This window comes from Rhea pennata, chromosome 8, assembly GCF_028389875.1.
Source record: "Rhea pennata isolate bPtePen1 chromosome 8, bPtePen1.pri, whole genome shotgun sequence".
In the NCBI taxonomy this organism is placed as follows: domain Eukaryota; kingdom Metazoa; phylum Chordata; class Aves; order Rheiformes; family Rheidae; genus Rhea; species Rhea pennata.
Window position 1 is genome coordinate 32,350,877 of NC_084670.1, and position 281,163 is coordinate 32,632,039.

Here is a 281,163-nt window from a genome sequence, read left to right on the forward strand (position 1 = left end):
TACTTTCTCCAGGACTTCCTATTTAAAGATTTCACGTTTTTTTTTTTAATTTCCTGGGGTCCCCGTTGGACTACAGCCGCCGCTCCCTCCCGCGGCCGGCCGGCTCTGCCACGAGCGCGGCGCCCCGGTTGGCGAGGGGTAACGCGCGCGCGCCGCTCCGTTTGTCCCGCCGCAGCCGCCGTACGCGCGCCCGCCATTTTGAAGCGCGCGGCAGGGCGGGCGCCCTGCTCTCCGCCTTCGGCAGCCCCCGCGTCGTTGCTTGCGGGGTGAGACAGTCAGCGGACGGCCCCGCGGGCCGGTTGCCGGTAGCGGCGGGCGCGCCGAGCGGGGCCGGGCGCCGGCCGTGGGCGGTGCGCGCCTGCGCCCGGCGGCCGTTAGCCCCGCCCCTGCGCGCGGGGGGGAGCGGCCGCTGCGCCCCCCCCCCCCCCCCCCCCGAAGACCGTTAACGGCTGCGGCGGCCGCAGCCCGCGCCATGGGCGACGTGAAGAACTTCCTGTACGCCTGGTGCGGCAAGAGGAAGGTGACGCCGGCCTACGAGATCCGCGCGGCGGGCACCAAGAACCGGCAGAAGTTCCTGTGCGAGGTGCGGGGCCGGGCCGGGGGTGCCGTGCGGGGCCTCTCTGGGAGCGGGCTCCCTGAGCTAGCAGGTTTTCTGAAGAGAGTGGTACAGCTAGCAGTGAAGAGGCATCCCGAGACTGTGTGTGTATAAAGGCCCTGTACAAATGTACAGTATTTCTTGGTGCATAACAAGAGGTGCTTGGAGCGAAGGTATAGTGAAAATTTAAAGAAGGCCCTGATGCATGAAAGCTTGGAAGTTTAACTTAGCATATCCAGACACCTGTTCACTTAGCTCGTGCAGTGTTCGAAGGTAATTGCAAATTTAAAGTTCAAACGGGTGATTGCAGGTTTAAATTTCTCATGTGTAGGTTTAAAATGTGCTGAATTGGCTTGTGAACATAAAGTAACCTGGTAAAAGTTCTTACAATAAAAAAGAATTATTGCTTTAAAGTGAATGTGTGCGTTTACACTTGTATCCACACGTGACCCAAAAGAATTTTGATCATCTACTGTATTGAAAGAAAATCCTATTACCTTGGCTTCTAGTCTGTGTGCTGTTACAATGTTGCTCTGCACATGGCTGTTGAAGTGCTGAGTGCTCCACCAGAGAACTTAAAATTCAGATTGTCCTCAAGAAGGAGTTAATGCTAAGCCCAACACCATAAAGAGTGGATTAGTTATAAATAAAAATTGTAGATTTGGACTAAATACATTGAATTTATCATTATACCCTTCCTTCCCCCTTGCATTGATACTGGAAAACCCTATAGCAAAACTGAGCAGCACAGTAGTATTAGACCAGTATTACTGATACTGTAATTGAGGCTGAACAGCATGTCAAGATTTGAGGGAATGCTGTGACCCCAAATGAATGGGTGCTGTATGGAAGTGATTATTGCTTGGCATCCCTGTTGTCACCCAGAATCAGTAGTTGTGTAGGATCTTTAAAAGTACCTCTAAGAGTGTCTGAGCACTTCCAAATCTGTTGGACTTCTCAATTTTCTGGCAGAACCTGCTATAGAGGCTAATGATTATGTTCTTTTATTTCCCCACCTTTGAATATATACTGCTTGTTATCAGACTGAGGATCTTTGTATTCTCCTTCCTGGTATGTAGGTGCTTTTCTTTTCTTGTAACAGCTATGTACAGATTTCTGTTTCATGCAGAAAGAGTATTTTACTCCCCAAATCTGAATTTGCGCTGCACTTCTATATGAAAAATCTTAAAGTTTTATGAAATTAGTGATGAGGCAAAACCTCTTTGGATAGCAGCAAAGTGCCTACTCACGGAGTGGGTGTCAGCAGGGAGTAGTGAGCTGGTGCTGCTGCTCTTATTTTGAAGGTACTTCTTAACATTTTATTTCTGTGGGAAAACAGGTAAAATAACATGTTGGTCTTTAATAATTGTTCAGGCAAAGTGATTGTATGTATGGTTGTATTGCTAAACTGTTCTGTGTCTTGAATGCTGATACCCTGCAAGTGTCTGTAGAAATGTAAGAGCTGAATGGATAGATAACTGCTCTGTTAGTTTCCTAATGTGATCTGTGGTTGTAAATCCAAGCTGATTGTCAGTGTTGCAGGCTGGAAACTTTTTAAGCAGAGTACTATCTGAATGTGTTTTTGATGAGAAAATGAGAATTATCTACTAATGTAATTCAGCACTGAAAGATAAATGTAATCTAGAATCTGTGCTGTTGTACAGGACTCTAGTTGGGGCTTACTGGAACGTTACATGCAGTTGTGTTCACTTTGAGAGTGAGGAGTGGAAATCAGAAGTACATAATGTCTATATCCAAATGAAGCTCAGATGAAATGAGGTAACTAAGTGTAAATATATAAGGATGGAAAATAACTGTTTAAGAGGAAGGGCAGTGGTTGCAGAAAAATACCTGTAAAATGTCTGGTTAATTCAGAATGCCAAAAAGGTTTCTTCTGTGTACTCAAATTTTGTAGCAGCTTCTCAGATAAACTAGCAGGAATAGAAAGATGCTGCTTTAAATTGTTCTCAGTTTATGAAATGCATAATGATTTGCTGCCTATAATAACAGGGAACTACAGTAGACAACACAAGCTTGGTTCTGTCCCTGTTGTTTGAGATGGACTGGGTTAAAGGCCGAGAAGGGTGAACCTGAGGAGAGTTTGCTGCTACTTGCTGAAAGTGTCCATTTCTACACCAATTCATTTTCTTCAACAAAGTTTTGGGAAATACTCATTCTCTGAGAATGGACTGTTGACATTTTCTTTAATAGATTAAAAAAAAATATCTGGCCACAAGTTATACCTTGAAGAGCTATAGAAAAAATAACTTTGCCTTTTCGAGACACTTTCACTTGTGCTTACTGCAGATCTACGTTTTAATTTGCAGGTTAGAGTGGAAGGCTTTAACTACATTGGCATGGGCAATTCCACTAACAAGAAAGATGCGCAGAGCAATGCTGCTCGAGACTTTGTCAATTACTTGGTTCGAGTGAATGAAATGAAGAGTGAAGAAATTCCTACTTTTGGGGTAAGCTGCTGCTTTCTCCATGCCAAAGACTAATTGTGATGCAGTGCGTCTGGGTGTACTTCATTCCTGGAGTTCAGTTTGGCACCCACATGCAGTGAAGAAGACTGAATCTGTGGGACTTCTACCTTGGAAAGCTAAAATATATACGAGCTAGTCTGCCTAGTTAATGAGGCTGGCATAGAATTCAGAGTTCCTGTGAGGTACAGCCTGATGTTAAAAGTGCTGAGTACTTACATCTGATGCTGGGAGTTCTGTGTTAAATGCGTCATATGATATATAATGTTGTGTACTTAAAAACGAAACAAAAACAACAAAGGTGCTTCAAAGCAGACACTGAAAATTTGAATATTTTTAAAATTTTAAACACTTTATACCCTGGCTCTTCATGTGTGAAATAGAATCACTGCTCTCTATGGTGTTTTATGAGCCATGCAAGTTTCACTGTAATGAGTATCACATAAAAGCTGAGGAGGAAGATAATTCTATCTTTACAGTAGTTGCAGTGTACAATAAATAAAGCATAGAGCTACATGGTAAATGTTGAGAAGTGAATGCTTTGTTTCCAGTGTCTCATTACAAGTACATCTGTATAACATTAAGTAATTAGTTTGAATAGTCAAAGCAGTTACCTGTGTTGGAGCAGTGCTTGCTTTGTCTCTAAGCCAAGGTGAAGGCCTGTGGTAACAAGACCTGTCTCATTTGTGTTGTTAGTTTCATGGTGATGCATGGTGTTGCGTAGCTAGATCTTAAATGGGGATAGTATGTTCTGTGCCTTGTGATTGGTTAGTTAAATACATGTGTTTCAAAAAGGGAAGAATTCAAATTATGTAGATAACTGCAATTTTGTTATTTACTAAGGGCATAATACGTTTTCCTACAGTTTTTTTTGTATGTTCATAATATCTATATGAGTTACTTTGAATGTAAGATGTAGACCATATCTGTTATTTTTCCCTGGATGCTCAAGCAATTGGTTTTGTAACTGCTGAACTTTAAGTCAGGGCTGTTTGTTGGTTGGTTGAAAATCCAATTAAACAACACCCATAAAAGCCAAATATTCAACAATCATTCCTTTCATGTTTAAAGAGGAGCTTTGGCAGTTGCTATTGCACAATGATGCATGAGCTCTTTATGCTGCCTAAGATTATCTAGCTAACTACTAAAAAGACTCTTCTGTATAAAGGTGCTGGTATTTCCCTTTGTTTTTTTCTGTAGCCAGCAGGTGGTGATACCCCTGATGGGCTGATGCATGGAGAAGCTAGAGATGTTACTGGTTCCAGTTCTGCTTTGGGTGGACCTCTTCCACCACATTTGATTCTAAAGGCTGAGATAGGTAAGTCTGTGAAAACTAGAATTTAGATGTATGTGGATCTAATGTGTGTATATAGACTTATTTTTTTTTCAGATGTCATAATTCTGCACACAGAAGACAGAAGTTGTTGTAGTTTTGAGGCAGAGGTGTGAATAACCATATGAACTCTGAGGGAGCATTCGTGTCCTATTGAGATTGCCAGGCAATACTTCTCCATTGCCAAGAATGTGATTTGGAGGAAAGACACTTTTTGTTTTTTTCTCTGGTAGATAATGACCCAGGGGCAGCACCTGGAAGCTCTGGCTGTGGTGGAGCTCAATGGGATCGGGGAGCAAATTTGAAAGATTACTATTCGAGGAAAGAGGAACAAGAAGTGCAGGCAGTAAGTCATTCTATTCTATATTCTATTTGCCTTTACTTTAGTTCTTAAATAGATGTCTTTTGCTTCATTTAATTTGTTACCAATGTTTATAGTCAGGTTTGCAATTTTCATTTGATATTTTGCTCTTGGTTTTAACTTCAGTTGAAGATGTACCCACTGACTTTTAACAAAGTTAATTTATTTAAGCTGAAATAGATCATTCTGGATGCTGTGAATATCAGATTATTTGTATAGACGTTTGTTGCAAAAATTAGGAAATACTGAAGACTTCTTAGCATTTTCTGTAAAGAAGTCTTAACTAATTTACAGTATCTAGACAAATTATTTCAAAGACTTGTTATAACAAGTTTAGAATTGAAATTTAATAGAAACCAATAAATGAAATGTTTCTTTTAATATTAGACCTTGGAGTCAGAAGAAGTGGACTTAAATGCTGGTCTTCATGGGAATTGGACCTTGGAAAATGCTAAGGCACGTCTGAACCAGTTTTTCCAAAAGGAGAAGATTCAGGGAGAATATAAATACACTCAAGTGGGGCCTGATCACAACAGGTCTGGTAGTTTGAGTCACCTTCTATATATTACGGGTTAGAAATAGTTTTGGTGATAGTATCTAACACGTTTACTTGTAGTGCTCTGCAGTTCTATGTGAGAAAGTGGTATTCTTTACCATGGCCAACAAAGTTTGAAAGATAGTAATCGAAGTCCTTGATAGGAGAAAGGTGTAACCACGTTCATTTCCATATTTTTTTTTCTCTTCATTTCAGTGCCTCTGACTTGCTTTGTAGACTGTTTAATGCAGTTTCAGAGTTGTAACATCCCTAAATCTTGAAATAGGAGTGATGAGTGTTGGTGCTGAGATCTGAGTAACTCTGAAGAAATCTTTATCTGATGTTTTTCATGGATATGTTGCTTTTATGATGATTGCTGTGACCTAGCTAATAACTGATAGATCAGTTTGAATGGAGGGAGTGCTGAACTGCTTGCAGTGGTTGCTTGTGTAACTGCAGTTTCTTGTGTACAATTTGAGTAAATCTTAAGTATAGCTTACACTTGCTTAGCTGGAAGTGTACTTCAGGGGCATCTTATTTCTATTATGGTTAACGTTTTTCAGCAGAATCTTCTACTGGAAAACATGAATTTGGCAAAATCAAAGTGATCTTCCTGCAGGAGTTTTGAGGGTGTTAAATTTCAGTTGAAACCAGTTGAATCCTTTTTGACTTTCTGCCTGTTCCATCAGCAGGGTGTAAGTGAACTGAAAATCTGCATGTGCTTCTCCCAAATGAAAATAATGCACAAAGAAATTACGTTTTTTGAACTTTTAGCCCCATTTGGAATAGTCTTTAAAAATCAAAACTTTGGGACCTTGTGTTAATTCATGTGAAATAATTATGTGCTGTGCTCAGAAGTAATGTCATGCTGCTGCTGGATTTATTTTTTTATTTTTATATAAATTTGTTCTCTATGACAGTTATTTTTTAGAAAGACAAGTGAGTTCTCATTACCATCTGGCATGAGAGACTTGCTTGGAATATATACCAGGCTTCTGGTATTCTTTTGTGTTTGCGTCTCCTAATCATTTAAGGCATTTAAAATATGTATATTGGTGACAAAGTTCTGAATTCTCATTTAAAATTTAACTCCTGGTCGCTTCATCTCTATTTACATCTTAAAGCAAGGGCATTTCTCTCCCTTGAATGAACAGCACAAAAAATAGCTTGTACAGTACTAGGAACTTAATACATGTCTGTTCCAGGTGTTATGCTTGAGCACTTCTTTTATTCTATAGTTTGCAGATTGTAGTTCATTTTGATAGGTTTTCTGCAAGTATAAGCGTTAAAATCCATATATTTACTATGCATATTCTTAAGCAGAATGAGGTGGCCACTGGTGACAGTATGTTTCTCAGCCTGCTAACTGTACATCTGGAGAGCATTTCAGGGTGTAGTATTCATTACACCCAGGAAAGCTCGTGTGAATTACTCCTGAAGAAATGACAGAAGGGGGAACTGTAAAAAATCTCCTGCAGCTGATCAGATAAGTAGAAAACAATCCTAATGTGTCCTAGCATTTCTTTGGCAGAAGGCAAAAGATAGAAACTTTTCTACTAGATTTAATCCTTTTGGTACATATAATATAAGAGGAATGATTTTGGATGTTTTTGGAGTTTTGAGGAGAGGTTTTTTTATATACATACATACATACATACATATATATACACACACACACACACACACACACACACACACACACACACATATATACACATATATATGTATATAGATTACAAATAACCAGTTCTCATTCATATTGCCAGTGTGATTTTTTTTAATATAGTAATAGTCTTCATAAGAAAAGTGTCAGTCTTAATCCCAAATTTTTAAAGGAGAAATGTATTTTTTTTTGTTTTCAGTGGATCACAGTGAGTAGGTATAAGAACTTGGTAATAGTAGAAGAATTTGGAATTGGAAAGTTTGTTTCAATTTTGAAAGAAGAGTATAATTGTATATATGGGTATGGTTCTCCTAATACAAACTGTGAACTAAATATTAAGGGATGGAATGTGACTTTTCTCTTTTGGGATTCCTTTAGTAGCGTGGGATGCCTTCGCCTCCTTCTGTCATGTGAAGATGGTAGCAGTGGGCGACACCAGAGATCTGTGTTTGTTCATACATGGGCTGCTTAGGCTGTACTAAGCAATCTCATGGGACTCTATTGTAAACTGATTTTGGTGTCGCTGTTCTCCCCTTAGGTGGAGGAGAATGAGATTGAATGCTGACTGTAGGCCTGGCTGAGAAACATACTGGCATCGATGCCTTAATTGGCTGTTGTGTCCCTGAAAGCCAGTGGCCTTTGATCCGTGAAGCCACTGTGCATGAAGGTCAGTTCACTAGTAGTAAAGGAAGGGGTTTTAACACCTAACCTTTTCTTCTATTTACAGCAAGAAATCAAGGACACAGCTGCAAGGTTTTGCCTGCAGCTGTGGAAGTACCAGTGCCATAGTTTTCAAAGAGGAGCTACGTCTGATTAAGTCCAGTCACACATCTTGAATCATGTTTGCAAGTTTAAATACAATCTTACAAGAACTTGGCTTTAATTTCCAATCTGTACAAATATGTGCTTAGCTTTTGTGACTTCTAAAACATGGTTTTATTTTTCATCATCCATTATTGGCATATGGCTTTCTAACTCCTTTAAGCCTAATAAATGTACCAGTAGACTATTAAATGAATTTGCTGCAGGGCTACTGGGCAAACTATTACTTAAGCTGCACGCAGTTACTTTTCACTGAGTTCCTGGAGATGGAACTAAGGGCTTCAAGAAATTTAAAATATGCAGATGCTGAATCTCCTTCTATGCGGATACTTCCAACATAGTCTTTGACAAAATGACCTGATTTAGTTTTGTCTGTGCTCTGTGCAGACCAAATATGTGGCAACTACAATGTAGAAAAAGAGTAGCTATAGCAAGTGTTGCATCCAAGTTAATTAACCCAGACTCCTAATGGAATTTATTAACTTTGGCCCATATTACATTAACAAGCTATAGGCTTTATAATTGTTGTCTCAGAGAGTTTGGAGCATATTTCCTAATATGTGGCTTTAAATTTCAATGCTGAAGAGTAGTATTTGCAGGTTTCTTAACAGATCTACTGATTATATTGATAGCAAGTTTGTTACCTTCTAACTTGAGGTTAAAGGGACACAATCACTAATATTTTACCCCGGTCGCTGATGAATTGGAAATCTCTGAGTACTCAAGAACACGTCTTTTGCTTGAGGTTTCATTTCTCAAAATACTATTCAGAGGAAAACAAAAGACATTTAAAATGATAAAACCATTTTTCTTTAAGGATTAAGTAAGAAAATATTGTTGAGTTTTGTGCTTTGCCTAAAATAACTGGAGAGTGGCTATTTTGCAGGGTCGATTTCCGCTGTTCTTGGTAATTGTAGCCCTTGTGTTTGTTCTTTCTTTTACAGGAGTTTTATTGCAGAAATGAACATTTATGTAAAACAACTGGGCAGAAGTAAGTGTTTCTCTCTATTTTTTGTCTTAGCAAATGATTGGCATTGGTGCAGAGAAGCAGGTAGAACCCTTGTGTATGGATTCTTGTAGTTAGGTGTTGGAGTTACATGTTCGCTTTCACACATGAAGGCTCATGTTTGTCTCCTGATCAGAAATCTTTTCTGTGTGCTGTTGTTTGTTGCATTCTACTCCTTGTCTATTCTGTGCTTCCACTAATCTTTCCTCTGAGCGCAGAGAAATGCCTAAGAGTTATGGTAGTTTTTGTTTGTCTTGGTAACTTGTCCTTCACATGTGTTAGAAATGCAAGTGTCTAATGTGTTTCCAGTAGGTTTGCTTGCATAGTATCTATTTATTTTGAGATTGCAGAAAAGCTTATATGATGGTGTTGGTTAGTATAGGATAATCATACTTCCTTAGATACTGTAGGCAGAAAAGACCTCAAAGTATCCTTTATTAACTACAGAATTTCCTCAGAAAGTCGGTAAACAACATTATGTAGCTAATGTGAGTCAACTGATAAATGAACCTTGTTGAATTTTATATTGGAACTCTGCATTTATCAAGAGTTGGGACTCTCCATGAAATCTGGCCTGTGTGAACAATCACAAAGGCCATCGTAGTAGTGGAAGCTGTTTGCATCATCAGCCACTGCCACTCTAAGCTCTGTGTGCTGCAGGGATCTTCGGTCGCGAGCATGGATCAAACAAAAAGCTGGCAGCGCAGTCTTGTGCCCTTTCCTTAGTTAGACAACTCTACCATCTTGGTGTCATAGAACCTTATTCTGGACAGACAAAGAAGAAGGAAGGAGAATCGGTGAGTCTGACAGAAGGACCAGAAATTGTTGCTTTTGTTTTAGTGATGTACAAGCACCCTCTTAGAATGATGAGGGAGTGAGTGAGTGTTTACACTCTATATTTAAGAGATACGAAGTTAATAAGTCATTTTGATTCTTTGGACAAGTGACTAATTTTAGGTCTGGCCAGTAATATGTATCAGAAATACAACTTAGTGTGTATGTGAATGGATCAGTAGAGGAATTTGATAGCATGTTAGATGAAACAGGACTTGCAACAAATGCTTTTATCAGTATATATTTTCCAGAAGCTTAAAGTTTTGTTTGTGCTACATACAGTTCTCTGGAACATTTGGCATTTTTTTGTTCAGTTAAACTCAGACATTTAAAACTATTCTACAGATTCTTGTCGGGCCGGAAGTTGGCAAAATGTTTTAAGAATGTGAGTTTTGAACTGATGATGATGTTCTGCCTTGTTGTGCTAGGAACTATTTGCTGGTTCAGTATACTCTCTAATAGTCTGCAGTTCTTACTTTCATTGTCTGTATTTTTGTGTATACCTACATGTAGTTTTAAAATATTTAATAATATTCCACTTAATAGGTGGAACCCTATGAAGTATCGATCTCTTCTGACTTAGAAAATCAGCTGCAAAACATTGTACGGGAGCTGTCTCTGGAGACTGTCCCACGGGTGAGTGTGTGTTTCAGATACTTCACTCCAGTATGTAACACCAGGCCTGCTTGTTTAATGCCTTTGTCTTTCTCTGCCTACCTTGCTTATGGAAGCATAGCCTGAAGATCCCAGGAATCCAGTTCTGATTAACATTGGAAAGCTGGCACATTTTGAACCATCCCAGAAGCAAAGTCAAATGGGAGTTGTTCCATGGTCACCACCTCAGCCCAACTGGAACCCTTGGACCAGCTGCAATATTGATGAGGGTCCTCTGGCTAATGTAAGACAGCTCAAAAATTGACTTGTTTTTGTTTTCTTGCTTTTGGGACTTTTGAATGCTCTTTTCCTCAGACTTTCTTTTGAGCTGTTCCAAAAGAGAAAATAAAACTTCTTCCCTTCTTGACCTGGAGGGAAGGAGTCCTTTCACTGATAGGAATTCTTTGTATTTAATTCATGTTTTGTTAGGCCCTTAAGCAGCAGTGTCCTGGATGTTCCAATTCTTTGCTTTGTTTATTTATTTTTTGCCTGCTATCGTGCAGCCATTAAATCCTATCTTTCCGTATTTGGAAGGAGAAAGTGTTCCGAGTGGTGTTGCTGCATAACATGACTGCTTGCTTTTTCATTGTTTCTAGTCCCATTCACTACAGGATGATTTAAAAAACAGAAACGTGGTATTGTAAAATGAGGAAGAAGAGAAGAAATAGTATGGTGCCAAGTACAACAGGCTGAATTTGGCCACCAGCATAACCTAGTCAGCAAAGAGTCTCAGGACAGGAACTTCAGTTTCCTACTACAGGGGAGCAAAGTACTTATGACCAAAATAACAATTTAATACATTTTTTTCCTCTGAAGGTTTTCCCACGAATGATTTTTGTTTAACATTGTTCATTTAGGTTTTGATTTAAAATACCGAGCTTAGTAAAACTGAGTTGCTACTTAAAATGGATAATGAACATATTTACTGACATCGCAAAGGGAGCTAGCTTCACGTCTCTTTAGGATTTCTATTTGCTAGTTATGGTACAGCTAATTTCCTTTTAGTAAAACAAGTCAGCCCTTTGGTAGCAAATGTGAAAATTTCTTTAAAATTCTTTCTTAGTTGAATTTATCAGATAAATTTTTCTCTCCTATCAGTTTTCACTTTTCAACTACTGTTGTGTGAGTAGTAATGTACTTACATTATCTTATTCTTTACGTTAAAAAAACCTGCTGTCTCAGTGATGATCTGAGTATCTCAATATCTGAGTATCTCTGGCTTTTTCAGTTTCTGGGGTCTTTCTGAAAAACTTCTGAGGATGGCCATTTAATATCAACACACTAATGAACAAAACAGGACAGCTCATCTGCATAACTTATTTCAGGGAGTTATATAAGGCATTGTCCTTTATTTGGAATTGCTGAACTGGTGTGACTGATTTTATAATAAAGTTACGATACAATTAAATAAAGCATCAACAAGTCTCCAAAAAAATGTGTTTACTGTGCAGGTCACTCCAGAGCAAATAAGCATGGATTTGAAAAATGATCTTGTATACCGGTTGGAGCAAGATCAAGAATTACAAAGGGTGAGTGCTCTTCCTGTAATTTGGCATGCTTGTGCTAGTCTTAGCCTCTTCCAAAAGAGGCTGAGTGTAACGCACAGTGCGGAGTTCTGTAGATTTCGGTAGTAATATGTGCCAAGTTTTCAGAAGAACTAGATGCTACTGTGGGTTAAGTAAAAACTGGGATGGGTGTGGGAACTATGTTGCTGCTGTTCTATGAGTCTAGTTAGAATAACCTATAGCTTATATGATAAATTTTTCCTTTGAGTAAGTGAAATCTCTGTAGAGGAGTGAGAGGAAGTAAGCAGGTGGCGTAGAACAGATTGATGCTTGGACTTGATTGGAAATGTGATTTTCCCCACTTCCCCCAGATACTGCGAGAGAGGGAGGCTCTACCTGTGAAGAATTTCGAAAATGAAATTCTGGATGCCATCCATCACAATTCTGTGGTTGTAATCCGTGGTGCCACAGGTTGTGGCAAAACCACACAAGTTCCACAATACATACTGGATGAATATATCAAAAACAACAGAGCTGCAGAATGCAGTATAGTAGTGACACAGGTAAGGAGCACTTTACGTATGCAACTGCTTAAGTTTCATGACTGGATACTAGAAATAATCTATTAGGATGTGCTGATAATCTGATCATCATCATGGACATCATTCATAAAAGCTTGAAGAAGCTGCCTTCTCGGTGCTATGTGTAGGAGTCGGAGCTTTACTTCACTATGACATGAATGCCATTGCTCCCTGTACTACTTTCTAATGGTTTGTGGTGTTTCAGGTAGGGCTTGGAAGAACAATACATATGAGAAATCTCGGCATCATATATATCTGCATTTGAAGTGTTATTTTTTTCACATTCTCTGGATAGGATAAGATACTCTGACTGGTGTTTTGCACACGTGAAAAATTATTGAATCTTTAAGGGGAAAGAATTCAGCAAATGCCAGGTGGTAGTTTCCATATATCCTTCTATCCCTCCTCTGTAATTGTATGTGCATAATCAACCATTTCAGAAGGAAAAAGCTTGCTGTTATAGATACTACAGTTGTAATGACTATTGTGCAAAGAAATCTTAAGAAAAGACACCTATAATTTTTATAAATTATTTTTGTGTTTGTGGTGGTGGGTGGTGTTCTGTTAAGCTAGTAAAACTTAATGATGAAGTTGTGGAAAAACTGTTTCATCCCACAGCCTCGGAGAATTAGTGCAGTTTCTGTAGCAGAACGCGTGTCATATGAGCGAGGAGAACAACCGGGGCAGAGCTGTGGGTACAGCGTACGATTTGAATCCGTGCTTCCTCGGCCACATGCCAGCGTGATGTTCTGCACTGTAGGTCTGTAGTGTTTTTTGTGTATGGAGCTTATGATTTATGAGTCTGAAGTCTTTGAGCTAGCAGCAAAAGCAGAAACACAATTTTTTTCAGAAAATCTATGTAAAAGATGTAAATTTTTTTTGGTTAGGAAAAGGTTTTCTGTCAAGGAAGGATGAAAATAGTTCAGTTTGGTCTTCAGCTCATTGGAAGTTTGATAATAAATATAGATCTAATATGACTCTAACAATCACTTAAGGAGATGAAATTGGTATATATTGTCGTTTTTAGAAAAAGGCAAAAAGGGAAGTGGTGGTGGGTGGGAAGGAAGAATGAATCTCTCTAGTAGTAACACTTTGTACCTACCTGCTGCATGTACAGATGGAAATATGGTAGCAGGTAGTAAAATGTGTTGGACAGTTAGCATAATTCTTATTTTTTTTTCTTTTTTAAAATAGTAAAACTGTTCTTGATGTTTTATCTGAAATTAAAAAAATTGAGCTGTTACCTATGTTAACGTCTAATTATTATGTCTGCTTAAGGTGTTCTTCTGAGAAAGCTGGAGGCTGGGATCCGTGGCATTAGTCACGTTATTGTTGATGAGATTCATGAGAGAGATATTAATGTGAGTTACCTGGTGATTTAGATCATATTTCTGTCTATACTTCTGTGCTATTTTACTTTTGTATGTGTTCTTATGTAATTGTGCATATGTAAAAGGAAATAGTGCATTCTACTGAATACCGTATATGCAAGTCTTCCATCTGTAAAGAGATTTTAAAAATTCCTATTAATTATTTCCTCAACAGGAGATCAAGAGCTTGGGCAATGCTATCTTATCTCTTTTGCCCATTAGGGTCTCCTATGTCCTGAGACTTTCTGGAAAATAGAGCAGTATTATACCAGTACTTTTTGAACAAAAGTGAGACATCACTGAATGCAACAGTCAGGATTGGTTCAGGGAACAGTTAACAATGAATTTTTTTCCCACTTTTTTTTTTCTGCACCGCTTTTTCTACTGACCTTTTTGTATTATCTTAATGGTACAGCAGTAGTATTTACAGAAGCTGCCATCTAGACTGTGGTATGTTTAAATAAATTTGGTTTTGACATAAAAATGCAACAAGTTGGAAACAGAATTGGGGAGATTGCATTTAATTTATTAAACTGAAGACAGTTGCATTCTCCTTGATTCTTCCAAACATCTTTCAGCTTTGCCACACCAAGGGTGACAGAAACCATTAAATCCTGCTGTGAAGCTTAGGCTTACTTTGACAGAATCTGAGAACTCATCTGAATGGAATTGCAATTCCAATTTTTCTGACCCATCTCTTAATATATTAAGATTATATTAATGATGTACTGTATACATTTTCAGATTTTCATATGAGAATGGAACTTGACCTGTTGAAATAAGGGCCTACTTAACTGAAGGACAAAACTAAATAAATGCTATTTTTATACAGAACTTCAAAGCTTTTCATACAGTTGCACCAAATCATTCTTACTTATTTTTGAACTATAACTACTTTATATTTAAAAACACCTTAGGTTGTAGTGTTTTGTTAAGAGCAAAGAAAGTTATTTTTGAAGGCTTTTCTTCAGTTCCTTCAATTCTAATAAAAGAATAAACTCCTCTTTGCATTGGAAATCTTAAAATGCTCTTATCTCAAGAATTGCAATATTGCAAGATAAAGCACTGATGACTATTTCGGATTATGGAATATTTTTGAGATGGTTTTTACTTCTCTCATCCAGCAAAGGTGCTGCTTGATAAGGTTACACATCCATGCAGTTCTTTCTGGACTCTTTGGAAATTTTCTTTCTATGAGTAGGAAATTAACAATGCTCTTACTCTCTTTTTAAACAGACTGACTTTCTTTTGGTGGTGCTGAGAGATGTAGTTCAGGCATATCCTGAAATCAGGGTTATCCTCATGTCTGCCACCATCGATACTAGCATGTTCTGTGAATACTTCTTCAACTGTCCTATCATTGAGGTCTTTGGTAGAACCTTCCCCGTTCAAGGTAAATCATTAGTTAAGCATTTTTTTAAAATTATTTTTTTTAAGTGATTTTGTTTTTATTAAGTCATATGCAGGCATATGGAGACAGCAAGGTATGCATTTTATTTAGATTGCCTTGTGTCTTACAGATACAGTTTGCACCTGGCTGGCAAAGTAGACAGTAACAGTAAACAGTTTCACGACACCATTTAATTTAAAACGAAACAAAACCCACCACCACTTGGGATGTTTTCCCTTGGAGGGTGAGAATAATTACAGCCAGTTAGTGATGTTTCAGATCGGTTATCTGTATTATTATGAATGAGGGAAGTAGCTTTAAATGAGCCCCCCCAAAAAGCAGTAAAAGTTACATGGAAGTATATTGAACAGAGGAGTAGGGTATAAAAAATTCTAATCCAAGCTGACAGTCAGAGAGATTTCTCTAGTTTTGACTTCATGCTCTAAAACCAATTTTCTGAAATACTGTGATCATACTAGGAAGGATCTCAAGTGATAGTAAAAAGGGTTGTATTCCTTTATTCAGCCTTATAGTGGTCACTTTGACAACTAATGACTTGTCCTTGCAGAGTATTTTCTGGAAGATTGCATTCAAATGACTCAGTTCATTCCTCCTTCAAAGGATAAGAAGAAGAAAGAGAAGGATGAAGAAGGTGGTGAAGATGATGATGTATGTTTGACTTTTCAGTATTAAAAAATAAACAAGTGCTTGTTAGGGCTGTAGCTCTAGTTTAAAGCACCTGTAGTTTTTTTTTTCCCCCTCTAAACACAGGAGATCAAAAAGTTTTTGAAAAAGCATTGTTTAACAAGGATCACTGTAATAAGGGCTAATTGATAAGCTTTATTAATAAGCAGAAATTTATTGAGGATGTTAGTGAGTGATGTAAAGGAGGAAGTGCATTGTTCCAATAATGGAGTAGCAGGTAAAGTTGTTGTCTATTCAGTGTTGTTGAACATAAGCATTTTTAGCAACTTTCAAATTTCTAATATCTGAAATTGCTGTTAACTTCAGAAACAGAATTGAATCTTCTGAATGTCCCTGTAAACTGAAAACCTTTTTTGTTGAAGGTAAAATTCTCATGTTTTGTCATCCCACTTCTCTATAAATAGAACTGAAATGCTTCAAGAGGTGAAAAAATGGAAGTTAGATTAATTCACTCGTTTCCCATTGCTGAATTGTTTTGATTTATAATTGCATTCTTGTACTTAAAGCTGGGAAGCAGGACTACTAGCTTATTGTAAACCATTCTGTGAGCTGTGCCTGAGATGATCTTCCCCATCCACCCATCTCACTTTTCTATTTACCAGGCCAGACAGTTTCCAGAGATGGAGTAAATTCATCTGTGTTCCTTTTTTTTTTTTCCTTTGTAGGCCAATTGCAACCTTATTTGTAGTGATGAGTATGGCCCAGAAACAAAACGTTCTATGGCTCAGCTGAATGAGAAGGAAACTCCTTTTGAACTCATTGAGGCCCTGCTAATGTATATTGAAACTCTGAACGTCCCAGGAGCTGTACTTGTTTTTTTGCCTGGCTGGAACTTGATATATACAATGCAGAAGCATCTAGAAATGAATCCACACTTTGGTACAAGCAACTGTATTTCTTATATTTCACCTACTTTTCCAAAAGAAATGCTGTCTTTTGTGTAAAAGTGAGAGCTGAATGTGATTGATTTGTATAGATGCATGAGAAGGAGTGGGTAGAAGTGGTTGTGTTGTGCAAAGAAAGGAGAATTACGCAGCAGTAGTTACTGACTTTCTTGTGTTTGTGTTGTAGGAGGCCACCAGTATAGAATTTTACCTCTTCATTCACAAATCCCTCGTGAGGAACAGCGTCGAGTGTTTGACCCTGTGCCTCCTGGAATAACCAAAGTATGAGGGTCTTTTTCTGTCTGGAGTGTAACATAGTTTGCTGTGTTGCGTTTTTATGGAGTGTGTTGCTGACTTCTTTTGTAGAGGTTATGTACTTTATCCTGCAGAAAGAAATGTGTTTTATCTTGCAGTCCAACCTTAACTTTTTCAGAACAAATATATTTAAATATGCATTTCCTGTTTTCATAGGTTATTTTATCTACCAACATTGCTGAGACTAGCATTACCATCAATGATGTGGTCTATGTTATAGACTCTTGCAAGTGAGTTCATGAAGTAGCTTTGTGTTTTGTAAATCCTGTTCTTTGGAATGCAGAAAAGGTTTTTCCTGAATGGACAGAACTGCCTTGTGTTCCCATAGATACAGAGCTGAATTTGAGTACTTTAGCTCACTCAAGACAAATTTGCATTGTCTTTAGCTGTTTAACACAGTTACAAACCACACTGGCATTTCAGTAGGCTGTTTGGTCAGCTGCATTCACGCTGCTGCTATTCATGTGAGCTGTCATGGGGTCTCAGTGCATATTTGAAATATGCAATCTACCCAGTGAATATTATAAATGATGTATAGTTGGATGGAAAATATGAAAATTCTTGGAGTCTGTTATGGATCCTGTCTTGCTGTATTTGTTTTATGACCAAATTGCACATAGGATTTTCACTGATTGCATGAAAATGTTAAGCTTTTGAGATGCTTTTGAAAACTTAATTCTGTGTATAGCTAGGGACATTGCTTCATAAAGAAGAACATGATGGTTTAGCTTCCAGATAGATGACTAAGTAGCCAAAGGTTATTTAGTCAAACGGGAATGTTTTTTTTTTCTAAATAGCAGTGTGGCTGTAAGGAATAAAGTAAGGAAACTGATTTGGCAGGAACAAAGATGAAGACTATCTGATCTTCTGTTTTTTTCTGTAACAGACAAAAAGTGAAACTCTTCACTGCCCACAATAACATGACAAACTATGCCACAGTCTGGGCATCAAAAACTAATTTGGAGCAGAGGAAAGGGAGAGCTGGCCGTGTGCGTGCTGGATTTTGTTTCCATTTGTGCAGTAGAGCTCGCTTTGAAAGGTGAGACTATGCCTTTTCTTTCAGAAAATAACCTGTGAGTCCTCCCAGAACAATTGTATGCTACTTCTGGTGAAGTGGAAACACTTCCATCATGAAGTCAGTTCATACTGTGATTCTTAGGTTTTTTTTTTTTTTTTTTTTTTTTTTTTTTGCTTAAAAATACCCATACATATGTTTATATGCTTTTTACTACCCATAGTAGGAGGTGGACAAATAATTCATGATACGATTGTTAGGATCTTTATTGCAAACTGTAGAACGTCTAGGAGGAAAATAATAGTGCTTGGGAACTGAGAAATGGCAGAAAAGGACTTGAAAATGAGACTAAGGCTCTAGTATCAAACCTTGAAAAATTGCAGGTGCCTGGCATCTTCCCATACAGGCAGTTCTGTCACCTATCTGAAACCGGAGAGATGGTAAAAAGCAGGGAAGACAGATGTTACTTTTCCCTCCATCACTTTTGTGGCCAAGAAGCCTGTTCTTGCTGCTCAGCTGCTGCAGCAGCTTCCTTGCTGCTGAAATTTTGACCTTTTCTATGTGCCAAACTGTTTCTCAATAGCTAGAGCTATGGAAATCCTTTTGCCAATTTAGGAGCCTACACAGCTGCTACATTCAGTATTTCATCTCCCTCAGAAAACATTCAGTGCGCCTTTTTTTTTTAGATAGTAGCTACAGCATAACTATATATCAGTGTCCAAGTTTTTGTTACTTCTGGAAGCATCAGTTTATCAAAAACTTAAATTTGCTAAAATTTGTTATTTAGATTTGCAGTACAGAATGATGTAGTGACTTTAAGAATGTTTGACAATGAACTGATTTTTAGGCTACTAAAGTAGTTGTGGAACTTAATGATCTTGTGTTCAACTTCCTGCAAAGAATGTAGAAACTAAATGTCCTAGATCCATACTGCTCAGAAGGGAAAGAGGATTTCTATTGCAGACTTGTACGGGGAGAGATACCGACTAAATGGAAATCTATTCAAGGTGTTTTGAAATTTCTGCAGTTGTTACTTAACAGCAGAGGCATTTGTAAGAGTTCATGGTTGAACTAGTGAGCAAAATGATCACTGAAAATACTTCCCCAGAGATAGATGCAAGTGCTCTATCTCATTCCATCAGGTCTTTTTGCTACCAGAAAAATGCTTTTGGAAACAGTGTCAAAAATACTCTTCTAAGAGATCCAAGTAGGAATTCACAGGTGGAGTTGGGTTGTATAGAGGTGATAGAATAACAAGTAGGGAAATGATAATAGGAGGCAGGCTGAAAGTGGGTTGTCTCTCCCATGAATGGATGACTTGTCTTAGCAATACGGGTAATAGTTGTAAAGAGGCAAGAATGGGGCTGGACACAGCCACGATGCGGCTCTAGGGGCTGCAACCATGCAAATTCTCTGTTCAGCTCATGCTACAAGGCAGCACTGGTTACTGGTGATGTGTGGGCCATACCAGCTGTGCATTTCTGTTGTAAGCTTACCCTGGGAAGAGAATTTAGACGAGTGGAAGATAACTTAGGCACTTCTAACAATATTTATAGGAGCACAATGAGGCTAGGTTAGTAAATTGGCTGGGAGACAGTGTTTGCTTTGAAAGTTGATAGTTTACACAGATGTAATGAAATACAATGCTGATCAAAGCTTATGTTCAGAAAAATAAGGGCTCTTTTGGTTTTCTTCTTGTTCTAGGCTTGAAACTCATATGACACCTGAAATGTTTCGAACACCACTTCATGAAATTGCCTTGAGCATCAAATTACTGCGGCTGGGAGGGATTGGTCAATTTTTGGCCAAAGCAATAGAGCCACCGCCTTTGGATGCAGTGATTGAAGCAGAACACACGCTAAGAGGTACCACTGTTTATCCACAGGACTGTGTGTTAGTGAAGCAGACTGTAAATGACTCCCAGTGTATAATGATCACTTACAGACTGGTTTAACATCTCCCTTTCAGACTGTTTGTTCGAGTAGAAGCGAGGTGTTTCCTGGGCGCGTTATGTGTAGTGTCTTCTTTCAGCTGAAGAAATATTTAAATTCCCAAACAAAGTTTCATTCCTTTAACAAACTTAGGCTTTCAAATTTTAGGCCTGTTATTTTACCAGCAACCTACACTAGCTTCCAGCTCCGTGTTTACCTGCTGTAACACTTCTATCTGATGAAGACTCAGTCCAGTTACTAAAGCATTTACAGAACTGCTAAAAAAAAAGAGGGTTTGGTTTCTGATACAATTACATCTTTCTACAGTTTGCTGACTGAAGATCTCAGTATTTTGTAAAAGAATTTAACCTCCCAGTATCTTGATATACAACTATCAATATCCTCATAATACAGGAGAAACTGAGATGGGATTAAGCAGTCTCCTCAGTTTCTTCAAGGAACTAGCTAGAGAACGAACAGAATGAAACAGTGGGAGCCTGAAATTTATGCTTTGGGCTTAAAGCAGTGATCTACAACCTCAGCAAGCTTTGCAAATGTCATTAGATAAGCATTTTTTAACGTTTGTAAGAACTGAAATATTTATTTCATTGTTGATGTTGTGAGTTTCTTTACACAAGTTCTTACATTGTTCGTATATAGAGGAGACCAGAATTAAAAACATAGTTAGAGGTACATATTCAAGTTTAATGACATTATGATCTGAAAACTTAGTACTTTTTTTTTTTAACACAGCTGATAAGAAATGAAAAGCAGAGGGAAAAGCATTAACAACGAATCAGTGTTTCTACAGGTGCCTCAATTTCCTAGATGACCTGTGATTTTTTGGTGTTTGTATATGACTAGCATTAAATTTTTAGGATGTTAAAAAATCTTACCCAAAGTATTCCTTAGACGTTTGAGTTCAGTAGACAGTAGCAAAAATAGTAGCTAAAGATTTCTTTATTCAGTTTCCCATTTTATTGCTGAGGCACTAGAACTTGTTTTTATCAACAGTAAAGCTCTAATTATGTTAAAGCTTTCCGGAGTAGGTGATGCCTAAGTCTGTAAATGCAGTATGTGAAGCATAAATTTGCGTTTTTCATTTAGATCTTAGAAGGATATTTAAAAACATCACGTTTGTATCATTTTTGTTTGTTAAGCGAACTGAAAAAAAAAAACCTACTAAATTTCATGAAATGAAGTTTAATGATTATGATCAAATGGCTAGAAAGTTAAGATGACTCATGAGACCCTTCTGTCTGTATAGCAAATAGCAACAGATACTTGCCTGACTTTATTATTAGCAGTGGTTTAACAGCTTAGAGGATGAGCTTGGGTGGCAATGTTTGCATAGGAGAAAGAGAGAAAATCAAACAAATCCTCTGAATAGCAAAGCCTTATGGAAGAGTGATAATATTCTCTTTTTGATGAATTGGGGGCTCTGTGATTTGGGAACTGAAATGAGGACTTTACAGTTGGCTGTCGCAGGCCTGCTTTGATTTTTGTGAGGCAGAAATCGGATAAGATTAGATCAATTTTAGAAACTTTATTTAAAGTTTAATAGGGTTTTCAGCTTTCCTGGCCTTTATCTTTTGTTCCATGTAGAACTCAGTCATTAAGTGGTTTGTACAAAAGCAAGCTAAAATTTAAAAGAAATGGAAAAATATGTACATGAATTAATTACTAATTATTTTAGTTGTGGAAAAGGTGGTAAAATATAAGGGCAAAATAAAATGTGTTTTTTTAAACCTAGAGTGGTTTTGAAAATCAGGATGCCAGTATCGTAAACAAGATTAAACTTAAATATAGGTGATATTCTGTATAAATACACTTACTAAAATCTGAATTTCTTATCCAAGGATTGATTGGATTAGACAACCATCTTTGATAATACAAGAGATTTTGTTTCAGAGCTTGATGCCCTGGATTCCAATGATGAGCTGACACCTCTTGGAAGAATCCTAGCCAAACTTCCCATTGAACCTCGTCTTGGCAAGATGATGATAATGGGCTGTATTTTTTAGTAAGTTTAGAAGTCTCAGTGTTCTTTTTGCTGTTTCTCTGAATTCCTGAGCCCCTAGACATGCACTCTACAAGAGAAAAAATAATGTATCCAGATGAGCAACCAGTGCCCCTGCTTGGTATAGGAAACTGAATATTCATGAATGTAGAGGATAAGTAACTTTTAGTATAGGGAATAAAATATTCATGAAATGCAGAGGAACTGAAAGGGACCAGTAGAACCTGAATATTTATGAAGTAAGAATGGGACTCCAAGTACTTCAGTGTAGCAGAAATGTGGTATTTGAGACCTAGATAAAGAGAAAAATGAATTCAAAGATTTTGCTTCAATAGAAGTAGAGAACCATTGTTTGCAATTGTGATGGCTGTAGGGTCTTTTTACTCAGAAGAAGATGGTGAAAAGAACTGTGTGTGGGTAGGGGGAAGGGGAAAAAAGGAGGACAAAGGACCTGTGAACACTTGCTGTTGTGGGAAGGTTAGCTACTGGAATTTGAAGTGATTTAACATCCACTTTCTGGGAAGTGATTCTATAAAGAAGTCTAGTAGACAAAGGCCAAATTACTAAGGTCTCTAACCTCAAGCAGGAAGTTTTTACTCATAGCAACAGGCTGTAGCAGCTGCTGGCAGCAATACTGTGAACAAACCCCATCCCGATTCCTTTTGTGGTTTCTGTTTCAGTGTGGGAGATGCTGTTTGTACCATCTCTGCAGCCACCTGCTTCCCTGAGCCATTCATCAGTGAGGGCAAACGGCTGGGTTATGTCCACAGGAATTTTGCTGGGAACAGGTTTTCGGATCATGTTGCTCTGCTCTCAGTCTTCCAAGCCTGGGATGATGCAAGGTATGTTGTGTGGCCAAAAAATTTGATGAGAAGCTATGGATAACATGGGGTGCCCAATTTTGTGACCTGACTAGACAGTCAGTGGCTGCTTTGCGTGGCTAGACTGTCATACCTCTCCTTGGACAGACATCTAATTTAATCTGTTTCTGTTTTAGAATGGGCGGTGAAGAAGCGGAAATGAGATTTTGTGAACACAAAAGACTTAACATGTCTACTCTTAGAATGACTTGGGAAGCAAAAGTCCAGCTGAAAGATATACTTACTAATTGTGGCTTCCCAGAAGGTGATTCTGCTTGGATATAGTAATTTAATGATTGCATTTTTTTATTCCAAGATGAGTGGTTTTCCCATAATGCTGTTCTTCTTCTACAGCTGCATTTGGGTGAAATTCTAGTGTTGTCTCATTCTTTTCTTGTCTAAACCAGAGAAATTGTGATGGCTGCTGTGCAGTATAGGAAGTATTTGGAAGCTGAGGTTAGAGTTGCAAAATAAAAAAAAAAATATTAAACAGTTGTTCTTGGAGAGTTACCTCTCTAATTTTCTTTCTTCATTTGTCGCATCCCCTAAACGTGCTCTGTAAGTGCTGCGCTTCCCCCCTCTTCTCATGCTGATACAGCATTTGCACACCAGCTCAGCTGTTAGCCTAAGGGAGTTGGTCGCTCTCAGTGCTGCTTCTCTGTGTGATCTAAACAGTGTGCTCTCTGCCCTGTGCTTTTCCGGGTTTGTGCAGCAGAAGGGATTGTTGCAGTAACACAACAAATGTTCAGCTTTCTAAAAAGGCCCTCTTAAAGTATTTCTTCAAGTTGATCAGGTGCTGAATTTGCCTAACATCCCTGAGAGGTTTGTTCTGTTTGGATTCAGCACGTGTTCATCTCCCTTTCCTGGTTTTGATACTCCTTTAATTCCCCCCACTCCCCTTGACTCCCACCCTTCTGTTAGGATCATTGCTGCGTTTATTCTTAACTGTACCTCTGGGCAAGGTAACCTAAAAAGAAGCCATCAGAAACTTCAGAGATGCTTGTAACACAGCACGAATAAAAACATCCATTCTGACCTCCCCCAAAATAGATGACAGGAAACACGCTGTGGTACAGCTAATTGTGGGCAAACCTCTCTCCCCTTGTTTTTTGAAGAGCTGCCGAGGGGTGGGGGGGGGGGTTGAAACGTCTCTTTCTACTTTTTATTTTTGAGCATTTTGCTCTCCATAATTAAAAATTGAATGCAATAATGAAATGCTTGGAGTGCAGAGGTCTTTTGAGAACAGATGCTCAACTACCAGTTTGACTGAATCAATAGATGATTGGATCTGGGGTCCTAAACAACTTAGCTGTGCTACATGTCGTGCGTGACTCGTGGATGCTAGCCAGTCTTCTGTTCTCTGTCAACAGAATGTTTGATGACTCAAGCATTTAACAACACTGGACCAGATAATAATTTGGACGTCGTAATCTCCTTGCTTGCTTTTGGGGTCTACCCCAATGTGTGCTACCACAAGGAAAAGAGGAAGATTCTTACCACTGAGGGGCGCAATGCACTTATCCACAAGTCGTCCGTCAACTGCCCTTTCAGCAGCCAAGACGTGAAGTATCCATCACCTTTTTTTGTTTTTGGAGAAAAGGTAAACACTTTGAACTTCTTTTTGATCACATGCAGCCAAGTTGTCTTGTTTGTTATAGCTTCTTTACTAAAAAGAACCTCTTAGACACTGGGTAACGTTTAGTTTGTATTTTTCAGAAAGTGAACCTTAGGCCATTCAGTCCTCACAGTAACTTTCAACCAGTCAAATTCAACAGAGGTAGAGATCTTGGATGCAGAGAAAATTCCTGAGTCTTGTCAAAACAGCTAGGTCATAGAGAAAAATATCTTATCCGTAACTTTAAGAGACTGCTGTGGGGAGCTCTGCCATACTACTAAGCACTAGAGAATTTCTGTCTATCATTTTTTTCTGCTTAAGAATCGAGAGGAAAAACAGGAAAATGTACTATGGCAGTGGGGTGTTCACTTTCTGGTATGTAAGTAGTTTGTCATCCCAGCAGGGCAATTCCTGTTTTTTTAAAGCCTCTCAGAAAAAAAAATGAATTCAGGGAATACTCTGGAACAACCACCTATTACTTCTCCCAGGATCCCTGTGACCTTTTCCTCTGTGCCATTAGTTTGGCACACACAGCACATATTGTACATGTACAATTAAGCCCCTGTTTGCTCTTTGGTTGCCATCACTGGAGCATGTGAACGCAATTGCTCCTGGTCGCCCTTCTCTCAGGGAGGCTCTGCCTCTGTACGGGATGTAGCCGGGGAACAGTCCGCGGGCTGTCAGCGGCTGGTTGTGCTGTCTGTGCACAGTACCACCAGCAGAGCGATGGCAGAGGCCCTAGTGTGCTGTCTCCGATTGTTGAAACTAGCTGTGCACCGCTGGAATCTGAGCTACCGACGGGCCTCTGTCTGGGAAGAGCTGTAAAGAAGTTTTTCAGAATAAGCATCAAGTTAGTGAAGCGTCTTGCTGTGAAGAGAGCATTGTAAGGTCTCGTAACAGAAGTGATGTTGTAGATGTGTTTCTTTTTGTCACCCTGCCTACACAGATTAATTCTGAATTCCCTTTTTTAATGCTGATTTTCATATCCTCTCTTTTTGCTGACATACGACATGTTTTACTAATATGTACAGATAAAGTACTTTATTGGTAATAAATGGACTTTTGGGCCCTGGCTTGGCACTCGCGATTCTTACGTACACAGTTCAGAGCTTCACCTCTTACTCACCCTGTATAGCAGGATCCTGAGATGGACAGAGCTTTGGTCTGCCTAGACCATCTCTGTAAAGTGAACTCCCCTGAAAAGACCAAAAGACTTTTGAACTCAAAAAGCAATGCTTTTTTTTTTTTTTTTTTTTTTTTTTTTTTTTTTTTTTTTTTAAGAATAAATAAAATCAGCAGAAAAGCTACACCAAAATACTTAGACAAAATTGAGAGTGGTTGTGAAGACGGTGACTGGTAAAACTGTGCTGTAGGAAGGATTAATCAGCAGCTCCCTTCTTATCCAATATGCACTTGCAAAAATAAAGCTTTTTATTTTTTTTTTTTTTTTGAGGCTTGGCAGTCTGTTTTGCGGCTGTAGCTATTTTTTTGCCCCAGCTTCCCTTCTGGAAACTTCTCTGTTTTGAGTGTGTCTAGTGGCTCCCGGGGTAAGGGCAAGCCTCCTCCCTGAGGACAAACAAGTAACATGGATTCTGCCTGTTGCCCTTGCGTCTGAAAGGAGAGAGATGCAGCTTTTGATGGGGGAGGCTGAAATCCTGAGCAGCGCTCTTCGATTCCTAATCTAAACGGGTGGCAGTTGCCATGCAGCGAGTGCTGCTGCCTCTGCTTCGTGTCAGATGGCTTGTTGTGCTCACTTCAAGTACAAGCTTAAGGTCTTGTTTCTATAGAACGACAACGTAGGCGTTTTAGCACAGCCACGTAGCATCTTAGAAGTTTTGCATATGTAGGACCCTGCTAAAGAAGCAGCGTGAGCTTTTCCTCCCAGCCCCAGCAGTGCAGAAGGTGGGAAGATACTTCAGCTGTGCCTTGGTCACTTTGAGGCTGACAGAACTTGAGGTGGCTCTTGCAGAGCACCAGCTGCGTAAGTGCAGACAGGCAGCCGTGGAAGTGTGCGGTGTTCCGTGTTACCAGTCAGTGCCGAGTCTCCGTAAGGGTCTGCCCAGCGCTCAGTGTGATTTGCACGCATGCCCATATAAATTCCTGACCCTATACCTGGTATTGGCACGTGATGTTGGTTTCCAAAGCTCCCGGGTCTTGGCGGCCATTGGAAGGTATAGTGATCCGTCTTGCGTTTCAAGGGTTGTATTCCTCTTCTGCCCGCAGATCCGAACACGAGCCATTTCTGCCAAAGCAATGACCTTGGTAAGCCCGCTGCAGCTGCTTCTGTTTGCCTCCAAGAAAGTCCTGTCTGACGGGGAGCTCATTCTGGTGGATGACTGGTACGGCCTTGCGCGGTGCTAATGGACGTTCAGGCCTTTGGAGGAACGTGGACTGAGGGGAAGTGGCTGCTAATGCAGACACAAGTGTCTGTAGAACAGGGACCCTAGAGCAAGCCACGCAGGACAGATCACTGGGAGGGCATTACCTTTGTTTTGTGCGAGGAAGGGAGGGGTTTATTTTGTCAGTGTTGTTTTGTATAGATTGTCTACTTAAATTAAAAACATGGCGCCAGGAAATTTCCATGAAAACTTTCTTTCCCCCCCCCCCTCTTCAACTGGAACCTGAATAAGTGGTAGTACTCATTTTGGGCATCCCCTTCAGAGAGAGGCTAAGGGAATCTTGTTTTTAAGTCTCACAAATGCAGCTCAAGGAGAGAAATGGCCTTGACAAAGTACCATCTGGATTACACTTTTTTTTCAGTCAGTACAGTGAAGGTGAATAATTGCCTAAGAAGTATTTGTGAGGCTGCCCTATAGCCTTCAAAAGCTTGGGGCATTTTGGATTTCTTTGTATTTTTGTACAAATGCTCCCAAAAATAGCCTGCGTTTTCAGGCCAAGGGTTATGTTTTGGTATTACTTGAGTGTTCCACATCTAAAGAGTGAAGTTAAGCAGGAGGACAGTAGGTGTTTCAACAGTGTCAAGTTTTAAAGACCTGACAAATTTGTCTCCTGAATTTTATTTCCCCTCATTAGCAGATTTGAGCTTCAGAGATGAGAATGTGGATTTTTGGCTCAGTGTATGCAGTGCTGCATGAAAAACTACTTGATGGAAACTATTCTCAAACAATTTATTTCTTGGAAGCGGTGATACAGGTAACGTAACTCTCTTTCCGTTCTAGGATCAAACTGAAGATGTCCCATACTGTAGCTGCCTGCATCACTGCTTTGCGTGCTGCAATGGAGGGTCTTGTTGTGGAAGTAACTAAAGATCTCGAGATGATTAGGCAGCTGGACCCAGTAAACGAGCGAATGTTGAATGTGATCCGTCAGGTCTCTAGGCCTTCAGCCGCAGGCATCAACCTCATAGCCGCCAGCACCAGGTGAGCTCAGCTCTGTTCGCGTGTGCAGCTGGAGCTCCAGGGAGGGGCCTGTGCTGCGTCCCTGGGGGAGCGCCGAGAGCCCCAACAGAGGAGCTCTGCACGTGCAGCCCCTGCTCGCCCCGGGCGGGGGCTGCGGCAGCCCAGAGCTCAGGGTGCCAGGAGACCTGCCTGGTATGGCCAGGGCCTTTGGACTCCTGCTGCAGAAGACTGTAGCTTGAGCATATGTAGAACTGTCACGTGCAGAGGCTGATGCAGACGAATCACCGTCTGTTTCCACAGGAAGGGCGCGAGGCGCTCCCTAATGGAAGGGCTGCTTCCTGACACGTTTCACCGCTCGTTCCAAAACACGGTGACTTTCAAAGAAAAGATGATCCGAATTTATTCTGGGCAAGCCTAGTCATTTCTGACCCTGGGAACAAAAGTAAATATTTGGCTACTCTGTTTTCCTCTTGCTCCCCTCCGTAGCCCTTTATAGGCTTATTTTCATGTTTTATTTCTGAAGCAAAGGAAAATGAACACATCCAGCTTAGATACGTACTTCACTGGATCGCTGCTCATACAGGTAGGAACTGGGCTTCCTGCTCGTGTGTGAGCTGGACCGAGGGGAAAACTTGCTGTCTCGGATGTGGACCTGTCTGAGAGGATCTGCTCAGGTGGCACTTCAGGCTCTTCCTGGCTGTTTTTTAATGAAGTGAAAGGGAGCAAGAGTGCAAGCTTTAAGTGAATTGCTTAAACAGAAAACCAGGGCGTATTAACTGAGCCTTCTGCAAATTCATTAATCCTGGGATTTTAAAAAGGAATGGAATCTGTTAAATCGTGTCAAATACACAGTGCCTCTCTTCCAGATTTGGAGATGGTCCTCGCCCCCCGAAAATGGCTCGCTACAACAGTGGAGGCGGCTGGAGGGGTTACCAGCACGGCTCTGGCTACAGAGGCGGAGGGTACGGTGGCTACGGCTCCTACCGCGGGGGCGCGGTGGGAGGTTGTGGCGGCGGAGGGGGGTATAGAGGAGGGGGGTATCGAGGAACAGGCGGAGGGTACAGAGGGGGCTATGGAGACACACGGAGGGGTGGGTGGTAGTGTGGAAGTTCAGTGAAGTCTTCCCGCTCCACCAAAGCGCAGGTGTCTCATTTCCTTTCTTGCTGTCACCAGTCTGTTTGCTGTTTCAGTTGCTTAGAACTAGTACAGCTCTGTAAAAATACTGTCCCCTTGTTAGAAAACTCACCACAACTTGTATTATTTTGTTCTTAATAAAATGTTTGGTTTTCAAGATCTATATGCTGTATTTGCATCTGGGTTATACAGAGTATAAAATGTTTTTGGATTTAGATTTAAAAATTTTAAACTCATCTATTCTAAGAGTAGGTTTAGCTGTAGGCAGCAGGAGGCATTCTGAAGAAACCTCTTCATACTCTAAACCCATTCTCTGCCAAACAAATTTCAAATTACAGAACGTGAACTCAGTGGGGATTTTTCTTTCTTTTTTTTTTTTTTTTTTTTGTTATTCCCTAATAAACTGTGCGAGTAGGTGTTGCTGTGATAGTTGCTCTTTATGGCAGGCAGCTTTTGGTTCCTTCACAGCCAGCCACTGGCCTCGTGCTTGCTGTGTAACACTGGCACAGCGGCTGTAAGAGCTAGAGCTTCCTCTGATAGAGGTAATGCAGGAACCAGGACTATCTTTTTCCAAGACTGAGGCGATGCAGCTAACGTCTGCAGAATCTGAAGTGACCTCCAAGGCAGAAACACGGTGTTCATTTACATTGCTACTCCAAAATAATCACATTTCATTCTTCCAAATATACATGTGAAAGCGAACCAAACCGGACTGAAAGACCAAAGTGGACTGGCTCCTTTGCCATTGGCTAGCACGGCCGCTGCAACAGCTGTGCTGGCCTGGCACAGCAGCAGGAAGCTCCTGCCTCCGCACACAGGCTTTGTGTTACAAGGCCCAGCACCACAAGAACGCAGGAAGGTGGCTGTGGCTACCGCTTGAACAAAACCCGAACCATTTAACTGGTACGTTACCCAGCCTGCTGAGGTTAAACCAAACAATGCTCCCGCTAATCCGGCTGGAGTGCTTATCCCACTGTAGTCAACAGGGTCAAATGAGCTCCACTTACCGGGGGAGGAGGGAGCTTTAGTGTCTGAGTAAAGTTTAAAGCATGTCCAAAGAGTTCTTAAAAAAACTAAGTAAATGTGAAACACTGTTTCTTTAATCGAAATTGTTAACACTAAGTACCACTTGACCCTTAGATGTCTAGCTATGAATTACAGAGATATCTTTGATGTCATCAAGTGTATTAGTATTCATCTCCAAACGTAGATCTTGGATTAATTTGGAGAGTGCATCTTCTTCTGCATCGCCTGATGCAGTAAATTCCACAATCCCTCCTGCTGATGTAGGTGTGTCTGTAGGCTGAAGAATGGTGACTCCATGGCCACTGTTACTAAAAATGTGATTATTTTTCATCTTCAGTTTGGGGACAGGAACAACCTGTTAGGGAATCAAAAGGCATGGACATTGGAAGATACATTGCGGTATTAGCCCTGTTCTCTTTCTGTATCTATTTATTGCATCCAGACAACACTTGCTTTGTCCCTCAAACTTCATCTTAGCCCAGTTACCTCACTAATGCAAAGCTGGAACCATGTGATGTCCAGTGGTTTTAAAGTGAATACATTTAGTAATTTAAATATTGGCCTACAATTCTTAAATGTGATCTAACATCTGTTAAAGCTTTCCAATTTCACATTCTAGTTGTTGCTAGCCTTCTAGAGAAGGCTGCATTTCAATAGGAAGTAGGAGATAGGTGCAGTGTGAGCACAGAAGAGAACCAAGCTTAAGGGAGGGCCCTGAAGCAACCGGCTATTTTATACAAGGGCAATAGAGGAGTTCTTCCACAGCTTGGCAAAAAAGTAAAGATTAATTTATACTGAGGAATTGTGCAGATACAGCATATTCAGTGGTACCTTGAAAACGTTTCTTAGAGTGCCCCTCTGGTGCTGACGGGCAGAACAGCCCATTTCCTGACTGCATGGAAGCTCAGTGCCAAGCTGTTTGGCACTGCCAGAAGTTTCCCAATCTTGACTTGTGCAGGAACACAATTCAGGGTACTGGGAAGAAATCCAATGTACCCTAGTGGGTCGGTCTCCCTGTTGGACAGCAGCTCAGGTTTATGTCCCGCTACTCCCGTTAAGGTTTTGTTCTGAGCAGGCCTTTGTGTGTAGTAGGGCCCTTTGCTGCAGTTTGCTTTCAACTACGTAACTATCATTTGCTTTTCCCTACTTCTAACTATTAAGTTTCAGGAGGCAGAATAAGATACCAGGGATTTTCAAGTACATGTGCAATGTTCTACGATACTGGCTGAAAACAGTTTTACTGGGGTATGTGAACATTAAATTCTAGCTAAAGAAATACCATTTTTAGAGTAAACTCCATGTTTCTCAGGTCACCTTACAAAAATGATTCTGAATTTTAACTGTAAAGCTATTATATCTACTATTACTAGAAAAAGACCATAAATCGTTACCTTAATGTTAATGCCACCCAGGCTGTGATGTGAGGTCTCACTAGTTCTGCTATTGCAGTGATGAATTTTGTTACCTTCTAAAATGGCTGTGCTCCCTGGGTACAGCTCAACACCAGCACCCTGGTCATTAAACAAAGAGATTAAATCCAATGTAATGTTGTTAGTAAGGACTGTTTAAAAAATAATCTGATACTCAGATTAAGTGTAATAGCGTTCTGAAATTCTGTAGGTCATACTCCTACGTTGCAAGTTGACATTGACAAAGAATTTTTAAGGGCACAGTTCTGAGAACTGCTCAGATTGCAGGCTGTGGAGGGAAAAGCTGACATTGGTTATTTAGCATCTAAAAACTACAGTTCAGGAGATATTTTAATATGTAAAACTCCAGTGCATACATAAAGTGTCAAGCATGAAAATACTGCTTAACAATATTCAGTCTGGTTTTTAATATGTAATCCATCGGGGCAAGTTAAGTGGGAAAGCAATAATCTTTGCCAACACTTCCTCTGCTAGAAATGAATACAGCAGTCTAAACAAGGATTGATGTGCTAGTGAAGAGCTTAAACAGCTTGGCTATAGAGAACTGAAAAGTAACGTGAAATGACATGTACGTTTTCACAGTAGAATCGGAGCTGGAGATGAGTTTACTTTGTCAGTAAATTGATCTGTCCTTTGTTTCAAAAAGCCAGCTCGTTGGAACATTCACATTTCTTGTGCAACGAATTTAATTATTTGAAATTAAAGAATGAAGTACCTGAGCTCCAGTAATCTCGCTATCTGTGACAGTCAGCGAAGCTCCAGTAAGCACACAGACTCCGGTTCCTTCACACCTTAGTACACAATTTGCTAAAGTCATGTGGCCAGATTCAACAACCACGATACCATCGACTGTCCCCTGCTGTACCAATGTAAGGTGCATTAGTTTTATATCTTTGGCTTTGGATACCACAAAACTATCATGAGTTGGTTCTGAAACAATCATGGTTTCTTCTGGTTTTCCGGTTCCTGATGGAAAAGGAGAAGAGTATAGCAGTATCAAAACAGTTATATGAGGAATAACACTTGTCAGTTGGTTTCCTAAATTTTTATCTCGCTTGTTTTAAAACTTCCAATATAATTATTAAAAATGCTACCAACAAATAACAAATTGCAGTTAAACCAAGTATTTTAAAGCTTGATTTCGTCAACTGGACCCCATGCTTGCATGCCTAACTGTATGCACAACGCTGCATTAAATAGCAAGCACTAACGCTGTTCATGTAAATGGTAGTTTCAAAAGCCTGACAATCAGAACACATAGCACAAGGGCATGAATACGAGTATCTCAGCACTAAAGAGAAAATACAACATGGTAACTGCTGTCTTTGAGGTAATATACAGTGGCCGGTCTCTTGTGAACAGCCTGTTGGAGTCAGTCACACAAGAAATCTGACAGTCTGCTGTTTATTGCGCTGTTCCAATAAATTTGCAGGTTACTCAGGCGAGTGCTCAGGCAGCACTTTACATAATGTAGCCTAGTATGAGAATTGAAAAAACTTCTTTAGATACCGGCAGCTTTCCACCAGTGGAGAGGAGTTCAACAGAACTACTCTGTGAGCATTACCTAAGGTTTAGAAGAACGCTAAGAGGTCATTTGTAGCATCAGCATTAATGGTATCCTGCTGATCTCCAGACAACCATCTCCAAGACACTTCGCAGCTACTCCCAGCATTTTTTCTTGAAAGTCTTTTCTCATAAGCAGTATCTTTACAGAAAGAGTTTTCCTACAGAATTATTTATAAGGATTTGTTCTTGATTTGCAGAGCAGCTGTTAAAACTGTGCACATTTTTTTGAATTATTTGTTCCTGAGATTAATTGACCAAATTAGCATTGCAATTAGTTAAGTGATCTTTTTTCCTGCCTCCAAATTAAAAATGTGGTGAAGAATACTCGGGTAAACCTGTCACAGGTATGACGGCTTAACATGCGAGATCTTACCTCTCGCTGAAAAAGAGATGCAGTAAGAGTTTAAAACCTACAAAAAAAAAGATGAAGAGGTGAACACTGCCAAGCTGTAACGTGTCTGCTCGCTCAGAGCACTGACAAGAGAAGAGAGCTGAAAATGGCTGCCTAAAAGCACTTTCTCAACACGATGAGAAAGAGCGCGTCTCATTCTGAACCACCTGCCATCACCTCAGGACGGGGCCCTGCTCTTTGCAGCAAGGAGGTACGTACGCTTCATAGGCGCACGCAGGCCCCAGATTCACTTACGTTTTCTACTACCTCATTCAAAAATCTCCCTTGAATGAAGAAAGTGTGTATTTACAAACACAAACAGTTTCCATTCAGGTAACTGCAACAAATCAAAGCTGGAGGACCGGGAGGAGAAAAGAAGCCCCCCCCCCCCGAATTCCAGGAATGGGAAAATAGGCAAATTAAAGGAAGTTCTAGGCAATGCATGTGACACTTCGCTGCCTGTTCTGAGCCGCCTGGTGATTTTCTGCTAACACTGACAGCTCTGAAAATTTTTCAACCTGACCTTGTTCTGAGCAGTACCAGAAAGCTGCACTAAAGCATCCTTGAAGCAACAGGCACTGCATAAATAACCACAGCAGCGGCTTTGCGTGAGGCACTGGTATTTCCAAGTTACACCTAGGTAGGCTGGTTCCAGAAGGATGCGGAAGTCATGTAGTAAGAAGAAACAGATCCTGCCTTAGCATTTGCTGTCTCAGGCAGTTACTGGCCTCAGTGAAGACCAGGCACTGAAAGAGCATGTGTGTTTGAGTGTATATGTGCATGTGTGTGTACATGCATGGGTGGGGGGGAAATAAATGACTGAGATGCAGGAAGTGGCTTAAGTTCATCTGTACCATTGCTGGGAGCTTTGTCATACCAGTTAGTACAAACCATCCTGTCACAGAATGGCCAGCTTTAACAAGTAATTCGGTATACACTAGCACCTGGCGGTACGCACATTAAGAAAAACCACACCAGAACTGAAGCAGCATTTTTGCAGCATTTTTTCATGATATTAAAAGGCAGGAAAAGATTGATAAAGTTTAAAATAAACTCAGAACCTGATGCCATACTTTGCAAGATGCCAAATCATGACATGATACAGGCCTCAGCCTGAAAAAGGAAATGTATGCAAGTGAATGTATGTTTTTAAATAACCCATGCATGCAGGCTTTATATTTAGTGATCATGACTGGAAAGTGTGTTAGTGCTCATTTCCAATTAAGCCTATCATTAGAGTGAGTTCAATGTAGTGTCGACACTGACATTCTTATTAGAAACAAACAAAACCACTCTTCTCAAGAGACATCAAGGACAACACCCTGCCTATTTTTGAGGTGCTGTTATTTGCATTTAACTTACAGTGCCTGAAAAAAAAACAACCCTCCGCTCCTGCCATGAAGAACAGAAACAATGCATGCAAATTTTGTGTGTCCACCTGTCAATGGGGATGAGGAGGACCTATCCTTTATAAGATTACTAGTTTGTTAGCTATTAAAGTTCTAATGAACTGATTATTTCACTGAATTCCTGTTTTATTGTATTCAAGTTGCGCAGTATTTTTCTTCTGGTAGTAACTAACAAATCATACCCTGCTATTTATTTTCACATTGGAAGGCTTTAATCCAGTTAAAAGCTCCAGCAAGCATATTTTTCCCTGACATTTTGCTGAGAGTCACTAATCTGAACAGCTTTAGAGCTACAGTTCATAAAGACAGAGGTAAGTTAAGAAGAACACAATACCAACCTCTAATAATAATGTCTTCAGTTAACATGGATAAGTTTATGGCCTTATATTCTCCTGGGAAAACAACCACGGTGTCTCCACTGTAGCAGCTTTCTAAAGCCACGTTCAGATTCTCATGATGCTGAAGTGGAGTGTCCACAGAAAAATCCTTAACCTGTACAGGAAAGAGAGCCACTTCCTAGATTTGAGCAAATTTAAAACAAAACAAAACAAAATCACATCTCCTATGTCAACTTTGTTTAGCATAGTTTTTCTGACTCATCTACAGTTTGAATAAGGAGAAAGTTCCCCTTACCATTTCAGCTGTCATCGTTTTAGCGACGGTATGAGTTACGGTTTTCCCATCAGCTCTGTACCCCTTCCTGCGCCTTAGTATCCTTGGGGTCAAAGGTCCATGGGCTCTGAAATTTAGAAGAAATCTACGTACTACAGTTAAATGTTAAGCAAAACATTTCCGATGCTTGCAAACAATGACTTAAATTTATGCTCTGTTACTGCATTGAAGAGCTGTGTGCATTTAAGTGCAATACCCTCAATGACAGAGAAACCAGGAATATTCAGCTTCACAAAAACTCACAGCATTGAGGATTAAAAAAAAAAAAAAAGTTCAAAAGCACCATCTTCAGTATTTCCATTTGGTTTAGGCCAGAATCATTTAGCACTCAAAACCACCATGTGACACATCCAAATCCTCAATAAACTTTAGATTAGTTAAGTGCTAACGTTCTGGGCTTTAACTCGCATTTGAAAAAAAATGCTGAATTCTAAACAGTGTTGTTTATTCTCATGTACCTACAGACTAATACAGACAGGGCCAAAACTACTTCGATGATGTTTAAGCGCCATCTAACTTAAAGCAACATTTCAGGCTTCTTTGCAAAATCTATTTACTATGCCAAGATGACTGTTCATTAATGCCTTTCAAGACACTGATAATCTGTCACTGGGTTACTCTCCCTTCTCTCCCTTTCAGAACTTGCAACCAGATCAGTCTTTCCCAAGTTGCGGCATACTTTGCACTCCAGATAGCAGCTGTGAAATCAAATAACCTTTTATCTTTCCATCACATCTAGCAGCAGACCACTGCACAGCTGTTCCACTGCCAAGAGGTACTGTCAGCCCAGTGACAGATGTGCAGTTGCTCCACAGAAGTTACTGCAGACAAACAGGGAGGTGGATTTATGATAATTTTAATTATATGCTTTTCACATAGGAATGCGGCTTCAATCATTGTGTGGACAAAGCTTCCAGTAAGTGGCATTCCTGAAGGTGTTTTCTACATACACTTATACTTATCCTCCACCTTTCATCCTTTCCCTTTGCAATCAATTCTGGGACTTTGTGGTGAGAAAGAATTCGAGGATTTAGTATCATCCAAACTCTTGATGTGGGAACTGTACGAGCATGACCTGCAGGATACTCTTAGAGCAGAAAACTTCTGGGAGAAATTCCCAGTGATGTAATATTTTCCAAGGCGGTGTTATAAACTTTATTTATTTATTTATTTTTTAATCTTTCAGTGACTCAGAAATCTGGCAGTGTCTGAAGTACTAACTTTGCTAGTACAATATGAGCATCTGTGGTGGGTGGAAGGATAGAATGTGACATTAAAAGTTCTGCAACAGAAAAAAGTTCTTCAACAGAAGATTATCTGAAGATAAATTTAAGAAACAGGAGACAGAAAGAATCTGTAAATACTAGGTACTGATTACAGCTCAATAGTCTCAGGAGAACCAAAGACCAAGGATATAAAAGTTAGAATTAAAATAGAGTAAGTTATCTAAAAATACAAGGACACATTACGATAAAAAGCAAAAAATACTTACTCTTTATTGTACTGTGCCTGATAGCAAACATGTCTTTTTGCCCAATAATCTTCTGTCCCACCACTACTCTTGAGATTTAAAATATTTCTGGTCCTGAGTGTTTCTGGTACATAATCACTCAAGTCATAATTAAGGGATTTATATGCTACATGAGAAAAAATAATTTTCTCCCTGACTCTGACAGATTTTCTATGTAATTCTAGACAGAAGATTTAATCCAGTTTCACATATTAATTGTACACCCTTTATATTCTGTATGTTATGTTTAAGACATTTGCAAATTAGCCCATGGATATGCAGGCAACGAAAACTACAATTTCAAAGTAGTTACAAATTGCTAAATAACCTGGAAAACAAGCTCCAGGCTTCTCAAGCATAAAACCCAAAGCAATATATATATATTTTTTCCACCAAACTATTCTGACCTTAATTATTACTTCTAAAATGGTTACAGTAGCACTGGGTTCCCTGGAAGTGTTGGAATAATTCATTCATTAATTTTCACAATAACAACATACTTTCATCAGAACACTATTAAATAAAGACCATGCTAAAATGTTATATATACTTAGCGGTGGATGGAGTATATGCATTTATTTATAGTAAGATGGATTAAATGAGCATTTATTAATAAACCAACTATGCATACAGTGAGTGGCACTCAGCCACTGCATTAAAAAATGAAAAGATACAATTAAAAAATGTAACTGTTTTACGGACACCAGAACTAGTGAAATATGGTTTGCTCTGGAACTGTATTTTGAGATGTATTGAATTTCATGCCTTTAAAGTATGCAAGCTCACAATGTTTAGTTATCTATTTTCACTATTTAAACTCACAGAAACTTACCTGTGAAACTCAGCTCTTTTGAACAAATTTTACTGAAATCTGACACCAGTTTCAGTTCTATATGAAGAACAGTGGTGGATAGATGGTCCCAGGAGTTGCTTCCTTAGGAAATAGCCTCAAAAATAGCATGTGATCACGCCTGAGCAACTGCTGCAATGCGATATGGCAGTTGCACAGGCATCCCTAGAATTGTGACATTTTTAGTTTCTAAATGATTGAGTTTGCAATCTTAACCTCATTTGATTGCTCATACAGTGTGAATCCACACACACATACTCTCTTGAAATGTAGTATAGTTCTGAAGCTGCCAGTTAATCAGAATGCTCCAGTCCTTACTCCAACAAGAAAAGAGATGCGTGCTAGATACTTAAATTTTACTTCAGTAGCTGTATGAGAAAGGGCAGTATCATACTTTGCTTCTCTGTAATAATGCCATTAAAAATTATACAAATAAGTATGAAACTTTTAAAAACTGTAATTTATAAATCACAGCACTTGTTAACAAAAAATAACTTTTCGAAGGTAACAAGTACCTACCACTCCTTGGAATAGATTTGGTTTGGAATTTTCAAGTAGCTGGTAATTAGAAGGGTTACCTGAGGCGTAGGTCCTCCCATATTTTCAGCAATCCACACAGCATTACTAGTTCATAGTACTTTTTCCAACACTCTACAACTTCTTCTTCTGTGGGTTCTTCTTCAATGTTACTTTGATATTGAATCAATTCCAAACGCAAAATTTTATACTTCTCCAGATGTTTTTTGAAGCGGTGACCCACTGGAGCAGGAATAGTTCCATTCTGAATATCATACCAACTTTAAAAAGTAAACAAGAGGAAGAACTCCTTACAAAGAGAACTCTGTACATTTTTTTTTCTTTTGATAAGATACTTACAGGTTAATTCTCTCTTCTACCAGAGCTGAATATGTCTCACAGCTTTCATCGGCATCCCAGTCCCTCCAAATGAAATCATAGAAGAATCTGTAGGATATATTCATGTTACAATATGTAAAGTGGATACAGCGGCAGAACTTATTTTTTCCTGACAAACTAGTCATAACTTTCCACTGAAATACTCCCAAACCACAAAAAACAGGACTCATTATATACAACACTGCAATCTAGTTTCCTAAACTCACTTAATTCTACATCTCTGTTTCTCTCTTACCTACTTAAAAGTACCTAGAAAGTTTCCATGGCATGAGATTTTTTCAAATTTAATTTTTAAAATTTTCCAATTTATACACCCGTGAAAAGGGGTAAGAGTACTAACGAAACTGTTCTTCATGGAAATGGGCATGTAGTTCATAACACATTTCCACTATATAATTTCTCAACTTCCAATACCAGGGACATCTTTGGGGTGGAGTGAAGTGTGTGTGGAAGATGCAAGGAAAGAGATACAACCCCCAAATGCTTTCCCACTAGCTTCAAAACATTTTGCCGTGGACTTAACCCATTTGGAGAACTCCAGCTCTCCAGACAATCTCACAAAGTAAGATAACAAAAGATAAATTTTGTTCCACATGAAGAGTAGACAGCTCTAGGAGGATAGTTTTCTTTTACACATTCACATGTTATACAGCACAAAAATACAGCTAACATGAAAACAAGATCTGCTGGGCCATCTCAAAATTCTCTGTCTTCCTGCAAAAGTCCCACAAAGATGGTTTTCTCATCACAAACAACTGATGTTATACTACACTTCCATACAGGAATCTTAAAACACAGAAGCAGCAGACCAAGCAGAAACTGACTTTTTTGCAAGGCTTTAACTTTAACTAAAAGACTCCTCATAGCAGGAGAAAGGGAAGAGGAAGAAAAAGAGAAGAAAGAGAAGAAAGACATTTCCAAGATCTTTTGTCTTCAAAAGAATGCCTTAGAGAAATAAAATGCATCTGATTTAAAGCAATAATAGCATTCAGCAAGGCTCTGCAATCATGAAATTACCTAGTGAAAAATACTGGACAGGACACAATCCCATTCTTGACTAGCTGAGCCATTATAAGGAGGGGAAGAACATAATGGAACTGTTTTGTGGCTGATAAATGCCTATGCTGATCCTTCAGGGGGGGGGGGGTTAAAAAAAGGTGGCAATTCTAAAATAGTTTTCCTAATATGGAATATTTCCTAATACGGAATACTGCAAATAATGTACAAGTGAGATAAAATTCTGGCTTGACTATCATTTATGGTGGTCGGGGAGAAGGGAACAGTAGGAAACACTCGAGGACAATAAAACTTACCTGGTTTTCTGCAGAATGTTAACTGATAGCTTGCAAAATAAACAAAACTTTCTTACAAAAAGATTTTGAGATTAGGATGGTGGTAAGATGTTTCAGGTAATTGCCAAAATCCCAGACCATATGTAGATTTATGCATGAAAGGCAAAACCTTTATTGCGAGACTAAGGTTTTCAAGTGCCATAGGTCTGAGACCTATCTTATTTGAGCTAAGTCTCAAAACGGATAGAACAATCCCAAATTAATGAACTCATTTTTGCTGTTCTCTAGTTTGTAATCTGAATCTTGAAAAGAGAGGAGAGAGCTTTAAAACACCTACCCACACATATATGCACACCACACACACACAAACTATTTGGATCATTTGGGACAACTGATGCTGGGAAAACAGATGAGCAGTAGCACCGGTGTTTATTGTATGGCCTTTTACAGCTGCAATAGAATTCCTCAGTGCTAATACAGACATTTAGGTTGGCTAGTGGAGCTGGCAGGCTGCTTGCATGAATAGCCAGAAACTTGGTGATACTTTTGGAATGGAATTCCGTTTAGTTCATCATTTGGGCAAGACAGCAGTCTACCACAAAAGAACAGAAAGGAGGGGAAGAGGGGGAAATAATCACACCTCTGTCTGTGCAGGCCAGTTATTCCAGTGCAGCCTAGTAAGAGTAGAGCACTTTTAATAGCCTGCCTGTGCCAATCGAAGCTGGGCTGCTCTACTACACCGATAAAGAAGAAAATGAGTAAGTGCTATGAAAAAGCAGACTGGGTTATGCCACACTGACCAAAAAGAACAGACAGAAAACAGACAGTCGTGTTCTAGCAGTAAGAGATTAGCATCCACATCCTGCACAAATAACACCCCTCCCACAACTGAGAGAAAGCAGTGAGAAATGAAGAACATCAGCTACAGCAGTATCTTGCTGAGTGACCTAGGCGAATTCAGCAGGCATACCATGAGGCAGGAACGTGGAACAGGAAACTCTGCTGACTTGCTTCTGCTTTCACTAGTTTTTCCTGAGTAAGAAGTAGGGTATATTGGCTCCTACGTTATATGAAGACATACATGACAGAGGAGAAAGTAGGTAAGTTCCAAAATAGATGTAGTTACATGCTCAGTTTAAGCCAAAGTGTGCCTGCTGCTGCTGCCGCTGCTGCTGCCGCTGCTGCTCCTGACTATCCTGAGAACTCTGGCCCCACTTCTCTGCTAATACTGTTTTGGTCAGTTTTCAGTTGGGGAGGATCAGCTCACTGATCCACCTCGTTATAAGGCTGCAAACTCAACAAAGCAGACACAGCAGAAGCAATACAGAATACACGGTTGGGACAAGGCAGAACTGCATGTTCAATGACAGCCTCAGACAGGCTTAAACGGATCGTTAAACTTCATGGCAAGGTTCCTTTGATGTATAATCTGGTTCAGATCTGCTATGTTTAATATTAATCATTTCTGTGATATTTTCTGGAATGGATGCTTTTATGAAGTGACACTGATTTCCTATGTACTCTAAAATAATTTCAGTCCAACTTGGTGGCATCAAATAAAAAAGCAGAAGAAAACACAGCAGAAGAAGTGCCCGTGAAAGAGGTCATTCCAAAACTTCCAACTTTTTCAACCGATGCTAGGTGCTGGCATTTGAGAGGCAGTCAACCTTGTGAGAATTTCTAATGTGATGGTACTTAATTGTGAAGCAGCATGGTACTGTGAAGCATAGCTGCTACAAAAGTCTGCTTCGGAAGGGGCTCCTTCTTTCGTAGGAGCTTCTGTGTTCGCAAGCTTACAGTGGTAGCAGATCACAAAGCATCTGGCACCCACAGTAAGAAATGTACAGAAGTCAAATGAGCAACACAGCATGTTCTTGTTTTATGCAAGTTAGGACAAATTATGCATAAATATATTTCTCTGCATATGCAAATGACTGCTAAAAAAGTATTGCCATCATCAACAATCAGTGGAAGAATCAGAGCTAAATTCTAGCTGTAATATCTGTTTGTTCCCACCTCTCAGAGGATCATCAGAGTAACAAGAAATACTTTAACAGAAATAAAACATATTGTTGAAATGAATGTTACCATTCTCTGTTGGGAGTCACATATTCACTGAGTTCATCTAATTTCCTGATTATATGGCCCTAACCATTACTGCAAGCACCTAATCTGCATTTAGCACTCTCTGCAGTTTTTCAGGTAGCTAATATTACACAAAATGAAAAAAAAAAAAAAAACACAAAGTCAAACCACTATGAGAAAAGTCTTCTTCGTAATTACAGACTGTTGTTTTGTAATCTTTATTTGAAGGGTAAATGAGGCACCAAAAATGAAGCAAAATAAATCAGCAGATAAATGAGAAAACATTTTCATGTTTTCAAATTCAAAGAGCTGAGATTATGATTTCTTTTTATTCCCTAACTCAGGACAGAGCCAAAAGCTAAATTTTTCAGAACTTGGAATAAGAGTTTCATCTTTTAATCTTCTAGACTGTTTGCTTTATGAATTTTTTAAACAAAGCAATCTTAAAATCCCCCCCCCTCAAATCTTTGAGAAGAACATAGATTTCTAATCCAAAAAATCATTGTCTTAGAAGTGTCACTTTAAAGTAACACGGGGAGCAAAGTCAACTTTGCAATTCCCTTTTTCTCAAGTGGTTCTCAGTCATCAGAATCCATACCAATATTGCTTAGCTGACACTTCTAATCAAAAAAAAAAAATAGCAGTCTGTCTTGAGAGTTGATGTGACATAGCCTCAAAAAGCCATGCATTTATAGCAATAAAGGAACAATCTTGAATTAAAAGGAAAAAGATAGGGGGAGCTGCTTGAGTGAGGAGACTAAATACTAGAAATTTATGTAGAGCCAAGGATGTGGGAATGAATGTTTGACACTTCTAGGCTAAATCAATCGGTGAAATAAATTTCCTAGACATGTGACATGGATTTTCTCAAAATACATTTTCAGTCTTACCACATCTCAGATTCAAGTTTTCTTTGTGATTCCTCTTACACTATTACCAAAACAAAGTAACCTTTCCAATATTTTTGCTATGGATACAGCTCTTCAGTTAATGTTTCACCAGCTGTGAATGGTAAAATAGTGCAAAATATGCTAAATACCTTACAACTTCCAAAGCCTGAGCAATTTCAAAGACAGCATTGTCCTGTCCCTCTACAGGGTAGACTTCCAGCAAAGGTACACAATGGTCCAATTCCTCCAAAATATTATCAACCAATTCTCTTGGTATATTTGCAATATTAGAAGAAAACGGTTCAACAACAGATACAGATGCTTTGAGCTGAGATGATGAATTCTGAGGCAGTTTCCAAGTAACCTAAATTAGACAAAAGGCTGCATATGTCAGTATCTCTTTACATTAGTATCATCATGTACATGAATGATAGAAATAAGGGTATTTGTATGGTCTTGCAATTCTTTTTTTTTCATAATTCCTGAAAGTTTCACATTAAAAATGGTCTACAATATTAAACTAAAAGTCAGTATTTGTGTGAATAGCGTCTTATCTTCTTGTCATTCTTTCCCAGCAGAATATGTATGAGTCACTAGCAGGCTAGGTACAGCATACATTAAAAATAATGGTTACATCAGGTAGCTATAGTAACCAATGTCTACAAGTAGGCAACGAAAGCCTATTTAAGCTGTCCTAAACCCTAGTTTCTGAATTTATATTTTAAAGGATAGTTATTTTACCCAATGCGTGTGACTCATTTATTCAAAGTTGCCTAAACAATGAAAGTAGCTTATTTAGCTTTTCCACACTAAATAACTTGGTCTTAGTTGCTTCCAACTTTGATGAAGCTTCATTTTCAGACTGAAACTTTCCAGGTCCAGTCTCTATGAAGGTGATCTTCAAAAAGTGTAGTAAAGCCAGAGCTATCAACTGATTTTATAGAAAGCCATCTGTAAAGAAGACTTAAGAGTCACTGTAGATAAGTGAACAAAAAGAGTTGAATATATGGTGACTGCAAAGACACAATATGTATAAAAACGTTCCTAATACTTCTGCATACAGTAATGCAAAGCTTACTTCTAAAATACCTCTAATTCTCATGTCGATCATTTTTATATTGTTAAAAAATTGGAGAACATTCAGTGAGATCACAAAATATTCAAGGTCAAAATACATTTGCTGAAAAGACTTCAGCCAATTTAGCTTATCTAAGAGAAGACTGAGAACTTGATCTTGAGCTGAAAGTATTTACATAATAGAAGTCTTAGAAGAGAAGGTTAGTTTTCTTTCTAAGGAAAAAAAATCTACTTTAATCACAACACACTCTGCTTAGTAATGGTCATTCTATCCCATGGAAAGATAACTTTCTTCACTGCAAGAGTCCCTGGGTGAAATTCTGTTATATTAAATACTCTACATAGGTCATTAGCCTACTGTTTCAAAAATTAGTTTACATGAATCATCAAGTGTATCAGAGCTCAAGATAAGAGGCAGCAAGAAAAATTACCTCGACAAGTATTGCAACAGACGGTGTAATTAAATCTTCAGAATTGACAAAGAAGAGCTCTGGATTAGCCTTCCAGATTCCAAGCCAGTTGTTTTCTTTCATCTTCAGTTTTTCCAAAAGGTATTTGCTCATCGCATCACCAGCATCCTCTGCCTATTTTAAGAATTAAGGATGAAAGATCTACATTAACTCTGCATTAACTAAGAAAAGTTAATATACAAAGTAAAAAAAAAAAAAAAAAAAAAAAAAAAAAGTATCCATGTGATCTGTAATGTCACATTAATGTAACATGGGAAACTGCTGCAGTGTTTACTTCTCCTGGAATCATACCTAAATTATATCTCATAATAGTAATACGGTCATTTCTGTGGCTTAGAGTATCCAGTTAGTCCCCTAGCTGCCTTCTTAGACTACCTATTAGCTGGTCTGCTTTTATATATATATATACACATATACATATATATATGTGTATGTGTGTGTATAGATACATACATAAATGTATGATATATATATAATATATATTTAAAAGATATAGATAAGATATATGATATATATAAATATATATATAAAGATACATATAAAGATACGTAAGATAGACAGATATATATCTTCTTTTGATCTGTTGTTTTGTTAATCAGATGTTTTCTCACTGTTTCAAGAGCAGGTTCCTCCTCTTGACCTGACTGCTCCAGAGCTGAACATTCCTAACAAGCATGCTCATGTATTTTTGTGCCATTCCTACTAATGAATTCTTCAAAACAGCCATTTATGGAACATTTCAAACTCCACAAGCTCCAGGAAATGTGAGAAAGTACAGGAAGTTATGATGTAAAAATACAGAAACGGTAACATACTTGGAAGAATGATTATGACACTATGCAGTGCTGTAAGTATGTTCTAATTCAGATTGGCACAACAGCAAAATAGACTGCTGGCTACCTGTCCATGTTGGTTAGAGTGGAAATCTCTCTGCTTGGTTCAGAACAGTGAGAATATCTTTGAAACAGCCTATTAGCTCATTTTCCTTTTCCTCTTTAGGTGCTGTATTTTCTTGTTCTAGGATATACCTCTTTCACCTCTGAACTAGCTGAGTCCTGCTGCCCTTGCTTGCCTGTGGCCCCAGCACGGGGTCCCCGCGCTCATTTTGTGTCGAGCACTTCGGATCAGCCCCATGCAGGATCCTGTGTTCTAAATGCATTTCCCTGATGTGGAAACATTAATCGGTACTACTGAAAGCAACGCTTTGAAAAAAGATACTGTATAGGTTATGAAGCTTATCCAAGAATCTCATTCCAGAATAAATCCCAAGGAAGGGAAACAATTTCTCCAAATAGAGCAGCTAGAAAAGAGCATTTAACTCCACCCCCAGGTTCTAAGCAGGGCCACACAACTGTCAGCCAAGACAGCAGTTTCTTTAGAACCGCAGGTGCCTTCTAGTGTGCCAAACGCTGCCCAAGCACTGTTACTCAAGCCCCTGGGAAGCAGTGCGGCTGACTGCTGCAGAGCTGGACCCAACAGTCCCCCTCTCCGCGGCATTTGCCATCACCTGCACGCATACAGAAGGGCTCTCCCCTTTTCAGAGCGAGCTGCAGATGTGACTCCCGGTGAGGAAAGTGTAATTAGGGATACACGGTCATTTCTGACACATGGCACTTTTCAAAACAGCAGACAATTTATTGCGGCAGACAGCGAACATAAGCATCTTGCGCTGACTCTGAGCCACAGCTAATGACCCGTTTCTGTGCAACTTATAAACCACCCTGAAGGCTGTTATTTAATGTGCTAGTGTCCCGTCTCATTCCTCTTTCCCCCTTCACCCCTTTGCTCACCTTTCAGCTCTCACTGGCCCTTACTCACCCTTCCTTCCCCTCAGCCTCCTCCCGGCCCCACCGTGCTGCGAGGCTCGCCCAGCCCAGGGGAGGGCCCTGCGCCGCGAGGGGCGGAGGGGGAGCGCGGCCCCGCGGCGCCGCTCACCTTGCAGCCCCGCAGCAGCGCGTCGCAGTAGAGCGCCACCACGTCGCCCCTGGCCATGGCGCTCAGGTGGGACGGGTACTGCCGCGGCAGCGGGGCGGCTTCCCCGGGCTCCTCGCTCACGCTGGGAAGCGGCGGCGGCGGCCAGCGCAGCCGCGCCTCACGGGAGGTCCCAGCCGGCTGAGTCCCCCCGCTTTCCTCCCCCGGGCCGCCGCCGCCCCTCTCCGCCGCCGCGCACGACGCCATCCCGCGCGCCGGCCGCCACGCGCCCAACGGCCGCCACCGGCCGCGGCGGGAGAGCGCAGCGCGGCGCGGCGCGGCCAGCCAATGGGGGCGCGGCTGGCGGCGAGCGGCCGTTGGGCGGCGAGCGGCCGTTGGGCGCGTGGCGGGCACGCGGCGGCCGCCGCCACTTCCCGCCTTTTCCCGGGCTGAGGCGCCGCAGCCGCGCGCGCGACGGCGTCGCTGGAAAGACGAGGGGGGAGTCGCGCTGTGAGGGCGGCGGCGGCGGGCGGGGGGTTCAGCCTCGTGTCCTCCGCCGCTGCCGCTCTGGCGGTCTCCTTTCCGCTGCCTGAGTCCGCCCGCCCTTTGCTGCCAGAGCAAAAGGACGTTCTGGGTGTAGCGTGGCATTCGTCTTAGACCGGCATAGGGCCCTCGAGTTGTGCAGTCTCGTTCTGGAGCCATCAAGGTTTTGATCGTTATTTCAAATGGTTGCCTTGCCTGGAACCGTAATTGAAGAGAAGCCTGCAGAATTATCTTACGTAAGTTTATAGTGAGATGAACAATTGCCGCATTGAGCTAACTCCTGTTGACACTCTTCGAAGAAGTTGGCAGCTCCGGCTGCACAACGTGAGGTGAGTAACATACTGGGAGAACTTATGTCGTCCCAGCCGTGACCTGGAAGGCAGCTTGGTTACGAGTACTTCAGTTCGGTGTGAGAAAAATGTTAACTGTCTGTTGTATGCTTCAGGGGACTAATTCAATTATCTGTCATCTATTTATGCAATTTTACTCGTTCTTTTTTCTCTGAAAGCTGGGGTGTTGCTGAAGTGAAGCCTGGCCGTGTGGATTCCAGTGGCAGTTGTTATTTTCCCTTGCCCTGAAAGATGAAATTTGTTGAATCTGTGGGCTCCTGTACTTTGGATGAATAATAGCAAAAGCTTTCAAGTTCAATTAATTCTATGGGTTAACAAACCTCCAGTTTGGCTCTTCTGGGTCTTTAAGTCTCATATCAAGGAAGGGCAAGAAAAAAATTGTTTTTTCAAATTAGGACAAGCTGAAAAGAACTCTGAATGTTTATCTGGAAAATAGTATGAGGAGTTATTTTTATGTTTGCTTAAATAAATTGGAAGCGAATATCCTAGAGAGATACCCCTTTGGCAAAACTCGTTAAATCCAATTTATCCATTATGCAACCAAATTCTTTGTGAGAAAAAACAAAGGTGGTTCTGTAAAGTGAAAAATATACTGAATTTGTTTGTTATGTCTAGTTTTTTTTTTTGGTTGCTTGTTTTATATGTTGCTCATATTTTTCAATATCTAGCTGAGAACAGGGAAGTATTGGCAATAAATGAGGAAAAAACACCAAGAGAAGTATCAAAAAGTTGTCATTGTTTTACATCTCTTTTTACTTTGCACTTTTTTTTGGGGGGGGGGGGCAGGGGGAGGAAGAGGAATACAGGTTTGTTAGGCCACTGTCAACTGTACTGGCCCAAACACCATAAGTACCATAAATTATACCTCTAATGGCAGCAACTTTTTTTTCAGATTTTTTTAGAGATTCAGGAGCTGCTTTGGAGTGTTGATAAAAGTCATAAACGAGGTATGTACTAGCTAAGGAATATGTTGATGTTCTGGAGCCGCTTTTTTTTTTTTTTTTTTTTTAACTTTAAACAGTTTGGATGGCAAAACCCGGTCGCCACAAGCCAGTGGCTGGTGGGAAAGTGTGAAAAAAGTTTTGAGATTGACTCAGGCCGAAGAGCGGACTAACAAAAAAAAAAAAAAAAAAAAAAAAAAAGAAAAAAAAGAAAAAAAGAAAAAAAAGAAAAGCCTGCTGCGAAGTCACAGTGAGCACTATTCTTAATAGTATAATTTACAGTGATATAGGAAATAACTTTGAGAAGCATGCTCTGGTATCCACATCTCTTGTGTTATTTCAGTGTTAATTGAAGTACAGTAGATCTTTAAATGACAAGCATCTGAGGTGAATTTTGCCAGAAAATGGGAGCAGGAGAGGTTGACACTACTAGCATATAAAGATACCTCTGTGCCCTGTCCTGTTGCTTATGTTAACCCCATCACAAATGATAATAACTCAGTGTTTATTAAATCTTGATTGTAACTTTTAAAATAACATGCTAATAGCTAAACTTACTTAAATGAAATGAATTATCTGATAAACATTGCATTTAGTCTCAGATTAACACTTACAACTCAGTTAACTTGCTTAACATAACAATTTTCTTGAGCTCCAGCATAGAAGAAATTATTAACAGTTGAAGAGACTAAAATTGGTTATTCTTTAAAAGAGCAGGATATAGGTTTTACAGTCTCCTGTCCCCTCTCAATCATTGTATTTTTTTTTGAATATTTGAATTTGTCTTTCTGACATTTCCATGCTGAACTGAGTGGCAGAGAGGTAAACATGAACAGTATGTTGAGGTTTCTGTAAAACAAAAAGCAGCTTACAACTATGAAAATGTATTTTTATCTCTTCCCTATAGCTTATTTTTACACACTTTATAATCTCCTCTTCCTCCTTAGGTAGCTTTCTACAGGTTCTTTAAAAGCATTAAAAAAAAGACATTTCACAGGAAACAGTCTATTTATAAGGGTATTTTAGACTTCCCCCTCCCCATCATTTATGCTATCCACTTAGGAGTTAAAATGTGATTTCCTTCTCTAGCAATCTTACCCTCATCCATCTGATAGAAGTTAATTTTTCTCCTTGCTTGATAATCCATAATTGGTGATAAGTGTGTTTACATAGTGTTTTTCATGCTTAAAACTAAGGATAAATTCCCCTATTATTTAAAAAGAAATCCACTTTCGCCCAAAGAGTGAGTTTCCAACACACTTCCTAGAGCAGGATTAATTTCTACGCTGATTTTGCAGGGACTGTCTTCCAGTTCTGTGACACCAAACGGTCCTGCACATTTATATTGTTCCCGGTTGCTCTTAGCACTGCTTCATTGTGAGACCTACACTCCCTAAAAACTGACTTGCCCTCTACTTTAGCCAAAGGATGAATAAAACTTGATACCCTGGAGAGCAGAGAGCGCCTTGGCTGCAGTCTCCAACCTCCACAAATTGTATTATCTTTCCCACTAGATTGTATCTTTTTTCCAGTGAAATGGGGAATCTTTTGTGGAGCCAAAGCAAAGGGTAGGAAGGGTACAATGTCAGAGTGCTGCCATTTCACTCAGCTCTCTACAGCACCAATTCTAGGTGCTCTTCAGAAGCTGAGGAGACAATCTAACTGTTATTTATTAAGTGTCAACAGAAGTTGACACTTAGTTTTGTACAACTTAGCAGTTGTACAAAATACAGAAAATTTATAAATCTTGACAGTCCTAGAGTCAGAGGAAAAAAGAGGATCAAAAAGGAAGGAAATATTAAGTCAGTAATGGTAATGTGACATCCCATCAAGATGGTGCTTCTGGCTGCTTATTCTGGAAACAGAGGGAACAAGTCTAGACTTCAGTCTAAATAGATACAACAGAGCACAGCAGAAGACAAGTTTAATTTCATTTGCCCAAGATCACATGGCAGACATAGCTTTGTGCTAGTAGGTGGATATTAGACACTTTTATAGTCAGGAGAGAATGAGGATACAGTGTTTAGTTGTTCTGCCAAAGAACATGAAAGAAATCAGCATTACAGTCATGTTATTTGGAGGAAAGTCAAACTGCTAAACCATTCCTCCTTTCTTTGCTAAGCCAAAATTAGTGTTCCTACTAAAAGCCACTATATGTCTTTTGCTGTGTCATTCTGTTCTTGCTATGCTTTTGATCAAGTGGTTGTTAGGGAGAAGGGAGCAATCCTGATGTCAAAAACTAGCTTTTAGTGTTCTTGCAAAAGTATACTTAAAAGATGGCAGAGTTACAAACCTCTACAAAATGTAGTTCACGTGTGCTTAGCAGCAGCTTTGTAGAGCTATATTTTCAGAAGATTCTGTTCATGCTAAGTACAGAGGGTGAATGGCTTTCCCCTGAATTGTTATTTTGACTACTTCTTAGTCTCTTGCTATAGGGGGCTTAGACAAAAAGATAATGTCTGTTCTCTCCTCTCAGCTGATCATCTGCTGACTGCCAACTGATCTGTGGCAGTGCAGAGGAGAACGTAGTGAGCCGGGTTAGTGACGGGGATGTGCTACCAGAAGGTTGAGGGCAGAAGTGGGTGTATGTCCCAAGGGCAGCTCTGTTGGGCAGGACTCCTGGCAGCTCTTCCCAGTTCACTCACCTTCCAGGCTGTGCGAAGGAGAAGCTGCTTGGCTTTGATTCCAACCCGTGTGGGAGCAGAGACAAGTTGCTAAGAGGAGAAATAAGCAGTGAGGAAATATCATTGGCTCTCCAAATCTAGGGAGTGTTACCATGCTCCAGCTGGAAATCCAGGTTTGACTCTTGGCTTAAGCATGACTCAAACTGCAGCTTGCTAGTTAAGACAAACTATTTAGGAGAAGAGGCATGAGCTCTACACATCCAAAATCATTCATCCAAAAATAGCCTCCTTCCCCCAGTTAATCTGTCTTTGGGTGACTGGGGATCAGAGATTTCCTATGATAGACTGATGTGGGAAGATGCTCCCCTTAAGTGAATCAGTCCATTAGGACTTTTGTCCGCACTATTTTTTTTTTGTTTTAATAACTCTCCATATTGCATGGTGAAGCTCATAGCTAATTGGCTGTTACCCCTCTTCAATTCTTTCCAGTTATTTTCCACATGTAATCAATCTCGTTTTGGTTCTGATGGCTAGAAATGTCTAAAATATGGTAGCATAGTCTATAGTAGTCAAACTGTAGAACCTGACCGAAAGCAAAAATCATTAGTTTCCTATTTTATGTATGACCATACACAAATGATACCTACACTACATCTCTGATTACACATTGTGTTTTCCTGCATGTCTTTTGAAGCATGAGTTTGCTATGGCCAAGAGAGGTCTTAGTTTTAAATTATACATCAGTATGTACAGTGTTTGACAGGAAAAAGAGATTTTAAAAGAAGATGAAGTTTCTTAGAGCCTAAAGTTTTTTTTTGTTTGTTGTTCAAAATATTAAAACATTAAAACTATACCTAAAGAACATTAAACATATAAATGCAAGTGCTGAATATTACAAACGATAAAACAGCAACATAAAACTGCTGTTAAGAAAATAATGATCATGAGAAGCGGCAGACTGTGTTATGAAGAAAAATAGTTATGAGCTTAAACAATAGCTAAGAATTAATAGAAAAGAAAAATTCAGCCCTTTAGACACCAGGCAAAGAAACTTTATGTTGAAAAGATCAGTAGGAATTCTGCTAAAAGTTCAAGAAGTGTATTAGTAAAACAACTTCATTGTTGTCACACAGGTCAACACCCTTCATGGCAAGATACTCATAATACATACGCTATTTTTTGAGATAGAACTATCTTCCAAAGCTGATAAAATGCTACAGGGAATGTTTTACTGTTAGTATAAATAGAATGAGTTATCAATTCTTTATCAGCAACTTCAGCTCATGCATGTGAAGGATTTGCATAGCTATGCAAGTCAGTGAAGAACAGAACTCGGGCATTATCCAAATGTATCTGGGTAAACAGTTGCTGCCCTTTGCAGAGAAAACTTCATCAGTGTAATGGAAATCAAAGCATCATTGAAATCTTTTGGTGGCAGAGCATATATCAGTGGATCCTTCTGGAAAAATCATCCTCACACATTGGTATCATGAAAATCCCTCAGAGCAGAAACATTGTTATTTACTCCCCTAGGCAAGAAAGGGCTAGTGTAGTGCAAGGACAAAGGCAGCACTGAGCTGGAGACTGTTCTCGGTGATCTTAGTGTCTGTACATTATAGATGTAATCCCATGTAGAGATAAACGTAATCACTTCCTCTCACACAAATTAATCCTTGCACAAGTCAATTCCTCTCACACAAATTCATCCTTGTCTATGTATTGATAGGCACTGAGTGTGCTGGAAGGATAGAAGTGTTGAGGGATGTCTGAGCTCCGGGAAGCTTACTGGGTGTTTCAGATCTGAGTCCATCCGCTCTGTGCATGCCCCTTTCCCATTTCTGTCGTCAGTGGGCCTCACACAGGCAGTATTTTTCTATGGTCTAGAATGGGCGGATGGAGATCTTGGAAAGGGGAAGGAAATACTGTTAGGGTTGTCTTGGGTCCTATTTATGTTATCTAAAATTTAGCACAGGATTACATCACAGAATAAAAAGGGGATAGGACAGCTGAAAATAATTTAGTTAATTTTTCTATTTAGTCTCCTTCCTATTGTAGGACACAACTTGGGTCTAAAGGTTTTGAAATGTTTTTCGTATTTCCCAAAGGGATAACTAATAGACTGTGGCTACTCTGCGACTGTAGAGCTCAACATTTAATTGAAGTGTAGACCAAAAGTAGAAATGTATAGTGTTTAGCAGTAGATAAATTGGTATACAGGTAATCTCCAAACTCATTCTGGCATTGGCATCTCAGCTGAGATTGCCGGTAAAATGCCAGATAGTCCAATAAATTGCAGTGATGCTTTCTGTGAGGGAGATACTAATCTGCTAGAAATTTGAGACTACTAATTAGTTTTGTATACACCGCCAGACATCCATTAAGTAGAACAAGTTTTGGTTAGAAGTATGGGCTGTATTTGAATCTATGATCTGAAGATGAGAAGTTGCACAGTCCTTTCATATTTTATTTTCACTTTAGCTTGTTTCCTCCCAAAAATAGAATCTTAAAAAGAGAAAGTTAGGATACATCCCAGACACACTCCATAAAAGAGATAAAGTAATCAGCTTATGTCTCCATTTCTCTTGGGTTTGCAGAAACTTGTAAGAAGCAGATTACCTCCCATTAACAGGTTCAGAGATATTTTTTATTCACTTACCAATAGCTGCTGTACAGGATTTCTTAGGGTAATCTTCAAAAGACTCTCTTAAGAAATTAAATAAACCATTTTATAAAACATCATCTATTTTCTCAGCTACCAATTCTCTTTATCAGTTTTGTTGGTAAGATTACAGTAATGTTCTGCTTCCATAAAATCATGATAAATGCGAATATTTCTCAATTAATGCGGTTCTCTGATTTGTTTACACCTGCCATTCCTGATAGCAGACAAAGATCATCCTGAAATCTTCAGACATGAGAATTTATTGAACTAATTCACATTCTCTGCAGATGTATCTTTGACTCTAGAAGGACTTCTATAAACAAGATGGCTTTAAACGATATTTTAATTTCAGTAACGAAATACATTTCTTATGCACTTACAGTGTTAGTTCTAATTTGCATTTTTTTGCACTGCATGTGGAACAAATCTTTAGATCCTAAAACTATTTTATTCATCTACAGATCTACAGTTTCTGCCATCCCTGTTGAAGTAAAATGCGATACACCTTTACAACTTTTTTCTCCTATTTTAGATGGGCTTATAGGTCATTGCCTGGAGAAATCAAGTTTTTTCATCATTCTATTTGACAGTAAGACCTGAAGCAGCACCGAATTTGTAAGGATGGAATTAAAATAATACCTTGTACAGCCTGCAGTTACTTTGATAATTTGACATTGGGCACTAGAAATATGGTAGAGATTGGTTGATTAAAATTTGTAGTAGCTTATTTACATCAGAGGAATTGACTATCCCAGCTGAAACTGAGTCAGAATATTTAATCTAACTTCATAAAATTAAGGTTTTAACTAGAAGCCAAGTTTTACATTTACTAGTTTTCCTATCTTAATAAAAAGAAACTCTTCAGATCAGGTTTTTCTGCATTTCCTCATATAATACTGGAGACCGAAGTGTGGTTTCTTTTCGTGTTTTCACCTGTAAAAACATTTTAGTTTTGTCACCCAGTCTGAATTTTTATCCTTTTGTACCAATTCTTTCAAGAATTCCTAAAGGTACATTTGATGACTTGCTTGATTTCCTGTAAGTGTTTTTATTTATTTAGTGGGTTGGGAGGGAATGTCTGCTGTAATTACTGTTGTTTTGATTGTGTCCACTGAGAAAAAGAGACGGGTCTCTGGGAAACCTCTGTGTGATGGAGGTCATGGCAGGGCATAGCCAAGTGTGCTTCATCTCCCATCACTGCACACACTTCCTCTGTTGACTGTGCCAGCCAAAGCAAATTGTTTGAACTCAGCTGCTGGAAACGTCTTTTTACATTTCCCCAAACAACCAGATTATCACAAGTGACATTTGGTAAGGTTGTTTGGGTGCCTTCTCCAGCAACTGGTAACTCTGGTCAGACTACAAGCAAAGGTCCTTTTTGTCATTCACTTTTTAGTATTAACTGACATTTGTATACTCTTAATGAAATGTTTAGGTGCATTGCAGTTTCCTAATGAGGATCCAAAAGGTATTTGTTTACATCTCTTAGTAAATGCCTGTAGTTCTTTGCAAGGAGATAACTTTTATCAACATGTTTTAATAATTGAGACAAAAAAGGCGAAGCAACTTGCGTAGAAAGTTGGTGAGAAATACAGAAACAAGCTCACAAGAATGCAAACCCAACTGTCAAATTCTCAAATCTTAGAGTGTATTTCTGTAGCGTGTGGATTCAAATTACGTGTGTAAGCAGACGATGATTCTAAATCAATATAGGAAGACTGTGAAACTTAAAATGACTGTTGTCCTGTGACTCTTATTAAAAACTTTCTTGTCTCTGTAAGCCTCCTATGGCTTAAATGTATTTAGTTTAATTCTACAAGGCAAACATGTTTCACTTGGTCCGTGAGAAAAGTGAAAAGGCTTGGTGTATAGGTATGGTAAGGTTTGATTTGCATAGCTGTCGTGTAGAAGGGTTGAGATTAACTATTTCTAATTCAAAAAGTGATACTTCAAGCCTTGGAAATTTCTGGTTTTGGAAAGCTGATAGAATTTGCTGTGACACTTGCTATTACACGGAAGTTTGTTCTAGGTTTTTATGTTGCTTTTCACATCTTACATTTTTTCTTTTTGTTCTTAATCTCTCCCCTACTTGTTCTCATTCATGTAATCTGATTGGCATGCTTCAATAGAGAATTGAAGTAATAAAGTGCTAATTTGTAAGGTTAACTTCATATATGTACTGTTCTTCCCTGACCACCTCTTGATTAAATAGAAACCCTATTTTCTTGAAACTTGATATCATTGTGATTAGTGCAAATTAGAGCAGTAAGTGCTTGAAGACTTGCACCTGCTTCTGAAGAAGCACCTGCATCATCTTTTGATGATTGTTTCATTATCCCCATGTTACCTGAGCACAGCACAGTCAGGCTCTTTATTCATGTGAGAGGCTGAAACATATTATTCTTACTTGATGAACAGTTACCTGAGAGTTTAGTTATTTCACCCACATTAAAGTCCTACCTACTAAACAATCCTTCCTCCATTTCAGGCCTCCTCGTCTGTACCAGATGACTCACTCTGTGCTTCATGGGAGTTTCCACTCATAAGAATTTATTGACCAACGTATTTTTACTACTATTGACTCCTGTAAGTATTGTAAAGTTAGAGAAGTTATCTGGATTCTGCTTCAGCTCAAATGGTATTAAATACTGACTACAGAATTATTACTTGTAAAGCATGTAAGAACGCAACCTCTCTCAGATACCAGGTTGGATGCAAAGCTGGTGGTGACAAAGGTTTTCCTGACTTTTAAGTTAAATAGATCTTAGTTGTAAGTCCTGAGAACGTGGAATCAATTCTGTAAAATGGTACTGTGTCTTTTGATACTTCAGTAACTTCACTTAAAATCTACTCCCTTTGTAGCTTATACACTCGAGTGAAAAGATCTTATCAATGTTTTTCTCAAATGGTGCTTTAAAGATATGGTTATCTTATTCCAGCTCACATAAGAATGCTCTTTTCTGTGTTGGAAATGGAATATATTTAATGGCAATATGCTGCAATGCTTTGATAGGCTCAAGGATTTCAGCAGATGAAGAAGTGAAAAAGTACAGGTCATGTATTTATAAAGCTACAAGACTTAATTCTGGTCTTAGAACATTGCAAATTCACTGAATGAAATCTGACTGTATTACTCTATCAAAGAGTATTATAAATACATATGTCAAAGATGAAATTGCAGTCAAGAGCATCAAGTGGATTTTGAATTCTCCCTAGCAGATATCTCTATTTCAGGGTCTCTTTATTAGAATTAATATCTTGGAAATGATGACTGGGGGCACAGGGGGAAGGCCTTCATATTTGTAACCTTAAAACCTTAAGGAAGGTTCTGCATACGTACTTTAAAATGTTACAAAGTCATTAGTTAAGAAATAATAATTTGCTAGAGCTTTTTAGGTAATAAAAATTAATATTTTTAAAACCAGTAACATTAAGCTGATTGCTTTTCTTTGTGTGAGGGTTTTTCCATTATTCCCATGAGCCTCCCACATTTGGATGTATAAGCCCATTGCTTCCCTAAGTGGGACTTGCAGCAATATCCTCTGTTCCTACCCATTTCTCTTCAGGATCCTTACCCTCTTCTCACCCCTGTTCTAATCTTTCTCTCCCCCTCCCAAACTGCTATCTACTCCATATGGCTTCCTGCTGCCTTATTTCCTGTTTCCTTTGCTGTGTCTGCTCCTCTCTCAAATGCAGAGACCAGGTAGGCTATTTTTGAACCTGAGCAACTTTTGTGACACTGTTTCCTGAGATTCGCCATAACAGCATCGGCTCAGTGTCACTTTCATTTTATTTTATTCCAGAAAGGAATGTAATGAAAGAAAGTAATGGCAATCAGGCTTTTCATTGGAAATGTAACTCTGCTCCCAGCAAGAGAGGTGCTTCAATGACGTTATAGTATACCCATATAATCTCTGTGCTACTGTGCAGTGTCCAGATGACTGTCAGCACAGGCACTATTTCATTGTTAAAACATTAATACTCTTTTAGAGAAATAATCTTTTTAGAAAAGATGCACAAGTGCATACCATCAGATGTAACAAAATCTACTGGCAATAGGATAATTTCCAAGCTAGCATGAGAGTATGTGCTGTGCGCACCATGTAAATAGTCTGATATATACTCTTTAATATGGAGACAAAGGTTGTTTTTTTTTTTAATATAATATGTACACTTCAAAACAAGAAAATGTATCATCTTAGAATAAGTTGTGTCTTTTCTCAACTAGGTTTGTATTTTGCTTAGTAGGGAATTGTTACGCCATGTATTTACTGTTGATTGTAAGTTGCTGTATTAGTGAGCCATAGCTGTAGACCCTTCTGTATGATTGATATGATACTTGCTTATTGAGGTATAATTGAGTCTTTCTGTTTAATGTTATGATTAACCTGTCATAACATCCTGTATTTTAATGAACTATTTTGGCATTTTGTCTTTTTGTGGTGGTGCCTCAGAATGTATTCCAGAGAGAGAGGATAAAGAGCAAGACATCTGTCTACAGTACAAAAGATGACGTATTGTGTCTATATACACAAGTTTTCCTTCCAGATAACAGGATTAGGGATTGATTGTCAGCTGTAATGCTGGCTAGAAGGAAGTAAACTGAGATATGATTTGTGTTCACTTTCATAACAAGTGGGCCACCTTGTTGCTAGAGAATGGAGTCATATGATTGTGGTCGGAACCGAGAATTACTTCCTAGGAGAAGATTGTTTCATTACTTACAGCTGGATAAGCGTTGTATGTCCTACTCCAATATAAGCAGGTAAAGATCTGGTGGCACCATCTAAATCACTAGGAAACCGGCTGGAGGGGGCAAAAGTCACGTTCAGGACAGTCTCAGTGCCTTCCCCTCTTAGACCGTCTGGGTGTAAGTGGATCTCCTTATATTTTCCTGTGCTGTGATTTTGGTATGCTTTGGGTTTGGCCCTGCATGACATAATTCTGCTCTCTTCCCCTGCCCTCCTCCCCCAAGCTTTTTCCTAGCAACAGCCTGCTGATAGAGGGGGATTGAGAATTGCTTGGGTTTGCTCGTGGCAATGCTCTTAAATTTTGAGAAATTTTCTCTGCATTCCTTGTAGCATGACACAGTGAAAGTCATATTGATACCTGGACCTTGGTTAATCATTCATATTGCATCAGACCAAAGAAGTGTGTAGTAGCATCAGCTGTTTCATTTTTAAATAACACAGTCACTTCAGTCAGAAGTATGTATGGTAGTACTTGAAGCACACACTGACTGCAGGAGAGTTAGCTGTACTGACATGTCATTACTACAAGAGACCTATCAACTTGTGGTCATCTTTCACTTATCTTTTAGCCACATGCTGTATTCTGGCTTTCTCAGAATATAATTATTGCCAGGATGTCAAAGCCTTCCTTTGATTCTCGTATCAATTTCTATCTAATTGAGTAGAATTTCCTGTTTCCTAAGCATACTTCCGGAGCTACTTCTACCATAGAAGCAGATTTGGCCTTACACAAGAGCAAGCTTAGCTTTGTGAGCATTCCTGAACCTGAAAAGATACCGGGATATCTTCTGGTCGTAACTATCTTCTTATCACTGGCAGTAAATCAGAACTTAGTCTTTGACCATATTTGACAGAGCTGATGCCTCTAAGCAGTACAGAGATCTGGATTTAGATATGAAAGTAGCTAGGAGAAGTTCACTTAAAAATGAAAATTAGGAATGGAAAAGTACCAGTCTGATGAGTAAGTATGTAGTTCTCCCAGGCTTTTTTTGGTTAGAGTGTGTTCTTTATTTGTCCTGTATGAATTTTTTAACTGAAAATTCTTTGAGTTTTCCCAGTGTGTAAAACAAGGAAAAATCTTGTTTGCTTCACAAAAGTTGCATGAAGATTTGCAGATGGAAAAGCTTGCAGCATGGGTCCTCTTAAGCATGATTTTGCTTTTTTAGGCCCAAGCCCTTTAACACAAGATAAACCATCTCTCTGCTTTAGAGTGGTTTTACTGGTAAAGAGCAATTCATTTTCTCGTGTTTCTAGGGAAACTTGAATTATTTTTTCTATGAAAACCTTATAATATTTTTAAAAGCATTATTTTAAAAAGTAGCCCTCATCTGCCCCTCCCTAGCAGAATGATTAAATCATTCAATCATGTAGGATGATAGTAGTATATGGAATGTTTAATATTGGCTCCTGTTAATTGTTGATCAGTAGAGTTTGGAATAAATGGGATTGATCGTACAAATTGTGTTTCTTACATGTTTTTGAAAATGAGTAGTTGTAACTCCTCTTCAAATTTTCTAGGGAGTCCTTAGATGCTTCCTCTGCCCTAACTTACATTCCTGTTCATTCTCCAGCACAGACACTGTGTGATGGCCACTGCTCTTCTTTGGGAACAGGTTAGTAAAATGTCCTTACAGCTTCTGCTTCATGCATGTTTTGTGCGTAAAAGCTAATGTTTGAAAAACTTACTGTGCAGTTGATAAATACTATAAGAACGATAGGTCTGGTTTAAAACATAAAATGATTAACAAACATCAAACATCTTTTCTACTGGCAACCTATGCCAAAAAATGTACGTCGTTTGCATAATAATGTGTCAATATCTTGAAAATGGGTTCCTGAAGATGGACAGAATCGTCTGTTAGCCTTAAATTTTAGGATAAAATTGTTGAAATCTTCTTCTGATATGTGAAAAGGTTGATCTCTTTTGCATATTATGAATGGAAGAGGCTTGTACTGTTAAAATCAACTGATGTGTAGGTTTTGAAGTGATAAGAACATGATCAGCAATCTCAGTCTCCAAATAATTAAAGATGTCAGGAAGGGGGCAGCTTTGTTCATTTCTTTTAAAATGCCTTGGTAAGTTAGTAGTGACATTTGGAAGTAGCCTATCTGAGCTCTGTATGCTTGAGGGGGGTTGAGATCTTTTAAGATAAAAGACTATATTATTTAATGCTGTAATTAGATGCTGAATGCCATACATTAAAGAAATACTGCACATCTTAAATTGCTTTAGTTTATACCCTAATGATAAATCAGTGTGCAGCTTCAGTGCAGTCAAGGCACAGGCATTCAGTCACTGTGTTGTTTCAACCTGTTTTGAACAGTGGCAGCTTGGCAGTAAAACACCATTGGGAACTGCACTGATAAAAGCAGCCATGGAAAATATTAGGGGGGGGGAAATTCTAGCGTTGATACAGCTACGTCCAGATCCCAGTTTGGAAAATCAGCTTCCTTTCCTCCACTTCCCAAGCCTTTCCTGAAGGCTATCAAATGAGTCATACTGAAATCTGTGATCCAGCAGGAAGCTGGAATGCAGATAATATGAAGTTAAAAGAGAAGTTGCAAAGAACTGAAAAGTAAACAGTCACTTTGGCTAGTTTTGCAGTTAGTTACACATACCCAAGGGTATTCCAAAGTACTTCATTCCCAGCATCGACTTCCTCCCGTATACCCACCCCAACCCACCCCAAAAGACTAAAGTGCAGAGAAGCTTAATGACAGGAAATACCTCAAATGCATTTTAAAACAGTTAAAGACTTAAGGCTTCTGGGGGCCTTGACTCTCCCTGACTATTATAGCTTACTGAAATTGCCTTAAATCCTCCCTGGACAGTGTTTGAAAGTCATTTCACATAGCATTCAGAGAGGAAATTTGCCTTCCCAGGCTGTTGCTGCGTTTGACCGACTAGCATTCGGCTAAGGGCAACAAATACTTGATCTTGTAAGGCAGAGGTGGAGCAGCAAAGCTGTGCAAAGAAATCCCGTTCTGTTCTTACCCCAGAAATACGGGCCACATTAGGAACTTCTCTTTAAATAGTGCCTAGCAGATGCGAGTGGCCATATTCAGAGTTTCTCTTCTGGGTGAGTGTGGTGGTTTCTAAGTCAGTCGAGGTACACTAGTTTTTGGTAGTTACTTTGCTGTCAGGTTCCTGTAAAGCTCCTGAGGGTGCAAAAGGGGGACAAGCAGTATATTAGGGGAGATTACGACAGAGAAAAATGCAGTGAGGAAGAATAAATGTCTTGCTGCTGCAAAGCTGCTGAGTTGCTGGGACCAAGGAGGGGAGAGCGCGGCGGAGGCAGGTGCGCGGCTTGCCCTGCGCTGCCCCGCGCTGCCCTCTGACCGTTCATTGATGGATTGCACCCTCCGCTACAAATGCAACATTTGAAACTTCCCGGGGAGGGGGGAGGCATCTCCGGCCCCGCTCGGTTTTTACTGTTTTTATTACTTCGAGGGCGTCCGTGAGGAGTTCTGCTCGTGGGAAGTTACCGCGGCTGCTGCCCGCTCCCCGGGCGAGGGCGGCGCCGGCGGCTGCCGCGCGGGTCCCACCGCGCCGTCGCCCCTTTAAGGGGAAGGGGGCGCAGCGGCGGCGGCGGCGGCGGGCCTGGCCCGGCCTCGCCTCCCGGCGTGCCCCGCGCCGCGGCCCCCGCCCCCCGCCCGCATCCTGCCGCGCCCGGCGCCGCTGCCCGCGCAGCCCGCAGCCAGGCGCGGAGCGCAGCGCAGCGCAGCGGCCCCGGCCCCCGCGCTGCCGGCCCCCGCCAGGCCCCTCCGCCGCCAGCCGCCCCCAGCCCCGCCGCTGCCGGCCGGCGCTATGGGCGGCGGGGAGCGCGCGGCGCCGGGCGCTGCCTCGCGGCGGGCGCTGCCGGCGCGGTGGCTGCTGGCGCTGGCGGCGCTGGCCGGGCGCTGCGGCGGCGCCATGGACGAGTGCACGGAGGAGCGGAGCGGGCGGCCGCAGCGTTGCATGCCCGAGTTCGTGAACGCCGCCTTCAACGCCACCGTGGTGGCCACCAACACGTGCGGCTCCCCCGCCGAGGAGTACTGCGTGCAGACCGGCGTCACCGGCGTCACCAAGTCCTGCCACCTGTGCGACGCCGCCCGGCCCCACCTGCGGCACGGCGCCGCCTTCCTCACAGACTACAACAGCCAGGCCGACACCACCTGGTGGCAGAGCCAGACCATGCTGGCCGGCGTGCAGCACCCTGCCGCCGTCAACCTCACGCTGCACCTGGGTAAGCCGCCGTCTCCCCGCCCCCTCCTCCTCCTCCGCCTCCTCCTCGGGGGACCGGGCCCGCGGGCGGGTGCTCGCCTCGTGACCGCCCCCCTCCTTGCCCTCTGCCACACAGAGACCCCAGCACAAATAGGGTAAACGCCCGACGAAAGGGACCGGACCGTTTGGGGAGGAGAGGGGAGATGGGGCCGAGCATCCCTGCTTGGGGAAAGGCTGCACCGCAGTTTTTAAGCTCCTCTTCCTGCTCAAGGGTGAAGCCGCTGCTCTGCTGCCTTAAAATTTTAATTAAAGGCCGCAGAGCTTTTCTGTAGCTAATCCCCTTGCGCACAAAGTTTTGGGAATTGTGACCGCTCCAAGTGGTAAAAAGCTGCTGAAACAGATTTTTACTGTATATAAACAAGCCAACCTTGCCAGAGCCTCACTTTACTTTGTCTCGAGCAAACGTTTACTGCGAAGTTTCTTGAGGCAAACAGGATCTTTTTACCAAAGGGTTTGCTCTGCGTTGGACATAACGTTTTCACTCCAAAGTGGCAGGCTCTTTTCTTTCTTAAAGAATGATTATGCTTGTGAGATGGTAGTCTGTCGAAGGAAAGTGACAACAGAAGTTTGAGGGAATTACTTGATGTGAGCCTGCAAACAAAGTGCTTGCTAGCTGCACTGTCAGTTCATAAAACACAAGCTTTAAGCAGCGCAGTTTGCACTGGTGTTCTGCAGTGAGCACATCTTATCTAATGCAGTGGAAAGCTGAGGTGGTGGACCTCTCTGGGCAACAGACTTGGAATTCATGGAAGATAAGGCTGATCTGAGAAAGTGGAAAAGGGATAAACACTGTAGAAAAATGTGTGTGTAGATATATGCAAAAGCGCATCTGCTCAGTATCCTGTTACTCTGAGATGGGGTGATGTTTACGCTGTTACGGTTGGGAAGAGTGCTGGATGATCTCTCGGTATGTACGATAGCTGGTATTTCTACTGAAGCTATGGAAGTTAATCATGGAAAAGGGGAAAATGAGTTTTCTAATTTTTAGCATTCTCAGAATTTTCTTTTAACTTTAAAGTACTTTATTCCTAAGAGAATTCTTCAAATGAAGCCTTCACCTTGTGTTGGAAATCAGATTTTTTTTTCCTTGCTCTATTCATTCAGCTATTTAAGCTGTCTCAATATGGAGGAAAGGTAGTTGTTTAGAACTGAGAGCAAACCAGCCAACAGAAAATTAAAACCTCAGTTTAGGTACTCGTTGCTGTTTGTGTAATCAAATAAAGTAAAACCCATTCACAATTGCACAATTGACAACAGTCAATGTTGAACCTTCAGCTGACTATAGTTTTAACGCACACAATGTGTTTCTCAGGATTTTTTGGTGAGGGATGGAGTAATCTTCAGGGGAAGGGGGGGAAGTGTGCGAAGGTACCTTGGAGACTGAAAAGAGCCTTGGCTTCCAGAACTTGTGATTAATGAGTTGTTTCGAAGTGCACACTTTCGGGGAGATGGAGATGAGGATGCAAAATCTTACACATGATCACCTGCTAACTGCTTTCATCTGTCCCAATGGCCAATAAAATTTCAGTTTCCTAAAGCGTTTCTGTATATTAGGAGCTTCAGGACGAATACATTGTGTGTAAGCTTACATCCTTCTTTGGATAAGGGTAGTTATTAAGGCCTCTCTTCCTTTGTGCTCTGTACCCTGGGAATTTTTATACAGGACAGGGACCTAAGATCAGATTTCATTCTCTCTCTCTCTCTCTCTCTCTCTCTCTCTCTCTCTCTCTCTCTCTCTCTCTCTCTCTCTCTCTCTTTTCTCTCTCTCTCTCTCTCTCTCTCTCTCTTTGGTAGTACAATGTAATAATCCTTTATTATCAGTACAAAGCTTATCTTTTTGGGCACTTCATGTTACTTTGTGTTATTTATGCGTTACTGTTATGTTTGAATCTGTGCACCTCTGTGTAATGCATGTTCTTTGAAAAACAGTAGACTTGTGATGAATGATTGTGTCCAATATGTTAATGAAGACCATTACATCTTCAGAACATATTGGTGTTGAAGTAATATTATAACATGATCGCTGTCGATCTTCTTACTTTCAAGTTTGTTTCTAGGCGATGGTAACTTTATGAACTTAGATTTTTTTGTAAAAGTATTCTAATCTAAAAATATGCATCTGGCTGACTGAGATATTTGAGTGTGCTTTTGCTTTGCTTTTTCCCGGTTGGATTTTCAAATGATGTATTTGTAACATAAAACCCTTTAAGAGCAGGAACCCAGTTATGGATGTGGTGGTGGTGGAGTTCTAAAACAGTAAAGTATCAAGCTGTTTGTCCACATGCTATGCTAGCAGTAAATACTCTGAACATTTTTGTATGCATTAGTTGCTTATTGAAGAAGTATAAAGTACCAAAAATGCCGTTTCAGTCTTGAACACACAAAACTTCTCTGTGGCTTTGTTCTGTTCCAGTTCTTATGGATTCCTCAAACCATCTTTGTTTGAGTGAGCTATTGCGTTTTGGAGTTTCTGTGCCTGCAGGCTGCGTTCCCCACAGTGCACCACAGTCTGCAAGACACTTAATTACTGGAATTGATAACAGAGAGGAAGCCAAGGGCTTGGCAAGTATTTGTGTGCTCTGTAGGGCATAAATGCATTATAGGATACAAAGGCCTTTTATGAAGTTAGTTCTGCATGATGCTTGAGCATCATTAGGCTGTATATTGAAACTCGTATCCTTGTTAGATACTGCATTAAAAGCACTGGTAGCCAGAATATTTAGCACAGCTTTGAACCCGTTCAGGAATGGTAATATCTACTCTAGGCTTCAGGCATGATCCTGAGTTCTTGGCAGTTTGGGATGTCCAAACTAATGTGCAATGATGCTCAATCCATATAGATCAATGTTACCTTTCTGAGGAGTCTGCAAAAAGTAAATCAGAAAAGTAGCTCAGATGGCAGCATATGAAAATTGGCTATAGCGACTTGTTACTTCTTTGAAACTTCTTGGAATTTGCAGTTCAAAACAAGTTTGAAAACTTTATTTTGGGGTCTAGATGCTAGCAAGCAGCTTGCTGCTGACAAATACAGGGCAGATACTGGTTACTAAGTACAGTTCAGTGTTTGAAAAGCAGATCTCTGTCCAGTATTTAGGATATCGCTGAGCAGATGGGAATTGTGAAATTCCCAGTCCCTTTACAAGGAATATCCAGAATTATAAAAGCTGCTTCTCTTTGTATGTGAAAGTATTAAGACTCTGTCAGTAGAATTCCTCCCCCAAGAATTGTTGGAGACTGGAGTTGAAGTTGCCCCTTTAACTTTGGAGAAAGGGGATTTGAACCCAATATCTCAGGGTAGTGGGATGAATACCACTATATCCATCTCCCTTCTGCTTTTCTTAAAAGCGTTTCTCTATTTTGCCTATTCTTGCAGTTCATCAGATGGGATAAAGTCTGAATTGGAAGGAACTCAACAAACATTTGTCTGCTGCTCATCCTCCCAGTATCTCCGTATGTTCCCAGGATAAAGGACTTCGGCATAGCCGTGACAGTTTTAAATAGAATATAGATGCTAAGAAATTACAATATATAGTTACTTTTGCCTTGGCTTAGCTTAGTGTCACATTAGTTTTACAGTGAGTGCCATTCTCTTATGCTTGGAGCATTGGTGTAGTTCTGGCACCTCACTAGTGTTTTATATGCATACGTTTTAGTTACAGCTTTGCTACTTAGGTCTGTAACATGCCAAAGCAAAGCCATGTGTTAAAGATCTTCCTTCAAACATTGAAAGAAGGAGAAAGAGAGAAGAATGGAGATGGATCTTTTTTTTTCTTCTTCTATTTATATACGTTGCTGGACAATGGCTTGTATTTTTTCAGATTTCGTATCTTTTTTTTTCAGAGAAAATTCCCATTTCTCCTTCCTGCAGCTCCAGTTTCTGTGTATTTTCTGTTGCTGCTGCTGCTGTTCCTGCACAGCTTTTTATCCATCTTGCCATACATTTCTATGTGTGCCTCCCGGTTTCTTTGCCAATTAGTCCTACTAGTGTCATCTTTCCTTTTTTCCCAGCAGACATTCTTATTCTATGCCCAGATCATCTCGATTTTTCGCTGTAATGATCCCAGTGTTTTGTTCCACTGACAAAGAGGCAGCGTCCTCAGCACGCTGGTTGCTGTTTAATGGCAACAGAGTGGCCCCGTCTCCATTAAGTACAGTCAGGCTTTTATAAGCAGCTTGTGATCTAAGGACAATTTGGCCTGTGTTTCCGAGTGCATTCAGGAGAGATCTAGGTAACCATCCCTGCCTGTAGCTCTGCAGGGGCGGTGCCCCAGAGAGGAGCTTAGCTGTGGACACCAGAGCCTCGGCTGTGTGCTAAAGGCTGCCCTGCAGGGCTGAAGGATCTGGGGAAGAGGCCTGGCCTTGCAGGCTGGGTGTTGGAGGAGTCCGTCTGCCCAACTCCCACCCTTTTTCCCTGGAAAAGGAGCCAGCACAAGGCGCTGGAAAGTGACCCTTGGTTAGCCCGTCGTTCAATAAATAAACGAACTTGCTGGCTGCCACAGTCACAAACGTGTCGGCTGCGTTTGCAGACCTAGATCGTGGTTAAAGCTGAGTGTTGCTGCTCTTGAATTCTTTTGAAATCCATCCCGTAGACTGTAGAGCTAGCTTAGAGATGCGTTTCACCAGCACAGGTGGTATCTTGTACAGGAAAAATAGTGGAAAAACCTGTGAAAGCTCCTAGTTGTTAGGAGAAATAGATTGCATGCCTCCCCCACCTTTTCTTTCCAAGCTACTTAGTCCTTTATTTGGCTTTGAGGAGAGTAATGATGCTTGCTTATAAATACTCTGCCCACTAAATGCAGATTGGGGTATGATTGCCATTTGAAGGCCTTTATAAGGAAACACAGGCAAGATGCCAGTTCTTATGTTCAGCCTCAGTTTGATCTGCCAGTTGTTTGCAGCAGTGGTTTTTGTTTTTTTAAGTACAGAAAAGCAGCTTTTTCTTAAGGAAGGGCTATATAATGTGCCTTAATTAAAATATTTAATTTATTCAGCTATGATGTAGTCAGTTTTGCTTTAGCACAGAATTAAATTGTTAGTTTGATGGTTACTCCATTAAAACTCTACTAGGCTGCTGATCCTTGTCTTCCTATAAAATAATCACAAAATAAATGCAAACAATTAGTATGCCTTTGAAATTCTGCGTAGAGAAGCGCAGTTTAAAAACTTGCAATTTGGGAAACCATAGTTAATACATTAGGATAGCACTTCTAGCACTTATTGGTGTTAAGGGAGACTCTGTGTATAATTGCTGTGTGTCTTCAATTTATGCTCTTCATCAGTTAATAACTTTAATTTTCAAATCAATGCTTTTGAGGGAATCTCTTGCTGCCCTAGTGAGAAGGTAATGGAAAAGGAATGAATTATATTGGGTTGTTCCTGTGCAGCCTTATGTTAGTCTCAAATAGTTGAGTATAGAGGGAGCAGTCTGGATAACTTTAGCTTCTTAACATGAGTTTTCTCCTTTAGCAGGCTTATACTGAATCTGTAATCTTTCTTTAATAAAGTCTTTTTATTGTCAGAGAAGTGAGGATTATTTAATCTGGAAGAATTCTCTCAGCTGAGAGCAGTGACTCTGGCTGTGCAATTTGTCAGGAAATCCTTTGGAGACTTTGTTAAAGTCGGGTCTGGGAATGGCTTGCTGAGTACTTCACTGACTTGGCTGTGGTATTTGTGGAGCCCTGAGGGGACTCTATTTTAGTTAGTCTCACAAAGGCTTGATTTACATTTTGCAGGTTTCAACATGAGTAGTTAAGAGATCAGTTTTTTAATGGCCAGCAGTTGTTCAGTGCAGTTAAATAAAGTAGCTTTAAAGCTCTCTTATCAGTTTCCACATACCCTTTAAATTCTCAGGTTTTCTCTAATTCCTTCATCCTGCATCTTTCTTGGGACACTGATGCCACTACATGAGGCATTTGGGAATCCTATACATGGCAGAGCATTTATTTTAGGGAATGGAGAGAGCTGGGATTGTAAGGTATTTTGCTGCAAAAATAGCTGCTCTTTGTGGTGCTTGCTATGAATTGCTAGAAGGATTAATCACCAGTTTTGAAAGTCAACTAGTTGCTTTTGTAGTTTTAATACTTAAACTATTGTTTGCTATTCAGGATTTCTAGCTTACTGAAAAATTACTGATTTAATAGGCTGATAAGTAACATTTATAGCCTAAAGCTTTTGAAGTCTTTCTCAGACTCTGGTAGTTTCCAAGTAAAAAATTTCAGGCTGCTTCTTCTGAAACTCTTGCTGTGTTGAGGATTCTTTCCTCTGTATGGAAATATAAAAATGTGATTGATCTGCGAACAACATCTTAAAATAATTTGCAATTCAGATGGATGAGATAGAAAAGTTGAATGGGATGGAAAACTCAGATTCTGAGTCCATCATAATTCTTAAATTGCAACATAAGACTGTAAGTGCAGAACTGTGAATGTTGTCCTTAACCATATAACTCTTGTCTGATTAATATCTGTGATGTTAGCATCACTTTTGTCCTTGGGATCCTAATTCTTCAATCACTGTCTCAGATAACACTGTGGTGAGTAATTTTATACAGGCACAGTGTCCAGTTCTGTTCCCTACCTGAGGCGTAGTTGGAATCTGTGGTCTGGTGTATTAAACTGAGGTAGTTATGCCTAATGTCACTGTCTTTGAATTGTAACAGCCTTCAGAAACTGTACCTAGTACTGGGATTCACTATGCTTGTGCTTACCCTCTGTGTAAGGTTTGATGGGAGAAGAATCATTTCGTATTGTTTTTACTCATCTCTTTTACTAGTGAAAAACTGCTTATTAGTGGCTACCACAATATGTTTTAGTATCTGTTCAGAAGATAATTTGTCAGGATGTTACGAAATTTATCTGTCAAATTAAGGTTTACAGACTTCGATGTGTGAGATAAATCTGTGTGGTTATGTTGAGGACCTGTGGAATTACAGGATCGTTGTAATATTAGGACAACTTGTCAGTCTGAAACCATTTTCAAAGGATTTGCTCAGGATTTTTCTGAAGGTCTGTAGCATCCTTTGAGTAATGTAAATTTGAAAGAGTTTTTAAGCATACAAAGAAAACAACAATAAAAAAGTAGATTGTGAGAATAGGAAAAGGTAGTTTTATTTATTGTGCAGTCAGAATACTTTCACCTTCATAATTCTTACCTTTGACTTTTACAGGATGACAAATAAAAACCTTGGTGAGGAAAGCAAGAGGACCATGCTCTGAAAGTCTTCATTTTGAAGAAGTGAGCGTGTGCAGGGTAGCTGGTAGCCAAAATGAGAGGATTTGGAAGCTTGTGTGGAGTTTGCATTGGAATTGGCTAGTGCTGCAGTTGCAGGCTGGGCTTCCAATGTAGCTCTGCATGGTCTGTGAGCAGCAGGGACTTAATGGCCTTGTTGCAGCCAGGGCCACCTGCTTGGGACCTCTAGTACAAGAGAGATCCTATTTAAGCTGGACACTAGATTGCAAATATTTCAAATAAGAATTCCTATTTAAAAGATTCTTATAAAAGAATAATCTATGATATCTTTGAGTGCAAATCACTATTCTTTTGTGCACTTCATGCTCATGGAGGTAAGAGGAACATCCTTCCCTATGTCATTGCAGTCATACTGCTTTATTTTTATTGGCATTCTTGTAAGGTGGTGATGTTTGGTGTCACATCAGCTTTGCTGAAAGGCACAGGATGGCTGCTAAACTAAGCAATTGTGCTATGAGATTAGAGAGCTACTATTAGCAGAAAAGATCAGTTATCAAAGGAAAAAAATGGGAATATTGAGATGAGAGGTTGTTTGTTATAGTCTGCCATAGTGCAGGTGCAAGCTGATATGATACAGTTAAGCTGTGTATGGTGTCATGCTTATTTTTGAAGTAAAAACATATTGGACTTCCCAGAACTTTTCTGTAGAAGCTTGGAAAATGGTGAAAACTCACGAGCTGTAAAAAGGAATGAAATAACAAGGTAATTTTGTATAAATAAATACAAAATCATCCTCTATCTCTAATCTCTTCTTTCCTGTTCCAGCCTATCTGAGAGATGATTGATTAAAGAAAAAGAGGGGGGGGGAACCTGACCTCCCTTTGTATTTTTCAGGAATTTTCATCATTTTGTTTTGAAACTGGGTGGTAAAGCATTTCTTTTTTTCCATGCTGCTACTTGTTTTAGATATTACAATGCGATAGTCATCAAAGACTAGTTTCTAGTAGTAATCGTGCCTGCAGTTCTGACACAACACAGCTGTGTTCAGTTCCGGAGAATTTCAAAATTCCCTTTTAGAAATAATATTCCAAAATTATTTTTGGATTTCTCTTTCTTGTAGGTAAGCTAGTACTATCTTCTATCTAAGTGATATAATTTCAGATAGCTTTATGTTTTATTTGTACATTAAATTTTGGGAGTTGATGTGTTTTGGGGGTGTGAAGGATGATAATTTTTAAGATTTTTCTAGAGTTGCTGTATGGAAACCTTGCAAAGACCCAGCAAGTTTGCTTCTCCGCCTTTGCTTTGTTACTGGTTCCTCTGTTTTAAGCGAGGGAGCTAACTGCAGCAGTGAGGTGAGCCTCTGATTCATCCTCAAGAGTTTGAGGTGCTCTGGTGAGAACTTCCTGGTGCAGAATTGCAAATGGCTTTAGGCATGGCAGCTGGCTGAAATGAGTGGGTTGAATCTGAAATGGTGAAGACTTGGCCCTTTCCTTGCTCTCGAAACTCTTTGTAATTGAAAAGTCTACATCTGAGAGAACCTTTGTGGGGAGGGGGGAATAAATAAATAAATAAAGGCAGAACAAAAACTGGTAACTGTCTGTGGCATAAAGCTTGTTAAGCTGCTAGGGGAGGGAAGACTGATGCCTGACACTAATAGGGACCCTCTTTAGTGAGGAGCTGTTCTTCCTTGGCGTGTTACTCTTTAAACGGACAATGCCTGTCTGTGCACGATGGTTCTTGGCTTGTGTGTGGATTGTCTGAAATGCTTGTTTCTTTGTGTGCTCCAAGACCGAGTGAACTCTGTGAAGTTTCGAGTTGGCACCTGTCCAGTCCTAAGCAAATGGCTTTCATGTTGTGATTTATTTTTCAAAATCTGCTTTATAGTTCAACCTAGTCAGCATGGGAATGAAGTCTAATCCCTACCTCAGTGAGCTTCTGTTTGTACAGCACATGTAGCATGTATTGGCTTATTTTGGGGTGGGTGGAAATCAGGGTTTAGAGACTTGTTTTCCTTCTCTGTGAAAGGGAAAATATATTTTACTGCATCATCCATAATTTTGGAAAGTGAATCTTTCTAAACCTGTTTGAATAATAATAATAAAAAGATGTCTCTCTTGGAGTCTTTACACAAATGGCTTCACTGACTTTGTCAAGAAGGATAAGGCTCTCCTTTGGCTCTCCCAGAATAAGTTTTTTTGATACTTTCTAATGCCATACTTAAATGGGATAAAGGCTGTGAAGTGTGTACTAAATACTATGAAAGTATGTTGGGCCCAAGTGCAGTTGAACGTATCTCTTCTTGACACTGATGGAAGAAATAAATAGGTCAGTTCTGGAAAAATGATCGTTTGGATACCTCTTGTCATTTCAGTGTTAAGTAGGACTGGTTGACTAAACAAAACGAAAATGCCTTCCTTTCCTCTTAGGAATTCTGCGGTCCATTTCTGATGATGTTGATTATTTATGGTCCTTTCATCTGCAGTCTGTTAAGTGCCCACATCCTGTGGGATTTTGCTGTGGGATATTCTTCCCAGCAATTCCCAAGAGGTGGGTTGTGCCGTGGAACCAGTCCATGGGGATAACTGTAGTGTTTGTGTAGAGAAGCTGTGTGCTCTTCCTTGCCTTGAAGCGTTTGAACGTTCTGCATGTGGGAATTCTGTCTGTCCCATCTGCTTTATCCAGTACTGCCTCCTGGCTGGGAGAATGAGTGTGCTGTCTTCTAATTTTACTCAGTCCAGTTACCTAGTTTTGTTTTGTTACAGCAGATAATGCCTTATAGCTGCTGCTTTTGCTGCTTCTGTCATTCTAAATGTTCACTGTGTTCCTTTATGGATCTCCTGGATACCGTTATCCTAGTTTGAGTGATACAGTACTTAAAGTTTCTCAACACTGAATCAGCTGTTTGATGAAATTGTTAGGAATCTAATACTTAAGTCAAATGTGATTGCTCTTATCTGCTTACTGTCCTCCCATTTGCTTTACTGTCATGATTTGTGGCCCCTTTTCTGTACCTGACCCTGGCTTTCTACTTCTTTCCTCAGCCTCTTGCAAGCTGTCTAGGTTTTTCCTCCACCCCGCTCTCGTTTCCCTGGTAGTGACTTGTGAACTGTGTTATTTGTGGTGGTTCCCCTGGCACATCCTTGGCTGTGCTGGTCCTGCTGGAATCAGCCGGTAGCCCCTGAACCTGCATGGGTAGCATCACTTGTGCTCTTGCACTGTGGTTGCTTTAGCTGCTTTGTAGATCTGTCTTCAGTCTAGAGTCTGTAGAAACTATTGAAAATGAAGAGAAGGAGGAGGAGTCCATACTGTGCCCTTTGCCAGCAGCCTGCAGGTACTCAGAAAGTACTTGGCCATTCATCCTGTAGGTGGAAGGAAAGACAAACTGTTGTTGGTGCTTTTCACTTTGATTGGATTTCTGAAATTCCCAGATGAAAGGTGCAGTGCAAGCCCAGAATTATTAATGCCATAATATTATTCTGTAGTTTCCCTTTTTGTACATATTGAGGTATGAGTGTAGAGGAAGGCTAACCATCAGAGAGGAGTTAGATGTTTTCCTGAGTTGAAGCCTTTTGTTATCATAAAATACTTCCTCCCCCCCCCCCCCCCGCCCCCCACTCATTCCTAGCCTGCATGTCAGATTTTGAAGAAAATGGAGTAAACAGACTTGGTGATTCCAGTTTCTCAAAAGATTTTTTTTTTTTCAAATCAGCAGGAAGGGTAACAGTTTTGCCTGCTTAATTGTTGCTGTTCCGGTGGATATTCCCAGCAGTTAGTTTGGCATCCTTGTGAAATGATTGAGCAGTAACCTAGCAAGCATTTCTTCTGGTTCAGTGCCCAGTTGCACAAACACCTGTACTGGCACAACTGAGAAGGGAACGGAAGGGGAACGAGCAGCAGGAAGCAAACTGCTGAAGCCGGTGCTGCCCACCCTGTAGAGGCTGGTTTGGCAGAACTGCAGAAGGCCAGGCCAGGGCAGGGATGGAGTGGCTGTTGTGAAGGTCAGTGCTGCTGCCAAAGCACTCATCAGACTGCACCCAGAAGAGTCTTTAAAATTTGAAATATTAGAAAGTCCTTTTCTGTAGAGGAGGTCCTGAGCCTACAGGTTAGGAGATGGTTCAATTTCACGGAACTATTTCATACAGGGAATTGAGAATATTGGTAGAAAATACTGAATTCTGCCTTGTAGCTGGTAGATTGGGACCAAGATGCAAAAGAAACAAGCGTTCGTGTGGGCTCTTTTCCAGATTACACTGCTATATGCTGTATCTCTTGGTCTTTACTTTTAAGTTTCAAATACTTGCAACTTTGTGGGTTAGTAAGAGCTATAGGTTTTCTAAGGGCGCAGCCTAGCCCCTTTCCAGGCTCACTGGCAGGAAGGTAATTTAGTCAGATTCTGCCTGTTGTCAGTGTTTGATTTATTCTGCTTCACCTTCTCCCTTGATAAATAACCATTGTGATAGAAAAGAAACCCTGAGTTAGCTGGAAGGGTAAAAAGCTGCCCAGAGTTACAGTATGTGGGGGGGGGGAGGTGGTGGTTGAATATTTATTTGTACAGTAGAAAGCCTGAAAGTACACACTCATTGGAGAAATGTGAACTTTAGAACAAAACCCAGAGTTTTGTGGTCATCTTACGGTATCTATTTAATGAAATCTAATTTTTTCCCTACTTTACCTCTTGCTTGGCTCTTTCCTCTTGGGAGCTCTGGCTGAACTGGGAAGAGCTGCTCAGGACTGTGAGATTGTTGTTCAATCTCTCTCTCTTTCCTCTCCATCAGTGCTCAGCAGGCATGAGTTAACTGATTAAATTACTGACATTACACGAGTCACTGCTCTTGTGCTCTCTAAGCAGAGTGATTATACATACATTTGTACGTACACACTGCCACTTTCTCACACCTAATGGCTTTTCCCCCCTCTGCTGCTTAGTTCCCGTTTGCAGGAGGTAGCCCTCATGGGAGGCGAACGAGATGGTCCCTTGGGGCTCCACGATAGGAGAAGCTAAACCAGAGTTGCTTAGGGAACAAAGTACAGATTGTTTTGTAGGTAGGAGCACAAGAGGTGAGTGTGTGTGTGGTTTTTTTTTTTTTTTTTTTTTCCTTTCTTTTTTTTTTCCCTCCCGCTCCCCTCTAGAGCTTCATAACGCTTTCAGGGAGTAGGACAGGTTTGTTTGTTTTTGAATGTAACTATTGCCAGAAAACATTCATATTTAGTGCTGTCTTTTTATGTTTGGTAATTTGTCTGTCTGAAAACACTGGAAATACATTATTACAGTGCCTGAATCCCTGACTCCTGCTTAGGATTGGAAGCTTTTTTTTTTTTTTTTGTAAAGGATTGGTGTTTCACATGTAAATGCCTTTCGGAAACAATTAAATGAATTGCAGAACTACAGATCTGAAACTACAGTTCTGTTGCAAGTGAACTTAACTCTTGTCTGTTGATAAATTAGAAAGGCACAAAGAAATAATGCCTTTTCAGTTCCCCAGAAAGATATATATATTTTATATATAAATTGGACATGTGAGGCTACTGGATGAAGAAAAAGTTGCTAGATGTGGCCTAAGTAGATGAGGAGTTTCAGAGAAACATTCAGTGGCCTCGCATTTCATTTTTTGCACCTTTCATATTAATGGATTGATAGATGAGTCCTTGTCACTGTAAGTCACTACAGGTCTCCATACTCCCACTTCTCTGAGCTGTGCGTGAACTGTGAACATCTAGCTGAAAGCCTTCAGGACGAAGTTATGCTGTTCATCCATCAACAGCAGCAGAAGGCCAGCAATAATAAATAGTGATTAAGGCACAACCAATGCAGACTTTAAATCCTAAACTTAGGATTTGCTCCCTGTCCTGACATAGCCCAAGCTATGGCTCTGTAGTTTCTGGTAGACTGCTGTCATGGTTTGTTTTTTGGGGCATAGAGCACAACATTTCATGAAATATTACTCAAGAAGCACTCTTAACCTTCAATTTAGTGTCCACTGATATATTTGGAAACCTCTAGGAAAATGTGACCCTAAAAGTGTAGGTAGCATTGGGAAGGAAGATGGGAAGATTCTGAAAATTAAGTTTGAGGTTTTTGTGTGCTGTGGTTATTTACTAATTCAAGCAAAAACATGGAGAGAAAGACATGGTGTTTTAAAATTGAGACTCTGGGATTTATATTACAGACCTGCAGTGTTTCAAAGCATTGCCTTCTGATGACAAATCATGTAATAGCACTGCTTTGTAGCACCTAACAGTGGTATCCGGCAGTGTTTGGAACAGCTGTGATGCAGCTGCAGCACTAGATGTTTATTCGTACTGCAATCCGTAGGAGAGATTGAAAGGTTTGTTTACAGCCCTCATAAAGCTTTTATGCATGCCAAGGAGGAATTGGTGCTGGTTTTCTGGTGGACTTGAAGTAGCTGGCTCTGGTCTCTTAGTGCTTTCCTATTAATCAAATTAGTGTTTGGTAGTAGAAAGGGTTCTCTATATCTTCTGGACTACTGATACTGATCTTTGGTTGTATCCTTCGTGTCACTAGCTATCAGATGGGAGAGCTAAAAATGTTTTTAAGAAGCTTAATTCCTCCTGTTGCAAAGCATTATATCAAATATGTCACCTCGTTAATTTGTCTGCAAAATAATCACCGTTTGCATGTCATCTAAATGGACTGTTTTGCAACTGCTGGGCTTTTGGTATGTTCTTTGTGAAATGTGTGGTAGAAAATTAACATGCTGCTCTGGTAAGTGGGAGGGACCCTGTCTTCCAGTTTTTCTGTCGCACAAACCCAGCTTTTTCTATTCCCCCCCTCCTCTCCCTGCCCCCCCACCCCCAAAGTCTACATTAACTTGAAAACAGTGGGAGGGAATTAAATGTGTTTTGAAAGGGTTATCCCATGGGTGGGAGTGGTATTGAGTGCTTATACAGGGTATAGAAAGGGTTTGTGGGAAGAGAGGTTATTCAGCAAAATGAATAGAGTTTTGAGTTGTTAATCTCTGTCATTAGCACTGTGTACCAGAAAGTTTAAACTGTGCCTGACTAAATAGCATGAGTCTTTGAAATTCACAGCAGTGCTGGCAGCCCCACTGGCTTTCCTGCTCCTTGCAAACACACAGCTGTTCTGTCCAGGCATCCTTGTGTGTTCAACAACCGGATTGCTTCCTCAGTTCCCACCACAGAAAGCCATTCATGGTTTTGAGGAAACCACAAGAGACTGGCTTGAAGAAACCTCAAGAAAATGTGTCGATGTTGCCGTTGGACCAGTAAAGGACGTGGATGTGGACCTGAGCATGGGAGGAAGTTGACCATTCATTTCACATCCCTGTTCTCTGTGCATAATTAGTGTAACATAGGAAAACTTTCTCTTCCCCTGCCCCCCTCAATGATACATGTCCAGACTGGCTTAAAAAATTTGTGAGTAATAGTCCAAAAATGCAAACTAAGCTTGTAGTTGTATAGCAGTATGTAGTCTGTAGAGATGCTTTTTTTTTTGAGCAGCTAGCAGAGCTATCTAAGAACTGTAACATAAGCTTATCTTAAAACACCCCGAAACTTATCAGCTTTTGTTTTGCTCTTCATGAGATTTTTAAAGCCTGTTTTCAGCACAGGGAATTCAGCAGAAAAGATAAGATTGCTAAAAGGTCTTTATTAGAAAGTAGGCATGATGTCTTTGAAGGGTGTTACAAATGTAACAGTTGCTCAAAGTGACATGATGTTTGGCTGTCCATGAAAAGTAATGGCAATTGCTTCTAATGGTATTACAAGGTATCTTGGATCTGAAAGAACGACATCCTCTCTGTGTATTAAAAAAACAACCTGCACCCCAAACTACCCAAGGTAGCTTTTTCAACTGTTCTACTTCTTGAGGTAGATGTTAGGACCACTTCTTTAGTCTTCTGAGGGGAGATACAACAAGAGATGAGAAAGACAGGAACCCCCCAGGATGAGTGATCCTGTTTTGCATATTGTAGAATAGAACATTGTATTTTTCTGTCTGATGTTAGTGATCAGTTAAGCTCTAGTAGCAGATTGTTGCTTCAAAATACAAAACAAGTATTAGTAGTTGAAAGAACATGCAATTCCTAGTTCAATATGCTTTTCTCCTTTCCCTGAGAAGGGTACGTTTTAGATTTTGAAGATGAGGATTCTTAAGCTGCTGGAAAAAGTTGCATGTTATTCTGAATCAACAATTAAAAGCAATTAATAAAAATTTGCTAAGGAATTCTGGATGAGTAGCCCATCTACCAAGCCTAAAAAACAAACAGGATTTTGTTTCTTTAGAGAATGTTTCCAAGGTGAAACAAGTACATCATGATTGAACTTCTCCAAAATTTCTGTAACTGGTGATCTGGTAGAGCAAAGAGTGAGCTCTAGGAGGTTTTGAGTTTTCAGTCCTGGGCTTGATTAATGGACAGTATTTATAAGGTGCTCCAATATTTGCCCCATCTCTACACTGTTTTCTTCTTACCCATCTACTTCTTCCTTTTTGCTTCTTCCACCAACCCCAGAGCTGTTGTACTGATTCTTAAGTGTTTTGTGTTCAGTTACTTTGATTGTAAAGCAGAAATATTTTGTATGTATGTATGAATCATATATGTGCTCTGGCAGAGTAGCTATCCTATATTCTGTAGTTAAACTGCCTACTTAATGTTTTGTAGGCAAAAAATGAAGATGTGGTTTCACAGTCTCTGTAAGTCAGTCCAGCTGCTAGCAGTGGTGCCTTGTTCACTGGAGCTGGGAAACAAGGAAGCACGCTGCCCTAGGCTGGCCCTGTCAGCTCCTTCGATTAAGTCCTATCAGCTGGTTTTGCTGAAAGATAACCTTTTGGTGGATTTGGTTATAGTCAGATGGGCAAATTGATTCAACTTGCCTGAGACCATTTAAGCGCTGCTTGATAAGAAGGAAGCAGTGAGACTGCACAGTTGGCGGCAGGGAAAGGTGGAACAGTCTCTTGATGCCTCTACGCAATCTGGCATTGGTTTCAGCCGATTAGAAAAAAGTTCTGCGGTGTTTCCAGAACTCTTGCAGTAAGAGTAATCAGAAATGAACACTTTGTATGAAGATATTTTGAGCTTTTAAAGCCTACACAGCACTTTGGTAAAAAGAGAGAGAAACAAGCTGAAGGTCAATTTTTGTGCCTCGCACGTGGATGTAGCTCTTCTAGCTGAAGTAACAAATTTGAGATGATGATGAAGGGAAATATATTGGAGCATTCCTGGGGGGGGGGGGGATTATTATTATTATTTTTTTTAAGATGAGCCATATTCATTTATTTAACTTAAACACAGAGTTCTTGTACAGTTTTACTTTATGGAAAATACTTTTAATTTGTATCAAGATCCAGCTGTCTGAGCTTGTTTTAGCTGACTTTGCAAAAACAGTAATAATGATATTGTAAGAACTAATAATCCATTAAAGTAAGGAAGCAAACTGTGATATTTATGCAGCTGTTTGACTTAGCCTGGAAGCAGATTTATCTACGGTGGAAAATCTCTTGAAACAGCTCTCTTACTTGCCTCTTAAAGCTGTTCATAGTAAAGAATAATAAAAATCATGTGAAAACCAAATGTCACTTTCATAAATGATACTGAAGTATCAGACTGTGCATCCCAATGCAATTAAGGTTGCTCATTTAATATTAGTAATATCATTATGACTAACTCTTCTTTTTATGAGCTTGGAATTCCCACAGTGACAGGTGAGCTAGAGCTTATAAAAGAATCCTGTCGTGTTGGCAGACATTTGTTGTCTCTGCAAGAGTTAAATGTAGGGACAACGGAAAGAGAGATGGAGGCTGCAGGTGTCTCGCTGCTTTCAGTTAATTGCTAGCTCCTGCAGAATTACTGTTCTTAACCTGTCAGGTTGGCCATGCCAATGTCATGTCAGCGTTTTCTTGTATTAAAGAGCTTCCCAAAAGATGAAAAGTTGATCTAAGCATGTTCTAGGAGGAAACTTTCCTACAATTCATTTGCCACTTCTACAAGGCAGTAGAGCTGCTCTCCCAACAAATAGGAATGTATCTTTGTAGAACTATAGAAGGAAAAAGAAAAGGTCTGTGCCCTCCGTTTCTTCAGAAGAAGGCTTCCTCTTCAATACAGCAAAAGAACCAGGTTCTTAGTTCTAAGGAGGATTTTTTTTTAACGCAGCTTTAACCTACTAGCTTAGTCCGTGACTGCCTGGAGGAATGGAAAATGAGTTTAGCATACCTGAGGGCTTTTCTTTCAGAGTTTGCCCTTTAATATGTGTCCTACCCACACAGAGATAAAGACGAACAAGAAAAGCCCTGGAGCTATGCATTTTTGTGTGAATATGTGGCATGGTAGAAATTCCTGCCCTGGTGACTATTTGTGAAAGAATCCAGTGCTTTGCTGAGCAGTGTTTCTGACCGGCTGGGATTGGTTATGTGACTGCAGCTGCCTCCGATGTGCAAGGAGCAGGTACAGTATGTACCTTCAGTAGAGTTTCCAGCTTTGGGAGGGGAAGAGCTCTGGGAGTGGCTGGGCAGAGGATATGCAGAGGTGATTTTCTTTTTCCCTTTTGTGAGATGCATGCAGAATGATGCCTGAAAGCACAGGGCAGGAACAAATGCTCTTTCTTAAAATCATTGAAACCATGCTTGCAATTTCAGACAGTTCTGTAGTGCAGCTTCATTCTTTTACTCCGTTTGTGGAAGAGGTGGTGAATTGACAGTCCTTCCCTCGACCCCCAAAGAAAGCTTGAAAGCTGTCCAAAATGCGCTTGATTTCAAATGGAGCTTTAAGTCACTGGGGTATTTAAGCCATACAGTCAATGCTGTGTTCCTGCTGAGAGTTCTGAAGTGCTCTCAACATTTCCTTCCTGTGGGGGGAGAGGAGAGATTAAAATCTCTATATGATTTTATTTTTGATGTCAGATGCATAGTTTCCTTCCAATGCAGCAAGTTTGTGACGGAGTGGGGTGTCTTAAGTCTGAACACAAGCAGAACTCTGTCAGTAAGACAAGCAGAGGCTTGTTAGCTGAGGAGAGTATGTGCACATGTAAATATCCCACAGGGTTTTTATGGTGCACTTTGAGCATTTGGATTTATGATGGGATCCTAAACATCTCCCTCCACCCTGCCCCCCCCCCCAAATCTAGGGGATGAATCTAATGAACAACAAACTATTTAAGGTTAGCTTTCTCCTTTATAAAACCTGTCCTCTGCAGCAGCCAGAGCAGATAACATTTGCTCCTTCACACAAGTGTGTTATGTATTGACCTTTGCATTACATTCAGCTCTGTCATGTGCTCTTGTGTAGCCAGGTAATTAGACATTAGTTTTCAGCATCTCTCATATCTCTGAGGCTAGTATACATTGTTAATTTAGTAATACTTGAAGTCCATTTGGACTGCTTAAGATTGTGACTTGCCTTCATGTTAATGGGCTGGCTGTGAAAAGGTTTTATTTAGCTCTCTTTTTAGTTACACTTCCTTTAGGTTTAGTTAATAATTGTCCATTGCACAGATGGAAAATGTAAAAATAGAAATATTCAAGGCACTGCTATTGTTCTGGTGTTGACAGGTTCACTGGAAGCTGAAACACTGTTGAAGTCACTGTTGAAACGCTATCAGAGTCACGTGTCACTGTGGCTATGTTTCTAGTTATCCAAGGATGTGGGCAAAAACTTGATTGTAGACCTCCCAGCCTACTCTCTCTTCCTAAGAAAAACAGCTTCAGAGGTTTGGATCACATCTTGCCTCCATTCCAGAACAGACCTGAATAAAAGTTTGCCTTGGAAATGTCATTTGGTTAAGAGAGATGGTAAGATTAGTTCCTAGCTATACCATGAAGCAAATAGTTCTCTTCTGTGATATTATTATAATTATTTTTTAATCCCTGTGAAAACCAAATGGCTCTTTTGTCCCTTAACTTTGAAGAGGCTACCCCAAACTGAATGCAGGTTTTGCTGAAGAAAAGGTAGAGGTATGCAGGGTTCTTTATTTGGGTAGGAATGTGTAATTATGGAACTGTGTCCCCAAATACAAATTTAAAACGCAGCTAGCTTCTCTTCAGCTGTCATAATTGCAAAGATGACTTTCCAAATGTAAATGGTGTATGAAGTCATGTAGTTAAACTTCCTGTCTGCAGCGTTGCAGTCTGAAGTGAACTGCTTCTTAGTAGCAGACAGTTGTTGGTACCTACATCTTGTCATCACTGAAATCTAACAGTGACCAGACAAATTCTGTTGTATTATTGCTGATTGTTTTAGCAGATACATAGGCTTTCTCAAGATTGCACCACACTTGCCAGGTATTATTCTATGTCCAACTGTCTCTTATACAGCTGTGAAAACTAACTCATGTGGAACTGTAATTCTGCATGAAGGTTTGAACTCTTTAGGACAAATATAAGGGAAAGGTAAAAAGCTATAATTTTTTTTTAACTTGCTATACATGGTTAATCTTTTTAAATAAGATCTAACTTCCCAGACCTGTTCCAGCAGGATAATGTATATTTCAATCAGGAATATTTCAATATTGCTTCCTCATCCCAAACTTAAAATAATGTAAAATCTAATTATATGGCATCATGAATTTTCACTTTCATGTGACACATCAGTAGTTTCATGACTCGTTTGTATCGATACAGATTAATCAGTTTCTGAAGCCTCCTTTACCTATCAGGTAGGATTGACCATGGGGTAAGCAGGGTAAAACATTTTTTTTAGTTGACACATTGACTTTACATGGTTAAAAGGAAGGTGTTACTGGCTAAAATTAAGATTTGCTGGACATACACTGGTGTGCCTAAAACCATAAACTGCCTCAAGGGATTTCCTCCTCACAATGAGAAAACCCCTTGGAAACTCTGCCTTTCCCTTGGTGGAAAGCCCTGAGGGAGCATGGAAATGCAGCCCCCCAGTCCCAGGGTTGGCAGTAAGTCTGCACTCATGAGCGCAGCAGCAGAAAGTGAACGCAAGCCTGCCGTGAGCAGCAGAACTAAGAAAACCCTGTTGCCTGTCAGCGCAGCTGCTGCTTCCTGTGTTACCTGGTCCCCATCTCCTTTGCTGTCCCTCGCACCACAGTCCTGCGCAGAGGGGTGCGAGCAGAGCTCAGCTGGCCCTTGCTCGGTGGAAGCACTCGCTGGCCCTCTGTGCATTAGAGGTGTGATTTGCATGACTTATTTCCTCAAGAAACTAGATCTTAACTTGCCTACTGTAGTTTGAAGGTGTAAGAGAAATAATAAATGCTTTTTCAGTAGCTTGCATGTAGTTACGTAGACAGCACAAAACCAGTGGCTTACACTGATGTGGGAAATGCAAAATCTTTTCTTTGGGGTGGGTGGGGTTTGAAGGTGCTGGCTGTGGTGGCCGCGATGCAGGTGCAAAGGGTTGAAATTTCAGCTGCATGGCAAACCTGATTGTCACTTTGGGGAGCCGGGTATTCAACCGCGCAGCACGCTTACTGAAATTTTTTTAAGGCCAAATACTCAGCTTAGAACGACCAGGAACAAAAATCAAAAGATGTGAAGCTTTGCATATTGATTGAAGAAATAGATCCATCTCGAGAACAGGGTGCCTTCTAAACTTTGTGAGCAATTGATAATAGTGATGTGAAGGGATTATAATAAGTGTATATAAAAAGAAACTTCATAAAAATAAGTCTGAACAACTGGGCCAGTTTGTCACTCACAGGATGTACTTCTGTTCCAAATGGATGAAGACTGAGTCCCAGAAAAATCAGAAACAATGTGTACATGACTGTACAGAGCTATCGATGCCGGAGTACAGTGGGAACTGCTGCATCCTAACTTAACAAGGTACATACCTAAAATGTATTTGGAATTGCTTATTTTGGATCATTGAGCACATAAGGTCTCCAAAAATAGTTATAAATGTTGGCAGATAATTTTTCCAGAAGTTTTATTTTTTTTTCTTGAATAGTCATGGTTTTAAACTTTTTTTTCCCCTAAGCGTGCGGAGGTGGGGGGAATAAAACTGGTTTATTCCTCCCCCTCTTTTTTTTTTTTGAGTTCAGACAAATAGCATGCTTCTATAAACCTTTTTTGAAGAGTTTGCATTAATTCCTGTGATTGTAGCTCATGAAATGTTCGCTGTCATAGGTCACGGTATTGCTGTGCTAAATATGGGAATGTCGTTGGCAGCTTGCTTTTCTTGGAGAACTTTCCTGCAAGGTTAGTCGGAAAGCTCCATCCAGATCCTTAGCTGATGGAAAGGTTAGGTTTTTGGTTTGGCTCTTTTTCCTTCTACTTCTTCTGTATTTTATATGGACTTTTCCACTGTAATCGAAGAAACTGAGCCTGGACATGGTGGAGCTGTAGCAGTGACTTGGTTTTCAGTTTCATGTTTATGTTTGCCTCTGGTGCATGAGACTTAATTTCCTCTTTGTGCTTATTTTGTTGTTTGCTGGCAAATCTCTGTATTTCAGTACTGCTTCCACCGTGCAGCATTGTACCAGCATAGGAATCTCCTACACACTTCATTGCTTTTGATGAGCAATATATATATGCAGTTATGCTGGGTGTAAAATGGTAGAACATGGTGATAATCTGTCGATCCAAGGTACCTAAGGTTTTTTTTTGTGTTTTTTTCACAATTATTTTGCTTTTGATCATTTTATAGAATGGAAGGACTCTTTCTTTTTCTTTCCCTATCATTTAATAGCTAGTCAAACTTTTTAGTTTTTTAAAAGAAGCAACAAAAAACGGATTAATCTTGAAAATGGCAAATAACCCACGTGCTGCTTGTGCCTGGCATGCGTACTCTGAAGTTTTGACTACCTTGTCAAAAGTTTACCTTACCTGTTACTGGGGTGGCTTCCATTGCAGTAACAGTAGGAAAAGTCAAGTTATTCTTCATGCCTTCCTTTTTTGTTTATTGATGGGATTTTTTTTTCCAAAAATCAAATGCTGCTAATTAGAGAGAGTTGCTCAATGTGAGGGAGCTACAGATTGCTGTTAATTCAGACAACTTCCAGTACTTTTTCCTTATTCCCTGCATCTGTTAAATGAACCTCTCATGAATGTTTTCTGAAGCCTAAATAATAAAAAAGATAGAATAAAAGACATTTTCCAAGTGCCACTTAGAACTAGCAAATCAACTAGGTTTGCTTTTTTAGTTAGTAATGTCCCTTGGCATAACTTACTGCTAAAACCTTTCTTCAGATACTGTTTATACAGTATTTGTAGCAGTTGGCAATGAACAGAGATTAGTGGTTTCAGCTGAGGCTTGCTGTAGGCAGTGTGCTGTACACATCTGAGCGGACTGGAGTGCTTGAGCACAAGATTTTTTTCAAGGATATTTACATTAATTTGTGACAGATGTACAAAAAAGGTGGAAGTGGTACCTGAATAGTCAAATCTCAAGGCAGGTCCATGCTAGAAGCGGTATGCTGCTGAGCAGAGAATTACTATCTCTGGCTCTGGAAGTTGTCAAGTTAAATGTTGTTGTAAGTTAAAGCATGCTGTAAAAATTTCATTGAACCTTTTGCCTGTTCTTGGGCTTGCCCCCCATGTCGTCATTTGGTTGCTTTCCGTGTCATGATGCTCAGTGGAGCAGCTGCTCTGCTCGTAGCAACTGCTGCCGTTCCCCTGTGCCGTTGTGCGACTGCCTCCGCGCCGTAACGGAAGCACTCGAGCCGCTGTGTAAGTTCATTTTAATCACAGTGGAGCAAGATCTGCTAGCAGTGGCTTGTGCTTGCTGGTATACCTGTGTTCAAGTTAGTCTTTGTGGAATATCCCTGTTTGTCTTGCTTGTTTTCTTTGTCTTATTAGCCGGTGGATTATGGCACAGAGAGGCAAGCTTGGCTTGTAGGGTGGGTAGTCAAAGGGTCTGCTTTTCGGCCTAGCTGGTCCATGATACTTTATTGTACTGTTTGGAAGCTATTCTTATTTTCAGAAAGGTGTGTTAAGCATACGTACACTGAATTTCTTCAGTCTTTACAAAAGTATGGGGAAGCAATTGGTGATTTAAAAAAAACCAGAAAGGTAATCTGGATAACCTGTTGTCTTTAGAGACTCCAGTTTTTCTATTCACTGTGCCTGGCTTTCAGATACGAATAAAGTTATTTTGTATTGATTTCCATAAGGAAAGGGACAAGTGATTCTTACATGTTCCTCTCCATGCAGTTTTTGAGTTGTCTCCTGTTCTTGAAAATATGCATATCAAATTGTAAGTATCAAAAGGAAACCTCCCTTCTCTCATCTTTGAGCCTGCAGAAATAAAGCATGGGTGATTTTTTTTTTTTTTTTTTTTTTTTTTTTACTTTCTTTCTTTTTTGCCCTTGGTGGACCTACAGCTCATAAAAAACAAAAACAGATCTTCAGTTCTTTTTTTTCCAAGTAGCTTTTTCTGAAGTACAGTGCAGCCTCTTGAAACAAGGGCTTTCAGAAACAGAAATTACCAGAAGCTGATTAGTTTGTCTCCCTTTCAGACTGATAATTGCTACCCTCCAGATGAATGAAAATGGTTTAAAATTCTGTGCTAAATTGTAAGACTATGATATTAATAAGCAGTAATTAATAATCTAGACAATTCTGCCTGCTGTTTTAATATGACCAAACTATAGGCTGCATGAGAGTGAACAGAATTATCAGCAGTAGTCTACAAACCACTCTTTAAAGGTAACATTTAAATAAGTCAGTGTTAGTTTCTTTTACAAATATATAAAAATAACTTACAGATTCCTTGCCTGTCTTGCTGCTATAAAGCAGTTTAATCTTCTACTTTTCTGTTGAGTCATTAAATTGATAAATGTGTTTGATCTGGTGAATTGGTGCAGGAGTGCTTTTAGGGACCTCTCCCTTAGTAATACTTTTGAACAGGGGAATGAGGTGTTTTTAGCTAACCTGCGGAGCGACAGCGCTTCCGCTTTAGCACTGGAAGTACAGACAGGAGACCCTGGGTGCCTGGCAGATACGCTGTAACAATCCCTGCCTTTCTTCAGGGTTGTCACTGCTGTTCAGCAGTTGTTAAGCGTTGAGTATTTCAGATGCGCTAGTCTGAATTAGCCTTTAAAGCAGACTAGTCTAAGTGCATTGAAGCCCCCACTTTAGACCTTCTTGTTCAAACTTGCAATGGTTTTCATTGAGTTTAAGTCCTTTTCTTTGGAAATGGATACCGTGTTTAAGTCTGAAAGCAAGCATCTGTGCATATGTCTAATGTTTAGCTTCATCTGGATTTAAATTTTCCATTAAAATTCCCTGTATAGAAGGATTTGGAGATGGTTTTACATGTGTAATGGAGAAAGTGCAGAAGCAGCTGTCTCTCCTGTTACTGTGGTCTCGCCTTCCCACCTCAGCAGATGAGCTCTGTCTCATTAACTCATAGCAGTACCCACAACAGAGGATATGCCAGTGCCGTTGAGTCTTGCTACAGGTTGTTATGCCTAATCCAACAGAAGTCTGTGATTTAGATGTAGTACTGAGAGATTTGTCATGCTTCATTTTACTTTTCTAGTTGAGGTCAGCAAGGGTGGACGGGGGAAAATGGGTAGTACTAGGCATTGCTTGAGATTGAGAAAGCAGTTGCCTAGGTAATGATGCATATTTAAAAAGCAGTTGAAACTTGCTGGAGAAGTGGAGGTTCTGTTGGACTTGTACTACCTAGGTTAACAGAGCCTTTGAGCTTGCTTTGGATTGTGGTGTTCATATGTCTTTGAACCAAGAAAAATGAACCAAGAAGGGAACATATGAGTTAACTGGGTGGTGCTAAAGAAACAGAACATTTTCAGTGAATTCTATTCTAAATTTTTTTTTCTTGATGGCTTCTCCCCCTTCCAACTTTTAAACTAGATTTTGAAAGCACTGGGAGAACCCTCCATTGCTGATGGAGCTGCCAGATGTTCCTCTGACATGGGAAACATAAGGAAGGGGAAATTCCACTTGGATTCCGGGCTCCATGGGAAAACAGAGGTGATGGTAATTCTTAGCTGGTCTTTCCACGGAGTATCTCAGATTCTTAGTGGGCTGCTGCTTTCCTCCTTCCTTGGTTGCTCTTTACAACATGAAGACATTGTATGTATGAATTATTGGAAAAAATTCTCTCTCTCCCTGTGGATTTCTCGGGAGGAGATTGGATTTTTCTAGGTTTTCCCTTTAGGCCATTGGCAGAAGCTGACAAAATTATTCCCTGTAGGACTGTGTAATAACTTGGTATCAAAATGGCATTTTATATTCTGAAATCCTGAGTCTGTTTTGGTCAAAGGGGAATTTAATCATGGTATTTTTGTGGAACTGGGAGTGTCAGATAGCTTTGTCTTGAGCAAAAAAGACTCAATCTTTCTGCAGCAGAGGAGCATGCCTTTAGGGGGTGTGCCAGAAGGTGGTACCTTTAGGTATGTACGTTGATATTCCTCTGTGCCGAGATAGCCTCGGCTTCAAATGAAGCTGTTTCTGTCTGAAGATGGTGCACCATATGAAGCTAGTTGCATTTGCAGAACTGTCTGCTCTGTAGGTGGATTGATTTTTTTTTTGTTCTTTTTTTGTTCTTTTTGTGAACAGTGGGGTTCACAAAAGGAGGCTAGATGCTTCCTTTCTGACCTAGCAAGAAGAGCAGGCCAGAATACTTCCAACTAAATGATAATTTGCCAAAATACACCTTTTTATTGAAAACAGTATGTCACCTGGATCACTTTGCGCTTGAAAGCTTTGGGAAGAGAAGTTGGTCTGGACTCTGTAGCTTGATGTTTAAAGCACAGACCTGGATTGTGGAGACTGAGTTTCAAGTTTGATCCAAAGTGAACTGGTAGGGAAGATGCCAAGTTATTCTTGAACGTGAAATCTTTTACATCCCTGCCCTAGTCACCAGGTCATACCAGTGGTGGCATGCTAGCTGGTCAGCTAGGCAAGATGATCATCTCCAAGTTTGATAACTCGTAACAGTTCTGCTCTGGAAAAATGTCAGGGACATTTTGTTTCTCTCCCAAAAAAGAACAGAAACAAACTTCAAAACCTTGGTGGTTGCTATGAAACAGAGCTGTCTTCCCGTTAGCTCTATTAATAAGTGTTTAAATACAGCACTTGCTGAGTTCCCTTGCTACTGCTCTTCAGCATACAAAAATACGTATGTTTGATAGGTATGTCTTCTGTTTTGACAAAACTTTCCTTTGCCTGTAGATTAAAAAAAAAAAAACAAAAAACAGATGCTATTTCAAACAGAACTCAAGAATATGCTCCAGTGTGATCTTCAGGGAATAGTTAACTTGTGTTATTAACTCAGAGGAAGTATTACTAATATGTATGTATACTGTTTGCCTGTTCCGCTTTCTTCGTACAAAATGGGCTGTTTTCTTCTACTGTCTTGTGCAGGCAGAGAGAAATGTTTTTAATTTTTTTTTAATCCTTAAAAGATTTTAGAAAATGTAAGTATTTGAGAAAATAACTCTTGTCCGTATGTCACTTTTTTTATGGCTTTCAGTTTCCTTAAGACTTGAGTTTCTAATTTCTTGGTAACTTTCCTAAGGAAAACTTGGTGCTCTTTGCAGACATAAACATGTATTAGAGACATTTCCGTGCTGATTCCCTGAAAGGCCTGAGGTTAGTTCTTGCTACTTTTGCCTGTGCTATGTGCGCTATGCGTGGTCCTTCTGCAGGTGCATTTTTGTACAGAAGGATTTAACTGAGAGACTTGATGCCAACATGGAGAACTACAACATCTGTTTCCATCTGTGTTATCCAGGCAGTAGTCTTACTCGTTTTGGATAATTTGTGTGAAATTCGCGCTACAGAGGAGAGTAGTAAAATTGAGAAAACCTCTTTATGTGCTTCTAAGCTGCTTAGGACCCTTGTATGTACTGAAAAGTGAGTTGTGTGTTGAAGGTTGAAATAGCAGTGAACATGGGGTTAATAAAAAGGGATTTGAAATAAGATTTCAATATCACATTTTTTTTAAAAAAAAAAATGCTAATGCTTTACAGGAGCAAAAACATTAGTGCAATGTTCGGGCAAAGCATTTCCATGACTGATGCAGTTACCCAAGTAAAGATGTTGTTTTGTTGCTATAATTATTTTTTTGTTGAAGATTTCTCCCTGTGCAGTTGTATCTCTCGGAATTTGTATGCTTTTTGGCTCATGGCCATCTTAATTTTCCTGATAGAAATCTGGAGCGTAGGAATAGTAGAAGAGTGCTGTGATACAAGATCTGGTTCCTAAAATGTGGATCCAAACAACTGAATTGCAAAGTGCAGAGAGTCTTGGTAATTCTCTTGTATGTGTAAGCTGTCTTTCACAGTTTCCCATTGTGCTGGGCTGCCTGCTCAATGTGTGATTTAGGAATGGCTTTGCTGGTTTTTCATTTAGCCAGGTATCCTCTTTGGTAGTGTCCAACTGCAGTTGTCTAGGGCAGAATGTAAAAATGTCAGTGGTGTGTGGTGATACACTTCCCTTGGATGCTTTTTCAGCATCTGTTAGTATGTAGGTCAGGGGCTACTTGTGCTGAAGGTTGTATCTTTGTGCTGAAGGTTGTATCTTTGTGCTGAAGGTTGTATCTTTGTGCTGAAGGTTGTATCTTTGTGCTGAAGGTTGTATCTTTGTGCTTAATAGCCTTTGTGGTGGTTTCTTCTTCCACAGAAACATGCTGTGATGCTGCTTTACCAAGGTAGCTCTTTTGAGCTGGGCATACCCAGCTCAACCCAGATGTTGTATAATATTGTGTGCACTCATTTAAAAGTTTCCCCTTTAAAGGGCCAGAGGGCATTCAGGTAAGCCTCTGGTTTATTGAATAAATGGCAAATTGTCCATAATTTGTGATTTACGAGGAAGAGACCAAAATTCCATGTTGCAAAGTGTCCATGTTACTTTTTCTATTTTTTTCGCCCTTTCCCTATCATTGTGAAAAGAAATGCTGAGTTATTAAGCATCAGTTATAAAGTAGCCTCTCAAAGTACATCATTGAGTGTTCTACCTCCTTTTTCCGTAAGGAATATCTTCATGTTAAATGGAACTGAAAAGAAGGAGGGGAAAAAAAAAAAGAAAAAAAAAGAAAAAAGAAAAGAAAAGCACCACCATAAATTGGCAAGCTCTCTGCTGTCTCTTTGCTGACTCTGTGGAAGCTTGGGAACATCTGAGTCAATGGTTAAAGACTGCTGTATAGGGTTGAGAGATTGCTAGTTGCTACTACTGTTGCTTTTGGTAGGGTGGGCTTGCATTTTCCATCCATGGACTTGGTGCTTTTCTGCACACACAATTTCTTATCATTTGTATATCCTGCAGAACTTCATGTTTTCCAAAAGGCAAGCACCTACTTGACAAAATGATAAAGAAACTTTAGGAATGAGACCAGTACACATATATGTTAGTGCTCTGCAAACCTTCGCTGTAGTAACTGCAGCCATCACTGGAAGAGGTGAATTGGCTTGTTCTTCTCAATGGAGTGTTAAATGTTAAATCAGAGATATCAGTGATTTTCCTGCCTTAACACAAGGACTGTTTCTGACATGTGGTGGAAGTAATGAACAAGATGACTGTTTTTTGTAACTGAATATTAAGAATATATGAAATACGATTCTCTTGGAGTTTAATTTGATCAAATGGCTATCTTTTGCTGGAGGAGCTTGGAATTACTCTGGCAGAGCACTAGTCCTGAGATAAAACCTGTATTGCCTGAAAAGCCTTACTTCCAAATTATGCTTGCATATAGCTTTAAAAGTTTAATTACAGTGGTTGAAAGTAAAAGGAAGTAGGAAGAATCTCAAATGGTATTTTCTCTTAGACAGCTGTGAAGCCCTTTTCCCCTCCATGTCTTAGATTTATTTTTATACAACTGTGAGTAGCAAGCTGCTGATCTCTGAGTTGGGGTTTTTCTCTTGTTTTGCAAAGCAGAAATTGTGATAGAAATGCATGTAAAGAGTAGTAATTGGAGTGGTTACATTTCTGTTGAGGATTTTTGTATGAAGTGGCATAACTGTCTTTTGTCTTTCCCTACTGATCTAGTTTTGATTGTATTCAGAATTGGAAGATGACTAGATTTGTTTTACTCCTTCACAGTTTAGGATTTCAACATATTGCATACTGTAAGAATATGTTCTAACATGCAGCTGAAGTTTTTGTAAATCCTGTTATAACTGAAGTCGTTTTTCTTTTTTGTTAGAGGAAGGATACATATTGCAGGAATACTTGGATATCATTCAGTTTTTTTCACCATTTAATGGAAGTCTGTCTTGAACACAGTAAATCCAAAGTGTTCCTGTATTTATTTTGGCACAGTTGCTTTAGTTCTGTATTATAGTTGTTTTAAAGCAACTAAAACTGCTAAGACTGATCTAATGCTACTAGTAGTACAGCTGAGCCATGATTTGCAGTAGCAGTGTCTTCACCAGCCTAGTGTTTACACTATATATAAAATATAACATATAGTTATATTTTTTTTTTCGCTGGAGTGGGAGCTGTAACCAGGTTGCATCTGGCTAGCCGGATGAGTACACATACAACCTATGCGTGTCAGCAACTCTTTTATAAATGAGCAAAGTGTTGCTCAGGTAAGATGGCAAACACACTGAATTCATATATGGTTTTTATAAATATGACAGCTAATGGTGTATTATCAACACTTCTCTACCCAAACCCAACTTTCCTCAGATCTTGCACTGTCCTTTTCCAAAGTAAATTGGTTAGGAATGCATGTCACTCAGTTCTCCTGCCTGGGGCACCTTGCTTCCATCTTCAGATCTGTTTGTTCCCCATGGCTACCCTTTACATCTCTCCTGTGCTACCCTGCTTTTGAGAGAGGTGGGTGAGACTGTTTATTCATTCACATCTAGTTACAGTGTGACTAGTCATAGCTTGAGCTCCCCTTGGGTTCTTCAACCTGTTTTCTCTACCTAGTATTAGGAAGGAGGTAGAGGCTGAGGTATGAAAATAAATTGCCCTGATTTGCCAGTAATTCTTAAGAGAATTTAAGATGAAATGGAGTTGCATGTTTGGGGAACAAGTCAATTTATACTGAGCGAGAAGATGAGAAAGAAAATGAGTGCTTTGTTTTTAGTTTGGTTTGTGTAACAGGTTGTGTCTGAGAAATGCAGCTCGACTCTTTTGCTGAAAAACAGACTGAGCGTTGGATCGGTAGGAACATTGCTGTGGATAGACATGATGCACGTTGATATTTCTGAGTGTAGTAGTAGTTGTTTCCCTTTTCAGTGCCCCCAGTTGTGTATCAGTTTAAGCAATATAGAAAACAAAAATCCAGCTGACTTGTTTCAAGGAATAATCATTAAGAATAGTTACCCGGGTGGTAGATGGAATAACTGTGCAGAGATCACAATGTCTTTGACTTCATAAATGAGACATTTAGGACGGGAAATAAGGCAGCTGAATGTCTGTGTCAAAACTTTCCATTTACATCTGCAGACTGGATTTGAATGGTGCTTTCATTCCCATACTTTGTGCATCATGAATGGGTTATTGGCTGTAAGAGCCATTATTTTCTGTAGATGTGTGAAGATTGGGGTGATTCCAGGCTCTTTTCTGGTCTGCTTTGTTGCAGCCTGCTTCAAAGAACTCATCCAAGCTGAAGGGGTGGGCAAGAGTCGACAGGAGGAACAGATGGTTCTTATTTTTAAATTTACAATGTTCTCCTCCCCCCCATCCTGTGATCAGAGTAAAAGATTTCTCTTATTAATTCCAGAGGCTTCTGTAAACAGCATGTGTAAATATATATAAACATACGTTTGATCTGTTATATTTTGCATAGTTGAGAATAGTGATTTACAAAACTTGGTTCCTGCCTCTGGGTAGAGAAGAAGGAGTGGGAGAAAAAGCTCAAGCGAGGCTTGCTCTTTATCGTGGGTAAAGTAAACATTTTCCAGAGCAGGGAAAGCAGGAGCACAGCTTAGAACTGTTGTGACATTCTTCGTTTCCAGAGAGCAGGATCACCCTAACATTTAGAAGAGTTTCTGGAAGGCTGCTTGGCTGAGAGGGCTGAAGTGTGTCTGCCTTTTTTGGACAGAGCTTGGAAGTAAATTTGCTGCTGCTTTCACCGAGCACTTTGTGGCTGCTGCTATTTCTGTGTGTTGGGTTTTTTTTGTTTGTTTGTTTTTTGTTTTTTTTTGTTTTTGCAGCATTGGTCCAAGACACACATGGTCTGTTATGTTGGGGTGTGGGTGAATCCTGATCATGATCTCTTCTGGATTCTTAAATTCCTGGAACAGCCTCACCGTTCCCTATTCTCCCTTTCGAGGGCAGTGTCCTCATTTCTGCTGATACTTTGTTTATAGTTGGCTGTTTTGAACTCATAAAGGGTTGATGTTATCAGTTAAATTGGTCTCCACTGCTGTATGGTAGCAGCATTTCAAATAGCTGTGCTGGACATGAGTGATGATTATTGGGTGTTTTTTCCTGTTTTCTTCCTTTATTAAACAAACAAACAAACAGAACTGATATTTGCATCGGTTTTCAGGGTAGAATTAATGATGCTTGGGGAAAACGGACTCCAGGCTGTCCCCACTTGTCTGTGCCAGACATATGTTAGGCTGCCACATTGGATACTTGAACTTCATACTGTTGGTGACACAGAAGCATTTTCTACCCTAACTGTTGAGATTCAGTTGGTCTATTCTTTTTTTTTTTTTTTTTTTAATTTCTTATAGTGATTTTGGTGGACAGAGTTTGAATGGGGTAACCCATCCCAGGACAGCTATTTTCCAAAGAAGATACCAGCATTCCTCTAAATGAGGTGAAGGTAGTGTTTAGCACAGGCACTTAGCCATAAAGTGTCTGAACTACTAGTGAAGACTTTGAGCTCTGAAGCTGTTGTTGTGGAGTTTTTAAGGACTTCTAAAATGAGAAGAAAAATCCCTGTGAGTATTCCTCATCTGCTGTTGAGAAGGGATTTTGATGATCTAGTAGATTTTCTGGGAGAAAAAGGGAAGACACCTTGTGGTTGGCAGTTGGCCTGGGAATAGAATATGGGACAAATGGGTACAGTGGTGATTCTTTTTTAAATTCAATATGCTCTTTTTCAGTTACCAAAACCAAGAAAAAATTGTCTAAAGTACATTGTGGGATTAAAAAGAAAGGATGAGGGCACTTGTGAGAATATGAAGTATGTCTTGAAAAGCTTTTACAGTTCAGAATTTGCTCATGGGTAGTCAGTTTTCATCAGAGGTTGGCAACAGGATTTCTCGAGAACCTTTGTAAGCATCTGTGTTTTATTAATCTTTTTAAAATGTGAAACGGTAATATTTTCGGATGACACAGCTACTAAAGTTAGTGCTAATAAAGTTGGTTAGGTGGTTTTTGAGGAATTTCCAAAGACTGTAGCAAGGTCAAGTTACTCAGTAATGCTGCAGCAGATAAAATGCTCTGTGTGTATGTAGAGTGTTGCATGTTGAAGGGAAATGTTTGAGCTGTTCACTTATATTGGCAAGTTCTGAATTAACTGTATCTGCTTTGGAGAAGACGCTTCTGTTAGCTGCATCTACACTGATAGGATTAAATGCCCCTTGACTGTAGTTTTAATAATGGCAGGTATAACCCAGCAAGAACCGAGATGTCCACTGGGCTCTAGGAATGGTACTGAATCTCTTGATATCATCATGGAAGACAGATGAGAGAAAGTGTTTGCTTAATAGGTACTCAGCTTTTATCAGTGCTGGCATTGCAAACTGATAATTCCCTGAAATTTGCAGTGCTATCTATCTTAGGAAGTTATACATTTGATTTTCTTACAGTTTTGGTAGGAAGAAGGATCGACTGAGAGGAGAACAAATAACAGTATTTCCCTCCTTTAGCAGCGATACTCAGATTGGTTTCTCAGATTTTCTTTTCTCCCTTGCTCCACCCCTTGCGATATATTTCCAAGCTCATTTCCCTCCTCTGCAGCATGCCTCAAGCCCCACACCCAGAACGCCTCCAAGGTCCTCCCTGTGCCCTTTGCTTGGAGCAGGCTGCAGCATTTCTGACTGCTCCTGGGCCCTGGATGCAAGGAAGGGCAGTACAATGTGGAGGACATGCATAACCTTCCTATGTTTGGTTTTGCTGCTTTTTTTGCCTAGCTGCGTCCTTCACAAAAACTTGTGTACACTTAATGATTCTTGATTTCCGTTCCTCCCTGCTGGTTAGAATTGGCTAATGGATTTGAAACAATATTAGAGAAATGAGGAGGACTAGCAACACAGGGCTTCAGTTTACTACTGGTAAAAGCCCCTAATGAATGCGAAAATTTCTGTTCAACTTGTGTTTTTTGTTGTTAACTCCACCACCCCAGACAAACCCTAATCCATCAAATGTGTTGCCTGTTGACTGTCATGGGCAAGGACTGAGGTTTCTCTCTGGCCGTCCTGCTGAGGAGCTGGGCAATGCGTGAAACTGAGAACCGGGTGTACTTCATTGACTGCAGTAGTAGCTGAAGCAGCTGTGCTCTTTTCCTTGCTCTCCAGGCTGAAGTGGTGGTAGCTCTCTGCTTGTAGCTCTCGGCTTGTTTGGTGAGAACCTGCAAGCTTGAGCTAGAGGCAGAGAACAGGAGCAGGTGCCTTTTGTGGGCAGGAAAGGGATGGGGCCCGTGGCTTGTGTTAACATCTGTTTCACTTGCTTGGGGAATATGCTCTTTTGAAGCACAGGTGATTCATCTGCTTCTGATAACACTTGACAGTTGGCATGTGAAATGTTTTGCCAAAATGATTCCTGGAGCCTTACATTTTCAGCTTTTGACTTTGCGGCTCAGTGGGGTGGGGTTAACTAACAGTTTGGAACTTGTTCACGTGGATGTGCTCTGCACGGGGGTGGAAGAGGCAGATGTATTTTACATGGTGTTCTGCAACTCCTGGCCCAAGGGGGTTTCTGTGATGAGAAAGAGAGGCTTCTCACTGCAGCTGCAAGCTTAAATAATAAACAGGAGGAAAAACAAAAATATGGTACAGTTTGTGCTTGGTTGGGCTGTCCAGACACAAAACAATCGCAGTGGAACAGATGGGGCATATCTGGTTTTCGTGGATTTGGCACTCAGCTTCGTGGAACATAGCCCTTCCCTAGGTTTGTCCGCTCAGCTGCATGCAGGACCTTACATGCCTTCTCCTTTAGACTTCCCTGTAGACATCGTTTTTATTAATATCTTCTTCCTTTCTTAATGTTTTTCTCTTGAGAGGGGAAGAATGATAGTTATTTTTGAGCAATAGTTGTGAGCTAGCCGAACAGATTTCGTAACTACGGTTTCGTGCTACAAATAAATTCACCCCAACTTTCTCAAGCTGTGCAGGTACCAATGTAGAGATGATCAGCCGCCTTCTGAGTGTATTTAATGTTCTTAGGAGATTTATAGCAGTACTGAAAGACTTCAGTTTTAGTGCAAGTAGCAGTACTTTTTCCTCTTTTGGACTATTTGGGCAGTCATTTGAGATAATGCCAATATTGCCACTCACAGGCATGATATTTTTGTCACAGGTATGTCATGCAGCCTGTGAGGGAGGGAGGAGAAGTCTTGAGCAACATGTTGAAGAAGAGCAGTGCAGATGTCTCTCTTCTGAAAAACAAACGTGGAGTTCAATTTTGAGTTGGAATTGAAAAAGGAGGTAGTAGCCATGCTGATGAAGATCACACATACCAAAATTGCTGAAGGGAGAGAAATTCCTTGAAAAAAATCTGTTGATCTGACTTTAGCAAGGAGAGGTCTAATTCTTTCTCTGCTTAGAAAAAGAAACAGATTAGGGCAAGGATTGAAACAATTCTTTGCCTACCAGCTTGTTACCAAGCTTTGAGTTTCATAATTTTGTTTTATATAGGATTGAAGTGTTCCTTTTTTTATTTTATTTTTTTTTAATTTATGATGTTCTGCTTGATTACAGTTAGGATTTAGGATTAACAGTAGATGATGGATATTATCTATCAAGAGAATACTCCCAGGAGCTATTGTAGCACTTTGTTAGATAAGACGTGAGAACTGGGTGAGTTAGCTGCTTAAAGGTATTTAAAAGTGGTGTGGAAAAGGGGAAAGCTGAACTGCTTTGTGTGTTGGCAGAGATTGTGCACCTAGGCCTGGAGTGCAACCTCGTGGGTCTCGTGAGCAGGAGGTGCTGTTTTCCACTTGAGTGCTACTTTAAACTCCATGTTGAGGCCATCCTATAGAAGTACACTTGGCTTAGCTTCATGTTTGTTTGGTGTTAAAATACAACTCTTTAGAGAAACTTTGCTTAGCAAACGTGTGAGTAAATCCATCTCTCTTTCTGGTCTGAAAATGTGTTTTTATGTCAGAGGGATCTTGATTTCAGAGAGCTCTGTCTTGAGGACTCTTGAAAAGAACTGAAGAAGGTATTTTCTTAATTGCAACCTAATATTTGAACACAACTAGCCAGCATAATCATTTTCTTCCTGGGTGGATTCCTCATGTGCACTGCTTTATGCTCTGAAGGTCATCTTACTTCCAGGCCTTTCTAGTATGGCCACGAAGGGACTGAGAACAGCCTGGAACTAGTTTCCCATGTCATGAATTAGGGGAAAACAGCGAGTCTGGGGGTGGGTATGGTTACCTTAGTCAGTGTAGTTTAAATTTGAAGGTTGTTACTATCTGGTCACTTGGTTAACGAAGCAGTGAATAATGTGTGTATTTAATTTTCTTGGGAGAATGAAAAAGTAAACCTAGCCAAAAGCCCTGTCCTCCTACAGTGCAAGTTCCAGTAAAGCGCAAGTTCAAATAAAAAGTAACCAGATCTAGTTAGGTGATTAACACAGTAGCACTTGGGAAAATGAGTGTGCTCAGTATGTGCTCAGTGCAGTGATTTGATCTGTGTTAAGTTCTACAGTGGTGACCTTTGCTTGGGTTAAAACTACTGTGACATGTACAATTTTTTAGTTGAACTCTTGACTTTTTTTTCTTTACTCATATGTACTTACTTAACTTCGGTACATAGGGTTTCAGATAAAGCAAGATTAGGAGGAGGAAGGTCTACTTGAAGTAAGAGGTAGGAGTTTAAGCAGGAATAAATCCTAAATCCTCCTGAAGGTCTTCCCAGCAGAATCAGGGAACGCTTACCATAATGTTTTCTTTCTTTTTTTTTTCCTTTTTTTTTTTTTTCCCAAAGCAAACTATTAAAAGTCTCTGCTTACTTTGTAAGTACCTTACCAGTAGAACAACTCTGCACTTTGAAGCATAGGAGAAGGTGCTACTTTACCCCAGCTTTTCCAGGAAAACTCCCCTCTCCCCCTACAAACTGTCAGTGCTATCAGCATTTTTTTTTTCTTCAAAGGGTTGTGCCTCTTTTCCACCTTGACCAATGCCTTTCTGAAGTCAGCAGCACACCTGGGTTTCTTTATACACTTATTAAAGGAAAAAAAAATATATGTTGCCACCTTTTTATCACCTGAAAGTGAACTTTTTTTGTATTATCCTTAGCTTTGGAAAGAGTTGTTCAAATAGCTTCCTGCAGAGGTAAGCGAGTACAATGTGGGAGTGGTTATGTTATCGTGGGTATTGGTTTGAGGCTCTTCTGTTGTTGTCCATGTAGAATCTGGTTTACAGAACCTGGGACTGATTGTTTTTCATAGCAGGGCTTTTCTTTGCCTCTGTTTGTGAGAGGAGACCTGAAAAAATGGTATTTTGTGCACTTAAGATTTTGCTTCAGATTAAGAAAACTCAGTGTATCTGTCTAGTTGATAGATGTAGTGGAAATATTGAGTATTTAACAGCTTAGAAATGACCTTTTCTTGCAGGTAAGGAAATAGAACATATATTTGAAATACAAGGGCTTTTTGAAGAAAACGAGTTTGTTAAATTCTTGCAAGTAATCTACTTCAACAGTGAGATGGAGGATCGTCAGAATCCTCTTCTAGAAAGGAAGTCTAACTGTGCTTGTCCACATATTTAAAATACTTGAAGTTTTGTTCTTTTCTGGGAGTCTGGAATTATTTCTGAGAGCTTGGCCATATCAGTTAACTACTGTTTGAATGACCGTCTTAGTGACTGCCTGTTTCATACTATGGCAAATTTGGTTGAAGGCGCAGCCATCCCTTCTCTCTTAGTACGAGGTTGCTTCTTCCCACCCTTCCTGCTTTAGCAGTTTCAGGAATTCTGGGGGATTTGGGGTGAAGTTGCTTTGAAAGTCTGCGTCTGCCTGAGCAGATCTTGAGAGCTGCTCGTTGTTTCTGTCAGTCTGGTGTTACGCTGCTGCTGTGCTGTCATACCACAACAGCTTGCATTTAAGACCAGCTGTGAAGTCCTTGGTAAACTTGAATTTCATAACCGCTCTTGTTTTCACACTAAAATAAAAGTGAAAACCCTTATTCTAGTGTTCCTATTCTGAAGATCTTTGAGAGAACACTAGTGGTTTTGAAGGCAGAAGAGAGTGTCAGTATTGCATGTGTTTCTGGTACCTGAAGGTGCTTTCCCCACTGCAGGGAAACTTATCGTACTGCCTTTGCAGTATGATAAATCTGCGTCACGAAAATACTTTGTCCCTAAGTTTTATGTTTTTAAATGATTCTATTTTCCAACCAAAGTAGCTTTGCCTTTCCTTAAGCTGTCTGTTTTGTGCAGATTTTGATCTTTTACAGGCACTCTGTTTTGGTAATGGCAGAATCTGAAGATCCACATTTGTGATTGAGTGTGGTGGGTACTTTCCCTTGGCCTTACAATTTTACCTAGATGACAAAAATGCAGATTCTGCAGAGTTTTGAAAAATGTCAGCTTTGAGAAGGAAAGCCCTTTGATTCAAGGTTCACAGATTCTTGTGGTTTGGCAAAGAAACCCAAGCCAGTTTAAGGTAAGGATTTGGTGAAAACAAAGGGTCAAGTGTTGTGTGTCTTGAGACTTCACTTTAGAAAGGCAGGAGCCTTACAGATAGGTTTAAGCGATAGTTTCTTCTTGAAAGAAAGAAAGGAAAAGAAAAAAAAAAAGCCCTACTTCATGGCCTCCTTAAAGTTTTAGTGTGCAGTGATACTTGTTACCTAACTTCGAAGTAGGCTTTTTTGTGAATTAAGTATTTAATGGTTTTAAAACAACATTAAACTGCATGTATCACTTTAATGGTACTAAGAACATGAGTTCTGTGGTTTTTATTTCATTTCTAATAGTCTGTTAAGGAAAATAATCTTATGGTAGAGTTCGCTCAGGCTTCACAGCAATGTAGTGTACCTGATGCAGTCTTAGTGTGGCATTTAATGTAAATGTTTAAACTGTATTTTTTGTGGAGTCACCTCCTTTTAGGCAGCGCTGTTACTTATGGAGATCTTGAGCTATTTTACGCTGCTGGAAGACTGAATGCGAGGAGGATATGGAGTGATCTAACAAGCTGTAGCATGTGCCTGTGAACTTACTGCTCAGAGATGAGAGGTTTGTCGTTTGACCTAAGATGCTTCTTAGGTGTTTCTTGGAAGACTGATCGTAGGGGTCCTCTCCTACAGTGACCTCACTGGAAATGTTCTGTAAAATAATCTAGGGGGCTGACAAACCTGCTTCATGTGAAGTGAGTGGGTTTTATATCGTGTTGTCTGGAGTTTGTTCTGTCAGTGTTTCTGCAGCTGTTCCTAATCCACACTACTTTTAATTTAAATGCAGGTCTGAGTTCTTAAGCACCATGACCTCTAATCATTTGGGAATAAAATGTATTTCTTTGTGTGGCTTCTACCAGACTACTCGGTCTGTTCTTCCCAACACAACTGCCTTGCTTCTCTACTGTTAAAAAGATTGATTAATTATGCACCTGGAAATACTGGGGTTCAGTTGCACTCCTGTCACTGGGGGAACCAGCCACTATCATCCAGCTTTATGTCAAGTGGCTGTACAGCCTGTGTCTCAAGACCATTAGATAGGCCCAACAAAATAGGTGTCCCTGTGAAAGATCTTTTTAACATGCTAACATGTAATATTGATTACCACTGGGGCAGTACAAAGTAAGCAGAATTTGTTAGGAACTTGTTTGATGTTCTACTGCCTCAGAGATGTCCAGGTGGTATTTGGTCCCATTTCAGTGGATAGGTCAGTGGCTTCTGTTAGATCCTTCCTATCCTTAAAAGGGAGCAAAGAAATGCACTCTCCTCCTTGCACAAAATGACAGTGCAGGCGTGTGTACATATGATCCATTTTGTTTTCTTCGGACTCTTTCTTGTGCTTAGACAGGCGTTCCGTGGCTTGCCTGGAAGGAATTGTAATCTACAGATAGCTTTCCAAATATAGATTTGGTACAGATAAATTGAGGTGCTTTGGAGCCTCATACAAGGCAGACTTGGTTCCATTCTAGTTTTCTTTGAATTAAACTGAAAGACTTTAAATTTTGCAGCTGGATATCTTGAGAAGCCTGGAATTAGCATTCTCTTTGAAGTGTTAGGAGAGAGCGTCCTGTTTCATTTTCTTTGTTAGTGGTGGTCCAAAATAATCCTACTGCGTTGCCTGAGTGTGGGAAGAATGCCCATACTAAGCCATGCTTCCTCCTTGTTTATGTATGTTTTTGTTTCCCCTAAATTTCCCTCTGTTCTTAGAAGCACTCATTGCATCTGGGAGTTACTTGTGCTTTATTTGTCTCCAGAAAGAATAGTGTGCAGCTGAATATGAACTTGCATGATTGCATTTTGAATACACCTTTAACTTCAAGAATATTCTCAGTTTCCACATTTTATTCTCCAAATACAGAGCTGAAGGCAAATACTAGCTGTTACTTGGGAGTTCAGAGCTGGAGTGCAATTTTCTCCTTGCTTCACTAAGCAAGTAACAATTTGGAAGAAGCTTTGTTTCTGACTTTCCAAAATATATTTTGAAACATAACTCAGTGACAAGCTTTGTTTTAGAAATGGCCTCCCTCCAGCAATAGTTCTGTCAAGTCTGTTTATCCCAGTTCCTTCCTCAGCTTAATAGACTGAGAAAGTAAAACTGTTGTGTGGGTGGTTGGTTGAAAATGGTCCTTATGGAGATTGCTGTAATTAGTGTCTTTTGTGTTTAATAAATAGTATTAGCTTGCACATAAGCCTGTAATTGTTGCAAAATGTATTAAAAAGTAGTGTGAAGGCAGGTGAACTGCTACTTAATCCACAGCAGAGCTGGGTCAGGAAGGGAAGTTGGGGTAGTTCTTCAGGTAGAGATTCTCAGTGGAGAGATAGAGAGAAAACATGGAAACTCTGTAATATGAGTGATGAGAAACAGACGTGCTAGAAATACACTTTCTTAACTGTTTATTGATGAATGCAAAAATTCTTAAAGGCTAGACAAAAGTAAGCTTTCTTTTCTGCCTGGAGCCAAGTGATGCTAATAACAACATGATTTCCAAATAGTTTCAGTGTTAATTATGGCCTGCGCTTGAAAAATCTTTGTGTGGTGAGTGGGAGGTAGAAGGGAGATAAACGATCAAAATTCCAACAAATTCAGTGTTTTGTGTAAGGAGAATTTCTGGCCTCTTTGTAGTTGTGGCTACAGCAAGGTTCTAGCTCCTTTGGAAGGTCACGTTGCTCCTGCTGCAGCCAATTCCTCTGGCTTGCTGCTCGGAGCTCTCACAGTACAGTCATATGATGTAATCTGTTCTTAATTAGGTTCAACAGTGTTAATTGTCTGTTTTTGATAGCTGTTTCAGATAGGAGCAAAGCCAGGCTTTAGAGCTGTTGTAGGAACACATGAGGAGGGGAGGGCAAGTAGGGAAGTGCTGTCTTTCAAGGGGCAAGGGAGAAGGCTCCAGAATATCACTGAACAGAAAATAGCAGGTCATTATGAATGATTGAGCCGTGTCCAGAGATGGCGCTTTCAGAGGGGCCGCGGTGCCTCCCCTCTCCTGGCAGCGGGCGTGGGGCAAGGCGTGATGAGCGGTCGACTTCTCCCCACACGCACAGACCTAGGCCAAGATCGCTTTTATGCTGCCTTTGGCTGGCACGTTTTGGACTCGTGTCATTTGAGTTTGCAGAACTTAAGCACCACATGTGCATTTACTTTAATTGTGCTAGCTGAAAGTATGCGCGTTAAGAGCAAGGGAACAACGTCTAGCTTTTGAGAGTAGGAGGCTGCTGGGAGAGTTCTCACTGTCTCGAATACAAAAAGGAAAATGGATGTCAGGGAAGTCAGTTAACTTTTCTGATTATCTTCCCTGGTTGCAAAATGCTTTTTATTTGATTTTTTTCCCCCCCACACACCAAGTGAATTATTCTAGTTGTCCTTAAGTAAACAGTTTTGCAATTCTTAACAAATTACCTCATATTTTGAATTTACTGCTTGCAAGGTACTGCAGTAGAGTCCAATAAACTTATTTCCTTTTATTTGGAAAAGATATATTTGCCAAGCAGGCAAATACTACATTTAAAAAAGCTACAACTTATTCTTTTTAGGTACTTAAACCTTTGATTTGGAGTTTGAAAGTGATTTTTAGTTATTTTTTTTCAGTCATTTTTTCAGAGATGGAGATGTGGGGATGGAAGAGATACATTTGGAATTGAGCATCAGGAATGTTCTCTCCCACAGCTGCTACTCTTAAATTAAAACATCTTGGAGATTAAAATGTAATGTGATTTGTCCTGTTCAGTTTGTCACTGCTTTATGTAATTGTAACCTGAATGCTATGGTGGTGTGTGCTTGCTTGCTTTAGTTATCACTTGATATCTCCTATATAAGGAAACTCTTAGGAGAGCTTAAACTTTCTCTGAGGCCAGGATCCAGTTAGGACTCAGAATGGATGGAAACTACTACATTTAAAAGGGTTATTACAGAAGTAAATCATGATGTTGTCTTTATAGAACACCAGTGATGAAATGATTATGTTTCTTTGCAATTGCTATGCATTTTCCTACTGAGAATATAGAGCAAAAGATAATCCCTGCCCCCAATGCCCCCATTTCTGGACTGGTCAACTTTTCAGGGCAATATTGTTCCCCTCCTTCCTTGGTTAAAAAATGCCCCTCTTGGGGAAGAGGGATGCAAACCCCAACCTTTCTACACTTCTTAGTTGGGGTGCAACTAGGATTGATCCATGTCTGTAGGTTGAAGGGTGCTGAGGGACCATGGGGCAGTTCCTGGCCATTTGATCCAGATGGAAGAACTTTTGTAAGAATCCTGATCTCCTGTAACCCTGGTACTACCCATCTTGGGGATAATGTTGGTGGCAGGAGGTAGCTTTGAAATCCAGATATGTGAAGGAAATGGAGCCCTTTGGAAAATGGAATACAAGTCCTTGATCATCTCTAATCTGGCTGTGCCTGCCAAGCGTAAAACGCCTTCTTAGAATAAGCATTTTATCGTTTGTGCTGAAAAAGGACTTTGAGGTTTCCTGTGCAGATAGGACTTGTGTTGTACATAGCATCTTTCCAGTCCCTAATGAATAAACACAGCTGGCTTTTTGGGAAACGGACTTAACATCTTTGTATCAAAGCTGTACAAACAGCGTATCAAGCCTTACTGAGTTATTAGACCTAGTTTTCTGACTTCTACACTGCGCTGAAGACTTAAAGTTGATCAGATGGAAAATGCTTTTCTTGTGAGACTGTTTTAAGCCTGTGGTGGGGGAATTAGTTTTCCCCTCTACCCCTTTTGGAGGCATGACTAGAACAAGCAGCCTTGGTGACTTATCAATGTTGGATCATCATGCAATAATTTACTGTGCAGCCTTTAGCCGTCCCGCGCCGCCCACACGCACAAGTCAATGGTGTCTTTGTTCGGGGTTGCTTGGAAGAATGCATGACCTAATAGGGTGGTGGGAGTTTGCTTTAGTTCCAGTGTGTTAAAGGCTACGCTGATTCCCAGAGTGTCCTAAGTGTGTTGCCTTCCCGGTTTTGGGACAAACACCTAGAAAGCACAGCCAGTTTTTCTCTGTGGGGCTTTCTGCTGAAGACAGAGTCACCTGGCTCAAGTGGAGCTCTGCGTGCAGAGCTCTTTGCTGTGGTGAAGCATGGTTTGTAATGAGGAAACTGTTAGCATCCTTTAGATGTGTCTTGTTCGTGCCAGGTACGGCTGAATCTCTAGGCTCTTTAGGTGGGGACAAGAAAATAAACCTAAGTTTTATTGTTAGCAGTTTTCCCAATATGGATTTCCCCATAAAGGCCTCTACTTAGAATTTGAGTGTGCTCTAATTCTTATTCTTGCATGTTCTTATTTTCCAAAAGAAGTGAAGATCATCAGAAAATGCAAATCCTGTGTGTATGTATTCCCCCCCCCCCCAAAATGGTACATTTGGTGTACATTAGCATTTATAATGCTAGTGTTCTCTTTTTTTTCCTCCACAGTTTTTCCCAGAAAAACTACAGTGTAGCCATAATTTGCTCCAGAGCTATAGTAATTTCTTGCTTATAGTCATAAGGCTGACTATTACATGTGAATGCGATGCAAGCCACAATTTACCAGTTACATATCTTGCAGGTGGTGTTTAGTACAGTCTTTTTTTTTTTTTTTTTTTTTTTTTCCAAGAGAGTATGTTGGTCAGGATGGGTTTCTCATTCTCCACTCCTTGTAATTACTGTTCTGCTTTCACCGCTCATCTGCATGCTGGAAAACCTCTTTATGTGCCACAGAATGGGATAACTCATTCCCCTGAAATACTCTCCTCTCATCAGCAATTCCTGTAATCCAGGAGGGGAAAGGCTCCCATGAGGCTTCCTAGCATGGGAGGCTGAACAAGTCACTGTGGTAGGTGAGGACTTGGGGAGTTTGACTCAGAGGGCGGTGAGCCGTCTCAAACAAGACGTTGCTGTCTTTCTAGCCTCTGTTTGCTGCCATCGAACCTTGCAGTTCTCCGAGCTTCCAATGTCTAATCTATCTGTTGCACATCGTGATGGCATGAGTGGAAGGTATTGCCACCCTGCTGTTGTCTGCAGTTCTTTTAAGTAAGAATTTGTAAGAGAGGAGCAGAAGAGTGTTCCTCTGCCTTTAAGTCTTTGTTTTAAGTAGCAGAGTAAGTATAGTCTACCTTCTTACAGCTGCCTTGGAATTACACTCATTAACAGTGCTGGAGAAAGTTGACAGTTTAAGAAGGGCAAAAATGAGGTAAGAGTAAGAAATTGAAAAATTGTCCTTTCCTGAGAATAAGAAAGAAACAGGTCAGAAGAAGAAAGCAAAAGGAAATGCTAACAGTAGTTGCTCTTACTTGGTCTTGTCACTGTGAGGAGATAAAATTTGATAGATTTACACCACTCAGAGGAATAAATAAGTTGGTGGTATTTTTCCTGTTCTATTTTCAAACAAAAAGGAAAAATTCTTAGAAACTTCTAATTTTCACATGGAAACATTTTTTTCCAGCAGATACACTTATGAAAAAGGCTGCCTTAAAACAGGAGCTCTAGCTGCTCATCAACAGAGAAATATTCGGAACAAGTTTAGCTATTTCATTACTATTCACAGAAGTTGCTGAAAATAAGTCTGCAAAGGTTGGTTGGTTTGTTTTAATCTGATGTGCTCTTCTCAAATTAACCTTTTCTCGTAGTAAAATGTAGCACCCCTCTTTGAAAGCTTGAGGAGGATGCACTGATGAATTGCAGAAGATGAAGAGGAGGAAATTCAACTTTGCCTGAATAGTGTTGTGAGTGGACCGATAATGGAGGAGGAAAGTGTTGGCCTCTGCTTATCTTGCAAAGGCATCTGCTCACAATTCGGTGCTTGTAGTCAGAGTGCCAGCTGGCGGGATGTTTGCATGATGTAAATTATCCATCCATTCTGAAGAGTCTCGAGTACAAGGAGGCCTTTTGTCTGTATGGATGAATTCCTAACTTGAGGAGAAAGAGAAGAGCTTCTCTTAAAGATCTAAACAGCATCTACTTACTTTTTTCCATTCTGTATATACAGTGTTGTTTATGTTGTCTTTCCCAGTAGACCTTAGGATACAGCAGTGGTGACAAACCTGCAAGAGAAAAGGCTTTATTCGCCAATGATGTTTATCAGTTTACCTGGCAGTTGGTGATGCACTGCAGTGGATGGCTGGACAAGACTATCATGTGGCTGGAGGAAGTGTCTCCTGCACAGAGTATAGTTAAACACTTCTATTACGTTGCCTCATTTCCAAGCATCTGAACTTCTTTGCTCGCTGAAGTCACATAAGTCCTTTTCTGTTCTGTTTATGATGATTTAAAGTTTCCAGACTCTGGTTTGTGGCATTCTCTTGCTCTGTTCTCAGGGCATATTTTATTTAATACTCCTATTTACTAGTTGAAGTAATTTCCAGTCTTTTATGAAATTCCTTGTGAAATAAATGCCACCTCTTTTATCCACCTCTCCTCCTCTTGCCTCATTCACATACCCCAAAAGAGGAAATATTATTTTGGATGAAGTTTTAAAATAAATCATTTATTTGATAACTCTTAACTATTCTTTGATGTGTTTCAAGTATGGCTGGTCTCTTCAGTTGTTTCATGTTACTGAGAATAGCTTACCTGGCCCAAATCTTATTCCCCATGATGTGTGCAGTTGTAATTTCCCAGGGCAGTGATAAGCATCTCTCTATAATAGGGGAAAATGTTCTGAGCTTGGCATCAGCACACCTGAAAACTTTAAAACATGGAGTGTGTTCTTGGGTATTAGCATATGCTGGCAGCGAGAGCAAGCCCTGTTTTTAGACAACACATACCACTCTTACCTATCTTCTGCTGTTTTGAAGCACAAATTAGCATGAGGGTTTGAATCTAATTGCAGTGCATATGTTTTGTGCTTACATTCTTTAGGGAAAGATAATACACTGTTTTCTACAACAGCCAAAATTATCAAAAAGGAGTAGTTATTTTGTCACTGTGTTGTTGCTGGTGAACAGCTTTGTGATTCGGAAAGGACGTGCTCTTAAAAGGTGAGACTCCTGATTTTGAGCTCTGGATGCATTCGGAACATTCTGGGTTGTGCTCCCAAAGTGCTGAGCTCGTGATTGCTAATTACTGCACATCTTCTCTCACCTAATGAATTTCTGTAACAAACATCAGGAGTTCTTGCTGCAAAATAGAATGGCCACCTCTCAATAGAGAGTGGGAAATATCTCTGAAGCTTAACACTAACAGATGATTTTAGGCCAGACTAAGACCAAGATAATTATCAGTTTATAGGAGCAGAAGAAAAATGACCCTTTTTCACATCTAAACATTTAAAACTGCATTTCATCTGGTTACTGTTGTTGCCATCTCTCAGTGTGATAGTGTATTAAAAATTTACTGAGCCCTGGAAAACCCGAAAGCAACCCAGAAGGCTTATCTTTACTAGAAAAAAGCTCTGTGACCTTGAAGAGTGCTGTTAGCTACCAAGCTGCTAAGCACAGCTTTTACATTCAGTATAAACAGGAAGAAAATGTGCTTCAGCACTGTGTCAGCTGGTCTTGGGTAAACTATTGTTTCAGCACTATTTACCCCAGCAAGCTGATACAGTGTTCGAACACAGCCTCTCTGTAAGCACCAATTGCATTCCTGTTTAATATCACCCACGGACCTTCTTGAGTAGTTACACTGCCTGCTGAAATAAATGGCTTTTCACCTGGTCTGCTCAATCAGGAGGGTTTTGAACGCATTTTCTTTGGCTGATGGTATAAAAGCGAAGATGAGAAGTTATTTGCATCTGGCGCAACAGATTTCTCTGGAAAATATCCTAGTGCTGCTCAGAGTGCAATACACGTTTTGTAACTTAGCTGGACTTTTTCAAGGAACTTCAAGATGCCTTTTCAGGGAACAGATAGGATAATTTAGTTATGGTAGAGAGAAAAAAACCAGTGGCTTGCTAGCAAGCTGTTTCTTTGGGACACTCAGGCTGTGAACTAGTCTCACTACTTGAGCACTTCATGCGCACACACAGTGTTCCTCTTCATTCTCAGAATTCTTTCAAAACATTTCCTCCCTGAAATCATCTTGATGAAACCTGAATGCAGAGGTTTTTGCCCTCATGAAGAGGAATGCAATAGCAGAAGAAAACTAACCCTTCCCAAATCAAAGTAGCAAGGTATTGTTGACAGTTCAGCTCATGTAGTTAATTTAATGGAATGGTCTCCATTTTGTTGGCTGTGGCTCCCCCCCCCCCCCTTATGACCCATAGGATGGCTGCTCTTATTGGGTCTTGGAAATTGAACCAGGATGGTGACTTTCAGCCTCTTGTTTACTGCAATGTGAGCTTTAAAAAAAAATCCCATGGAGCTGATGCTTACAGTTTTGTTAGCTTTGAAATAGTGATAATAGATTTGTGTTTCAGTTGCTGCTTATCCAAGGGGTCAGTGAAGTTCACAGGTAGATTGGCAAGTTACAGGTTGACACTGTTTTCCTAGGGTCTTCCTACAAAAGACTGAGGAGGTGTTGGCTTCTGTGGTTCATTTGCCCATTTGCCCTTTTTTTCTTTTCTTTTCTTTCTTTCTTTTTTTTTTTTTTTTTTAAGGAAGAATGGGGAGTACACCTTTGAGAGCTGGGAGGAGTGGCTGACACGCCTGAGGGCTGTGCTGCCATTCAGAGAGACCTGGGCAGGCTGGAGAGTTCAGCAGAGAGGAACCTCCTGAGGTTCAACAAGGGCAAGTGCAGGGTCCTGCACCGAGGGAGAAATAACCCTATGCACCAGTACAAGCTGGGAGCTGAGCTGCTGGAGAGCAGCTCTGCAGAGAAGGAGCTGGGAGTGCTGCTGGATGACAAGTTGACCATGAGCCAGCAAAGTGCCCTTGTGGCCAGGAAGGCCAATGGTCTCCTGGGGTGCATTAGGAAGAGTGTTGCCAGCAGGTGGAGGGAGGTGATCCTGCCCCTCTCCTCAGCCCTGGGGAGGCCTCATCTCAAGTACTGTGTCCAGTTCTGGCTCCCCAGTCCGAGAGACATGGAGCTACTGGAGAGAGTCCAGCAGAGGGCTACAAAGATGATCAGAGGGCTGGAGCACCTGCCCTATGAGGAACAGCTGCGAGAGCTGGGCCTCTTCAGCCTGGGAAAGAGAAGACTGAGGGCAGATCTTATCAATGTGTACAAGTACCTGAAGGGAGGGTGTCAGGGGGACAGGGACAAACTCTTTTCAGTTGTCCCATGTGACAGGACAAGAGGCAGTGGGCAGAAATTGAAGCACGGGAAGTTTTGCCAGAAAGTAAGGGGGAATTTCTTCCCTGTGAGAGTGACGGAGCACTGGACCAGGTTGCCCAGAGAGGTTGTGGAGTCTCCTTCTCTGGAGATCTTCAAGGCCCTCCTGGCTGCAACCCTGTCTAACATGCTCTAGGTGACCATGCTGAGCAGGGAGATTGGACTAGTTGATCTCTAGAGGTCCCTTCCAACCTTACTGATTATATGATTCTATGATTTGTTTCCTTGGTTCTGAAAAACTGCTTGTGCATGTCTGGCCTACTGGCTTGTGTCTGGTGTACTTGCCTTGAGTTCCTGCATATGCAGGCTCTTCACTCTTGAAGCACTTCCCCTTCAGTGAGGGGCTCTTCCTGAAAAAACACCAAGTAGCAGGATAAACAAGGAAAATCTGAGAGAGGCTGGTTTTATATATCTAATGTGTGCTTCTTTCTTCCTTCATCTTCCTCTTTGCTTTGCCTAGAGACTTATACAAAAACTATTTATTGTATATTCTATTTTGTGCTTTCTCAGATGGAGAACCATAACTGGAGTTATTTCTGAAAGAGGTTAGCCAATCTGTGTGGTTATGGCTAATCCTTTTAGCATTGTTAGATAGAAGCCTTTGCAGTAGGGGGTCTTTTCTTTTAAATAGAACATCAAATAAATGGAAATAGGATTAATTATCTATACTTGTATTCAGCAGCAGGAGAAGAATGAGTCAAGTTGCGCTAAAAAGTTACGTGTTGATACTTTGGAGTTGCTAGCTTTTGTGGGATCAGTTTGACATTAATACTGGGATTGCTTCTCAGCTGTTGTCTTTTGTATGCAAGAAGATGGTGTTACTAACTCAACCACAGACCACCAGTGAGCTAGTACTGAGTAAGAACCACAGCATGTGAATATCTGGCTTCCAGCTTTGTGCCCAGATTGCCTGTAACCTCATGTCTTCTGTAAATAGTAAAGGCTATTTTATGGGAAGCATTGGGAGATCTGTATCTGTACAATGCCCCAACTGTGTTTTCATGTCACACACAAATACTGTTTTTTGTATAATAGTAGGGAAGTTTTTGTTGGTTTTTTTTTGGCTTTTTGGGTTTTTTTTTTAGCTTTACACCCTGTTTGTTTTCTGTTGGTATATGCAAGTATAAACTTCTCAGGTGTCTTTATCTGCGCTTTTTTTGATATGTTGAATCTTGCACCAATTACTCTGCTCTTCTTGCTAGTTCTGTTCTCAGCAGTCAGAGAGGACAAAGGTGCGTCTCTCGCTGGAGCTAGGCCTTGGGTATGGTGTGACTCACGCAGGCTGGCCATGGTGTAACCGGTGCCACCCAAGGGAGAAACGCGGCTCCTGACTTGCGCCCAAGGACTTGGAGTCCCTGGCCTGAGAGCCGCACGCGTGCTGCCTTGTGAAGGCCATGCCGGCTTCGCCCGGCTATAAGTTTGGGTCAGGGCTTGATCTTGTGCCCCTGAGCGAGCTGCCATCTTGTTACAGCGCTGTCTTTTGGTAGGTGTGTGCACTGTCGAACAAAACTAAAGCTGATGCTTGCAATGCATAAGCTCATGGTGATGGGGAAGGGCGGTCTTCTGCCCTCTACCCACTTTACTCCAGCTTCAGTTCACATCTGCAACCTGGTGGTTGTCTTTCCTGGAGAACTTCCTTAGGCTGCTGGTGCACTTCAGCTGTAAAGTGCACATCTCAGGGAGCCTTTTCCCATCAGTGCAGGGTTTCCAAGTGAGATGCAGCAGAGCAAGTATTCGAGCCACCCCTGCTGACTGTGGTGCTGCCAGGCACCTGTGGAGGAGTGGGGGCCCCTGCCTCGGTCAGCAGAGCAGCCCTCCAAGAAGTAAGTAGCAGGAGATGGAGGCATGTGCCCCCACGTCAGCACTTTGCCTCTGGGAGGAAGGAGGGTTTGTGGAGTCGTTAACTTCAGTTCCAAGCCTCATTTACATACAGTCAAACTGATCTAATCTGTGCCTTTTAATAATTAAAGGAAAAACTTAAATGGAAGTTGGATTTTTGCTGCAATCAGGTTTTTGGCTACGTGTCCTGAGACATACTGTTCTTGTTGGCTTATACTGTCTAGTTTGCTTTAGTTTGTGAAATAAACCACTCTTCAGCAGGTGCAAAGCCTTGCGTTAACACTTACCAGGGTGTAGTTAATCCATTTTAAAAATTGAAGTTGAATCTGCATGGCTTCTACAGACAGAGAAAATCTGTTTCTCAATCAGTTGAAACTCTTCCAGTGTTGGGTTGTTTGTTGTTGTTGTTGTTGTAAGCGAAGCAATCAGTGGCTGCTACAACCTGTGCTTAGAACAGTATTTCTCATGGAGGTGGTAGTAAAACAGTGTGACAAATGACACCCCCAAGGTTTTGTTCCAAATAAATCTAGTGTCGTTTTTTCAAGTTTTCTATGTGTGCTAGTGGATGTACCTTTAGTTTTTCTATATGTCTGTCTCCAGTTACTGCAAAATCCAGCACTTATTTAGCTCTAGGATTTCTTGATTGTCCGTGCACAGGCTGTCTGCCGAGGTGGAACAATAACAGCTGGCATGCAGCTGTACACCTTGGCCTGGGAACTTGCCTTGCAGCCAGCTAGTCGGGTGAAGGAAGGTAACTGAAGCGTTTTATGGTCCTTTTTCCTTAATGGTTTTAGCTGTTTAGAGCAGTGAAGCATAACCTTTTGTTGTAGTGTTAGTTGTTCTCTGTGGTCCGCAGGTTCGCAGTACTGCTCTTCCTGGTGGCACTTTGAGGCGCAGCTGCACGTAGCCTTAGGAGGCTCTGCCGCTCTTCTGCCACTGAAGAATGGAGAAACAAGTCTCTTAACAGACCATTGATAAAATTGTCCTCCCTTTATCTTCACCTGGTCTGCGGAAACATCTGTCAAATGTCTGCTGACCTGTGAAAAATACGAGCGATAACTGTCCTGCGTGACACGAGGACAGTAGCAGGAGTCATTTCAGAAGTCCTGGCTGAAATTTCTTCAACTGCTGCAACAGAAGTACTTGCGTATCTGAGCAGCTCAGTGTCTGAACACGTTTCTAATCTTTTTGGAAAAGTTTTCTCATTGCTCCAAGCCATGTAGGAAGTTTCAGCGAAATTCTGTGTCTTGGCATGGGGTGAGCCAGGGCTGGGCTCTTGCTATTCTGTTTTGCCACCTCCACAGGCCACAGTGCTTAATGCAGGCGGCATTTCTCATTCTGGAGTATTGCATGCTAATGGCATCCAGTGAAACATCTGCATTTCAGCTTTTGGTGCAGGAATGCTGTCAACCAACTCAGAAGAATGTAACAGACTGTGGAGAAGTTAAATTTATTTTCTTGGGGGGTGTATGAATCTCCCGGGTGGTTAGTTTGTGTGTATGGGGGTGGATGTTCAAGTTGCTGGAGAGAATCCAGTATGGAGGATGATCTGCTGATTGCCACAAACCTGTTAGGAGATAAAAGGAGGGCAGGAAGGTGCATTTACATTAATTCTCAGGGGAGAGGGAGAACTAGGTTAGCCTGTAAATCTTTACACTTTGTTGATTTGAAAAGTGTCTGGGAAACTTTAATCATATGGACCAGGAAACCTCAACCTTCGTTTGTCTTTCCTGGAAAATAAGTAGAAGATTATTTACTCATTAGTTGTAATAACAATGACTGTGTTGGAGAAAAGACTTCATGAGTAGGAAGAGTTTTGGCTGTTGTCTAATTATGCAGGAATCAGAGGTACAAAATACACTATTCAGTGTGACTTCTGTGTCTTCGGTTAATACAGTTTGCCCCATATCTGGAAGAAATATTATCAAATCACAGTAGTGTTTGACTTGGCTTTAGATACAGACTTCAGGTTGGTGTGTCTCATCCGAACTGTCATCCTTTTGGTATAGGGTCACTTGTCAGTGATGCCTATATAAGAGAATTATAGCTAGTAAGTTGTGTGTAGGTGTCTAGAAATTATTAGCTCTTTTTTCTTTAGGACAGCTCTTTTAGTAAATCTGCTGGGTGTTTGGAGGTGGAGTTGGATTCTATTCCATCTGCCTTTGAGTTCTGTCTTTGGCCTTTCGCCCTGCCTTTGCTGGAGGATACTGTGCTTGCATTGTGTTCTATCTGTCTGATAAAACACACATTTCTAGTCCTACTGATGGGACTAGAGGAGATAATTCTCTCTTTAGAAGAGGCGTGAGCTACACTGCAGCTCTCCATTCTTTCTGTTTTAAGTTGTTTGAGTTTTTCTTATGGGTTTATTCTCTTACTTGCAGGAAAAGCGTTTGATATCACATATGTACGCCTGAAGTTTCACACCAGTCGGCCAGAGAGCTTTGCAATCTACAAACGCACCAGGGAAGATGGTCCGTGGGTGCCCTACCAGTATTACAGCGGATCCTGTGAGAACACGTATCAGAAAGTCAATCGGGGTTTTATTCGGACTGGGGAGGATGAACAGCAGGCCCTCTGCACAGATGAGTTCAGTGACATCTCTCCGCTCACTGGGGGCAATGTGGCTTTCTCGACACTGGAGGGACGTCCCAGTGCCTATAACTTTGACAACAGCCCTGTGTTACAGGTATGTGAATAGGATTAAGTTAATTAGATGGTCCAGGTTGAATCTTTGTCCTTGGTCTTTGTGGATAGGAGCCTTGTGCTGACTGTGGGCTATTCTGTCGCCCTTAACTCCTACTGAACAGCAGGTAAGCCAGCATGGGCAATCCAAAGAAGTGCTTTTGAGGGAAGAGTTGTACTCTTGACTCTACTATAAGTAAACTTAAGGTACAAAACAAAATCAGTAGTGTGAAGGATGACTTGTCATTATGTACTGTAGAAATCTTTAGAAAATGGATGCATGCCTCTTTCAGCTTAGAAAAGAGCTGTAGGCCTTTTGTTAGTGTTTCAGATATAGGGGGCAGGGGAAGATGAAGCTTGTATCAAATAGATGTTTTATGCATTTATGTGTACTTTTGAGCACAAAAGTTTAAGAAATGTGAGAGTCTTCTAAACAAGTTGAAGGTTATTTGAAACTTTGACTTACCCTTTTATATATGAGAGGGAGGGGCTTGGGTTTTAACTATTTAGTTTCAGTTACTAGTGGTTTGAGGATGGGGATAGAGTTTTCTTTTGGGGGGGGGGTTGTTTGTTTTTTGTTTGTTAACATTCACAGTACTAGTTGAGTGGTGGTATGGAACACAGCAAGAGCAGCAATGTGTCTGGTTTACTCACCGTTTTCTCTATGCTGCTTGATGACTTCTCCAGATTATACTGTAACAAAGAACTGAAGCAGTGGAATCATCCCAGTCAGGCTTACCTGCTTCCTTTGGGAGCTATAATCAGCATACCCTCAAATCAGCCTCTCTTCCCTCTTGTCTTAAAGTAGTATAGAGCCCACTGAGGTCTGAACACTCAGCAGGTTTTGGGATTGTGCGTCTCTGTGATCGTCAGCCAGTAGGCAGAAAAGCAGAATATGAGGATTGGTTACACAAACAAAAGTTAAGAGGAATGAGAAAGAGAAGAATGCTGAAATGAGAACGATCCAGTTTGGCCACCCTGTTCCTGTAGCCAGACCTTGCAGAGAACAGGATCTGGTCATTAAGACGAATGGGAAGATTGTAAGTTAGTGATATGATGAATAATTTTGTGATTGACTTCCCTATGTAAGGAACTAAGACCTGACCACTAGTTTACCTAATATATGTATGAACATCTGGCATTCCTTTTCAGAATTTAAGTCAACATTTTTTTCCTCAGCGTTTCCATACATTTATGCCAATGTTTATAATTGAACAAATATTATTACACAAGTGAAGAAGCGACCCAGCTGCAGTGCAGTTGTACATGCATGGACGTTTTTCCCATATTCTTCTTTATGGCATTTGAAAGAAAATTGCATTGCAAAAGCTGTAGTGCAGACAAGGAGATACTAATGGCAATCAGTGGATGGGGACAGGCTGCATTTGTTGGCTGTTGTTCGAGAAGGATAGGATGCTGTGATAAAGATGCTGTGTAAATATTATGAAAAGCTCTTGTGTTCTAAGTCAGGTCTGCCTGTCTGTTTTTCTTCCTCAGCCTCTCTCACTCTCATTCAGCTGTTAGTTTAGGTCCTTGTGTCTGGAGGTATGTGTCCAAGGTTGAGTGTACCCTAAAGCTTTTTCTGTTCTTGTACAGCTTTGCAAGGGAACTGCAGTTAATTAGATGCATGAAGTAAGTCACCTCATAGACTTACCTGTACCTCGCTCTTGGCTGAAGATGTTATCCACTGCTTTTCAGCTGAGAGCAGCCAAGGCATGAAGAGGCATTGGTAAGAGTGTGCAGAGATAAGTGTCGAGTCTGGAAAACACATCTGAACCAAGAGGATAAGATGTGAGGCTTCTTGGGGAGGGATGTGCAAGATCAAGGTACAGAGGCAAAAATTATTAGCTAGGAACATGTGATTGAATACCTACTGGCATAACTTAACTGGCGGTTGTATTCATATACAATACTAATGTGTACTTGAGGGGTATTTTTGATGTTTAATCTGATGGGATTTCTATCTGCTTTAGGAATGGGTAACAGCTACTGATATTAGAGTGAGCCTCAATCGTTTGAACACATTTGGAGATGAAGTTTTCAATGATCCAAAAGTTCTCAAGTCCTATTACTATGCAATTTCGGATTTTGCTGTGGGTGGTAGGTAAGTAAACAATAAACCTCTGTATTTATTTGAACATTTCAGTCAGATTTACTACAATGCTTTAAAGGTTTTGATAAGCCTGATGTGCTACTATTAGGCTCTGGTCCTTATTGATTATCCTACATGCTGTTCTGCTTCTTACGAAGCTCGTAAATACTCTTTATTATATATAATCTCTTGGGACTATAAATTGAAGGGAAGGCAGACACTGAATATTTTTCCCTGATTGTATCAAATGCTAAAAGGTGGGGGTGAGTGACAAAAATACAAAGCAAACCAAAAAAAATCCAACTTTTGTGTACCCAACGTTTTGTTGTTCTTTTAATTTTTGTATGCATTTAACATATTGTTAGTAATTGTTCCCTACCTGTATCTGTAGCCTATAATAATGATTGAAAACCTCAGACTCTCTGCTTTGCTTGTATTTTGGGAAGTGTCTCCTATGTATTGTGCAATACTGTGATTCTCTCTTCTGTTCCTTTTGCCGAAGTATCTCACAGAATTTTTTTTTTTATCTTAATTTGTTTGGCAATAAATTGTTCTTGTAAACAGAGTTGGGACCGATGCAGTGTTTCAGACTGGAGAGAGTAGCCCTGAGATGGGGATTTGACAATGTGAGGCTTTGCATTTACTGTGCTGTTCCAGTATGACTATCAGTATGTGGTGTTCTAGTGCCCATACTTGCCTATCTCAACCCTCTGGTTTTCCCAGAGTAACTGGTGCTTTTAAATGGTTTGTGACCCTTGCCTGTTCTGCTGGGGGAAGGCAGATTAACAGGGCTGTTGAATTTCTTGGGACAGTAGCACAAAGCCAACATGCGCATCTTTTCCTGGACTCTCGTGAGAGATAAGCTATGGAGAATATAATAGTCTAAAGCCAAAACAATTTTTGCTTCTCATGCTCAGTTAAGTAACGCTTAATTCTAGAGGAACTGGAGGATAACTTTCTGGTACTTTTGAAGGCCTGCCTTGATCATGCTAAACCTATTGGTTTCACAGCAGTTGCATTACCAATTTTGCTCTGACCTTATACCTTCAAACTTGCCTAGCTTCCATGGGTTGTATCTTCAGGTCTGAGCTTTCTTCTTTTCTGGATTGCTTTGTGAATGACTTAGATTTCTGGAGCTAAAACATCTCTTCCTTTTTTCTGTTAAACAGATGCAAATGTAATGGTCACGCAAGTGAGTGCGTGAGGAATGAGCTTGGAAAGCTGGTGTGCAACTGCAAACACAACACGTTTGGGGTTGACTGTGAAAAGTGTCTTCCTTTCTTCAATGATCGTCCATGGAGAAGAGCAACAGCAGAGAGTGCCAATGAATGTTTGCGTACGTGACCATGTTTGACAGGAAAACTTCTCACGGATTTGTTCCCCTGCCTCTGTTGACATCCAGATGCCAACCCTGCATTGTTTTAAGTCTCAGCTACAGTTAGCAAGTGTTAAATGTTTTGAATGCAATTTTCCCAGTGACTTGGGAGTACATACTCCATAGACTGACTGTAGGATTTGTGCTCCCAAGTCGTGAAGACTCCTTTAAACCCTCTCACAGCATCTGGTTACATGTCAGGTTATGGAGTGCCTTAAGTATGAGTTTGAATAACGTAGCGACTTCTATCAAAGAGCTGTCTGCGCTTTCAGAGAAAGAGGACGAAAGTCGTCTTTGCCTTTGAGGCAGAGCTGTAACTGAAATAACCAGATGGTATATTCTATCTGTCATTTAAATAGTGTGTCCTTCTTGTTCAGTGATGAAGCTAATGGTTGCAGATAGGCTGTTCCTGTTGCTGTGTCATGGGAGATGTCACATTCTCCTGAGGGAACTGTACGAGTAAGGCACTCTCAAAACAAACTCAGGTTCTTGTCTCAAGAGTATAATCTGATGTGAAAATACTATAAATTTCATTTCATTATTTGCTATGCACATGCAGATATTTCTGGGAGTATTCTTTTGGGTTTGTCATGGGGGTTCTGGTTAATAGACAGTGGGAGGGTGTAAGTGTGTCACACACAGTTCAGTGATGTCTGTGCTAACAGACTTTGGTGCTATCTTCTGTGAAGGCCTGGGAAAAGATGCCTTTAATTCTTAATGAATGATACAGACTGACTCTTATTCAAGGCAAAGGGTAGCCTTATTTCTGGAAACATATTGTTAGATCTGTAAACATGGGACTGGAACATACCACTTGGGTGATGCACTCAAACCTCTGCAGTTCCATGCGGATATGTAATAGGGTACGCAGAACGTGTGCACTCAACTTCCTACAGGTTATAAGGTGGCAAAATGGAGACATAGGCAAAAGATAAAACTGAAGCACAAGTTCTTTATCAGCAAAGATATTTCACGGGGTTGCTCCATTCCTATCCTGATGGAGCTTTTTTCATAGACCCATAGGTAGGGGTATCTCCTCCTTAAGGAAGGGAGCAAGCTTTAGGAAAGAGGTGTACAACAGAAATATATGGACTTGTACTTTATAGGACCCATAGGAAAAAAAATGAATTTGGTGTGCTGGGGTGTAATTGTCCTTTCAAAAAGCTGATCTGGTATCCAGAGACTTGCTCTTGCGTTTGAGATCATTGCTTTTTACAATTATTTCATGTGATTTTGAGACTATTGCGACAGTTCTGGGCTTCAGATGAGTCTGTCTGCAACTGAATGCCAATTTTTTTTTCCTTGGTCTTGTGTTACCGACCACAACTCCTGGTAGTTTACTTTATGGGGAAACTTTTTCAGACAGAACATTTTCTTCCTGTCTGACCTTTATGCGTACTGATAGGTCCCAGCTGTCTGGTCAAGGCCCATAGCTTCATTGACAGACCAGTGAAACCCGTGTCTTGTTCTCTCCTGCTTCCTAGACAGCAGGAATTTGTAATCTATCTGTGTTGAGAGGAGAGACTTTTTCCTCGTAGCATACCGCAGGGAGGCAGCTCTCACCGTTGTCTTCTCATACTTGTTTGCATGACTGAGACAAGCAGTGGGAAGGCAGGAAACCACACGTCCATTGGTAGAGGAGCAGAGCAGAAAATACTGATTTTCTTCCGGACATACCTGTTGGTGGTCTGCAGAAAAATTGGTGTCACTGAGGCTTGCTCCCCTGCCTTGTGGAGGAAAGGAATTAAAATACTTGAAGCTGTACTGATGATTGGCATGGCAGTAGGAGGTTGTGCAGACTGACTTCCTGGTTAGAGCCTGTCCCATCGGTTTAAGTGCTCTTTCCTCTTCACATCCAACCACCATGAAACCATGTGTCTTTTCCCTTTCTCTCCTTGCACAGATGCCTCAAGGGGTTCTGGGTGTCAGTCTCCAGATAGCCAGATGTTCTGCCAAGTCCTGTACAACTTACTGTTGAAGTTTGTCTAATAGGTTTTGTGACTGTCAGGGATAGGATAACTTCATATGCTGTAAACTGACTGTACCTATGGTTTTTTCTTTCTCCCCACAGCTTGTAACTGCAATGGAAGGTCGCAGGAATGTTACTTTGACCCTGAGTTGTACCGCTCAACAGGCCATGGTGGTCACTGCGTAGGCTGCCTGGATAATACTGATGGCGCCAACTGCGAAAGGTGCAGGGAAAACTTCTATCGCACTGGAAGTGAGGAGGGATGTCTACCTTGTAACTGTAATCCAGTTGGTAAGTAGGAATAGAAAATTTTCTGCTTTTAAACTTCCATGGACAAAAAATAGCCTTTCTCTGTTATGCAGCTGACTTGAAACTGTGGTGTAAAAGCCTCCCTTCCCTCTTCCCCCATGTTTATTGAGTTGTATTTTGGTTATAATTATCCCAAAATATGACGCAGATGAGAAAAATAAAGTTCATGAAGCAGATAGTTTACTCTGCAGCATTTACTGTTTCAGATGTGTTCTGGAATAGTTTTTTTCCCCCTGCCTATCTGTTACCCTGGACAAACCCAGCACTAGAGATGTTATTTAAACTCTTAGTAAACCAGGTGACATGAGTACATTTTTCTGAAAATGGTTCATCCTGACGAACTGCAGTGAACTACAGCAGCATCAGAGTCTTTCCTACTTTGTCTCTAAGAACTATAAATATAAATCAGTGACACTTTAAAAAAAGAAACGAGGTTGGGAACCAAAGTCCAAGTTAAAATATGTAGCTTAAATTCATTAAAATGAATTTGGCATTAGAACAGGTCTATTGTAGTCAAGTGCTTCCCTTGACTTGTATAGAGTGATCCTATGACTACATCAGTCCCACAACAAGTAAGAATGAAGCAAACAAAAGGGTAACAGTAAGATATGATGCGAGCTTCCAAAATAGAGTAACCAGAATAAATTGCTTGCAGCATGCCTTGAAAGCAGCCGCTGAGAGGTCTGGCATAAAACTTCTCCTATCTAATTTGGGAAGGGAGTTCTACAGTTGTGAAATTTTTGACCAAGAAAGGCCTCTTTCTCCCTCTGTCCGCTTTCCCGGATTCTCTTGTTGGACCTTATTTTAAGATGCATTTGTGCTGACTGTTGGTGGCAGCTGAGGCAGTCAGGAAAGTGGGCGGGAAGAGGCAAAGCAAGAAAGAAGAATTTTCAGGTATTTAGGGGCAAATTTCAAAGGGCTTTATAACTTAAACATCAGCTTGTATCCTGTGGCACACTGGTATCCAGTATGTATTTGAAGCTAATGGATTGATTTAGGTTGGTATTTTTGTCCAAGTACTGTTTTTTTCCTAAATAATCATAAGTTGGACAGCAAAGGGGATTTGAACTTTGTCTGTATATGGTAAAAGTTCTGTGAGTCCTTCTGTCATAATAATTGTGTCTGCCCTAATCCTCTTATAACTTTTCACTTTGCTGTAATCTTTTGAGAATGAACTGAAGTGGAAAAAAGAAACTATTCCTTTATTTTAATATACTTTTTGTCTGGTAGTTAACTCTTGCAGTGCTGACAATTTCTGGGTTACTCCCCAAATTGGTGCCTGGGAGAAAACATTCTACCCACCATGGATTAAACAACTTTTTTTTTCTTTTTTTGTACAAGTCCACTTTGAATAGAGTACTACTTCTGCGGAAGATGCTCTGTCAAAAATGAGAGTTTTGCCATAGAGTAGGACTAATAGTGGAACACACAACCTCTCCCTCAGAGAGCCTCTTTAGTCTTTAAATCCAACTTGAAAATCAAGGGAGAAAAATGGAGTATGAAAGGGAGAGATCAGAATACCCACTGGCAAAGGGGAGATGAGAGTAGGGATAACACAAAGGACCTAGAGAAGATGTCAGAAAAATAGTGTATTGGAAATTAAAAAAAAAAAAAAAAAAGGCGTGCAAAGGTAATAGAACAAAACAAGAAAAAGGAAGAGAGTGCAATTTAAACTTTTAATTCTATTTATATATAAAAAGGGTGGTAGTTTTTTTTTTTTTTTTTTTTTTTTAAAAAAAAACTTTAAATAGTTTCATTGGGGGAGACTAGATATGGAACAGCCTACCCAGAGAGGTTGTAGCATCTCCATCCTTGGATATACTCAAAAGCTGTCTGAACATGGTCCTGGGTAGTCTGTTCTAGGTGACCATGCTTGAGCAGAGGGTTTGGACTAGATGGTCTGTCAAGTCCCTTCCAACCTCAAGCATCCTGTGATAAGATTTGTCTCTCCAGAACTGTTAGGGGAAAACATCTATAGGAGCTTTATGTAAAATAGAGAAATCTTTAGATAAGTGGTTATTTGTAACCTTGAAGCTGCATTTCAAACTTTCTCTTCTTGTATGCTTTGCATATTCCATAAAGCTAAAAAATCATGGACTGAGAGTCCCGTGGCTCTGTTAAGGTCTCTGTTCTTCCATTCCCCACAGGCTCCCTCAGCACACAGTGTGATAGCTATGGCCGATGCAGCTGCAAACCTGGAGTGGTGGGTGATAAATGTGACCGGTGCCAGCCAGGTTACCACTCCCTCTCCGAGGCTGGGTGCAGGTAAGAGGGACTGCTGCTCTGAGTCAAGGAAACTAATCTCTAAAAGAAAAACTTTTTTCCTGTAAGTTTTCTATGTGGTTCTTAATGAATTGTCTTTTCTCCTGTCTTTTTCAGGCCTTGTTCTTGCAATTCTGCTGGCAGCACAGATGACTGCAACATTGAAACCGGACGATGTACTTGCAAGGACAATGTTGAAGGATTCAACTGTGAGAGGTGAGTGTCTCTTCGTGTGGCTTTGTTTGAAGGCTGAGAAACATACAGGCAGTGGCGTGGAGTAAACATCAGGGAAATGAACTTTTCCTTCACATCTCCAGATGCAAACCTGGATTTTTCAATCTGGAGCCATCAAATCCAAGAGGCTGTACCCCCTGCTTCTGTTTTGGACACTCTTCAGTCTGCACCAACGCCGTTGGCTACAGTATCTACAGCATCACTTCCAACTTCCAGTTTGGTAAAATTGAGGTTTTCTTTGCATCTTAAATTGGGCTGTAGACTCACGTCATAAACAAAAACCTTCTGTTCCTTTCTCCTTGTGTTGCACTTCAGACTCTGAGTAGCCAGGTACAGGATCTCTTTTTCAGAAGTGCTGAGTTGTTACTGAAATTAACAGGAATTCCCAGGCTTCAGCATGTTTATTCACTTAAGGAAGAAAGGTTTCACAGTTTTGACCTCAGGCATCCACTGTGCATTGTGTCTACATACACAGTACAGTTGTAAGGAAGTGTTGCAGATGTAAACCCTTAAAAAGAAAAAATGCTGAAAATTGGACATTTTCTCAATTTTAGAACCAAATCAGGAATTTATGATTGAGAAGGATTATAACTATTTTAGATCTTGAGTTATGTTGCTCTGGATAAAAACTGCCGTTGTTTCTGGATCTGCAAACTGAAAATTCTCTTTTTCCATACAGTTATTTTTATGTTTTCTTATGTAAGAATGCTTCAATTACATGTAGTTTGAAAATAAACCTATTTAATTAAAATTCCACTGGAGAACAGTTTTTGTAAAGGCTGAAACTTCTCAACTAAGGATTGAGTAACTTCATCAGATCCTAGGTGTTTTCTGGTCTTACCATCTCTTCTTAAGCTCTTTACTCTTGGAATTTTGATTTCTAGAAATCAAAATTCCAAAGGATTACTTGCTATGTCTGTATGGTTTATAGGGTTCAAATCAGCACTCCAATTATGTGCTTAAATTGAACAGTTGATGTTTGATATCCTTGCTCTTTTGCACAGTTGTAGTACAAACTCTCTTAAAAAAAACAAAACAGTTGTATACAAGCAGTGTGCAGTATGATGAGAGTAGCCTGTGCAAAAATTCATATGAAGAGTGATTCTTGTGTATTTGATTTTCAGGAGAGGATGAGTGGCATGCTGAACAACGTGATGGCTCAGAAGTCTTGCTCCAGTGGAGTGCTGAGACCCAGGATATCTCTGTTATCTCGGACAGCTATTTCCCCATGTATTTTGTTGCACCACGTAGGTCATTCAAGAAGTGAGATTTTCTGTGTTGTTTGTAAGCCTTCAGTTGTCTGTCTCCTAATTGTGAGGGTTTGTTTCTGTTTCAGGCAAGTTTTTGGGCAACCAGGTTCTGAGTTACGGTCAAAACCTGACCTTTTCCTTTCGGGTTGACAGACGGGACACTCGTCTATCTGCAGAGGACCTGGTACTGGAAGGAGCTGGGCTGAGAGTGTCGGTGCCTCTCATTGCTCAGGGCAACTCCTACCCCAGTGAGAACATGCTGACATATGCTTTCAGGTGAGAGGACTTTCCAAGCACTGTGATAGAAAGAATTACAGCAGCTGGAATCTAGCTTGTGATACACCCTGGCCTCCAAGCTCTTAAGAAAACAAATAACATTAATTTTAGCTCAAAAGAGTAGTCTTATCAGATTAATTTGAAGCTTGCTACTTAGTAGCATTGCATAATCATATGCAAAGTATGTGGTAATAGGATAGTGTTGTTGTAAATGATGCTTTAAATGGGCACAGTTGTTAGCATGTGAGAGCTTTAAAAATAATGCGTGGCCCTTCTCCATAGGCTCCATGAGGCCACAGATTACCCGTGGAGGCCTACTCTTACTGCATTTGAGTTCCAGAAGCTGCTTCACAATTTGACCTCTATCAAGATACGTGGGACATACAGTGAGAGAAGTAAGTCACTGAGTAGAACACTGCAACCTTACGGAGAGAGGAGAGGAGGAGACCTGTCTGTCCAGTGCTTCAGAGTTGTTTTGTTGTAGGACCCAGTCATAAATAGCTATGGCAGGTTGTTTGACGAAGTCTGTGCCAGCTGCTTTTAATATGGCCTTCCTGCTTCTGGGCCTTTTAGGGAGGAGAAGTGGAAAAATAAGCTGTCTTTCAGAGTCTTGAAGCTAAGCTTTCGTCACCTACTGATATTTCTCTTTGGAGGAGATACGATTCTTTGCTGTGTGCCACAGCCAGTCACTTCCATATCCATAGAAATGCAGAATCCAGAGTTCTGAAGGAAATGGTAGGAGAAGATGTAGGGAATCTTCAGAATATTTGGTCTCTATTTCTGCTGCACTTGGAGCAGCTGTTTCTCTTCTGTTGTTCTTGACATTACAAATGGGAAGGACCAGGTCCTGAAAGCGCTGCTTGTGCAGAACTTCATTGAAAGTTGTCCTATAATGAGGATTTATGAAAATCAGGCACTAATGAAGGGAAAAAATATCCATGTCCTTAGGCACTGTGTGAAGAAGGATTTTTCTGAACAAAATAAGTAGATACAAAAGAATGAATTTGCACTTAAGGCAGATGGGGAAGCTACAAATACTTTATGTGGAGTTTGTTTATAGAAGAGGAATGTAAGGTTAGGTAGGGTATGTGGAGCAAGCTGTCTCCCGCTTGTTGCAGCCACCACCATATGCGGAGCTGAGGTTCTGTTCAGTGCTCTAGAGCAACTGCACTGACACAAACATCCGCTGGTAATGTAAATACCAGCTATTTTGTATTCAGACACAATTCTGCTCAAGGGGAAGGGCTGGGAGGAGTAAGAGCAGCTGTGCAATGCCAAAGAAAGGAACAGTTTGGGGTTGAGGTGGGGGAGCTGAAGAGTTTGCCTTGAGGCATGGTGTACAGAAGCTTCATCAGAGATGATGTGATAAAATTGCAGGAGAGTTGGTCTGTCCTCCCTAGAAAAACCTGGATTATTCTTAGTGTTTTATTTGGAAATATAAAATGTATGTATGCAAAGTGTAATGCATTTTAACTGACTACTTAATCTCACGCATTCTGTTCTCAGCCTCCTCCTCTGTATTTTACGGAGCATCTTTGGTAAGCTGCTCTCTGCTTGCTGTCTATCCTTGTGCAAAGGAATTGTTCTTGACTTTCCTGCCCTGTACTTACCTTTGTAAGCTGTATTTCATCTTTTGTTATCTGTCTAAACTTTATTGGAGAATTTTGCTTCTTGATCATCCATATCAACTGCAAACACTGTTTCTCTTACACGGTTCAGGTGTATTAGGTGAAAGAGTGATAAGGGCCCGTGTGGTTACAAAGCATTTCCTGTCTCTGTCCCTTCCAGGTGCTGGCCACCTGGATGATGTTACTATCACAAGTGCGCGCCCAGGACCTGGCTTGCCTGCAACCTGGGTGGAGACCTGCACCTGTCCAGCAGGATATGAGGGGCAGTTTTGTGAGCGCTGCTCCTCTGGCTACCGGAGAGAGACGCCTGGCCTTGGGCCGTACAGTCCCTGCGTGCCTTGTTCTTGCAACGGCCATAGTGAGACCTGCGAGCCAGAGACAGGTAAGAAGAACTGACAGAAGGAGGGATGACGAGGGCTGCTTCCTATTCCCTGTCAGATGAAGACCGTGACTGAGGAGAAGCAAAAAACACGTACATCTCTATTCTAGGTGCGTGCAATTGCAGGGATAACACAGCAGGTTCTCACTGTGAGAAGTGCAGCGATGGATATTATGGAGATGCAACGGCAGGCACTGCCTCGGATTGCCAGCCCTGTCCGTGTCCAGGCAGCTCGAGCTGTGCCGTTGTGCCCCGCACAAAGGAGGTCGTGTGCACCAACTGCCCAACTGGTACTACAGGTGTGTTCTTTATTCAGAAGGGCTTTTTCCTACATCTCTCAGGTCTGTGGAAGTTCTTTTTCTACTGGTTCTGCTTTTCTGAACTGCTGTGAGTGGTCCTGAAAGCTACTGTGTCTTTTGATTCAAAACCTATTTGCTTCTCCCTTTCCCAGCCTGATTTTTCAGTCACGTGTGAGGCTCAGGGTTACTTGCCTTCTTTATGCTCTGCTCTCAAGAAGGAAAGGGTAACAGTTTTTATGTTAGAGTGTGAAAATTTCTGTACAACCTATGTGAATCATAATAACTTCTAATACAGCTCTGTTAATTGTCTGGTGCTGAGCTGAGTAGGACAGAAAATAGGATATAGCTGAAACAGCTAGGAGGGTGGCTCTGGCTGAAATTAATTTAGAAGATGAACCTACCATTTGCCAGGCTGACAGGCATTGTGGAACGCATGCAGTGGGAGGGCTTACGTCCTCCCCAGAAGAAGGAAAATGGCTGCAGGGTCTCATGAGTACTGATCAAAAAATACAAGACCAAATTCATCCTGTCCACAATTTCATAGAAAAGTGTACGAACAGGTACTGAATGATCTCTTTTTCTTAATGACAAACTATGCAGTCTGGGCAAATGCCTGAATTGTTAAAAAGAGTCTTTTGTTTTGCCTGCAACCAGCAAATAAGACTTAAAATGGTTGGCAGCTTCCAGGCTTTTCTGCTGGATTTACACTTGGCATGATGGAGTCCAGAGTCCAGAATAACTGTAAATGCTTTAAATACTTAGAACAAGTCCTGCATCAGGCACAAAAGCATATCATCCCCAGAACAGCCTGTGGAAATTCCCTTGTGTGCCATTGCCTTGTGAACCGAAGCACAGTCCTGGGAACTTGCCTGCGAAGGTCACATCTTTAGTAAGCTTTCTGTACTTCTCTTATAAAAGATTCTTAAGAGGTGGAACAGATGAAGGTCACCCGTTATTATGGAGAGGCACAGAATTAGAAAACTGCTGAACTAAATGCTTTGGTGCCTGCCCAAGGACGGTTTGGCACATTGTCAGGCTCCTGTATGGGATTGTTTGATTATCATGTCGGCAGTAGGGCTTCTGGTAGCTGTAATACCTTGTGGAGTTCTGGCTGCCTGCTTTGATTTTTAAATTAACAACAAATTACAGCAAATAGGATTTACTATGGATGATTGGAAGAGTTGAGAGGGAGGGAAAGGGAGGGTTGAAGTATTTTATAATGACCAGAGTTTCAGTTCAATCTGATGATGCAAAAGCAATCTCATCTCTAAAGACTGAGAAGGGTTCATCTGTAGTCCCATGCACCTTTCTATTTCTGTCACAAAGATAAAAAGGAAGTACACCTTAGAGCTTCCCTTTTCAGAGAAGGCTGTGAAGGGAGTCCAAGTGAGATTGTAGCAGAGGGCTTTATGCTGAAGCATATGCATCTTTGTTGTATCCCAGGTAAAAGATGCGAGTTGTGTGATGATGCCTATTTTGGAGACCCACTGGGTGAAAACGGTGCTGTGAGGCCTTGTCGTCTCTGCCAATGCAATGATAACATCGACCCCAATGCCGTGGGGAACTGTAACCGCCACACGGGTGAATGCCTAAAATGTATCTACAACACAGCTGGCTTCTACTGTGACCGCTGCAAAGACGGCTTCTATGGGAACCCCTTGGCCCCCAGTCCTGCAGACAAGTGCAGAGGTAAGAGCCATTTCCTTTCATGTTCCTTCCATGTTTCAGATTCCCCCCACCCCAAAGAGCAGCCTTTTGTGACAATGTTTTAGGAAAAAAGGTCATGTTTTCTTGCTATATTCAGGTGCTTCAGAAATAATGAATGGTTTATTACGGTTTGGCAGTTGTAGATGACTGAAATGCTTGTGATTGTAGCATACTTATTGCCATCAAAATGAAAATGTTGTGATGTAGGGGCTGGGCTGCAGTTGGTTTTGGGTTCACATACTCTGAGGCCTGTTCAGGGGACACTGGTTAACTAAGTACTAACATCAGAAGGGGCTTCTAATTTTATGTGCGTTTTCCCCGTTCCTTTTCTTGCAGCTTGCAATTGTAACCCTTACGGCACAGTGAATCAGCAGACGAGTTGCAATCAAGTGACTGGGCAATGTGAGTGCCTCTCGCATGTCACTGAGAGGGACTGCAGTGCCTGTGAGCCTGGCTTTTATAACCTCCAGAGCGGACGTGGCTGTGAGAGGTAATGTCCATCTCAACTTGAGGCAAAAAGCGTAGTTTGGAGGATCTGCACTTAGGAGGTGCAGGACATCTTTTTGCTCTTAAGCTTTTGTACAAGTGTTTGTCATAAGTTATTGGTACTCTTCATGGATGCTGTGAAGGGTGGGGAAGAACAGGAGTTAAGGAACAGCTACAACGGATGTACAAAAAGCCTAATTTATAAATAGCTTTAAATCTGAGTTTTAAATAGAAAAGTATCATGTGATTGATGGTTGATAGCAGGGGTTCTTGGATTCCATTTTTAGTGCAGACACAAGTGACCTTGTGCAGTTCGGATACTCAGTGCCTTGCCTTCTGCATCAGTAGAGCAAGAAAAGTGACGCTTGCTTTGCATGGAAAACTTTGGCTTTGCTCACTAGGGCTCTTTGTGAGGTGCTGCTCACGTGTGTCCTGTTTGTGTTACCCTGTGACATGTGGCTGTCTTCCGTAGGTGCGACTGCCATGCGCTGGGTTCCACCAACGGCCAGTGTGACATCCGAACAGGGCAGTGCGAGTGCCAGCCCGGCATCACAGGCCAGCGTTGTGACAGATGCGAGGCCAACCACTTTGGATTTGGCCACGAAGGCTGTAAACGTAAGTCCGAGATGCTGGAATGAGGCAGATGAGAGGGACTTGGTACAACCAGCCTTTCCTTTCCTCTGTTTCTGAGAAGGAACTTTCTTGCTTCACTACCCCTCTGTTCATTGCAAGAGAAGATAGCGTTTTTGTATCCACACTCTGAACAGTGAAATGTGGACTCTGTGCAATAGCTTATCCTTTACAAGGATTTTTAAAAATTAATTAATTGAATTAATTTACAAGTTTTTCTTTTTTTTTTTTTTTTATTGAAGATGGGAAGAACTCTGTGTTCACTTATTAGGTATCTGCTTCTCTTCAGTGTTTTGCTCTGAATCTTGTCCCAGAACAAGAATCTTGTCCTGTTTTCTACATTTAAATTGCTATATATTTACTCTGAAAATGGCCTTAACTTAGAGACTCAGTCTCGAGGAGTAATAGCTTGTAAATCTGATACAAAAACAATATTGTCCAAATCTTATTTCTGATATCGTTGCCCTTAAAAAACAGAAAAACTCATTGCCGTTATAATTAAATGGGTAGAGAATTAAAGTGCCTCCTCATAGAGGCAATAGCAAGACTTCTAATGCTGTATAACATGAAATGAAGATTCTGTCTAAATAGTTGCCTGCAGTGGTAAGCTGCTGCTGTAACATCCCTTCCTGCTGTGTGTTTGGATACATGCAGATCAGGAGCAAGACTGCAGCCTTGTGTTGGTGTCCTAGTGCTTTTACCCAGAATGGCCTGCAGTTTAGGGTATTTCTGCAGCTCCTCTGGTCTGACTGCGGTTTAACTCTCCTGCAGCATGTGACTGTGATCCTGAAGGTTCGCACTCGCTGCAGTGCAGGGAGAATGGTCGCTGCGAGTGTAAGGAAGGCTTTGTGGGGAACCGCTGTGACCAGTGTGAAGAGAACTATTTCTACAATCGGTCATGGCCAGGCTGTCAAGAATGTCCTGCGTGTTACAGACTAGTGAAAGACAAGGTAAGACCGTGAATGTGAGCTTTTTTTCTTTGTCTCCTGCTGTTACCACCACAGTCGATGGAAAACAGTAGTGTGTACTTCTGATATTTCTTGCTGTTGATGCCAGACTCTGGAAACCAGAGGCAGACCCATGCTCTACCTGCTTCTACAAAGACTTTTTTGTAGTGTCTGAGTGACACCTGCTGTAAGCAGAAAGCTTTATTGCACTTTGCCCCATATCTGTTCTCTGTCCTTTTCATGTAGGTGGCAGAACAGCGAGAGAGGCTGCAGGAACTAGAAAATCTTATAGCAAATCTTGGTACAGGAGAGGAAACTGTAACTGATCAGGCCTTTGAAGAGAGATTAAAGCAGGCAGAAAGAGAGGTTATGGAATTGCTCGAAGAAGCACAAAACAGCAAAGGTAAGTTGAAGTGATCACATGTAGGAATGACATGCAATTAGCTCTTTACTTGATGTTCCTGCCCCCTTAGAGTGCCTTCAAGCCTCTACTGTGTATCAGGACAGACAGATATTTCAAATACCACTGAGATATTAGATTATTATGAAAACAATGATGGTTGTGTTTTTTCCCTTGATGTTATTCTTCAGTGATCTCTAATATAAGCAAAATAAAGCTCTGCCTCTAGCTCTGTATGGAGAAGACAGTGCTACATGTTATCCTTTTCTCCAGATGCAAAGGGGAATCTTTTACTTATTCTCTGTATAACTATTGTATAAGCAAGCTGAAGGCTTTTATAGTACATGGACAGACGTGTCTCTGTGTGCTTTTGCAGTTTTCACCAGCAGCAAATGCAGCTTAAGCTGCTTATGAACTTTTTCAGAAATCTTGGGATAAAGCATTTCTTGTTGGGGTATAATCAGTGTTCAGAATGAAAACTTCAAAAACCTGCTGGCAAGCTTAATTATCCCACCATATAATTTATAGTGATCTCAAATGTGCTATTGTGGTGCCTTGTAGTTAACCATTTCAATTACTGATCATAGCTCAAAGATTTTTCTTGTTAAATTGCTTCAGAGAGATTCTTCTACTGTCATCTTTTACCACAGGATGTCTGAACAGGGCCTTAAGTAGTGTGAGTGTTTTGTAGTTAATTTGGAATGTGTGTGTGTGTTGATTTTTGTGGGGTGGTGTTTTTTTTTTTTATTTTCCTTCCCACCCCCCTCACCCCACTCCCACCCCCCCAAATATATAAACATTCTGGTGAAAAGTAAGTTGAAAATGACTTCTGGTTTCGCATTGAAAGTGGTTGCTCACTACTCCTCTGATAGTTTGTTCACTGATATTGACACTACTTTGGAAAAACCTGTACCTGTTGTGGGAGAAGAGGTAAAAGCTCTGCCATGCCCTGAGGAACGGAGCTTTGGTTCTCCTAGTACTAACCTGATCGTGGAGCACTGTGGTAATAACAGCCTGACAATTTCTTGTGGGAACTCAGCATAGGGAAGAGAGAGAATATCTGCTCTGCGCTTGATACTCATGTTTTCCAGGGAAGTTAACCTGTAGGGTATTTTGGAAGGACAGATAGCTTCATGCCTGCTTGTACTGTATTGCTGGAGCTGATCAAGCTTTATAAGCAAATACAAGCAGGTGTGCCGGAGTAGGACTGCATCTCCTAGGGGAGCAGACAGGATAAATGCATCAGCCACATGTGCTAGTAGAGACTGAACAGATCAGTCATGGGCGATTGGATGTGATGTCTGAAGAGCCAGTGTATGTTCCTGGGAACCTTCTCACCCTGCTTGGGTTCAGGGCTGCGTGGAGTAGACACTGGAAGGGTGACAGGCTGAGCTAGCACAAAGCATGCATTTAACATTCACCTCGGTCTCATATACCCATCCGATACTTGCTTGGAAAGATTCTTGCTCATGTGAATGATAAGTGAAATTCTCTGTTTTAGCTGAGGTAGCTTTATGCTGCCTGCTTGGGACTCATGCTTAGATAATATTTTATATAGTGGGTAAGAGGGTGAGTATTGGTAGAAAGGTAAGGTAGCCCGAAGGGGAGGGTAATGTACAGCCTGCTATTTCTTGTCTCTTCTTACTTTGTAGGAGTAGAGCTGAAGAGAATTAGGAAAGTAGATGTCTTATACCTCTTGAGAGCTCTGCCTTTATCACAGACTTAAAAAAAAAAAAAAAAAGAAAAAAGAAAAGAAAACATGATTTAATGACTTTTCATTTGTTATATTTTATGCATGTTCTGATGGTGACTTTGATCTCAAGCTAGCTGACCAACTTATTAAATGATTTTTAGTCCCCTTTCTATAGGGGATTAACCTACCAGCATGTTGCCTGTAGTGGTAAGCTGCTGCTGTAACTTCTCTTCCTCCTGTAATTAACTTTGCTTCCTCCATTTTATGTCTTATGTTTCAGATGTAGATCAGGGCCTTATGGACCGCCTCAAAGACATCAACAGCACACTAGTGAGTCAGCTCAGCAGGCTGCAAAACATCCAGAACACAGTGCAGGAGACTGAGAGCCTGGCGGAGCAAGCCCGGGAGCGAGTGGAGGACACTGAGGACCTGATCGGATTAGCTTCTGCTATGCTTGAGAAGGCAAGGATGGCAGCTGACAACGTGGTGAGTGTGGTGTGGACATCTGACATGATGGCATAGCATCTCCCCTTTCTGGGAGAAAGCCTGTTTGCTGTGTTCCCTGCATATGCTTCCTGGTGCATGTGTGTGCTCTCTCTGTAACAAGTTCACTATGGAACTTTTTCCCCCAGCCCAAGATAATGGAGGATTAGTTTGAGAAGAACAGATGGTTGGATGGTCCTTTTCTTTCATGTATTTGAATCCTAGCCTCTGCTGAAAGAAATCTAGTTAAAAAAAAAAAAACCAAAAACTAAATATATAGCAAATATTTGGTTGTAAGGGGTGATTGGTGGAAACTACATGGACTTAAGGAAAATTATATGGAGAAGTGAGAAGTATGTTAGATACCTCTGTAAGCATTTAGATCATGACAATGAATATTTAAAGTGTTGATAAATAAAAGATGGAATAACTGTGTTGAGAAATGTCTTGGTGTGTTTGTTTGTTTTCCTTCCAGTCCATTACATCACCAGAATCAAGTGGTGACCCTAACAACATGACTCTTCTGGCAGAAGAGGCCCGTAAACTGGCTGAAAGGTAGGTAGGCTGCGGAAGATAAATTCATAGCCCACGTCAGGGCTCTGTTTTTTCTCTGGGAAAGGGGAGTGCAGTTTGGTTAGCTTGATATGAAACACATTTTGTTTGCTTGAATAGGAAACCGTTTGGCGGTATTTCTAATGACATTCCATTGCTGTAGAGGAGGTGTAGTGGATATGCAACTGTACATCATCAGTAAGAATGAGGGTAAACACTCGACCTCTGAGTTAGAGACATACGAAACTATAGCAGTGCCTTGCTGATACTGTGGGCACTGCTGGAGTAGTGATGTCTGTGGTTGCAGAGACCATCTGAAACATCATCTCTCATTGTAAATGTTTTAGATGCACAATTCTGAGTAAAGAAAGGAGAAATAGGAGAAAACAATCTTGGAACTGCGAATAAAAACTGCTAGTTGGTAACTTTAATGAGATTATTTTTCTTTGGTAATGCTTACCAGGCACAAACAAGAAGCTGATGATATTGTGCGCATAGCCAAGGCAGCAAATGATACTTCTACAGAGGCATATCAACTACTGTTGAAGACCTTGGCTGGAGAGAACCAAACTGCAAATGATATTGATGAGCTCAACCAGAAGTGAGTAACAGAAAAAAGATTTTATTTGCAGAGTTTAGAGTAGAGGAGAGAGTTGAGATGCCTTTTGTAACATTTAATGCTTTTGGTTTCATGAGAGTTGTCTCTCAATGTTTTAGCCCCTCTACTCAGTCAGTATGTTTAATTCTACAGAAAAAGAATCACACTGGTTTGGGTTTTTTTTTTTCCCTTCTTTTTTTAAGGTATAATCAAGCAAGAAACATCTCTCGTGATCTAGAGAAACAGGCAAATAGAGTGCTTGAAGAAGCAGAGGAGGCTGGGAACAAGGCCTTGCAGATCTATGCTAATCTCACCAGTCTGCCTACTGTGGATTCCACAGGGCTAGAGGTAACTGAGTGAAACTTGGTGTGTAGCGTGCCCCAAAGATCAGTGATGGCAAACATTAAAACGGTGTGATAAATTGTTGCCCATGTTGTCTGCACTTTGGTAATGTTTCTCTGCTTAAGAATCATCTGTGGAACTTTTGTCAGTATACATATAACATGCACACTTGCGTACTTCAACTTTTACCAACCTGCCCACCCCCAGTCTCTGAAGGAGGAAAAAGAAAGTCAGATGTTATTTACCAGACATCTTGGCTGGAACTGAGAAGTGCAAGAATTTCAGTTCCATCTGAGGTCTGCAGAGTTGCTCCCTCTCCTTTACTCACAATAGTAGAGTAGTTTTTCATATGCACAAAGATGTTTCCATCCTCCATCGTTGTACTGACCCTGGTGGGTTTTTGCGGGCTTTGAAGGCGTCAGTGATGCAGGGTTGCAGTTCTAGTAATAAGAGAAGAGAGCTTATCATATTTGCTGCTCGTTTTGAACACGGGAAACTATGCAGTGTTTTGCCATCTGTTTGTAAATTCTTTAATATTCTTATTATTCAGAAAATCTGCCTTTTTTTCTGGTCTCCACATGCAGAATGAAGCAAATAAGATCAAGAAGGAAGCAGAAGAGTTGGATCAGCTAATTGCAAGGAAGCTGAAAGATTATGAAGACTTGAGAGAAGACATGAAAGGAAAGGAGCTAGAAGTGAAGAACCTCTTGGAGAAAGGGAAGACAGAACAGCAGGTCAGTTGTGTGCAGGCTTTTATTCCCTGGAGGGAAAAAAAAGGGGGAGGGAGAAAGTAACTGACCACATACAAAAGATTCAATCTATTCAGTCTTAGCACTGCTTATAACTTCTGAGAATATTGAAAGCAGGTCCTGGAGAGGAGACACAAAAAGCTGGTAAAAACAGTGGCATTGAGTCTATATTGCGGAGTTGGGCACGTTTGCTAGGTGTGCTGTCTTGTTCGTATTGAGAGCAGTGTTCCTAAAGGAGCCAAATTTACATGATTTCAGAGGAAGTATTGCCACCAACTTGAGGATGAACACTGTTTTGTATTGCATTGGTGTTTCAGGCTGCTTAGGTGATGCATTTTGATGTGCCTAGATGGTCGTTCCTCAAAGGATAAGAGTATGTTGATATATGTCATATCTTTCTAGACTGCAGATCAGCTCCTGGCTCGAGCTGATGCAGCAAAAGCTCTGGCCGAAGAAGCTGCTCGGAAGGGAAATGGCACGTTAGAGGAGGCCAATACCATTCTCAGCAACTTGAAAGGTAAAGAGAAAGCACTTAAAGTAAATGCTTGAATTTGATTGACAGGTCACTTTCCAGTAGGGCATTTTGGCTGATAGTTCGTGCTGTTAAGCGTTGGATGATTTCTTCTTGTATGTCTTCTTTTAGGGGATAGGGTGTGTGGGGGGTATGTGTGGTGGGTTTTTTGTTTGTTTTTTAAGAAAAATATCTTTTCTGTGCTCAGAAGTATACTTTTGTGCAACTTCCATGTTTAGCATTGGAGGGCATGTAATAGGGAGAGCTGTAAGCCTTCCTGTTCAGCAACTACTGCTGCTGGTTTTTTTGCAGGATGCCAAGCATGGTCATTACATGATCAAGCATGATCACTGCTTGGTAAACTTTCCCTGTGTGCTGACGTTACCCTGCCTTGACAGCTGTTAAGATAACAAATGCAGCAGCAGTCCTATATCCTAGTTTGCTTTCCTTCAGTGTGATTACAGGGTAGCATAGCCTGGGTAGTTTGGTCAAAGAAGCATCCCAAGGCTCTCTTGAAGCAAGTGATGAAGTTGTTTTGCCCTTTTTCAGATTTTGATAAACGTGTGAATGATAACAAAACAGCAGCTGAGGAGGCACTGAAGAAGATTCCTGCCATTACCCAAACCATTGCTGAAGCCAACAATAAGACACGCCAGGCAGAGCTGGCACTTGGCAATGCTGCTGCTGACGCCCGGGATGCCAAGGCTAAAGCGGATGATGCTGAGAAAATCGCCAGCTCTGTTCAGAAGGTGAGTCACTTGCAGTTCTGGAATCAGCCCTCCTGAGGTGTTAGCATTTAATTGGGCAAATTCCTCTATTCCTGGCGCACAGAATTCTTCCTGCACTCTTCCTGCTGAGCTGTTATGAAACTTACTGTTGTTGAATTGTGTTTGAACTTCATATACCATCAGGGAATGCAAAATGTGGCATGATAAGAAATTGATGCATTATTATGAAAAGAGTTGAAGAGTGTTCTGCACCTTCATCACCCTCTTTGATCCTCTCCCCTGTGTTGGCTGTAGAATGCTGCTGCTACCAAAGCTGAAGCTGACAAGGCTTTCTCTGATGTGACCGGACTGGCCAGAGAAGTGGATGACATGATGAAGCAACTGCAAGATGCAGAAAAAGAGCTGAAGCGGAAACAGGATGATGCTGATCAGGATATGATGATGGCAGGCATGGTACGTAATCCTGGTGGCTGACCGCAGTAGTGAGAAGGTGCTGTCTCCCTACCATCCTGAAGGTGAAGGTTTTTTTTCCTGCTGCCCTCTTGCAAAGGCAACGCCGGTTCCAGTTACCATTCTGTCTTTTCTAGGTTTTAAGGGGGAAGGAAAGGATGAGATTAGAAAAGGAGTTCCTCTAATAGTATTAGCCTAGGTTCACTGCTGGATTTTGAGATGCAATTTTCATAACATAACACTTTCCTTTTCTCTGAACCAAAACCTGATTGTAGCCCCACTGATTCTGTCCTAATGTTCTCCAGCAAAATCCTGCCCTGTTACCAGGGAATCACATCCCTCCTTTTAGAAAACTGATGATTTTCAAGTTGTCTTTCTTCACCAGAACTGTGACAGACACCTCAGGCCAGGAGTGTTATCATAGAGAGGAACCAGGGATGCATGAGATGCATTGATTTAACGGATACAAGAAGAGAGGCAAGGTTTTCATAATCCCTACTGCCTTTGTTGTGCTGTCAGTACTTTTTACCTTTTAGGCCTCGCAGGCTGCCCAGGAAGCAGAAGACAATGCAAGAAAAGCAAAGAACTCTGTAAATAGTTTGCTTGCTGTCATTAATGACCTTCTGGATCAACTAGGTAAGACTGCTGCACATCTGCCCTTACTTAGTTTCTGAATAGCCATGCCTTTGGAGTATTTTCTTTCTGTCTTACATGAAAGTAACTGCAACTGGCTTAGCATGATTGCTTCGCTGCGAGTGTTGTGCTAGGAATCAGATTGCACACTGCACATTGAACTTTAAGACCGTTGTTGAGGTACTGAAGGTATCACCCATTCATTTGGTCCTGTTTTTTAAAGCAAGGATGGTCCGTTGAAGATCTTGGCTCGCTTGTCTGTAACTTGGGCTCTATTGTATAAACACCTGAAAAGTGTGTCTTAAACACTTTTTAATGGACTTCATTGTTTACTTCTGGCTTTTCAGGGCAACTGGAGACAGTGGACTTGAACAAACTGAATGAGATTGAGGGTACACTGAACAGTGCCAAAGATCAGATGAAAGATAGCAACCTGGACCAGAAAGTGTCTTTCCTTGAGAGAGAAGCCAGGAAGCAAGATGATGCCATACAGGCCTACAACAGGGACATTGAGGAAATCCTGAAAGACATTAGCAACCTGGAAGACATCAAGAAGACCTTGCCGTCTGGCTGTTTTAACACCCCGTCCATTGAGAAACCCTAACGGTGCACTGGGGATGGGTGGGGGGGTTCCCCCCGTGACTGGTGGAGCAATTGTTTGGCTATGGAGTGCCTTAACACACATCACCTTCTTCAGATCCCCAACTCTTTGCTGCTCGCAGTCGCTGTTTTCTTTCCAAATCAGGATAAGTTGAAAAGTTTTAAAAGAGAAGAAATTAAATATCCGTCTTTGGGCATCAAAGGGGTTTTTATATAAATTGTCTTCCTGAGCACTCCGCCTTTGCCCCTTTCTCAGACACAATTTCCCTTTGATTAGCACAAGGATGAAAAATGTTCTGGACTCTTTATAGTATGGTTCAGAAATAACCATGTGAGCTGTATACAGCAAGGCAAAACTAACTCTTTCTCTGCTCTCTTCTCCCCTCAACTGTAAAATCCTTAGTCCTAGAGCTCTCTGTTTCTATGAAGGAAGAGGGTTGGCTACCAAAGTATTACTGTAATGGCCAGTATAGCTGCACTCTTTCAGGTCCCTTTTCCCACCATCTAACCCTGTGAATTTTTTTATGTTAACTAGTGGCCAATCAAAAGCATTGGTAGCCTTTTACAAGCTGTTCTAAGCCTCTTTTTGAAATGCTTTCTATAATGATGCATTGCTCTGAGAAAAATGCAGCCTCTGAGAGGAGCTTTTTGGGAAGATGGGATAAGAGCGGAGTGATAGGACTTGCCAGCACTACTCTTGGCCTGTGGAGCAAAAGTGTCATGTCCAGTCTGTAAGCAGCTACCTGTCAGGTAGTCCAGGCTGAGGAGTCTGGAAGTGATAGCTGAGTTCCCATCTGTAGATGTTGCTATGGAATTGCCAGAGGATCTTTTCAGAATAGATGTGTCCAATTGACAGATTTCTTTTTCTTGTTATTTTTTTTTCTTTTGGCAGCAAAAGTCTTGCAGTAAGAAAAAAAAGAAAAAGCCACCATCCAGAGAGCTCTGCCAGCTGGTCTGAACTTTAAGTTGAATGTCTTTGGGTGGGGAAAAGAGTTTGAAGATGTAAATGAAGAAATCTTTTTCCCCATCTTCTTCCTGGAGGAGGATAGTAACTATTTTATATTTTCTGGTATTCATCTTGCCTTTTGTCCATTTTTAACCTGACGGAAAGAGCCAAAGTTTGCTAGTGCCCTCTTTTTCTTTTTACCTGCAGATCACTTAGTCATCTTAAAATGCTGCAGCACAGAGAGTTCAGGCCTCACTCTGGTGGCAGTTCTGCACTCACAGTACTTCACGTAGCTACTACTGCCTCCCTGGTAGAGTTCCTCTCCAGTTAGTGTCTTCCATTCCCAGCTACTTAATCTGTCTTGTTGGGATGGGAGTGGTGGGGAAGCTTTCGCTCCTCCCTTTGACCCTCATCTGAGAAGGGAGCATCCTCTGCAGTTTCCTCGTTAGTCCCCGTCAGACATCCCCATCTCTCTCCTCTTTGAGATTCAATATATATCTGTACTTAAACACTATGCAACTTTGTACGTTTGCGTAGCGGGGAAGAAATTATTATCTGACACACACTGGTGCTATTAATTATTTCAAATTTATATTTTTTGTGTGAATGTGATTTTTTTTTTTGTTTTTTATCATGATTATAGAGTGAGGAAGTCTCTTTTGTGTGCGTGTATGTGTGTGTAAATATACTCAGCCATATTTCCAGAGTGGCACAGCCTGTCCTCCTCTGCATGCTTTCCCTGTAAGATCACAACACATACAGCATATATTGCTTCTGTCTGTTACTCCTTTAGAGCCAGGTATTCCTCTTGCTTACACCCCTGCTCCCTTTCCCTCCTCCACGTTCTCAGTATCTATATTGTGTGGTATTAGCAATAACCAGCTGGCCTGTCCATGCAGTCGGGCGATGGGACGCTTCCTGGCCTTGCTTCCCAAGCCAGCCCCGGGTGCCTGGCAGACCCCGAAGCCCACGGCTCATAGGAGCCAGTTCTTTGCGTCTCGGTTACAGAAGTGCCGTCTTGCTGACGTTTTGGGAGCGGGGGGATGGCTGTGGGCTTGTAGCTGGCCTTTGAGGAGCCGTAGCGCTCTTCAGAGGAGAGGCCCAATACTAAGGTGATCTGAGAATTGAATTTGGGTCGTCTTAATACCACTGTGCAAAGAAGGAGAGCTTAGTGGGAGGCCAAATGCATCCTCTGAAACAGCGCTTGCTGCTGGACAGAGATGGGGGAGTGTTTCCAGCAAAAACCCTACAGCTCTTCTGTGCCTGTTTTCCTGGAGTTTCTTACAGTTTACCAAAAACTCACCTGGGATTTCCCCCCACCTGTGAACATGCTTAGTACCATCCTTGGAGGAGAGTTTACCTGTGCTCACCCACGCTTGTGGGACTTCAGTATCTCTGGGCTGGCTGCTCTGGTCACATGGCTGTCTCCTAACCATGTCACCTCTCTGCCAAGGCTGTGGGAAGAGCAGACATGAAGATGCACGCATGCCCTGGCTGACCTCAGGCCTAAGGTTTCCTGCTTTTCCCCTTCCTTTTTTTGTCTTCTTAAGCTGTTTTTAACAGAATTTTATTTTTAAATAAAAAAAAATCTTTATAAGCAATCTCTTAATCACTACTGCATTACAGCCATTATTCATTGTATAAGTCCAGTTATTTCTTTACGTAATGTGGTGATGAGACAGCTGCTGATGGAGTGCTGGATGTCACAGAGAACATGTGACAGTTCCTTCATCACTTTATTCTTGACTGTGGCGCCCTCAGTATGTGCCTTCACTTCAGCTTTTTGCCTTAATCTGTGGTCTTGCTGTCTGGGGCGGTGAACAAAATGCAACACTTGCAGTTTTTATGTATAAAACAGTATTTCTTATTTATAATAAAGTCTGAATATTTGTAACCCCTTACACCTTGGGATTCTGTGGAGTCGTGTTTTCTGTGGCAGTTGAAACTGAGGTGGATCTGCCTCAGTTGTAGGATTTGCCACTTGCTTGCTTAATCGCATGGGCTGGACACAGCTCTCCTGTTCTTCTGGAGCTATTTTAGCTGACGCCTTTTAGGAAGAAAATCTGAAGTTAATTATCCTTATGTGCCTTGGAAGAGGCAAGAAGCTGCTAACTTTGGCCTCTTTGGGACGGTAGTAATGGCAAATTGCTCCTTGCCTTGTTGGGGCACTGAGTGCTCATTCCTGTCATCACTGTATTCCCTGTTTTGCCTGATCATAACGCTTGCTGATGACTGTCACTTTTCTAGCTCGAGTGGGAGCCCCCTCTGCTCGAGGGAACCCTCCAGAATTTGGACTTTCGCTCCCTGTTGGGGCTTGGGGCGGGGGGGGAGCCTGTTCTGTCCATCCTGGCTGAGAAGGTGTCAACACTCTGCTTTCCACAAGGACCTCAGAGGTCTCTCTTGTCCAGGTGGTGGCTTTCTGCTACCTAGGTTTGGTATCCACCTGGCCCGAATCATTCCTTCCCTTGTCTGGAAGAACCTGGGGAATGAGTGGGAGAAGGGCGGAGAAAAGTGTTTTGCAAATTCATGCAGCTGGCTGCAAGTGGTCTAGTAATTATGACTTCTCTCCATGTCCTTTCATGACTAATAATTCAACTGATTTTATGCTGCTGTTTTTTCTAGTGCTTAAGAAATAAGAGAGTATGTTGTTACTGCTGATGCTATTGGAGCTGAGCTGTCCTCAGAAAGACTGGAGGATCAGAGGTGTGTTTTGTTACACTGTAAGGGAAAAATCTTGTCTCTTTTCAGTTGAATGTACTGAAAAGCAAGGGGCCACTGAGGTGAAAGAACTGCCTGTTATTGGAAGGGAGGGAAGCCCCAAAACACTAAATGAAGGTTCTTAATTTTTTCTAATAAGAAATGCCATCAATCTGGATACTCTGTTCCGCTGGTCTCTTCTGCTAGAGCAAGTTTCTCAGTTGAGCAAGTTTTTAATGTCAGAACAGATTATTGTGATAGCAAACTGTAGTTTTAAAAGCAAATTGATGTCTTGTAGTTGCAGACTGGATTTCTTTTATTTTTCTCAGCGGAGGAGAATGCACATATCTTGCTAACTTGCATCATAGCTAATCCCTTTTTAATTGTTGTTCTCATTTTTGTTCATTTTTTTTAATTAGTTTGTCGAGCTTCCATTGTAGATGCAGTTTGCATTTAAAAGACTAACCCTCACCGGTGTGGGGCTATAAAACCGCAATGCAGTAACACCGCTTCTTTATATCCCAGCCCAGTTAAGACCTGGGAATGCATTAATGACAATTACGAGTGTGCTTTATTTAAAGTGCCTTTTTTTCTCCTCTTGTTTCTAGTGGCTTTTCTCACTGTCCGAGTTAAACCTCCGTGACTTTCCATGTGATCTCCGGAGAGCTGAGGAGATTCACTGCAGGAAAGGGGGTTCCAGAAAGCAGTTGGCAATAGCAAGGAAGTGAAGTGAGCAGAGAGACATCAGTTATTGGCCAGGGTCTTTGCAGCTGAGGTAAACATGGTTGATCATCCCGGGGTGCTTATCTCAGAATCACAAAGTGGGGGAGTGCTCCCTGAGGAAGGGATTTGGGGGACTTCGCGGGCTGCCTGTAGAGGCTGATGTTCAGAGCATCTGGTCTGGGGCTGAAGACCTGAGTTCTCTCCGACTTGGGGAGCATGTGCTATCAGCAGGAGTGCATCACCGATGGAAGTGACTGCCTAAAGCAGGCAGGTCTGGTATGTCTGGGTGTATCTGAGGACAGAGCGAAGGAGACCTGGTGGTGGAGAGCTGAGCTGGCAGTGTCCCCTGCTCCCCCTGGGCGGCCGTGGCATACTGGATGCATGTGTTTCTCGTTAGCTGTTGGACTGATACCTCGTCCTCAGCATGCCTCTGTCCTACAGAACGTCAGGAATGCTATGCAAAAATCTCATCAGCGCCCCACTGGAGCCCAGCAGCCACCACGGCGGGCTGCGGCGGCAGAGGGAGGAGCGCAGCCGAACCGAAGCCCAGGCTTGCCTTATCTCCCCACGCGGCGTGTGTGCGTGCGTGTGCGCGCCTCCTTTTCTCTCTCCCTGGCTCCTGCAGGCAGGGCATGGGCGAGGCAGGGCCAGACATGACTGTACTTCCTTGCGCTGCTGACGCCTCAGCCGCAGCCTCGGCAGGCAGGCCTGCCTCCCTTGCTCACCGGAGTTACCCGGCGGGAAGGGCAGCGCCCCAGCGGTCTGCCGCAGCCCCAGGCAAGGGAATTTTGCTTGATCCTGCGCCTGGAGAAAGGCCGCCCTGCGGCTATTGATCTGAGCAGGGACGCAGTCACTGTCTCGCTCTTTTAAGAGAGCGTTTAAATCGGAGCCTGCGCATTTCCCTGCCCTGTAATTCACGGGGAATTTTTAGCAAAGGGTCACAGGTTGGTGCTTGCAGGCTGCATTGCTGCTTTCCTGACGTAAGGGATATGGGAGGGCGAGAACCCAGCTGCAGCAGCTACTAACTTAGCAACAATATTTTCATGCCTGCTGGTTTCAGGAACAAACTGGAGGTGCTGGGACCTTGCTCACTATGTTATAAGTGCTGCTGGCAGAATCCTTAGTAGCTGCGCTGCTTGTTCTGACTGCTGCTGCCCTAGGGGAGTAGGGAGGCAGCAGTGAGCGGGGTCCTGGGGGCCTCGTAAAGGCTGTGCCTTTACTACCTCTGAGTCTGATTGCTTTGCTTGGCTGCTGGCAAGGTAAGGGGTTTCTCCACTCCTAAACAAGGTCCAGAATGAAAACACTCAGAGTCGGACACGTTTTCTCTACCCCCAAGCTGTTCAACTGTGATATAACAGGATATCAAAAATGGATGTGAAAGCACTGCGTAAGTGCTAAAGGACAATGTCTTGTGAAGGAAGCTCACGTGTCCCTGAGCAGGCAGATTTTAAAGGATGAACTTAAAATGCTGCTGTGTGCTTTATTATAAAATAGATTCTTTATAGGGAAAGTATCTGGCTCATCTTGGGATCATATTTCATTGGGGAAATATCTCCAAACTGACCTGGTAAAGTTGGTTCTACATGCTGGCCCTAAGCCTGCTTTGAGGAAATCCAAAGCAAAGGCAAAGCAGAGACTAAAGTCCGAGCTTTATCTCTAGGCTGTCTGTTCTGCAGGACAGGATCCCTAGTTTTCCATATTGAGGAAGTCCAAGATGGTAGCATAAAGTTCTGCCAGACTAGCAGAAAATTCCTTATTTTCTTATTCCTTATGTGCACATGTGTACACAAACACATACTCGTAGTGCAACAGTGGCTGGAAGGAAAGCAAGTAAACAAAAATAACTCTAGCTACTTCTCAGTAAACACTGAAGGAGCAACAATGCCACCAACCGAAGTAGTCCAGAGACTAGCATTTTAAGAGGTTGTCGCAACTTAGAAAGTCCCTTGAGGAGAAACGTTTGAAGAGGCTTAGGCAGCTGCAAGGAGCGAGTTCAGATACGAACACACACTACAGACAGACAGAAGGCTTGAATCTGCCTTGTTTATTGCTGGGTAGTTCTTGCTTTTATCCTGGCATCACTTGTCTATAATGAGCAGCTAAAATTGTTTTCTGTCCTGGTCACATCAACTGAAAGCAATGCGGCACTTCGGCATCTTCAAACGTCTATCAGTTGCCACTGGCAAGGATCAGCTAAATTCAGATTATTTTATGGATTCAGGCTATCTGTGGAATGCTTAGTTCAGCCATGACCGTGTGCACAAGGCTTAAACATTTCAGCCTCTGCTGTGGTCTCCCTGCAGCAGCAATTTTACTTTTTGTAACCCCATTGTAAAGAGTGAGTGCAGGACACTTTCAGAAGGACACCCTTTACGTTGCAGATAAAAAGGGAAGGGCAGACCCAGGGTCTCCACTGAAATAATGCTGTTCCATTATAACATCTGATGCTGCTGTTTCTCATGCCTTGATGTACCAACGATTGCCTATACTCCTGTACTGTAAAAGGTAACGTTTCAGTTACCTATGTTTTTGAGTCCATTTCTAAACAATGTTACCACAATGATGGGCCCTGATGGGCAATGTTTGTTCTGTGGAAGGTTTTGGATCTAGACTGTCTAGAAAGTCAGGACCTAGAAAAATAAATTTTGGGTAGTGTCATGCATGTATGGATGCAGCTTTCAGAGGCAACCTTGAGAACAAAGGTAGAGAATGACGAGGAAAGACTAAGCGAAGTAAATATGCAGAAATGACTAGAGGGGAGTCACTAGATGTGTCAGGGACTTGTTTGTAGAAAGGAAGTGAGAAGCAGGGTGATAACGGCAAGGCAATAACATGCAGGAGCCAGAGAAGGGAAAACGGCAGCTCTTGGGAAAACGATCCTGACGGTGACAGCTGGTCTTCTGAAGAAGAAATTATTGAAGAACTTGGGTTGTTCAGAGAAAGGCTGGATAAGGTCCTAGAGAATGACCGTAGTGACAGCTCTGCTAACAAGTGGAAGGAGAAAAGTTTACTGTGTGTCATCAGGTAGGAGGGAAGCAGCAGAAGCGTTTGATGTAAATGATATACAAAAGTTTCTGTACAGCAGAGCAGATCGAATGGGTTTTGTCAGAGTAAGGAGCAGACTCGTAAGAACTCTGCCAAACCAGTGGGAACTTTTTTTTTTTTTTTTCTTTTTTTTTTTTTGTCTTGAGGAGGAGAAAAAATCTGATAAGATAATCTTCGGTGCTGAAAATTAACATGCCATCAGCACGTTAGCGAAGCTGATTTCCTTGTTGTGAACTATATTAAGATCCAGTGTATGCAAATAGAAGGAAAGAATCTGTTTATAAAAGATAGCTGAATCAATCAGCAGAGGGAGGTAAACTTGGCAAAGGGAGTAGCAGAAATGCAGTGAATTCAGGCTGGTTCACCTGTGAAATCACCATGGCCCTGCTGCCAGTGAAGAGCTGCAGAGTGAGTCAGCTCAAGGTATAGCAGTTTGTGGAGACTGTTGTACCCAACAGCTTAAGAGGTTCAGAAGGGGACCTAAACGTTGATTACCCCAGCCAGCGGCGAGCCTATTAATCCTGAAGCGTGCAGCATGTCAGCACGGTTCTGTCTGAGGGTTGATTTCAGCCTCTTGTGGGCAAAGGTAACCGGTGCTGGGTTTGCGGTAAGTTTGCTGGACTTTTTTATTTCATCCGAAGGTGTTGGGGTTCATGGACCACTGGATTTTCCTTTTGACAACTGATATTCGGGGGAGATGCAGTGAGGTAGCACCTGGGCCCATCCTTTCCTGCCATCAGACCGTGTGGCCTGCTTTGCAGGTCGCATGGAAGAACCAGCACCTCTCTAACTCTGCATGTTTGGCCCATGGAGAACCCATGTTTCCAGATCTATCTCTTTGCGTGTGGAAGTGGTCCCACCTCTTCCAAGGCAAAAGTGAGGAGCAAAATGGAGTTGCCCTTTTGCTCTTAGGTGGCTCATTTACTTCTCTTGGGGCCCAAATGCTGATGGACCTGGTGCTCTAAACCTGGGATCCTAATCCTGGCTCAGTCAGCAACCTCAAGGAAGTCCTTTCCCTTCTCTATCTCTGTTCCACATCCTTTTTCTAGCATAGAAGCAGTTCTACCAGGTCAGGCCAAGGGCCCATCTAAACCCGTTTTCTCTCTCAATTGCCTTTGGAGAAGTAAATTCAGGCAAATGTGTGCGATGCCTCCCTTGATAATTGCAAACCTTCACCTTGTTTCCAGATTTGGGGATTTCCTGAGCCTGATGAGTTTGTGTTGTAAATCCTGTTAGGTCTGTCTTCTGAGTATGTGTTCGGTCTGTCCTCTAAGGCTTTTCTGCATCCTCAGAGTCCCGCTGGCCTGTGTCCAGCTGCACAAAGAACACCTCTCCTTGCTTGTTAAGTTAATTGGATGGCCTTTTGAGTACAAAGAGACCCTGCGATCAGCCGGTCCCTGTCCACCCTCCTCAGACTGCTCACGATTTCCTCCAGGTAAGCCGTCTGCGGGTCCGGGCAGCACCGCGCCCCAGCACTACCTTCCCCAGGGAGCTCCATGCCCTGCCCTTGGAAGAAGTGACATCAGATGGGATAGAGTTCAGCGACCGGGGCGGGCAGGAGGAAGGCTTTCCATGGTGGTAGCTTCGTTTGGGGGCAGCCACTTAATGAGCCAGCACCCGCAGGCTGGTAGTGGGAGGAGATGCCGAGGCACTGCGTCTCGTGGCTGGTGATGCCTCTCTTGGGTGAGCGACGGTTTCCCGCAGCCCGGGAGGGCGCTGGGTGCTGCCGCGGGGGTGTGTGTGTGTGTGTGCGCGCGCCTGTCTGCTTTCTATGGGCTGGGCTCTCCTTATTCACCAGGTGAGTCAGAGCAAGGCACAGGCGCTCTTCCTGTTGGGAGTGACTCAGGTTGGAGGAGCTGATAAAAACCGCTGGAATAAAGAAAGCGAAGCGAGCGGCGGGCCAGTCACAAGCCCCCCTGCAGGCCTCCTGCGCCTTGGACCTGGCGCTTCGTGCCTCCTGAGCGCCTGCACGGGCAGCTCTCGGCACCCCGCAAATGGCTCCGTGCTGGTTTGTAACTCTGAGCTGCCTCAGTGCGTCTCTTCTCCTGCCTGCAGCCCTCAGCACCAGCTGGAGAGAAGGTGAGGCTTTAAAGGCTTAAAGCGTTCGGCTTTAGTGTGGAAAACTGATTCTGCAGGCAGCTTCCTTTCAGCTCTGCTCTGGCGCAGGAGAGTCCAGGAGACCCTGAGCCTGTTGGGTCCCACAGCACTGTCCTAAGCAGCTCGCTCCACTCTGGGCCTCGGGATAAAAATGGGACCTTTCAATGCTGCTTCTCAGATTTCCTCAGGAGCTGAATATCTCATGAGCATTTATGGTGCAGTTTTTACTGTCGTCCCATTTAAATAACTTGTTTTATATATGATTGCTTGATTGCTTTCTTTTTAAAGCCTTGCCACTTGGGTGGGACTTGGGTGTGAACATGGGAAATGCACTGGGAGCAATTTGTTTATTTGCACTGCTTACAACCAGAGCGTTTGCTAAACCAGAATAAGAACTTGATCAGCCGACATACAGTTTGTTGTAGCAGTATGTATGCGGGAGCTCATATTCTGTGAAAATCTGTGAGGCTGGCGGGCTGCGTCGTCCGCGTCTTGCACCTGAGCTCCTGCAGCACTCTGCGTGTGTGCGTGGGAGGTGGCGATTAACCCTTGCTAGATAGGCCAAGAGCATTTTTTAAAAATTGGGAAGATACTTCAGTGTACACCACGCACGTGTGTTTGGCTGGCAGGTTGTCCCAGAAAGCACAATACAGTGACGTGTATATACACATTCAGCTGAGGGATAATTCAGTCTTTGTGTTCCAGTCATATTTGCTGATAGTCTGCAAAAGAGTATATTTGACCAAAATCAGATCTTCCTATGTCCTGAGCATGTTTACTGGTGTGTAGTATTGCTGTTTTGTAGTATGTGGTTGCATGTGCTGCAAAATGAAATGCGCTCCCTGTATTATCTGGGTTTGAAGGAGGTCCTTTACATCAGTTTCCATTTAAGTGCAGTGGAACAAAATAGGAAAAAAGTAAGTGCTGGATGAATGTGTTTCTTTAAGCGGATCTAATTTATTTTACATGCTAATTGGATAATTATTATAGCAGCCTTAATTATATGAAAGTTTTAGCATACTGACATAGTTCTTTTTTTTTTACTGCCAGGAAGGGGGAAAAATGGTATATAGGCAACTGCTCTTTTTCTGTAGCCTCTTGAACCTATTTCTGTGAACCTACTTGTTCGCGATTGAACTGCTTCAGTCAAATTATGTAACAATTTACTGTCATTTAGTTGCAGAGAAAAGGGATGCTTGTACCATGAACTGCTCAGAAAGCCTCTTCCTAGTAAATGTGCACGTTTGCCAGTGATTGCACGTGTGCTTCCTGGCTTGGCCACTGCATATGTGCCCTGGGCGCATCGAGCTGTAGAGCATAACGCAGCAGGGGCTGTTGGGGAGGGGGTGGTGCTTGGCTCTGGTGCTGAGGTCTCCTGGGGCGGGTCTAGGTCTCTTGACTTAGGTGGTTCTGCAGGCTTTTGAGATGAATTGGGGTGTTGGGGGGCTGCTAGCTTTCCAAACCCTCGTAAGTGGGAAAGAATGGAAGGAAAAGAAATGGGCTGTGGTAGGTGGGGCTGGGGGAGATGTTCCTGAAGCTGAGCAGTGGGTTTGGACAGAAACAGTTGGTTTTGAATGCTAAGCCCATGACTAACTGTCCATGCCAAGCTGAAGATGGCTGTGGTGACAAATAAGTGCAAGAAGCGCATGTCTAATGGCCCTGTCTGCAGGGACACACTATGGGCAGAGAAATGGAAGTCAGAGCCTGCCCAAACCTCCCCTTTCTTCCTCATTCTGCTCTTGTCCCCTTGATAGCAATGTCTGTCTGCACTCACTGGGGACGCAGGAAATGGCTCCTGGGAACAGAAGGAAGGAATGAGCTTTTCAGAAAAGCTTTCAGGTGCCAAGGTGAAATCCTTGGCATGTACTGATCTGGGGAAGACCTACCAGACAGCAGAGCTGCTTAGAAGACAGCCAGATTCTCAGCAAACTACTGTCCCTGCCACACACTCCTAGGACTGGTGTTGGCTGCACTGCACAAGAAAAAGGAAAGGGGAAGACAAAAAAAATGTGGTTTTCAGCTCTCAACGTAAGGGAGAGAAATTGCGGCACTGTTAATGGCTAAGGCCAGAAGTAGCCTGTTTCTCACAGGAGCAGACAAGGTGGTGTCTCCCTGCCGAATGAGTGAATGATACTGCTGGAACCCCGGGAGACCAAGGCCAGGCCTTCATGGAGTAAGAAACCTGGGAAGTCCTGCAATGGGGAAACCTGAGATTTGGAGCAGCAGATGATAAACAGCCTTTCGGGTCACTGCCCCCAAAGCGTCAACCGGTGCAAAGCCAGCAGGGCTGCCTGCCCGTTGGGCTTGCTCATCTTGCAGGAGAGGAGCAGGAGGAAACTGGCTGGAGAGTTTCAGAGAGGGGCTACATGTGCTGTGACAGAGTCCTCACTGCATGCAAACTGGTGGTGATTTGTTTTTGAAACAACGGGTCATTGCGGACTGGCTTATATGTGTAGGGCTGTCCGATCTGTTCTGCTCAGACCTAAGGCCAACCTCATTTCCTATTTTTGAGAATTTCAGAAGATAACAATTGAGGTCAGGAGCTGCCAGTCTCCTTCCTGCTGCCTTTTTGTTGCTAGGGTTTGTATCAGCACAGCAAACAAATGTTTTTCACGCTTCATTTTGTTGGGTGGAAATTTGGAGAATGACGTCTTGCTGGACGTGAGCCCTGGACCTCCTTCATCCTGACCTAGCACTGAAGGATTCCAGCTGCAAAGTTTCCCTCTGGAGTCTGTTCTTCACAGCAGCTGGAGAACTGAATTATCCCAAGGTAGAGTCTCAGGTTACCTGACTGGAAAAAGGATCTTTTCCTCAGTCAGCCCTCCTCTCCCTGCTCCCTGAATGCTCCACCTTATTAGTAACTCTAACATTTAACCCTTTTTAAAGATTAATCTGCTTGAGCTCTCAGGTTTCTAGGAGAAGACCAGCCACAGGAGCAGCCTGTGTAGGTGAGGCTGCAGCACTAATCTGCAACAGCATCTTAAAAGGCTACGTATCAGCGAGACCTGAATCCACGCCAGGGCTGGAGAGTTGGCTCTTAACATGCTTCAGCCTTAAAACAACACCTGAAAAAAAGACTTTTGTTCCCTGGGGGGTTATAATCGTGCTTGTAATTTAGTAACCCAGTGAAAAAACCCTGCAGATTATGTAGAGCCATCAGATGATGTGTGGGTGGAATTAAGAGCTTTAATGGGGGGAGTTGAGGGGGAGTGTCACACTTTGAAGGCGAGTTGAAGTATCTTGAGAAACTTCTGTGCTGCTTCGTTTAGGCGATTGTTTTTATTCTCTTTGCACATTAGTCAGTAGTGTTGTTCATGAGGTTTTAGGTTTTTGTTTTATTTTTCCCCTTTTTTTTTTTTCTTCATAAGAGGCAGAATTTCTGCACCTGCAGATCTCTTCTTTCCAGCAGGCTGGGATGGAAGAACAACTTCTGTGGTTGGATCAGTCTCCTGGTAGCCAGGCTGCAGGGAAATATGTTTGTTGGAGCTGGATAATCTCTGTCCCTGTTAGTGGCATATGAGGTCATCTTTTTTTCTTGGCTGTTGCTTGCTGAATGTGTTCGTCTGGTATGTGTATATTAATGGGTGTGTGTGAGGGTATCTGTCTGTGCACACGTGTGAGCGCAGGGTGCTGCATACTTAAGAAGTGAGAGCAGAAGGCTTAGCATGGTCCTGAGGATCGCAAATGGAGAGGACAGGGAGCTTTTTCCCAGAGCTCAGCTGTGCCCCAGGAGTGCTGGGAAGGAGGAGTCTTCTCACATACAGGATGTAACTCGCTGTCACATCCGTTTTCTGCTTGCTCTTGAGGGTCATCCACCTCCCCCAGCTGTTGGAGAGGACCTCAGCCAGGGCTAGGCAGCTAAGGCCTGTCCTTGAGGGTCTGGGGAGGCTGAGGGTGAGTTTCTCTGAGATACAGGCTCACGTGTGCTAGAAGCTGGTTTAAGATGGTCCTTTCCAAACGGCTTCAGAGTGTTTGTTCTTCAGCAAACTCTGATCTCTCCTGAACTTGAAGATCCTGCTTTTCCCCTCAGCTTGTTTCTTCTTCCTGCCTGTCTTTCCCAGCTGTTCTCTTGAGCACATCTGGTGAAAGTTTTAGAGCTGGGAAGCAACCAGGAATGGCCAGGAGAGAATTCAGCTCTGCTCAGAGGCTGCCGGTAGAGCTGTACAGCTTGGATGGCTCCAGGTTCCCGGTGTCTAGGACAGGGGGTCTCGGAGGGTACAAGTTACTCTGGGCAGTTGCTCTGTAGCAGTGCGAAGAGGTTGTGCAGCCCGGGCAGCCTGTGTCCCCAGCCAGGTTTTGAGGAGATGGTAGTTTAAAAAAGTGCATGTCGTCTTAAAGCCTGGAATCATCCTGTGGAAGTGTCTTGGGGCAGAGACACGGTCAGGAGCAGTGTGATACAAAATACAAAGTCACGTAAGAAATCAGATAGGGCTGCAGACATGTTAAAGTGATCTTCATGTCACCTCTTCTTTAAGAGCTCGCGACAGATCGGGTGAGGGGAGCTGCTCCATACGGCAGTAGATCGTTTTCCCACTGCCTCCAGTGGAAGGGATTTCCGTATGTGAGCTAGGAGGAGATTTCTTTAGGGCTTTAGTCTGCAGAATTGCTGAGGAGCTACATTTGCAGCATTACATTAACGATAAAAACCATTTCCTGACTATTGCCTCACTTGATGCTCAGGATGAAGATCGCTGTGACGCTCCAGAGGTGAGCGGGGGACAGAGCAGTGGGCACCTACCCATTTTCCCTAAGGAAAGTTCCCAGTGCCTTTATCAGAGCTTATCTCTGCTTATTCAAAGATCTCGTTGTGTTTAAAGGCCTCTGTCTGAAATGGCAAGGTAGGAGAACGGCTTCCCAGTCCGTGATGGTATGGTGCTCCGGAGCGAGGCAGGTTGCTTTCTCGAGAGGCGTAAATAACAAAATTAGGCGTTGTTCCGAAGCATGTGGAAGTAACATGGCAAGGAGAGGGCCTGTGTCTCGCGAACGCGCCGCAGAGGGTCCCCGCGTGGGGAGGCCACGGGGCAGGGCCGCGGCTGCCTCGGCAGGCTTGTCCCTGGGAAGTCACGCTCAGCGGAAGGGCAGGCTTCTGGAGGAGGCCAGCCTCATCCCACCTTTCTGGTCACCTGCCTGCAGGGCCCGCAGCGCCCGGGCTGCTCAGGTGGGCCCTGCTTCCTCAGGACCCTCGCAAGGCACTGCTGTGGCCTCTGAGCTGGTGAGGCCACCAGCAGGCGAGACTCTAGGCATCAGGAGGGACAAGAGCGCTCCTGGGCTGCCGGACCTGTGGGGAGCAGCGATTTGGCTGTCCGGGTGCCGCTGGGCCCGGCACAGAGGGTGACATCAGCTCGGCGCGGGTTGGCTCGGCAGCGTAAGCATCCGCCTCATCTGTGGGGATGTTTTCCAGGCCTGGAATGCGAAGCGTCGTGCCCGAACCTGACATATCGCCTGGCAGCCAGCCTGCACCTACCCGCCGTGCCTTTCCCTGCCGAGGGCGCTCGAGATCTCCGCGGCTTTTACCTGACGGCGGAGATGCTTGGAGGGCAAAGCTGCCGGAGCTCGCCGAGGGCGGGTGGGAAGGGGCGGAGGTTTCTGGCTGGCAAGGTGGGATGTGCTTCTACTGCTGCTTTTCCTTCTTGCTACCTAGCCCTTGCCGATGTGCACGTGGCTGGTCCTCGGTGCCATCCGGCTCCCGCAGGAGCATCTCCAGCTCGGTGGGCTGGGCAGCCCTTCCAGCCTGACGGCGCTGCTGTGCGTCCTGGCTCCATGCAGCATTTTGAGCCATCCAGCAGGTTGTGGCATCCAGCTCCACACGGCAGCTTTCCTGTCACCTGGCTCCTCTTCCATCTGCTCCTTTATTTCAGGCTCATCTTTAAAGTACAGAACGAACATAAAGCATGCTAAGGCCTGCATTTACCCTGCCCTTCCTTCTCGCATTTGTCCTGGAAATAATTGGGAGCAATGTGCTGGGAGAACCATCTGGTGCGTTTTGGCCAAGCTCTAGCCTCGGCGTTTGGCTGGGAAGGTCTCGGTGCCGTTCTTGGCTCTGTGTGTGCTCGAAGGAGCCAGCGCAGCTGACTGCTTGGCAAGCGTGGAGGGGCTCTGGGGCCTGGAGGGGAAGGCGGTGAATTCAGATGTGGGCCAAGGCTCACGATAGCAGAGCGAGAAGGGGAGGTTGCCTTGCCTGTGCTTGTTCCCTGGGTAGCTGGAGGGCTTTGGCTTCTTGGGCAGGTACCTTTCTGTCTAAACGCTGCCTGTGTTTAGGGCTGTCGTCATCCATCCTCCCGGTCTGCGACTGCAACGGGATGTCCAGGCAGTGCATCTTCGACTGGCAGCTTCTGAGGGAAACGGGCAACGGCTACCGCTGCCTCAACTGCCTGGGCAACACGGAGGGCCCCCGCTGCGAGAGGTGCAAGGAGGGGTACTTCCGCCAGCGGGAGGAGGATTGCTGCCTGCCTTGCCACTGCCACCCCCAAGGTACGTGGGCTGCGCAAGGGCGAGGCGTTGGGTCGGCGTGCCGGGGGCTAAAAGCGCGTGTGTGTTGGGATTCACGCTTAATTCTGGTACCTCTAAGCAAAGGGCCCCCGAGCCACGCTCCTCGCATGCCACGAGCTGCGGTGGGGCAGTGGCTGTGCCGGGTGCCAGCCTGGCAGCGCCCCGAGGGAACTCGGGTACATGGGGTTGCCCTGGTGTAACCCCTGCATCACTGCTCCTCTCCAGAGAGAGGACTCAGCCCCAGGAGGGGTTTTTCATGGAGGCCTCAAATTGTGTTGCTGCCCTAGCCGTAGGCATTTGCCACCCCCCGGGTGTTCCCTGAGGGGCTCAAAGCCTGGACGAGGCCTTGGGCGCAGTTTAGGGACCAGCATATGGCATTTGATAAGTCTCTCTGCTGGTGTGGGGCAGACACACTGAGTTTTGCCATTTCTGCTTCTTTTCAAGGAGCAGCGGATAATTTTTAAGCAGCACCATGCAAAAGAGGCCAAGTTTGAAACTGAATTATGGCAACTGAGAAATCCTTGCCTGACTTGTATTTGCACTGGCCAGTTTGACATGTGCTAGTAGGACGTAGCGCAGGTCCTTGTGCCTGCTGTCGTCCCGTCTCGGCTGCTGCGTGTGCTAAAGCCAGCTGCCTTCAGAGCTGCTCAGGGCTCAAAGGCCATGTGGGCACAGAGGTGACTTCTAGCAGTGGTCTGCTGCACCTCGGTGCTCTACCCTCTCTCCATCTCTCCTGGGCCACGGTACTGAGCGGTTCAGACCTCTGAGCAGCTGCAGACTGTAACCAGGGTTTCAAATCGACCTGCCCCAAAACAACTCGCTATGCCTCTACCCCATGCCGCCTGCCTTTTCAGGACAGAGCCTACTCCGCTCTGCCCAAGGTCTGACACAGTGCACTGCCCTGATCAGAGGTGATGTGAGCTGAGAGCTGCCCTGCAGGGAATTAATAGTCTCTCCCTGCTTATAACGTTATCTCAGCAGGTGGTAGCCAAACCCTGATGAAGGGAGCTAAGGCTTTTGCCCAGCTTCATGAGTCAGGTCCGTGGCTTCCATGCCGTGGGCTCCACAAAGGCTATTAATGGCATCATGAAAGTGAACGGGTAATTCCTGAGTTCAGTGTCATGCCTCAGGGCCTGGGGTAATGCCAAGTGCAGCCGTGCTTTGGGATGGACGAAAGAGCTTCAGTCTCCCAAGCTTCCCTGGCTGCTTCTTTGCTGCCATTTTAAGAGGAACTAAAGGCTGGAGTGTACGCAACGGTGGAGAGATGGGATTTGTAGCTTTGAGGTGTTTTCCATGGTTCTCGTGGTGGGACATGACTGCCACAGGGAGAGCTGCTTCACTCACGCTCATCAGACCTCAGCTTGCTGTCCGAGTAGGTAGCTTGCAGCTCCTGCACTGAGATGCTGTAGGTATTCCAGTGGCTCTGTCACCACAGAAAGCAGATCACCGGAAAAACCTGCAAACACAGAAAACAGGTGACAGGAAATGCAGAGCAATAGGCTCCTGTTGCTTTGGGTTCTTGGAGGGAGAATATCACTTTGAATGTCCCCTGTGCCTTGGTGCCGAAGGGATAGGGACAGTGCCCTTGGCTTTGGCATCCTTTCCCCTTGGTGCTTGTGTCTGCACAGTAGTAGTTCAGAAGAGGAGCCTGCCAGGTCAGGAGAAGGGTATAACGCTGGTGTCATGTGGGAAAACACTGTGTAATTCCACGGCCCTCAGCCGGATGGCATTTAAATCCTTGTAGCTGCACTGGAATCAAGTCATGCAGCGTATGTCTGGCAACGAAAAGATAATTTCCTGCTTGCTTTACATTCCGTGGGTTCTGCCTCATCCTTTGGGATGACCCTGGCTTTATGGCAGGGACAAGGATCCCTGCCTTGCTCGTGTGTATCACCTCGAAGCCCCCGGCGGCTGCCTGGGAATGAACTTTTGCAGGAAGACCTGGTATCTTAGAACCATGCTGTGATCTCGGGATGGAGGGGGGAGGACTAGAAGCCAAGGTGGAGAAGCTGCTGAAAGGGAAGCGTTTGCAGTCCGAGCAGGGTGGTGCTCGGCACATTAACCCTTCCCAGCTGATAACCACCCAGAGCCGCCTTGTTACAGGTACGTCAGCCCCTAAAGTGAGTGGATCCGCTGTGGCAAAAATCCGCTTTGAATTTTTCATTGATTACCCAGAGGTGGAGTGCTGCGTTTGCGCCCGTGTCCTGCGGGGATTGCCGCTGGCAGAGGGTAGCCAGGATGGGGCCTGTTTGCATCGTCCCTGCCCTGTCCCTGTAGGTGCCTTGAACCCGCAGTGCGACAGCGATGGCCGATGCAGCTGCAAACCTGGGGTGATGGGCAAGAAGTGTGACGAGTGCCAGCCGGGCTTCCACTCCCTCTCTGAGGCCGGGTGCCGGAGGAACGGGCAGTAAGTATCGGCCACCGTCCGCATCCTCCTGCTGGAGCGTGGAAAGCTAATTCTCTGGGGCTGATCTCCATGCCTCTCCCCGGGGCTATAAAGAGCAGGACTGGCTGATGCTGGCCTGTGCAGAGGCAGCTGATTTTCCAGCTTTGCTTGTCAAATCCACTGGTAACTATGAGCCTAACCCCGTGCCATTCTGGGAGTGATCAAGCTGAGGCAGAAACTGGACCTCCTTTCTGGCCTGCAGAGCTCCCTGCTGCAGGATATCATCAAAATAAGAGCTTAACAGCGCTCCAAGGTGGTTGTTTTTTTATCAGGATCACACGAACAGGCAACAGATGGGCTAGACCATGTAATCTGGCCACACGTGCACAGCGTTATTGTCCCTTGTAAGTGCTGCCCTCGTGCAAATGGATGCATATAAAAATTGTGTTCTTGAATGCAGGTATTAATTGAGAAGAGTCTATGCCAGAACCTCTTTCTCTGTTTAAATGGAGCTTCTTCTATCTTGAAAACTGTTTTTAGTTCAGCCTCCCAAGAGCAGTGTCCTCTTTCTCCTTGCTTTTTCACACCCTGATAACCCTCTGCTCCTGGGTGTCCCCTGCCCTCCCCACCCCCAGCTGGGGAGCCCACCGTGCTGCTGGGTAAAAGGCAGAGGATGGCTGCAGGCAGAGGGTGGGGGTGAAGGGCGGCTTCCAGAAGCTGTGCTGTTGTTGTGCCTTGCCTTCTCCTGAGCCTTCTGCCTCTTCCCCAGGGCACAACTGGCTTTGGAGCACAGCCAAGGCTTCATAAGCTCAGCAGAGCTTCATTGTACTCTTGTAGGTGGGTCTTGCTGAAGAAACGTACTGTGATGGCTGTGAACTGGTGCCTTGGGGTGTCCTGGGGCCGTAGCATCAGATGTTGGGCACCGTCTCAACTTGGCAGCCATACCACTGCAAGTACATTACTGAAGGAGATGTCTCAGATGACTTTTCCCCCCTGCAATATGGGATTGGTAGCTGGCCACTCCACTGGGCTTCTCCTGCATCAGGTGTGGGGTGAATTGAGCTCTTGGGCTGAACTGGAACTCACCTGGAGCTTCCTGCTGTCCCTGTTGCAGGAGCCTGCAATGTGAGTGTGACCCAGCTGGGAGCACCGGGGATTGCATCTCGGGTCGATGCGTCTGCAAGGCAAGCACGACCGGAGAGCAATGTGACAGGTAGGAGTCTGACTACTCCGTGATTTGTCCTCCATCTCCCTGGCAGTGATTTCTGGTTGGCCCCAAAGCATTTCACTTGGCCATTCTGTTCCCCAGAGGCCGCAGATGCATCTCCCATCTCCCCTACATGCCTGAAGCGCAGCATGCCTGACCCTTTGCTTTCAACGGCTGCAAGCAATCCCAAGGCTATACACCATTCCCACCTCAGCCCTGTCTTTCCCTTCCGTGACTGCCAGCTCTGGCCCCAGGGAGTCTCCTTGAGCCTGACAGTGACCATCTGTCACACAGGCTATGGGGCCTTCCCTGCACGGGGAAGAGATTAAGAAACGTTCCCCTAGCTTACTACTAATGTGAAGGAAGGGTCTTCAGGACTTGTTTCTGTAATTTAATCCCAGCACCACCCAGCAGAAAGTTACTAGTAATGAATTCTGAGAGTAGAGCTGCATGGCAGGCTGACTCTTTTAGAGGAGAGCCAGAGGGCCCAGCACCCGCTGTGGCATTTGCGCCTTTCACAGGTAGTTGCTGGGAGATGGAAGACCTCTCGCCACAGCTCAGTGCCTACAGGCCTGTCTTGCTACCCCAGTCCAGCAGTAACCCAAAATACGGCAACAGCTGTGTACGTAGCTGTCTTTGGGTTTGCAGTGTTGCACGTAGGCTTGTGTGGTACTGAGCATTGGCAGAAGAGGAGAAAACAGACACTAGACATAGTGATTTTTTTTCTCCAGGTGCAAGCAAAACTTCTATAACTTGGATGCAAGAAATCCCATGGGATGTTCCCCGTGCTTTTGCTACGGACACTCAGCTACATGTGCCAGTTCTGAGAATTACAGCATCTATAAAATCACCTCCACTTTCCAGCACGGTAAAGCCCAAGCAGAGCATTCACACAGCTCCTGAAGGGATGTTTGCAATCCCTTCAAATTCTCCTGAGAAAGGGGCAGAGATATTGAAAACTATTGTGCAAGAGCCTAACAGAGCCAGCCATTGTGTAGTGTCACTGCTGCAAATGATCCCTGCCCTGCAGCTGGAGTGTGCTCTGCCTCATGAGGCACTTGACATACTTTTCCTCCTTGCAGTGTGGGCATTTTTCATAAATATTTGGGGAACACTTCACCTGGTACTTGAGACACTGTCAAATATTCAGCTTTTTCATGCACTTGCCATTGCCACCTTTCAGATGCACACACTGTGGGAGATGTGGACTAGTGAGTGTGAGCATGCAGTTGGTGGGCTTGCTGCTGTGTCTGCCACCTCTGCGTTGGGCTCAGTGGAAGCATTTCTGAGAGCACAAGCGAAGCAGGGCTGAAAGGGGGTTTTAATGCAGTTGTACATTGTCTTTGACTGAGAGAACCATCTGGTTAGTAGCGCTGTTCAGAGGAGGCCCTGTTCTTTGTGGGATGATTTGCTGATCGTAGGCAGAAGCAGGATGCAAGGACAGGGACAGTATAAGCTTGCCTTGTGTCTTTCCTGCTTTTTGACAGGGGTAGCCCTGTACCTATCCTGGGATATCTAGAATAAGGGGCTAGTAGACTATGAAGACCATAAACTGACCATGGTTAGATGTGTCTATACAACCAGGGAGGGGAAGTAGTGCTGCCTTCTCAGTGGGCAAGGGATAGAGGGCCACAAATTAGATGCAACTTGAGAAAGCACTTGCAATTCTGGCAATGCCTGTCTGTGCTTGACCACAAGTTTCTCCTTGTTTGCTTCTAGGCACTGAAGGCTGGAGAGGTGTCCATGAAAGTGGGTCCTCAGCCCAGCTCCAGTGGTCTCCACGCCATCAGGATGTATTTATTGCAGCAAGGGCATCGGAACCTATATATTTCATGGCACCTGGTAGGTGTGGGTGTATTGAGTATGTGCAGGGGAACAGGTGAAGCGTAGAGCATCATACAAGGAAATTGGCTTGAGCCCAGACCTGCTTCTCCAGGCTGATGCATTGCTACCCTGCAAGGTCTTGAGAAGCTTAACCAAAAATTCACCTAATAAAGTCCAAACAGCTGTTCAGCCTGGCTCTGTTGGCCAGCCTTTGGCATATACCAGCTGGCAGGAAGGAATTTTTTGTAGTGGTACTGCTAGAGTCAATGTTGGGGTTGGGGTTGGGGTGGGAGAAGGGAGTTTGGGGCTGTGGTAGAGCCTGATTTCAAGGTAAAACATGGGGTCTGGACAGACAGCTCTCTCTAGTGGTCATGGGAGGCTGGCGTAGAGCTGGCTGCTGTCCAGGGAAAAGGAGTTGTGGATGTGCTTTCCTGGGTTTGTGGCCCTAGTAAGGAATGGACAGACTAAAAGGCTTATCCTGGGGAAGGGAGGTGTTTGCATTAATCTCCTGAAACAGTTGAGGATGGTGGCAGACAGCACAGATGGCATTGCCTGTTCCCTGTGCTTGGTTTGACCCCATTAGCTGAGTCTTTGGGAGGAGGGCAAGATCTTAATTCTTTTATTTCTTCCCTCTGATCTCTTGCTTGCTCTCTCGCTTGCCAGCAAAATTCCTTGGGAACCAGCAGCTGAGCTATGGCCAGACCCTCTCCTTTGATTATCGTTTGGATCGAGGGGGACGTCAACCTTCTTCACATGATGTGGTCCTGGAAGGAGATGGCCTGAGAGTCACTGCTCCTTTCTTGCCTCATGGGAAGATCCTGCCCTGTGGCATCAGTGAGACATATACATTCAGGTAAAAGACTGAAGGTTTGGGATTCTCACCCCTGGTGTTTAGGGTAGAAAGGAGGTGGCTTAATTAGTTGCCTAGCTTGGGTTGGGTGCAGTTCATGTCCTTCTCTTCTGGAATGGCAAGGTTACGTTGTGAGTGGGGTGGTAGATGATCTGTCTTGAGACTGGAATAGATGCTTTGCTCAACATCAGTCGTGCGCAAATAGAGGTTGTCCCCCAAAGCTTCGGGTCCAGGAAGGAGACGGGAGAGAGCAGCCAGGAAATCTCATTTTCATTTTCTTGAACATTTCTGTTTCTGTCAGGTTGGATGAGCACCCGAGCAGCAAGTGGAGCCCAAGGCTGAATTTCTTTGAATATCGCAGGCTGCTAGGAAACCTGACAGCGATCTGGATCCGAGCCACATTTGGAGAGTACAGTAAGTGGGGAGAGAACTGCAAGGGATAGCACAAGGCTTAGGTGTCTTCATTACTGGAGAGACACCAAATATTTAACTTCAGAAGAAAGCTTAAAAAAAGAAAAAAAGCTTGTCCTAAACTGGACAAAGTTGAATTGTGGAGAGATTAAACAAGAAGCCTACAGCCAAGGAGTGAGAATAGAAGAACCTAGGCTACAGTCAGTCTGCCCGCATGTGTTGTAGTTAAATGTGTAACCTGTACAGATCACAAGTATAAGCATGAGGAACGGGCAGACCAAGCTATGCGTTTGGGCTGGAGCTTCTGGTGCTGTGGGTAACCTGCTGCATCTCCCTTCAGGTACAGGCTACATCGATAACATCACCTTGGTGTCAGCGCGACCTGCGCCCGGAGTCCCTGCTCCCTGGGTGGAGCACTGCGACTGTCCTGCAGGGTACCAGGGGCAGTTCTGCGAGCGATGTGCTCCTGGGTACAAGAGAGAGGCTTCCAGCCTGGGGCCTTTTGGCATCTGTGTGCTGTGCAACTGCCAGGGGGGAGGAATCTGTGATCCAGACACTGGTAAGAAAATACCCCACAATATTGCAACGTAAAGTCAAAGTAATGCACTTTTTACTAGGTTAAAATTGACTTGATTTGGTGGCTCCTAAATCATCCCCTCTTCAAAATCTCTGTTCGTGGATTCTAAATGTCCCTTCCTCTGTTCTGATTCAAAGTGAAAAGTTGAAGTTAAATCATTAGCATTTTCCAGGAGATGGCAAGCCCTGTTTTCTTGCTGTAAGCATCAAGTGTAAGACTATTGAGCAGGCAGTAAAGAAGGGAATTTATGGCTCCTGGGGAGCTGTACCAGCTGTAAAAGATCCACCCATCTTTATTATGAATATTGTGACCTCAAGGCCTTATGTGGTCTCACCCACTGCAGCCACATCTCTAAGCAGTTACTGCTTGCCCCTGAGACTGGCAGAAAAGTGGAGCTTCATTATGCTGCTCTGAGCCTGTCCTGCTGCAGGAGCAGTGAACGCTCCTGTGGCACGATGGACTGAGCAATAGAGGAAGGGAGCCGGGGAGATTGCAGTGCTCCAGGGGAGCCACAGGTGCTTGTGCTGCTTTGGGTGGCAGGAGGCAGCAGCAAGTCCGGCAGCGCGACCGCCAGTGAGAGGACACAAGGAGGGGTCTCGCAGCCGAGGGAGTTGTGGAAGGTGCCCTACCGAGGAGCAAAACGGGTGAGAGCAAACTGGCTGTCACAAGCCCTTCCCTTCTTCCCTCAGGTGAATGTTACTCTGGAGATGAAAACGTGGGCAATAGTGTCAGCTGCCCATTTGGCTCCTACAGAGACCCGCGGTACCCTCACAGCTGTAGGCTGTGCCCATGTGAAAATGACCAAAGCTGCTCCATGACACCAGGCAGAGAAGAAGTTGTCTGTGATGGCTGCCCTCCTGGAGCCACTGGTAATGTCTTCATTTAGTTTGTTTCTAATCAGCTTTTTTCTCGAGCCTGGTGGTGCTGGAAAGGGATGGGATGAAAGACGGTGTTGTTCCTTCAGTTGGCCCTGATACTAGCCTGTCCCCAGAGCAGGATTGAGCTTTACTCTGCCTCAAGACAAGATGTACGCTCCGTGTCAGGCAGGTCATCGAGTCTTCTCAGCCTGGTTTCCCCACTCGAGTACCATTTGGTTTGTATCTCGGTGTTCCAGCAAAGCACCAGGATCCATTGTGTGTAAACATGCATGCCTGGAAGAAGTTGTAGTCTGAACATGGATGGAGAAGAGGATTGGTAGGAAGGGGAGGGAGGAGAGGGAGGAAAGGAGACACAAAACATAGGAAGTGACTTGCCCAAGGCAAGTCATTACACTCAGCTTTCCAGAGCTTCTCCAGTGCTTTGTGTATCAGACCTGACAGCCTACAAACATGCTCCTGCCTAGATTCCATTCCCAGCCCCTGTTTCCTTCTCTCTCCTCAGCAGAGGTAGGAGGCAAGGGGTCTCCTGGGAGGGGCTGACTCTCTGGATTTCTGGAAGCTGTGAATCTGCCCTTCACTGTACAGGAAGAGCAGGTTCCCCTCAAAGCGAGTGAAGACACTCTTGTGTGGATCCAGACATTGCAGGGCGCAGCAAGGCCGAATGCCTGTGCCTCTGTGGGGCAGAGGGAGTTATCTGGCCTTTCGGTTTCATTCTGCAGTGTGACCATTGCTTTGCCTCTCCTTTCTCAGGTGCCAACTGCGAGTACTGTGCCGATGGCTATTTTGGAGACCCCTCGGCTTCCAGGCCATGCCAGCCTTGCCAGTGTAACAACAACATTGAGCCCAATGCTGTGGGCAACTGTAACCGCCAGACTGGCGAATGCCTCAAATGCATCTACAACACAGCTGGTTTCCACTGTGACCGCTGCAAAGACGGCTTCTTCGGGAACGCCCTGGCCCCCAACCCCGCAGACAAGTGCAGAGGTACAAATGCCCTGCGAAGAGCCTGCATGTGTGTGTAGGGATATGTTGCGAGGGGCTGTACTCGGTACAGGAGACTTCTTCCCACCACTGGAAGCCCCAAGCCATGTGGTCCAGTGCATAACTCCTGAGGCACTGCCAAACCTGATCAATGTAAAGCAGCTCCCTGGGGCCCACTCTTGCCATATATGAACAGATCTGGGCTGGATGAGGTGCCTGTGTGAATAAAGGAACCGGAGACGGGAGGGAAATCATTAGTGGCACGGAGGAAGGTTGACTGCAAAGGGGCCGTGCATTTGTACTTTGGCCTTGCGGCTTTTCTTGTTTGCTCTGTGCTTTGAGCAAAGGCTTGGGCCCTTTGCAGAGGTGCTGGCTGGTGTTTGTACTTGGAGCACTTACCAGAGCGGAGCCAAGGGACACTGAATACTTGCAGTGTTTTCCAAGCCAGCTAATGTTTCTGTTAAGCACCAGCAATGTGGGAAGGAGGTGTGCATTCCTGAGGGGAGGAAGATTAAGTAGGATTTGAGCGCTATGTGTACGTCAGCATTGCAAAGGCCTAGGGAAGGTGACTGCTACAAAAGCTGCTAGTGATGATGGAAAGTGGAAATCGAAGAACTAGAGCAGGGAAGGATTTGTTTACAAAAGGGGTTTCCTAGGCTGAAAAAGGACTCTAAAAAGCAGTCGCAGGATTTTAATGATTACAGTCTCAGTTTACCTAAGCACAGCATTTACCGCAGCGCTGTGCCCCTGCCACAGTCACCCTGCCTGTTATTGGTTCCAGCCGGAGGCAGGAGCCTGTAAAGTGCTCATAACAGTTCTATTGGCTTTTGCCAGGGCATCCTGGCAAGGCACTGGGCAGGCTGAAACCTCTTCTAAAAGCAAATAGCCAAAATATTTGGAGAAGGGAAGCACTGAAGGTGACAGAGGTTACAGCAGCACATTTGGAGGTGGGTATGGCTGGGGAGGTGGAAGCTGTATCTGTGGATAAAAGGTGCGGAAACAAGACTGGAGGAAATTAGGGGAGGCTAATGGGTGGAGAGATGTGCCAGGACTGAGGTGGAGGAATGCTCCTCTAATCTGTGCTGCCTTCGACCTGCTGTTGTGCCTTGCAGCCTGCAACTGCAACTCGGTTGGTGCTGAGCCCCTGAGGTGCCAAAGTGATGGGAGCTGCATTTGCAAGCCTGGCTTTGAGGGCCCCAACTGTGAACACACTGAGTGTCCGGCCTGCTATGGCCAGGTGAAAGCACAGGTGAGTACGTGTTTGTCAGCCTCAGCATCTGTGCTACAAATTCCAGGTCTCTAAAGAGAGAGCTGTGCTGGTCCTTTTGAGCAAACCTAGAGGTTGCAAAGAGCTTATACAGAAGCGGGACCCTGAAAATTCTCCCTTTCAGAAATGGGACTGATTAGCTGCCCTCCCCTGGAGAGCTCCGACAAGACCTGGCATGTTGCTTGCAAACAGTGCAGGGCAGATATGAGCTCTGTTTGTAGCTGTTGTCTTCTTGTCGGCTCTGCTCTGGACAGAGATCTTTCAACCTAGGAGATGTTCAGTCAGCACTTGAACTCAGCACTGGGCCAAAAGACAGCGGGGGAGATTCTTCTTCTTTCCTGGGTTTTCCTCTTTCTTCCTCAGCAGCATAATGTGGAAATTTATTCAGAAGTGCTTAGCTTGCTTCTGTTATAGCTAAATCTTTCTTGCTGTGTACTGAAAAGTTAGGCACTGCAATTGCTGCCAGCCTAGATCCACGGAGCCCAGAAATGGTTACCCTCTGCTGTCTAGCTGCCAGTAGGCAAATCTCTGATGCTGTGCTCCTGCTAGCCCTAAGTGGTAGCCTTGATCACGGCTGCAAGCAACAAGGCAGGGACTGAACAGAAAGGGGAGCAGAAACACAGTTACTTTCTAGTATCTTGTGCTGGCCTTTCTGTGAGAGTGAAAACTGATTTTGCAGGCTGTGCGTGAAGTTTGCATTTGTATTGTTGATTCAACTGACAGAACAACAGCCTTCTAGGACCACCGGCCTTACGCACCCTATAGCAAGCCCTGTGCACCCCAAATATGAGGTCTCGGTCTGTTCTCCTTCCCCTGTCCCCTGCTTGGCTATAGATCTGGCTCATGCCCTGGCCTTTATACCTTGGGTTCGGTGTCCTGCTCACTGCTGGTTTGATCTGCTTTGGTCATAGGTGGACCTGTACTTGCAGCAGCTGCAGGAGCTGGAGCTGCTTTTCTCAGAGGTGCAGGCTGGTGGTGGGATCGGGAATGAAGAGCTGGAAGGGAAAGTGCAGCTGACTGAGGAGACACTGCGAGCCATCCTCAGAGAAGCCTTGAGCTTACAAGGTACCACCCAACTGCTCTCCTGGGATGGGGCTGGAGGAACAGGAGAGGGAGCTGGATATCTTCTTGGAGTCCTTCAGTAGAGAGGAAGGGAAGAGATTGGTCTCCTGGGAGATGACCTGCTGGGGCAGTTGTGTGTCCTTTCCTGAGCACAGGCACAGCAAGGGACTGACCAGCACACCTGTGTTCATGTGGCAGGGAAGGGGGAATCTGTCGTACTGGAGTGGGTTTTTGCTTCAGAGAGCTGTCTGTGCCTTTTGGCTAAGAAATGGGTTTTCATCCAACTGCTGCCTCTTTCACCATGTTGCCAGCCTCCGACAAATCTCTGGGAAGCCGCGTATCCAGGATGAAGGGGCAAGAGTCCAGTTACCAGAGCCGCTTGGATGACATCAGGGCAACAGTGGATCGACTGAGGTTTCTTGGGAACCAGTATGAGAAGCAAGTGCAGGACACCCGGCAGCTGCTGGAGAGGGCCAGGGTGGACCTGGACCGAAGTGGAGCTACTCTGAGTAGAGTGGTAAGAGCATTCTCATGTAATACACTCTTAGTCCAGCCCAGTCAGGTTGAAAAAGCCTGTGGAGATGTCAGAATTTAATGTATTCCAGTTATAACATTCATTTGGCAGGAGAGGAGCAATTCTGGTGAATGTTACTGGCCCCTTGCTGTAGGATTGGGAACCTCTGTTTTTATGAGGAGCTGCTGGCAAGGGTCTTTGGAGAGCTTTAGAGGTTTAACATGCTCCAGTCACTTTTTTTTCATTGTTAAATCAGAAGTGAAGGCAAGGAACATCATTCACACCTCTGTTCCTTTCTCTTCAGACTATTCCAGTTTCAGACTTTCCTGGAGGCTCAAATAAGTTCCTGATCCTGGCCCAGGAGGCTCTGAGATTAGCCAACAGGTGAGTTGGTCGTTGTATTGGCCAAACCAAAGGGACAGAAGCCCTTTGGGGGAACTAGAGGATCCCTGTTTTGGGATCTAACCTAGCCCTGAGGCTGCAGCTCCCATGAACTCCATGCCAGTCCTGATGCAGAGGAACATGCATCTGCCAGGTTGCCTTTGCTGACCTAAAAAGCTGTTCCCTGTTTCCTTTGAGAGTGGTATCTGCTGGCATATTTTGGAAGCATCTTTCTGGCCAGAGTTTGACCTATGGGCATCCAGTTGGAACCGTCTGCTGTCTCTTCCCCTGGTGCCACTCTATCCTTGAGAAATGCAGGAAGGAAAAGCAAAGTACATGACCACAAATGTGGGCCCCCTTCTCAAACATGTGGTGTTTCCTGGGGAAATCTGTTCCAACATTGCTGAATAAAACGACAAAGGAACTTGGTGGAAGCAACTCAAGTGGCTGTGGGAAGCTTTTTATTACAAGGCAAGTATTCATTGCTTTTCAGCCACATGCAAGCAGCCAACATGATTGAGCAAGCAGCAAAGGCGGCGCAGGATAACTCGCAGCAGGCGCTGGAGCTGGTGCGCTCAGCTGTGAGTGGAGGGGCAATCATGTCAAGCTCCTTGCAAGGGCTGCTCAGGAAGTAAGTTCACAGTGTACTTGCATGGATGTCTCGGGGGGGGGGAGACACCCCACGGGTGGAAAGGAGGATGTGGGGGTGAGGAGAGGGATAGTGAAGTGTCTATGCCCCGTTCCACACCTCCCAGCTAAGTATCAGAAAGGTGCAGATGGAGACAGGACAGTAGGACAGAAAGGGACAGCTTGTTTGCACGCCTCAGCAGCCAAGATGTAGCATGAGCAGCTCTGCAGAACATCTGCTTCCCGCCCTACAGACCACAGTGGCCCCTGTTGACCTGGCCTCGGCTGTGGGAAGTGGTTTAACACCATGTGTGTGTGAACAGGCTGAGCAGACTCCTGGGAGTCCGTTTCTAAGCACAGTGCAGGCTGGCTTTGGAGGGCAGCGCAGCCCTGTTGCTGATCTGTGCTGGACTGATCCCAAGGATAGACTTGGCCCCATGTTGTCTGGGCAGATTAGCTTGGTGGCAGCAACTGAGCTGGGCAGAAGAGGGGGAGGTAAACTCTCTGGAAAGGGCTGGTGGCTTTACCTTGTGCCTGTCCAGGGCCCACCATAGTGCTAGGCCTTTGTGGAACTTAAGTGGTACTCCGTACCAAGTTAAGGACCTAAATGGGGCAGTAAAAGAAAATAACCTACAACAGTACAGCAGGGATTAGCAAAACTGCTGCAGAGCCTTAGTGTTCAGTTATACAAACCAGCCTCTTTTAAAGTCGGATGTGTTAGTAAAACAAATCACAGTTACGAAGGTAACTTCAAAGCTGGTGAGATGAGCCCTGGCCTAAAATACTTTTGGTTTCTGAAGTGTGAACACCTCTTGGCTGAGGGATTAAAAGCTGGAGGGCCTTGGAGAGAGCTCAGGAAGCACACGCATGCCTATCAAAGAAGTAAATGTAGGAGATAGCGTTAATGCTGTGGCAAGAGTTTGGCCATTTGGCCGTTACCTTCTATCTGTGCAGATACGAGGAGGTGAAATCACTGGCTGGAGACCTGGATGTTGAAGCTGGCAGAACAGCTTCTGAGGCAGACAAGGCTTATCAGGGCAGCCTGATGCTCCTCAGCTCCTTGTCTCACTTGATGAAGGCTGACACTGGATCCTTTGAGGTGAGAATTTTGTGCCTGTGCATGTGGGGCCAAGAAATCCCCTTTCATCCTCCTTCAAGCCGTCGCTACTGCTCCTGTTTCCCTTTCCATCCACTTAGCAGGATAAAGTAGCTCAGACTTTCTAGTGCTCCATCTCCTTGTCCTGGTCAGAGAGGCATCAGTTACGCATGTTCGCACCCTTTTACTGTTGCAGCTCACTGTGGTATAGGTACAAACATCCATTGCTCGCCACTTGCTGTGTTTCCTAGGGAGCAATAGGGAGACGCTGGGCCTCCAAGCAATCGTGTCTTTGCATTTCAGGGGGAGGCAACCCGGCTGAAGCAGGAAGCAAACACTCTCATGAGCATGGTGGACACATATATGGCAGAGTACAGGCAGCTGCAAAGCCGTACAGGCCTCTGGGAAGAAGAAATCAAGCAGCTGTTGCGGAGAGGAGAAGGCGAGAGAGCGGTAAGACATTGACTGTGTTACTTCAATTATTCCTGCGCTGCGGTCTGCAACCTGAGTCATCTTTAGCTTGAGCTGGAGCCACAGGCAGGTAAGTCTCCTCAGACTGCAGTTGCTATATGCTGTCCCAGCCTGTTCTTCAAAGGAGACGTAGCTTGCTTGCTCCGCTGCAGGATGGCACCTTTCCTCAGAAACGGAGCCAGTTCAGGTTGGTCCCATCCTCTTCTGGCTCCCCTGGAGCCAGTTGAAGATGTCACCATGTGCTCAGTGCACAGGTTAAAGACCTGCTCCTGAAAAGGTTTGAGCTAAGATGACTTCTGATGTCTGGAGTGGGTTAAGGGGCCCACTCACAAACCTGTGCTGATAGACCAGAGACTCTGGTAGCCTTGAGTGGGGGATAAAAGTGGGCTTTGGGAACAGACTGATGGACAACAGCATTTTCACACAGCATGGGCTCTTACAGACTGCACGTGTGCTTGTGACACAGTCCCTGTGACTGCTCAAGGAGCAGGCTGATACTCCTGTACTATAAACTTGATCTGCTCTTTCTTTGTATCCCTTTGGGCCCACAACAGACATTGACTCAGCTGCTGTCCCGAGCGAACCTCGCCAGGAGCATAGCCCAGGAAGCTGTGAGTGCTGGCAACGCCACTTTCTACGAAGTTGAACAGATTCTGAAAAGCCTAAGGGGTAATTTTCTTGGTTCTAATGTATTACTTATGTCAAAGTTTTGTGTTAAAACTAAACTCACTCAACAGGCTACAGATTGCCTTTTCCAGAGTTGTGCACAGTGCCAAGGTAGTGGGCAGCATGTTTCTTTGAATTGTATCTGTGATCGGGATGACTTCCAGTGGGCCCAGTGATCATTTCAGGCACACCCTGAACCCTGAACCCTGAGCAGTTCAACAGCTCCTATGAGAAGGAGCAAACACCTGTAGGAATTTCTCTCTCTGGCAATTGCCCTTTTCTCCCTTTCTTTCCTGCACTGTCCCCATGATAGCCAGACTTCAGTGTAGGAGGGAGAATAGCTATGTCTAACCCAAGCTGTGACTGAGGAGAAGCTTTTTTCTCTGCTGTGTGGCATTTCATGAAGCTTACAAATGCCTTGTTTTTGCATGCATTTCTTTCAGGGTTTAATATGCAAGCGGATGACAAGAGAAGGGAAGCAGAAGATGCTATGAGGAGGCTACCAATTATTGGCAACATGGTCACAAGTGCCAAGGACAAGACTGACCGAGCTGAAGCAGCCCTGGGCAGTGCTGCTTCCGAATCAAAGATAGCAAGCAGCATCGCAGCAGAAGCAAAGGAGATCACCAGTGGGATTCAGCAGGTAAGGGCAGGCCTTGTTGCTGTTGCTGGCAGAAAATGGTTTAGAAAGAGAAAAAACAGAGTAAAGAGGATATGGCTGGAGACACCAGAGGTTCTGGTGGGCTTGATCCCTTGACTTTTTGTTGGGTTTGTCTATAATGGATCCTGCAGAGATACCTGAGTTGGCAGTAAATGAGTTAGCCAATAGCCATGGGAACAGAGGGATCTCTGCAGGCAAAATTGTCTCTTAGGAATCTCTGGCATCTCACTGCAGCCATCTCTCTGTTACCCAAGCGGGTTTTGTGTAAGTTCCTCTGCCTGTCACTTCCACAGTTTGAGTACCAGAGGTAGCTGACAGGTTTATGAGAGTCCAAATCTGGTGGTGGTGGAGTCTAACTCCTAAACTGCATGTTGTAATTCTGTGTGGTCTCCCTGCTGCATCCTAGAGAGGTGACCACGATCATGGAGACAATTCCTAGCACCAGCAGTAGGGGGAAGCACATGAAGGACATGAGCAAGTCTGGGAACCTAAAGAGGTCTCAGGGGCCTGTCAAAGGAACCGGTTTTCACTGTCTCTGTGCACCAGTGCACCCAGCCTTGATTTCAGCAGCAGTCAGCTCCTCTGAGAATGCTTTGCCTTCCCTAGGAAATTTCACGGCTGAAGGTGGAAACCAACAGGACGGCGGATGGAGTCCTAGCTCTGGAGAAGGCAGTGGCCACCTTGCAGCGTGAGGCCAAAGAAGTGGATGGTGAATTTGAAAGGAAGGTGTCAGAGATTGAAGCAGATGCCACTATGATACAGGAGGTGGGTCCCTGTCTCTCACTCATGTCCCTTCTCTGTTGTTTTTCTGGTGACACCTCACCTTACAGTTGCCGCCTGGCTTTTTTTTTCTTTTTTTTCCCAGACAGCTCAAGAGGCTCAGAGTGCCCACGCCAAGGCTGGCCAGGCAGGGGTGGCAGTGCAGGAGACGCTGAGCGCCCTGGAAGAGCTGCTGCGTCTGATGGGTAAGTTTCCCTATGCTGCCATAGTGCGTAGCTGAAGCTGGGCCACCACTGGGCTCTAGGTAGGGGCTGCTGAGAGCTCCTTTCTGCTTTGCTGTGAATCTAACCAGGTGAGACTGGTGAGATGTGCAGGGAGTCTTGTTCCTCCCTTTTAGGCAGAGGCCTGTGTACCTGGTCTCATAGAGGCTGAGGATTAACCTCTGATTGCTGGAGTCTCAGGACATTAACTGCAGGACAACCCCTTTTTTCCCTGCCTGACTGGGCCTCGTGGCAAGAGGTTGATGTTGAATGCAGATGCCCACTTCCTCTTACCTGCACCATTAGCCTGGTGAAACATCGCAATTTAGGGTCAGTTCCACGCTCCAGAAATGGTGTTTCCTGTTACAAAAGCAGTTGAATATCTAACACAAGCGAAGCAGCCAGATGCCAAGTATTTTGCAGGGAGCTGAAATATCTGGAAAAATCTAGTTCTCAGCTTTCATCTATGGTTCCCTCTTCCTTGTTTTCCTCCTGTGCAACAGACCAGCCAGATGCTGTGGATGATAAAGACCTGAACCACCTCGAACTGACTCTTGGTAAAGCAAAGACCAAGAGGAACCAGTTGAAGGAACAGATGTTGGGGCTGGAGCAAACAGCCACACTGCAGAAGCTCCGAGTACAGACACTGGAGAAGAGCATTGAGGACATCCTGGCAGATATTAAGAACCTGGAGGATATTCAGAGAAGTCTTCCTCCTGGCTGTTACAATACAAAAGCCATCGAACTACCTTGAGTGAGCTCTGGAAAGACTGCAGTGCATGTCAGGCTGAAGACGGGAGATCCTGGCCCAGTCACTCTCCCCAGAGCTGGCAGGACCAGCTGCATTTGATTTTGGTGAATTTAACCTTACACTTGAGTTCAACATGACAGCTGAAGTTCACATCATCACACTGGTCCCAGAGAGTCCCTGATTTTCAAAACTGTCCGTCCTTTGGTTACAGGAGGAAGGACTGACTGCATAAAGGTGCTACTGGCTGAAGAATAGCCCATTCCTACAACAGCTCCTCCAAGGCATAGATGGGGGCTGCGTGGTGCCACTTTTAGGAGTTTGCAGGGTCTCCACCACCTGCGGATCCCCTCTCCTGGTCTAGCACAGACAGAGGGACCGAGTCTTTCCTTACTGTTTGTACTTGCATGACCTATTCCTCCTCATGTTCTCCCATAGGGTCTTCCTTGCCTTCTGTAACTCAGTAGATAGGGAATGAACAGTGTGAAGTAGGAATTCAGGTGAATTTCAAGCCATGGAACTGCTGTTAATTCCTGTTGTTTTCCTGCAGGTCCAGTCCTGACCTCAGTGCCAGCAGTGCTGGTGCAGTTTTTGGCTATGGCTTAGGCTAGTTAGCATCAGATGCCACTGTGACCTTTTTCGAGAAACTGCAAGTCTTCCACAGTGCTTTTCAGTAAGGTGGTTACTGTTCTGCTAGAGGAAAAAGAAGAGCCAGGTTGGTTTTGTGCTCAGGGTCGTGTGCTAGATGGAGGAAAAAGGGGGATCTGACACTAGCGTGTTAATGAAGGGGTAGAGAATTGCTAGGATTCATCAAATGAGAAGTTGTTCCTGCTCCACTCACTTCCTTTACCCTGCAAGAAAGAAGGGGCACCACTTCTTCTTTTTCCTACATTTCTTTTTTGAGCATGTTAACTGACAGCACTTGAAGGATGGCTTTCATGTTCAAAGCTACTGTTTTGCAACAGCAGGTCTCCCTAGCATCCCCATATGCACACTCACTCATATGCACACAAGCACAACCCTTCCTTCCCAAGCCAGGCAGCCTCCTGGGTGTCCCTGAGCCCATGAAAAGCAAGTTCCTGTCTCTTCTGCACAAGGACCAGAGATCCAGTAGCACTTGTTAACAAGAGTAGGAGCTTTCTTCTAGGGATCATAGCCAAAAATAATGGTGTTTGAGAGTTTGGACTCAGCCTGGTGGATTGCCAGCAACCTAATTTGGTGTGTTTAAAGAAAACCTGATGAATGTCTTAAATGTGTCTCCACCTCTGGTTTGGTGCTGTCCATTCCTTCCCCTCCCCCATGTGGTGTTGGATGTTTCACAGAGAAAACTCTAGTGCTAAAGTAACTGTATGCAAAGTTTTGTTTTTCTATTGTAATTATCTCCTGATGAGAGCTTGGAGGAACTGTGACGTTCCCGATACTCATCTTCTGTTTTCTTGTGGGTTCAGCTCCATTTTGACACCATTTCCAGCTTTTTGACACCACTTCAGGGATTAGAGCCCAGGGGCAGCAGATGCTGAGACTGAACTCTGCTGAAGAGCCCTGACCTGGGTGGTGATGAAAGAGGACTCTGAGACTGAAGAGGGAGGACGCTTTGGGGAGATGAACTTCTTATTCCTTGTTAGCTCTGGTTCTCTGACAAAACAGTGCCAATGCTTTTGCTTGATAAGGATATACTGAGTAATTGCCTGTGTCATGCTTTTATTTAAGTGATATATATTTTTGCCTTTGGCGTGTTTTCCTTTTCCGATTGTGCGGTATAGGATAGGTATTGTGGATGTGACTTTATTTTCCCTTGAGTTGGATTTCCTCAAGGAGAGGAAGTCAATAAATAATGAATATTTTTGGCTGGATCTTGCTTACTGGTCTGTTTTCTCTAGCTGTGTGTTTTGGAGTGGTCTGGAGGGAAGCAGACCGAGACCAGGAAGGCAGCATGGGCGTGTGCAGCTGTCAATTACTCCAGCAATACAGCAGCTCACATTCACTTTGCTGACTCAATCTGAGTACTGCTTGGAAATGCTCCACGCACTAAAGGATCTATCTGGGGAGATCTGAGGTCAAACGAACTCTCCAGGGAATTGATTCTGTGTCCCACATTGCAATGTCCATGTCACAGACTTCAAGCACTTGTAAGGCAGACGGTGTGTTGGCAGAGAGCATGAGCCCAGACACGTCTCCTCTCAGCATCGCTGCCCAGCTCTCCGATGGAAATTCTTGCTGTTCACGTTGAGAAAGAAGCGCTCTTAACTTTCTTCTTCCTTAGGTAACAAAAGCGAGTGTGGGTGCTTAGTCCAGCCTTCTTCCAGGAGCTTCCACTTGACTCCATTTTGTCAAGGGGGTCAAGACAAGAGGGTGATGCCAGGAGGAGCCAGCTGATGAGGCTGCAAAGCTCCGAGAGGAGCTCCAAGTTGCGTTTCATGAGGAGGCTGCGTGCTCTCCCTGCTGGAAATGGCTGTAAAGCGAGTGCAGCAGGTTGTCCTCATTCTTCCTGGTGGAAGAGAGGAGCAGGGAACCGCCACGAAGGGGAGCTGAGAGGCTTCCCTGCCTGACACAGCAGCAGTGAAAGACAACACCAGTAATACCTTTCTTTTTTTTTTTTTTTGTTTATTACATAATTTAAACATTTTGCTGATAAAGTTTTTTTGTCAATGACCATTTTTATACAGCAACAGAAAAAAAATTAGGCTCCAAAACCTTTCACAAAAGTGGAATCAGTGACATGACAACTTCAACCCTTTTCCCTCCCCCCTTTTTTTCAAAAGGTGTTTGAAGTTCATTTCTCTTTCATCAGATTGCACTGTTTAAAATCACAGGTTCAAAAACCAAACTTCTTCCCACCCCCACCCGTACACTGGAAACCCTGTTCCTCACCTACCCGTAGGTTGCATGGATCTTGAGGGATGATTTTTCATACCCACCCAAAGACCTTTTCCAAACCAGCCCCAGAGTTTACCAGTCTGTTTACAAACCCCCCTCCCTCCCCATCCTCGCCCTGTACAGTGAGTTTTACTGAGCAGATACATGAAGGTGTAGATAAGACTAGTAAGACAGAATATATTCATCATCCATATCACAACGCTATGTCTCTAAGGCATGCCGTCCTAAACATGATGAGATTGAGAGCCAGCTGGCTTCCCATATGTCCCATCTTGTTTACCTGAGGGAGGCAGGGAGGGAGAGGGGGGGTCTGACCTCTTTCAAATTCTTAGACATGCTGCCTTCATTCTTCTTTAGTATCTTTTTTTTTCTTTTTTTATCCTTTCCTCAGTTAAAATCCACTCTCCTTCCTTCCTCCCTCTTCAAAGATGATTCACTCCTCTGTGAGGTTAAAATCCTTGTGTGTGTTGGAGGTTGGTTTCTAACATTGCTTTCTCTCCTCCAGCTTGGAGCTAAGAAGCATGCGTGACTTCTGGCAAGGAGATAAGGCTGTTGTCTGAGATAACTTTTGTGTTGAGATGGAGAGGAAAGACCGAAAACTGAATGCACAAGACAGTAAGAACAACTGATTTAGGAGTCTAGCTATCGGCTTATGTATGTTGAGTGTTGTATGGATGAAAGAGGTTGTCCCACTGTGGGCATCTGCCCACTGTGTTAGCTAAGGGGGCTCAGTGGGATGTTAGTTAGCAGCTTGAATTCACTGAAGACATCTGTGGAGAAGAGTTGTCCTTGCACACTGATTCCTGCACACTCTTCCCCCCCACCCCCCATCTGGTTTGATGTCTCCATGTTTCCTTGCCCCTCCAGATATATGTACAACTGCTGGGAGATACCAGAGCTGGAGCTGTGGAATTCAGCTTGGTTTGGACAAGCTGCCAAACTTGCTATTCGTAAAATGACCACAACAGTTTCTGAAGTAGTCTCTCTGTGTGGAGGGAAATCCCTAGCAAGGAAAGGCTGTGGGCAGCAGCTGGGAAAAGCCCTGGCCTTTCCCTGTGGAAAATGCAATTTGCCCAGCTATGGGCAATGCTCTGCTTTTCAGCAACTCAAATGCTTTGCTTTGGGCAGGTCCCCTCCATGCCATGTCTTGTGCTTTCCCTTCTGGCAAGCGGCAGTACCCTCCTCTGAGGAGCCGTTAGCTACCGCTTGCAAAGCCTTGGGCACTGCAAGGAATTTATGCATGCATGCCTGAAGTCATGTTTGCTGTTAGAGATGCCAGCTGCCTTCACTGGAGTGGGCTGTAACAAGTTCGCAGCACACAGGGCAGCTGTATTCAGCAGGTCATCAAATTTAGTGCAATGTCTTGTCTTTGAAGCTTCTATTAGAGCAGTTTGTGACACTTTCTAGACTTTTTTGGGGAAGAAAATCACACATAATTTCAGGTTTCTTGAAACACCATGGAGGACACTCTGCCTTCAGGTGTGCGAGTGCAGCACTGTCTTTTGCTGGGGTTCCCTGGCCAGTCGCAGTGCTTCCCTGGGAAAGCCACTTGGCTGATGCGGACAGCAATCATGCTTTGGGACAGGGTTGTGATGGGGCTACTCTAAGCCTAGTTAGCTCAAGTTTATGGGGAATTGGCAGGTGTCAAGGAGCAATAGACACCAGGGCTAAGTGATAAAAGGTTAGATGGAGCAAAGGGCCAGGAAAAGGTGAAGAGTAAAGCAGGACTGTGCCTTCCTCCTTTCAGCTGTGATCTTTCCAAAAGCCTGCGGTGTCAGGATAAGCAGGGACTGTAGGTCCTTGCACTCTAGAAGTATGTAGCAAGGATAAGAGCTCACTTCAGTAACCCTTGTCTGCACAAGCATGACGTGAACAATTTTCTGCTGCTCCATGTTACCTGCACTGGTTTTCATGCGAATTTCTCCACTAGGCTCCTTTCCTGGCATTTGGCCCCATGGGTTATAGACAGGAAAGCAGGAGACTGATTTGTCCTAAGGGAGATTTGAAGCATCTAAAGCCAATTTGGGAGGAGGAAAATATTATAAATTTAATAAACTCGTCAAGGACAGGAAGACGGGAGGAATGAAGGGAAAAGGGGGAAGTTTACAGATAAAATGAAGAACTGGAGGTTGGAAAGAGGAAGGTGTGTTAGGGGAATCTTTCCTGGGGTGGGATTAGAGAGGAGCATCTTGTGCCTTTTGGAGCAGCTGATGAGATCCCTGAACTGCCTGGTCTTCCCCTGAGCTCTGTGCTCTGCCTGGCCAGTGCTTGGAGGGCGGCATGTTCAGTAAGCTCCAGCTGCATCCGTAGCCCCATGACTTTCTTCAGTCACGGCTGAGCTATCGCTGTAATCTGCCTCTTTTTTTCCCCCTAGTCACACTGTCACCAAAAACGTGACAGTATCCACCTTAGGGATAGTTGTCAGCATCCCAGGCTGGAACAGCCTGCAATGCAGAAGCAAAATGTACTGACTTACTGTAGTTCAGCACAGATGTGCCAGAGCCATCAGCATCTCCTGTCATCACAGCATCCCTTGTCATGGGGCGATCCTACAGGATGGACCCGGCCCCTACAAAACGCACAGTCAGGCTTGGGGGCAATTCTGGGCAGTGGCTTTGAGTCACCGATCACTTGCTCCCTTTTATTCTTCCCTCGCCTCTTGGCTGAGTTAATGGCAGATCCCTTTCTAGATGCTGTGGGCTGCCCCTCTGAGGGGGGCCTGGAGTTAGAGCATCACCATAGCTCTGCTTGACTAGGGGACATCTTGGGGTAAAGTGGGTTTATTTGCAGCCAAGGAAAGATGAGAGGTAATGTTCCTGCCCCACTAAATACCTCTCTTTGGCAGAAAAGCTTGCTAAGGTCTCTGTACCCCCTCCAGAAACACAATCTCAGTGATTTTTCAGGGCCAGAGAAGGATTTTGGTAGCAAGGTTGTCCCACTGCTGGCCTGAGAAGGTCTGCTTACTACAGGGGTGCTGAGCAAATTGGGTTAGACCTGCCTGCTACCAAATGCAGTTCATTTGAAGGTGGGTCATCAAGTCAAGAGAGGCCAAAGGGGCTCGCACTAAAACTATTAGTAAAAAGGTCCACCTAGATTTATTGAGCTGATGTGCCAAAAGAAGATGCAAAAGAAGAAGCCCCTGCTCTTGAGCATGCTGGGAGGATGGACCTGGAGACCATTTCCCAGTGGCACACTGGGAGAGCAGGTGCTGGAGATGCCTCCCCTGAAGCACGCTGAGTACATCTCTATCTTACTGGTCCCCTCCCTCCCCACTTAAGAGGGGGAGGGCAGTACCCCAAAGAAGAGACCAAACCATTCCCGTTTGAGTTGTGCCGTGTTTCCCTGGACATTCCTGCACTATGGAGCGTTGGCGCCGGGAGTGAGAGGCAGACACGGGCAGGAGGCCGTGAAAGAGAGAACGAGACACAGAGAGAGAAAGAGAGAGAGAGAAATGTGATGGAGAGCTGTAGGGAACTGGGACAACAGGGCTGTCTCGCTGCGAGACGCCTGGCTCTTAACCGGAGGCATTGATGTAGAGCTGGCTCTTGAGGATGTAGTCAATGACGGGCTGACAGAGGTAATCCACGACGTGTCCGTCCCCGTGCTGCAGGGCCAGTCTGGGGAAACGGGGGAGGCAAGAGAGGAGAAGGGGTCAGAGCTCGCTGGGTCTGAGGACCCATGTAGGAGGCAAATCTGGCACCGCGTAGCCCCTCTCGCTACCCTGACAGGCAGGTTACCCCATCTCTGGTGGTTCTGCGAGCACTTTGCTGTGCCTGCCCATGCAAATGCACTTAATGTTTTGCTGGGGAGCTGCTGGGCTGAATGACCCTGTGGGGAATGCAAGTGGGTACCAGGAGACGCGACCATTTGGGATGCAGGTGTAGGATGTGGGGGGCTCAGTGCCCCAGACCTTCAGCTGCCGTTGGGGCAGCCCTTTCGGGCATTAGGTGTTGCTGGCTAGGAGCTGCTCAAACACCTTGTAGTAAGGCTGGGCTGAGCTGGTGCCACCCCTCTCCCCTCTCATACCAGGAGGCCCTCAGCGTCACGCACCTGCTTTTGGTTGAGCTGACGACCGACATGGGATGGTTCAAGTCATCTTTCACTACCAAGATGTTGTTCTGTGGAGGAAGAAGAAAGAGGAGCGAAGGGAAACTCCTCGCAGCAGGTGCCTGCCCCACCAGGCAGAGCTCTGCCCAAGGACAGCCTAGTGCCCTGGGCTGGCCTCGGGCAGCCAGGCAGGGACTGTGGCTTGGTAGCCCCAGTGCTAATCCCAGTTGAAGGCTGAGATGAAGCCAGTGGGCTTAGAGAGCAGCCTGGTCTGATGCCCGGTGTGGTGTGTCCCCAGCTGCTGGGCTGGGTGGCACCTGGGTGCTCCCATTCTGTCTCATGAGAAAGTTTTGCCTTGTGAAAGTGGGGCAGCAAAGGAATACCCCACAGCCAAACCTCCTGCATGGGTACAGAGAGGCCAACGATCCCCTCGTGGCCTTCCCCAGCTGCAAGCTGGGCCCTGGTTTGTGCAAATCCACTTACTTTGTACTTGCGGAGTATTGAGGAATGGTTCATGATCCGATCAGGGTCTGCTCCATCCCGTGGCACCACCACGATCCCGAACTCCCCGACAATCACCTCCATCTAGGACCAACGCAAACGGAGACTTGTTTTTCATAATCTCCCAGTGTAAAACAAGACAGATGTAGCAACTAACTGTCTGCCAAAACACCCTGGGAACCAAGCTATGGTTGGTTCTCTCTGAAATGTTAGCAATAATTTGAATTGCTAGTCCCTAATTTACTTTCTTTCTGGGCAGTCTCTGTCAGAAACATAGATTTATTAAGGGGAGATACTGGTGATGCATTCTCGATGGTTTGTGGTAGGTAGAACTTAAAGGGACAGGATTACATCCTACCAGTGGAAGTTCAGGTTAGACTTTAGGAAGAATTTATCATGATAAAAGCAGTGTAGGATTCGAAGAGGTTGCCTGAGGAGGGCGTGAAATCTGCTCCACTGGAAGAATTAAGGAACAGGATGGACAGGTTGTTCCTGACAGATCTAGGAGAGCTGTTCCTGCCTCAGGCAGAGAAAACTTTGGTTTTGCATCAAGGCTGCTGAGGAAGGTGTTTCCAGGGAAGGTGATGGGTCCTGATCTGCCCGTGTTCCCCCTGCGCACCAGCAGCTACCACTGCTCTCACCAGTCTTTGGAAAAAAAAAGGCTTATCCATGTTGTCTTGACATCTCTTCAGCCCTGGATTTATTTATTTATGTATATTTTTATTTATGTATTTATTATTATCCCTGAGATGATGCTCTGTGGATTGCTGTGGCCAGGTTTTCATCAGGCTGGAAGGAAAGAGGTTTCTTAGCAACCTGGAGGTGATGTATGGATCCCTGTGATGAGGTCCTCACCAGAATGGGGTGGATGGTGTTTCCTAGCAACCTGGAGCCATATGGTTTGGTCTGGCCAAGTCCTTAGCTGAGAAGAAAGGAGGATGGCTCTCCACACCTAGAGATGGGGCTTTTTTACCTGCCCCCCCCCAAAACAGACACTCCCTCAACTGTATAATTTTAGTGAAGAGCCAGATCAGATCCCACAGCTCAGCACCACTTTGACTGCTGTGAGCAATATGCTTTCACTGGCATATGGAAGCAGCATCTTGTCCAGCTGGCTAAAAGCATTTTTCATTTCCAGCAGTTCCCTGCTATAATTCTAGAGCGCTGTAGGGAATGAATGAGTCAGTAAAACCAACCCTTCTCTTTAGGACTAGCTTCCTCCTGTGAAAATACTACACTTTAAAACAGGGACAGCAGTATCTGGAGTGAGCTGACCCTGTTAGTGCCTTAGCCATCCGCACATTTGCCTGGAATTGCCAGGGAGGAGCATGGGGTAGTAGGCAGCATTTTTACTCCATATAAGCTGTGGCAGTTGATTTCTTGAGATGGGATCTCAGTGGCCAAATTTGATGTCTCAAGATATTTAATTGCCTAAATCCTAATGTTTTGAGAGTATAAGTGCCAATGTGAGCAACAAAACGTAGAGCTAGGCACCTTCGTGGAGGTGCTTGTGTTGCCAGAAGTTGCCTGTTTGTTGTCTGTGGGTGGATCCCCCTTTGCAAGGGAGGGGGGAAATACCTTCCAGAGGGAGGATTTTGCAGTGCCTTTGCTGTTGTCTATCCTGAGAGAGCAGGAAAGCGGGGAGCTCATTCCTGAGATTTGGACATGGATACACGGTTGGACACTGGCCTTGCCCGTGCCAATGGCTGCCTCTTTGCATTTCTTCTAATGATCAGTCAAATGTGTTCAGTGAGACCATCATCTTCTGTAGTAGCTACTGTAATCCTGATACCCTCTTTCTAGTGACCACACAATTTTCTTATTCCCATCTATACTGGCTTAAAATTCCTTATTCAAAGTTCCCAGCATTGATTCTGCTTTCTGCTCCAGATGTATTAATTATCATATTAATTTGCTCCCTACAGATGCTGCAAAAATATTACTTCACTCAGTTTGAGCTTGTGAAATAATTCAGGTTTTTTCACTTCTTGGTCTCCATAAAAATGGGCATCTGGGTACCTAGCACTGCAGGAAAGATCTCTGACTAAGTGAATGTTATTTCAGGTTGCTTTTAAATGTCAATGTCTTTAACTTCTAATGTCAAGATAACCCCTCTTACGATGATTTTTGTAAACCTCTAATTTCCTACCTCCACCCTCCACTGTTAGGACTTAAATCTACTTAACGCTGTCTGCTCACAAGAAAAAACGCGTGGGAGCTCATCCTTTCAAAATCCCTTAGGAAAGGTTTACCCTGCTGCAGCTGCAAGCCCAGGGGACTCTGTGTCCCCTCTGGGTGAAGGTGGTGAGAGAAGCAGGCGTGAATGGAAATAGGATTTAGATCTAAAGTGACATAGGAGATCAAGCAGGTTGTGAGAACCCCCTGTCCATCAGGCTGGCTCGTGTGTCAGGGGAGGGAAGGGTCTGGTTCGGGTTGGGGTTCAGGGAGCCATGGGGATGGCAGTGGCCAGCTCCTGGTTTCCAAAGGAGCTGAGCAGGCACCCAGGAAAGCTGTGTTTTAAGGAAGGTCATGGTGGGTGAAAGCAGAGAAGGAGTAACAAAGGCTGGGAGAAGGGGAGCAGAGAGGGGTGCACAGCTGCCACTCACATCAGCCTCGTTCCAGAGACCAGGGATGCAGAAGGACTCCAGCAGGTCGCTGCCGCACAGCAGTAAGATGCGAAGCTCTGAAGAAAAGAAACAGAAAAGCTCAGAGGTGGGAGCCGATTTGCTCCTTCGCACTCACGGCTGAGCAGATGCCCCGAAGGACTCTTCAGCTCTTGAGCAACCTAGCACATGTGCTAGGATCAATTTATTTGACCAACCACCAGCGGAAGGCCACAAAACTCCTCAGGTAAGGAGGAATGAGAAAAAGCCCTGGGCTAAAGGCAGGGAAGTTGCTCCAACTGCTGCAGACAAAGCTCTGCAGGGCAGTGAGAAACGTGAGGATGTTGGTCATTCAGCACCAGTGCCTAGCAATGCCGGTCCAGGTCCTCTTTGGGACCCCTTTGGAGATCTGTGCCTGTGTCTCAGCTAGTGCTGCAGCCTCACTGAGGTCTGGCCGGGTGCTGGGTTCCCTCACTGTGGGCCCAGGTGCGTGCCATAAAGGAGGTGAAATAAACCTTTCGAGGAATGCGCTGTATCTCGTGCTGGGAGCTCAAGGGTAGGTTTCACTGTGCTTGAGGGGACTTTGAGGGCTCTTGGCATTAATGCGATTGGCACTACACCATGGCAAATCAGCACCAGAGCTGGAAACCAGGTTCCCCACCACTTGGCCCCTGATTTTATTCTGCTATTCTGAGCACAGAAATTGGCTCAGGACAGTTTCGCACTGCTCCTGCTCCACCCCTGAGCCCAGATGGCCAGCCACAGGGGGAGGTGACGGTCCAGCGTCCTTCATTCGCCACCTAATTTCTTAGGTGGCTTTGGTCCCAAGGAGCTGGAGCAACCCACCAAACGTGGAAGGGGCTGTGTACTCACCAATCTCCTCGTATCTCATCACTGTCCCCAAGTTTGCGTTTTCATCTGGGAGAAAAGAAGAGAGGTGCTAGTGTCCAAAGCCCCTCGGGGTGCTCGGTGGCTCATTAACTGTCACATGGGGTGTTGGGTCAGCCCTTGGAGCAGGCAAAAGAGGGACTGAACTCCTCTTATATGCACTCCTGCCTGCCTGCGCCTGGCACTGCCCAAACTGTACCAAAGAAATGCAGCGACCGCCCTGAGTCTCTGTGTGGGCACCATGGGCTGAGCAGCCGGCTCGCTGGGCAGCGGTGGCTGAGCCAGGGGCTGGATCAGGCCCTGGTGCGGGGGAGCTGCGGGAAGGCTCACGTCGCCTGACTGGAGCTGAATTTCAGCAACTCTGGCCCGAAAGGGAGTGTGTGGGACCCAGGTCCTCACCGCGAGGTGGGACAGGGGAGGGAGACCAGAGTCTGAAGCAGAAGCAGGGATGATGCTGGGTGTTTCCCATACCTACCCACAAAGGTGAAGCGCTCCATTGGTGGGCGAACGCAGCAAATCCGACTCAGGCTTTCTCCCACCTTCCCTAAGATCTTTGCTAAAAACAAAGAAGAAAAATAAATTGGAGAAAGACTGCTCCGTGGCTGACCTACCAGCCCAAAGTGGTGCTGGCCGTGCTAATCCTGCGAGGTACTCCCTCTCCCGAGAGGGAACCTCTCTCAGCACTCTCCATCCCCACTGCAGACTGCTTAGTGTTAATTCTCGGTGGAGAGCCACACCACGCCTTTAAGAGACATGCTAGATGGCTAAAATCACTAAAAATCACCAGATGTTTAGTTTTTATTGGATTTAAGTAATCTCCTTTCCCTCCTCTTCTCCCTAGCTAATACTTCGATGTCCCACATCCCTCTCTCTCACTGGAGATGCAACTTTTTCGCCTCTCCTGCTAACCATTACCTCTGCAGGCACACCGTAAGAACCAAATATCCTTTCTCTTCATTGCTCTAGCTGATAAGACATCATCAAATTAAAGTCAGGCACAACTTCACACCTGTTTAAAGATATTCTGAGTTTCTGTTGCTGTCCTAGATGGCAATTCCTGCTCCCTCCTGGCCTCCTTATCCCCCTGCCCCAGGACTCATGCAATGAGTCTGATAAGAGACCTGGCCTGGGTTATCTCAAAATTACAACGATTATTTTTCAGCTGGAGCCATTGCCTGCTCTGACTCCCTGTGCGGCCCCATGAGTGCAGAGGGGGAAGGGCAGAAACACATAGTCAGGAGAGTGGGAGGAGCATGATCCACTAGGATCATGGGCATAGGACAACTTAACATAATTCTGGAGGCGTAGAAGTCTTTTATTTATAATGGGGGAGTATTTAGCCTCAATGAAAACTAAATGTGAGTTGTAAGGGATGGGGAAGTGTCTCTGGTTGAGCTCAGAGACCTTGGCTCGTGAAGCATGAAAGTGCCCCACTCTTCGTTATTTCCAGCAGTTCAGGTGCTCTGAAGGACTGAAAAAAGGACAAGGGAAACCAGTGTGCTTGGCAAAAGAGGAAGACACACTTCACCGTCGGCAGTGAGAAGAGGAAGAGAAGGAAGACTCCCCAGGAGCTAACAGGAGCCCTCGACCCAAATGAGCATTTGGCAGCTTTAGATGGGAAGGACAGGGGTAGGCATCTGCCGCCTCCTCTCCCTTTGCCTGTGAGACCTACCTGCGGTAGGCTTGTTGGAAACGGTGTTGTTGTTCTGGTAAATGGGCTGTGGAGACTCGTTCTGGGGTTGTCCGATCACCGGGGTCAAGGAGGGGGTGTTCACATTGGAGAGGATGCAGCCTGTCACTCTCTGCAACGAGGGAGAGAAGTATAAATCCACGGGCTTACGTGTTACCCGGGAGCAAATCCGGCCTTTTCTCCCAGCTCCACCGTGGTCCCTGGGGTTGCATGAGGAACTGCAGGTGTCCCGGACAGCGTGCAGTTCAGAGGCTCTCTGGCTCCTACACCAAGTTCTCACAGGCATCCTGAGTCAGCTGATGTTACTTAGAAATGAAACTCAGATGAGAACTGAGTCGCTCTGCGTTTCCCCATAGCTGCATGGAGACACGGTGTCTTTGGATGTTTTTCCCTGTGAATTTATCCCGTTGCTTCCTGAAGCCGTGTGAACTTTCCGTGAGGAGCAGCGAGGAGTCCCACGCCTACGTGCACAGCTCGGTGGCTCCTCGTGGGAAGATCCCTTAGTGCTGCGCAGCACAGCCGGCGTCCCCGATCCTACGACAGGGAGCAGCCGCTCTGCCGTGCATCACCTCCAGCCGCGTCCTGCACACGCGCCTACGCTCTGTCTTGCCCAGATGCCTACTTGCTGTCTTCTTCAAGCCCACAGTGCTTGCCTGCTTTGTGGCCTCCCATCCCTGCAAGCTGCCACCTTCTCCTCTTCCCAGTCCCTTCTCTTTGGCTCTGGACAGACTGCCTGTGAGTTTGTATTATACTCTGTTTTATTGTTTTTTTCACCCCTTCTTGGTTTGTTCATGTTATCTAAACACTGGCAGCACCCTTTACAGCCCTCCCTGCCCCAGTGGTTACCCCGAAGGGAGTCTTGCTGCCTCCTGGCTCTCAGGGCTGCTCGGGTGTTTCGAGGGACTTCTGAAATCTGTGCTCTCTGGGGATTTTCCAGCTCTTGAATTTGCTGGCTTGCTGAGTCACTCCTGGTTAATGCAGCAATTTTGGATCTGCTGAGCTGTTCAGCTGATAAGCAGGGACTCTTCTATCTCCCCTTTCCCCTTGGGATTGAGCGAGTTGCCAGCATTAATGATTTAGCAACTAACCCCCATCACCCTCTTTTCACTTGCGCTCTGCTCCTGATCTGCGGGGGACGCAGGCAGTTGCCGTCGGTGATACTCATCTGAGCTGCAGTGGGATCAGAGCCATACCTCCCTTTTTGCCTCGTTAGCCTAGACGAATGTTTTGGCGATCCCCTCTTAAAGCAGTTTTTGGAAAGCAATGAAGTTCTGCCTTAAATGATGTATCTGCCTATTCCCTGGCAACCTACTGCTCCTTTATAAAAAGCAAACACTTGATAATTTCCTGCTCACTGGGGATGACCTGAGGACCTAATGCAAAAGGCCCGTTTTGCTTTTCCCAGGGGGGAAGGAGGAGTACAAAACAGGTGGTGTAAGGTGTTTTGTGCACTCCTTCTAGCTGGGAATTTCAGGCCTGATTCTGCAACTTTTGTGTTGATCCCTCAGCCATAGACCAGTCTTTGCATGTCTGCCTGTGAGTGCAAGAACACCAGCTTGATGGTGTTGAATGGTATTTGTGAAGACTGTGCTAGCTCCAAAACGCGATCCCCTAGCCTGGGTGGGCTGTTTGCCCCTGCCACAACATTCCCCTCTGGGGCTGCCCTCCCTGAGGGGCACCGGCGGCGGCGGGGCTCACTCACTTTCATCAGGTCACGGTGGTGCTCCAGCACGCTGCAGGTGGTCTGCCAGGTGTCCTGGTAGCACTCCCAGGGGTCCACCCTGCGGGGGAGCACAGCAAGGCAACAGCGTTGGCAGGCGGCTACGCCTCCGACCTCCTCGCCTCGCCGCCTGGCCCGCTGCTCTGCCAGGTGCCATGTCCTCCACCAACCGTCCCCCCAGCTCTTCCCACTGCCTGCGTCCCCACACAGGCAACAGCTGGGTCTGTGGGGCATGTCTTGGGCATCTCTATGCATGGTAGGAACCTGCTTCCCAAATGCAGTCTAGCTGTGTTTCTGGTCCCTCTTTGAAGCCACGTACCAGGTGGCAGCCCCGGAAAGGGCCAGTCTGTGGCCTGGTACCGTACATACGTAAGGGGAAGGTGCCACAGCGTAAGCCTGGAGCTGGCTGAGCATACCTGGTACTCACCAGAATACCACAGGTTCAGCAGGGCTGCGGGAGGGCTTGCAAAGCCCTCAAAGAGAAAGCGAATGCAGCCAGGTGTTGGTTATCCTGGACCATAGGCAAAAGTTACTACCCGGGCCTTGGTTGCCCCCTTTTTTTTTTTTTTCCTACTTTTTTTTTCTTTCACAAAAATAGCATTAGAGCAGAGGTTGTGAGGATCTTTAAAGTGCCATGCCTCCCTCACTGGGCCTCTCCTGCAGATGTCCCTGCCAGGCCCAGTGGAGCAGGAGCTTGGTGGAGATGACCCTGCTTGTGCAATTAGGCCTGACCGGCTCACCAAGAGCAGATCTGGCACACGCCGAGGCTGGAAAGCTGCTCGGGGCCCCGCTGCCGTCTGCACTCTCAAAAAGAGCAGGAGGAAACAGGGAGCTGGGAAGCAAGTCAGGTGGGCTCAAGCAGAGAAGCAGGAGACGGGATCTCGTGCTTCCTCTGGAAAGGAGCAGCCCTGCGTTAGAGGACGATCCGACACCGTCATTGATTTTCTGCTCAACTAGAGGAGGAACGCGCCGTTTTCTTTAATTACTCTTTGGCTTGCAGAGGACAAGCTCAGGCAGCCGGTCGCAGCGTGGGGACCGGCGAGGTGCTGCCTGTCTGCTGGAGGGGATTTTGCTGTGGCGGGGACGGCACGCTCCGACGCCCGGCCTTGCGCCTGGGCTGCGCGCGGGCTGGCGCTCACCTGATCCAGTCGGAGGCCTGCACGGCCAGCTGGCACATGGTCAGGCGGTGGCGGCTGGAGACGAGGCCCTGCGAGAGAGCAGAGACGGGGCGGTAGCGCGGAGGCGGGCCTCGTGCCCGGCCCGGTCCCCCTTCCCGCTCGGAGCCCGTCCCCCATACGAAAACCTGTTGCAAACTTCCTAGAAGGAAGAAGATTGGGCCGGGTAAGGCGAGGTGGGCTCTGGGCAGGCGTTCCTGCCTGCAAAGGGCAGGTACCCGGGGGACAGCGGTCCCTGCCTTGGCCAGGTCTCGGCTACAAAGCCGGGCCAGAGATGGTCGTTTCTTGAGGCAGTTTTCAGAAGATGAGGAGTCTCTCTCCAGCTTTGCGTTTTGTTCTCTAAAATGTGCTTTTAAAGGTCTGTGTCTGTATTGTGGCCATCCCTAGAATCAAATCTGGCTTTAAAATCATGGGATCTAAGCAAAGAAAAACAAAAAACCAGGAACCATCACTTTGGAGAAGAACATTTCTCTTTGTGCTCTAGTAATTTGGCTGCTTATAGGGTCTCACTGCAGGGTAAGAAACGGGATGAGAAGCGTTTTTGTTCTCCCCTTCCTCTTGGAGATTTCCCCACGGTCAAGGGCTCCCGGAGGTGCCCCGCGGAGAGAAGGGCCGGCCGCGAGGGTCACGGCACGCTCGGGGAGGTGAGCGGAGCAGCGCAGCCTTCCCGCCGGCTCGCCTCGGGTCTCGGGAGCACGGGAGGGGAGAAGGGGGACAACGCACCGTCTTGCCGTAGGAGTCGTGCACGGGCGAGACGATCCCACCGATGACGATGAACCGCCCGGTCTTGTGCAGATAGTCCCGGGCTCGCTCTGCGGGAAGGAAGCACATGGAAAAGAGCGCTAAGGGAATCAGTACGGAAACCGGAGGTGCGAAGGCCCGCGGACACCGGCAGCCTCAGAGCGACTCGACCAAACCCCCTCTGAGGGGTGAAGCCCTCTTGCCGAAGAAGGCCAGGGCCTGGCCTCGATGCCCACGGCGAAGACCGCTCGCCTCGCTGGCGAAGCACCGCCCTGCTCTCGCGTCCCGCGGAGCACCCCGCGCCGTTCGGGGACGCAGAGCGGCGCCAAAGCGCCTGCGAGCGCGTCCGAGGCTGGCGCTGTCGCCTCCGAAGGAGGGCAGCGGCCTCAGGCGAGGAGGAGCGCGGCTGCGGGGAGCCGCCTGGTTTTCTCGCCCCGTCGCTTCTCCCGTTCTGGCTGGCCCGGGTGGCCGCTGACTGCTGGGCCGGAGCTTTCCTAGCAGCCGGAAAACGACCGACGTCTCTCCAGGCCGCAAGCGCCGCGTCTGACGTGTGGAGGCGGGCAAGATGAAAAAAGAGAAAATACCCCAAATTGACGCTCTCCGCCGCTGCCAGGCTGTGCGGGAGCTCGGCCAGCGCTGGCAACCCCGAAACGAGCGTGGCGGGAAGAGCGCCGGCCAAATTCCCAGCTGTTGAAACGCACGGCGCAGGTCACAGCGATCACTGGGGTTTCAGGAGCCTGTGGCAAAGTCTTGGAGCACGTCGCGTCGCTGTGCGAGCTGCAGGGTCGGCGTCGGGCTATAGCAGAGCACGCTGCGAACGAAGGCAAGCTCTGCTGGTGGTTCTTTTACGAGTTGTAATTTTGCGGAGTTTTTCATCCCTGGTAAAACCTGAAAGTCTGCACAAGTGGCAGGTTTGGAACACTATTTCAGGTAAACGTTTTGGGTGTGCGTGGATGTGAGATTAAATGGCAAATTAAGCCAATGACCGGGTGCCCCCTGAGAGCTCTCCCGTCCCGCATGCCAGCTGCCGCCTGGCCTCGGGCAAGTCGCTTGGTCTTTCCGCCTCGCTTCCCCCCTGTTATTGCACGGTGGCAGCGCCCGGGCCTGCGCATTAACCTCTTTGGCCATGGAGCCAGATCCAGTGGAGCTGGGAGCCCAAGGCCTGCTTTGCTTTTTAGCGTCCTGAGAAGGAAAAGGCCACCTTCGTCCCTCACCAGCTAGGGCTTCATTCTGCTCAAGTGAGCAACAGTAAATCCCGTCAGGCCTCCTGTTTGAGGTTGACACAAGCTTTCCTTTAGGCATCCGTATCCCTACGGCTGTCCACCACAATCATCAGTCTCCGCTGCCTCTCCTTGCTCGCACCTGGGCCTCTTTAGGCTCTAGGTCTGATCCCAAATGGCTTTTAGCCCTGCACCATACTCGAGTGATGGCTGTAGGGTACAGAGTGGGGAGCAGGCCACAGGTGGACTCTGGTGGGAGACCCTTCAGCCCCTATGCTTCTCCCATTGAGCCCCCAGCAGGCGACTAAAATTCCCACCAGGATACTCCTGCCATGGAGGGGACGCCACGAGCTGGATTTTGCTCTTCCATGCTTTCACTGCCACTGACTCGATGGTGGCACCAAGAAGAGGCCACTAGGTGAGAGGTCCAGCTCCTTTGGGGTCCAGCCCCCGACCCTGATTGCAGAGAAGCTCTGGTAAGGGATGGTGGGGGTGAATTACCCGGTGCTTTGCGCTTGGAGCCTGCTGACAGCCTGGCAGCCGGGCTCGGGGTGGAGGTGAGGAGCCGGGGATGTGCTGCCTTGCCTGCTGCTCCCCCAGCGAGAGCCAGGCCTCCTGCTTTATTGCTGCAGAAACGCGGTGGGCTCGCCGTGAGCAGCGCCACCCTCGTCCCCCGCAGCTTGTGGCCCCTGAAAAACACTGCAGCGGAGAGCGGAGAGCAAAACGCCCCTGCTCCTGGCTGCAGCACGACCTGAGTAGTCGAGATAGATCCCCCTCTATTTTTTTTTCTTTTCTTCCTTTTCGCTCCCTAGACAAGGCTCCCGTGACTGCTGTAAGCTGCATCTGCTGCAGGTTTATTGGCGAACCAGCTCACGCTGGCCCTGTTTGCTCTGGGTCACGGGTGGCAGCGGGGCAGAGCCCTGCCACCGAGGCACGGTGGACAGGAGGAAATACTCACCCGAGGGCGCGTCGGCGCCGCGCAAGCGGTCCGCAGCGATGCCGTTATTGTCTGGCTAATGCACCCGCGTCCTTCTCCATCACTCATTTCTCTCTCCAAGTCTCTCCACTAGTCCTGACACCCGCTATTAAATTTCATCCCGTTTCTATTACTTCCACCCTCAAGGTCACCCAGCTCGGTGGCGGGCTGACACTCATCCATAGTGACAGCGCCTTTCAACGTTGTCTCATCAGCAAATTGCATTAGCATGTTCCTCCTTTTAGCCCCATTATTTATTCCTGTTTCCACCAGGCTTGTTCCGAAACTCATCCCAGAGGGATCTGGCCGGCAGCCCCCCACACCGGTCCCCACCAGCATTCACCTCCCCTCGCTCGGCTCCTCGCCCCCCAGCGCCAGCTCTCGCACCGCTCCCCAGCTCTGCCGACATCAGGTATTTCCCACGTTGCACCGTCTCAGCTGCAGGCTGGCTGGGTTGTGTGAGAGCCTGGCCCAAAGGCTACGGCGGGTGTTTCCAACAGGCAACACTGGAGAGTGAAAATACTAGTGAAAATCCGTTCGGTTCCCGTGGGCTCCTTTGGGAGGTCCATCTTGTGTTCCTCCAGAGCAAAACAGAAACATGAATTTATGTGCTTTCTGCTTTCCTGAGGACACCCCCGGAGAAATAAAGGGGGATCGTGTGCTATGACTAATTCTGGCGAAATAGCACTTTTCTCTGCTCCCTCCCCAGGCGGATTGAGAATCCCATTTTCCAGTAAGGCGGCAGCAATGCCTTCCGTGAGCGCTTCTCCCACCCCCAAGGCTCCCGAAGCCTTTACGCTTGTATTAGGCACAAACCCTTTAGTCGGGTTCTCCTGTTGCACACGTTCACAGTCGTGCTGCTGTGTCATCCCCGGGGACCGCTGTGCCTGTGTACGAAACGCAGCTGCCTGCGGAGGAAGCGCGGGAGCTGCTGAAAAGTGGATTTTGCCCCTGTCCAAAGGCCCCAGGCCGCCCGCGAGCGGCACTGGCTGTGGAGCGGGGATTTTGCTGGTCCTTACAAGGGATAAGCAAAGGTCCCTCGAAACCCTGTTCCATGCATTTGCCAAAATGCATTGGGAATGCAACGGGAAGAAACAGTGTTCTCTGTTTTCACGCACGTGTGGTGCGGTGTTGGGCCTTGTTCTCGTGCGTCTTCACGCGGCATGCGTGCAAGCAGAGAATCGGCCTGATTGGCAATGTTTCCGGGCGTCGCTGTCTCTCCGCTTAAGCCCTGGGCAGTGGGTCAGACTGAAACACAAATAAGTGCAGAACTTCTGCTTAATGGAGAGTTTTGAGATTCAAACCTTTTTCCTGATGAACTCTGTGTTTTTGATGCTTTTTCTCATAAAGGGAACCACCCTGAGCTGTTGGATCGCCTTTGCAGGGCCGCTCTAACAGGCCACCGATAACTGCTCGCCCAGAAAGCCAAAGGTACACGTTAAAAACCGTCTTTTGTTTTTCCTCCGTTCTGTTGTTTTATTTTAGGAAGAGGAACTGTAGGACACCCGCTGCTGCTTTTCCCTTACGAATGCTCTGGGTTTGCCATTATCGGCGTTGCCCATCGGCGCCTTGAAAGCCGCAGTGGCGGCGGGCTCGGCTCCGTGCCGATGCCGGCGGGCGAGCGCCGCTGGCTGGGCTCGGCTCCCTCTGCCCGGTCAACAGAGCGGAAAGCACGTCCAAGAAGACAACTGCGATTTTTAGGCCTAGTTGCCACCAAATGAGGGCAAAATTCAGGCTCTGATGGTGAGAAAGGCCAAGACGGCGCCTCAGCTGGAAAGCGGGAGCTGTAGATGCTTTACGTATGCTGGGGAGCTGAGCCGGGTGAGCCAGTGTCTACACTTGTATTGCAATGTAGTTTTTAAAATACAAAAAAAAAGGCAAATTCCCTAACAAAGACGAGTTTTAAATTAACACATCCTCTCATTATTTCCTACTTAGCCTCAACTTCATTTTCATTGCGTAGAGAAGATTAGAAATACTAATCTGTTATCTCTAAACCTCCTTATTCATGTACAGCACGTTTATAAAAGGAGTAACATATCATTAACAGTTGAGGAAGGCTGAACTGCTTACGCATGAGCTGTGCTTCGTGCTTGCAAAGGTGCCTACTGGTTTAGTTTGCCTTGAGGTTTTGATGGCAAAAAATGGTCATTTCTCAAGGCTTTCAATGTCTTGGTGTCTGTCTGAGCTTTAAATAGCCCAGAACTGAGTCTGTACCCTCAAGGGATTTGTTTCCCTACTGCGCCAAATTTTCTGAATTTCAGATCTCAAGATAGTTCAGAGCCGAGTCCCCACGCACAACCCCAGCCTGCTTGAAAAAAATCCGTTTCTTCAGAAAACCGCTCTGCCTCGCGTATGAACTTACACAAGCGAAGCATCAGCAACATTTAGAAAGCCAAGAAAACCCTTACGGTTCTTTTAACTACAGCCAGAGCAAGCATTGGCCTATTTATACTGCAAGTCTAATAGCTTCAGGAGGACGAAGCCAATCAGCTGCTAAGGTGCAGCTGCCCTTGCAGCGCTCGCGGAGCGGCGTGCCGTTGCGCAGACCGCTGTTGCTTTATGCGTCATCATAAAAATTGTTTGTTTGCTTTGTAAACTGCACATTACTCTTTAGAGAAACTGATAAAAATTATGTTGCTCTTAATACCAAAACGTATAAGTCCGGGTCTGAGCTTCCAGGAGCTTGCAGACCACCTCTGAAATGCCAAACAGAGGGCACGGGGGAAAAATACATTTATTGGCTAGTAAACCTAGGCAGGATTCCAGGGCTAAGGGCTGAGGCAGCCCTTCAAAGCGACCCTGTTGAAGCCAGGCTGCGCGTGGCGCGCCTGCCTAACGTGGCAAGTGGCAGTCCTAGTCTGGGGCACCCCGATGCATCTGCTCTGTATTACTGGATTTAAGGCTTCCTTTTTTCCAGGCTGAGTTTGCCCCGGCTGAGCCGCTCCTCAGCGGATAAATTAACAAGGCAATAGGCAGCCTCGGCCAAGCTTGTCCGAACACGTTAGCTCCTCGAGCTTTGAGCAGCACCCTGTATATGCAGCAAGATGAAATCGCTTCTTAAGAGACACCGGGGCCGTCAGCGATCGGCTTCCCCGCGGCGGGGCTGTGGGTGCCTCCCGACACGGCGCGCCGGGCCGGCACGCGCAAGAGGTGGCGTGTGTCTCCCGCCGCAGCAATAACGCAGCAGGACCGAATGCCTCTGAAACCAGCACGCCGCAGGTAGGAAAACACCCCCCAGGCCGCTTCGTCTTTGCGAGCTGAAGTTTGACTCGTTCCCTGGTGGCAACTCATCTGTTTTGGAGCTTTCTGCCGTTGCCTGGAGTTGGGTCAGTTATACGTCTCACCCTCTCCTTAGCCCTTCATCAAAGATAGAGGAATAGCTTTGCTTTCCTCTTCTCATCTTTATTCCTTACAGTCAGCTCTCTGTTCACATCCCAACCTTATTCCCCTGCTTGCAAGAAGATTTTTGGCTGGAAAAAAACAAACGAACAAACAGATTTTGACCAGAAAACCATTGGTCTTGGTAGGCCAAGCCCCACTTCTCAGCCAGTTTGTCCCGTTTCTTGCCTACTGTTGTGTTCTCAGTGGGTTTGCCAAGCTGTTCTTGCAGGGCTTCGCTTGCTCCGTGCCGGCTTGCTGTAACTAGACTGGCCCAAAACAAAAAGTTTTTTTTTGCTGAGGAAACTATGCACAGCCAAAGCCGCAGCTCCAGCCCCCTGCTGCCAGCGCAACAGTCCTCCCAAGTCCCCGCGCTCCCTTTATTTTTCCCCCCCAAAGTTAATTGCTCTTAATGCTCCAGACGGTCTTGCATCATTTTTAAACGGCGTTGACACAAATAAAGCAGCAGCCATGGAGCTTGCCAAGCTGCGCAGGAGCCTGGTGGAAAGGCTCCGTGCAGCGGGGAGCTGCCCACCGCGGCCGCCCGCCAAAGGTAGCCCTGGAGCCTCCAGGAGGCAAGGTGGGCTTCGGGGGCGACCTGTAGGGAGACCAGCGGCCAGTCCCACCCAGAGCAATGAGTTGCCCTTCGGCAAAGCTTGTGGGTCGGCGGCTGGTTGGGCAATCCAGAGCTTTTAACCCAAATCGATGCCTGGCGAATGGTTGCTGGAGCTGTGGAAATCCCACGAGGAAGGAGGAGGTCCCAAGTACGGCTCGTGCCCCATCTTCTCGACTTGCAAGGAAAATCTCACCGACGACCGTGTTGCTCCTGCTCAGCTTCCCTTTCCTCCGCTGCAAATGGGCCTTTCACATGCTTTTAGCACTACAGATTTCCTGCGAGATCACAGTGAGGAAAGGCTAATCGCAGGATGTGTTTCAGGGCTACAAAAATTATAAAAGATTATTTTACCCAGCTCGCAGCAAAAAGAGTGTCCTGCTCCCCACTACAGTAGGAATTTACCGCTTATTTAAAAGATGTTTTGTAGTAGCAGTTTTCACTGAGTATATTTAATCAGCAACACTTCAGCTCCTCTGGCGCTGCTCCATTGCCTAAATTGCTGTTAATGAAATCAAGCATGTCTTGTGTTTAATTTTTCAAGGTGTGAATTCAAATATTTGCTCTGCCTTTTACCTGCTTCACCTACACCCCTAACACTTCCTTTTTTTTTTTTTTTTTTTTTTTTTTATCTTTTCTCGGCTCTTGGCTTCATGATTAGTTCCCAGCTGAGTTTTCCCCGGCTCTCGGGTCACGTTGCTCTGAGCTTTGCGAACTAGCTACCTGCCAAAACAAAGTCTCTCCACATTTTGTTGTGATCTGGACAGGGAGGTGTGTATCTCTGCACAGATATTTCACTGGACTGCAACACGCAAGACGTTTTGCGTGGTCTCGTTTGCTCTGCCCTCAGAGCAAGGGAAGCTGTCGCAGACAGCCAGGAGGAGTACCAGCCCTTTGTGGGGCACGTCTCAATTTGCTCTATCCCCACAAGTAAAAATGTTTCCCAGGTGCTTCGTTTGCGTTTCAAGCGATTTGGCCTCTGCTTGCCTCCCCTCTGAGGCAGGATGGCACCGAGGGCGAGCCGGGCGCTTTCACACGCTTTCGGATATGTTCTCCTGCGGAGAAGGGTGACCCAGATCCGCGAGCGTGCTCCGGTTTCTTCTTTATCCAGCAGCTCCTTCAGGGCCTAAATGTTGTTTCCTACCTCGGGCCTGGCTTGGGCAGAGAGCCAAGAGTTATTCTCAGTCTAATTGAATGTCAGATAGATCTGGGCTTATAAATAATCTCGATATGTATCTCAGAATGCCAAAGCAGAGCTGTGTCCATGGCTACAGTGTTGCTAGCGCACTGGCTCAGGTTGGGTCTTCAGGCTGACCTGATGGGCAATGAAATTACTCGGAGCGGTGGTTTGCAGGGTTTTTGGCTGTTTACAGGTTTTTGGGGGAACTGGAAGGCCCGAGCCTCCCCTGACTGAGTGGTTTATGGTGCCAGGTGCCTTTGGGGGCTCATCAGCATGGTGCTGGCACCCCCTGTCTCACCCACGCACGGAGGGCAGCCCGGCCAAGCTGCTGGTCCTCCAGAGGCCCAAAGTCCTCGCTGCTTCAGTGCCTCTTGGAGGAGCTCATTCAGATTCCCTGAGGAATTTTAGTTGAAAGAAATAGTCCATAAAATCTCCCCATAATGCTTAATGATTTACCTCCCCTGGCTAATTGCTCTGCTGTGCTTTTTCTTCCTCTATTAGTCCATAGATGCATCCAGCCACTGTGCTAATAAGAAACTTGGAAGGGACTTTGGTGCTAAGTGGCTCGAGTTGTTCCTGCAAATTCATTTTAATGGCTTTTCATAGCCGCAAAGAAGAAACGGCCAACAAGTACCCTGAAACCGGTGGCAGAGGATGAGGCTATGGAAAGCTCCAGGGAAACGCTCTTAGAGGCCCTGAATTTCCCAGCTGGGAGCAGCCCTCGGGGCCCTGTCAGAGGCTGGCCCCGGCGGGGACGCTTGCCGGAGCGATGGCTAATGGGAGCCACGCTCGCACCATCTGTTGACCACCAATGGCTCCATGAGAATAAAGCAAAATTAGATGATTTATTTTTTTATAAAAAAGAAAGGCTGGAGACTGAGGCAGCTCCCAGAGAGCAGACCCAAAACGCAGCGCCGGGGCGGGGGCCCTGGCCGGCGCTGGCCTGCCTTGCTGAGGCCGCAGAGGGACAGGCTGCGTGAAATCCTTGCAAGCTGGACTGACGGCTTCCCGTTTATTCTCTTTCCTCAGAGCCGCAGCGCCGCGAGGGCCGCGCGCCTGCGAAGGGAGACCACTCAGTGCCGGACCGCTAGCTGCACTCGCAGCGCTGCAGGGAGGAGGGCCAAGTGGTACGGCTTGCCGTGGCGTAGCGCTGCGGCAGCGACGCCGAGTCTGATCCGCTGCCTGAGGCAGCCGGTTTGTCTCTTGCAATATAGTATTTTCTCTTCATTTACTGAGAAGCACCAACTACAGGTGAGCATTGGGCATCACGCATAGCTCCAGCAGATGGAAAGAGCCATTAGTTAAGACCAGGAGACCGAAAATCACCTGGAGAGAGCGATCTCGTTTGGAGGAGATGGCAGAAATCCCACCTCCCATCCCTGCTCCCGGCGCGCTTCCCAAGGGGAGCTTTGGGAGGCAGCTCAAAACTGGGCTGCTTCCGGGGTGAAAATCTGCGATGCCGCATCGAAAGACTTCGTTCGCATGTGACACGAGAGAAGGCCGGGTTGCTGTGCAGCACCGCCGACCAAGCGATTGGGCTTGGAAATGGGAGCCGCGCTGAATCACCTGGCGTTAATCCGGTCGCCTGTGGATTGCCGTGTGTCTCTATATGGTTTTCTTAAAAGAGATTAAAAGATCCCCAGCTGGTGTAAACCGCTGTACATGTGCTGCCCACGACGGAGCTACGCCGATGCATGCCAAGGATCCGGCCCAGCGTTTATGCTGTATCGCTGTATTCAGCTTCAATTACGCTCTAAATATTAGTAACAAAAATAAACTGTTTGGCAAACAAAGACGAACGTGTTCCCGCTACTCCCAACTGCTCGCTTTCACTGTGGTTTTTGTTGCCTTCGGCCCACCGATATCGTCAAATAGGACGGGCTTGGCAGCAAAAGGCACGAGGCAAACGTTTCCATTAGCCGGCCTCGCAGATGCTCTTATTTTGCTTCCACCAGGACTGCAACGCACGGCGGAAATAGGCCAGGCACCTCGCTGCTCGTCCCAGGAGAGGTGCCCATCCTGGCCTCAGCCAGTCGCAGCCTCCTGAGTTGGTGTCAGTAAGTTCTTTTTTTTTTAAAAAAAAAAAAAAAAAAAAAAGGAAAGAAAAAAGAAAAAAAGAGCAAATTCTCTCACTTGCTTTCTGCTGCCCCCATTTCCCTTTGCAAGCACTCCATTTGTTTTCCTTTTGGAGCTGCGGCATCACATCAAAGCGAGCATTTTGTAGACCCTGGCGGGTGCCACGCTGATCCTCCAGGTTGACGCGCCGCGATCGCAGCTCGGTGGCAGCAGCAAAGCCGCCGAGGGCCGGCGTCTCCGACCGCCGCCCTGCGGAGGCGGGTGCGCGGGGGACACGGCACCCCGGAGCCGACACCTGGCGCCTCTTCCCAGCCCACTTCACTCCTGGCTGGCGGCTGCGTTGCAGCCCCAGTGCGTGAGCAGGCTTTGCCAGCAGAGCCACCAAAGGCCGCAGCAGAAATCTGCGTGGCCACGTGTCGTCAGACCGTGCCTTTGGGTGAAAAACCCTCTTTCTTTGCACATCTATAACCAAGTTTCCTACTCACCTGCCTAGACTACGCACCACAGTGTCCTCAGGGACAGCTTCGGGGAGCTGCTCTGGACAGAGCCCGCCACAGCAGGCCTGCGCGGCACGGCACGGGTTTGCCTTCTGCTCGGCTGAGGCAAGGTAAGGAATGTGCCCTGTTGTATGAGGCAGCGCTGCTGGAAAGACAGCGTGATGTCTCCCAGCCCGCCGTGAGCCCTGCTGAACACTGGAGCACCTATAAATATTTTAAAAGGCTCTTTGAGCCATTATCGATGGAGCAGAAGCTGGTGCTTGGGAAAACCCCTCCCTGCTGGTCGCAAAGGAGATGCGATGAGCTGCAGCTAGCGATAAAGGCCTGGGAAAAAAGAGACTCGGTGGCGGAAACGTGACAAAAACCCAGGAAGGACAAGGGTCTGCTGCAAGTGCGGATGTCTAAAAACCGCCTGCGATGATGGCCGTCTGTCCTGCCGCTGCCCGGGCTGCGATCCTTGCCATGCGATGAGCCAGCCTGATCAGGGGGCTCGGCTCTGGCTGTTGCTGCGGCGGGGGGCAAGGCTTCCCCTCCACTCCCAGCCTTAGCGAGGCGGCGCCTTCACTTTGGTCCCTCGCAGGCATGTTTGCGTTTAAGCGAAACGAGGAACACTGCTCTGTCGCTCTGCTCTCTCGGGTCCCCTAGCTGTGTGCCAGCAAGCGAGCGGCTCATTAAGCTGTTTTGCAGGGTGGTCATCTCAGCAACTAAGAAAACCCAATTTGGGAAATTCAGGATATCAAAACAACGTAACAGAGACAAAAGCCTCAGCTACTGCCTCTTCCCGCCTTGGTGCCTGCCAAACTCTGCACCTTTATCCCCAAAGCCTATTTACATAACGCACCGGTCTTGAGGACCAGTCTCTTACAAGAGCTGCTTGAATAATACTGGGTGGCGTGACGGGGCTTTTGATTGCTCAGATTTTCTGAAGAAGCAATGTGATGGGGAGTTTTACTTTTGATGGCAGAGTCTTCTGCATCACTTTAGATTGGAAATATTTTTCTCCCGTCCATTGGCTGGGATAGAAATTCTCCTCAATAACAGATACAGGTAGGATGTGGGCAAAATTCAATTTGAATCAGACAGAGAGGTGAGGGCGGGATGGGAAGATTGTGGTGATCTGCTGTATTTCAGGAATCTAGATTCACCCTGTCTATGAGCTACGTTGTCCTCCACCTTCTCCAAGAATCAGCATTTGTTTTAAATGAAGCAAATGGGAACATCTGTGATTTAAAGCACCTAAGCATCTAAATTACTGAGGCTCCTTAGGCAAAAGCCGTATCTGAACAACATCACCCAAATTCACTCCATCTGCATGAACAGGACCAAAGCAACCCATTGCTCAATACACCGACACACAGGAGATGAGAAGCTCTGGGTACATATAGACATTACAGACTTGATTAAAATCACCTACTGGTCATTAAAAGCTCAACAGCACCAAAAAGAAAGAAAAAAAAGAAGTAATTAATAAAAGCCAGATGCCTCCGAGAGTGAGGTAAGAGCCATTGTGGGATGGGAAAGACCCTTCCCTGTGCAGAGCTATGGAGAAACTTGCTCAGCAAAACCTCCTTCCCGAGCTCGGGCAGCTCGTTCCCTTGCTCTCCAATAACAAAACCCCGGGCGAGGTGACCATGCAAACCGGGGAGCCTCTGACCTTGCACAGTGACACCTTCAATCCTGGCATCGTGCCCAAAACTACCATCGAAGTGAACTGCGTTTTCGTGTTCTCTCTAGATTTAAAATGCACTTTATATCTTAGTGACAGGGCTGCCCTTTGGTTTGGTTGCCCTGCACTAGGAGGATACAGCTGTATTTTGGGGCTCCTGGGGCCGGGGCAAGGCGGGGAAAGGATCGAGTTACCCAAGGAAAGATGCATCGTGGGCTGAAGGAGCACCAGCACGGGCTGCACCATGTTAGCAGAGCTATGCAGATGAGAGTTTTGGTTTTGACATTGTGTTTTGTCCCTTGGGTGGCATTGCTTGAGCGAGGAGGGGCGGCAGGCGAAGCGCAGGGAGGCCAGGACAGAGGTGAAAACCCCAGTGACGCCAGATCAGGCACTCGGCTTTGCCCCACTGCGGTCTCCCCTTACCAGGAACCTCGACACCAGCACCGGGCTCAGTCCCTATTTGGCACCATCTCCCCAGTTTCCAGCATATACTCAAATTAGAGTGAATTCATCCGAGCTTGGGACATTTCCTCAGCGTGCTCGGCCGAGGTAAGCAGCCATGCTCCCTGGTGCTAAGTGTTCGTGGTGCTTTCCGGTGGTTTTGACTGAGGACTTTGTTTTGATTCTTATCTTCTCCACTGCACTTTTAAGATTTTTGCATGGGACCTGCTACTCCTTACCAGTGCCTACTTGGAATATAAGTGAAATGTCCTTTTGTTTAAAGCTAAACCCCCACCAGCATTCATACTAAGTTTTATAAAACCACCTCTACCCTTGTCTTTCCTACTCCCTTTTCTCCCCACATCAACATCCTCAACTTGAGTTCCTGATAGCTGTATCAAAATAGAAAATGCAATTCAACGTTGTGACTCAGAACAAGCATACATCTTGGAGCTACTCTGATGCTACAGGTAAGTTGGAGAGTGTTTTTGGGGCTGTGCAGATGTTGTCTCAACCCCTTAATGTGAATGGCTGTATAGCACATTTTCCCATCTGCATTTCTATTATATGTTTTTATATATTAATTACTGTTTTTATATATATTATATGTATACACACAGAGACATGAATCAGACTCCTTTAGTGAGTGTTAGTGCACCAGGCTTGTGATGAACGAAGGATAGAGTAAGTGGGACTCCACATGGATGAAAGGGTACAAGGGTCCACACGGAGAGTCTGGGGTCCGGAGTTGCTACAGATCCCAGCTTTCTGGAAACCCAAGAGTAATCCCGATAACAAGCCTTAAATTCGCATGACTGGTGAAAAAAATAACCCAGCGGAAACCTTCCATCCATTAGAAAAGACTTCCAAATCGTAATCTAGTTTGAGTCACACAGAGCTCCTCTGGGGGTAGGTCGGGATTTGGCCTGAATAAAATACGGCAAGATCTAAACTGAGAAAAACAACCATTGGCATACAACGATACGTCAGCGATGGCGCACTAACGCAACTACCCTAGACTTCCTCTTTTCCTTAACTAGTGTCAGGTGTTAAATTGATGAATGGAATCTCCTTATATTAAAGCAAAAATTCCTCCTACCAGGCTTACGAGGCCCACATATTTGTTGGAGAGAAAAAGACAGTACCTCTGCACACGTTCAGCTGTTCAAATACTGTATTTACAAGAAAGAGCCCTCTTTTGACTGGACTTGTATAGCACAGAGCTGAAGGTCCAGATTCTCCTGTTCTCTCATGGTTCATCTTTTAGACTTTGGGGTGCGGAAAGGGGGGTGGACTTCCTTAAAGAAAAATGAACAGGGATTTAAAAGCTAAATTCTGTATCCTTTCCTTGCGGAAGAATTGTTTGTCTTCCTTTCTCTGCAGGATAAAAGAGCCCCCTTCTCTCACACGTCCCTCCCCCACGCAAATACTCGTAGGCCGTGACCAAGTCATTACTGAACGTCTTCTGTGGATCCAGGCTAAGCTTCCTTCGCTTCTCCCTGTAAAAGCCTGGTTTCCGGAGCTAATGTAATTCTTGTTCCTGTTATTCCAGGAAGGGTTTTACTAATGCTGGGTATAAAATTAATGCAACCTTTCTTCTTCCGCTCGACGGTCCCTGCTCGCACACAAAGGATTGCATTTGCCACTTTATTTACAGCGTCACACCAGGGGGTTGTATTCGGTGGGTCACACACCATTACTTCTCAGCCCTCTCCACAGTCGCTGCTCTGCAGAAGACATTTGCCTGCCTGCTATGTGCAACATGCCTGCTTTGCTGCTGGACATGATTTCTCATCTGACTGTTTGAACAAGACCTTTTTAATCAAACAATCCAAGACAGACAGTAAAACTGACTGGTTACCACCATTAACTGCTATTCTACCCACCCTGGGGTCGTTGGCACGTTTTACCAGCAGTGATTATATATTTTCTTCTAGATCATTGAGAAGGGTACTGAACAGCACTGAGCCAAAACCAAACCTCATCAAGACACTCATCAAAAGCACTCGCTGCATACCAATACCTCACTGATCATTATTTTCTAAAATATATGCTGTTTTAACTCCTAAAATGTGTTACAGGTTTTAGTCCGTTGAATACAGGCTGCATTGATTTTTAGAGTGCTACTTTTCTTAATCAGAATGCCTCTAAATAACATGAATTATAAGAGTCTGTTTTATCAATAGTTACCTCCATTAACCAAGCCTGTGATTTTATTTAATTACTTTTTGATTTTTTAATAATTCCTCTCATTCTTTTTTTTTCCCCTCACAATTGTTTTTAGCTTAGGGAATAGGATTTTTTTTTTAGAAGTTTCATTGTCCACAACCACATTTTGCTTGCTTCTATGAAATGAAATCTCAACGTGATCATCTGCAACGAGAAAGCCATCATTTTTCAGTCTGGTGACCAACTCATCATGATCTATGAAAATAAGGCCTGACACAAAAATACCTCACGCTGATAGCAAATTTTTTTTTTCATTTAGGAACTTATCTACAACTACTAGAAATCGCAGGGATGCTTCGCCAGCTGTAGTACAAGACCTTCAACATCCACTCCCCAGAGCGACACTTCCCGTCGGAGTCACGGATAGTTCCTTGCACTGCACTTCGGAGGAGATGTTTCAGGAGCTGGCGCTTCTCCTGCCATTTTATTTGGCCATCTGTAGCAGACGCTTTGCCCCCGCGGGACCCCACCAGGTAAGTTGTTTATGTGCGGCTCTCTAGGCACGTCAAAGCTGACGCGACCCACCGGTATTTACGACGTGTCAGCGACGCGCCCTCCCTGCCGGCCACCCGTCTCGCCCCAGCTGGCTGCGGGCAGCGCTTTCCGCGCCGCAGTCGCTCAGCTCCCCGCCCGGGCGCCCGGTAACACCCGTCGCCTCCAGCGAGCGTTTTCCGATTCCTTGGGCAGGGCCAGCAAAGCGCCGGGGAAGCGGCCCTTTCGCTCGCCCCGACGGCCGGCTCTCAGCGCGGAGCTGCGCAGGCCGCGCAGCCTGCGGGGGCGCCCGCGGGGCCGCCGAGCGCCGGGCTCCCCCCGCCGCGCTTCAGCACCGCGGACAGCGGCGCTTCAGCACCGCGGACAGCGGCAGCACCGCGGACAGCGGCGGCGGCGCGGGCGGGCGGCGGCACCGCGGACAGCGGCGCTTCAGCACCGCGGACAGCGGCGGCCGCCCCGCCTCCCCCCCCCCCCCCCGGCCCGGCCCGGCCCGGCCCGGCCCGGGCGCGCTCCGCCCGCCGGCGCTCACCGAACATCTGGATGTGGCCCTTGGTGATGGGGTTGAAGCTGCCGCAGGCCAGCAGGATAACGTGCGTCTTGGTGGTCTCCGTCATGGTGCCGGCCCGGCCCTGCCCAGCCCGGCCCCGGCCCCCGCCGCTTTTTGTGTCTCGGTGCGGCTGCGGCGGGAGCGAGCGAGGGAGGCGGCGCCGCGGCTGCGGGAGCGCGGCCCCGGCGGCGCCGCCCCGCGCGGGCACGCGCACGCGCACGGGGGCGCGCCGGAGCGGCTCCCGCCTCGCACGTCCCCCCGAGGCTGCTCGGCCCGCGCCACCCGGGGGCCCCTGCGTGGCCGTGGGGCGCTCGGCCTCTCCCTCCGGCTCCTGAACTCGGCCTTTCTTTCCTCGGCACACAGATATTTTCTCCCACCGGTTTCCCTTTCTCTTTTTTCACCTAGTAAAGCCACTGCGCTGCCCCCGTCTCCTTGGGAGCTGGCCAAGTGCCATCGCGTAGCTGCTGCTGCAGCCTCGCTGCCTCCCCAGCGGCTTCGCAGCTGCCTTTCTCCCTTCTCGCTGGCTGCCCTGGCGGCTCGCACCCTGCCGGCACAGCTCTGCGTTTCCTGCCTTCCTGCTAAGGCGAATGTTTCCCTTGCTGCCGTCCCCTCCGCCCTCCCTTTGGCTCCGTGGCATCAGCAGAGCCCTGCTGGGCACCCTGGGTGCTCCGTGCTGCCAGTGTCGCCCCACTCTGCACACGCCAGCTCGGACCCAACAGCCCATGATCGCACGCAGCCCCCTCCGACGGGCTGTGCAGGCCAAGGGCTGCGGAGGGGCTGGCGGGAGGGCGAGAGCAGCAGGCTGAGCTGTCCAAAATGAAACAAAGCACGTGGACACCACAGCTGTGCCAGGGTCCCTGCTGGGGAGCGGATGAGACAAGGAGAACAGCAGCCCCGCTCGCCCCACGTGCCAGCTCCACAGGGTCCTTTTTCCAGTGTCCGCGTGAGGAGACCGGTAATAAACAAACAAGCGACATCAAGTCAGGAAAGGCAGGACACGTTTTTGTATTTTCTCCGAAGTGGTGATACACCTTCTTACTAGCTACATGAGGAAGTTCAGTGTCTCAGACTATGGGATGAGATTTGGGGGGTTGTGTTAGGGCTTTTTTTTTTTTTTTTTTGTGCTGTTCCTCCTAGCTAACACCCCGGGGTAGATATTCACTGCTTTAGGAGAAGTTGCGGCTCTGCAGTTTGATACTAGCACAACGTTTGGTCTAACCCTGCCTTTAAATCCACAGACTTTAATTATCATTTATAAGCCTCAGGATGACATCAGAAAAAAAGGACATTCTTTAAGCCCCTCTGTATTACCTAAAGTAGCATGTAGAGGTTGCAGTTATTAAAATCTGCTGCTTCGCCAGCTCCCCGGGCCAGCAAAGCATCACAGTCGAGGCCATTTGCCACATGCACAGGTGGGGACGTGGCCATGTGTCTGGCTTGGATTGGTCACCAGGTGTCAGCTATGCAGCGGCAGCCCCTCCCTGGAGCTGCTCACGCATTAATAGCGCTTGTCACGTTTGCCCTGAGCCCACAAGCTGGGGCCTGTGAGTGAGCGGTCCACTTGTGAGGAGCAGCTCGTGGGACTGAAGTCTAAGTATCTCTTATACAGGATTATGGGAATAACCTAGGGAGGGGGTAGGAGGAGCAGGGAAGATGGGCAGCAGAGAGGAGGGTGCTGGGAGCTGAGTCAGGGAGCCCAGACTAGCGACAAGGGACATGCAGCCAAGGGCCAGGTCTCTAACTCTCCCAGCAAGGGAAAGCCATGCACTTTTTAAAGTGCCTTCATGAAAAATACTCTAATACTTGGAAGCGCAAGCTTCCCAAAAGATTACATTTGGTTTGCAGGGATACAGCACTACTTCCCTCATTGATGCCTTTAGTTTCTCAGAAACCATACACCAAGGCATCCATGAAGGCATCACCTGAAGATATGTGAGGGCATCACCCAGGGCTTGCGCAGTGCCTGGTGGGTCAGATGGGTACACTGTGCATGCAGGCACTGTGCTCCTTGGGGAACCGGGGACCAGGCTCTTCCTCCTGCTCTTGCTGTGGCAGAGCTGAAGAGCTTAAAGTCTGGTCTGCCATAAATTGGCAAGGCTGGAAAAATGTGAATAATCAGACAATTTGTCTCTTTGGTGATAGCCCTGGCCCCCAGGGCGGGGAGGCTTCGGTGGTGCTGCAGAGTGAGCAGAGGTTCTCTTGGGGGCTGCTTCTTTCTGGTGCCGCATCCTGTGTCCATACAGCCCCGCGGCGATGGCTGCCGTTTCTCCCTGGGCTCCCCCAGGATCTCACTCCTCCTTGGCTTGTTCTCCTTTCCAGAAAAAGTAGAAGGTCACTGGGGCCCTACACGTGCTGCACAACGCGCAGCACATGCTGTGCCTTGATCATACCTGTGTGCTGACTGGTCCTCTGTGTGTATGTGTCCCTTCTCTCTATTTTCACAAAACTTATTCACCAATTTTGTTACAAATTGGTTCAAAAGCTACCTATGAAAATGAACACGCAGCCTGCAGGACAGAAAGCATGACTGCATTAACTTCTCCTCTGTAGGAAATCGGGCTAAAAAACGGCATGTAGACCTCTCTGTGCTTAAAAAAATGCAGTGCTGATAATTTTTTCAGCAGTGGAGCACTGATGAAAGGTTGAGGGCTTGTTTTAGTGTTTTCTCCCCCCAAACTGATTTAATAACACATCAGTTTTTTCTCCCTTTAACAGGAACGCTCTGGTGTCTCTAGCTGAGGTAGCAACTATCGCTCCCTCCAACTACTGCAACCCTGGTCATAGAGGAGTGTAGCTGGGCGGCTTCTAACCACAGAGCCTGGACCCTGCAGAGGTGCAGCTCAGCTCACCGCAGGCAAGGCAGGGAGCCAGAGCAAGCCACACGCTGGCCCCATGGAGGGCAAGGAGGCAGGAGGAGAACGAGTGAGCAGAGACAGCAATGAAAGGACAAGCTGGATCTAGTGAAGCACGGGATGATGCCAATTTTCTGGAATGCTACATTCATTTTACAGCTACATATATTTTGGACACTGTCTCGGAAAGCGTTGCTGTTGCAGAGGGTCCCAGGGCAAAGAGTTTGTGTTACAGTTTTAAGGCTTATTGGCTTGATGACATTAAGAGTTCCCATAGCTGAGCTGAAGGCCTGTTTTAACTGCAGCTGACTTTGACTCTTCCACCCTGGCAGGAAAGGCAGATGCTGATACAAAGCCTGGGGACACATAACAACACTGCTTTGTGTTAAGAGATCTGGTATGAAATGTGAGATTTTGCCCTTTACTAAGAGATTCCTTCACCGACTCCTTCTAAAGGAGAGAGACTGAAGTTCAGCCAAGCCACTTGAAAAATACTTTTTGACCTAATCCTGTTCCCCACTAACTTTGCATGGGAAACACTCCTGCCGGGGAGGGTATTCTTCCTATAGCTTTCTATAGGTTGGGCTACTGGCAGCTGTCGGAGCATCAGATGCCACCATTGCAGAACAAAGTAGAGATGGAGAGACGCCAGCGGTGCTGAGCGAGGTGAAGCAAGTTCTGGTGCTGGAACGACACATGGGAGGACCAGCGAGGTGGATCAGCATGTGGGTCAGCACGATGGATTGGCGAGTCCCAGGCATGACCCGCAGGGACAGGCACCGAAAAGCTCATAGGTGCAAATTTCACACCTGTGAACGAGACCGCAGGGCTGCAACACAGGAGGGACAGCCCCAGGTGTAGGAACCAGCTGCGCAGGTCTGATGAGCAAACACTCCCCAAAGCACCATCGTCGCTCCTCCGATCACCTGTGTTGCAAGAGTCCCAGAGACTCCCAGATGATTTGGGGCTTGCAGCAGCACTGCCAGATTACTACCTCGGACTTACAGCTGGGTGTAAAGTGAAGCTGGGCCTGCAAGAGCACCTGTGATTCACAGCAAGGGCGTTTCCACGTGCTGCTGTCCTGTCCTTCCTTGTCCCCAACACGAGGCCTGGTGAGTGCGCGGGGCTGCAGCAGGAGGCGACGGTCTGGGCTAGCGTGCGCCGCAGCGAGGGACGGGACCTCCTTGTTGTTATTCCCATTGGGCTCAGTAGGAGGAAGGGAAATCTTTTGGCTTAAAGCTTTTAACCTGACAGCTCTGCCGTCTCTTTCAGGGGACTCGAATCCAGCTGGTTGCAGAACAGGGCAGTTCCTGTCCGGGCAGGGAGAGCAGGCTTCTCCACGAGGGCAGGTGAGCAGGGAGCCGAGCTGAGAGCTCTCTCCAGGGCAAAGCGTGGGGGCTGATCCCAGCCGATCCCAGCAGCCATTCCTGAGCACTGGCATCTGTTGCTGCCCCCCACCCCCCCCGGCCGCGATCGGCACTAACGACCAGAAAGCAGTGATCTAGTCCTTTGGCTTGGTTACCCCACTGCCACCTGATAGCTAGGTCCAGGCCAGGAGTTAGAGGGACTTAAACCAGTCACGAAAAATCACCCACCAATGCACAATTCAGAGTCTTGCGACAGGGAGCTAAACAGGGGAGTTTCCATGAAGCTCTCGCCCCTGAAAGCCAGCTCTGTAGCCCTAGAAATTTCTGTAACGCAACAACCCACATCAAAAAAACAAAAACAAAAACAAACAAACAAACAAAAGCTATTTCCCGGGAAGAAAGGAGCAGAAGATCTCCCTGAATTAAGGGGTCCCTCCGCGCCGCGGCTGGAACCCCCCAGCTCCAACAAAAGCACGTTCGTCAGGCCTCTAGCCCGGCGCCGGGCAGCAGAGGGCTCGGCAGGCGCCCGGAGGCGCCCAGGCCGGCGGCTCGGGCCGAGGGGGCCCCGGGGCAGGGCTCGCGGGGGGCGGCCCCGGTCTGGCCCGGCCCGGCCCGGCTCGGCGCCGCCTCCCCCACGTTTCACCGCGTCGCCATCACCGCGCGGGACCAACCCCCCCCCACCCCCGCCGTTGCTATGGCAGCGGGCGAGCCAATGGGCGGCCGCCGCCGCGGCGGAAGCGGCGCGGCGGAAGGGTTTGGCGGTGGCGCCGGCAGGAAGCGCGGCCGGGCGGGGGTGGAGGCGGGCCCAGAAGCGCGGCTGGAGGCGGAGGGCGCCAGGCGGCGGCAGCGGGAACGGGAACGGCGGCGGCGGCGGCGGGAGCGGCGGCCGCCCGGGCCCGGCGGGGTCGCGCGGCAGTGGCGGAACGCGCGGCGCGCTGAGCGCGGTGCCCGGCCGGAGCCCTAGCGCGGGGGCCCCGCGGGCCCTTCCTTCCTTCCGCCCGCGCGCCCGCCCCTCCCTCCTTCCTTCCTGCGCGCCCCTCCCCCGCGGCGGCGGCGGCGCCCAGCGCGGAAGATGGCGGCGGCGGCCGGGGGCGGCGGCGGCGGCTCGGGGGCGGCGGGCCGGCCGGCGCTGTGAGGCCGGCGGAGGGGCGGCGCGCCGGGGCAGCGAGCGGCGGAGGATGAGCCTGCTGTGCGCGCAGTACCTCCGGTGAGCGGCGGCGGCGGCGGCGGCGGCGGCGGGCCGGGGGGGGCGGGCGGCCGCCTGCGCCGAGGCGAGGCCGGCGGCGGGCGGGCGGGCGGGGGGGGGTGAGGGGCCGCGGCGGGGCCGCCGCCGGCAGCAAGGTCAGGGCGGCCCGGGCGCCTCGGGCTGCGCCGGGCGCGGGCTGGGGACGCTCTCGGGCCCCCCCGCGGCGCCGGGGGGACTCGGGCCGTGAAGCGGCGGCGGCGGCGGGAGGCGACGCGGCCTTTCGGGGGTTAATAAAGAAGAAAAGCTGAACAGCAGCACGTCGCGGCCCCGCCGGCAGCCCGCCGGGTGCGTGAGGGGCGCGGGGGCGTCCTGCGGCTCCGAGGCGCTTTCTCTCCAGGGTTCTGAAAGCGCCCGGCCGCCTCCCCTCCCCTCCCCTCCTGCGCGCTCTGCCTCCCGCTGCTCCTCCTGGCAGAGCGAGCCTGCCTCGAGCTCGGCTTCTCCGAAAAAAGGAAGACCAAAACGCACCCAAAAAACTTTTCTCTAATAGCAAAGGTCTACAAAGCTTACTGCCTTCGGGGCCTCTAACATGCGCTGCCTTTGGTTCTTCTGTTTCTTTCCTCTCAGTTTATGAATAATAGTCAGAAATGTCTTTTCCTCAGTTCTCCCTCTCCAGTAAAAGGTTTGTCTTTTGTATTGCTCCTTTGTATTGTTATTAACACTGTAATCTCTTGCTTTCTGGCCCCCAGCGCTTACAAACTCGTTTGCTGCCCTCCAGCCTTACCAAGGCAGTACTTCCGAAGTCATGCTTGTCCTGCCCAAGTCACCTTCCTTCTCTGCCAGACTTTTTCCTAGCATTCGCTAGGATTCGCCCGCATCAGGATTCGCCTTGCCTGCAAGCACGTAGGCAATAATCACCTCTTTTTTGCTGATTTTGTTCTTTTGAAACATTGTTGCTTTTTTTGATTGGTTTATGTTTGTGTAGTTCTTAGTACAGCTGGATTGAAGCACCTAGGCACTAATGTTACAAATAATGATTTCTATCTTTGTCACTATGAGTCTTATCTCCTCCTCTTAGGGGGAAAAAAAAAGCCTCCAACTCCTCAAGCAGTTTATAATCGGGAATCTTTGCGTTTCCCCCTTTAAGCAACACTTATTTTTGTAGAGGGTAAGTCTGTGGAGAGAGAGTATCCCTAAAACCCATGAAATGCTTCTTACATCCACAGCAGTGATACTGTGTATATTTAATTGTTTAACCTGCATATGGAAGAAAATGAGGTGCCGAGACTGACCACAGCGTGAGACCTCAAGGAAGGGGAACAGAGCCTCAGCCTCAGGGAGCCAGTTTTGCTGGCCCTTTGCCTTGTCGGGGAGGATATCCTTCTTGTAGCATTAAAAGCTCAATCAGAATGTAATGATGAAGGAATAAGGAGACAAAAATATAATGATAGAAAAGGATAATTAAACAAAACAGTCTACCAAGTGAAGATGTGGGGCAATTAGTGTTTGTTGGTTTTCATCCTTTTATAGCTAAGGAGTGGCAGAAAAGTTCTGTGAAAAATGTTGCTCTGCGTATTTGAAGTTAAGATAAAAGAGACTTAAATTTCTTAGGTGTAACCACTTAATGGTTGAATAGTGAAATAATGACTCTGCAAGAATCAAGAGAGACTGAAAGAGCTAGCAGGAAAGAAAGGGATTTTTAGCCAGACTGCCTTAACTCCTCCACTACCACTCTCTTTCTTTCTGTATGAATATGAGAGTCAATTATTTTAAACTTAAAATCTGGTCTATAGAAGACTGTATCGCTTTGACCAAAATGCAAGAACTGGCAAACACCTGGAGCTTCTGCAGAACTCTTCCAGGGGAAGCAAAGGTCAGACTTAATGGACCAAGTACTTCTAAAGTTGCAGAGGAGAGAGATGACCTATTTTAGGTCATCTTCATATGTTGTAAGGTAGCGTTGGGGTTTTGGCTTTCTCACCCTTAATATCTTTTCCAAGGTCACCTTCTAAGAGAAGTGAATTGCATTCTGTCCCGAGCTAGGTCTCCTAGGTACTTCTCTCTGGTCCTGGTTTGAGTCGCTTCTCAAAGATGCTCATTAGATCTGGTCAGGTGAGTAGACATTTGAGAGATAAATGCCTAGTTGTAATGGAGGTTTCAGAAAGCTCTCTCAAGGAGTTCTTAAGAACAGAGCGCTGTTCGCAGGTTCCTCTGCTCAGATGAATGTGTTCTAGACCTGTTAAGTCTGACTTGGCTAAAATTTTTTTTTTTCATATCTTTTGTTCTGCTTTGGGAATCTTTAGGTACTCTTCAGAAATGAAATTAATGTGGTGATTAATTAATTAATTAATTAATTTCTGGTGGGACAGTCTTCTTACAGTAAATACTTCATGTATCCTCTAGGTACAGAAGGAGACGCTTACGAGTAGTATCAACTACCGATAGGATTTCTGATGTAATACCGCAGAAACTTCCAAACACAGATCTTTTAACAAACGTGATTGAGCTTCAGTCCGCTTGTGTTTACTTTAAGGAAATGACCTTCGCTGGTGATTTTATATACTCATGTTAAATATACAGCTCATATTGATTCAGAAGTTTAGCAGATTGACTGATTTGCAGCTGTCTCAATAGTGTTAAAAAGATGTGAACTCTAGCTGGCAGTTAAATCTAGCATTACCCTGGTAGATTGTGGCTTTTAGCCTGATGTAAACATAGAATAGAAAGCACTTGAATTACAGGGCTTGAACACTGTGTAGAAATTCTGGTGCTGACAAACCAGTAGGTAGTTTCCTGTAGTCTTGTGAAGAGGCTATAACCAACTTCATTAAAGGTTTGACTTTTTTAATAATTTAAATTGTGGCTCTCTTTTCAAAGACTCATGAGTAGCTCCATTACACAGCAGATGCAGAAGTTCTCTTTGTGGTTGCTCCTTTGCTCTCTGCCAATCTGTGACACACCTCTTGCAATATTTCTTCGTTGTTAGTGGAGGAGAGTAGAGCGGAGGTAATTTAGTGCTGCGATCTTTTGTATATGAGCATATTCTGGTACAGATTCCTGATGAAGGTGGTGTGGAATTGGCTTCAGTCAATGAGTGAAAGATGAACAAGAGTATTGTATGAAATCTAGGGTGAATCCTAATGAGACAGGTAGAATCGGTTAGTTAATTATCTTGAGACTGTATAGAGGAAAAAGTAAATGTAACCTCAGTGTTAATACACTATCTTGTAATGCTGCAGTATTACAGGGCTGCCTAGAGTTCCTAGGGTCGCATGATAATTCAGGCTGGCAGGGACTGCAGGAGGTCTCCAGTGCAGCCCCCTGCTTGAGGCTGGGTCGGCAGGGAGGTTCGCCAGGTTGTCCTCCGGGGATTTCAAGACCCAACTGGATCAAGCCCTGAGCAGAGATGGCACGACGCCTCTGAGCAGCCTGTGCCACTGCTCGACTGTCCCTGGCGTGGAAGAGTTTTTTCATTGCATCTAGTCCAAAACTCTTGTTTCACCTTAATGCTTGTTGTCTCTCATCCTTCTCCTGGGCACTGCTGCGGAGGGCCTAGCTCTGTCTCCTTGACGCCCTCCAAGCAGGCAGGGGCTGGCAGCCGTCACCCCTCCCCTCTCCCCCCCAGAGCCTTCCCTGCCCTGGGCTGAATGAGCCCCGCTGCTCGGCCCCTCCTCTCGTGGCCGTGTGCTCCAGCACCAACCGCCTGGGGGGGGCTGCCGCTCAACTTGCTCCACTTGATCTACATCTTTCTTGATTTGTCTTGATATCTGAACAAGACCAATCAATGATAAAAATTATTCCCTCCAGCTTTTTTAAGTACTGAAATAATTTATGCTACTTTAATGCACAATTTCTCTTGGATTCTAAAGAGGGGAGGAATAGTGGATAGGTCCAAAAAACCTGTTTTGACTCTTCAGGAGGCCCCTCTTAGCACAATGCCCTCTTTGGGGGAGGAGTGGGGAAAGTGCCCTGTCTTATTTTGTCTCCCTTTTTTCCTGTCATGCCCAGGGCTCTTCCTACGAGGTATTTCTAGCATTTGTAACTAGAATTGCTGCCAGTATTTAGTATGAACAACGTTTCTGATTCTTTCTGGAGAGTGAGAGCAGTAGATTGAAAAGGCAAATAAGATTAATGATGACTACTGCTTACAGTATCTACAAGCTTTCGTTCCTGTGCTTTTTAACCTGTGAAGTAGAAGAGGAGGGGGAAAAAACAGAAAAGGTTCAGCAGTTAAGTGGCTCCTCTCTGAGCAGTGTCCAAGAAAAATTTCCTCTTGCAGGGAGCCCTAAGGTGTGTCGTGCTTAGGGCAGTTCTCCTTGAGTCCCAGCTGATGATACTGTTTGTTTCAGGGTCAGTCGGGCAGGGGTAGCCCCAGCAGCTCTTACTTGCTCCTTTTCCCCCTACAGAGGGGATCTGGGTTACTGAGCACCCTTCTGCCACCCTGGGGTGACACCGGTACGAGAGAGCGCTGTGCTTGAGGTGTGAGGTTGCAGGTTGGCTGGGTGTGCTTCACCATGGCCCTTGCACTTTACTTTTTTAAGCACCCAAGGGAACAAGGCTGAACATTCCTTATGTGAATGTACTGCTGAACAGTCATTGCTCCCCTTTCTCAAATGATTTTGACAAATTTTAACCGTCTTCTACAGAGGGGAAGAAATTTCCGAGTTCATTATTCCTACTGACTTTATGAAAGCTCTTACCTAGTTGGAAGAGAAATCCGGATCAGTGCTCCCCTTGAGGAGCAGGGCGGACTTGGCCATACCCCTTTTGGCCGGCCAGTTGCCGTAAGTCAGCACGTGTAGCTTCAGGTTGGCTGTAATGCTTTGCGCGTGGAGCGCCAGCGCGGTGGGCGCCGTACGACGGAGCAAGGAAGCTGGGCCTGAATCCCGCGGGACGCGACTAGCGAAGGTTCGAGCGGGCGTGCGCGGTTTAGCAGCGCAGGAGGAGCAAGCGGCGAGCGCGTTCGGGCTCGAGTGACCCTCGAGGAGGTGACTCTCTTTATGTGTAAACGCGTGCGGGAGGGAAGAGGCCTGCGGTGATCGGAGAACTTGACCCTTTTTGGTTAGCGCTTGCAGGAGCTCGGCCGTGCAGGTGGAAGAGCACGCGTTACACTTGAGCTGCTTTGCGTCACACTCTTCCTTTCGCTCTGTCCTCAGCCCTGACTTGACAGCATAAACTTTTGGCTAAGTCGTCAGTAAGCTGGCCTGAAACTGGACTGGGGAAGCAACCTAGGCTAAAACTGTTTTTGTTTTGTTTTTTCATCCGCATTATTTGGCACAAGTTTGTTCCCTGGTTTCATTCATGATGTGACCAGACGCGTGTGCTGACAGAAGGGTTGAGGTTGTGCGGAACCGGAATGATGCCCTAATAGCGAGGGGAGGGCCGGGCTGCTCCTTCTAATGATAGCGCTCGTTATCATTAAAGCACTCACTGAACCGTAACACTAGTAAACAGATGATGCCTTGTTTCCTAGAATATACGAGCCCTTGAATGCCCTCACATAGCTGCATCACTGTCACAGATACCATCCCTGTGTTCAGTTTGGGCTGGGAAAGAGGAAGGACCCCCCACATGAGCCTGGCAGAGCCCCTATCCCCCCCTTTTTTTTTCCTGCTCCAGATGCCGCTTATCATGGATGCTCTTACTGCACTTTTTTTCCTATTAGGCTTGAGGCTACTTGCAAAAACAATGCTCCAGTGACCTAGAAATGCAGGTTAGTGTAAGTGAAGCTACAGCTTTTTTTTATTTTTTTTTAGGGATGCTTGTAGTAATTAGTTCTTGTTCTAACCTGCATATTCCTGTGCAATTTGGTTTTTGCTGAAAAAGAAAAAGTTCTGTAGTGGCAGCGAAACCAGGGGATGCCTGTTTGAAGCTTTGATAGGAGCACTTGAACAGCAGCAAACCATTTTCAGAAGACAGGCCTCCTTCCTTGAATACAGGTTTTTGGAATTTTTTTCTAAGCTTCTTCCTTTCAGTGCATGGTAGAAGGTACACTTGCCAGTTAATGTTAGCTTGCTGGATGCTAAGCTATTTTAAGTATTCAGTATGAATTATAACATGATATTCAAGCTACTTGGAAAATGCATTCTTGCTGTCCACAGTATCTTCTCTGCAACAAATAGCCTGCTCAAAAGATTCTTTGCTTTTCCTCTGAAAGAGCTGATCTGGACGTTGAATTGTATCACTAACTTACCTCAAGCAGCTTAAAGCTTTCTTTTAATCAGTCTGTATGGAATGGGAAGCTGCCTGCTTTTCAATTTGCTATGTTGGTTACTGCTTGCATTTTCAGATACTGTGGTGCTTTCCACTTGAGAAGCAAAAGCAGGCTGCAGTCACTGCTCGGGATCACTTAGGTTGATGGGAGAAGACAGTGACTTGATGGGAAGATGCCTTGGCTTCTTTCCTGCTCGACTCAGCCAGCAGAATCAGTGGTGGAAGAGGGGGTAACTGCAGCCTGGCAAAAGTCGGCAGTGGAAGAGGCCGCAGCGGCAGCTTGTGCGTGCAGTGGCTGGGGAGGGAGGCAGGGAGCGCTCGCTTTAGCACAGTGTGAGCTGTATCTTTGGCCTGATCTCACTGGATGAGGCACTGCTGGCGGTTGTAGGGTTTTAAGGACCTTTCGTAACTGGAGCTTTCGTTGTTGGAGCCTCATGACAGCAGCAGAGATTTCGCTGGTAGGAGCAGAGCCCTCAGGGTGAGAAATGGTGGAAGAGCAGTTTAGGAGTGTATCTATAATGTAGAAGGAAGATATGTGAGAGGACGTTGGTTATTTATCTCTGCTGTTGCTTCTTTGAACTTGAGCCTGTCCTCATCTCGCTTGAAAACATCACAGCTGCTGTCAAGCATGAGAAGGATAAAAAACCAAATTTGTTTCCTCTAAAAATCTTTAGTACAATTGCATACCTTGGTCCTGTTTTTTTAAGTATTACTGGTAAGGTGGTAGATTTTAGGATTTTAGTGGCATTCAGTAAAACATGGGCTTTTCTTTTTTTTTTCTTCTTTTTTTTTGTGCAGGGAGAGGTCAGGGGAGTAGCATTTCAATTCTAGATCCTCATCTTATCCCAGTGAAAAGAAGAGAAGACTGGCTTAATGTTTGTCATGGAAGGAGACAAGGAATCATGAATGTGACTCTTGGGCTGTAGTTTCTCACTGTTGTGTGTAGCGGGATTGGTGGCTGTATTGTATGTGCGTCTCGGATACTCGTGCTGTTGCGCACTGCACCTCGTTGACTGTAATTTTACGGTGTACAGGCTTCATCGCCAGGTTCCACGTAGCCAGCTGTGCTCTTGAGCATGGCCTTTAGGCCACATTTGTAGACTTGTCTGACCACGGCATTTCTTCTCGTTTGAATTTAAGAAGAGCTGGAGAAATGGTTCAGATCATACTCTTGGGAACTTCCCAGATAACTAAATGAGGGGGGAAATGACTTAAGCAGTGTTTTGATATTGTGCGTTTCAATTCCTCTGAGTTACCTCAGCAGTTGCCCGTTCAGATTGATGTAATGCTGTGAGTTGAGATGGAATAAGAGCTTTCTGAGTAACCTTAGGCCTGCTTTCTTTTCTTTCTGTATTCCAGTAGGACTTTTCTCGGATTATTCACACTGGCTTCTGCACTCAAGGGATTATCATAAGGAACCAGAAGGCTGAGGAGTCTCTTGGGATTGTTGCACTGCCGTGGGCGACAGACTGAATTTCACTGATGGGACTCAAATCAGAGATACCCTTGAGGTACTTAGGAGTCCTGCTAGAGTTAATTCTCTCTTCCATCTTTAGGGCAAAAAGTATCATGTAATTTTCTGAATATGCTTACGATGTCTCTAATTCATCAGCAGTCAGTTTTTCATATTTTAATTTCATTGTCTGTGTTGAAAGTGTCTTCTAGTGCTCAGCTCTTTTGAATGATTTTTTGCTTCATCTAATATTGGTATGTGTAAGTTGATTTTTTTTTTTCTTTCTTGATTTTTTCCCCTTCCCTCTCCATTCTGATGCACGGTCTGTTTCCAGTCTGCTGCCCCCACGAAAGCATCACAGAAAGCTGCTGTCTAGCTCTTAGGAAGTGAGAAATTCACTCTGTGTGTGTTTCCGGTGACACCTAATTTATTCTCTCAAATTAACTTGGGGAAAACTTTCTCAAATTACTTTACAGAGACTTAAAGAGGTTGGACTTAGTTTCTGACCCAACCAAATACACCTTTTGGGCATCAAGAGATTTTATTCAAGACCTGGTCTGTCATGCCATGTCCTGTCTTGGTCTCAGCATGGTTTGGAAGAAAGCACATGGATATTGCTATGTCTCAAACAGTTGTGATTAAACCAATGTTTCCTGTAGCCACCAAGGAACCTTTGGCAGATTCCAGCTTCTTTTCTTCTGCTGTCCGTATCTTGTTTTTGACAGTATCTCTGAGCACTAGTGCTCTTAATTTGAGGTACGCTTGAAGTAGTAGTAACCCTTGAGAAGGGTCCCTGGGGTTGTCTTTCAAGACTATTCACAGCTAAAAATAGAAGTGCTAACTGCTTGTACCTGTGAAGAGAGGGAGAAGGGTTGGGCAGGACTACTTTTGGCTATCAAATAGGTGCTAGTTGTCAGTCTTCAGGTGGTGTATTTCCTTTTGGAGGACAATGTGGTGACAAACCTTCTGAGCAAAGGGGCTTGATCTAGCCAGCCTTTCCTCAGCAAAAAAATGATTTTGTTGATGGGACTTATGAATGATTAGCAATAAAAGTGGTCTCTGAAGAATTTTAATAGCTTTTTAGAGAAGTATAAAAAAAATGTAAAACTGTAGCAGCGCCTAGAGCTTTAATAACTAACAGCAGATGCTATTGTAAACTCAAGCAAATGTTATTTCAATGTGCAGAAGAATCTATGTGGTTCAAGGGAGGCTGATGATAAATAGAATGACCAAAAGATTCATAATAAGCTTGTAATAAACTCTTAAAGGCTTTTTTGTTTGTCTTAGTTTCATCAATATGTGTAAAGATGAGTATACATGTAAAATCTTTAACCAGGAAAGTGATCAACTGCGTAATGTGCTTTGACAACCTTAATTTGAATTAGTATAGAGACCTTAATTTAGGAGTATGTCACATGTATCTTGGGTCATGAACTTCTAGCAGGTTTCTTCCTGCATTTATACGTACCCCTACTATTTTGTTTTAGAGGTTTCAGAGGGTTTTTCCTTTTTGGGAAGCAAACTATAGGAATTACAAGGCTTGCGACAAAGACAGTAGTAAGAGGTGGCTGGCTTGAAGTGTGTGTAGACAAAACTTAGCTAAAATATTCATCTTCCTGTTTTTGATATCAAAGACTGAAATAACATCTAAAGCTTGAAACTAACCTGAAAGGTATTTTCAATGTATTCCTGATGACAATATCAAATGCTTGCTGATGTTGTTCAGGCAACTACTGACTATTTTGACAGCTTCTGTTGTAGATTGCTAGGCATAAGTGAGCATTAAAAAACGTGAGAAATGTCTACTGTAATGTTGTTTCATGTTCTCAGAATTCTGAGATACTCTCTCAAAATCAAGGTAAAATCCTTTACTTTTTACATTGATAGTTTTTCATATGCAACATATATATATATAAAATATACCCATATCTGTATATAGAAACATGTTATTTCCTTCTAATTCATGAAATAATGCTTTGAGGACTGTAAAACCTAGAAACTGCTGTGCTGGAGTGCTACGTTTTCAGATGTGGTCCCAAAGTTTCTTGTCTTTAGGAGTGACAGGTAGGAAAGTCATGAAGATCTTTGTCCCTTTAAAGACAAAGGTACAGAAAATCTGATCTTGAAAATGCTGTTGAACGTACGGATTTCAGGTTTTGCGGTTAGAACAGCACGATTCCTGTAGTTCCCATGCTTTATTGGCAAATGCTGAACTACACTGTCAAAATTACTCTGTTTTTAAACTTGTTTTGAGCATGCCAGAGTGCTATACAAAACAGTTCCAGCTTACTGTGGTTGCAAAGTGAAATGCCAGAGTTAAGTTTGCTTGTGCAACTTGAATATACACGGGTGTTGAATTAGTAACCGTTAAAGTGTAGTCATGTGCCGAATCTGTTCCCCATGTGATCGCTTTGTGTTTCGTTCACAGCAAAGATCCAGAAAATGTGTTCTCAGCCTAACCAAATGAGGGCAATTCACTACCTTTTCACTACTTTTATTAAAGTAGCAATAGGTTGAGGGAGGCCGGTGGCGTTTGCTGAGGGACTTTGGTGGAAGGAGGGAGCCTGGGGCGCTTGCGGTGAGGGTGGACTGCAGGGAAGCTTGAAGCTCGCTGTGCTTCTTGAAGGCAAGACCTAATGCCTTGAGGGAACGAGCTAGCACGATCACTGGAACCGGCTGCTTTGGGATGGTGAGGTCTCTGCCTCTGGAGAACTTCAAAAATAAGTTAGACAAATGTTTGTCAGGAATAGCGTCAGGGCAAGGGCACGGACTACATAACCTTTCCAGGCCCTTTCCAGGCATAACATTTGTTTGTACTTCAGGCTGGATGTGATAATCCAATGCTGTAGAGCCTTTTCCTCAGCTAGTGCAGAGTATAAAAGCAATATAATGAACAGGTCTGGTCAAACTATTGAAAGGGAGACTCCAGTCCTGGGAGTACTAAGAACTGGATTCGATTTATTTTTCCCCTATGGGACTTGGTGAACATAACCTGAAACCAAAAAATTTCCCGTACTTTATTCCAAAAGCAGACGCTGATAGCCGTTGACTGAACGCAGTGCTAATTTCTTCGAGTCCTTGCTAGCTTTAGATATAAAATATTGAGTTTAAATTTGAACTGAAATGATCTTCTTGAAAAATGCTTAATCCCCCAAAGCGTGGTTAAGCTTGCAAGTTATAAATTTGCTCAGAAGCATTCCTAACCCATTCATTAATTTTTGAAATGGGGAAGGTTAAGTTATCGGTTAACCGGCGAATAGCTGAGAGAGCTCTGCTGGGGAACGGCTGCAGCGGCAGCAGCTCGGTTCAGGGCCAGCCCGAGCCATTTTTCCTAGAACCCGTTTGTGTTTTAGAGGGCTTGAAAGCTTTAAACTGCCCTCTTCGCAGTGGCATGGTTGTGCCTCTGCGCTGCGTCTGAGCTAGTAACGCCTGCTGGATCTGAGCTGAGTACGGGTGAGAGAACAACGTTCACGTTCTAGGAACGTGTGTTTTGATGGTGGACTTCCAGTTTTTTTAGGGGACAGCCCATCTGGATGGAGAGAGTAGTCTTGACTGTGAAAATATAGTATGGAGACAGAGCTTAGCATCGAAGACGTGCACCTGTGAATATTACAAGATGACAGGTTTCTCTGGAAAAGTTATTCTATATCATTTGGAAAAACGTCAGGTGTTGTGCTCTCCATTAGTGGTGCACGCCGTGTCCTTAGCGAGCAAAATGATGTCCCGCCCCTCTCTTGGACTTAGGAAAAACAACAGCAGAGGAGTACAGATGTTAATAGCTTTTGTGAACTATGCAGGGTCCTTTCACATTGAAAAATCTCTTAATTCTTACAAAAAGCTATTTTAAAACTTCTGGTTGTGTTACGTTTGTTGAATTTTGGATGTATGTTCTATTTTATACGATATTTACATAATTGTGAATTAAAATGAGCGTGGTTGGGCAAAAACCTGCTCTGTACTGTTGCTGAATCACTGCAATGGGTAATCTAAACATCAATAATTTTGGTTTGGGCTTTGAGTTCTTTTGAAGGTCTCAACTATTTGTCTGGGCATACATTTCAGTATCTGTGCGTAGAAAGCTCATTCAAAACGCTGAAGATTTTCCAAGCCCCAGCTAAACCTCAGTGTTTCTACTTGTTCTTTTATCCTTCTCACCCAAATGAGCGGTGTTGATTTATTGAATGGTTATTTTACTTTATTCCAGGATTTTTATACTTCTAAAATGACATATTTGAGAACAATATCCACATACAGAGCACCTCCGGGATTGCTTTCTCTACCGTACCTATTCCAGTCAATCTACTGCAAGCATGGGACTAGGGATTATGGGATTACTCACTTCCCCCCCCCCCCCCTCCAACTCTGGCAGTGATACCTAGATATGTGATATTTGCTCTTCCTCCACCTGCTGCTTAGCAAGGAAGTTATTCTTAGCATCTCAGTTGCCCCTAGTTTTGAGTCCCTCTAGCAGTTCCTCCCTGCATCTGTGCAAATTGGTCTCGGCTTTACTGAGCTGCAGCAGAATCAACTTTGGCTGCTGGGCAAGGGGGAGATTGAGGGTGGATTAAGAGCAAGGAGAATAACAACTGACCCTGACAATAGGCGAGATTTCTCGGTTTTATCTCTGGAGCTATTAGTGGGGGCTGCAGGCAGCAGCAGAACTGCCATAGCTGGAAGTTAGGACTTAGAGAAAATTGTATCTGTTGCCCTCCTCATGCAAAGTGAGGTAGACTTTCCAGGGGAAAATCTATTTCATTTGTGTAATTAGTTGCTCGTAGCAGGCTCTCTGCTCTCTAGCTCCACAGACTGATGAGACGGCATATTTTATCTGGGTAGCCAGAAAATAGCGTTAATTTGACTATGTAATTACGAGCTATTGAATCGAATATGCTATAATGCTTGCCTGTGAGATTTCTTAAGACGTTCAAGGAGGATGGAGATCTGTTCTCTAATTGCATCTAATCTAGCCCTCTGCAAGGCTGACAGAAATAGCATATTTTTTTGAAACTGATTTGATCATATCAGTCTGTTTTCTTGTTCTTTTTGGATTAATTCTGGACATGATTTTCATAATGCAGAAGTAATGAAAAAATTAAAGCTAATGTTCAATTATTAGACTTTTTTAACCTTTGTCAGCATCTTCCAGCCCTTAAAGCAGATGTGAAGATATTGCCAAGTCAGTAATTGTAATGTAATGGATGAATATTGGCCTTGTAAAATTTCTTATTATCTAACTATGTATTTATCACAAGCAAAACCTGAAGTCATACGCGCTCTGATCAGGATGGACGTAAGAGAGCCGAGGATAGTGGTGTTGGAGGGCATAATTTGCTTTTGGTTCAGAAAGTGATTCTGTTGCTCTTCCTTGTGCAGCTTCAAACCTTGCAGAATTATCATGGAGAAGTGACGTGACTAGCTCAAGTGACTGCTACTAGTGACTACTACTCGCATCTCTCTCACTACTGTGGTAGTAGGAACTACCGGTACTTCTGTGAGCAGAGTGAAGTTCCTTAAAGCGGGTGTGTGAGCAAGCTTTTTGATTTTCTTTGAAATCTGTACGTTTTCTGGGAAGCAAGCTGTAGCTAGTGGAGTGGATTGAAAGGCACTCTTGAAGATTTCTCTTTTTTTAATTGCCATCACACTTATTTTTAAAATTGCTTTTGTTTTGAAGAGCTAGCTTTGTTAAAAGCTCTGTTCTTTCATTAGTTATGAGCATACCTTTTCTTATAGTTGTTAAACTGTTTTTGTTCCTTCAGTTATTTGCTCTTAATTTTTCTATACCTAAAACATTTTCAGGGTTACATAAGGAACTACAGCTCCTATAGAGGGGAAGAAAAATGGGAATAGAGTTTTTGTGACTGACTTTCTTTACCTTAACCCTGGGCAGCATCTTTCAAGAGATTAGATTTCTCCCTGATGGCTCCAGTAAAATAGTGTTCCAGACAAATAACAGGTCAAGATGGAAAGTTACAGAGCAGAATGTTCAATATTTTAAGAATGGTTTTACAAACCAATGGCTAGAATTTATGGAAGACTCAGCTGAGCTTTTATCAAGCCAGTCTTAATACTGGCCGTTTATTCCTAGCTGGTTTTGTTTGAATTCAGAAGCCCACGTGGTTGTGTAGCTGGTTTGCAGATTACTCTCCTGATTTAAGTTTTAAAAGCTCTGCAGGTTAGACCCAGACGTACTGCTGGTGCTGAACAGCAGTCTGTAGCCCCGATACCGTTTCTAAGGCCTTTAGCTCACGTTTGCAGCCGAGAATCGGGCTGGCTCTCTGATCGACGTGGTCTCTTGGCTGGAACGAGAGAGAGCGGAGGCCTCGGTGTTTGGTGGAGGCTGTCGAGTGCTGGAAACTTGAGCAGGGCAGGAGGCTCCTTTCCTTCCCCATAGACTAAATAGGAGAGTAAGCATATATAAACTTTCTTTGGGGTAGGTTTACCTATTGGGAACACCTTTAGTTCCCATCTTTGAACAACTGGAGGGGAAAAACCGTGTAGGAACAAGGCTGGCAGTGAGGGGCTTAGGCCCTTAGCCTAGAACTCCTTCAACTCTGCCTTAGCTGCTTGTAAGAGTAAAAAGTGTTAAATTTACCACATGTAATAATAATAAGCTGGCTACAGTTGAAGATGTTTTTCCAAGGAAGATCGCTGCCAAATGTGTGAAGACTGTCCTTGGAGTGTAAAAGGTTAGACATGCAGAGCATTTAGCTTGATGACTCACAGCCTGAGGATCTCTTGCTATGTCAGCTGTAGCTGGCATCAGTAAAACCTCCCTGTATGTGAAGCAAGTGATTTAAGTACTTCAGGAAAACTGTGGCCATTTAAATTAAATGGCACCGCTTGCCACTTAGTAATGTTAAGAGCTTGTGCAATTAATGCAGCCTAAAAAAAGCTATTGAGCGGTGCCATCTGATGCACACGTAAATAAGTGGAGTCTATACGTACATCAGGCTCCGGGGACCGTGGTGAAATCCTGACTCCCCCACGAGAGGCCTTGGTGAGCACTCTGAAGGCCTGTATCTGTGTAGGTGAAGTACGAATTCAGCTGTACGAATCCTGGATTTGTACCCAAAGCGAGAATTGATTGTATTTATTTATTTATTTTTTAAAGTACTTGTCTTTGACAGATTGAGGTCGACGCACACTGTCTACAAAACAGTTCAGGGAAGTCCGAGTTCTTTCTATATCATCTTTCAGAATCCACCCTTGAGCAAAGCTTACCAGCTGTTATGGATTAGTGCCCAGGCAGTTTCTAAAAATTGCTAATAAGGCTTTGTGTTTTGTCAATATTAGTGCTTACTCTCAGGAGTTGAAACGAGAGCGCTTGTTTCACATGGAACCGTCAGCCAGTTGTGCTGGGCGGTAGTTCTTGCTCAGTGCTGAGCTCCAGGCGCGAGTGCTGTCTTGGGCAAAATGTTCAGGCGTTCATGAACAACCCCATTCTCTCCCAATTCTGCTTTGTAATTTTGTTCACTGCCTGTGCTGTTAATGTTTCCTACTGCTTTCCCTTGCTCTGAGTCAGCACGAATAAAACTTGAAAAAAAAAAGGTCAAGAATTAAGCTATACGCTTTTTTTTTTACTGAAGCGATCTAAAATAGTAGTTGCTGGGCATTACTATGGAGTTCCGCTTGGGTGTCTGTTTTATCACCTATTGGAATGATTTAAGGAGTAGTATGTTATCATGGAAAAATTACCTTTTCTCCACCCAAGAAAGGATTCTCTACTTTTATTTTCTTCTTCCCTTTTGGAAGAAGGAGCTAGTTCTGTCAATGCCCAAATTTGGCCTGTAGTTCTGTGGTCCTCTCCTTCAGCAGGACTTCAAATTGGCCCCCTATCTCCTGTTAAGAGTTGGTAGCCTAGAGTCACTTTGCCCTACAGTACAATTTCTGCAGGTACCTCTAGGGAAGAGAAGTGCAAAAATACAAATTCATGCTTGGAGTGAAACTACCCTGACCATTTAAAAGAGTTTAGTTTGTACAGGATTCACCAAACAAGCAATTGCAGTGTGAGTGCTTTTGTACGGCTAGCTGCCTGGACTAATTTCTCATTTTAGTACTGAAAAAACTGAAATGCTTATCAGGGCATGTGTGGGACAAGTGAACTGCTAAAGCTGCTGCAGGAGCAAGCTGAAGGGAGCCCCGCTTTAGCACTGTCCGAAAGCAGAGCTTTGTTTTCTGTGTCTGCGAGTTGGGTGGATTTTTTTTTTTCAGTGCCCTTCGTAGGCCTTGCCGTGCTGTAGCCGATCTTGCACCACGGCTCGTGCTCTTTGGCTGACCGAGAGGAACGTGGAGTGAAGGAGCTTGACTTTGTCCAGTCTGGACTTTGAGAAGTACTGCGTTGGTTAGCTGGGTAACACAGGCACGGCTGCTTTGAAAATTTGGGCTTTTTTCTTAATTTTTTGCTTTCCTGCACTTATTAACAGAAGTATACTTCTGTAAAACTGATACAGCCCTCTTAGAGATGTAACATTTTTTTTACCTGTATCTATGTACGTGTGTGTGTGTATATGTATACACACACACATCACTGATTCTTTATTTTGCATGCTTTGAATGAGTCCTTTTTGTGGCAACAGTAGAACAGATTCCTTCATTCTGCAGTACTCGAAGTCCAAATGTACTGAAGTCCAGGGTAGCGTGGCAATAAGAGGGTTAGAAAACTCCATTTGGGCAGACTGACCATTTAGTCTGCGAGAGGGAATTGACGGTTCAGAGCACGAGTTTAAGGTTTTGGGTGTTTAAGCAGCTGTTCTGCGAAGGTGGCAGGCGGATGTGCTGCAAGCGCGGCTCAGTTTGTAGCGGGAGTGCCTTAGGCTGGTGCTTCAGGAAAAGCTTCTCAACCATCGTTAGGCAATAAAATAATTACATAGGGAGGTTGCACGGTCGCCTTTTTTTGGGGGATTTTAAAAGCAAACGAAGCAGACTTTGTTCCTCGTGTAAAAGTACAAGTAGGACGAGGTGATCTTTTAAGGTAGCCTTCAGCCTGGCATGTGCAAGGGAAAGACATCCCTCCCTTTGGGGCGCTGGGCTGCTGGGGTGGCAGTCAAGCTAAGGGCGACGACTTGTTTTCCCTTTCTGCTTAAAGAAAACTTGATTGATCAGGAACAGTAAACCTTGAAAATGGAAAAGTAGAATGGAGCTGTGCTCTTGCTGGTTGTTAACTCGGGCGGGGTGTTCCCGACTAAACTTAGTGTCTGCGTTGCCCCAAGGTGCAGTAAATCAGGGCTGCATATCCTGCCGGCTTCCTAGGGGCAGGAAAGCTGCTTTTGCCACGTGTGGGAACTTAATACGTGTTAAACCTTTAGAACTTCTGTTTCAGTCCTGAGTGTTCAGTTTGAAAGTTTTGAAGCTTTTCAAGTATTTGAATAAAATGAGAATTCCTTTAGCTGTCGAACTGTTCTAATGAACTGAATTGAAGCCTTTTATAATTGCACTTCAAGCTAAGCTAAAGTGCTAGGCTGAATATGTTAAAGAGTAACTGTGATATACCAAACTGTACATTTTAATGAAGATGCTGGGAATACTGATTTTTGATAAACTCTGCTTTGTGCGCTTTGGCTTTGGACCAACAAACAAGTCTTTAGGAAACTTGACCTCAAGACCCTGAAGTGCTGAGGCAGACTGGCCAGTGAGTTAGTTATTTGAGAAATTTGAGAAAAACATCTTGAAATGATAAAATGTGCAAACAAGTTGCACTAAGTTTGCTGGCAGCCAAAGCACTGGAGTGAGTCAGCCTAGCGGTGAGTTTGGTAGGACACTTTAAGAAAATATAGAGGCAGAAGATTTACTGCTGGTTGCCTGACAAAATTTGTTAGAAATGAAGGAGGATGCTGGCACTGTAGAAACTCCTGCCCTTGTCAGTGAACTCCAATTCCTGTCCACTAGGAGTCTCTGAACGTCAGCAAAGACTCTTCACTGAAGTGTCTTGAAGCAATAAGCAATGCATCTTTTCTGCCAGGATGCAGTATAGCAACTAGATGCTAACTGGCAGTTTTGAGACTGAAAGGTTCAGTGGTAGTGCAGAAATACTGAAGAAAACACAGTTTCAGCTGTGTTTATCCACGTCCACGGTTCGTCCAGGACCCCCTCGAGCCATACCGTTAGCTCGGGGCACTTACAGCACGTCTGTCCACAATAGCGCCGGTTTAAGGCCTGAGAGTTTTTTTTTTTTTTTTTTTTTTTTTTTTTTAATGTAAATTCTCTAGGTAGCAGCTGATCAAAACTTTACAAAAAGAAGGCCTTCATAACACTTACTTGTAGTTCCCTTTCAAAAATCTGGGACTTAAATCAGTAGAGGATACTTCTGGATACGTAATTTTCAGAGGAGCAGTTCTTGGCTTGTAAGGGGCAAAGCCCTTTTGCCCGGAGGAGAGGGATGTCTGACTCCTGTAGTAGTACTCGGTATCCTGCCTGAGCTAAGCACCTCTGTGGGAATCATGGCTTTGGCAACATAGATTGTGTTCTCAGCTTAAAGAAAAGATGGCAAAACTGGCAGGTGCTTGAAGTACCCAACAGAGTAAACTTCCTTCTGAGCAGGTTTATTCAGGCTTTGAAATCTTAGTATCACAAAATTCATTGTTGTGCTTCATTAGACTTGCAGTGCAAAGTGATATATTGGTTGCCTGCTCCATCTGATTCCTAAATATTTATTTCATTAGGCGTGTCTTGCAGTGTTCCTCTGCTTGAGAAGCTATCTGCCAGCCTGTGCCCCCCGTGGGGGCTTGCAGAGGCTGGTCAGCGAGGGAATGGCAATTGCTTTCTGTATGCTCCTTGCTCCCTTCTCCCTCCCCCCCCCCTTTTTTTTCCTGAAAACTTGATTAAGTTGTGACTTTAGGGAAGCAGTGCAAGGAAGAGAGGCAAGCGAGGAAGCCGTGGGCTTTTCATTGGCCCTCCTTAAGGAAAGCGAGGGCAGCGCAGAGGGGGACAGGACTGTAGGACTGTGCTGGCAGGCACTGTTGAGCGTTTGCTCCTCTCTGGGCTAGGACATCTCACAATTCAAACAGGGGAGCTATTAGCTTTTATCATGATATGAAGGCAGAGGAAGTCGTACTGTCAAGCAACAGTAGCTCAAATTTGCACTCCGTGGGGGGAAAATGTAGTAGGTTAGGCTGTAGGCAGCCTCTAAGGTGCTCGCCCCGCTTTCTGTACTCACTGTTGCATGAATTTACTGTAGTGTAATTGGATTATTTTGATCAGTTTCTAATTTCCTGTTTTATTGCTTTCTTACAGGCAGGCAGAAGTCCTGAAGGCTGACATGACAGGTAATTGCCTTTATTATATAACTGATATAACTAATAATACTCGATTCCTGTTTTTTCTTCTGTGTGTTTCTTATGCTTACTATTGCTAAGAACTCTGTAAAAAGCGTGTGCCTTATGTTAAAGGTTTGGCCTCCGTAGGGAAATGCATAGAATTCTGACAACTGCGGCCCTCTTTTCTGGATCAAAATTACACGTTTTGAAGTTGAATTGGGTGTATTAAAGCATGTAGAGATAGAGGTTATGCCCTTACTCCTCTCCCATTGTGTTCTTCCTCTTGGGATGAAAGACCCATATCCAGAATGTCACAGGGACTAGTTAGATATCCGAGATGAGCAATGGGAAAAGGCTTTTCTTGTTTTTAAGAAACCTGGGTGATGGAAATGTTGATCTGAACGCTGCCATTTGTGTTAGGAAAATGCACCCTGCAGGTGCTACAAAATGCTACAGACTGTTTTAAACTGCATGTATTTCTGTAAATTGAAAATAGTGTATATAGATGCATCGCCCATGCAATAGGCGGCTTGCATAAGGAAGCTATGCTCACCCATCTGCCTTGCAGCAGCTTGGTATAGGACGTGGAGCAGCTCAGCTAGTACGTGTGGGAACTTTAACTGGCTAGACCCACGTCGCCCAGCAGGAGTGGCTATACCATCAGCAGAAGGGTTTCCCTGGGATGAGGCTCATCCCTTGTACTCCAGCAGTGCCTACTTAAGTGATTTTACAAGGCGCAAGAAACTTGGCTATAGAAGTTGTGGTAGCGGGGAAACAGTGTTTGCACTTACCCTCAGTGATGAAAAGCAGACGGCTAGCAAAGAGTTAGAAAATGGCAAGCGTGCAGCAGAAGTGCCCCGGGATGTTTTCAACGCCAGCAGCTTTGCCTCAGGGTCTGGCCTATTTAGTCGTGGTAGCAGAAATGCTTGATGGATTTCTTTTCCACTGAGTTTTTTTTAGTTTCATCTGGAATCTTTCTAAAATTCTTCCAGTAGCGGAAGTTCTGCAGCTTAATGACGTGTGGGCAGTGATCCCTCTTGTCTGTTTTGAACCTTCCAGCTGCTGACTTTGCCAACCTCTACTTCTGTATTGTAGGAGACAGTGATCTGCTAATCCCTGCTCTTTCCCTGCTGTTTCCAGTCTTACAGACCTCAGATAGCCTCAACAAGGTGTCTGCAGCTCTCAAAAGCAGAAGTCAGAAAATCCCCGTGTACTAGAGCTATAAACTCAGGATTCAAAACCTGGCACCTTCCCCCTGAGCTGTCTGGGCTGGCCTAATTCTGTTCCAAGATGGTGTGCAGGCTCTGTAGTTCTAGGTTTTGCCATATCTAATTAAAGTGGGGTTTTGGCATTGGGTACCTTGTGCTGTGCTATATTCTTTCACTTGGTAGGTGAGTGAAAAATTTGTTGGAATAACTATAAATTTGTACACTACAAAAAACAATTGTATTCTTTTTTTGCCTTTTTTTTTTCTTTTGCCCAGATTCGAAGCTGGGTCCAGCAGAGGTCTGGACGTCCAGACAGGCTCTGCAGGACTTATATCAGAAAATGCTAGTGACTGATTTGGAATATGCTTTAGATAAAAAGGTGGAGCAGGACCTGTAAGTACTTCAGTAAATGTATGTATGTTTAATATGTGCTGGTTAGCTGGAAACCCTCAACATTTCTAGAATAGTGATTGTATTCTACGAAATGGTGGTCTTATGTCCTTGAAAATGAAAGCTGTGTTGTGGGTGAAACACGAGACTGTTACTAGAGAACAGATTAAAAGAATTCAGTGGATTATTATTTTACCTCTGGCAATTAGCAGCCTTTTCACGCAGGAGTGGTTTTTGGTGAGCAAGATAAAGGGGAGAGAGGAAAGAAAGATTTGTCGTCTTTGCCCTCAAAGAAGGGTGGGAAGAGGAAAAGAGGAAGTCTGCCTGGTGCGCTAAGGTGGCGCTTTGAGCAAGGCGTAGTGGTGGAGAAGAGCAGCTGTCCAGACCCTCGCAGTCCACCCTCTGGGCTAGGGTTGGGCGGAGGGACGAAGAACGAGAGAGGACTTGTCCAGGGCACTCACGACAGGCGCAGAACCCGGGGAAGCTCATACCGAGTTTCTCCATGTGGTGAGTCCAGCCCTTCTTATTTAAGATGCAGGTGTGTTGTAACAGGTTTAGTTAAGAGGAGCACGTGAGTCTTTCAGCACTGTGAGGGAAGCAGGATCAGCCAGCTGTCAGAGTAGCCCCGTCTCTGTCTCCAGAAGTTGAATGACTTAACTCCAATTTCCATACCCCACATCCCATTTTAAGAGGAGGGAGCTGTGATGCCTAGATCTATGATCTAAGAGCAAATATTTATGCAGTTAACAGAGCAAATATTTTTGTTATAGTATTAGCAGTCCAGTATTGGAATCAATTTGTCTAGCTCTGAGAGATGGGGAAAGGTGGTTCTTCCTTATTTAACATTATATTTTAAATCTGAATGTTGTCTGAAGTTGAATACATTTCTTCTTAGTGTCTAATACTATGTAATTAAACAGTTCTTTCCTGCTGCTGGGGCAGGGATTGCTATCTGCATGATGAGACGTTTCCAAAGTAAAAAGGAAAAACTTTTTTTGTTTTCAGTTGGAATCATGCCTTTAAAAATCAGATTACTACGCTACAAAGTCAAGCGAAAAATAGAGCAAATCCAAATCGGAGCGAAGTTCAGGCGAACCTTTCTCTGTTCTTAGAGGCAGCTAGTGGCTTCTACACACAGGTGAGTCAAAAATGTGTGTTGCTTGTGTATATCTGCATAGTATGAAAGTGGCCTTCAGCCTTGCAGGAGTGCAGGTCCTTTATAAGCTTCTGCTGTCCCTTGTCAGATCTTCTGTGTTGCTCCAGCAACTGGTATGTTTGATGCTTCATGAGAGATGGGCTTCTATGCCATATGGATGTGAAGAATTGTAGTACTAATCTGAGGAAGGACAGGAGAATCAATTTCCTAGGCAGATAAAATCTAATCTTTTCTCTTAGCGTGTGAAGCTGTTACTGCTGTGAATCAGCCAATGTATCTTGATAACAGAGGCACTCTCAGCAGAATGCATCTAAGAAGTTGGTGATGTGCTTTTGATCAGCTGAAGCCTCTACTTGATCTTAAACTTCTCTGAATCTGATAGTTGTCTTGGTACTCTGCAGAAACATGGAAACCATTTAAGCTCCCTTCTGTAGCATCTGCTTCAAAACCTAAAAAACCACCTCTTTGGGTCCATGTAGCCTCTCATTCTGTCTCTTGACAGTAGTCTGCTGTGACAGCTTAGGTAGAGAGAGCAAAAGAAACAGAAAAATTTAGAATGATACTTTCCTGCTGTGGTCTCTTGCATTCTTGCTTCAAATTTTCTTGGGAACTTTTTGAGCCGGTTTGTATGTGGATCATCATGCTTTCTAGCTACTAGTCCATTTGACTTGAATCTATTTGCCCTGGTCTCTACCACAATGTGTGAATAATTGTTTCATTTACATCATCTTTAAAAAAAAAAGAAAGGTTAACTAATGATTTCTCTGTATTCTTCTTGGTTCTTCTGTTTGCTGTTTCTCTACAAATTACCATTCACCTTCTCATTACTATTCATGATTTTCTGGGCCGTTGCCGTAATTTCTTTTCATTCTGGAAAATGCGAGACTTCTCCTATATGAAGCTATTTCTCCTGTTAGCCAAAGATAAACAAAAATATTCCATATTGTTCTTAATTCTACTCTGGAACAGCTGGAGCTATGTGCACAATTCCAACTGTGGGTGTACGGTGGCATAATGTTTTGTGCTTTGCTCTGTTTCTTCCTCATAATTTCTAATGCTGGTGCTGAGTGTTGAGCTAGTATTTTCCAAGCACTGTCTACATAAGTACAGCTTTTTTTCCTATATGGTAATATCTTGCTGCCTACCACAGTTACTTATAAGAAAAGTGGGGGATTGTCCCCAAGAGTATTGTTTTGCATTTGATAACCTAACTCATTGGCTGTTTTGTGATCAAGTCTCCCAGTCTTACAACTGTTTCTTTAATCTTACGTATTTGTCAAAAATTTTTTAGAATTGCAAACTTCAGTTACATGAACTTTTCTTCTACTTGAACAAAGCTGTACTGATGAATGCTTTTGAGCTAAGTATATTGTGAGTTTTTGGGTAATTGCAAAAAGCCTGTGCAGGAAAAAGTGATTTTAACTTCCAGCTTGGCTATAGCATCTGATTTGCATTTAAGAGGTTTTTACTGTGGGACTTTTTGCTGGTTTGTTTTTTTTTTTTTTTTTTTTTTTTTTGTTTTTAGTAGGTAATGTGGAACTGTGAATGCATGATACTATAGGGCTACTTATGGGAGTGTATGTGTTTGTGTTCATACTGCCAGATCCTTGCCTGTACTGTCATTCATGTTAGATTTCAGCTGGTAGATTGTGGAGAGTAAGAGCCTCTGTATGCCAGTGACTTTAATAAAGCTAACTTCCTTTTTAACTTTTATTTAATTTCCTTCCTATTGGATTTGTCCTTCCGTAGCCATTGCCACTGCTGAAACGTACATCCTAAGCAGTTATCTGACTGAGCTTTCGGTCTTGGCTGGCTTGCAGTTGCTTCAGACTACAATACACACAACAGCTCATGCTCCTTGCATCAGTTCTGCGTTTGACTCTGAACACATGCAAGGCAACTTCATTTTTTTTTTCCCAAAGTCATTGTGAATCACTTTTCTGAATCATTTTTCTTCTCTACAGTGTATCCAGGAGCTTTGCTGTTCCTCTGTACAACACCGGGCTCTGGTGTTTCTTTGCTTGCAGTGATGCTAACCATTGAATTTTTAGCTCAGTGATTTTGCTCTGGCTGGATGCCTGCCGTCCAGCGGCTAGGTCTCTGTACATGACATTTTTGAAGGAGAGCATGAATTCTTATAATTCAGCATGTTGGAAGATGCCAAGTTTCTCTCTTTTATGCAGCTTTCATCTGTGAGATATCTTCTACTTTGAGGTTTTTATCTTCCCTCCCCTATATAAAAGACAGAACAAGAGAGGGAGCAAGCCCTTTTCTGCAGTGAGCAAGAATGTCACATTGTGCTTGCCACACAAGCAGTTGGCAAAAGCTCTTGTAGTGCTGAGGCACCTCCAGCTCAGCAGAGTTTAAGAACTTTTACATTTTGTCTGCTAGACCTTTCTACAATCTTCAAGTTCTTCCAGCTGAGTGCATGAAGAGTGCGCCAGTCTCTTCATCAGCCTGGGGCTTTCCGTATGCCTTATCTGGAATGGGAACTCTACCCTGGGTCTATTTTATTTGGAGGCTGAGTGTGTTCACAGCTAGAGGAAGTCTGTCAATTTTGTCTTAACTGTGTTACAAGGCTAGAAGCTTGAATTACGTGTTTTTTTTTAATTGGCATGTAGTGGCGGTTACTTTTGTTAACTGGTCATACAGAGTAATTCTGTTTCCCTGCTATTAGCTGGAGTCCACAGGGAAAAACTTCAAAAACACTGATTAGGATGGTAAAGTCCAGACTTTCCTTGGATCAGCTTTGGAAACATTTGATTAAGTAGCTGTCTTGTTCCTTGAATGAACCTGTCTGAGCTTAACACAAATATTTGCTGGCTGGGCAACCCATGCGTTGGGGGATAGCTCAGCTGCGGAACTGCTAGCTGGTTTTGCTCTGCGTTGCCTGCAAACTTGGTTTTGTTCAAGCTCCTCTCTGAACCGTAAGTCAGAGTAATGCTTTTTCTCATGATGGAACAAAGTTCTTTGGGGGATGAATGGCATTCCTTTCTCTTCCCCCCCCTTCCTGAGGAAGGTGTCACTTCATCTAGGTATGAAAAGCACTGCTTTTCCTTTTTAAAAATTATGTATTTAATTTTTTGTCCCCCAGAACTTTTAGATCTCTAATTATCTGTCTCCACTGTTGCATGCTTGGTAACCTGAATACTGGGGGAATCAAAATGCTTACTGAATTGGGATGCACAGTTCCAGTAAAATTGTTCTTTATGGTTCTGGGAAGAATAATGAATGTGAAGCTACATGACTTCTATATGAAGAATATAATTCAAATTTCCACTTCTGGTAACCTACGTTTGTTAGCTTAAAATGTTTAGCTAATCAGTGTCAATCCATGCCTCTGAGTGATGATGGGTGTTACTTTTGTACATTGTTTCATTTTTTTTCTGATTATTGTTTCTAATTGCTATTAAACTAGACCTATTTTTCTAGTTATTACAGGAATTGTGCACAGTTTTTAATGTAGACTTACCGTGTCGTGTGAAGTCTTCCCAGCTGGGAATCATTAGCAATAAACAGACGCACACCAGCGCTATTGTGAAGCCACAATCTAGCTCCTGCTCTTACATCTGCCAGCACTGCCTTGTCCACCTTGGAGATATCGGTGAGTTTTTGAAGCAAAAAGAGGTGGGACATTGAGTTCTACCTCTGTGTGCTGCCTTTACTAATAGGAATCTGTGTATGGACAACTACTAGAGATTTTTCTTTGCACGTTGATTAGATTAGAGGTATGGCTCGGCTTTTACAGGAATCTGCAACTGCTGTTGTAATAACTTAAAAGTAGATCCAGTTGCTGATTGTTCAAAGAGGTCTGAAAAGAATTTGTAGCTCTTAGGATGCAGTGCGATTGGCAGAATGTCTAAGTGAGAAGCGGTAAGCTGTGACAGTAGGACCTGAACAGAAAACAGCCACCTTAAAACTCAGGATGTTGAATTTTCATACTGCTTGATATAATTATATGTTCTTCTAATGCTTATTTCTAAAATAATAGTAAAAATGCTCTTCAGGTAAGCTGAGTTGTATTAAAATAGATTCATGAGATTTTTTTTTTTCCTCCCCCACCCCAAACTTGTTTTTGTTCTCTTAGCTCGCTACAGGAATCAGACCAGCCAGGCAGAGTCTTACTACAGACATGCAGCTCAGCTTGTCCCTTCCAATGGTGAGTCTGGGATATCTTTTCACTTCATAATTCCAAAGGAAGATTAGAGGTATTTTCTTTCCTTGTGTGACAGTTGGAGACTTAATTTTCTTTAGGCCTCCCGCCGCCCTCAAACCAAACCAAACCAACCAACCAAAACCCCCTAAAAGCAATCCTGCAACAATGCCTGATTCATTAGTCAATTATTTGGATAATAGCTGCTTGCCTCATCTATACCAGTTGTTAATTTTTTTAAACCTTCACAAAAATAAAAAGTGCAGCTTTAATCTAAGGCTTTATTAGTGCTACAATATACTATGTTACATCTATATGTTTTTAGGTGTAGTTAATGTAAAGTTGCTCACCAGCTGCATTTTTTTTTCTTTTGTTGTTTCTTCATACACCAGTTCCTAAAGCCTGGTAGCTAGTACTGGGCTTTTCAAGCTGCTCATGCAGTTCTAGAGCTTGTTTTGTTAAGTATTTAGCTTCTAGCTATTGGGCTGTGATGGTCGAAATAGTAGGGGTGGTGATGAGGATAAATCAGTTACGAGCCAGGCTAGTGAAATCAGTAATTCAACTTTAGTTAGCTAAATTTTAGTTAAGAATTTCTCCATATTCTAGCTAGCAAAATTGATTTTCTGTCTTTTCAGTCTTTTCTCTGTTATGACAGATCATGAGGCAGAACTGGGTTAGATTTTGTCCAGATAGATACTGATAAATGTGTTGGTGGGAAAGGCTTGATTGTGACTGTCTCATTTAGACAAAATTTTATGCCATATTTATTGTCTCATTTTAAAGGATTTGTGTACTGCGGGGGGGGAATGGTAGCTTCTGAACTGGAGTGGTACTGAAATGGGTTTGAGTAAAAGAGTCAGCAAATGAATTGGAATCTTGTCTGTTAAAGATGTTAGGGGTTTTTGCTTCCTTTTCAAAGTGACCAGACTTAGGCAGAAATTAACATGCTTCGCTCCTTAACAAGTTGTCTTTTTTTCTCCCCTAGGTCAGCCTTATAATCAGTTGGCTATTCTAGCTTCTTCCAAAGGAGACCACTTGACCACAATTTTCTACTACTGCAGAAGCATTGCTGTGAAGTTTCCTTTCCCAGCTGCCTCCACTAACCTACAAAAAGCACTTTCTAAAGCACTGGAGAGGTAAGGCTAAGTGTGATTTATTTTGTGTTCAGATAAGATGGAACAGACTTCCTCCCTTGCCAGAAGCATTCATAGTTGGCATTGAGAACTAAGTAAAGTTCCTTGACCTCCTTCCAGTCACAATGTCTTTATGCATGTATGGAACAAAGAATGGTTTGTATCTCTGACACTCCTGAGTGTGAATAGTGTATACAAGCAATAAGCATACCCTGCCAACATGAAAAGCAGCCTGCAGTGAACATTCCTTCCTTCCTGAACTTCTTAGAGAGAGAGAGAGATTGTAATGTTATGTGCAGCTGTGTCTAGTTCCAAAGACTGAAGTTAAATATTTCTGTTCTGAATGTAGTCGTGATGAGGTGAAGACTCGATGGAGTGTGTCTGACTTCATCAAGGCATTTATTAAATTCCATGGTCATGTGTACCTGAGTAAGAGCTTGGAGAAGCTGAGCCCTCTTCGAGAAAAGCTGGAAGAACAATTCAAGGTTAGTTCTAACAATGTGTTAATTAGTATACTCCAGAGACTTTTTTTTAGCAGCAGAGTTCTGAAATTATAAACCAATAACAACTTTTTCACATGCTAAAATGTAGTGAGCTAGCTGAAGTAGCCAGCTATGTAAGGTTTGCATGGCAACTAATAATGGGTTTCTGTTGACTTGTGCAGATAGGTTTTTTTCCATTTGACATGTGACTTGCTGCTGGGGGAGACGGAGCTCAGTAATCACACTTGGTTGTCTGTCCTTTAACGTGGATGATTCCTGGATGCTTGTGGAAAAATGCTTGCTTTATCTGGGAAAAAGTCTTGGCTAAGTTGCCTGAAGAATTTTGAGTACTTCTTTTGGAAAGCTTTCATTCACTCCTGCTGGTTATTAAGGCTGCTTTTGATTTTCCTCAGATAGTTTGCCTCTCCTGTGTGTGGTTTGCTTAAAAGTAGTGTTCCAGTATAGCTTAGTTTGTGTGTAGACTGGAACCATTCAGAACAATGTTTCTTCTGGAAAATCCAGGAGTACCTATTAATTATGTAGCCAGCTCATTAAGTTAGACAATGTAGCAAGGATTTAAATAGAAGAGTTTTTAAAGATGTTTATACAAGGTGGTATGGTTTTCGAAGTTAGTATACTAACTGTTACATGCTTTTTGAAACTGCTCTGCTTCAGCAAGCTTGCTTGTGGAAGATGAGCAGGGACAGTGGGTAGGGTTCAACAGAGCAAATTCAGCTTTTAAATGCTTTTCCAAGTTGAGAAAGAGAAGTGGATCTTAGCAATATAAAGAATTAGAAGTGTTCTTTACAGAGTTTGTTTACATTTTTTGCATTGAACTGGTTGCTAAAAGCAGGTCCGAACAGTCCTTGAAATACAAAAGTAGAACTACTTGTGAAGTGTAAGAGCTTTGATTGCGAGCTGCTTGAACACTGGGAGTTAAAGTAAATTTTTCAAAATTAAGTGATTGTGTCACTGATGGGTGGTTGTTTTTTTTTTTTTTTTTTTTTTTTTTTTCCTGATATCGACTGTTGAGCAAGTGCTGCTTTTTTCGAAAACACTTATAATCAGTAATTATGTGCTTGTTCAGGCATGTGGGAAATAGTCTAATCTTTGGAGTGATACCGTGTGTTAAAATTGAGCTAACTAAACCCTGCTTTATGGCTTAGATTACTTTTTTGTATATATTATGCAACAAAAGGCTTGATTTATTAGATAGCAGTTTTTCTAACTTAGGTAGAGTGTTAATGTGAAGTTGAGTGTATGGTGGATAATAACTTTAACAGTGTTGTGGCTGATTTTAACTTTGAATAAGGAGAATAGTCATAGGGTTAGGAGTGTCCAGCCAGGTCCACAATTCTGTTGTTTAAATAGCAACAGCTTATTGCCAGTGCTGTCGAGTGCTCTATGCCTTTAACTAAAATCAAAGTTTAACATAAATCTCAATCCTTTTTCTGATACTTAAACTGGTTAATCCACTCGCCTGCCTGCCTGTTGTGTCCAAATAATAAGTTGATCGTGATTTAAGTTCTCTTTTTTCATGGAGCTCCAAAATAAGTGTTAGTTTCTTTCTCTGTTGTAAAAGATCAGTTGTCTTTTACAGCACTGTTAGTGAAATGCATTTGTAAACAGCTTGTGCTATTTTTGTCAACTGCGGCATTCCGTGACCCATGAAATTGGATGTGGAATTTGTCTTTAATGCATAACCATACGGTAGCTAAATTTTCTTGGAATCTTTTTTTGTAAAACCTGTCACCCTATATCTGCCATTTTTTGGAAAGACTGGAAACTGCGTACACGTGTCTCTGCAGTTCTCGTAGTTGCTTTGGAATGCTGTAGTTAGATGTCCAAGTTGTGCTTTGCCTGAAAAAGCACTATTCCAAAGGGTATTGTTTCATCGCGTGCACGAGTTGGTATGCAAACAAAATCCTTGGGCTTAACGGTGGGTAACCTTGCATGTCCTCCCGGGAAGCCTGGCACTGTGCTAGTAGGGAGGCTCTGAAACAAACCTCGCATGAGTGCTGCCTTAAGGACTGGAACAAGCGGTGCAGTAATAACTACTAATCTTTTCAAGTACGTACTTTGCCATATACAAGTACCTACTTTGTACTCTTGTCTTTGTTACAGAGGTTGTTATTCCAAAAGGCCTTCAATTCTCAGCAGTTAGTACATATTACAGTGATCAATCTGTTCCAACTGCATCACCTGCGAGACTTCAGCAACGAAACGGAGCAGCACAGTTACAGCCAGGATGAGCAGCTCTGCTGGACACAGTTACTGGCTCTCTTCAGTAAGTGTAAAATCTAATTGTTTTTTGTATTTCTCTCTCTTTCTTTTTAATATGCAGTCCATTAAATCCATTAGTAATGCGCTGTCAATATGTAGCGTGCGGATGTGTGAGAGCTGATGAGAGTGGGCGTTATGGGGGAAGTGAGGAAACGCGGCTGTGCAGCATCGGTGTAGGTCTAGCAGTGCTGCGTAATGCTGGGTTATCCCATTTGCCTATCCTGGTGCCCAGTCCAGTGCCCTGGACTATCCCATTTGAAGCCTCATGGAACTTGACATCTTTCTCCTGATTCTGAAGAAACTTTTTAACTTGGGTGCCAAGTTGGATCTGACTTGGCTCTGGATAAGACCACGCTCAGAGTTACTGCTCTACATTTAGATGTAATGAGGCCTGAGTTGCTCCGGAGGGAGCTGCTTCTGATTTAACAGGGGCTGAAGCTAGTGCTGATAGACTCTGGACCTCAGCTGCCTCTGAGGCCTTGCTGATCTCAACTAGGAGATAAGTAGGGGTGCAGAGCATTTTAATTTCTAGCAGCCTAATGCTGAGTTGCTTAACCTAATCCTGTCCATAAGCAGCTTGGCCATATTCACAAATATCTAAATTTCTGAATAACCGAGTTTCTCCAGATTCCAGCCTGGAGTTTGTTCTGAAAGCACCAAAATCTCAGTTGTACTTGATCCTGTTGTTCAGCTTGTGTGCCGTAGGAGATCCAAGCTGGGTGCCTGCCTGCAGAGTCTGCCTGATGACCTGGGAAAATGGATAAAATGCAGATAGTTGAGCTGCCCATTTCTAAGAAATGGATAAATAAATATCTTTTTGGTCTGGTTTTGTTGCCTTAACTTTTCCAAATGATTTGCTAAGTTTTTTTTTAAAAAAAAAAAAAAAAAAAAACTCACCAATTGCTTTGTATTGGGGTGGGAGGGGAGGAGACGTTCTGATCTTCCAGTGGAGTCTCTGAGATAAAGTTATTGTGCTGCTTTGTGCTAAACAACTAGCTCTTAAAAATAATGTTTTATGGGTGTAATGTATTCTATTATTCGGTCATTTTTAACATGCCATTCCCCCATTTATATTTATATATATATTTTCACCCTCCCCTGTTTCTAGTGTCCTTTCTTGGGGTTCTGTGCAAGTGTCCTTTACAAAATGACTACCAGGAGGACTCTGGGGCTGCATATCCTCTTCCAGCTGTGAAGGTTTCAATGGACTGGCTGAAACTTAGACCCAGTGTTTTCCAGGAGGCGGTAGTTGATGAAAGACGGTAGTGAGTGTTTTTCTTTTTGATACATTTAATTGCATAAGGTAAAAAATGACTGCTGATAATACAAATAGTAAGGGGAAAACTTGTCCTTTAAATCTTCAGTACAGATATCAAAATAGTAGGGAATATAATGTGCTAAAAAGTTTATGAAACAAAATATGAGCCTTTTGGGTGCTGTGTGATCCAGTTCACTGTCTTAATTGGCTCTAGGTTCACTTGTAATTTTTATTTATTTTTAAGATCAGAGGGATCCATTTTCAGGGGGTTTGACTCCAGAATTACTATTGAAGGTTGGAGAAGTGATTCTTACTCTTTTTTAAATTTTTAGCTGTCTGAATTCTGAAGCTGTCTAGGTTTAGCCTTTTCTTATGGAGAATGAATTGTAACCCAATCTAAGCAAGTTTCTGAAGCAGGAAACAAGCTTGTTTCCTCAGAAAAGTAAATGGACCTGAAGGCAAGAACTGAGGGTAGAAATGAATTAAACTGTATCAGTATTAGTGTATTCTCTTTGGAAAATACACTTTTTCCAAAACTATCCTGTGGAAGCTGCATTAAGTCTAGATTTTTACATATGTACTGCGTCATGCTATTTTATAAATCTCTTATTTTGGATTCTTACTATTTCAGATGTTATATGCGGAGATGGGAAGTTGTAGATTGCAACAATACGTTCATATTTTTTTGCACTTTTTTGTTACTTCCCAGTCATAGGAAAGAGTGAATTACCACTTTAGCTTACAGAATCAACATATAAACAGTGTTTCCAGTCCCTGCAGCCTTGTAGGAAGGCGGCTGCCCTCGGACCTTTGGGTGCATGATGCATTCTTCAGTCCACGTGCTAGCTGATGGCTGACAGACTTGCCGAGGAAGGACAAAGATTCATTTCACTAGTACTGTGAACAGCAGGCACCTTCTTAAAATAGTTTCTGTTGCTTTCATGGACTTGTTGCCCATCACTAAAGCTGCAGCAAAATGCTTAGGATTTTTGTTCGAAGCTGCTTTTTGAAGTGAGTGTGAAGCCTGTTAGTGGTGGTTAAATGTTAACCAACACCACAGCAATCTTTTTTTTTTTTAATTAATTGTTTCAGGGCCTTTGGAAAGAATTTCCAGTCATTACTTGCACTGGTATTGCCAGCGCAAGATAGCGTGACTGCTAGTTAATCTCTACTTTAATCATCTTACTGACTGCAACCATTACTTAGACATTTTTACCTCTCTGGGAGCTGTGTTTGTATTACAATACTGTGTTAACATTAGCAGAACAAAAGTATTTTAGCACAGCTGTATCTTGATTAAATTATTTTGCTTCTGAACAGATTCATTTGTTCTGTCTGAGAGAAGTCAAATTTTACATTAGAAAATGGGAATTGCAACAGGTGCTCTGAACTTCTCATGTAGTATTTTTGTCTAGTTAAATTTGTAGCATGCTTTCTGACTTGCTGGATACTGGACACTGAGGCAAAACATTATTGTTCAAAAAAAGTGATCCTTTCTCTAAAACTTGAGGGAAGCATTACCTTTATTGGGAATCAGAGGATTAATGGAAGCTGTGACTGTGTAATAGGAGTTCAGTGTTTCCTTGGTAAGGTGAGTAGGTCTCATGTTTCATAGCCTTCACTTACAGTACTTCTGTCTTCTGATTTGTAGCATATGGCCCTGGCTGATTTCTCTTCTAAACAGCTTCCAGCCCCATGAAGAAGATCTTTCCAATAGTAACGGTAAGGACTTTTAGTCTGTGCTGCAAAGAAGTAGGAAGAGGTGGGAACTGTAGCTGATGTGGGGAATTGCAGTTGAAGAGCAAAAATGAAAGAAATCATCTAATATTGATGTGTATGAACACTTTGCAAATGATACTTTCTAGTGCTGAGCAGAATTTTGCTCTATTTTATCATTCTTGAGCTCCTCAGATTTCAGTGTGGGCCAGTACAGTACAGACCATATGTTAATAGAAGGCTTTACTATGTTTGGTGACCTTCCTGAGGTATCTACTTAAAAATGCTGGTTTTGATTTGTTTGTGCTTTCCTTATGCTGTTTACTGTCTGTCCACCAGCAACCCCCCTTCCAGAAGAATTCGAGTTGCAAGGATTCTTGGCTCTAAGACCCTCATTCAGGTGAGTGAAGGAAGCTGTACTCTTGCTGCTGTGACTACTTTGATAGACCTAGACCTTCCCTACAGTATCTTATTTATGAATACTTGCTGCTGTTTGGATTCACGTAGGTATCTCTACAAAAAAGCTGTAATAAACGGTGTAGGGCTTCAATACCTATTTTCCTCTTCAAAATGGAGACTATGCCGGTCCAATAAAATTGTGATGAAAAGAGGACTAAACTAAAGCTTATAACATTGCTTATGACTCTTTTTACTTCTGTTGTCTTCAGACTAGTAAACTGAAAGGGAAAGATTTAAGAAGCACTTTTAGACAAAAACTATTTGTGAGCATATTTGGTTTGAAACCAAAACTTTGGTTTCTACTCTGTTTTTAACTATCTCTCTTGTACCTGACATCAGTTAGTAAGTTCCATTGTTTCCATGTTAGAGTACTAGTGTTGTTGCCTCTTAACCGTAGAAGTAAATAGAAGATGAGTATGCACAGATGTTGACTAAATACTAGATATGTTGACTTTTTTTTTTGGCTTTTGGTCAGTGTGAAGTGTATATAAAAGTTTTTTTTAAGGTTGGAGGAGAAAGGAAAAGAGCCTCTCTAGTAAAGTAAATTTGTATTTTAGACATCCATAACTGTCATGTTTTGAATAGAATCTGCTGAAATTATACAACTTAAAATGGAGTAATGGTGACCAATTGTTTCTTTACCTGATTTTGCAGATGGTAACTGTGTAATTAATATTATTCTCTCTCATATGTCAATACTAGGAACTTGGATTTTTCGAAAGGCCACCAAGCAATTACAGGGGATAAGGAAGGGCAACAGTGTAGGATACGGCAACAGCGTCTGATCTTCACAGGCAAATGGATTGCTGATAATCAGCCAAGGTAATTGCACATCTGTAGTACTAGCTTTTGTGGTTTTAGTTGCAACTGTAAAGTTTAGGTATTGCTGGTGCCAGAGACAAACCCTTTTTCTCATTATTTTACAAAACATTTAGATATGATGTGAATGAAAGATGCTGACTGTACTAATACAGCATATTCTGTGAGTCTGCCTGCAGTTGTTCTGCAATCTAATTACAATAGAGATTATATTTGGAGTAAAGCATTGTATTTAATAAGGCCCTTTTAGTGATACTGCAGCACAAATGAGAAATGGAAATAGAAGTTGAAGGAGTAGCAGGGATGCTATCGTGGGTGTTTATGCCATACTGGAGAATGCCCTTAGCTCAGAGATGTAACATCTTGTTGTGGCCAGGGTTGAGATGCACGTTGGATATGTTGACTTTCTGCTTCTGTAGCTTGGACGGGTGGGTCACTCTGAAAAACTGTTCCTATTCGCTTCAGTTCCTTCTTGTCTTTCTCAGGTTGATTCAGTGTGAAAATGAGGTAGGAAAGCTGCTGTTTTTGACGGAAATCCCGGAATTATTACTGGAGGACCCTAGTGAAGCCAAAGAGAGTCTCGCCTTGCAGGAAACATCAATTGCAGAGCCACTATCCACAGATGGGAGCCCTGGACTCAAATCGGTTCTGTCCACTGGCAGAAGTCTAAACAACAACTGTGATGCAGGAGAAAAACCAATGGTCACATTCAAAGAGAACATCAAGCCACGGGAAGTGAACAGAGAGCAAGGACGCATCTATCCACCTAAAGATGTGGGTAGGGAAAGAAGGGACTATAGCAAAGGAATTGTAGCCAGTAAGAATGATGGAAAGAAGGATAACAATAAAAGAAAGAATGAAATCAAGAAATGCAGCTTGGATAAGATGCAGGAAGCAGGAAAACAGAACGTGGCAGTTCAGGTAAGCCATTAGATCAAAGGGATACTGCATCTTGGGCGCTATGTTGTCTGTGTTAGGGCCAGCTGAGTTCTCCCTGTGGGCCCTTGGGATTCCTGCAGTACGTGTGACATGCGTAAGAAATAGAAGCACATCTATCTCAAAGACCAAGCATTAGTGATCTTGTCATCTCTGCCCTTTTCCTTGTTGCTGTCTCAGGTTATTTGGGAGAAAAAAGGTAGGGAGCTGTGAAGGTGACTTTGTTCCTATTTTAACATTTTAAAGCAAAGACTTCCAGCATTTTTTCCAGAGATAATGCAGGCTACTAACGCAGCTCACATGGTAAGTTCTTAGTCATGTTCTTACCTATGCTAGGATCTGTTTTGGAGGAACTGGATACTTTGCATTCTTGGTTCAGCAGACTTGTGCTTATTGAATAAATTGAATGTATCTTAAAAGCATCAATTGTATGTACAGAGTAAGATCCTCTGTATTGTGCATGCAGTCAGGTGGCTGTCTGAGGAAGTAAGGAAAGCGGGCTGCTATTCTCAAACCATAATCCTGTGTTGAGGACATTTGTTCAAAATTATGTTTCAGATCAGCTATTCTTAGTCATCTCTTTAGAGACATGATTTTTTTTCCCCACTGCTTCTGTAAGCATTACATAGAAAGTGTGAATTTACTGTTTTCACTTCCGTAGAGTCACAGTAAATAAGAGTAGAGAACTTCAGAGTTCCTCTGATTGGTACCTGGGTATTTTGGCTATTCTCAGTCATTCCCAGGTGACATCTGGAGGCTTCTAGTGATAGTCATGGAGACTCTATTATTTCCCTAGAGAAACTCAACTCTTCACCATTCTTGCAAGCAGAAATTGCTTCCTAATGCTCTTCATCTCCCTTGCCACCATGTAAGCCTACTGCTACTTCCCACAGCAGGTTGACAGAATGACTTAACTCTTCTTCTTCGCCACTGCTCTGAAGACCTGTGGTGTTGTGATCTTGTTTACACTAGGCTAGACAAACCAGCTCTGTCGGTCTTTCTGGCTTGTGTTGTTTAGACCCTTGGATCTCTTCTGTTGTTCTGCTCCTGGTTGTTTCCTGTTATGAAATGGAAGGTCAGAATTGACTGTGTGATCTGACTGATACGGTAGTGGGTTTGCATGGGTGCTGCCGGGGCCGGGGAAGGGAAGTAGCCTCCAGAAGCTGTGTGGTGATTATTCATGAGTCTCAGAATAAGCTGGTTTTCAGATACCAGTCTCTTAGGTAGGTGAGTTAAGGTAGTAGATTCTTCGCTTACACCTGGTGTGTGGTTGCAAGCCTGAGCATCAGCATTCCTGATTTGGGGTCGGAAAAACCCACTGAATCTTCTGAGAAGTGTATGGGTTTTTTTTGATAAGGAAAATATTTTACTTTAACACAATTAATTTTTTTCAGAAGCTTACTTATTTTAGTCTGAAGTTTTTGCTGAATTTGTAGGGCTTATTTCAAACCTAACTGCCACGTATTCTGTTGTAAATTGGTCTGACTTCTCTTGTTGAATAGAAGTTATTGACTTTTTAGTTCCATCAGCTGTTTTTGTCACAGTAACCAGCATAAAGAAATTCCTTTTGTTTTACATAGTTCAGTGGCTGTATTTTGCCCAGACCTGCTCCAGCTCATGCTTCCCACCCTGTTAGGGTGTGTGTTTTGCACAAGTAGTGGTCTGCTAGTGCTCTGCTTTGGCCTTCCTTGACAATTTAAACTTTATCTACTCCATAGCTCATCACTTTGAAGGTTCTAAATGCTGCAAATGTTGCAGGTTTTTTTTAAGTTAATGTTAGAGAAGTGATTAGTGCTGTTCCACAAATAAAGTGTAATACGTGCCTGCTCAGGCAGGTTCACAAAAGTTTGGCATAAATTGATTCTCTGCTCTCTAGGGAAGAGATCTTAGGTGTGATGAAAGGTAAAATGCAAAATTGCTTAAGATAAAGTACCCTTAAGTGGCCACTGTGGTGAAATGCTGTTTTTCCCAGGTGCCAGATGAGAACCCTCAAGATCACAATCAATCCTTTCAGGCAACTCCCAGTTGCCTACCCAGTGGGTGTAGGTTAAAGGGTTTGTGCCACTGTAACATTTAAAGTTTTCTCCAGACTTTATTGTTCAGATGTTCCGACTGTGCTTCACAGAATATTTATGCAGTGCAGAGGTAATGATGAAATGGCAACATTTTGATTGGTAACTTCAAGCCCTGGTAACACATTTATGTTATAGTAAAGGCCAGTAGTATTCTAAAACTTAGTCTCAGACTATTTCTTTCTTTTTAGCTTATGCCACACTATGATGGATAGAGGAAAGCTAGTAGTTCCAGTTAACTTATTCTCCAAGCTCTCTAGCAAAAGCTAGAGAAGTAAGGCTTTGGTAGTGTTGATATTTTTGAAGTGATGTCAAGCAGAGAGAGGGCAAGCAGTTTAAATTGGGTGGTTAATTGGGTTAATCAACTTTAATTATTTAGCTTTTAAAAATTATCTCTGAATCATGTAGAAGGTCTTTTGGAAGCTGCCTTTGGAAATGTTTTATTGCAATGTTGTTTATAAGGGACTAGACTCTCCATGTCTCAAAGTCCCCTTGCGAGAAGAGTGTCTTTGAATTCTATGATGCTTCTGTAAAATGATGCATAACTCTGTGTGCATTAAAAAATGGACAGTGAATAGAAGTATAGTGAAGAATAGTGAATAGAAGAGAACTGGAATGAGAGGGGAAGCAGGGGCTGCTGCATCATTCATGGTTCCTGGCATCAGCCATAGCCTGTGGATGGAATTTCCTCTTGCCTTTTCCTAGTGGCAGATCAAAAATACACCCCAAACTCCCTGTCTGACAACCTACCTTTTTAATGAAACAAAAAATAAACTACACTTCCATAATTTCTAAATGGGGAATTCAGAATTATTCAAGAAAGAAAAAAGTTTGAATGCATCTACTCCTTTACCACTGTATTTTACAAGAAAGGACCTGCCCTCTAAGTCCTTTCAATCTAATGTCTTTAAATGTTGAAATAAACCCTGCACGGTCGTCTTCTATTATTTATTAGTATTATTTTTTTGAACCCTGATAAAACCCCTTTCTTTCAATCACCTTTGAGGCTTGGCTTCAGGTCTGCTCCCTGGGTCCTTTTTGTATTGCCCAGGTTCCTTGCTTGCTGTCTTTTTCCTGCCTGCTTCATCTTGCGTTCCAGGCAGTTCTGCTGAGCTGAACAGAAAGGGAAAGTAGTCTTCCCCTCTGTCTTCCTCTCCAGGAAGACCCAGACTGCAGCAGAATCAGGTAAACATTACGTTACGTTCTTCTTTCTGCCTTTAACTGGTGCAGCTCCTTTAACAGAACATACAGGAGTTACATGGTAAACTGCAACACTTCTGCTGTTTGTCATATGTGCTCTTGGTTGAAAGAATTTCATAATATGCAGGGGGCTGTGCATATATTACAGCACTAAGATTAGGTTGGAGTTCCCTAGGAAGAACTTGGTGTATTTTGTTTGTTTTTTAAGGTGCTGCAGGTAAGTAAGAAAAAGAAACCAATCTCTCAAACACTTCGAGAGTTCATTTTTGGCTTGAGAAGTGATGTGGATAATCGCAGAAAAAATTATCTGAGTTCGTGCTGCTTTCTTTTGGATTAGGTGAAATCCCAGACCGAGATGAGGAAGACTCCAGTGTCTGAAGCCAGGAAAACGCCTGTAACTCAGACTCCGAGTCAGGCCAGCAGTTCCCAGTTCATCCCCATCCATCACCCAGGAGCCTTCCCTCCCCTGCCGAGCCGGCCAGGTATTTTGTTTTGTGTTCTTCTAAAGTGTGATTTCCTGCTGACTGTGAAGAAAACTCTACAGTGGAAGTTATTGCAGTCTCTCAGGGCAGTAGCTGTTTCAGTGAACACAATTCTCATGTTAAGTATCTTACTGAGTAGTAAAGAAGGGGCATAGCAGAATTTGAACAAGACAGGTAAGATTCCTAGTATTTTGGAATCAAGGGTTGTCGTGAAGTCTGCCACCTTGCTTCTCAAATGATGGGTACAAGATCAAGGAGCCTCACAGCAGGCAGTTTTGTAGCTATTTGAACCATGACAAACTCTTCTGCTAGCTCAGAGTAAGCATTCTCTGTGTGTGGTACTCTGTAATAAAAGATCAGGCATACCGCTTTCCTCTTTAAAGCTCAGTTTCTTTTGTAGTGGTGCTCATGTTTTAAGCTGTAATTTGTGGTGGTGGTGGTTGTTCCACTGTGTGTTCCACTTTGTTACGAAGTGCCCCTGTCATACCTTGTTCTCTGTCTTTGTGCGCTGCATAGCTGGAAGCTGTATTTTCCCTAAGAGTCACTGCAGCTGCTATGTATGATTGCTCAATATGAGACAGAGGGACCTCTTCCCTGTCCCAAAGTCAAAATAAGATCTAGCCTGCAGAAAAAAGTATTAGAGCTTGCCTTCCAAACCTGGCTTCACAATGTGAACTGCAGGAAGGGAATTGAGCTTGCAGATACGAGGATTGTTTGCTTACCATTATTCTGCCTAAATTAATCCTAAGACTAGTGATCCTTTGGGAAGAGGCAGTAGACTTATTGATTGCTTCTCTCTCTGGTGCTACAGAAGTATAGTGTCTGAAAATGTGATTGAGGGGGTGGGAACTTCAGGAGTACTGCATCAAAAATCCGAGACTTCTGAAGGGAAAAGGTGGTGATAAAGTGGGGAGGATCTCCTGACTCTGAGATACTGATCTGCTGACTGTTACCAATGGCTGGATTATTGCAAGAAAACTCAGGACTGATCTCTGAATTCCCCTGTGATCGTAGCTATGTACTTGCAAAGGTGAAAGACAACGTCTTGCGTTTATGCACACTGTGCTTAGTATTTTCTGTCCTGGTGTTTTTAAAGGTGAAAAGTGGAGGGAGAAAAAGCAGAACACTGCTTTGTCTGTGGAGCCATTTGAGGCAGGAATTGTGAGTAAAGGCTTGTTTTCATCTTTTAAAGGATTCCCACCGCCGACGTACGTTGTCCCCCCACCTGTGGCTTTCTCCATGAGCACGGGATACACTTTCCCAGGTGGCGTTTCTGTCCCAGGAACCTTCCTCCAGCCCACAGCTCACTCACCTGCAGGAAACCAGGTGCAAGCTGGGAAGCAGTCCCACATTCCTTATAGCCAGCAGCGGCCCTCTGGACCAGGGCCCATGACCCAGGGACCTCAGCAAACACCACCTCCTTCCCAGCAACCCCTCTCATCGTTACCAGCTCAGGCAACAGCACAGTCTGCGAGCCAGTTGCAGGTGCAAGCGCTGGCCCAGCAGCAGCAGCAGCAACAGTCCCCTACAAAAGCTGTGCAGGGCCTAGGGAAGAGCCCGCCGCACCACTCTGGATTCCAGCAGGTAAGCTTGAATGACATGATGTGCTAAATTTTACTGAAAATTCATCACAATATTCAAGACTTACGTTCTTGAATAACCTTTTAAAAACCCTCCCATTATGTACCTTACTATGGAATTTTAATCTGGGAGCTCTGGGGCAGATTTGAAAAAGAGTAGGAGTTTAGTGGGTATGAGCTTATGATCCTGTAGCTAGGAGGAAGGTGCCTACTGGAAAGGGAGGTGGGTTTCCACTTTCTGCATATTTGTTTGTAGGCAAAGTGTGTAGTTGATGTTTCTCATCAGTTGTTTCTGTTACAGGCCTTTCTAGGTGTGATTTCTTGTTTGAGTAATGAGGATTGAATTCGAATTTTCGCTCACGCTTTGCCTTTCTTTTTTGGCTATGTGGGTTTCTCTGTTGGTTCCCTTTACCCTCACACCTACTAGTTTCATGCTTGCATCGTGCTTGAGAAAATCTTCCTCTGCGAATGATCAGAAGGGAGGTGGTGAGACCCATCTGTTTGGGGTAGCGAAATACTGGTTCAGTACCTTAGTCAAGGTGTGGAAATCCTTAGTAAAGGTGGATTAGAGTGAAGATAGTGCTCAAGCACTGGCATAGAGCTTGAGTAGGGAGTAGTATTACGTACCCATCAAGACTGTGAGTTTTAGTGAGTAACAGAGCAAATCAGAGCACCTATACCTAATCAGCCAGAATATCAATTTGAATGAAGTTGGGCATTCAGTTAACATTAATTGTTCCTACCTGCTGACATCTCTGCTTCAGTACCCCCAGACAGACTCATCGAAGCAGCTCTGGAACCCTCCTCAAGTCCAAGGCTCGCTGGGGAAGATCATGCCTGTAAAGCAGTCCTATTACCTTCAGGCCCAGGACCCTCTAAAATTATTTGAACAGTCATTACAGCCTCCTGTGATGCAACAGCAGCCTCTGGAGAAAAAAATGAAGCCTTTTCCAATGGAGCCATATAACCAGAACCCCTCAGAAGTCAAGGTGCCAGAGTATTACTGGGACTCTTCCTACAGCATGGCTGATAACAGAGTGATGGCACAGCAGTCTAGCATGGACCGCAGGGGAAAACGGCAAGGAGTCTTCCGCCCAGAACAGGATGCTGTCTCCAGGATGGCCTTTGAGGTAAGGATCTGTGTTAGAAATGGTGAAAATCAGCGAGGCTGCAATATTCCTGGCAGCTTAGTGGTTTCCTCAGTTTAGGCATACCCTGTAGCTTGAAGTGGATCAATGCGAGCCACCCTCTGGCAGTTTATTTACTAGGGAATTGGGTATTGGACTGCTCTCTGGAAACCATTAAATGATATTCCAGCAACTCCAGTACTCGATTTGCCACTTCAGTTGATTTGTTTGTGATCAGGCTCCAGAAAACTTAGTTTCAAGTAGATGCAAGGCATATGCAGCATAGATGTGACAGTGGTCTACGGTGAAAAACCTTGGGGAAGGCCAAAAATCCGAATCCCTCTGTAGTGAGTCTCTCTCCTCTTGTGGAAGACACCCTGGCAGGTGGGGCAGCATGGCAGTTGACAGTGTTAGTGAAAATTCTTATCTAGTAACTAAATTGCAGGTTTGGGGTTTTGTCAGTTGTTACCCTTTAACCTTTACCCTTTTGAACTTGTAGTGCCCATATAATATTTTGTGTGTTGAATGGCTGAGGCTGCAATAGTTGGACTGAAGCTAGAAATCAAGGGTAGTAGGAAGAGTCTTGTCCTCTCCTCCTTTTTTTCCTCCTTCCCTTGCAGATCCCCCCCAGGCAGCCGCAGAACTTGCCTACCCTGCTTCCTTAGGTCTCGGCTGCACTAGTGGTGTGCTTTGCTTCTATTCGTGCAGTTGTGCTTCACGCTGCTGTTTACAAAACCTGCAGTCTGCTGTTTGTTAACAGTCCCGGAGCTGTCTGGGAGTGCTTTTGGTGATATTTATAAGAAAAGTTAAACAGAGGCCTTTTAAAATCTGTGCTCAGCTATGCCTCTGTATATGCACTCAGGATTTTTAAAAGGTCAGCTGAGCTCCCTTAGCTTATCCTGCAGGGAGAAAAGCCAGTCAGTGTGCAGGAGACTGCCTCTACCCTGCTGTCAGGCTGTGGTTTTTAGATGGAGTCGGGGTCACAATCCCGTTCTTGTGCCTCAAAGGGAAGTTTTACCCTGTGGCAAGCACAGTGCAGCGTGCACGGAGGCTGTGCCCGTGATACTTCTGGTTTAGGCATTTCCCGCAGCACACAGATGGACAGGTTTGACCAGCCCATGCCAAGGTACAGCAGGGGTTTTTATGCCCAGTGATCTGGGTCAGTTGGACCTTAGACTAAGGGCCCCTAGCAGTGGAAGTGAGTCTTACAGGTTTTAAACTGCACAAAAGAGGAGGGAAAATGCAAACATGATTTCAGTTGTAAGGTAAATCACTCACAGTTCTGCTATGGGAGAATAATTTGGTTGGTTTTTTCCCTCCAGATAAATTCACATTTGTCCTTGCCTTTAATGGGAAAACAGATCCAGTGTTTGGCATTGGTGCAGAGGGAAACATTTAATTAACTAATTTCCAATCGTTTTGACAGTATCATTGCCTTGACAGAAGGATGCAGTGATCCTCCCAGTATGTGTTAGGCCGTGTGGCTGGATCGCTGTTCTGCTCAGCGTTTTCTCTCCGTGTGCCTCTTCTCATTTCAGTTGCTCTGCTTTCTCACCTTGCATGCTGCCTTCTTACTTTGTTGCAATCGCCTGCCTTTCTCTTGCTGCCTTCTCCTGTCCCGCTTGGGCTTAGTCTCGCTCCACGCCTGTTCTTGCTCTTCACCTTTCTGCTTTCTGTTGTCTCACGGTGCTCATTTCTGTCACTAGGACCCCAAGAGCTCCCCTCTGCTTCCTCCGGACCTGTTAAAGAGTCTGGCTGCCTTGGAGGAGGAGGAAGAGCTGATTTTCTCTAATCCTCCTGATCTTTACCCAGCTCTGCTGGGGCCTCTCGCCTCTCTTCCTGGACGAAGCCTCTTTGTATGTATTTGACTTAATACTGCTGCTTCTCACTCTAACTGGCATCTTTCTCCTGTGAAATTTGTGAGAAATGTGACATTCCTTTCTCCTCCCCATCCCTCCTCTCCGCTTCTCGCCCGCCACCGTTGAGTATTCTCCATGGGAGAGGTCAGGCAAGCCGAAGGCTCTGGGTTACTGGGGAGATGACTTTGCCTATGGCATGCAAAAACGTATGGCTTTTGGGCCAAATCCAGGCCTTTTCCCTTCCTCAGAAGTCAGAACAACTGCTTTGCAAATGCAGTCCCCAGGGAAGCCAGGGATGCTTCGTTCACCAGACTTGGTCTTCTGCAGCTGTAGGGCTTGGAAATAAGGCTGAGGGTGTGCGTGATGGAAGGTTCAGGTGTGGCAGCTGTCAGACTGGAACTGTGCACTTTTTTTAATCTGCCCAGAAGAATTATATAAAGGTGGCAGGAAACTACCCTTTTAAATGCAGAAGAGATTGCAGAAAAGCAGAGTGATTTTTAAAAGGAAATTGTAAGTGATGGGCCAAATAATTGGAAGCTTTTTTAGAAATACAGTGAATTTTGACAGACTGAGAAATAATTTTTTACTTTTATGGGTTAAAACCTTCCAAGCTCACTAACCAGAGGGCCTTTGAGCTGCTTAATTTATTAATTACTTCTAAAAATACAGTGTACCTTTCTAGTATGGCTACAAGCATGTTCATTACATGTTAGTATTTCAGATCTGTAGTAGTAAAAAGGCAGTTACTTGTGACTGTGCTTGATCTCTGGTTAATAAGTCTCCTCTTCAGTTATTTTACATGTATTTCCAAGTAGCCTATAGCATTTCTGACACCCAGTCCCGTCTCATTAGATTCCTGCACTAAGAAACTAAAACGTGCTTCCCCAGCATCTTCCTTTGAAGCTCTCGCAGTCGCTGTCTGCGGACAAATGGAAGGAAATACTTCTCTGTGCCAGCGGTGCAGCTATGGAGAGCGTGAACGTGGCATGTCCTTTAAAGTGTGCTTTCAAAGTACAGAGTTGTCACTTTGCAGTTCTAACCGGCTAGGAGCTACTTACCAGGCAAACAAGGCTATTTGTCCTGGGCTCGCAGGATCAAAGCAAAGATGTGCTCGATATTAAGATAATGCTGAAAGGAATCTAGGTCAGGCTTTTGTTACTTGGATGAATAAATTTAGAAATATCTGACATGGTGAGCTAGTGTGAATGCAAGAAGGACTTTTTTTGGAACTGATCAGATGTGAGGTTGTCCTCTGAGCACAGGAAAGGATCCTGCCTTGTTTGTACCAGGTTTTGCACAGCCATAGGGTTGGTTGGGTTTTTATTTTATTTTGTTTTTTGTTGGTAAGCATGTCCCCTCTAAGCATATCAGACTGTCGCAGCGGTCAAAGGCCGAGTATCACACTTGAGATCTGAAGTGCTGTTCTGTCAATACAGTTGTCAGCTGTATTTTTTAAAGATAATGATTACAGTTAGTAGGGAAATTAATGATTTTCTTCATTTGTTAGCTTGTTTTCGAATCCTCCAAGATACTGAAGCTAAAATATGGGAAAGATTTTTGTTTTGTTTTTATTTTGTTTTTTTCCCCTCTCTTCCCCATCTTACTTTCAATGTTACAAAGAACCGCTAGAGAGTTTTTCGTAGCACACTTTATTCCTGTTCGCTACACTGGATACTGACTGCTCTTTTTACCTTTTTTGTTTTTGAAGAAGTCCTTGCTGGAAAAACCATCAGAATTGATGTCTCAGTCATCATCTTTCCTGTCCCTCAGTGGCTTTTCCCTTAATCAGGTATGTAAGGATCAAAATCTGCAGCCTTTTGCCATTAAATTAGGTTGCGTGTTAGAAGTCTGGGCATATCCTTTAGCTCAAATTAATGGCAAACTTAAAAGAAATCCAAGCTCCTAATTTTAGTTCTTACCAGCAAGATGCATCTTACCTTTTTTGAAAATTAGTGTTTTTTTCCCCAATTTCATCCCATATTATAATTCTCCTGAAATACTGTTGAATCTTGCTGAGTTCATGTGCAGCTTTCTCTTAGGTATTTCTCGAAGTTATGGTTAGTGTAGGTCTCTTATTTTAATTGTTTTGTTCCTAAGCAATGAAATACTCATTCCCTTCCAAAGAGTTGAGCATAGCCGTGGCCCAGTTCTGTGAGCATTGTGAATTTAAAGGTCTTATGAAGGCTTTGCTGTCCAGCTAGGAGAAACTTGTCCTGATGCATAATGTGATGGACTTTATATGAAATAAAAACTTCAAAGGAGGAGGAGGAACGGGGGAGTAAAAAGGGAGTCAGTAAAGCATTTTGATTCATAATTCTTTTTTCTCTGTACAGTATTAGTGTTGCAAATAAATCTGATACTGAAATTCTCTTGAATTTATTTTTGGCAGGAAAGATACCCAAATAACAGCATGTTCAATGAGGTCTATGGGAAAAACATGAATACCAGCACAAAAACAGAAGTCACCCCTTCAGTCGCCCATCAGGAGACTTCACTCTATTCTCTCTTTGAAGGGACTCCGTGGTCTCCATCCCTTCCAGCCAGCTCAGGTAATCTTGGTATGATTTCTGTTGTGTGCAGTGACTTAAGAGGATTTGAGATAATTCTGAACCTGCTGCAAGTTAAATGTAATTGGAAATTAAAAAATATCTGCTTAACAAAGTACAAGGGACTCTGGGTTTTTTAATCTATCCTCAGAAATATGAGGGGATTCTGTAATTATTATAGCGTAAGAATCTAAATTGTAATTTAAGTAGCTGAGCAGGATAAAAGTTTTAGGAGGTGTTAAATCCTGAAATCTCTTTAGCTTGGATTCCCAACAAGCACTTGGGAGTAGAGCTTTAATAACTCAAAAATCTCTATGCTTTCAGTCTTGTTCAGTCAAAGCAGGAAAGACTGGATTTCATGATGTGGATTTTTCAAAGAGGAGAAAAAATGGATGACTAGAGTGTGTTGAGGAAAATCTGAAAGCTTTTGTTCCTTTAGTGCAGGTCACAAAGCAAACCAGCTTTTCCTTTACTAATTTTCTTTAAAGATATAAAGCATATTATAGTTACGTCATGCTTTTATGCTAACTATAAATACAGAAGAGAGTGAGGGGAGGGAAAGAATCAACTGCAGCTAAGAAATGAGTATATTTAAAATAGCATCTTCTACAGTGAGTTTCTTGGTCATAGTGAGATTTGTGCCACCAGCTAGAGGTAATCATTGTGGGTGAAATGGAAGGAGCTGCAAAGTACTTCTGTTCTGCTATGATTTGTGGCACTAGATGCTTCCAGCTTTCTCTCACTTCTCCTCATTTAAGACCACAGTGTCCTGCCACGCTCTATTTTCTTTAGACATTGATCTGTCCTGCCTGTGGGTAAGCTTTTCCATGCTTGCTCCTCTCCTTTGCTCAATATTTAGTGCTGGTCTGAACTGCTTTCAGACTTTGAGTATAAAACGTGTGTTCACAGGCTTAACAGTTTGAATTGTCAGCTTGCAAACTCCTTGAGGTTGGAAGTCGTTTTTATAGATTTGTCAAGCTGGGAGACGGAATGTGTGTGGTGGTGGGTTGGTTTTTCTTTTTTCTTTTTTTCTCTTTTCTTTCTTTTCTTCTCTCTTTTTTTTTTGTTAAGTTTGAGAAAAGTCATTCAGGATTGAAATGTGGAGAAAGCTCACTTTGTTGGCTAGCCAACCTTCTTGGGGTTTCCTGAAAGAATTTGGTTCTGGTAAACACGTGTGCATTACACACAGCCATTCTGTTCTTCTATGATGTGAAAAACTTTTCACTCAGAATTTAGGCATTTTACGTTACACTCGTGTAATGGAGAGCGTATAAAAACTGACCTTGAGTATTGAGAAAACTGAGTGATGGCAGGATTGGCAGGAGCACTACAAAGTGCAGAATGAGGAGAGTTCTACCATTTCTTTTGACCTTTTTGCTCTTACCTTGTAACCACTAGATCATTCGACACCAGCCAGCCAGTCTCCTCACTCCTCCAACCCCAGCAGCTTGCCAAGCTCCCCTCCGACCCATAACCACAATTCTGTTCCCTTCTCCAACTTTGGACCTATTGGGACTCCAGATAACAGAGACAGGAGAATTGCAGACCGCTGGAAAACTGATAAGCCAGGCAAGTGCTGGATTCCAGGCTTGCATGAAGCCAGCTGTTGGCATTTATTTTGCTAAGTTCATTTCAGCTTATCTCTTTTTCCTGTTTTAGCAATGGGAGGATTCGGTCTGGACTATCTCCCAGCAACATCGTCTTCAGAGAACAGCTGGCACCAGTCCAGCACTCCCAGTGGCACCTGGGCAGCCCAGGGTCCCCCTATGGAGGACTCCTCAGCTGTGCTCATGGAGAGCCTGAAGGTATATTTAACTGGAAGCTGTGCTTGGAAATGGGTGCTGATCTATGGGGCTGGAAGGTGGAGTGATGGGCTTTAGGCAGAGTACATCACTGTGTTCTGCGCATCAGAGTTCAGTGGCAGAAATCAAAGATTTTTCTTGCAGATTCACTTACACAGGCAGTGTGGGAGGTGTGACCAGTGCTGGAAGATGTCACAGTTTTTCAGTTCTTGCTGCTCTGGAATGTTTTGTGGAACAGGATTAGGTTGGCAGAACTGGAAGAAATAAAAATTTTGCTTTGACTGATCTAAAATTAGTAATTGCTAACGTAGGATCCATCTTTATGGTAATGAGGATTTTGAAGGATCTTAAAGGAGAACCTTTCTTTAGAAGGCATTGATGTCTGGATAGCTTTTATGATAAGCAAAGTGTGAGTATTGAAGGGAAGTGGGGGGGAAACAGTCTCTACTTTCTCATCTGTAAGAAGGTAGCTGTCTTGAGCAAGAAGGTGCTAGTGTGACTGTTTGTTTTTAGTCCATCTGGTCCAGTTCCATGATGCATCCTGGCCCTTCAGCCCTGGAGCAGCTGTTAATGCAGCAGAAGCAGAAGCAGCAACGTGGACAAGGCACCATGAACCCGCCGCATTGAAAATGAGGTGGCAACCCTTGCAAACGAAGGCTCCATAAACCATGGCATGTTGGGTTTGCAGGACTGGCCCACACAGTCCTGTGCAGGTGGCAGCCCTCTCTTCTGTTCGTTGCTGTCAGGAGGGCGTAAGTGCTCCACCAACCCACTGAGTGTGCACAAAATGTCTGCAGCGCGAGAAAGCAACATCAGGAACTCTCCCACCCCTGGGCCCTCTGGAGGGAGAGAGGAACTGCTGTTTGTCTCACTCAGTAACCCGATATCACCGCCTCTCACCTTCTCCATCGTGCATGTCCCCAGCCACATGGGAAGTAAAAGCTGAGAATGAAGGGCAGATGGGAGAAGCCAATGAGAACTTCTCAATCCTTTTCCTCTCTTTGGGGAGATAAAATAGGAATCCATTAATGATTGCTTTGCTGACTGAGAATGTAGTTGAAATTACTCCTAAACATCTTTATTATTACTATCTCAGTAGTAAGATCACACTGAATTCTTCCGTACACAGATGTGCTTTGTAGTCAGTGTGTAGCAATGAAAGCCCCAGTTGCTGCTCTGGTCAGAGGTAGGTGGTGGCAAAGTGAGGCTCTATCTCCTGGGCTAGCGAAGGAGCTTCATGAAGGAGAATCTGGCACTTGACACCACTTCACCTTTCACTCAAAGGCTTTGGCCAGCCCCTGCGTGGGTTAGAGACTCTAGTGTGAAATGCCCTCCTCTCAGTAGGTGTTTGAGCTATAAATCGGTGACATGGGGCATTGAAGCACTCTGCTGGACAAGCAAGTTAACTGCTATGGGGTTTTAAATTAATGTTTGATTCCTGTACATTTTACTGTAGCATAGTGGCTAGCCCCACAAAGGGGAGGCTAGTCTGTGCATTCACAGCCTGACTCATTTTAATAGGTAGGTAGAAAGCTTTCAATGTTTTTTTTTTTCTTTCTTTCTCTCCCCATCATCCCATCTTTGCTGGGCGCTAGTAGTTTTATTACCAACGTGCAACACCTTGCAGAAAGTAATCAGGGGTCCAGCAAGACTGAGTAAGGAAGACAGTCAGCCTGGACAGTGTGGAGGGTACAACCCCCCCAAAGGCACACACCAGCTCTGCAGACAACCCCCCTCCCCCAAACACACACACAGCTGCAGCCCCCAACTTTCAGTTCCAGAATGAAATTCAGAGCACCGTGGACACACGTGTGTAACCTACACACGGAAGAGAGCATAGTGCTGTTCGTACATGAAAAGGTGCAGAAGGGAAAATGAAATCTTTGCTATTTATTAGGGGGAAGGAAGACTGGAAGCTTCATTAAAAGGACAGCATTTCTGTTGGGTTTCCCAGGAAAGTTACGGAAACAATCTCAATGTCCGTTTGCTGTGTTTAGCAGTAGGGGTTTGTGTGATGATTCAGGAGCTCTGAGCTGGAAAAGAGCTGCAGAGCAAAGCACATGCAGGAGCCTAAGTGACGCTGGAGTCGGGCACCCCCAAAGAATATAAAAAGGGAAGACTGAGACTTAATACCCTTTCTAGGGTATGAGCAGCTCCCCCACATTCTCCAAGCAACATCACTGTTCTTTGTTGCATTTCTGAGATGTATTTCCTTTTAAAAAGTCCAAACAGTGAAGTTCCCACCCAGTAGTAATACGAACCAAACCCCTCTGTACTTCTCTCCAGCCCTCCCAGTTTGTGTATTTGAGCTGTGCACCCAGGCAGCTGCGACATTCCAGTGTTTGAACTGTCACTGATTCTTGCACCCTAGACGAGCTAACCAGGTTCAGCCATCTCACTCCCGGCAGCGCCAGGGTCCCAGCCGCGCCGTTCCACTTGTGCATGAGCGTCCGGTGTTAGGAATGCGTCTGACTCTCGGCTGGGACTCCCCTCCCGCCCTCCGATGCCTGGGGTAGCGAGGCAAGGGGACCCCAACAGAAACTGGTTTGTGTCGTAAGCTTTTTTTTGTGTTTTTTGTCTGTCTGTGCAAGAACTGCAGCTGCTGAAATCAGCTTTGCCTTTAATTAAACCATGTTCTCTCCATCCAGGTCTGTGTGTAGCCTTTATTTCCTGTGTAACTCAACTTCACGTTTAAAAAAAAAACATTATTTTTCTGGAGAAGTCAGAACAAGGTTTGAAACTGATTTTTGTTTGAAATAGAGCTAAATAAATTGCAGAGATTCAGTGCAGTTAATTGAAATGTGGTTTTCTGCTGCCTGTGTATGTGGTTTATATACTGAGCTAAAAATACGGAATAGGAGTTGCTTGCAAAGCTGTTTTTTGGTTGCGGAGTGGATTACTTAAAAGTAGTAGGGCGTAGTCTTTGGGGGTTGGAGGCTGCAGATCCTTCTGCTGTTGACCTGCGTGTTTGTCAGGATGGCACTTCCATCCTGGTTCTTCGCAGCCGTTTCCCAAACGACACGCTCCAGAATTTGTCAAAGGCACGTTAAGGAAGCTATAGACATGTCCTGCTTTTGAAATGTTGGTTTACTTTATCCAGGCAACTCTTCAAAGGAAGCACCTTTTAAAATATGTGTTAGTATTTAGGCTACTGGGGAAGGTGAGGTTCTCCAGAACTTGCATGCTATCACCAGAAGTGGGGAAAATGCTGCACTTAGCCTCTTCAAAGCAAGGAGCTCCCGATGGCATGGATATCTAGCGCGGGCATAGTGACTGTTTACAGCACTCATGCTGAGGAAGGGACAGTGTGGGTGGACCTAAAAGCCCAGAAGGAGCAGCTGTCAGCAGTCAGTGAAGGTGAAACACCATGGAAAAAGTGCCACTTCAGTCACTGGCCGGGGGGGGGGGGGGGGGGGAACTGTTGGATATGGAAGAGAACAAGGAAATTAAGGTTGTGTAGGCTCTTGCACGGGAGCAACTTCCCTTGTATTTGGTGCTCTCCTTGGGCTCAGCTGCTGTACCTATGCCTGGCTGCGATTTGAGGCAGTGTCTTTAACTTATTGCCTCTTGTGACTGCTGGGAAAATGTTTTCGGGTATGGTCTCGGGAGGTGAAAAAAACCAAATATATATATATATATATATATATATATATATATATATGTATATATATATATAATTTTTTTTAATGCTGGGGAGGGTTTTAAAGTTGTGGCTTTGAAATGACTCGTCAATTGGAGCAGAGGGAGGCTGCTCAAAGCCTTCTTGTTTAAACTCTTGGGGTTAGAAGTAAAATTTTGGGGAAGTGAATTCTGCTGGGAGTTCAGCCTTTCCTGGTCTTGAGCTTCCAGAATGCCTGTTCCTCTTCTGTATCTGTTGGCAGCACCATAAATGCAAGTTGTTACCTTTTCTGTGAGTTTTCCCAGTGACTGACTTGTCTGTGTAAAAGTTTTGTTAAGGATGAGGTAGGTGGGACAGAGCTCTTGCTAGGAAGTCTGTTAAATATGGCTTTTAGGACCGAATGTCTTCCTGGTAGGAAGATACTTAGCAACTTTTATGAATGAATTACCTGTCTTAAAGAACGATGCAAAAGGTAAAACAAAAAAATAAAGCTTTTAATAAATGTAGCGATAATATTTTGGTCCCTTTTCAGATGTGATGATTAATATAGGAACATCTTAATTGTGGCAGTTGAAATCCTTAATTTCTTTCCATGTCCAAAACTTCTTAAGCTCTTCTAAAATTAGATTTCTGGGTCTTTAGTGTTACACTTCTGAACGAAAGCAGAGGGGAAGATGCCTATCTTCCCATTGCACTGGCCTTCTAACCAGTCTTCGTTCACTGAAAGATAAAATTTACACCATTTTTGTTACCCTAGGGACATACAGGAGCATGCTTCAGATGTGCCTTCAGACCTTCACCTGCTACAGATGGGCCTGAGATTACCTTTTTGAGATATTCTAGTACCTATATAGCTATGCTAAAGCCTGGTAGAGAGGTGACTGAGGAGACGGGAATCAGAAAGACTAAGGAAGAATGAGGTAGACAGCGAAGTTCTTAAGGTAAGAAAGACTACACCGAGGGAAGGGAGGATCAAAGCGGACACCAGGGTTGTCTTCCCCATCCCTCCCACCCCCAGATATATCAGGCAAGTTTGTTAAAAGAACAAACTGTGCATGAGAACTTAACCTAATTTTTCTTGTTTTACAGAAAACACAAAAAGGAAGGGAGAGGAGACAAAAGGAGCAAAGGTCAGTTTAGAAACACAGTGTCATTTATATAGGCAAATGAACCAATAAGTATTAAGGGCCTCACACAACTGTCTTTCCTCAGTGTCTGACTGCTTTCATGTAAATTGTGGCCATAATAGAGTGTGCGTTGGTTTTATTTCTTAAAATACTCCACAAAGTCCAATCTTTAATCAAAAATTTTCTTCTGTAGCAGGCAGTTTTATTTCCATTGGAAATTTGAGATTTCGTGTCTCAATTGCAGTTACTCGTCCTGGCCCAGTTCTGGGCCAGTAGCTGCCTTGAATATAAACCAGTAGGAACAAAGTGTGTTGGAAGAAGCATGTATGACATTGAGATTTGGATGGGAACACTAGTAGAGCTGGGAGAGCTATGCATGCATTAAAGCGCAAAGCAATGAATGGAAGAAAATACTTCTAGAAAGCAGTCTTAAGGCTCTCTGGAGCCACAAGACAGGCTTTAAGCATTGCTTGTCTTGTGGGTCCAGAGAATAAGCTGGTAAGTAGAAAACCCTGCTCATACAGTAGCGTGCAAAGCTGAAACTGTTTCTACCTCAGTATGTTAGACTCTAAGCTTTTGAGGGGATGGAGCAGGTTGGTGCCTCTGAATCTGGAAACCAGAAGGATGTGAAGGAAAACAACTCTCGTTTATGTTCTTAGGTTATCCGTGCTGTGGAGAAGCAGAGATTTTGGGGGAGGAGATCAAAGCCCCCTAGTAAAGCTAGTAGGCTCCACTGAAAAACTGGCTAAAGTGCGGCTGGTACGTGTCGGTTGTCTGACCAAATACCTGAGAGTTGTTGGCCTGACTGGCAGATGCTAGAGACCTGCTGCTGCTGTTGAACTTAGGGTGTGCTAAAGGTGTTTGGCATCTCAGACCCACACTTTCTCCAGAGCTGGAAGGTCCTTCCCTTACCCTTTCACTGCAAGAGCACAGTTACCTTTGGATAAAACGAGTATCACATCTCCTGCCTGAAATTCCAGGTCTTCAGGTTGGGTGGCTTCATAATTGTACTGTGCTACTACTTGGGTTGGTCCCATCTCTTCTGGCATTGTCTTCTGGGCCTCCTCCTCTGGTTTGCTTTCTGGCAGAGATCCCTTGCCCTAGGCAGGAAGTAAGTTGTAAAGACACCTCTTGGCTTTTTATATATATATATATATATATACACACACATATATATATATATATATATACTTCAGAAGATACTCTCTGCTGCTTTACTTCAACCTCTTCCACTCACCTGCCTTTTAAGGTGTTACCAGTTTTGTCTAAAAGCCCCAAACCTGTGCCTGGGGCAGGGAGAGCAAGGGTTAACTCCCTTGCTAAAGGTTTCAGCCCTTACCAGGAGGAAAATTGCTGGGAATGAGCAGAAGTGGCTGCAATTACTGTCACTGACCTCTGTGCTGTCACACCACACTGTCAGACACTTGTCCTTGGTATGACTCCAAGCTGCCTCGAGGTTCTCAGCACTCAAAGTCTCCAGCGCTTCGCTATCTCCAGGCTTGTACCTGGGCACACAGAGGATGCAGAGTAAGGATCGGACCTTCTGAAAATAAGGTTCCTGCTGCTGGCAGCAGGCAATGGCTCACCTCAGCTCTGTGTGCTCTGGCTGGAGCTCGAGTTTCTTGCAGACCAAGTTCAAGAGTTCACTGTAGGAGAGATCTGGCTTGACTTGCATAGCAACTGTGAATTTGTGATGCGCCTTGAGAATGTAGGGTCCGGAGCTAGCGGTTTCTGCTTCCTGCGGATGGTAAGTGGGATGTGAAAAGTGCTCTGGCTAGGCTGGCCCCACTTAGAGCCATGGGCAATGGTGGCTTGTCAAGGACAGATAGAGGGGCCCTGTGCGACTGCAACATGGAAGCTGTAGTCACCCGAAAATCTAATCTGTGAGGCATCAGGAAGCAAAACTAGCTGCCTGCTGGTCAGGAGCCGTCTCTGTTGGTAGTTGATAATACTGTCTTCTGAGCAGGTCAGTGTTGATGCCACCAAGCTATCGTTGCACGTGTGGCTGGTTAGCTGCCCTGAGTTTGTCCCAGGAGAGAATGCAGCAATGGATTGGGCCATATTGCAGCTTTCTAGGTGACTAAATTCAAGGTGTCCTTCTCCTGTCCCAGTTTTCCAGTTGGAATTGCTTTTTTTCTCCCTCTCTCCCCCATGCGTCCTGCCAATGTGCCAGTCTTAATCAGAGGTATGAGAGTTATGGCTGAGCTCTTCCCTACTTCTCCCGTTTCGAGTGTGCAGGTCAGTTGGGATGTATTGAGACAACTAGTTAGGGGGCTCAGCCAGCAGTCCAAGATCCAGCAGGATGGGGACCTTGATGAGACCTCCCAAAAAGCAGCCCTCGTGGCCAGGTCGCACTGCCTGGCCTGCATGGCCCATCTGGAGCCTGATGTCCTACTGGCCCCTAGCTCCAGGGTTATGCTTTGGAGAAGCTGCTGAATGACAAAAACCTGAAACACTCCCAAGCCACGGTGCTTGTAAGGGATATTACATATCCCTTTTGATATGTAATAAATGCTACAGCAAGGACTGTAGGCATCTGCCTCCCTGTGATTCCCGCAGCGATGGAAGCTGTTACCTTTGGTTCTGCTCTCGGCTCTGTTGCGGTAACTGGAACAAAGTCTGAGGAAGAAGAAATAGGTGGCTAAGCCAGTGGAACGGGGTAAGCATTGCCAGTCGGTACATAAATAAATGCTCAGAATCCTGCAGCCCTCCTCTTTAACACTCATCGTTGTCTGCAGCAACAACCAACCCTGGAGCCAACTCTGCTCGCGCAAATGGATGTGGCATTAGTTGCAGTGAGATTCATCTATAGGGTTTAGGGGTAACCACCAAGAGGAGGCTTGGGGCCTGTGCTTTACCTCGTGTGAGCTACCTTGTTTCAGAACTTTACTGTGCTAGTTTTCAAATTGTAAAGCCTGTTTTGCATCTATAGAGACAGGAACTTCAGGGTTAAATTGTCCCTGGGCAGATTTTTCTTAAATGTAAAAATATTTGCAAGCATAAATAGCTAACTATCTTATGCTCTGCCATACATGACTTTTTGCAGCTAAATAACATTAAGTATTGGACCATGCAGACAAAATAGGAGCTTTTTTGTGCTGTAGTTCTCTGATTAGTCTCTCTGCAGTGCTGGGAGTCTACACAGACAGTGTAAATTCCAGCACTGATGGCAGCTAACAGCCAGCAGTCAGTTGTCTGGGGACTTGGGGACGGATGTTCAGGGTGAAAGATGAGCCATGCTGCCTGCGCCGAGAGCAGGCTGGAGTCTCGTACGCTGCTTGCCCTCTCCATCCTGAGCTTGGGGCTGGGACGTAACTAGCCGGGTTTGGACTAGGAATCCCATGCTCCTTAAACTTACAGTATGACCTTAGGAAGGAAGGTGACTTTTGGGGTGCTGAATATCAGAAACCCTGCATGGATTCAGCTTGTTCTGGAGATGCTTCACCATTGAAGGCAAAGCTGTTGTTTCCAGTACCTCTGCTCTTCTGATTTCTCCAGGTCCATACTGAAAACTGGAGGCAACCCTCATCTTTCACAGGAGTTAAAAAGCTAAATTCAGGCCTTCAGCTAGGGTGGATTGATAGAGGTCCATAGAAGTCTGTTCACAAGGACCTACTCTAAGGTTTGTCAGTGCTTTGACATTACAGTGCTCGTTAAGGGAAGAGGTAGAGCTCTACTGTTTATTTAATACAATCCCAGTGCTAGATCTATGGTGGCTTTTGGTGCCATAAAGATGCTTTTTGAGATTGCTGGGTCCCTGAGACGTTTGCTCTTAAGGGCTAAATTTTAGCAATTGGCAGCTCAGCCCACAGGGTTATTGCGGCTGCTTTCGCTTAGAGGAGAGCAAGGGGGGATGTTCAATATTTGGATTGGATTTTTTTAGGTATTCTATTAGCTGAAAAATCTGTTGAAAAAACAAATCTGTCTTAAAATTAAATTTTCACTTAGGGGGAAGGGAAGGCATTTTCTTATCCATTTTTTTTCCCTCCCTTATTGAAATTTTTGCCAGTTTTTCCATTTCCTCTCTGCTGCAAGTGCTTTGTGCCCCCGAGTCTGGGAAGTGTTAGGAAGTTTGTCTGACCAGGGCTCTGCCTGATGGCACATTACAGCAAGTGCTCTGTCTGCCAATAAAGAAAGTAAAAATTTAGCTATTTCCAATTCCCATGAGCCACAGCCACCTTCGCTATCAACATTATTACTAGACTCCTTGTGAGGCTGCTCTGCTGGTGACACAAGTCCGGTCCCTACCCTCCAGGTAAGATCGTCTGAAACTGCCTGGGCTTATTAGTCTGTCCGACTCTGAGCTGTCGTCTGTCACCTTTCAGAGCCGCAGGCTGGCTCGTGGCAGGGTTAGGTTGTTCACGTATTCCTGTTCTTATTGGCGGGTTGGCTTTCAATACCTGGCGCGTACTGCGGTTGGGTAATGTCTGTGCGTGGCAATATTTTCCATCCTCTGCAGTTATATTATTATGGGAATTGTAGCTTCCCTGCAAGCAGGGGAAAAATTTGTGGCTTTAGACGGGATTAAAGGTTCTTATAGCTCCATATATGCCTGCAGTTTGGACAGTTTGGTGGCTTTGGTGCTGGTGTCCCTGCTGCAGGTGGTGCTGGCCAGGCCTGTGGGAAGGGCCCAGGCCACAGGACGCTTGGCAGCTCTTAGGGAAACCAGCCCAGAACCCCCTTTCCTGGGCAGTCGCAGCTCCTTCAAAACTGGCATGACACACAGCAGCACTAAAATAATCCCAGGTGCCCCGTTTTGAGGAGAAGCTTGTAATGAACTTTCTGCTCTGGGACTTAAACGAGCTGGGTCGCTTGCCCTATTCCTGTCCCCAGGCCCTTTTGGTTGCTATGCTGGTTGCAAGCACAGAAAAACTCGCTTTCCCCTGGGATCCCAGTGCTCAGCACTGCGGTTGCAGGTTGTGCCTCCTGCTTTAATGTCTCTCCATCTTTGACAGCAAATGGGTCCAGAGGGGCCAGAAGCTAGATGGAGATGGATCCCAGCCCTCCTCTCAGCAGATGGAGAAAAGCATAAGGCTGCAGCAGTGAGGAGACTGTCTCAAAGCTGCCCACGGCGGGGTTTCCCACAAGGTACTTTGGTCTCCTCAGTTCCCCATCACTGACCTGGTGCTGGCCGCCGGGGTTTTTCTGGAGCACTGGAGCTGGGCGGCTCTGGGATCTCGGGTTCAGGAGGGATGTCCTCCTGTGTAAGACAAGAGGAAAGCAGCGTTGCCCATCAGCGCCTGCCCGAGGGAGTAGGGCACTGCTGCCCTGCGAGCTTCCCTTCCAGCCCACCAAGGCAGAATCTCAGTGGGGTGGGAGGACTGAGCATGGTATTGCTGTGACCTGTTGTTCAGGGGTGGCACTGCATAGTTTTGGGTCCAGCAAGGGAGACCCTTACCTTGTGGGGATTGGTATGTGCTAAGCATGTTCCTGGCTATTTCCCAACGTCTGTTTGGGGTCTTGAACTGGGGAGGGAGAATTCACTACCCCTTCTTCTCCCCTACATTACCAGCTACCACCCAAAGGGCCATCAGCACAACATCTGACCAGTTTGGGCAGATTTGTGAACTCCAGTTATGATGACTGCAAACCAGGAGAGACTCCTCTGGAGTTTCATGGGAGAGAGAGTTGCAGGTGCTGGTAAAGAAACCCCTGAGTGCTGGTCATGTTGGAAGGCACAATAGGTGGTGAGTGATTGCATGAGGACCTGCGCTCTGCAGAATGCCAGCTCTTCCCTTTACAGCACCTTACCTGGATCTGCAGCCTGTTCTGGAGCTCCACAAGCTCGAGGTAGTTGCAGGGGACAATCCCTTTCTGTGGGGAAACAGAGATGAGTGGAGACTGCTTGGCAGGAGGCACTGCTGCTGCTGGGGGAAGCAACTGAGCTTGTCTTTGCCCTGCCGTGAATCCAGGAGAGCACCTGAGACTTGAAGGTTAGTTGCTGCAGGTTGGATGACAGTCACTGAATGCTGTGGCCTAGGCAGTGTTCGGGGGGGTGTGTGAAATGTGAATTGCCAGACAGAATGAATAACTTTACTAGATCATTCAAGAGATCTAAGACAAGGGAGTAAGTTTTCAGTGTGGTATACGAGAAGATGGACAGTTTGGGTGACTCAGCTCTGGGATGCTTCGCTTAGGTGGGTGTGATCATGCAAGTGGAGCAGCATGCCTTTGGGCTGAAAGCTGCCTGGACGCCTGGGTGTCTTAGCTGCCCCTTACTGATTGCTGTGCAGTGTGTGCTGAATAACCAGCTCTCTGAGAAGCAGGATCAGGATTGGGGGCCTGCCATCTGCTGCCCTCTTTCCTGACTCAGCCCCTTGCCTTTGGTGCCCTTTGAGTTGCCTGTTTTTGTATGCTCTCAGTTTCCCTTTTTTGAGTCTGTCAGGGATATAGTGGATCTCCCTTCCTGGGAAAGGAAGAGCATTTCAGGGCAGATTGTGAGGAACAAGACAGCATCTTTTGAGGATGGCACCTGAGTCTTCTGTTGGTAGAAATGCCAGGAGCTGGACACAAGGAGCTGGGCTTTACTGGTCCATTACTGTGCCCATTCCCCTAAGCAGCAGGGATTGCCTCTAACGAGCCCAGACATCTGCTTTCACATTTGAACAGGGGACAAGGTGGAGCTAAGGCAGGAACTCCTCTAGTTAGTGGTAGCGTGGCTGTGTTCTGCTGGTCGTCTGCAGAACCTCACAGCTCTGACGAAGCGTTAGCCACTTCATCCACCCCCTTGTATCAAACATGTCCTTGGTACCTTTCCATTGAACATCACAGTAGCCCAGTTGTCCTTCTCTTTCTTCAGGACAAAAACAATGTTTCCCGGCAGGACCTGCAGCTCCTCCGGCGTCTGAGGGATGAACTCATACAGGACACGGTGCGGTTGCCCTTCGAGGGCCCTAGGTGTGGAAGCAGTGGTTGTTTCAGGAAGGGAAGTTGTGCCTTTTCTTCACTTTCCACTGGGACACGCACCTTTGTTTTGTTGTTTCCCCGATCCACTCCCCTTCCCCCCCCCCCCTTAGTTTTGAGTGCTGGCTGAATTCAGCCTGTGATGGTGCAGGACAGGGCTGGACCTGGCTGCATGTATCCACAGCGTTGCCCACATTTCATCCAGCTTACCTAAGGATTTCTGGAGTCTTGGGCCTGGGTGGAGGACCGGACACCTGTGAGCAAAAAGACAAGGAAAATTGTAATCGGAAGGATTTCAGTTGCTTTGCCAAGAAGTCCTGCAGCATTCTACCATGCCTGACATCATCTCTACATGGTTCCTTTCTCCCGTGCTGTTTTGCAGACCCAAGGGAGGGTTTTTTGTAGCTTTACAGACTGTCAGTGTATGTATTTGGCTCGCTGCCGCTCGGATGCGTGCAGCAGCTGTCTTTTGTGCCATTAAGAATATCACTGGTTCTGGTCCTTCAAAGCAGCAGTTTCTAAACCCTTCCACTTGCAATTTTCAGAATCAAAATGCCATTTGCGTCTGTGTTTTGATTTCAGGCATTCATGAAGGGTTGAGATCATGAATTTGGGAACACCTGGTTTAAGCAATAGTAGTTTTGTATTTCCACATGTATTCCTGGTGTTATGTTTGCAAAACCCCAGCTGCCATCATAGTGCTCCATAGTCTCTCCTGCCTAATCAATCTGAGGTCTCTGGCAGATTTTATCACCTCTCTGAAGAAGTTACTTTTGTACTGAAGTGGGGCAGCAGTCCTGACTCCTAGAGCAAGGCATTTTTAGTTTTTACTGAGAGAACTTTACTGCATTGAGAAGTGTGCATTTGATCTTGCATAACAGAGTAATAGGTCTGCAGTGGCCCCAGTTCCCCATACCCTCTCAAAAGACTAGTAAAAACTCTCCAGTGCCTTTAGAGCTGGAACAGATGTTTATACTTCATCAATAAAACAGCAATGAAAATATGAAGAGATCTATGAACTGGGGCAGGCAGAAAAAAACAAGAAGGTGGCAAATAAAAGCAGAAACCCTCTTGCTCCTCTAGTGATTCAAGCGTAGGCAGATGAATCCTAACAAATCTTGCAGGAAGGGTTTGAGATCTCTTCCCCTCTGTGGCAAGCTGCAACCCTGCAGCAGAGGCAGAGGAACAGGATGCATGACCAGGCCTCTGCTTCCTGGTCAGCGGCCGGTTTATCTTAAACCGCAAACGTAAGTGGGTTTGAGCTGCGGTGCGAGATGATAAGCAGAGCAGCTGAGCTGTGGGCGCATGCCTCCCTCTGCCCCTGGGGCAGGAGCAGAAAGTTTATGGTGGTAATGCTGCTGCCTACTCAGCAACATGAGCCATAGCCCTCAGCAAGATGCTGGATGATACCAGTCCCAACGTACACCTGAACACTCATGCTGGGCTAGCTGCAGTGCTGAGGTCGCTGGTGCTTTACCTGGGGTTGAAGTGGAGCAAATCCTGAAAAGCTGTCTTTGTCTACCACAGATGCCACCACCTAGAGCCAAAGAAAGACATGTAGTGATTTGGTGCTCGTAGCATTTCTTAGACCTCCGGTTGTTTGACACCTGCCCTCTTTTGGTGTTGTGCAAGCCCAGCTCCTCAGGTATGGATGCTCCAGGTTCAAGGTGGGCTATGATTTCAGCTAAACATTTTTGATGAGGCTTGGTGCTTCAGGGCACCGAAGCTTGCCTCACAGTTGTGGTAAGCTCCTAGCCTCACCACTACAGTATTTAGAGTTGCTATAAACTAGAGATTCCCCTTTATGTTTTAATTGTGAATGTCCGAGGGAGTTAAGGGAGCCCTTGCCTCCTGCACACCATTTTAAACATTGTTAAAAAGGTTCATAAATGTTTGGGTGCGCGTTACAGGGGAACCCTTCACTTCAGGGGAGCTACTTAGCTGTTGGTTGTCTGGTGGCCCAGTACCCCCATAGGCCTGTGGTTTGCTTTCTGAAGGAACACTGACAACAGGGGTGGTCGTTCTGCCTCCTAGGACCTGCCTCCAAAGGTGGTGTCCCAAGGCTTGGATTTTGTGTGCTTGACTAAGCTGAAAAGCCTGTCTCATACTGAGCAGGGGAAGAGCTGGAGGTCGTTTGTGGATGTCAAATTTTAAATAGCTTGAATTCCTCTCCTTCTCCTGAACAGAGTCTTGGCTCAAGTTCAAGCTCCAGTGAGACCTCTCCAGCTCATTGTGGAATGACTGTGCCTCATGTTTAAGGAGAGAAACTGAAATAGGCCTTGCTGAGCTGTACAGATAAGGTTTTGCAGAAATACCCTTTTAGCTCTGCTATTCCTGGAGAATCTCAATTCCCACGAGATTCCTGCATGTCATCCCTCCCTCTATCCCTGTGGGGATCCCCAGGGCACAGATCATCCCCATATCTCTGCTCGGCTCACCAGGGAGTAGATAACAGACTGGTGTGTGGTGGCTTTTAGGCAAAGGGAGGTCAGTGGCTTTCTTCAGCCCACAGGCTTGGCTTGAATAAACAAAATATGTCTTTCTTACCGTAGCCTTTCCCAGGTAGTCCTTCTTCTCCAGCTGAGCCACTTGCTTTTCGTTTGGCCGAAACAGCTTCCCTGTGGGAACTGCGACCAGCTCATAGAGCTTCTGCTTCTGTAACACACACAAACCAGAGTGCTCATCAGAAGTGAGAGCAGAGGTGGGTTTTTAGTTTGCCCCTGTGGTTAAAGTCTCGCTCTGTAAAGTCAACCCACCGCCTTGGCAGTCTGACCGCAGCCCTGATGTGGACTGCTCAGTCCAGTCTTCCCATCACTGCCTCCATAGTGCCCTGAAAGCTCTTCTCACAAATCCTACCATCAGTTTAACACCCGTGTTTTGTATATCCATCTTCAGTTCTCTGCTGCTCCACTAAAGCCCTTGCTAAGGGATAGTTTCTCCATCTGTGGAATTTCCTCTCTCCCTCCTGTGGGTCTGCCATGGACAAACACCTCCATGTCTAAGACCTCCTATTTCTTACCAGGATAGCTTCCATTGCCTTGTCAATCTTGTTGTGCTGGGGCTCACTTTTCATGCTCATTGCCAATGTCAGATGTTCCTCAGCTTTCTTCCAGTTCTGCATTGTGGCATATGCAAGTGCTATGTTATAAAGTATCTGCAGGAAGGATGGGAGCAAGGAGATCAGTTATTTGAAGAGCTGGAGAAGAAGCCACTGCAACAGCAGAGCAGATGGCACTGCACATAGCACATGCTTCTGAGTGCTGTGGCAGGATTTCTGTCCTCCCTGGTCAAAGCAGAGTGACTAGCAAAGTCCCTTTTAGAGACAATAAAGCAAGGTGATTTGAGATCATCATCTCACTTCCCTTTGCAAAGCTGCTCACATGCTGCTGGGATTCTTTGCCACACTAATAACTTTCCGTGGTAATACTGGCTCCTCATCCCTGTGCCAACTTGTGTATGTTTTGCTAGGGTTTGGGCACAAACAGACACTAGTTGTTTTTCCCTAGATTTTTGCTGAGCTATTGAACAGCTCTTTCCATATAGGCCAATTGCTGTTTCCATATGGGTAGATGAGGTCAAACCTGCCAAGGTGTGGAGGCTGAAGGAAGACTACTCTTTCTAGTGGGTCTGTCCTCCCATAGCTGATGTGCTGTGGGAAAAGCAACCTGGCTCCCTATGTGGGAGATTCACTTTTGGTCACTGACGAGAGAAAAAGATCTACAGTGAAGAAATATCAGCTTATCCTTGGGATGGGTCTCACTGAGGGATCCATTTAGTGCAAGGAGGTTCAGGCCTTTTCTTGGTCCAGGCCTTCTAGAGAGTTCACAAGGTGACATGAGAACGTGCTTGGTGGGGTGCTCTGTGCAGCACCCGGCAGCGTGGGTGCAGAAGGCTCCTGTCCGCAATGTCGCCTGGTGTGGTTTGCTCAGGTCTCTGCGTGCCTGTTGTTTGGGCATTTCTGGGCTGACTGTGCAATGTCAGCATCCCCATAACAGCTCGGAAGTTTGTGCTTTCTCACACTGCGCTGGACTGGTGGGCAGAGAGCGCCCTGGCTGCCCGCGGTAAGGTCTGTAGCATTAGGAGCAAAATGCCAGTCTCTTCCTCACCTCGCAAGCAAACAGCCTGTACCGCAGCCCAAGGATCTTGTAGTCTATGAGCTGGTTGCCTCGCAGTTGGGCCAATGCCTCTTTAAAATCCTCGATGGCCATTTCATGACTGTGGAACAAAGGAAAACGATAACTTGGGAGGGCTACAGCAGCACAGCAGCACTCAGGCTGCCTGGTTCTGCTCAAGGGCACGTCACCAAGCCCTGAGTCGTCACTGTCTGGAGGACACCAGAGGCCTTTTGCCTAAGGCTTTGCCTTTCTTGTGTTGTGATCGCGAGTGTCTTTGCCCTGAAGGCCCCATGCCCTTCCAATGTTTCTTCACTGCAGGGAGGACCTGTGTTTCCCAGGTCTACCTAGCACTGGGACCTCTGGTCCTGGTACTGACTTCCTCTCCCATGTTTAAGCTGGAGTCAGCACACCTTATATTACTGTATATATGTTTATTGCTTGTGGTATCTACCTATGGTTGTTCTGAGAAATCCCAGTCCAGAAGCAAGTGCAAATCACTTCACAGGGTGTCTTGGGGTGCAGTGTAGACCTCTTTACCATTGAGTCTTTACAAAAAATCAGTTAAATTTATCTGTGCCTCTCCAATTTCTGGGGAGTGTTTTCAGCCCTCCCAAGGGCACTAGAGGCATTCCCTGGCTTTCCAGGTTTCTTTCAGGCTACCGTCTCTGTAAGTGGCACAAAAATAAAACCTTCAACCCATCCAGCACCCACCACTCACTTCTCTCGCTTGTAAAACACTGTCCCCCGTTGGAAATAGGCCACCGCCAGGTGCTTGTCACAGCTGATGCTCTGCGTGAAAGCCTGAAAGGAGGTAGAAGGAATAGAGAAAAAGGGGTAAGAAGGTTTAAGAAAAGGTGAGGACGTAGAATGGAAATACCAGCCCTATCTGCCCTTCTGCTTTATTTGAAATCTGCGCATCCTGGGAGCAGGCTCCTGATTTCCTGGAGCCACATCCAGGTTTCACCTGTCGACTTGGCAGCTTTGTGCCTCCGCGTTCGCCTCCAGGAGGCAGGGAGAGAGCGTGAACAGAAAGCCGGGGGTCTCTCCTGCTTCTCCTTGGCGAGTCACCGGCAGAAAGGGTTCAGCGAGAATGCTGCAGGGGTGGCACGAGCCAGCCGAGCGTTTAAAAATCCCAAATCCGTGCCTTAGCCTGTTCTCCTTCGTTCCTCCCGCTTCGCTCCTCGACCTGCCTGGCAGGTCTGCGCGTGAGCTCGGCGCTGCATCGCGCCGGCTCGCCTGCAGAAGGCACTGGCGCCTGCAGGTGCCCCGGCACCGTTACCTACCTCCTCTGCCTCGGCCAGGTTCCCCAAGACGAGGTGGATGCAGCCGATGTTGAAGCAGAGTTTGGAGGGGGCGTTGTGGACGGACGTGAAGGCGGCCAGGGCTGCCCGCCAGTCCCTCTGGTCGGCAGCGCACACCCCCTCGTTCCAGAGCCGGATCGTCTCCACCAGCGACATGGCGGGAGCGGGCCACGGGCTCGCCGGCCGCCTCGGGGCTCTCGCTCCTCCGCCTGTCCTTCCCCGCGGCGCCCCGGCTCCCTCGTGCTGCTGCTCGGCCTCTCCCCCGCTGCCTTCTGCCGGCACTTCTGCATCCGCCGCGGGTGCTGGCGCCCGTGTCGCAAACCTCGCAGGAAGTGGCCTCACGCGGGGGCGGCGAAACGCGGCCCTCGCCATGGGGGAGCGAGCAAACGCTGGCGGTCACGCGCTTCGCGTTTGGCTTCTCCGGGCTTTCGATGGAAGGCCGGGCAGTTTGTCGGCTGCGTGGTTTATCGGGTCTCATTTGGGCTTGCCGGGCTGCTCCTGCCCGAGGGCTGCACCTGGCCCGGGCAGAGGAGGCCGGGCCCCGGCCGGGCCCCCGCAGCGCGGCCCGCGACCAAGGAAGTCGGTAAATGCTTTAAACAGTTCCTGGAGGCGTCTCTCTGCCGGCACGGCCGCCTGCAGCCTGGCAGGTGTGATCCTGCCTTCCCAAGGGAGGAGGTGAAGTCCAGCCCATGAAACAGCCCACGGACTGGCCTCGAAAATCCAGGTGCATCTTCCAGCTTGTGGCTTTTGTGTCAGGTTGTGCCCTGCACCCAGTTCTTACTTCTGGCACTTCTCTGGAGGTGCTTTTCCTCTGTCTCATCTAACAGTGACGTGCAATATATTTTGCAAAAACTTGAAATATATCAGCAAGACCCTTGCATCGTTGCCTTAACTTCCCCATCAGATTAGATAACACTAACAACAGGAGGGAGGTCCTGAAGGAGACTTTCATTTGCCTCCTGCTCAGAGTGCGGGAAGAAACCAGAGGTGCCAAACACCAAGAGCTTGTTTTTAGTTAGCAGTGTGATGGGGCATGTCTCTGAACCTCGGGCTCTCTCTTTGGTTCCCAGGTTGCGAGGTGAGTGCGCCCCTTGGCATCCCTCTGCACCCAGCCGGCTTCCTGCTGCAACGGCGGGCAACGCGGAGGACACGCGGCTGCTGTGACTCTGGAAAAGCCGAGGGAAATGCAGCCTGCCTACGTGACATCGAAGGAGAGGGATGGGAATGCCCAATCTGTCAGTGCGAATACACCCCTCTGAGAAGGCTTCTGTTACTCCTTTGAATGAGACTCACGTAGAAGCCAAGGACATTTCTTGTCCGAGGAGATATTTCAATGCTCAGAAGCAGCAAACCTTTCACCTTCAGGCTTTAGGTGCTGGGCAGATGATGCATTCTGTAGCTGAAGGGTTTGTGTTGAATTACAGCACCCAAAGAGTACCGCACTGGGATTTGGGACAGCTGACTCTCTTCCTGGCCATACGACCTGCTTCATGTCACTTCTCCCTGCTCCGTCTCTATTTCCCTGCGTAATGCTGGCCTGGTGCATCTAGTCAGCTGTTGAACTCTTCAGGGCAGAGATTGGCCCCAGTTGGGGTGAGCTTCTGGGGTCTTGTTAAACTGATCTCACGGCTTCTATGCAGGCTGGTCTTTCTACCATCCTATTAGTCCCATGGAGATCTTGTCTAGCAGAAAAATAGTCACTTTTTTCTAGGAATGATTTTGTGCTGATTAAATTATCTGCATCATCTTAGGGGTAGATCCCAACACTGGTACAAGAAGGAGGATGTGAGATCTGCCTGTTGGCGACAGCTGATGACTAGATTGGCACATGGATAATATAAAAAGTAACTCCACCTCCCTGGGCTCCGTGTCAGTCGGAACGGCATAATGCTCTGCGTTACAGGTGACGTGACTAATAACCATTACTCAAAGGAGAAGTGAAGCTGCAGACACTGACATTCTGATTCTGTAACTTTAACCAAATGAGTGTGCATCGCACGGAAAGGAGATGGCCTCTGAAAGACGCAGGCACAGCAAATGCATGTCATGGTTTTAACATAACATACGAACAAGGTTCAAACAATCTCAAAGTCGTGACAAACATGTCCCTTCTAGTAACACACTGAGTCTCTGTTCCTGTTTCTCTTACCAGCTTTATTTATCAGGCAAACTTTTCTCTTTCTATGTTCATTTCCAAGAGGAAGTAAGTAATGTAGATGGTAGCATCTCCCCATGTGAGATTTTTGGAATCTTGCACAAAGAGCGATTTCAGAGGTAGATAAGAGTTACGTAGAGATCGGCCAGGATGCCTAAGTTGCTTTTAAGTTTGTACAGTAACAGCATACAAAAATTTATCATAATTTCTGGAGAGAATCTAGAAAGGAGAACAAAAAACAAGAATGATCAGGGCAGCGGAAAAGGTTACTTCTGAGGAAAGACTGAGGAGAATGAGCTCACTGAGTTTTAACGCAGGAGGAGCAGGTCTGCGTGCAGCTCCCTCCCCGGGAGGCCGGCCTCCTCGGGGGCTGCAGCTAAGCTCTCCACGCAGGACCTTATTTGCTGTGTCACTCCCTAAACGGTGGCAGAGAGCAAGACCACAGTAACCCTTTGGCCAAATGATGGCTGAGTCAAAGGCCAGGACTTGGTGTGGGCTGGAGAGGCCAGATGGTATCGCTTAGCCGTGGGTGGACAGCAGTTTCTCTTGTAATGCCTTTAGCTATTACGAAACTGGGAAGTGACTAATAAGGGTGATGTTACGACACGCTTGGGCCAAAGCTAAAAGCAGCAGTGAGAAGCTTTGCAAATTAGGCTCAGAAGCACTGAGCCTTCCTCGAGGAGACCTACAAATGCCATCTCTCCTGGAGTAGGTCTGATCTGTATAGAGAGTAGAGTATTTTTCCTTGAAGGTTTCCTTTTAATAAGAGGAAGGGAAATGTCTTTTGCAAAATGAAAAATGTTTGTTTTCTCTTCTTCGCTGCCCATATTTCTGCGTTACTCTTTATGTTAATCATCATCTTAGTAATGTGTGTCACCTCTTTCTGCTGCTGCTGCCTCTCTGCTGGGTGCCCTCAGTCAGCTGCGTAGCGATGGTCCTTGTGCTCGTCTACCCTGGTTTGAGCTTCACTCTTCCCAGCTTGCTGTCACCCTCTGCTTGCTCTTCCGCTTGCTCTCCCCCCTTCCCGGTCCTGTCGCTTTCTCTCGGTACCAGCCTCCCTTGCTGTGAGCGCCCTGCGCCACAAGCGCTGTGGCTGACGTAGGCGGGTTGTGCGCGCCCGGCTCAGGACCAGGGCCAGCCCTGGAGCCCCTGCGCCCGGCTGCGGTAGGCGAACGCTTTGCGGCGTGTGGAGCTTGCAAACCGGGCACCTCGCTATGGCACGGGGAAGTCGGTGCTTCTCAAAGGTGCGCAGCAGGGAGCCCCCATCGCCCTAGCTCCGGGGGGAGCCGGGGCACGAGGGGCGCTGGGCAGCCCTCTGCGTTTGCAGCGGGAACGGTTTTGTTGCAGTTCGCGTTACTCTCGAGTTTCTCAAAGGATGCAAACTTTACTTTTGCCATTGGCTCCTGATGGACTTCTTTTAGAAAGTTTAATCTATTCTGCGGAGCTTTCAGTGTGTTTGTGGGATGAGGAACATCTTTCAACAAAACATTGAATATTAAGTGGGCTTTCTGAACCCTACATAAGGAAAATGCAGTGTTCAAACACAGATTGCTGTTAGAATCATTCCCTGCTTGCTCCATGTTGTGGCATTATGTTCCCAAGAATATTAGCAAGGCAGAATTTGTAGGAAGTCATCTTTTTACTAGATTTAATTTTTACCACCCTTTCAATCAGTTTAATAAAATAGATGTCTTCCTGCAAATCTTGCACTGTTTATTACCCTTGCATAGGTCACGTCCAGAGCTATTCTGTCTTCTAATACATCCCTGAACTTATATGCAGAGGACACACATTTGCTGTGTCTCCAAATACTTTTTATCCTACTCTGAGGAGGAGATCCAGAGACAGTCTGCTCCTAGCTTTTGTTTCTCTAATGCCACCTAGAGGTAGCTGACCTGCTTCAAAATCAGGTAATTCAGAAAATGTTTTTCAAGCAGCTGGGATTGCACCATTTCTTTTTTAAAAAATGGGAATTGATTGGGGTGTTAACCAACCACGGACCAATTGAAGCATACAAAGTAACACCAAACACCTGACACTCTCTAGCAGAGCTGTAAGGACAGAGCTATTACTGCCAAGGACTAGGCCAAGGCTGCTCCTACGTGTGATTGAGACCTGCACGTTTTCCACGGTTTTTGGAACAAGGAGAGTTCTTTTATTTTGTTTGTGCAGCACCTACCTGGTGTTGAGCTTCTTCTACAGAAATTAATGAAGAACAAGCATCCTATGGAAGGGAGGGTAACCACCGCCCGGGTCCTTGTCTGCACTGGGGCACCGCAGACTGGGGCCACGGTGCCTCTTGGCCGCCCATGGGCACCCTGGAGCAGAGGGGATGGGGTGGACTGGGGATACTGGGGGGGCAGGTGAGGCGCTGGGAGGGGCAGGAAGCAGGGCAGGCCCTGCACTGTCCTCCAGGGAAAGCAAGGGCTGCTCCAACAGCGATGCATAGCGCCCGCTGCCCAGCAGCAGGGCAGTGCTGCGCTGCCCGTGCCTGCCTCTGCCTGCCTACACGGCCACGAGGGCTTTGGGCTCAGACTGCCACAGGGAACCGGAGAGCAAGGAGATGGGATGGAAGGAAAAGAAAAATGTCAGTGAGGAAAACTGCCTGCAAATTACCCCACAACTTGCTAGGATTACTAAAGCTGGCTTCTCGCTCACCCCTAAGCAAACAGTACACATGGGGAGAACTTTGGCTGGAAACTTCTGAAGGCACTAGATCTAGTTTTTAAAGTGACGATTAAAGTAACTAGTATGAAACAGCTTTCAGGTGTCAGAGTGCTCAAGACGAGGTTTCTGTACGCTCAGTCCCTTCAGAAGTTCAAGCCAAGTACGTGTTATCATTAATGATGTAGGCACACAGTCATCCTACCTACAGGCCAAGCCTAGGACTGGTATTAGTACTTATACTGCAGTACAAACAGCAATTTAATGTTTCATCACTTGGAGTTGGGGCAGGCAAAGATACAAAATCCCAACCATAGAATCAGGAGTTCAGCTCCACATGACAACCCCGCTAGCCCCTTACCGCTTTCCTCTTTTTGTTCCTGTTTTGATAAAGCACGTAACATAGACGTTTGTGCGGATCTCAACGTCTGGCTAAAATTTTAGTTTAAGTAGAAGAATGGAGTTTAAAACATTTCTTGTTATTTAAATATTTTACTGACATCTCAAATCTTCTAAGCTGATTTAGTTGTAAGTAATGGTGATAGTTGCACAGCTACAAATAACTGCTCTGAAAAAGGCTTACCAAGAAAAATAGCCAAGAGGAAAACAGGATTTTAGGGACTGCTTTTTTTTAACTTTTCTCAGTCCTTGTACAGCACCATGGTGGACTAAAAAAATAACACTTATTCCAACCATTTTCCAACCATCCAGGCATTTCAGACACCAAGTAAATATTCAGTGACGATTTATTGTCTGGTCTTTATTATTATTACAAAAAAAGCAGATATCAAAAAACAGCAAAGATTTCACAAGTTTCCCAACAGTTTTACACAACTGAATTGCTGTAAAATGGTGAATGTAAAACAAGTGTATTTAAGCCCTGGCCCTAAACATTCAAAGGCAGTTTGTGGTCTGCGATGCCCTAGGCTTGCTTAATTCTTTTTAAAATACTCCTCTCTATGCTGGGACTTAATTTGCCCACTAGCTAACACACTGTGGTAAAATACAACAGGAATGTAAACTTTTTGGGATCCTTTAAGACCCTATATATCTGGAAAATAAAATATGGGAGCCTTGCAAAGGATGGTGCAGATACCAGTATGAATTTCTTAGATTACCACAGGCAGCCATTATGTTGTGCTTGACAAAATCAAATCACTTCCAAGTTGCTGAAAGGTGATTTGCTGTGTGAAAGCTTTTCCTTCTCCTCATCAGGATCTTTGCTTCCCCCCCCCCCCCCCCAAAAAAAAAAAAAGTTCACTGGACCAGGCTCTACTGTAAGTAAGTGGCCCAACAGCCTTCTAAATTCTGTCATTCAAATTGCACAACAGACAATTTCATCCTATTGTGACTTTCCAACAGTGGACTCAGCATTTGATCACAAAAAACCACACTAGGCCATGAGATGCAAGATTAAGAAAAAAAAATGCTCAACTTTCTGGAATGATAATCAGGTTTGGAGGGGAGCCTTTGCCTTCTGTCCTATTCACTGCTGTAGGTTCAGAGGCTGACCAAGAGAAACATGGTCCAGTTACCTATATTAATAGCTGCCCCACTTCTCAAGTATGTATCTTACATCAAAACACTGCTTGGCTAGCAAAAAGAATTAAGACACTGCCCTACGTCCCTCAGCTTTTGCTTGGAAAGTCAGGTCCAAATCTGTCATAATTATACACAAATGCAAATCGTCCTAAACATGAAGTTGTATATGTAGTTATACATGTCACTGAAATGCTCTTGAGTACCAAATATTCCTGTTAGAAATAAAATTGCACCTTCATAATTTTCCAGAGTTCAACAAAGAGACCAAGATATGCATTATTTGTCAGATATGAAAGAAGCAGCGAGAAGGCAAGCTGAGAGACAGAGGCTGCCCACAGGGCAGCAATGGCATTTGGTTGTTTGGTTTTTGTACCAGCGTTTCCCACAGCCACAGGAGGCAGACAACCATTTGTTGCTGGACTTAAACCGTTTTTCTGGCAGTTAAAACACGGACAATGGACCCCACTCCTCCAGCAGCCAGGGCCTGAGAAGAGAAACATGGCAATTAACACGAAGTCAAGAAGGTAACAACAGGCTGAAACAACTGCTTGACAGCAGGGACTTCCAGATTCCAGATTGCATTTCAAATTAGCATCTCCCAGCACTTTACATAAAGTACAAAACCAGTACCAAGGGAGCTAGGGAACTACAACCACGTTCACTCTAAAGATAGCTATTTGACAGGCTTCTACTTCCCTACGTAACTAAGCTGCAAATTTTGCTTCCCTCTAAGAAGGAAATTCTACTTTCATCTGCTTTAATTACTAGGGTAAACTTCATTTACCTCAGTCTAACATAAATTTTAAGTGTAGAATCTTAACCTAAGGAATCAAGAGAGATATAATTCAACTGTGAGCCTGCAGAACCGTATCTTTCTCA

The 281,163-nt window shown here is 44.4% G+C and overlaps 8 protein-coding genes across 16 annotated transcripts in view; 4 read left to right on the forward strand and 4 right to left on the reverse strand.

Moving 5' to 3' along the window:
* Positions 1 to 447: 447 nt before the first annotated feature.
* DHX9 (DExH-box helicase 9) lies at positions 448 to 28,686 on the forward strand. The gene is made up of 27 exons (XM_062581527.1): positions 448 to 583; positions 2,923 to 3,063; positions 4,279 to 4,396; positions 4,645 to 4,757; positions 5,160 to 5,308; positions 8,737 to 8,783; positions 9,459 to 9,595; positions 10,179 to 10,268; positions 10,369 to 10,530; positions 11,738 to 11,815; positions 12,163 to 12,354; positions 12,991 to 13,132; positions 13,651 to 13,733; positions 14,979 to 15,135; positions 15,701 to 15,801; positions 16,503 to 16,716; positions 16,909 to 17,003; positions 17,193 to 17,266; positions 17,923 to 18,075; positions 19,756 to 19,916; positions 21,894 to 22,005; positions 22,683 to 22,844; positions 23,000 to 23,127; positions 24,233 to 24,462; positions 26,701 to 26,816; positions 27,657 to 27,857; positions 28,137 to 28,686. The coding sequence occupies exons 1-27, from the start codon at positions 473 to 475 to the stop codon at positions 28,252 to 28,254; spliced, it is 3,585 nt and encodes a 1,194-aa protein (XP_062437511.1). The 5' UTR covers positions 448 to 472; the 3' UTR covers positions 28,255 to 28,686.
* A 1,428-nt stretch (positions 28,687 to 30,114) lies between these two features.
* On the reverse strand, positions 30,115 to 46,731 carry SHCBP1L (SHC binding and spindle associated 1 like). Its single transcript, XM_062581695.1, has 10 exons — positions 46,489 to 46,731; positions 44,515 to 44,667; positions 43,156 to 43,370; positions 38,701 to 38,787; positions 38,403 to 38,621; positions 35,426 to 35,531; positions 35,131 to 35,284; positions 32,142 to 32,392; positions 31,388 to 31,507; positions 30,115 to 30,351 (listed from the first exon to the last, which is right to left on the reverse strand). Exons 1-10 carry the CDS (start codon positions 46,729 to 46,731, stop codon positions 30,115 to 30,117), a joined length of 1,785 nt encoding a protein of 594 aa, XP_062437679.1.
* A 528-nt stretch (positions 46,732 to 47,259) lies between these two features.
* On the forward strand, positions 47,260 to 141,580 carry LAMC1 (laminin subunit gamma 1). The gene is made up of 29 exons (XM_062581696.1): positions 47,260 to 47,336; positions 62,194 to 62,561; positions 114,851 to 115,155; positions 117,125 to 117,255; positions 118,413 to 118,579; positions 120,690 to 120,878; positions 123,044 to 123,161; positions 123,276 to 123,374; positions 123,476 to 123,612; positions 124,517 to 124,639; positions 124,729 to 124,918; positions 125,201 to 125,313; positions 126,707 to 126,928; positions 127,036 to 127,224; positions 128,668 to 128,913; positions 129,268 to 129,421; positions 129,890 to 130,032; positions 130,819 to 130,997; positions 131,241 to 131,397; positions 133,368 to 133,573; positions 134,046 to 134,125; positions 134,586 to 134,723; positions 134,924 to 135,068; positions 135,647 to 135,796; positions 136,214 to 136,328; positions 136,872 to 137,071; positions 137,345 to 137,503; positions 138,037 to 138,136; positions 138,481 to 141,580. Exons 1-29 carry the CDS (start codon positions 47,260 to 47,262, stop codon positions 138,735 to 138,737), a joined length of 4,857 nt encoding a protein of 1,618 aa, XP_062437680.1. The 3' UTR covers positions 138,738 to 141,580.
* A 1,484-nt stretch (positions 141,581 to 143,064) lies between these two features.
* Positions 143,065 to 174,209, forward strand: LAMC2 (laminin subunit gamma 2). Of its 3 annotated transcripts, XM_062581157.1 has the most exons (25): positions 143,065 to 143,151; positions 147,437 to 147,579; positions 147,943 to 148,227; positions 154,522 to 154,712; positions 157,008 to 157,137; positions 158,231 to 158,329; positions 159,055 to 159,191; positions 160,043 to 160,165; positions 160,811 to 161,000; positions 161,299 to 161,411; positions 161,749 to 161,967; positions 162,675 to 162,854; positions 163,614 to 163,847; positions 164,957 to 165,093; positions 166,023 to 166,176; positions 166,485 to 166,690; positions 166,992 to 167,071; positions 167,562 to 167,699; positions 168,650 to 168,794; positions 169,095 to 169,244; positions 169,817 to 169,931; positions 170,372 to 170,571; positions 171,196 to 171,354; positions 171,455 to 171,554; positions 172,073 to 174,209. In XM_062581157.1, the coding sequence occupies exons 3-25, from the start codon at positions 148,139 to 148,141 to the stop codon at positions 172,321 to 172,323; spliced, it is 3,540 nt and encodes a 1,179-aa protein (XP_062437141.1). In that variant the 5' UTR covers positions 143,065 to 143,151; positions 147,437 to 147,579; positions 147,943 to 148,138; the 3' UTR covers positions 172,324 to 174,209. The 3 variants fall into 3 exon arrangements, with proteins under 3 accessions (XP_062437141.1, XP_062437138.1, XP_062437140.1); XM_062581154.1 differs by lacking the exons at positions 143,065 to 143,151; positions 147,437 to 147,579; positions 147,943 to 148,227 and having other exon boundaries at positions 154,038 to 154,712; XM_062581156.1 differs by lacking the exons at positions 143,065 to 143,151; positions 147,437 to 147,579; positions 147,943 to 148,227; positions 172,073 to 174,209 and adding an exon at positions 171,707 to 171,959 and having other exon boundaries at positions 154,038 to 154,712.
* Positions 174,210 to 178,640: 4,431 nt separating this feature from the next.
* On the reverse strand, positions 178,641 to 203,994 carry NMNAT2 (nicotinamide nucleotide adenylyltransferase 2). Its single transcript, XM_062581625.1, has 11 exons — positions 203,860 to 203,994; positions 188,542 to 188,630; positions 187,783 to 187,850; positions 186,626 to 186,704; positions 184,906 to 185,035; positions 183,709 to 183,789; positions 183,219 to 183,263; positions 182,349 to 182,425; positions 179,725 to 179,826; positions 179,245 to 179,312; positions 178,641 to 178,811 (listed from the first exon to the last, which is right to left on the reverse strand). The coding sequence occupies exons 1-11, from the start codon at positions 203,942 to 203,944 to the stop codon at positions 178,709 to 178,711; spliced, it is 927 nt and encodes a 308-aa protein (XP_062437609.1). The 5' UTR covers positions 203,945 to 203,994; the 3' UTR covers positions 178,641 to 178,708.
* A 5,220-nt stretch (positions 203,995 to 209,214) lies between these two features.
* On the forward strand, positions 209,215 to 259,505 carry SMG7 (SMG7 nonsense mediated mRNA decay factor). Of its 7 annotated transcripts, none has more exons than XM_062581041.1 (24): positions 209,215 to 209,303; positions 216,852 to 217,003; positions 228,175 to 228,206; positions 229,681 to 229,798; positions 230,801 to 230,933; positions 234,384 to 234,555; positions 235,039 to 235,110; positions 236,090 to 236,240; positions 236,587 to 236,722; positions 238,844 to 239,006; positions 240,111 to 240,267; positions 241,912 to 241,982; positions 242,316 to 242,376; positions 243,138 to 243,257; positions 243,740 to 244,175; positions 247,800 to 247,944; positions 249,137 to 249,528; positions 250,289 to 250,654; positions 252,358 to 252,507; positions 254,219 to 254,299; positions 254,900 to 255,059; positions 256,455 to 256,625; positions 256,716 to 256,861; positions 257,372 to 259,505. In XM_062581041.1, the coding sequence occupies exons 2-24, from the start codon at positions 216,975 to 216,977 to the stop codon at positions 257,483 to 257,485; spliced, it is 3,576 nt and encodes a 1,191-aa protein (XP_062437025.1). In that variant the 5' UTR covers positions 209,215 to 209,303; positions 216,852 to 216,974; the 3' UTR covers positions 257,486 to 259,505. The 7 variants fall into 7 exon arrangements, with proteins under 7 accessions (XP_062437025.1, XP_062437024.1, XP_062437027.1 ...); XM_062581042.1 differs by having other exon boundaries at positions 209,281 to 209,303; positions 216,855 to 217,003; XM_062581040.1 differs by lacking the exon at positions 216,852 to 217,003 and having other exon boundaries at positions 209,219 to 209,303.
* Positions 259,506 to 260,950: 1,445 nt separating this feature from the next.
* Positions 260,951 to 274,175, reverse strand: NCF2 (neutrophil cytosolic factor 2). The gene is made up of 15 exons (XM_062581201.1): positions 273,906 to 274,175; positions 273,341 to 273,423; positions 272,614 to 272,722; positions 271,527 to 271,661; positions 271,055 to 271,162; positions 269,985 to 270,044; positions 268,718 to 268,761; positions 268,356 to 268,497; positions 267,356 to 267,418; positions 266,726 to 266,804; positions 264,180 to 264,223; positions 263,191 to 263,342; positions 262,998 to 263,109; positions 262,542 to 262,704; positions 260,951 to 261,197 (listed from the first exon to the last, which is right to left on the reverse strand). The coding sequence occupies exons 1-15, from the start codon at positions 274,077 to 274,079 to the stop codon at positions 261,100 to 261,102; spliced, it is 1,566 nt and encodes a 521-aa protein (XP_062437185.1). The 5' UTR covers positions 274,080 to 274,175; the 3' UTR covers positions 260,951 to 261,099.
* Positions 274,176 to 279,470: 5,295 nt separating this feature from the next.
* ARPC5 (actin related protein 2/3 complex subunit 5) overlaps positions 279,471 to 281,163 on the reverse strand; it is a 4,380-nt gene continuing 2,687 nt past the window's right edge. Inside the window, exon 4 of the mRNA XM_062581456.1 lies at positions 279,471 to 280,768. Coding sequence (XP_062437440.1) covers positions 280,706 to 280,768 — 63 coding nt within the window. The 3' untranslated portion in view covers positions 279,471 to 280,705. The remainder of the gene's footprint in view (positions 280,769 to 281,163) is intronic.

Excerpts from the sequence above, each read along its gene's own strand:
- DHX9 (XM_062581527.1), top strand. The coding sequence starts at position 473 with ATGGGCGACGTGAAGAACTTCCTGTACGCCTGGTGCGGCAAGAGGAAG. Across the intron at positions 13,734-14,978 it reads TTCATGAGAGAGATATTAAT|ACTGACTTTCTTTTGGTGGT; the intron begins GTGAGTTACCTG and ends CTTTTTAAACAG. Across the intron at positions 22,845-22,999 it reads CAAGCCTGGGATGATGCAAG|AATGGGCGGTGAAGAAGCGG; the intron begins GTATGTTGTGTG and ends TTTCTGTTTTAG.
- SHCBP1L (XM_062581695.1), bottom strand. The coding sequence starts at position 46,731 with ATGGCGTCGTGCGCGGCGGCGGAGAGGGGCGGCGGCGGCCCGGGGGAG. Across the intron at positions 44,668-46,488 it reads CGCTGCTGCGGGGCTGCAAG|GCAGAGGATGCTGGTGATGC; the intron begins GTGAGCGGCGCC and ends TTCTTAAAATAG. Across the intron at positions 35,285-35,425 it reads AAACGATGACAGCTGAAATG|GTTAAGGATTTTTCTGTGGA; the intron begins GTAAGGGGAACT and ends TTTCCTGTACAG.
- LAMC1 (XM_062581696.1), top strand. The coding sequence starts at position 47,260 with ATGAACAATTGCCGCATTGAGCTAACTCCTGTTGACACTCTTCGAAGA. Across the intron at positions 62,562-114,850 it reads CAACCTCACGCTGCACCTGG|GAAAAGCGTTTGATATCACA; the intron begins GTAAGCCGCCGT and ends TCTTACTTGCAG. Across the intron at positions 131,398-133,367 it reads AGAAGCACAAAACAGCAAAG|ATGTAGATCAGGGCCTTATG; the intron begins GTAAGTTGAAGT and ends CTTATGTTTCAG.
- LAMC2 (XM_062581154.1), top strand. The coding sequence starts at position 154,370 with ATGTGGGCCAAGGCTCACGATAGCAGAGCGAGAAGGGGAGGTTGCCTT. Across the intron at positions 158,330-159,054 it reads ACCGGAGAGCAATGTGACAG|GTGCAAGCAAAACTTCTATA; the intron begins GTAGGAGTCTGA and ends TTTTTTCTCCAG. Across the intron at positions 169,932-170,371 it reads GATTCTGAAAAGCCTAAGGG|GGTTTAATATGCAAGCGGAT; the intron begins GTAATTTTCTTG and ends CATTTCTTTCAG.
- NMNAT2 (XM_062581625.1), bottom strand. The coding sequence starts at position 203,944 with ATGACGGAGACCACCAAGACGCACGTTATCCTGCTGGCCTGCGGCAGC. Across the intron at positions 188,631-203,859 it reads GGGCCACATCCAGATGTTCG|AGCGAGCCCGGGACTATCTG; the intron begins GTGAGCGCCGGC and ends TCCTTCCCGCAG. Across the intron at positions 183,264-183,708 it reads GGAGCGCTTCACCTTTGTGG|ATGAAAACGCAAACTTGGGG; the intron begins GTAGGTATGGGA and ends CTTTTCTCCCAG.
- SMG7 (XM_062581041.1), top strand. The coding sequence starts at position 216,975 with ATGGGACTCAAATCAGAGATACCCTTGAG. Across the intron at positions 239,007-240,110 it reads ACAGTTACTGGCTCTCTTCA|TGTCCTTTCTTGGGGTTCTG; the intron begins GTAAGTGTAAAA and ends CCCTGTTTCTAG. Across the intron at positions 240,268-241,911 it reads GTAGTTGATGAAAGACGGTA|CATATGGCCCTGGCTGATTT; the intron begins GTGAGTGTTTTT and ends TCTGATTTGTAG.
- NCF2 (XM_062581201.1), bottom strand. The coding sequence starts at position 274,079 with ATGTCGCTGGTGGAGACGATCCGGCTCTGGAACGAGGGGGTGTGCGCT. Across the intron at positions 271,662-272,613 it reads ACAGGCTGTTTGCTTGCGAG|ATACTTTATAACATAGCACT; the intron begins GTGAGGAAGAGA and ends TCCTTCCTGCAG. Across the intron at positions 270,045-271,054 it reads ACTACCTGGGAAAGGCTACG|GTGGTGGCATCTGTGGTAGA; the intron begins GTAAGAAAGACA and ends CTTTGGCTCTAG.